At 38.6% G+C, this 288,358-nt stretch overlaps 3 protein-coding genes, 1 long non-coding RNA gene and 1 pseudogene across 13 annotated transcripts; 2 read left to right on the top strand and 3 right to left on the bottom strand.

The window, feature by feature from the left end:
* Positions 1-18,359: 18,359 nt before the first annotated feature.
* Positions 18,360-32,976, bottom strand: LOC148163152 (uncharacterized). Its single transcript, XR_015769113.1, has 3 exons — positions 32,845-32,976; positions 20,178-20,353; positions 18,360-18,480 (listed from the first exon to the last, which is right to left on the bottom strand). It is a non-coding gene; the product is annotated as an uncharacterized LOC148163152 (long non-coding RNA).
* Positions 32,656-41,665, top strand: AKTIP (AKT interacting protein). Of its 3 annotated transcripts, none has more exons than XM_028091591.2 (10): positions 32,656-32,760; positions 35,225-35,338; positions 36,644-36,849; positions 38,775-38,839; positions 38,926-39,026; positions 39,367-39,455; positions 39,532-39,630; positions 39,723-39,830; positions 40,641-40,701; positions 40,863-41,665. In XM_028091591.2, exons 2-10 carry the CDS (start codon positions 35,297-35,299, stop codon positions 40,968-40,970), a joined length of 879 nt encoding a protein of 292 aa, XP_027947392.1. In that variant the 5' UTR covers positions 32,656-32,760; positions 35,225-35,296; the 3' UTR covers positions 40,971-41,665. The 3 variants fall into 3 exon arrangements, with proteins under 3 accessions (XP_027947392.1, XP_027947372.1, XP_027947382.1); XM_028091571.2 differs by having other exon boundaries at positions 40,860-41,665; XM_028091581.2 differs by lacking the exon at positions 32,656-32,760 and adding an exon at positions 33,109-33,205 and having other exon boundaries at positions 40,860-41,665.
* A 60-nt stretch (positions 41,666-41,725) lies between these two features.
* Positions 41,726-91,089, bottom strand: RBL2 (RB transcriptional corepressor like 2). Of its 3 annotated transcripts, none has more exons than XM_028091551.2 (22): positions 90,756-91,089; positions 88,086-88,216; positions 85,602-85,802; positions 82,044-82,108; positions 78,109-78,237; positions 74,908-75,068; positions 74,751-74,815; positions 73,932-74,118; positions 70,122-70,288; positions 66,266-66,372; positions 65,289-65,392; positions 63,333-63,470; positions 62,022-62,186; positions 61,382-61,493; positions 58,551-58,820; positions 58,089-58,369; positions 57,821-57,997; positions 54,000-54,071; positions 53,195-53,300; positions 52,378-52,583; positions 51,603-51,767; positions 41,726-43,191 (listed from the first exon to the last, which is right to left on the bottom strand). In XM_028091551.2, exons 1-22 carry the CDS (start codon positions 90,993-90,995, stop codon positions 43,021-43,023), a joined length of 3,420 nt encoding a protein of 1,139 aa, XP_027947352.1. In that variant the 5' UTR covers positions 90,996-91,089; the 3' UTR covers positions 41,726-43,020. The 3 variants fall into 3 exon arrangements, with proteins under 3 accessions (XP_027947352.1, XP_027947360.1, XP_087883501.1); XM_028091559.2 differs by lacking the exon at positions 90,756-91,089 and adding an exon at positions 89,799-89,900; XM_088027375.1 differs by lacking the exons at positions 82,044-82,108; positions 85,602-85,802; positions 88,086-88,216; positions 90,756-91,089 and adding an exon at positions 79,471-79,569.
* On the top strand, positions 75,871-76,632 carry LOC114199613 (large ribosomal subunit protein uL18 pseudogene; annotated as a pseudogene).
* A 23,596-nt stretch (positions 91,090-114,685) lies between the features above and the next one.
* On the bottom strand, positions 114,686-282,997 carry CHD9 (chromodomain helicase DNA binding protein 9). 6 transcript variants are annotated; one of them, XM_028093242.2, is made up of 39 exons: positions 282,942-282,997; positions 252,191-253,813; positions 210,916-211,247; positions 199,228-199,339; positions 195,386-195,532; positions 194,420-194,488; positions 194,281-194,336; positions 193,523-193,640; positions 190,176-190,262; positions 189,829-189,966; positions 186,737-186,858; positions 183,262-183,505; positions 179,752-179,928; positions 178,478-178,621; positions 178,102-178,357; positions 176,793-177,003; positions 174,333-174,528; positions 171,727-171,894; positions 170,837-171,016; positions 164,567-164,677; positions 159,553-159,749; positions 158,886-159,085; positions 154,809-154,968; positions 154,284-154,373; positions 149,283-149,386; positions 148,738-148,855; positions 148,054-148,111; positions 144,632-144,674; positions 143,220-143,439; positions 140,134-140,336; positions 136,368-137,276; positions 135,188-135,351; positions 134,046-134,318; positions 133,139-133,307; positions 127,390-127,529; positions 126,875-127,096; positions 123,409-123,537; positions 120,808-120,912; positions 114,686-118,205 (listed from the first exon to the last, which is right to left on the bottom strand). In XM_028093242.2, exons 2-39 carry the CDS (start codon positions 253,646-253,648, stop codon positions 117,327-117,329), a joined length of 8,709 nt encoding a protein of 2,902 aa, XP_027949043.1. In that variant the 5' UTR covers positions 253,649-253,813; positions 282,942-282,997; the 3' UTR covers positions 114,686-117,326. The 6 variants fall into 6 exon arrangements, with proteins under 6 accessions (XP_027949043.1, XP_027949057.1, XP_027949051.1 ...); XM_028093256.2 differs by having other exon boundaries at positions 134,094-134,318; XM_028093250.2 differs by having other exon boundaries at positions 135,188-135,348.
* Positions 282,998-288,358: the final 5,361 nt, after the last annotated feature.

Genomic DNA, 288,358 nt, shown 5'->3' with positions numbered 1-288,358 from the left:
CTGTGTTATTAAATGAGATTGTTTCTGACTAATATATTTCTGGACTCAAACTGTAGCTCCGAGCTGTTATTCAAATCAAATAACATGCCCCTTACTTGTGCCTCACACTAATAAACGCCAGCTTGTGATACATTTGCAAGAGACTGTCAGCAATATTAAAGAAGGCAATAATGCCATGGAGGTCTCCAAGTGAGCTGATTTTTCTAAGGGTTGATACCCATCATTTTTCTTAAAAACAAAACAAAACGGATATTCAAATCTTTTAGTCTTAAAGCTGAAAGCATACTTTTGATTCCTATAAACAGAGTTCGAGAACACTTTAAATAGCCAAGACAATGGAATTAGAAAATTTGTACCTTTGGGGTCCCGAGTCAGAGAAGTAGGAAGCGGATTTCAGAGCAAAATCAAAGTTACGTTAGGGAAAAGGGCCGCTTTAGCTTGGGAAATGGGTGAGTCTCTCTTTGCAGTAGGTAGATGGGAAGGAGAGGCGCCACTGCTTTTGGAAATTAGAAAAACTCTTCACAGATCATTGCTGGATTCCCAGAGCAAAAGAGGGGTCTTTGAGACCCTCTTCCCTCACCCCATTTTACAGATGAGGAACCAGGCCCAGAGAAAAGTCAGCCGGCTGGGGTTACACAGCGAGCTGAAGGTAAGTTCCAAAGGGAAACACTCCTTGTCATTTTTTTCTGACAATTTTCCCACCATCCAGCCCACAAAAGGCTCACGAATTTGTCTGGAAAGTTCACCAGGGCTTGCACCTGAGGCCCATGCTCTCATTCTGGCTGACTGACCTTCAATAAATCACCTCAATAGCATGAGCCCCCAGCCCCCTCAGATGTAGCTCATTCCTTTCTCCTTGTTTCCAGAAGGAAATGAGACCTGGCAAGTCATCTGTAAGGGTCAGGTAACTTACTGTAACTCACTTTTTCAAGTTCAAATGTTTATTGAGGTACTTAAAGTATATTAGATGTTTCTCCTAGATAATCATAACACTGAACTTTTCATTATTTTGGACGATTTTCCCCTGGATTCCTATGTGCGGGCCTCAGAGACCAATCTCCTCCAGCCTGAAACGGTGGTTCTCTCTCTCCTTCTTTCCTGAGACCCCACACACTCACTTTGCTACTCTGGTTTGTGCGTTTTCCATCAACCGGTGATGGATTCAGGGTGGGTACTGCTAGGGTTCCACCTTGTCATGTGATCATCATGGGCCAGAATTGTCTCACGGGCCCCAGAAGGAAACGGTTCCAGCCCATTCCTAGCATACCAGAGTCTCCAAGTTTCTTTCAAGAAATCTTAGAATCTGCCCTTTGCTGCCAGCTCATCTCTTGCCACCTGGACCACAGAGGCTTGAATCCGCACCCTCCCTCCAGCAGGGCCACGCTCTTGGGTCCCTGGTGCGGGCTGCTGGGTCCCCAGGTGAGAACTCCTTCCTGGTGCCATGTGGAGCAGTGGCCAGGTGCGGGCACTGACCAAGCAGGCGAGGCAGGTGTTGGCCACGATTGTTACCATGGAAGCAGGTGCCAGTCTGAGCATTTGCTTGGAGCTTGTTGGCCCTCTCCTACTGATTTGCATTATCCCACCTCCTCTTCCCAACAGCTTAAAGGCCGGTGTTGTTAGCCCCTTGATCAGTCAGGAGGAAATCGAGGCTGGGTGAGGCGGTGAGTGGCCATCTGTCTTCCCCCATCCCTCTGGCCCTGCAGGTTTGTTCTGAAAGACAAGTGCAGAGAGCTTCCAGGAAGGAGGCAGCGTGAAAGTTACAGGCGGTGAGTGTGAGCCCGGAAGGGTGGGGAGACTGTGGACTCTGGGATGTCCGTGAACCTGAGTCTTTTTCACCCGAGCCCCGTTCCCCAGGGCACTTGCCTTGGTTGTGCCTCTGGTAGGTGCAGACTTCTCCCTTCCCGCCCAGTATGGCACTCAAGAGCCAGCTCGGGCTGGCCCCAAGACATTGGCACAGGCTGCTCCAGGCAGGAGATGGCGGGCGGGTCCCCGTCTCTGGCTTTGTCCTTAGAAGGACACCTGTCCTGCATGGTGTCTGCTAGGGAGCAGGTGTCCCCGCCGCGGTGATAGCGAGTGCTCAGGTCTCCTCACCGCCTCTTTGGGGGGAGGCTCCCCACCCACATGACCAAACTTCCAGCCCAGCTGTGGCAGGTATCGGCAGCCCCCCAACCCCACCGCCGACCCTGGGTGGCTAAAGAGGGGTGACATCGTCTGTGGTGGACTTGGAGGTACCAACCCCACTTCCAAGCAGGTTGTCCCAGGTGTCCTGAGATGATGGGGCCTCTCATTAACCTAAAAGAATAGAGATGACTGAAGTGCCCGGGGCCCAGCCCCAGCAGGTCGCTGATACCATGGGGTGGGGGCTCTTACAAGATGGCGGCTCTCAGGCCTTTCTCTGCCTCGGTGGTCGTGACTTTGCCACTCAGCAAACGTGTGTACCCTCCACGCAATTGTGTGTCTGCATATGGACAGCTACATGACTATACACCCTGCCCTTTTGGGAAAAAAAATATAATTTCCATATATTTTGCAGTGTGAATTCAGTGGTAGTATATTCACAAGGTTATACAATCATCACCTGTAATTCTAGAACATTTTCATGACCCCCCAAACGCACCCTGCCTTTTGAATGGAGATCGGAGTCAGAGTAGACACATCGTGTGGGTGTGGATAATGACGGTGTTACCACCTATCGAGTGCTTACTGTATACCAGCTACTATGCATGGTGCTTTACGTATTTCGTTCAGTCTGCATCACACCCATAGACGGGCGGACCATGCTCTCCTCTTTTTGTTTGTGAGGGAACCAAGGTGCAGGGAGAGAGCACGTGACCCACCATTGTGGGATCTTCCCCTCCACTACTTCTAATGGGTCTGTGCCCTGTGAAGTACGGAAAGATCTCTCCGTGCCTGCCATTGTGGCTTTTTTTTTTTTTTTTAAATTGTGGTAAAATCTATACACCACCAAATTGATCATTTCAACCATCTTTATTTGTACAATTCAGCGGCATGCGGTATGTTAGCATTGTGCGACCGTCCCCACCAACCATCTGAAGAACATTTTCATCATCCCAAAAAGAAGCTCTGTGCTCCTTCAAAAATAACTCTCCATTCGCTCCTTCCCCCGGGCCCTTGGTAACCTAGTCCACACTGTCTCAATGAAATTGCTTCTTCTAGGGATCTCCTAGACGTGGAATTCTACTGTATTTTTCCTTCTATGTCTGCCTTATTTCACTTGGCGTAGTGTCCTCAGGGTTCATCCATGTTGTATCCGGGGTCAGAATGTCACCGCTTTTTAAGGCTGAATAATATTCCATTGTGTGGATATACTGCATTCTTGTCTATCCATTCATCGCTGCTCAACGACTGGGTTGTTTCTACCTCCCGGCTACTGTGACTAGTGTGGCTAGGAACACCTATATGTGCATTAGCTTGAGGACCTGTTTTCAGTTCTGTTGGACATATACTTAGGAGTGGAACTGGGGGTCCTAGAGTAGATCTAGGTTTAACTTTCTGAGGAGCTGCCACGCTGTTTTCCATACCGGCTGCACCATTTTACATTTCTACCAACAGTGGACGTACAAGAACTCCAATTCCTTCATATCCTTGCCCACCTTATTTTTCATTATTTTATCATAGCCAGCCTGATGGGTGTGATCTGGGTGTAAAGTGGTATTTTTGTTGTGGTTTTGATCTGTGTGTTCCTCATGACTGATGATGCTGAGCACGTGGCTTCTCATGCGGCTGACTTACTTGTAAAGTAAGGTTTACTTAGGGTGAAGGTTTAAAGGGTAGGTTTTGTAGGATAGAAATGTATCCAGGCAAAAGAGGGCTAATCTGGTGATGAGCAAAGGCCTACATCTGGGCTGAGTCTACCTCTTTATTTCTGAATTTTCTGAACCACTCTTCCCCGCCTCGGCTGCCTCTGAGAATCGCCTGGGGAGATTTTTAAACCATGAAGGCCAGTCACACCCCCCCAGAGCTGCTGCCCCGAGCAGTCCAGGTGGGGCCGGCATCAGAGGTTTCCGGAGCCTCCCAGGTGATTCCCATGGGGCAGCCACTGCTCCAAGCAAACTTCGTCAGCGGGCGTCACCCATCACCCTCCCAGCTGGCTTATAGAACTACATGCCTCCAAGGTGTGTGTGTCTGTGTGTGGTGTGTAACAGGTTTATTGTGATATCACTCACATACCACATCAATTCTAGAACATTCTCTTCACCTCAGAAGAAAACCCCATGCCCTTTAGACATCACCTCCCCCAACCTATCCTCCCAGCCCCAGGCTGCTACTATTCTGCTTTCTGTCTCTATGAATGGCTGTTGCGGACGTCCCATATGAGTAGAATAACAATATGCGACCTTTTGTGCCTGGCTTCTTTCACTTAGCATAGTGTTTTCCATGTCCATTGCAACATGCATCCTTGCTTTATTCCTTGGTATGGCTGAAGCAGACGCTCCAGTTTGGATACGCCACCTTTTTATTTAGCTAGCCGTGTGTTGGCGGTCATTCGTGTTTCTACTTTTTGGCTATGGTGAATGATGCTACAATGAACACAGCTGTATGAGTCTGTGTGTGGACCTTCCAGCCTTCAAAGGCACCTCTTTACTCAGTTTTGTCTCCTGACAGGGGAGACTCAGCTGTAATTTTTCATGAAAAAAAAAAATTGGAAACCCCAAATCCCATGTCTTTAAATTTAAAAAACTCCTCCAAAATTTTCACTGCTTTTATGTGTTCTGTGTAACCACTGTTTTGCACACTTTTTAAAAAATATTTATTTTAGAGATGGAGAAAGTGCATGAGCGGGGGGAGGACAGGGAGAGAGGGAGGGACAAGCAGACTCCCCGCTGAATGCAGAGCCTGATGCAGAGGTTCAGTCTCATGACTGTGAGATCATGACCTGAGCTGAAATCAAGAGTCAGACGCCTAACCGACCGAGCTACCCAAGTGCCCTCTGTTTTGTAGACTTGAACCACTTGGAGGCTCAATCTCTCACAATCTTCTCAAGACTGTGCTTAGCCCAGCTCCTTCCTTTGGTGTGCTCCTTTCTCCTCCTTAGAAGTTCAGACAAAACTCATTGACGTGGTAACAATAACCGTGATGGTGGCTGCCCTCCTTTCTCCCCCTTGCTCACTATTACACTTCTGTAGGGCATGACTTGTGCCAGAGCCACCAAATCCTCTGCAGGAGTAACAGGGAATGTCTGGCAGGGGTGCAGAGATGGAGAAACCAGAAGCTACCTTGTCGCTGGGAGCCCAGTCAGGGGAAGCAAGGGAACCAAGTCTGAAATAACAAATTCAACGTTTCCCAAAGTGTGGATGGCATGTTGGTGCATAACAGGAAATGGTATCAGGTGGCATGTAGATACAGCCTCAGATAGTACTAAATCAGCAAAGGACAAAGTTGTTCCATTTTCAGTGATCTTTGAAGGCTTTAGATAAAGCAAGGAGAATGGCTCAGTTGGGCGCCAATAGGTCTATAATGCCTCTCTTCAATCTTGCCTCAAAAAAAACAAAACAAAACAAAACCTACATCCATGTCTCCAACCCTAATGGTATTGAACCAGAAATTGGAAACATTGCTTTCATTGTATTTATTTTATAGTTGGCTTTGAATGTATAAGTCTCACTAATATTCCCCCCCTTGGTGGAAAATTCTGGACCTTTTCTTTATGTCCACCATTGTGACATAAAGTTTACTCTTAAACATACTTACGTTTAAGTTTATAAAAAGTGAGTTCATTTGAAGGAAAAGATGAAGTAAACAGTCAAGCAGGTGGCCGGCAGATGTGGCAGAAATCGGGAAGGCGGTACCCATATGGCCCTGGGAGATAGGCATGGATATGCTCAAATGACTGGGGAAGCCCCCAGCTCTGCCGGGGAGCAAGCAGAGGCATGTCCTTAAATCACAGGATGATGGCTAATAACTTATAGATGGAAGGGACCTGAGAGATTCGGCCCCAGCCCCAACTTCTACAGGTGAGGGACACTGAGGCTTTGAAGCTTGGAGGGTCTGGGGTCACAGAGGTGTTGGTGGGGGGAGCCAGCACAGGGCTCTGGCTGTGGATCAGTCATGAGCTGGCTCATGCCTATCATGGCTAGGTCATGTCACAGGACATTCTCTTTTCTTTTCCCAGCTGGTCTGATCAAATAGTACATTTTGCTTCCAGTAATGTGACTAATGAGTACTGGGAGTTGTATGGTTCTGTCTCCACTGCTTCACAAAGCTCCATGGATGAGGCTCATTTGTGGAGGATGATAGAAAGTTCTCTTGCTCTCTAGAAGCAAGATGACCACATAGTCATAACTTCTCCAACTAGCTGTTCTGCTTCTTAAATATTTCCAGTGTTCCTTTCGGATACAGGGTCAGTCTGTACTTCCTCGCCTGTGTTAGGTTTGGGGATAATTTGTTACCCAGAGTAGATAACCAATACAAAGTCTGGCTTTTACCGGTGAGATAATGCATCTGCAACATATCCACCATGGTGCCACTTGTTTTGTTCCTTTTTATTGCTGAGCAACAGAGCATTAAATGGATGTGCCACAGTTTATGTATCCACTAACAGTGGAGCGTTTGAATTTTTCCCTATTTGTTGGCAATTACGAATAAAGCTACCAGGTAGTATGATCGTTGTATTCAAATGGCTCTTAACATAAAATAGGTTTTTCCCTGTGATCCTCAAGGCCTTGTGTGGTTTGGATCCTGTCATTGGGCACTTCTCCCTCTTCCCAGGGCTCCCCCCACCCCTTTCCTACTCTGTCCGTAGCCTGGGTGCTTCCCTGCCAAGCTGGCCTTGATCTGGTCCTTCTCACGGCTGGCTCTCCATGCTTCCTCAAGGGCCTTCCCTGACATCTCTAGCTTAAATTCACCCTCCCTCCCCAGCAGGTGTCCTCTATCACCTCACCTGGGTCTTCATAACCCAGATAGCAATCTGTAATCACGTGTTTACTACTTCATCTCCTCCTACTAGAACCTACATTCCAATATGAGACCTTGAGGGGAGAAGCCTTGTCTGTCTTTCCAAGGTCTTAGCCCATATTCTGCTGTTTAATAGGTATTTTCCGATGGAACGATGGGATAAATGAATAAATAAAATTAGAAACAGTATAGGTTTGGCTTCTCTACGTCTTGAGTGTCCAGTTACAAAGCTTGCTCTGAGTGCAGGCAATGGAAAAACAGTGTTCAAAATGGTACCTTGAGAAAACTTTCCTCATTCAAAATAGTTTTGGTTACAGTGGGCTATAAAGAAAGCAAGGATTAGTATACATATATCTTATAGACATTGAATAGCCTGCAATTGTGGTTTCCAATTCTGTTAACTGCCATTTCCCTGTGTTCTTATGTTAACATTTAAGATCTGACTGATTTTTATCCCTTGAAAGTTCTTAGAATTTAAAGACCTATTATTCCAAAAAATATATAGCCTTGTTTATTTTTCCCTCCCACCAGTATTCGAAATTAAATAGGGAATGATATTATCGTTGTGTGTATTCTGGAACAGAAGGGCATAAAATACATTGATGGGTGTGTATCTCACTTTTACTAGCCATAAGGGTATGTGTGTAAAGACACAAACAGCATGCAACACTCTGGTGTATCACCCTGTAAACCATATTTATTTTAAATGATGGGCTCTTATGATGGACTCTTCTAGAACAACAAGCAAACAAAAATGTTTTATTCCAAGATTAATAGACAAAGCAGAAATCACTTAATTCATCCCAGGTTTCTGCCTGTTAGCAAATCCATAAAAGAACACACATAAGGTGTTTTTTACTTATTTTAATACAGTGATGTGATGTGGTTGGAGTACCCCATTTAAGTGTTTCCCTGGAACCCATTAAATATATATATTTATATAAATATAAGTATATAGAGAGGGAAAGGAAGAGGGAGACGGGGAGGGAAAGGGAGAGAATCTCAAGCAGGCTCCATGCCCATTGCGGAGCTCTAAAACCTGGGGTCCCATTCCATGACCCTGTGATCATGACCTGAGTCAAAATCAAGAGTTGGATGCGTAACTGACCGAGCCACCCAGGCTCCCCCCATTACAAAAATATTTTAAAGAAATATGGAAGGCCCTTCAATTGGCCCATCTTTCACATAAGTCCATACTGATCCCACACAATTTTAGCAAGGGCCTACCCCATGTCCCAGAGACTCTGCTAGGACTGCGCTAACCTAGTCCCAGTAGAAGGGGCTCCAAGTCATTTGGCTTTTTCACAATTTCATGTAGACTTCCTCATGGAAGCCAAGCGCGGCTCACGTAGGCATCAGCAACTAGGGTGCATGATGGAGGCTTCTCAGAAGCACGGCAGTTTATTCTGAGTAACTCTTGAGACCGTGTGTGGCTCAGGCCCCATAGCTGCCCATGGGCAGCTGCCTAAGCGAGTAGAAGGTCCTGTGGGGGGATGAGAGAGGCTGGGCAGATCAACCTCTTAGACGATCAGTGTGTAACAGGAGAAATCTCTCTAGCAATATGAATCCCCTTTTCTCTTTGGCCTTTCTGAATGCGATGCTCTGGAGAAGGTGCCTGGAGGCCTTGGGCTTACTTTGGGCAAAAGGAGAGGTCACAGTTGCTTACAGAAAAGGTGCAAGAAGAAAGTCCTGACACTTAAAATCGGTTTTGCATGGCAAGCCAGACTTGTGTTGGGGAGATTTTCTGGGTTATCTCCTCAGTTAGATCAAGAGCCAAGCTTGGAAGCAGCAGTGTCTGGGGCCTCCCGGGGTAGAGGTCATAACCCTGACGCCCTTGACCTGTGTGGCCTGTTGCTCTGGGACAAGAGAATGGGTTACGGAATGGTGACTTTCAAACATGTTTTCCATGAGAAATTCATTTTACAGTTTTAACCAGAACACATACACACACAATCAAAACACATTTCAGAGAACCATTCTTAGCCTTGTTTTATAGGGTATTTTCTTACTTTTAAAATTGTCTTTGTCTTTTTAATTAACGTTGGTCAGGAAGCACTGACTTTATTTCATCCCCGACCAATGGGTCCTGGCTCACAGATTGAAAAACGCTAAGATGGAAGAACTGCATTGGCCTTGGCAGATTTGGAGAAGGAAGGTGGGAGGGTCAGAGAGAAGAAAGCAGTCTGTGTGTCTCTATTTCCCTGCTCCATGTTCTGGTCTGGAGAGGGAAAGATGTGGCCAAAAGGAACGGGGGAGGTATTTCTCCGTCAGCTCCCCCGAGGACCCTGGAAACAGATCCTCTGCCTCTGCACGGACCTGGATCGGGTCACAGCACAGTGAAGTGGGTGGTAAGTGGTCCAACAGAGGAGAACAGCTTTCCGGAGCGGCCTTCCCATTCCACTGTGTCATGGTGTAGGTGCAACCAGGAGCCTCCCCCATCCAGGAAGGACAAGGAGACTCCATGGCAGAAGGTGACTGGCCTGCCTACGCCAGAAGGCTGTGGGTGGGAGGGGCATCTACCTGCCAAAGATGAGGCTGACCAGGCCACGGGGGCCCAGATCGCTAATTCCAACACCAGAATGTCAGCCAGGTGACCAGTAGTCAGGGGTCACCGTCGCACAGAGGCAGACCCTCAAGACACCTGTCATCGCCTTCCCGGTTCACTCAGGTGCTGCCTCAGAGCAGAGCCGGCTGGAGAGGCAGGAGTCTGAGAAATCAGAACCCAAGTTCTTTTCCCAAAAAAGGTAGAAAATTGCCTAGAGATGTTAGAATTACTGTATTAGGTTGGACTTAATTAAGCCTTTTCTCCCCCTTCCTCTTGTTTTGCACCAAGTGGGGATCGTGAAGATTAGATAAACTGTGATCTGTGTCCACATAAGGTCATGCCAGTAAACATGGCAACAACCCAGATGCCTGTGGAAGGTGGGCTCTTTCTCCGCTTCCCCCATACCTTGCCGGGAGTCGGCCAGTGAAATGCTGCTGAGATGTCTAAAAACTGGCAGGTGGAGAAGGAGTCCTGATGTAAAGTGTCTGCCAATTTCCGCGGTGTAAATACTCCCTGCGTTGTCAATTTCCCGCACCAGGCCAGGTCGCTGCTGCACTTCGGAAGCGGCGAACCTGCCCTGGCTGCCTCCAGGCCATCAGGCTCTCTGTCCACCTGGAGTTAGGAGACTACACTTGTGGATCTGCCCATGACACTGAGAAAAACCTTCTCTGGACACCGGGTCAACTTGGACAGCCTCTCAATTTGGCAGATCTCCCAATTCCAAGCTTCTCTCTAGGAGGACTTCAGAGCCCGCTTGCCCATGCACGGTCCAGCCAGGGCTCTCTTTGGTTCCAGCCACCCCGACTGACAGAATCAGAGCAAACCACGCCCTGGAGGGAGCTCCAGAGGTCATCACGGCCGGCCCCCTGCCTTCAGGCGGGTCTCCCCTTAAATCGTCCCAGACAGAGCCCGCCTCGCGCTGGCCCGTTTGCTCCAAGCGCCCCAAGCAGCTGCGTAAAGTTTTGTGCTGACTCCGTGGAGCCGCGGCGGTGGGGCGCGTCCCCGGCTCATAAGGGAGTCATTAGTGCCAGGCAGCCGCACGGAGGGCCCGAGGCCTGTGGCAATTAATCACCTCTCCTCCCTGGCAGCACCAGCTGTCTCAGATGCAGCCATCCTCCAGGTAGCCCCGTAATTGTCCCCGGAGAAGGCAGGTGGGTGAGGGGCCACCTGAGCTAATGTTAGCCGGCAAGCCTCCCAAGTAAAAAAAATATATATTTTTGAGTATTCAAATATTTCTCACTTACTTTCCAGAGTCTGTTATTGGTATAAAGGTTGCAGCTCAGGCAGCTTAACCATTCTGTGGAATGACCTTTAGTTTTAATATTAATATATTATCGTAAAGTCTGTGCGAATCACGGATGCAATTTTGGTATTCATATAAAATGCCATACCCTGAACCCATTGCAACTCCCCCCACCCCCCCCCAGACCCTCCAGGAGGCTGCCAACGAGGCGAATTAATATGCGTCATCTTCCTCTCTCCTTTATTTACTTAGAGAGGGTGGCCGGGCAACTTTATCAAGAGTAACATTATCAAGAGCTTTTCTGCAAGCTTCTTTATCATATTCACATCCGCGTCTGCTCGACACTTGTCAGTGTCAATCAAATCGCAATAATACGCAGATGATTTGCTCATTTGGTTTAATAAAATCTTTCTGCTTATTTGCGCCGGCTCCATTACACCACGTAATTGCTGTGCCGTGGAGGTGCCAGGCAGCCAGTTGCCTGGGGGATAAGAGGAGACTGGTGCTATATGAAGGATTTGTTTCTTTGCCTCTGTCTCTCCCCAGTCACTCATATTCCTAAAATTAATATTGTATTTGAATCCAGCCCTGCTATTCTTATGCAGGCTAACATTGTTATTACTTATTATTTGGATGTGAAGTCATTTATTTTTAGTTTTATGTCCAAGCTGTCAAGCTAAATTTCATTGTGAACTGCCACATACAATTTTTAACTGCCATTTAAAACGAGATTCAAACTCTAAATTATGGAGTGAGCCTGTTCAAAGGGCCGGCCTGACAAGGAGTGCAGCCAGGAGCCCTGATTTCCCTGCAAATCAAAGGGGCTCCCGGTGATTATTTCTGTGGAGAGGAAAGCGGACGTGGCCTTAGTACTTGACAATCGCCTTGATGGTGGCTGGACACCCGAGGTGTGTGCACAGAGGGGAGAGGGGCACCCACACGGGTGGGCGCGGAGCCCCTTTGCACCCTGCCCCAGAGGGTCTGCCTCATCTTGGGGAGAAGTCGGTGGGGCCTGCGTGTTCGGCTAAGGCAGGCTTGCAGAGACTGGCCTGCCATCGGGCCTGGGGGGCTGCTGGGTAAACCCCTTAGGGAGGCAGGGCTCTCCCAGAGTGTGGCTGGGGAGAAGCCACAGTTAATTTGAAAGTTGTCCATAGTTTTGCTTTGGTATTCCCACAAAGGATGCTTTTTTTTTTTTTTTTTGTGGAGCACAAACATTCGTTAGTTTTATCTCGCCAGCTCTGAGGCTTTATCTTGCTGGCTCAGCTCGAACCTGGTCATGTGGGCGGCGACAGACCCGGGTACCGCGTCCCCCACTACCCACGCTCACATCCAGTATAAGGGGAACAAATTGTGCTTTACGTGAATCTGCTCATTAAACACCCGTGAAGACACCATCTGGGGTCAGTCTCATGCCTGTCCTGTTGATGACAAATGAAGATGCTGAGCTGTAGGCCGTGACAGTGAAGGCTCTGGAAGCTCCAGATCTAGCCCCCAGGGGCAAACAGAAGGGGCTTTGCCAGGAGGAGGCCCAAGAGCAAGCCAGTGCTGGGAGAAAGAGACAGCTGCCACCAGCAGCCCTGGGACTGCCATTGTGTCCCCAAGTGCCACCAAGGAGCTGGGCTTTCTTTGCTTGGAAGCCAGTTGCAGAGGGAGCCCAGGGAGGGCTCCCGGCTCTGCCCCCCTCAGTACATTCTAGGGTCACAGCCAAGCTGGGGGCTCCAGCGAGCTTTCTGGGCCCTTTGTTACAATGCGTCAGTGCTTGGAAACAAACCAGGAAGATCCCAACTCCTGTGCCCCTCCTAGCCTTGGTCCCTGCGCAGACGGACCATGGTCCCAGCGGCCGCTATGCCACCCGTCCCCGCATTTCAAGCCACCTCCTCCTTAGGTTGATCCCCCTTAATCTCTAGTATTAAGAGGGCCTTAGTTCTATACGTGCACACTTTGTCTTGGGTGCAGCCTTGAGTTTATGAAATAAACTTGTTCTCGGAGGGCAGAGCCACTGTGCTCTCTGTGGAAGGCAGAGGGGGTTGTCCCCGGCAGGAAAGGGTGCTGGTAACTTTTCCGTCCCTCCATCCCTTTCTTACTTTGGTGCCGCAAAGAAGCTGGTGTTCTGCTCACAGGTCAGGTTTCTTGAGCTGATGGTGGTCACTTTCAGGGAGCTTTCTAGTCCAAAGCCCGCCCGGTCCTGCCCCATTGTCCGGCTTCCCCTCCTGCCTGACCATGTGTCTGGCTCTAGGTTTTTGGTGGGTGAGTCATGGTACCTGGTGGATTGTTAATCTTCCACGGGTGTGGCACCAACTTTTTTATTTTTAAATAACTTTGGTAAGATGTAATTCACATAACCGTACAATCGATGGATTTCAGTGTGTTCAGGATTGTGCAACCATCGCCAGTTTTAGAACATCACCATCATCATCATCCCCCAAAATGAACCTCGTCCCCTTTAGCTTTTCGCCCCATAGTCACCCCACCCCCTCCCCCAGCTCAGTCCTAAGCAACTGCTAATTTGTTTCTATAGATTTGCCAGTCCTGGTGATTTTGGATAAATGGAATCCTGGAATATGTAGTCTGTCTGTGACGGGCTTCTTTCACTTGGCCTCACATCTTCGAGGCTCACCCATGTCGTTGCAGGGGTCAGCACTGCGTTCCTTTCTATGGCTGAATGATGCGCCATGTTGGTTTTATCCGTTCATTCATCTACCTTTGGATTTTTTGAAAACTGCTATGAACACTTGTGTACGAGTTTTTGCTGGGACATCTGTTTTCAATTCTTTTATGTATATATGCACATAGGCCTATGAGTGGAATCCCTGGGTCTTTGCCCCCAACTTTGGATCGATATTTAAAACTAACTTTAGCCAAAGAGACTCATGTCCGTTCACTCCTTTCCTCCTCCTTCAAACTCCTCCCCCCGGAGATGAAGTGCACTGGCACAAACGTATTGAGTAAAGATTTTGTACCCAGACCAAGCAAGGGCTCCACGAGGGAAGACCCATAGTTCCCAATGAATAAAAATCCCCATTTGGTCTCCTCATTCTCTGGCGGCCCCTCCAGCCTTTCTTCCCCCTCCTTCCCCACCTCTGTCTTCTCCCCTTATTTTACTCCTTTCTGATGCACTTGAGTGGAGTCTCCCCTCCTTAAGCTTGCATGCCCACATAAACTTGTGGACCCCCTCTTTAAGCAGAGCAAAGGCCATACAATGAGAATAGAGCTGAAGTCAGCAAAGCAGATCGTTCAGTTGCTGGAATCCACCCTCCTTAGAGAACAGTAGAGAGGAAACACAATTTTTCCCAGTGCATTACAACCACAGGTAGAACCTGTCCAAGGGTCTCCCCTCTTCAGATTTCTGCTAGGTCCAGGGTCCATGCAGAGGTCTCCAACTAGTGACCCTTAGGATGGGTTTGATTAATCCCTCAGTGTTTGAGCATTTTCTAGGAGGCCTCCCATTTAAAAAAAACCAACACATTTCCGGTTTCCCTGGAAAGACCAGAAGACCCAACTGTGGTGATCCATATCCTTGCCTGGTACTGGCTGGCCTAAGCTGGACAGACGCTGCCCCTTTGGCTGGGCCTGGCCCACATCCCTCACTTCCATGTCCTGTCAGATACCTGTGGGCATTTGGATTTCTGGCACATGCTCTAAGGTAATCTCACTGTAACACCAAAGAAAGAGCTTTGGGGATTAGGGATATGCAGGCCTCTGCCTGCTGAAGATGGTCAGGGCAATAGATGGTGCCTCTCTAGAAGGTGCCCTACAGGTGGAGTAGCATGAGCAGCAGAGAGGTTGCTTAAGCCCCTCAGAGCCGTTGCTGAGAATTCTGTCCTTATGCAATAAAACAGACTCAAGGAGGTTGCCAACCACTGGCTGGAGAGCCAACCGCTTGGATATGTTTGTCCAACATATATTTATTGAGCATCTACTATGTGCTAGGCACTGCTGTGAGTTCTGGGGACACAGCCATAAAACAAATATCCCTGCCCTAGTGGAACAGACAAGAGGGGGAAACCAATAATATACAAGATAAATAAGTAAAACACATGGTTTATTGGTGAGAAGGGAGGTGGCAAAGTGGGGGGGAAGGGGGAGTGGTAGTGGAGGTAGAGGAAGGAGGGTTATAACTGCAGATACAGTGACCAAGGTAGATCTCACCTAGGAGGTGATGCTTGAGTAAAGCCCTGAAGGAAGCGAGGAGGTGAGCCACATCATTGTCTGGAAGAAGAAATTTCCAAGCAGAGGGAACAGCAAGTGCAAAGGTCCTGTGGTTGGCATCTTTGAGGAAGAGCAAGGAGGCTGGTGCAGCTGGAACAGCACAAGTAAGGGGCAGGGTGGTAGGAGATGAGGCCAGAGTGTAGGGTGAGGACAAGGGATTACAGAGTGTCATAGGGGACACTGCAAGGACTTTGGGTTTTACTCTGAGATGGGAAACCATTGGGAGTTTGGAGCAGCAGAGTGACATGATCTGAGTTGGGTTTTCACAGGGTCCAGCTGGCTGTGTTTTCAGGGCTGTCAGGGAGAGACCAGGCAGGAGCCTTTGACAACAGTTCAGGTGAGCAGTGGGAGTGGCGTACGTGTACATGTGGGTGGATTTGAGCTATGATTAGGGTTGGGGTGACCCAGGTTTGTGGACAGGTTAAATGTGGAGGGAGAGGTGGGGGAGGGATGATCCTAAGGTTATGACTGCTTACGACTCGGGAGGCCTGTGGAGGGCTGCATGCCGGGGCCGATGCCGTGGTGTTGGAGGTGTCCGTCTCTGAGCACAGACAGAGGCAGCTGATGCCATGGGTCTGAAGCTCAGGAAGGAGGTCCAGGCTGGAGACACAGACTGGGAGTCTGGCATGTAGACTGGACGAGGTCCCTGCGTGTGCGAATGTCGGCAGAGCACAGGAGGTCTGCGGCCCGAGGCCGGGGACACATGCAGAAACCAAAGAAGGCAGCAGGTCAGTTATGTCCCAGAGTTTGAAGTCCTTCCCCATCTAGTTCATCCTTTTCAGCAAGGAAAGTTGGGCAGCATCAACAGGACCGAGATACAGAATTTTCTCTCAACTGCTCTGGTGCCAAATCTATAGCTTATGTTTGTTAACGTAAGTGCTTGGCATACGAGATGTCATTTCTCAATTCATTGAAATTTACAACACCCAGTAAAAAGTCCTCTCTCTCTTGTTTCTCGGCCATCTGCCCCCCCCACCCGGATTCAGCCAGGTCCCCGAGGCCTCGTACATCCTTCCAGAGCTGTTCTTAGCCCCAGTGTGTTGTGCATACATCTGTCTCACTTTGCCCATTTTTACACAAATGGTAGCATATACCTGTGGTTCATTTAATATATCTTGAAGAACATTCCATAGTAGCACATCAAGAACTTCTCATTCTTTTTCTGTAGGATTTTATTTTCTGGACATTCTGTAATTGGCTTAAGTAGTCCCACACCGAGGGGCTCCTGCACTGTTGCTAATCTTTTGCCTACACTGTTGCTAATCTTTTGCCACAATTACTAAACTTGTGAACTCGAAATTTTGTACCTGTGTGAGCACAGATCTGTTGGATAAATTTTTAGATGTGGAATAGTTAGGTCAAAGGGCATGTGCATTGGGATTTTTAATAGTGTCAAAGGAGGTATCAGTTTAAGCTCCCAAGAGCCACAGATGAGAGTGCATGTGTGTTGATACATTTTCCAACAGTCTGTTACCAAATTGTCTGATCTTTTCCATCTGAGAGGTTTTGTTTTGTTTTTTTCTAAAGGGAGGTATAGTCGGCAGGTAGGATTGTCCGTAGCTCTTAACTCCTAGAAATGTCACTCGGCAGATTTAGATGAGCAAAGTCTGTACTTTGGTGGCCTTTTTTTCCTTTGCGTGGCCTCTTCTGCTAGCCCAGGCTCTTCTGGCCTCCTTCATCTGGAGGAAGGAGAAACTTACTCCATCGAGGGTTTTCACCATTGGAAGTGGGATTCTCTGAAATTATCTACTTTCAGAACAGAAATGGAGGTGTAATAGTGAGCAAAAACGGTGATTGGTCCATGGTGGTATTTGAGGCTCTCTACGATTCACTCATTCAATAATTCATTTTCATTCATTCATTCATCATTCACTCATTCACTCATTCAATATAGCAGCCTGGGATGCTCCAGGCTCTGGGCTGGACTCCGAGGAAATGCATGAGTTCAGATGACCACACTTAAGGAAGCTTAAGTCAGGAGGCCAGGCCAGGCCAACAGTATAAGGATTCTAGGGCATAGGGAGTCCCGTGAAGAAAATAAAGTCGGTCATTGTGACAGTGACCAAAACGATGAGGTAACAGAAACCCCCGGGGGAGGTAACATCTCAGCCGAGGCCTGGAGAAAGGGGAAGACAGTCAAACAAAGATCTGGAAAAGAAGCATCCTGGGCCAAAGGAACAGGCTGTCCCAGAGATCATCCAAGGAGCATGTTCAGGCTCGTGAGCCGGTGCAGAGGGGGCAGCGGGGAGAGCTAGGGACACTGCAGGCCGGAGGGAAGGAGCCCACTGTCTGTGAGGATTGCAGCCTGAAGCCCACAGAAGGCTGTGGGCCGTGGCGTGCTGGTACAGGTTCAACCATCAGCTGGGGAGTTGGGCCAACACTGCAGATCGGCTCCCATTTCAATGGTGGGAACACCCCCATCTTGAGGTAAGCGATTACAGTGAAGTCGCTGAAATGGGAATTGGAAAAAGAGGCCCATGAACAGATGATCCACTGGGTGCGAATGATAGCTCGTTGCTTCTCAGGACTTGTTTTATTGAAAGCATTCTTGCTTTCTACCCATTAAAGGGCATTTTCTGAAACAGCACTTGACAAGCTGCTAAGAGGCGGCTCCTGTATTCCAGTGGCTCAAGCTGGAGTGGGGTCTATGTTGATCCCCATTACAAAGATCCTTCTGGCTGCCGTGCAGACATGTGAGCCCCACAAGGCACAGGTGCCCGCATGGCCTGCCCTCCAGGCTACCTGTGCCGCTGCCTCCCCAGACCCACCTGCCTTTTCTGAGCAGGTGCACGCCACCACCTTAGGTCTTAACTTCTATTCTTTTTGAGATTGACCCATTCTAGCACCAAAAGCTGCTGCTTTAACTTGCCTTTCCCTTGTGAGGAGCATGTCCAGAGCAGAAAAGCCAAGCTCCTCTGACTTTCCGTGGTGTTTTTGATTTTTGCCTGCAGTAGATACTGGTTGTGTGGAGCTGGGCGTGGAGTCCTGCCTGGCCCTCCTTCCCCCTGCTCCCACAACCCCCAGTACCCCCCCCCCCGGGCACCTGCACCCCGCTCGGGTCAGCCGCCAGCGTCTGTGCTCAGAGTATCCTGCGTGGGGACGGAGAGGCTGGTCTCTTTCTCATTTCCATTCGGGTTCCATGCCTAATTTAAGGAGGGGTGAAAAGTGTAAACAATTTTATGATGTCTCGCCATCCTTAAAATTCTGAAATTACTTTGGTCTTTGTTGGTCAGCAAACAAATTAATTTTCACTTGAAGAAACATCATTTTTAATGCCTTTCATTCTGGCCTGGCCTCATCCCATGGTCCAATTACTAAGGTAACTACCAACCAGCGAGGTTACCGTGGGAGCTGTAGATCAGAAATTGTTTACCAGACTTGCAGGCCTCAATTTATTCAAGCTTGCAGGCATCGATTTATGACACAGTTGATCATATTTTATTTTCCCAAATCTTCTCTCTCAAATTGATTTTTTTTTTTTTCAGAAGGTTTTTTAATACAGGTTTATTCACCTGGCTAATCCATTTATCTTCAGTTCCACCTGTAAAGGCGAGATCTCTGGGGTGATCTGTGAAAGGAAAGAGACATTCTCTCTGTGCCTCGCTCCCACCCTGACCCTTCCCGTGCAGGCACACACCCACACAGCCCACACGCTCACGTGCACACCCACTTGGACCCCCCCCCCACAGCTCCCACCCCTCACACGTGCAGCTGGTTGGCTAGAGCACTGGAAACCTCCCCTCCCTCCCTCCTGCTTCTGTTTCCTCTGCAACATTGGAGGATGGCACTATTTTCTCTTTAAAGTCCTTTCTGACTTGCAATCTTGAGAATCAAAGGGTTGAGGGCTGGAAGGGACAAGGAACTCGAGACCGGTCTCCCCATTTCATGGTTTGGGAAGCGGAGGCTCTTCCTACAAGGGATGGGACCCGCGGCCCGGCTGGTTGTGGCAATCATGGCAGGATAGGGATTGAGACGGGTTTCTGGATCCCATCTGCCCGCCCCCATCTCTCTCCCTGTGGCTTGGGGCTAATTCTCTCTCTTTCTTAGGAGCAGACAGGCTTTTAGTTGTAGAAGCAAAGACCCTCCTCCAGGGGCTCCCAGGCAAGTGGCCGCTGTGGCAGGTGTCCTTCTGTTGTTGCTGGAGTGATTGGTCTGGGGTGGGGGGGTGGAGAAGCAGGTAGAAGAAGCAGGTCTTGGAAAATAACATGAATGGCACGTGAGGATGTGGACAGGCTGTGTGCTCTCATGAAGGGCATTACCCGCAAAGAATCGGAAGTGTGACCCCAACGGTTCCAGGCTCCCTGAAGCTCAGGGGCACCAGGAGATGGGCTCCCCACTGTGAAAACAAATGTGGGGGAGCTTCTGTGTAAGATCAGCCTATGGATTTGCCTACGTGCATGGGTCCAAGGTGGGACTACCCGCCCCCCACCCCCCACCCCCGCCCAGGCGAGGAGCCCCCAGCCTTCCATATGTCCACACGGCAAAGCTAACAACTTGTTGACATTGGCCCAGCCAAAGGAGTAGCCCAGTCCAAATCATGCAGAAATGTTCCTGACCGTTCCGCCCGAGGCCCTCGGGAGCCAGAGCATGTTTGGTCTATTCCGATCCTGTCTCAGATGGGGCTGTCCCTCGGATACACGTCTGACCCTGTGTCTTCCTCTCCTGTTGCAGGGGACTTGTGGGACATGTGGTTTGCAAAGCAGGATGGGGCGGGGGGTGGGTGGTGAGCAGAAGTATTTGTTGTCACCAGAGGATCTTCACATTGTCCCCATGGCTGTCAAACCAGGCGTGATGTCACAGAGGGGATTTTGTCACACACTGGGGCTGAACTCTATCTCTTGCATCCTCTGTGTCAGCAGAGGTAAGATTGATGAGCCCCCTCAACCAGAAAAATGGCAGCCGTCAGAGCCCCCCCCACCCCCACCCCAGGCTCACTTAATTGTCACCAAGATGCCACTGTCCTCCCATTAACTTCCCAAAACCACTGGTTCTGAGACACTTGTTCATTGAGCTTCTCCCTCAAATCAGAGGGGGCAGAAACAGGAGTATAAATGCACAGAAGGCCTTGGCTGATGGACAGGCCCTCCTCTTCCTGAGTGTGGCTTGTTCTCTCGTTCGTATGACTTATGTGGTAAATACTGGGGGTGGCCCTCGGCCTGTGGGTTTGCAGAGTGCTAAGTGAGAAGAAAATGTGATCCTTCTCCGGAATAAACAGAGAGGTCATGGATGCCTCCAGGAGCCACTCAGCCCGGCCCACAGGATTACCAGAGACCATGTTTTTCGTAATCGAAGGATGCCTCTTTCCCGTCCCGGCTTGCTCGGAGTCCCAGGTCCGATCAGTAACGTGGCCACCTCTTGTACCTCTGCTGAAGCCCAGCAGGAGCCCATCCAAGGAAGGGACCGATGCACTAATCCCTCTCACTTGCAGTTGTCAGATAAATCTAGAAGACAATGAAATAAGCCAGACATCAAAGAACACCTACTGCGTGATACCACGTGTATTAGAAATCTGCAATAGTCAAACTCCCAGAAGCAAAGAGTAGAATGGTGGTTAGCAGGCGCTGGGGGACGGGGAAACAGGGAGGTGTTGTCAAAGGTTACAAAGTGTCCATTAAGCAAGATGATTAAATCCTGGAGAAATGCTCAATAGCAACCCATCCATAATTAACAATAGACTCTTTGACTAGATTGCTTGCTTTTTGGAGTCGAATGCTATGTCTTACGCTTTATTTATCCATCACATAAAAAAGGACATATTTCCGGGGCGCCTGGGTGGATCAGTTAAGTGTCTGCCTTCGGCTCAGGTCATGATCCCAGGGTCCTGGGATCGAGCCCCCATCAGGCTCCTTGCTCAGCAGGAAGCCTGCTTTCTCCCTCTGCCACTCCCCCGGCTTGTGCTCTCTCTCTGACAAATAAAATCTAAAACAAAACAAAACACCTATTCCTAGGCTTTGTTTCCTTGGTGACCCACCCCCCAATACAGAGACTGATGGCTGATCAGTTGCCCAGAACTCCTCGTAGGAAAATATGTATCTAGCCCAAATGGGCTCTATATAGCTGCTTTGCAGGGGTTGCAAACTGGCAGCCTGGGGTCATTTTTGGTCATTTGTTCTTTGGCCTGTATTGTCTTAGAAGCAAGGAGGCAGACCTGTGGCTCATACTTAGCTCCATTCGCACACTCACGTCACCTGTTGGGCCACAGCTGAGAGAATTCTAACACGGTGGTGGCAAAGACAGGTCAAAGAATCCACAGAGACAGATGGTGGGGCCCAGCTGTTGGGGCCCATTTTTACCCATGGAGAGGTTGTGACCATCAAGAGCTTTGACCTTCATTTTATCATTTCCTGTTTTCTTAGCATCCGTGATTGATGCTAAGTGGTGGCTTATGCCCCACCCCCAGGAGTGGGGGATGCTCAGTGAACACCCACCTTAACGTTGGAAGGAGAAGAACAAGAAAGCCAGTCAGTCCCCAGCTGTGACAAAAGCAACCATTTCAGGCCCATGAAAGGCATTCATTTGCGTCAGCAAATATTTACACTATTACTTTTCTCAGGCTGCCATAACGAAGTACCACAGGCTGGGTGGCATCCACAGCAGAAATTTATTTTCCCACAGCTCTGAAGGCTGGAAGTCCAAGATCGAGATGCCAGTAGGGTTGGTTTCCTGTGAGGTCTGTCTGTCTCTCTCTCTCTCTCTCTCTCTCTCTCTCTCTCTCTCTCGCTTGCAGACAGCCTCCCGTCTGGCATAAAAACCCATAGACCAGGGGGACAGAATCGAGAGCCTGGAAATTATGGGACGCCTATACAGTCAGCTGATCTTTGATAAGGGAGCCAGGAAGACCCAATGGGGAAGGGATAGTCTCCTCAATATATGGCATTGGGAAAACTGAGTACGTGCAAAACAAGGAAATTAGACTTTTATCTTCCACCATACACTAAAATCAATTCAAAATAGTTTAAAGACTGAAACATAAGACCTGAAGTGCTGAAGTTCCTAGAAGAAAACGGAGGGGACAAAAAGCACCTTGACATTGATCTGAGCGATGATTTTTTTGGGATATAATACAAAAAGCCCGGGCACCAAAAGCAAAAATGAACATGCAGGACTACATCAGACTAGAAAGCTTCTGCCTGGCAAGGGAAAGCGCCACCAACATGAAAAAGCAACCAACAGAATGGGACGGAATATTTGTGAGCCACATATGTGATCAAAGCCGATATCTGAAACATAAGGAACTCCTAAAACTCAACAGCATAAACACAAATAACCCGATTTAAAAATGCACAAAGAACCTGAACAGACCTTTCTCCAAAGAAGACCTGCAACAAACGGCCAACAGCTATATGAAAAAGTACTCCGCATCACTATCAGGAAAATGCAATTGAAAACCATCATGAAATATAACTTTACACCTATAAGGTGGCAATTATAAAAGTAAGTGTTGGCAAGGATGTGGAGAAAAGTGATCTCTTGTGCACTGTTGGTGGGAAGGTAAATTGGTGCATCCGCTATGAGAGATGGATGGAGGTTCCTTAAAAGATTAAAAATAGAACTACCCTATGATCCAGCAATCCCACTTCTGAGTATATATCCAAAGGGATTAAAATCAGGATTTTTTTTTTTTTAAGGATTTATTTAGAGAGAGAGCATGAGCGGAGGGAGGTGCAGAGAGAGAGGGACAAGCAGCCTCCGTGCTGAGCACGGAACCCGACACGAGGCTCGATCCCACCACCCTGAGATCATGACCTGAGCCAAATTCAAGAGCTGGATGCTTTAACCGAATGAGCCCACGCAAGTGCCACTAAACTCAGAATCTTGAAGAGCTGTCTGCACTGTCACACTCATTGCAATATTATTCACAATAGCCAAGACCTAAAAGGAAACTAACAGCCAATTGGTAGACAAATGGATGAAGAAAATACAGTATTTACCTGTAATGAACTATTATTTGGCTATAAAAAAGAAAGCTTGCCATTTGAGACAATATGGATAAGTCTAGAAGACAAGTGAAATAAGCCAGACGTCAAAGAACACCTACTACGTGATACCACGTGTATTAGATACCACGTGTATTAGAAATCTGTGATAGTCAAACTCCCAGAAGCAAAGAGTAGAATGGTGGTTAGCAGGCGCTGGGGGACGGGGAAACTGGGAGGTGTCGTCAAAGGCTACAAAGTGTCCATTATGCAGAAATGCTGAATGCTGGAGAATGCTGAATAGCAACCTGCCCATAATTAACAATCCAATTTAGTTTTAAGTATAAAATTTGTATACTTAAAACTTTGCTAAGAGGGTAGATGTCAAGTTTTCTTGTAAAAAAAAAAAAAAGTGGGCAGAAGCTTCTGGAGGTGAGGGGTTGGTTTATAGCCTAGATTCTGGTGATGGTTTCATAGGTGAATATTTATCTCAAACTTATCAGGTTGTATACATGAAACACATACAGCTTTTCGTATGTCCATCACACCTTAAAAAAGTAGGTTTTTAAAAAGGAAATTATATAATTAAAAAAATCAGAACTATCCTTGTGTATGTGTTCATAGAAATTTTGCTATGCAAATTTCTAGTTCCCCAATATAAGGAAATCATACACTGAAAAAAATCCAGTTACTCACAATTATGTCTTGACTAAGCATTTTGTCATTTTAAACTAGAATATTATATTACAAAAATAATTGTGTTGTGGCAATTGTTTTTGGTAACTGTAGTCTTCGGTATCAGCAGATACTGGGCAGATTTCAGCACAGCTCTTGGTACCATTTAAGAATAAAATAACTAGTCATGTCACTTTTCCTGTATCAACGTTGAAAGCCACAATGTAATAAACACCATGTTCTTGAATGGGGGAAAAAATTGAAGTAGTAAGAGAGTGAACCCCGTGGATATCTGGGGGCAGAGCTTTCCAAGTATAGGGAATAATAGCAAGTGCAAATGCCCTGAGGCAGGCACATGCCTGGCCTATTCCAGGAACAGTGGAGTCCATTGAGGCTAGACTGGAGTGAAAAGGGGAATTGTTTTAGGAGATGAAGGAGCTGGGGACAGGTGAGTGGGTGACAGTGGCTAGATTACCTGGGATCTCCTAGGCCTTTAGTCTGGGAGATGGGAAACCATTGGAGGGTTAGAGCAGAGAGTGACACGGCCCAACCTGAGGCTTAATGTGCTCTCTCTACCTTCCATGTTGAGAACAGACTGAGAGGAAGCAGAGGAAGCCAGAGCCTAGTGAGGAGGCTGATGTCATCCCAGTGAGATGTCAGAGGTCATGGTGGCTTGGCCCAGGGTCCTAGCAGTAGAGGCATACAGATGAATTAGGGATTGTCTGTTGTGCAAAACAGTCCCTTGCTCTCCTTCCTCTCCATGAATGTGATCTTGAATTTTACTGCTGAGATTTCTGGCCAGGAAGCCATAGGGACACACCCTTGAATCAGCTACATTTCTGCACAGCGGCACTGGGCACAAGGGGCTGTGTTAAGCGCCTGCAGCTCTTCCAGAAGGGAAGAGAGACAGGAGGACCCCCAGGTGGTGGCAGACAGGGCCCCTGCACCCCACACTGATTTCAGGTAGAAAGATCCCAGGCAACAGGGATACTGGGAGACTGTGAAGCTACACATGGATGGTGGTCAGGGGCAGCAGGTCTTCTCCCAGAACTTCTCAGGAGTTAGGAGATCCCAGCTAACCCCAGAGGGCTCATCACCTGGGGCTAATCTGCCTTCTGGAAGGAGCCTGCGGATCCCACCAGCCTGGTGCAACCAGCGCAGCTTCGACTCCAGCAATGATTAAATATTTGTCCTGCGAAGCTGGATCACATGACTCTCGGGTAAATGGCCTAACTCTTGCATAACTTGGATCATTAGGAGTGTGCACCTCCCTGGGGCCACGGACCAAAACACATAGTCAGAGACCACCTTCCCCCAGTTTGCCAACCTGGTCCTTCATCACATGTGCATAGTTGGGGCTGGCCTTCTTCTTGGCAGTGGTGCCAGGTGAGTGTGGAGCCTTGGGGAGAGGATTGCAGTAACTGTCTCATCGCTCCCAGCCCTCAGCCCCTCCCAATCCCAACTATGTCCCCTCGTTCCCCAGACCATCCCTGGAGGACAGACTTCATCCCTGTGCTCTGGCCCCATTCTGGAAATTACTGTTAGTGCTTCAACTCCTTAAGGCTTTGAGCCCTAAATCGGTGCGAAAGGGTTGAATTGTGGCTAATCCTTTCTGTTTTAGGGGGATGAGGATTCCGGTTTTGATGGAGGGAGGAACGTAGGGGCAGAGGGGTAAAGCCAATCGTGACAAGGGTGCCAAAGGAGAGGCTCTGGGGGCTAGTGGCATTAATTTTCTTAGTCGCGGCAGCCCTGAAGAATGGTTTCTGAGATGATACATACAGGATGTTTAAGGTATTTTAGGTGAAAGGGTCAGTAATCCCATTTTGAATCCATTCCTCTTCTCTGTGTACTTTGAGCCCCTCTGATGGGGATGCTCCCTGCTTGAGACTAGTAAGTACTTTGAGGGAAATAGAGAACTCTTTTAGGTATGATTATTTTTTAGGAACGCAAATGTAGATGCAGGATTTTTTTTTTTTTTTAAGAAATGGGTGTGCTTTTGAATGTGCTTCTAATATTCTCTGAGAAACAGGTAAATTAATTCTGCTTTGCTGCATGCATTCTTCCCACTGCCCACCAGAGGGCGCTCGACCATCCACTACGAGGAGTGGAGGGTCACTTAAACTCACCCAGAGCCTTCCCAGGCTTAGAGCCAAGTTAGAGCAGGGAATGGTTTGCTCTTTAGCGTCATTCAAAAGGAATGGCCGTGTAAAGGGTGTCAGGAGAAACTGCTGCCTGTTACTGGGGAAAATAAAAATACATTGCTATGAACCTATCGGGATTCTCAGTCCCAGTCTCTGCTGTCTCATTTGTGCGGATTCACACTCCCCAAGACAGCAACGGTGTACCTGGCTTTCCTATTCTTCAGCAGCCTTGGTTTTCACTTCTCCACACATTAAGGAATATTTGGGACCTTGTCACACCAGAGAAGGAGAGAGAAAAGTTTACAGGGTACCAGTTAGCGGGGACCTGAGGCCTGAGTCTGGCTCCAGGGAGGATGTAGAAATGTTGAAGTGGGAAATCCATAAACATCCCTCCTTAGGCTTCCCCTGCTTGCCCTCCCTAACCTTCACTAGCAGACAGCTCACCACCTCGTGTCTTCTGAACCACGTTGTTTCTTCCCCACATGGATTCAACTTTGCCAGGTACCCAGCAAGTGGCCATAAGAACGAGTCTGATTTCTAGACTCATTGGTATTTGTGAGAACAGAGTCATCGACAGTAAGTCAGCCTTCAGAGCAGGAAGTAGAAATGGCCAAAATACCCAACTGGAAACTTCAAAATTGACTAATATTGACAGTACCAGATATTCAAGTAACTTGTGTTAGCACAGAGCATATTTCATGGCATTAGGATGCAGTTCTACTCAATCAGTAGCTGGTGGAGTCCTAGAAGCTTCTCACTCAGGAAATACTCCCGCCAGAAATGGTGAATCTAATCAAGTCTTCAGACCTAACAGTTTGCGAGAAATACAGGGAAAGAGAACCAAGCTACACAACATCACAAGAAATCCAGAATGTGAAACATCCTGGTCTGTTCAGATAGTCCATGTTATGGCAGACTTCTAGAATATAGGATTGAAGAGACCAAATGTAACGAGTGAATCTTGATTGGATCCTGGCTTACAAAATAAAAACCATAAAAGCTTTTTTTTTTTCATGATGTGAGGCAACCTAGGGTGATGTAAGGAGGTGTGGGCCTCCACGGAGGCAAGGGATTTAGAGAATTTTCTCAAGGGTGACTGTGGTACTATAGTTCTGTAGGGAAATGTCCTGCCCTTAGGACAGACATGCTGAAGTATTTAGGAGTGAAGGTCACAATGACTACAACTTACTTATAAATGATTTGAGAGGCGGGCGGGGGGGGGAGTTAGGAAAAAGAAATACAGCAAAACCATTAACCATTTTTGAATCGAGGTGGTGAATGTAAGGATGGTCATAAGCTCTACATTTCTGTATGACCAACAGTTTTCAGAATAAAAAGTTGGAAGAAATGATGGTGATGATGGTGTCATTTCCTTTGGGTGGCAGACTCTCAAAATCACTGAGACCCCTTAGGTGTCCTTCATGAGACTATTCACCGATCATAAGAAAGGAAGGTGTCTTGTCTGGAACAGAGCCCTGCCCACAGCATTATTTAGCAGTGGATGACTATTGCTTTCTCTCTCTCCTCTCTTTTGTCTGAATCTCCCACTCCAGCAGGTAAAGTTAAGCCTTTATTGTCTTTCCAAATGCTTTGCAACCACAGCGTGAGGTGGTTTTGCAAAGATAACGCCAATCAAAGAGAAGATTGCTCTTGTGGCTGGTGGTAGACTTGGCAGCAAGCTGAGAGAGTGGGTGGTTATTTGCAGTGTTCTGTAGATTCAAAATGCTGTCTGATTATAAAAGGAAATCTATTCTTTGCCAGCCCTCTGTGAGCTGCGATGTTGTAGATTGTTTGCTTTTCCTTAAAGTATAAATATTCACGGTGGTCCATCAGCTACTCTGATTTTTAATTTTAATATGTTGTAGTCTATCTGTAAAATTCATTCCTTTATCTACCTACCCATCATCCACACATCTGTCCATCCAGCCCCTCAGCTACTAATGGGGAAGAGAGTTGTGGGGACTAGGGCAGGGGAAGAAGATATAATGCAACCCCAAACCACAATTTGTGATGTGATGGCAAGAATTGTGATGTGATGGCAAGAATTGTGATGTTCCGTGAAGGTGCAGAAAGGACAAAAGCCATGTCATCCCTCCATAGCAGTGTTTCTCAAACTTCAATAATTGTCCAAAGTTCATGATTTCTGCCCCATCTAAGGATCATTGTTAATTATAGGATTATCAATAGCTTCCCTTGGATCCATTCACTTAAAAAAAAAGCCTACTATGGCCTTGTACTAAACATTACTATCCCTAAAATTATAGTTTTGATGTGTTAATGATCTATTTTTTTCTGACCTATGAAAATAAATGTATAGCTATGGAATCATCTATATCTTGAATAACATGTATAGTCAGTGATACATGTTCCACACTAAATAGGAAGCCACCTTTCAAAGAAGGATTCGGGGGCAAATGGGTTGAACTAAAGATCTTGGCTCGTCTGTGCATGTGTATGAAACACATTACACATTTCAGCTAAACTTCATCCTTTTACCCCTTCCTTCTGTTAAGGCCTTCCTTTAGTAGTAAATCAGTGACCTAAAAGCATGGTACAATTAATTTCCCAGGGACCAAGCGAAGAATGGATTCAGTGAGTATTCTGATTAGAACGTGAACAGGAGCCCCGAGTACTCGTACAGCCCCCGTGTCTGACAGAATTGGGGCGCCTGGGTGGCTCAGTCGTTAAGCGTCTGCCTTCCGCTCAGGTCATGATCCCGGGGTCCTGGGATCGAGCCCCGCATCGGGCTCCCTGCTCGGCGGGAAGCCTGCTTCTCCCTCTCCCATTCTCCCTGCTTGTGCGCGCGCGCTCTCTCTCTCTCTGTCAAATCTTAAAAACAAACAAACAAAAAAAAGAATTCATTTTTTTGACGCCAATACCAGATATGCTCTAAAAATTTAGAATAATGAAGTGATTAAAAATGTTCTATAGGTAAGGTTTAGAGTCAGGTTTTTCTCAGTACTTCATATATTTTAATTTTTTGTTTTGTTTTCATGTCTCTTTATGTTTCCTTGGTTTACACATAAATTAAAAGGCACTAGACCAAAGCCTAACGTGGACAAGAAAAAAAAAAACCATTATTATTCTAAAGTGTTAATTGTGGCTACTGAGATTTTACTTTATTTTTTTCATTATGATAAATGCACTGTTTATTCCCCATACCCTATTTCACCCAGACTTCCCCTACCTACCTCCCCATCCCCAACCATCAGTTTGCTCCCTCTAGTTAAGAGTCTATTTCTTGGATTGTCTCTTTATTTTTCCTTTTGTTTGTTTCTTAAATTTCACATGAGTGAGATCATAGGGTATTTGTCTTTCTCTATTTCACTTAGCATTACACTCTCTAGCTTCATCCATGTTGTTGCAAATGGCAGGATTTCATTCTTTTTTATGGCTGAGTAATATTCCATTTAATAAATAACTAAAATATACACACACACCACATCTTCATCCATTCATCTACCGATGGGACACTGGGCTGCTTCTATAATCTGGCTCTTGTAAATAATGCTGCTATAAACATAAGGGTGTGTGTATCCCTTTGAATTAGTGTTTTTGTATTTGGGGGAAATAGCCAGTATGATTACTGGGATCGTAGGGTAGTTCTATTTTGAATTTTTTGAGGAACCTCCATACTGTTTTCCACTGTGGCTGCACCAGTTTGCATTGTCACCAACGGTGACACATCCTAGTCAACACTTGTGGCTTCTTCTGTTGTTGATTTTAGCCTTTCTGACAGGTGTGAGGTGGTATCTCATTGTGGTTTTGATTTGTGTTTCCCTGACGATCAGTAATGTTGAGCATCTTTTCATGTGTCTGTTGGCCATCTGGATATCTTTTTTGAAGAAATGTCTGCTCATGTGCTCTGCCCATTTTTAAATTGGATTATTTGCTTTTGGATGTTGAGTTTAGAAGTTCGTTATTGGCTATGTCATTTGCAGATTTCTTCTCCCATTCCATAGGTTGCCTTTCAGTTTTGTTGATTATTTTCTTTGCTGTGCAGAAGCTTTTTATTTTGATGTCATCCCAATAGTTTATTTTTGCTTGTGTCCCTTGCCTTGGGAGAGAGATCTAGAAAAATGTTGCTACGGTCGATGTCAGAGAAAGAACTGCCTGTGTTCTCTTCTAGAATTTTTATGGTTTCAGGTCTCACATTTAGGTCTTTAATCCATTTTGAGTTTATTTTTGTGTATGGTGTGAGAAAGGGGTCCAGTTTCATTCTTTTGCATGTAGCCATCCAGTGTTCCCAGCACCATGTTGAAGAGTACCTATTTCAGTCTTAAAGAAGTGGTGCCTTGAGGCTGCTTCATGTCCCTTGAAGTCAGTCATCCTTGTGTTTGTAATAAGCTACTTTCTTTCTGCAGAGCTGGGGGCACATAGGTTTTAAATTTACTTTAGTTGCTTCTGTCCTTCATTTGTCAAATACTTCTTGCATATCTACTACATCCAGGCATTGGATTGGCTGTTGGGGAGACCACGAAGGGAGAAACACATGGTCCCGGCCTCATGGAGCTTACTGTGTAGTGTCGGAGACACATTAATACGTCCTCTCCCAAATAAGTGGAAAATCACCCTGAGCAAGTGGTGTTTCAGCTGAGATCTGTGATAGGGGAGAAAAAGAAGGTTCCAAGCAAAGGAAATAACCAGTCGAAGGTCCCACCTTGCAATGGGATGGGGTGGGGTGGGAGAGCATCACACCTCAGAGGAATTACAAGAATGCAAGTGACTGCAGCCTGGGGCAGATGGGGCTGAACAGGTGCTGGCCCCGCCATGCCATTGGTCTTCATCCGAAGGGCTATGGGAAACCACTGAAGGGTTGGGCTCCTCAATAAACATTGAGGCCCTCCCAGCCATGAAGAGGAGGGACGTGGATATCAGGTACAGAAGCAACAGTACTCATAGAAACACCCCTAACATTAATTATGGGAAACCGAACTCTCCCCCCACTTCCCACCCTCCCATAAATAGCGTGGCTTACTGTCACTCATCTCGGTGAATGTTCTCACCATCCACCCAGTAGCTCAGGCCAAAAATCTAGGTGTCATCCATGATACCCCCTTTGTCTTCATACCCCTACCCCCATGTCTTATCAATGGCCCAGTCCTGTCCATTCTACCTCTTAAATATCTCTGCAATTCCTCCCCTTCGCCTTCTCCACCATTACCTTCATGCACCTGTCTCTTGCTCAGTGACTGCAATGGTTTCCCAAAGGCTCTCTTACTCTGGTGGCTTTTCAAAATACAAATCTGATCCGGTCACCACCCTGCCTCAAGTCCAGGGATCCAGGATTAATCTTGATTGGCCCTAGCCCATCATGGCAGCCTCATGCCACTTGCCCTTGATTGGTTCAGTTGTGGATGGACACCCAGTGACTCATCTGGGGTTACTGGAACTCGGGCATTCTTCTGGACAACTTCTGGATAAGGTGTTCTTGCTCTTTGGAAAAGACCGTTGGAAGAAAAGGATCCTTTTATTTTGCTAGGCATTATCACATTTGGTTGTGCCTCTGTCCCAAAGCCAAGGGTGCCACTCCCAGAGCCTGCCCTACCCTGTGAGATAAATCCCCTTGCTTTGGGATCGGGCCAGAGAGGTGCCAGGGGAGACCACCTGTGGCCAGAGAAAAGGATTTCCTGCTTGCCTTCCTCTTGGTATTGATTGAAACTAATAGCACAACAACATTCATAAGTGTATTCAGCCTGGACAAAAGGAAGTGGCTCAGGAGTGTTTTCGGCTAGGGGAGGAAGTTGGATTTCGGAACCAGCCCTGGGAATTAACGAGGAGAGTCTGGCTGGCTGCCTGCCATTCAAGGAGGTCATTTTACCAGGATTTCAAAAGGCAACCCAAAATGGAACAACCTGATCAGAAAATACTCCTCTGCTGAGGAGTGTAGGATACTGAGCCAGGTGCAGATTGGAAGGGCGTCCGGAGAGAAGGCACCATCGTAAGAAAAGCCTTGGCAGCGTGAAAGCCAAGAGCAGCCATCACAGAATGGGGCTGGAGACAGGCGTGGGAAATGAGGGGAACTTGGGAAGGGAGGCCAGCATAGGGTGTGCCTTGGAAGGTGGGCTGAGTTTAGATTGCTCTGCAGCCTGAACTGGCTTCCGTGGAAAACTTTTGAGCAGTAAAGGATTAGAAGTGGTGAAAGTGTTCTGGATCAGAGTGAGGGTTTGTGGGGTAAAAAGACAGGGTCGGGGGACCGGGAGCTATGTTGCCATGGAAGAGGTCCCCAAACTTCAGCGTGCACCAGAATCACCAGAGCAGCTTGTGACAGATGTAAATTCCTGCTGCTCACCGCCCCCCCGGATTCGGATTCTGTAGGTTGTCTGACTGGTACATTTTTTAAAAGCTGCTCTGGCAGCGCTACCGCCAAGCGCTGACAGAGCTGAGCTCCCACCATGCGCTCGTCCATTCTGTGACCGGGAACACCGCGTTTCTCAACGTGACATAAAACGTTCCAGTAGATTCCCTCGACCTGACAGCCACCCCGGCCCCTCCCGCTCTAGGCGGACAGAGGGGGCCCGACGAGGGGTTCTCGGGGCTCGGGGCGCTCCCACCGCCGGCCAAGCCGGCCCGCACGTCGCGCTCTCGGGGAAACCGACCCTGCCCTGGCCCTTCCCCGGCCGGGATCTGGAAAATCTGCACTGTCTCCCCAAATGGCCGCAGTGACCATGCACAAAGCTGTGGGCGGGCCTCTATGATGACTGACGGATGTCGTAACCAATTACGTTCAGGTCCTTGTTTGTTTCCTCCCCATCCCTCCCCCGGGGCCGAGACTTCCGTGACTGACAGTTCACTCTGGGCGCTGTTACGTAAGGGGAGGGTCTAGTGCTGCCCCCGCCCGAGCGGAGCAGATTTGATTGGCAGGGCGGAGTGCTGTCGTTCCCAACGCCTCCGGAAGAACGTCCTTGACGGACAGGTATGGGAGCCACTTGGCGCCGGGAGGCTGGGCGGAAGCGTCTGGGCCCAGGGGCGTGGGGCAGGGGGCGGGGCCCAACACTGAGAGCAGAGCAGGGCGGGGCGGGGAGCAGGCAGGGGCTGGGCTGGCGCTGCAGTCAGAGATGCTGTGGGGCCGCGACGGCGCTCAGCAGCTGGGAGCACTGCGTTGAAAACGCCGAGGTGAGGTGCACTGCCGGGCCGGCTAGGAGGGACGGGAGGGACGGGAGGGCCGTGGAGTCTCGGCCCGGCATTTGTCTGCCTTACCCGGCGCTCTCGATTCCGTAGCGACGGCGGCCGCGCTGGGACACGGGGGCGGGGCCGGGCACCTGTCCACGTTTGCAGGCACCTGCTGCGCTGGCGGTCGCGGGCCCTCGGCCGGCGTTGGGAGCTGTCGGGGTGCTGGGCCCGGAGGCCTGAGGGAGGGAGGCGGGCCCGACCGGCTCGCCCCGTCCGCGGCCCGCCCTCCCCGCCTCCGTCCTGCGCGCTGGTTGGTGGGGGGGGAGGAGGCGTCCTCGAGCCCTGGAGGCCCTCAGCACCCCACTGGAGGGGCTCGAGGGCCCGGGGCCGGCCTCGAGCCAGCTGCAAAGCAGGGACATGGCCCCTGCCTTGCCTCACCTCGAGACAGGTTTGTCCGGATTCCGTGCGTGTGTGGAGATGGATTTACGCCCCGGGCGAGGGTGCCGGTCCCGGCTGTCCGCAGCGAGTCGCCGGGCCAGGGTCGAGGCTGTTTTTTGTCCGTTCTCGGTGCCGTACTCTGTCTTCTCTTAACGTGGAGTTTAAGGCTGTTCGGGGTGATGTATTAAGTTAGTGCCTATTTAGGGGCCGTGGCACGTAGGAAAGCAGCACCCTTCTTGTAGGTTTTGGCTCAAGCCATGTTGAGATCATTTGTACGGGTCCACTGATTTCTGAGCTCTCTGTCATAAAGGAAGACCGTCCTGTTTGGTTTGTATGGCCGAACCAGCAGAAATTCTCAAATTGTGTCCTAGGGCTTCCTTCCATCTATGTCACCCTGTTGGAAAATGCTGAACCCAGTCTGGGTAGGCTAGACATCTAATAGACCGTGTAGTTATTCTCTAAAAGCGCGCTGGTTACTTCAGGTGATTATGACGCTACTGGAAACACAGGAAGCAGTAGAAACTACCTCCTGCTTAAAGAGAACAGGAACTGGGGGCAAGTTTGGATTCTTAAAGGCAAAGTTATAGACTCATTAGGTGTTAGACTTGGAAGGGACCATACAGGTGAATGAATCACTCCAGTAAATTTACATGGTGGTGAGCACTGTGTCCCAAGGGGAGGGGATCCTCTGTTAAGTCAGATGTGTCCTAGATGACAGTGGGTGCCGTACATTACTCTGGATCTGAAAACCAACATTTTCATTTGGGCCAAATGGGAACATGCCTGCACACATTTTTGATGTCCCAACCATTCTCCTCTGTGCTCTAGTCACCTTTAAAGGCAGATTTGTGGAGAGCTCTCAGCAATAAGTTGCTGTTTGTTGGCTGTAAGTCAACAGGTTAGTGGAAGAACCAGGAGCCTCATTCCTTTGATTTAATTACTGGGTGGCATTATGTCGTGGAAGCAAAATAGCAGTAATTGGCACAGGCGAGGTATGGGAGACTTGGTACCCACCTGCGGATATCATAGTCTTGTCATAAAACAAATTTTTGCTGTCAGGGACATTTGGTACAGGGTTCTCTAATGATTTGCTTCTTATGAATTTAGTAGAATGTTGCTAAGTTTTGACCCTTTTAACCTTCAGCCTTTTCGATGGGTGCAAGTAGGAATTCAGAGGAGCTCTGCTTTCCACATAACCGAGCCTGGGGAAAATCACCAGAGCAGAGAAGTTGTTCTTACAGCTTGGCTTGCTGCTTTTCCTCTGCCTCTTCCTCTGTATTTTTAGAAATGACCCACTGACTTTGTGACCTTTGAGGCATACTTTCTTGTCCACTACTTGAAGCTTTGCTGGGAGATGTGTTTGTGAAATGTCTCTGCACTCCTCTGTTGCGTTCATATGTACCGCTTGGCCACTCCTTCAGCGTCTGATTCTGTAGTTTCCACACATTAAGCAGAGAGAAAGACCATTTCTTGGGGATGATCCTGCCAGGACCCAGTTATCCCTCTCTAGCTTACCTGCTCTGCCTTCTCTCTGTTATGTCTCTGGCTACTAGTTTTGCTGGGGAGAATAATTTTAAGACACAAATCAGCCCCTTGGCTCTTTAATTCCTGTAACCCTGAACAGTGACAGACCTTTTGTGTATGTGGGGACAGTGCATCCTGCACCCGGCTTTCCCTATAATCGAATGCCTACATATTATGCTAGTAGCAACTCTTGTAGTCTGTCCATATCTTCTGCATTTCTGGCACCGAAGCTGAACTGTGTCACTGAATATTCTGAATCCTGGCCAAGGATTCATTACACAGATTCCTGTAGGCATTTAAAGGTGGGAAAGAAATTGGATTCAGAAGAGGGAGGGGGTATTGAAAGGAAACTTTCTGAACACTTTTCCCCCTAATTTTTATAGCTATATATTATATAACGTTATGCTGAATTTCTATTTAGAGTGTCAGATTTAGTTCTTAACTATCTTGGAAATCTTAACTGTTGATGTTGGTATGTTTCTATGTTTTCCCATCTCATTTTTAGGTAAAGTGACTTCTGAGGACAGAAGAGTTTGATGACGCAGACCACTGAATTTCTTTGTTTGGAGTCCACGTTATGAACCCTTTCTGGAGCATGTCTGCAAGCTCTGTCCGCAAAGTAGGTATAGTTAATAAATTTAGTGAGGAAACCCATTTGAGTCAAAGTAGAGGTCAAAAATAATTCATTCCAAGGTTGCCTATAATCTTAACAAAATTAGCTGGCTTTGCTTATTAGTTTTTTTTTAAGTTTATTTTTTTTTTAGTAATCTCTATACCCAACATGGGGCTCGAACTCACAACCCTGAGATCAAGAATCTTCCGATGGAGCCAGCCAGGCACCCCTAGGTTTTACTTTTGAGAAATAATTATTTTGCTGATTAAAGTTAGTTTCTGAGACTGAGATAGCATCTCAAATAGAAATCATCCTGGTAATTACAATTCTAAGATTATTTTTTAGGGTACATTTACACATGATGAAATTTGTGACACGTTATTGTAGTAGTCTTTTTACTAATTTGTAAGATTCCACAGTCAGAGAAGCTTTGAGAAAGACCAGTCCAATGTGGCCAACTCAGACTTGAGGGCACTGGTTTCATTTTTCCAAACAAAATGTCCATTTTTAAATTGCAAAGACAGTACGTTTTAGGAAAGCTTAAAAAATGCAGACAAAAAGAGAATGAATATAACCCCTAACTCCACGTCTAAGAGACTACTGCCAGGAATCATCTTTTTTCCTCTGCACATGATATCCATTTTTAATGCAGGTAATTTAAACAGCCTTTGGCTGTACTTGAGCCAAGGAAGTGCCTGTGAGGTGGTGGTTTCATCTCTGACTCATGTAGACCTTTGTCCCTGACTCAGGCTGACTGACAGTCTGTGCTTGGGAGAGTCCAAATGTGGATCATCTCTATCAGGGACAAGATCAGAATCAGAGCAGCACAAGTGAGAACGTAACTTCATTCATTGTTTCTAAGCGAGGTGCTCACGCCAGGTGGTGGCTATTTGGGAGTCACCTCTACTCTTGGTTTTGAGCTGCTTCACACCTGACCTTCTACAGCACGTAGGAGCCAAACGACTCTTCTTGTACAGTTGTCTAATTGCTGAGTAACCCCTTGCCCTCTTTTAGGGGTCACCAGAGGAAACCATTTCTTTCTCTGTTTCGTGTACATCCTGTAAATATTGGCGTTGTTTTTGTGGGATGTAGCTTTAAAATTTTTTCCTGTTGCTTTAGTCTTCCTTCAGCTTTGTTCTCTTTCCAATGGCCTGCCTACTCAGAGGACTTTCAAGTTCTCTTGGTCGTGGTGCTAGAACGTCCTTGTGAAAGTCATTCCAGCTTTTAGGTCAGGGATAAGCGTACGTCACATGTACTCTCTTGATTTAAGAATCATGCTAACAAATGTTCTCACCACTTCATCCTGAATAGCGATCTGACGGTGAAGAGAAGGCGTTAGCAGGGGACGTGATAACCAGCCCTCCACGTGCTGCCCCGAAGAAACAGCTGCCTTGTATTCCCAAAAACGCTCTGCCCATAACTAAGCCTACGTCCCCCGCCCCGGCAGCACAGTCAACAAATGGCACACATGCTTCTTACGGACCCTTCTACCTGGAATACTCTCTTCTTGCAGAATTGTAAGTGCTTAAACTATCTGGTTAGATTCTGACTGACCTTTGAAGGTGAAAAATGAGATTTATTCTGGTGCACTCCGTAAATGCCTGTGTCGTTCAATCTTAAAGCTCAAATGCATCCCCCTCCAATATCAGGTGGATAAGATTTGAAGGCAAACATGGGCTTGCATTTCCGTGTCTGTTTTGGAGAGCAAGAAGAAGAGACGAAGACTAAGCACCTAAAGTCAGTCAGGAATGGAGTAATTTTGGTGTTCCTTTATATGAGGTGAGGAAGTCCCCTCCTGAGGGGGTGCTTGTGGAGAGCGGGACAGTGGGAGGTAGTAATCTGTCCCCTCTTGGGTCAGACCCAGCTGGAGGCTTGTGCTCTCCTGTGGTGCCCACCTTCTAAGAGGTGACAGCCCGAGGAGAGGGTCCAATAGGCCAAGGTCAGGAAGCCAGACCTCAGGAGCCAACAGTCGAAGGAACCGGAACCGCCGACTCAGAGAAGAGACCACGTAGGAGGTACTTATTAAAGCTGCCCTCGTGTATTTGAAGGTCTGTCATTACAAAGGGGATTGGACTCCTGCCTTGTGACCCACAGAGGCAGAAGTAGGCAGTGACAGGGAAGTCACAAAGACTCGGGCTCCATGCAGGTGAGAACCGGACGAGTCCCAGCAGCTGAAAGTCAGACTGAAGTCGCCCGTGTCAGTAGTGGGAGGTGAGGAGCGTGCCCAGTGTGCCGGCCACGCTGACCGCAGGGGCTTGGGCAGTGTCGGGTTTGGTCCCGTGTTCCCGGGGCCCAAGTGTGGAGAATGAATTCTTAATTTCTGTCATCGTTAAGTTCCTTTGCACAGCATCCTCAAGTGTTCCCTCGCTGTACCCCTGTGGTAGCAGTGGTCCCTCCAACTTTATAGTGGAGGCCTTGTGTGTGAGGCTGGGCAGCGAGTTAGACAGGCTTCTATTGTGGCCCGAATCTGCTGTCTGTATTAGAACACAGACCGGCCTCCCTGTAGCAGATGCATCTGCTGCTGACATGCTGAATCTTAGTGACTTAAACACGGAGTAAAGGATTAAAAAAAAGTGTGATGGTAAATAGGTAATAAGAACAGACAACGAAGGTTCAACAAGTTGTTTCTCAATAAAATTCAGGCTTGGCAGGTTAAACATGTTTTAAGGCCCGAGGTCAGCATTGTTCCAGCTCCGGTCTCAGCCTTACTCCTTTAGGCACACCGTGATGAGGTCCCCAGAGAGCTGGTACCGCCTTTGTCCGCGCACTTGTCATCCCTTGCTGCAGGGCCCACAGAGGTCAGGCGCCCGGGTTGGGGGGTCACTTGAGAGGGAGAGCACAGGGGGAGCGCCTCACGCACATGTCTGCCTTCACCAAGAACGCTGCAGATGTGAACATGGCCCTCTGCCACATGGAGTAGTGTTCACACTTAAAATGACACCGAAGTGATGGCAGTTCCATGGAACTTTCATTCTTACTACCTAAAATTGTGCTTCAGGAGGCTTTTGAAAGTGTGTGGGTGCAATCTATTGTCTACAGTCACAAAAGCAAAAATTGTACACTCTCTTTTCCCTAAAATTTAATGTCCAGAATTTTAAATCCAGGTGCATTGTTCAGCATTACCTACTGGTTGGTTTCCAAGGTGATGTTTTGGGAAAGTTGATTTCTGGGAGGAAAACTTGATTCTTTGTGTATCCCTGCTTGGCTTGAATTTCTTTGTCCAGGGCCCTCTCTGCTTCCTGTTTCTCTGTGAGCTTCATCTGTAAAGCTGGGAAATGGGCGAGAGTCTGGGCCAGGTGAGGTGGTGAGGACTTGGCTTGTGTGTGAGCTGTTGGCTGCCCCTTGAGGGATTGGTCCTTCTCTCGTAAAGTGAGTGTAGGGTTGTTTGATCCGTATCTGTCATTTACATCCATACAATTTCATTATTCTGCTTCTGTTTTAGTACCTTGGTTGTGAAGCAGAAGCTACCAGGTGTCTATGTGCAGCCATCCTACCGCTCTGCATTAAGTAAGAAGGAGTCACTCTTAATTTCTCGCAGATTGGTTCCTCTAACACAAACTTGGGCCTTAATGGTTTCTTATTTTTTCCCACAGTGTGGTTTGGAGTCATATTCATACGGCACGGACTGTATCAAGATGGTGTGTTTAAGTTTACGGTTTACATCCCTGACAACTACCCAGATGGTGACTGCCCAGTAAGTAAGAAGTCAAGTCTGGCTTCACTTCTTGGGTCCGAGGAGGGCTTAAAGGGCTTGAAAGATTTCTTGGTTCTTTTCCTGAGCTCATGATTTTACGATTTCAGTTTCCCAAGCTCTGCACTACAGCAGAGCTCCGGGGGGCCCCCCACCCCGCCCCCGGCTGCAAAATTGAGTTTTACGGGAAAATGGTAGAAGCTGTCAAGTATCCCTCTTGAGGCAGCCCTTTGACTTAAAAAACACCGTGACTGCCTTGTCCTGAAGCTCCCTTTACACATGTCTGTATAGACCTGATAAGCTCCTTGCTTCCATTAAAGGACATGTCTCTCTTTAAATACAGCGCTTGGTGTTTGATATTCCCGTCTTTCACCCGCTAGTCGATCCCACCTCAGGTGAACTGGATGTGAAGAGAGCATTTGCAAAATGGAGGTTAGTAAATAAGGTTTACTTTGGGGACCTAAGTCAGCAAGAGGATGCTTCAGTGATCCTGCGTGTTTTTCTTTAGGCGGAACCATAATCACATTTGGCAAGTTTTAATGTACGCAAGGAGAGTTTTCTACAAGATTGATACATCAAGCCCCTTAAACCCAGAGGCTGCAGTGCTGTATGTTACTCTGCTTTGTCCTTTTAGATAAATTTGAAAATGCAGCTAAGTAGATTATGTTGGTAACTTTTTGCATTAAACTTTTCACACAGGTACGAAAAAGATGTTCAGCTTTTTAAAAGTAAAGTGGTTGACAGTGTTAAGATGTGCACTGCTCGTTTGTTTGACCAACCTAAAATAGAAGACCCCTATGCAATTAGGTAAGTGGTACATGATCTAGATAAACTGCACTTGCCAGCCTGTACTTCCATGTTCCAGGTGGTCTTAGAATGGGGGTTTAAAAGGAAAGTGTGTCATCTGTTAGCCTCCAACCTTTATAATTTGTTGGCAGCTCGCTTTCTGGTACCTCTCGGGTACCCCTTAAACAGAAAGCTGCATGTCGACTGGCATATTGTGCCTGGCAGCAAGCTGTTGAGTGACTTTGATTTTCTGAGGATCCTGGTAATGTGCACGTTCAAATGTCCACACTTTGCTTTTCAGTTGGCAGTTGCAGCTGGAGCCCCTCACACTGCCATATCCCCCCTCCCCCGACGTTCAGATTTGGGGAAGGGAGGGAGACTGAAGAGGGTGAAGAGTGTGTTACTTTAGCACTATGATACTTAATCTTAGATGCATCTGAAGGAGTACTGAGACCCAAGGAATTGTGGATTTAGCTCTCTGGGAGGTTGCGTGGGACAGTGGGTAAGAGCTTGGCCTCTGGGGATAGACGGGCTGGCCTTTGTCCTTACTGACTTGGGTAACCCAGAGCAATGACTTAATTTGACTGGCACACTTTCTTCATCTGTAAATAACAGTACTTCAGGGATGGTTGTGAGGCTGAAATGAGCTGACGCATGTAAGTGGTCTATAAGGGATAGTTACCCTGTGACAGAATCATCTAGAGTCACATCTAAAATTTACATGTTGACAACTGAGTATTGCTCCTTGTTAAGTTTTGTTTAGGGAATAAATGGATGCTCTACAAATTTAGTAAGCCAAAGCGGTTTTTTAATATTTTTCTCTTCCTTAAGCTTTTCTCCGTGGAATCCTTCTGTACATGATGAAGCCAGAGAGAAGATGCTGACTCAGAAGGTAAGTACATAACCATTTTCGAAATCGTTAGCTGTTTCCTTTCTGAAATGTCTTCATTGGAGACTACTATGTACAAATAACTTTTTGGGAAATGAGTTTGTACAGTGCCAACGTCTCCATCAGTCCTATTTTTAATGTCTGTTTTTGATTATGCCTAGAAGAAGCCTGAAGAACAGCACAATAAAAGTGTTCATGTTGCTGGCCTGTCATGGGTAAAGCCTGGTTCAGTACAACCTTTCAGTAAAGAAGAGAAAACAGTAGCGACTTAAGCGCTGGTGAATCTGGTGCACCGTGCACTTTCCTGCCGGACGCGGGCCTAGTTAGAGCTGACCGATGGCAAAGGACTGCCGGAAGAGTAAAACTGTGCGAACGAGGACTGGTATCAGTGTGTCCGTGTGTGCTTAGGTTCTAACAGCAAGTTTTGGAAACCTCTCTTTAAGTAATGCATTACTTCCGTCAGAAGTGTCTTTAGGGTGGTTATCTAGTTCAGTACTCCAAATTATTGGGGACCTCGAGGCTTAAGTATTTTTCTGAATATAATGCTAAAGGTAAGTGACATTCATTTAAACTAATAGAGTAGACAGAGTTCGGCACTCTCTAATGACCCTGGCATCTGTGGTTTCAGTTGTATATATGTTAGGGCGTGAAGAGAGGTAGAGAGAGAGCAGGTTCCATAGCTGATTAGTGCTTTTAAGTGGAAGATCATCTGAACCTCAGTCTTCAGCCTACTGTTTTACTGATTTACAGACTCCTGTCAATCACTGAGGTACACATTAGGTGAGTGAGAGGAAACCAGAACACTTGTTCATAGTTGTTTTTTTGTTTGTTTTTTTTAAAGAAAATTACTTAATACTGTATTTTTATGGCAGGAGGGAGAGTGTTAAAACGGTTTCTAATGAAGTCAGATATTTAAATGATGAATGACTAATGTGTTTTGTAGAGACAAAATAAACCAATAAATGATTGTTCTTTGTCATTTATGCAGGAAACTAAATACCCCTTTCTCAATATAACTAAACAAAGATTAACTTATAAATGCTTTATTGAAAAATACACTTATTTTCATATAAAATTACAGTAGCAGTAAGTATCTTGAGAGGTTTTATAAATATTTTTGCACCACTATTCTAACTGAACAGTGTAAGTTCCATATTTCTTTCAGAGCAATATGAAGTTACCCAGTAACTTGGTTTATACTGATTCAATTTACAATTGAATTTTCTCCCTAATAAGATTATTCATTCATCTTTAAAACTGCTGGAACAATAGTGATTAATAAAGGTATATATTGATAATTCAATAGCTGTTAAATAACATTTCTAATTTTTATAAATGGTACTATGTACTAATAAAAACCTAAATGCTCCAATCTATTTTTTAAACTGCCAGGAACACACCCAAAGATATCTTAAATTTATCACCTTAATAGACACGTGTCTTTCAGATAACTACCTCCTAAAGAAGAGGTCATAATTTTTCATATTCCCTTAATTCAACTTGATTTACAATCTTTACTTAGCCAACTGATCCTTATTAACAACAAAAAACTGGAGAATTTAAAACACATGCCCAAAGGTGGCTACTGGGGCTTGAACAGTTTAAAAAAAGTACAAAAGCATCAAAGATGATATTGCATGTTTAGCCTGGAAGTTTTATACTTCATAAAGTTCACATTGTAGAAAGTGCCATCGCAAATATACAGCAAAATCTGGGTTACAAAATCATGCTTTTTACAGCCCTAAAGTGCCACTTCTTATACAAGTTCACTCACACATTGCACACCAAACAATCCAGCACTTACCACACTGTACCACACCTAATGGGAAGAGGGAAGAATTACACAAAGGGAACGGGAGATTTGGGATGATAATCTAGGAGCTCCAAATCTGGGCTCTCTCCCTTGTTCTGTTTCAGGAATGCAAAAACCTCCTAACTCCTACCAAGCGTTTTGGGACAAACACCTAAGTTTTTGTCTTGCTTTTCATGAGGGCCAGAAGCTGACCACAAAACAGGTAGGAATGAACAGAAACCCAGTCCCTCTGCCAGAGTACGTCAACAGAGACCTCTTACACATATATTTAAGCACGCTCTGTTCCCTGTAATACTTGCAAGAGCGTTGCTGAAGAGTTAAAACATCCATGTTTGGATTCTAAGCAGCCTTGATGGCAAGCACTGAGTGGTAGGAAAAAGGCATTTGGGATGAGTAGAGATATCCCAAGGATACTAGAAGATTAGGAAAAGCCCCATAATCTAGCATGCATTTAATGGTGCTGCTGAACAGAGTTTGTGAAAAGACAGTTTCAGTACAACAGACTAACCTCAGTGAGCACCTCGGTCATTAGCTACATCTTGGAGACGGCGTAATAAGGCAGAATGATTTTCCGGGCAAATTCTTTTTGCGGGTGATTCACTTCCATCTTCCAAAAGAATCCCTCTCTTTTTGGTTGGAGTTTCTCCTGTCCGTATCATACTGTTAATTTCTCTCAATCTCTAGAGTGGGGAAAAAATAAATACAAAACTTTAAAATTCTAATACGCAGAGTTCAGTGGTAAGTCAAAGAACCTCAAATGAGTTAAGAGTTTAACTTCAAGAGTTTGAACATCTTTATAAAGAAAAGACCTACTAAATTATACATCCTCCGATTTCACTTCTCAGCCAGCCATTTTTTAACAAGCTCCAGGGGTGATTCTGATGTACACTTTTCCAAAGATAAGAGTTTGCAAATTTGTGATTTTTTTTTTCCTACAATAGTTATGGAGCATCACCTTGCTATGGCATACTTAGTCAATTCCACACGTCTCTGTTTTCCTTTTTTAAAAAATAGTGTGATTTTACACAGTATTATGCCCTTTTCAGTCTAGTGTTACTCATTTTTTTAAGCAGTTCTCAACTGGAATTTCACAGTACAAGTAAGCCTTAATTCCCTAAGGTATCCATTGTAGGTAATTTATTAGTATGATCTAGAAGGTACTAGTTATTTTTCATCCTTGGGAGAAATGAGAAAAATGTGGCAAATTATTTTCTGTGTTCTATGGTTAATGTGAGGAATCCTGATTGAGGAAAAACTGCCAGGATGCTGGTGAGACTGGACCTATCTATATATAGTGCCTTTAGCATTAAGTTTCTCCAAAGCCCCAAAAGTCAGTTGCCACGTTATTTTCTGGTAGTTTGTTGGTCACAGTTTTTTTTTTCACATGCTGCTTTGCTTCACTATCCATGTTTCCTTATGGAAAATATACTCACCATATTCACCTGGGTTTATTATAGAAAAATCTCAAACAGGAAAGTAGGCAGAGTAATGAATCCTCACATAACAACTACCCCACTGCACCAATTTTGGCCAGTCTTACTTGATCTATACCCTCATTCATTTCCCATACACCAGATTGTTTTAAAGCTAATCCTAGACCTATTTTATTCATATTTTATTTTTTTATTTTAAAATTTTTCTGAGGTTTTAAATAAAATCACCAGCGTTCTTATTAGCATATGCACCTTCTCAAATCTTAACCACCTTAAGAAAGCTTTCCTTTGACTTTCTCTTCTACCCGCTTGCATTCCTAATCTCTAGTTTCCTATTTACTTGACTATTCCTTAAATTGTTGTATAAATGTTATTTGTATATAATGTCTACATATTATGTGAAATATAGTGTATAACTTAATGTACATAGCACATTTATACCATACAATATATATTGTACATTAATATGTTACATTACATATAATTTATATACAACACACAGTATCTTACACATCACAATTTATTTACACAATATGTACATATTTAGAACACGAATAAATTCTTATTCCAAAAAAAATTCATACAGAATGTGCTGAGATTTCTTATCCTCACCAGTTCCTGGGACATCTACTGTTATTTTTTCATTCGCTGAACAAATCAGGCTTACTTATAGCCTCTGCTTTCTATCTACGAATGCACTCACTAGAAATGAAATATTAAGTGAGATTTAAAAAAAAAAGGTTTGAAATGGCAGGGGTGCCTGGATAGCTCAGTCAGTTAAGTGTCCGACCCTTGATCTAAGCTTAGGTCTTAATCTCAGGGTCGTGAGTTCAAGTGCCATGTTGGGCTCCACGCTGTGTGTGCAAGCCTACTTAAAGAAATTGAAATGGCATATTTTATGTGTTGTTTGGAATATTTGTTCAACCAACATTGCATCTTTGATCTTAGCATATATATCAGTATATATCCCATATCAGTGTATATGCACATCTCTTTAGTTGCTATACAGTATTCTATGTCTATCACAGTTTAATCCTTTATTGATGTATTTCCTCCCAGTTGTTTAATACTACAAACAATGTTATAATATTCAACAGGCTGTACCAGTCCACTGAAACTGCCCTGACAAGTGTCACTAATGATCTCAAATCATGTTAATTACCTTGTGTGGTATTTTAGAATTCTTTTCCCATGGTAGTGTGTAAATGTTAGGCTATTACAGGTTGGTTCAAGACTCAAGGTACTTCTGATCTCAGCTATCTATTAAGTCATGACATGCTTCTTCAACAGTCTAATTTTGCTATTTATTGGAGAAACTCCCAATTCTGTGCAAATTTTTTTTTTAAATCTTTCCAGGTGGTGATAGGCAAGATTGAATGCCATAGATCCAGATGCTTGATCTAACTTTTTTTGCACAAAATGTCATTTTTTAAAGGTTTACCTACAGTAAAATTCACCCTTATAAAGTGTACATTGGTGAATGTTTTGACAGTCATGTAACTACCACAGTGAAGAACAGTTTCTTCATTCCCCAAAATTCCCACATTGCTAGTTAATCTACCCACCCCCAGCCAGCAAGCACTGATGATGTTCCCTGTCCCTATAGTTTGCCTTTTCCAGAATTTCATAGAAATGAAACCCTACAGTAGTGTCCTACCAAATCCAGCGTGTTTCACTTAAGCACCAATGCACTTGAGGTTCGTCTGTGTTGCTGGGTGTATCAGTAGTTTGTTCCCCTTTACGGCAAAGTAGTTGGCCATTATCCGGGTGTACCACAGGTCTACTTATCCATTAGCCAGCTGGAGGACATCTGGGTTGTTTCCCACTTTTTGACAATTAAGAATAGTCTTATTAAACGTTCATGTACATGTTTTTGTATGAACCTTGGGTGAATACCTAGAAGTGAAATTACTGGTTATATCATAAGGGCATGTTTATAAGAAAATGCCAAACTATTTTGCAGGTGTTAGAGCTATGCTGAATCATTCTGCATTCTCACTAGGAATATATAAACGTTCCAAGTGCTCCACATCATTGCCAGAATTTGTTACTGTCATTTTTTGGTTTTAGCCATCCTAATAGGCATGTAATGGATGAAGTGTGTTAAATCTTTTGTCTGATTTTAAATTTGGTTGGTTGGCTTTCCTTTTGCATTTTGATAATCCTTTATAGTTGCAGAAATAAATCCTTTATCAGATAAGAGGTTTGTAAACTTTTCTCCCAGTTTGCGGCTTGTTTTTTCTTTTAAAGAGCAGGAATTCTTAATTTTGATGAAGTTAGATTTATCGGTCTTTTATGGATTGTGCTTTTGATTCTGTTATCTAAGAACTCTGTGTAAACCATGTTCACAAAGATTTTGTTCCCATATGGTTTCTCCTCAAAGTTTCATAAGTTTTACACTTAGGTCCATGGTCCATTTTGATTCATTTTTATATGTGGTACAGAGTATGGGTGCAGGTTTACTATTTGTATATGATTATCTAGTTGTTCAGCACCATCTGTTGAACAACGAAATTACTTTTGCACCTTTGTTGACAATGAGTTGACCATGTATATGTGGTCTATTTCTGGATTTTATTCTTTCGATCTGTATGTCTGTCCTTTCACCAATACCACATTGTCTTGATTACCATAGCTTCATAGTTAAGTCTTGAAATCAGTGTGGGTCTTCCAAGATTGTTTTAATTATTCTAGTTCCTTTGCATTTTCATATACATTTTGGAACCAGTTTATTGCACAGATAATTCTGCTGGGACTTTGTCAGGAATTAGATTGAATATATAGATCAAGTGGAAGAAAACGGACATCTTGAAAATGTCATCCAATTCATGAACATGGAATTTCTCCATTTTCAGTCTTTCCTTCACCAATGTTGTATAGGTCTCAGGATATGAGTCTTTTTTTTTTTTTTAAGATTTATTTATTTGAGAGAGCAAGAATGAGAGAGAGAGAGTGTACATGAGAGGGGGGAGGATTAGAGGGAGAAGCAGGCTCCTCACTGAGCAGGGAGCCCGATTGCGGCACTCGATCCCGGGACTCCAGGATCATGACCTGAGCCGAAGGCAGTCGCTTAACCAACTGAGCCACCCAGGCGCCCCTGGATATGAGTCTTGTACATCCTTTGTCAAAACTTATCCCTAAGTTGATGTTGTTTTGTTTTTTGTTTGTCCAGTATGGGGTTTGAACTCACAACCCTGAGATCAAGACCTGAGCTGAGATCAAGAGCTGGATGCTTACTGACTGACCTAGTCAGGTACCCCTCAAAGTATTTAATGTTACGGTGCTTTAGAAAATTTTTACTTCTCCTTACTCGTTGCTAGTATATAGAAATAAATTTGATTTTTTTAAAAAGATTTTATTTATTTGACAGCACAAGTAGGCAGGCAGAGGGAGAGGGAGAAGCAGGCTCCCTGCTGAGCACGGAGCCCGATATGGGGCTTGATCCCGGGACCCTGGGATAATGACCTGAGCGGAAGGCAGATGCTTAACCAACTGAGCCACCCAGGCGCCCCAAATTTGATTTTTATATATTAGTTCCACTAACATTTTTTAGATTTTGATCTTTCTATAGAAAAAATCATGTGTGAATGGAGGCAGTTTTATTTTTTCCTTTTCAGTCTGTATGCCTTCTTTATCTTGCCTTATTATATATGTGAGGGCCTAGAGTTATGTTGAATAGCAGTGGTGACAGCAGATATCCTTGCTTGTTCCTGATCTTAATAGTGGACATCTAAATGCCTTCTAAGTATGATGGTAGCTGTAGATATTTTTGGTATGCAGTCTGGATCAGATTGAGGAAATTCCTGAGAGGCTTTATCATGAATGAATGGTGTATTTTGTCAAATGTTTTTTCTTCAACTACTGAGATAATTTATCACCTTCACTTTTTAGAAGAGTTTGAACAATACGGGTTTGACCTGAATGGGTCAACTTATACTTGGATTTTTTTTGATGATTTTAATATTTTCATTTAAGAATACAGTACATAATATATATACAGAATACATGTTAGTTAGCTGTTTATGTTCTCGGTAAAGTTTCCAGTCAATAGTAGGCTATTAATAGGTAAGTTTTGGGGAGTCAAAAGTTATACACAGATGTTCAATTGCATGGGGCATGGTGCCCTAAACCTCCATGTTGTGCAAGGGTCAACTGTATCTTCCTTAAGTATTTGGTAGGATTTATCAATGAAGCCATCTGGGCCTATAGTTTCCTTTGAGAGGATGTTTTTAAATTACAAATTCAGTTCATTTAACAGATACAGGGTTCACTGAGATTACTTGTTGAGTATGTTCTAGAAGTCTGTGTCTTTCAAGGAATTGATCCATTTCATCTGCAGTATTACATTTATTCGCAAAAAGTTGTTTAACCTTCATTATATATTCCTAATATCTGTAGGACCTGTACTGATAGCTCCCATTTCTGATCTTAGTGATTCATCATTTCTTTTTTAATCCTGATTAGTCTGTTGTAGAGATATATCAGTTTTTTAAAAATCTCAAAAAAACCCTGGTTTTTAATGGTCTTAATTTTCTGTATTTTAAGTTGTCTATTTCACTGATTCCTGCTTTTTGTCTAGTTGTTTAGGGTGAAATCTTAGGTTACTAATTTGGGACATTTCTTTTTTCACATAAGTATTTTAGTGCTGTAAATTTCCCTCTCTTAGCACTGCTTTTGCTGTGTCCCACAAATTTTGGTATGTCAAGTTTTAATTTTCATTTAGTTCAAAATACTTTCTAATTTCTTTTCTTCTTTGACTCATAGAAATATGCAATTTAGTTGGCAAAAATTGGGGGGTTTTCAGGTATCTCTGTTACTGATTTCTGATTTGATTCTGTTGTGGTAAAAGAAAATACACTGAATCCTTTAAAATTTACTGAGACTTGTTTTATGGTCCTCGATATGGTGTATCTTGGTAAATGTTCCATGTGCACCTGATGATGCTGCTGGAGTGTTCTATAAACGTCAGTTAGCCAATCTGGTTGTTCACATCTTGAATATCCTTAGTGATTTTTTGTTGTTGTTGTTTACTTGTTCTATCAATGATGTTGAAATCTCTGGATTATAAATTTTTTTCTATTTAGGATTTTATGCCCTGTGACTGGGAAATGACCTTCTTTATCAGTGATAATGTTCTTATTGATATGAAAGCTGGAGTGGCTACATTAATTACTGTTAGCAGATTATATATAACCTTTTCCATCCTTTTACCTTTTTTAAAAAAACACTTTATTGGGATAGAGTTCACATACCATACAATTCACCCATTTGAAGTGTACAAGTCCATGGTTTTTAGTATGTTCCTAGAGTTGTGCAATCATTACATTTAATTGTGTAATTCAGTACCACATGTGCCCATTAACAGAAACCCTCCATTCCTCCCAGACCTAGGCAATCACTAATCTGCTTTGTGCTTCTATAAATTTGCCCATTCTGGACATTTCATATAAATGGCATCATATAATATCCTTTTGTGACTTTCACTTAGCATAATGTTTTCAGGGTCCATCCATATTGTAGCATGTGTCAGTACTTTTTATTGGAGTAATAGTCCACTGTATGGACATGCACTTATTCATCAGTTAATGGGATATGAGTTATCATCCTTTTACTTTAAACTGTGTGTGTCTCGATATTTAAAGTGGGTTAATTATAAGCAGTAAATAGTTGGGTCTTGCTTTTGTGTCTGGTCTTACAATTTCTACCTTTTAATTGGTATATTTAGACCATTTACATTTAATAGCTATTTGTTTGCTATTTTCCCATGGTTCTTTCCTTTTTTTCTTTTGAATTGAGTATTCTGACTTGTAGTACTGAGTATTCATTTTTTTCCATTTAACTCTTAATCTAGATGGACTTTATTTGGTTATAGGGTGACTATCTAACACAGGCATATTTTGCTTTATTGTGCTTCACAGATAATGTGTATCAGTGACATTTTCCAATGGGGTTTGTTACTTTGTGTCTTTGTATCAAATTTTGGTAACTGTCTCAAGATTTCAAAGTTTTAAATTATATTTGTTATGGTGATCTCTGGGGATTATGATTCACTGAAAGCTCAGATAAATGGTTAGCATATTTCTTAATTAAGGTATGAACACTTTTTTTAGATATAACTCACACTTAACAGACAGTAGTATAGTATAAACGTAACTTTTATACGCACTGGGAAATCAAAGAATTCTTCTAACTGGCCTCACTGTAGTGGCCTGGCCTGAACCTGCATTATCTCAGCTGTTGTCTATAGTAGAGGAACTGTCCGTCATCTCCTCCAGTTGCTTTTGGGGCTATTGTTGATTTATGTTTCCAGCTTTCACAATCCCACTGGCAATATCATTGGAATCAGATCAAACCTATGCAGTGGTTGGACAAAACTATCTTTAAATATTTGGTCTTCCTATTCAGAAACATCAGTATGTTCTTCGTTATTCAGGTTGACTGAGATTTCTACAAGGGATAAGTTTACTCAAAGGCATGTGACAGCTTCGTTACTATTGTAACAGAAAATGGAAAAGGCTTTCCATTTCCTAAGAGTTTTGCTGCTTTCTTGTTTTCCCCAACTTTTTACTTTAAAAGTTGGAAGAATAGTACATTGAACACCCAGTAATCAGTCAATAACATTTTACCACATTTGTTCTCTATATAATTTTCTTTTTAGCTGAACCATTTGAAAGTCAGTTGCTCACACTGGGACATTGTACCTCTGAATATTTTAAACATATTCTCCTACATAATCCAGTACTGTCATCAATACCAAAGGAATTAAACAGAAATTTAAAGATAAGATTTAACATTGAAGTCCACATTAAATTTTCCCACTTATCCCAAAAATGTCCTTGATAGCTGTGCTTTTCTGTGCAGGATCCAATCAAAGATCATGCACTGCATTTGGGTGTCTTGTCTCTTTAGTCCCCTTCACTCTAGAACAGTACCCTCCCCCCACCTAACCTCTCCTCATGATACTGACATTGGTGTTTTGGTTATGTGTGTTTCTTTCTAAATACGAGCATCACGTAAGGGGCTTTAGGATCGAGTTGTACTCCTAAACACAGCACATGATTCCCAGTGATCTAGTCTTACTGCCTCACGGACATTGTTTTCTTTCCTTTCCTGGTACTTCCTGGATACCCCTTCCTTCCACACCTCAGCATCTTGCTAACTTTTCTTCCATTAAGGCCTCATGCAAGCTCCCCTCCCCATCACAGACGGAGGCAGATGCTGCCACAACAAATCTGTACTAAATAGGACTGTCACACTGCATTGTACAAAATGTCCATTTCTCCCCTTAGACAAAGAATCCAAAGGACAGAGACACTACCTGTCCCAGAAACACACTCCATAATCAGTTTAGAAATCCAAATTTTCCTAACAAAAATTTGGATTTTAAATGGAGTAAAAACCATAAAACTCCAGATTTACAGCAGAGTGAACTATAAATGCACAAATAGGAAAAGCAATGAAAATAAATCCAAATCCTTTATTTCCAGCCTTAAAGTTCTCCCCCCAGCCCCTGTTTTTTGCTCCACTGGGACTTACTGGTCACTTTTCCCTGGTAGTTCCCATCACTCATGTGAGTACTGAGCATTTCCCATTAACCCCAATTCCAGCCTCCTAGACATTCTGGGGTCAATAAAGGCCAAGATTTATGTTAGGCTCACCTTTGAAGGACTGTTGCTGAAGTAGTAGAAAATCTTTTCTCGAGGAGAAAGCATTGTTTCATTTTTATGTGGAGAAATGTAGACAGGATGATTTTGAGATAGCTGTATTCGGCGAGGAGAACCTGTCCTTACAAATGGATAGGGAGAGAGTGGAGGAGCATCCATCTGTTTAAAAAAAAAAAAAAAAAAAAAAAACTGTATTCCTAAGAAAGGTAACGAAATTTCTAACCAGGTATTTTTTATGAAAATGTTTTTTTATTAAAAGAGCAGAGAGGTATATACTAAACCAGTAGCTTTTTGAAGAGTAAACAGTAGTGTATTAGCAGCCACAATTACACTTAAAGAAAACCATACAAATAACACTTAAGTGCTTAGTTTGTGCCACTGTTTTAAGCATTTTTAATACATTATGGCATTTAATCCCCACAGCAACCCTATAAGCTAGGGGTCTACTCCTATTCCCATTTTATATATGAAGAGACAAGAGGCAGAGAGAAAGTTAAGGAACCTGGAAGGTTACCGTAGCTGGTAAGTTTTGGACAACGTGAATGCATGCACTCGCTCTCTTGTATTACAGTAATTTGGTATAATCCAAATACCATCTGGTTTAATGTTTCAAAATAAAAAGAAATTCTGTCGGTTAGGCATATTATCTCTGTTAGAGATTTCCTCAGTTTTATTTAACAAAAGAATGATTTCTAAGACTAGCTCAACCTAAGTTATTTCTCCTCCCTCACAAGTGAAAAAAGTACGAAATAATCCCTGTCAAACTTACTACGTTTGCCTGTGAGTACTTCAAGGCAAAGGTTTTAATTTGCTTTATGTAGATACTGTTGTAGAACTGAATGAGGTCTCCCCTCTCCTCCTCTTCCATGTCACTGTTGGCACCTGTGAGGCGAGTCGGTGTAGGAGGGGCGCTGCTAGGCTGTGGAGCCGGCAAGGTGCTGCTTGACCTCATGACAGGACTGGAGTCTCTGCTGGCTGCAGCAGGTAGAACAGAGGGTGTTCAACAGAAAGACTACTCATGCACGATTGTTTTTAAGAAGAAAATTCAGTAAGAGAAAGGCCAACAGCTACCCACTGTACTTGTTTAAGGGCAGCAAACGGGCACTCTGTCCTTCAACCCAGGGAGCAAAGCACAGACATGCCTAAGTATTAACTTCACCCCCCGCCATGCAAAGGCTTACTGAGTGGTTTTCACTAATAAATTACACCAAATTTTCTAGGACCTGTGCCCTACATTGAGTAATGCAAATCAACAGTTAGGGGTGGTATTTCCATAGCATGGTTTCAGTTGGCACGCCAGACTTTTCTGGAACTCAGGCCAAGAAATTCCTGCCTGAAACCTTCTCTAATTTCCCTGGAGAAAAATGCTATGCACAATGTGCCTCGAAGCTGTGGGAGAAAGGACCAACAACTTTGCCACTAAATTTAGGATTCTGTTTATTGTTCCAACAAATTTTTTGCCAATATTTTAACACAGTTGTGATTTCATTTAGTAATCCTTCATCTAAAAAACCCTTAGTCTAAAAGGCCTAAAAAGTGAGAAGCTCCTAATTTTGTAAGTATTCATAAAGACCCTAAACACTTACTTCTGTCTTTGTTTAGTTCTGTTGGAGAATTCTGATGGCTTCTGCTATCGCTGCTGCCAGAATTTCTTCTTTTCCTTTTCCCTTTTATCAAAACACTTCTATACACCTTTAGAGAGACCATGAGAAGGGGACAGATTTATTGAGCACATCTTGGACTACAGGACCTTGACATGTTATTAAATTCTCATAGTGGCTCTATGTAGTAAGAGCTGTTGTCCCCAGGGAAATTAATATATGCAGCCAAGGTCATATATCTGTTAAATAACAGAGCCGGGATTTACACTGAGGCCTGTCTGGCTTCCAATTTCAAATATGGCCTGTAATACTATAATATAAAGGGCAGTGCTAGCACCCAACCATAAAATCAAATTATTCTAAGTCAGATACAAAGATCTTACATACCTACTCCTTGAGATAAATGAATAGTATTAAAGATAAAATGAGTTTTGTTTTCATTTAATGTTGTCTTGGTTAAATGTATTGTTTTCTAAACCAGCCTGAAAGGTGACACAGAAACCAAACAACTTCCTAAATTGACATCTATCTTGTGATTATCCAAATTAAGAAGGAATCAAATATTTCACCTCCTCACCTTTTGGAGAAAAGAGGACTTAAACTAATCAAGATGTAAAGTTGTCTTTCAGTGATTAAAGAGTATTTAAAGAGTATTAAAGAAAAGACTTCCTTAACGTAGAATCCTAGTTTTTAGCCTGGAGAAAAGGCCACAGATTCAACTGTGGTTAATTTTTTATATTTATCAGAGACTTTAAGTTTTATTTTCAGCCCTGAGAGAAAATGTAGTTACCTGGCTCCGGGCCTGTGGCTGAGTCCTATAACAACGCATAATATTCTGGAAGGACTTGTCTTCTTTTGTGACCTGGCGAAGAATAAGAGTATTCTGAGAGAGAAATTGACTTCAAAAATATTTTGAAGAGCTCTGTGAACCTACTCCCCAGTCAAACTGGTGAAAATCAGATAAACAGCCATTTCAAGTCTCTGGAAATGGTCCAAAGGGCCTATACAAAATGAACTATTCAGGAAAACCTACTAAAATTCAGTAACAAGAGGGAGTAGGTGGTATCTGAACACAGACCTAGAATAAAAAAGTTCAGTTAACAAATGAAAAATTCACCAGGACAAAACAGATCTGAACTGGCGAAGAAAGAAAGAATTAGCAAACTTGGGATAGACTGTGGAACCTGAAGAACACAGAAAAAGGAATGAAGAAAAATTAACAGCTTCTTCAGGGATCTGTGAACATCATTCAGCACACACAGAAGCAGAAAAAAATGATAAAGGCTGAAAGCTTCCCAAATTTATTTAAAAAATAGTAACCCACACATCCAGGAAGCTCTAAGAATTCCAAGTATAGGATAAATGCAGACATATAGTACAAATGCCAAAAACCAAAGGAAGAAACTCTTGAAAACATCAAGAGAACCCCAATAAAATAACAGGCAACTTCTCATCAGAAACTATAGAAGCTAAGAGGTGGTAGAACAACATATTCAAAGCGCTCAAAGTAAATAAGTCAGTGTCCAACAAAGTTATCTTTCAAAAATGAAAAATAAATACAAAATAAAAACAGAATTTGCTATCACTTCTTGGCCTTTTGGCTAAGATCAAGTGTAAAAACAGAATTTGCTGCTAAAAGACCAATCTTAGAAGAAATACTAAAAGTTCAAACTAAAAGCAAGTGACCTCAGTAATTCAAATACACACAAAAAAAGAGCCCTGGTAAAGATAATTATATAACTGTAAAGACAGCATAAAATGTGTATTTATTTCTCCTTAACTGATTTAAAAAGCCATTGTATAAAACTATATATATATAATGTTTTATAGGGCCTAAAACATACAGAAATGTGATACATTTGCCAAAAACAGCAAAGAAGGAGGAACGCTGTATTGGGCTAAGGAAATGATTGCAGATGACAACTCAAAACCACAGGAACCAATAAAAAGAATCAAATGATAAGATTAAAATAACAAAAGATGTACATTGAATATATTTCTCTCAGCTCCTTTAAAAGTCATAGAATTGTAAAAGATCAATGCAACTGTTGGATTTATAACACTTATGGACGTAATATGTATCACAATACACCTCAAAAGATCAAAAGGAAACAGCTATATAGGACACTTCTTTATCTCACTGGAATTAGGTCAGTATAAATCTGAAGCTGATTTTGATATAGTTAAGATGCATATGTTGGGGTGGGGAAATTGGGGAGATGTTGGTCAAAGAGTACAAACTTCCAGTTATAAGATGAGTCAGTTTTAGGGATCTAACATCTAGCATTTGACTATAGTTAACAATACCATGTTATATACTTGGAATGTGCTAAGAGAGTTTTCTTTAAGATTTTATTTATTTGACAGAGACAGCGAGAGAGGGAACACAAGCAGAGGGGAGCGGGGAAGGGAGAAGCAGGCTTCCCACGGAGCAGGGAGCCCGATGTGGGGCTCGATCCCAGGACCAAGCAGATGCTAATGACTGGGCCACCTAGGCGCCCCGTAGCAGTCAAGAGAGTTGATCTTAAATGTTCTTACCACATATAAGAACAACTGGATAGACTCCTACCTCCTAGCATGTATAAAAGTTAACTCAAAATGGATCCAAGACCTAAATGTAAGAGATTAACTATAAAACTCTTAGAAGAAAACAGATAAATATTCATGACCTTGGATTTGGCAATGTGTATTCTTAGATATGACAGCAAAAGTACAAGCAACAAAGAAAAAAGTTGACTTAATTAAAAACTATGGTTCAAATAACACTATCAAGTAAGTGCAAAAACACACAGAATGAGGGAAAATATTCGCAAATATCTGATGAAAGTTGCATCCAGAATGTATAAAGAACTACGGCCCAATTGCAAAAAAGCACAATCCAAATAAAAAAATGGGAAAAGGATTTAAACCAGTATTTCACCAAAGAAGATAAACAAATGACCAGTAAACAAATGACTGGGATGGCCAGAATCAAAAACTCAAAATACTAAAAGACACTCAACATCATTAGTCATTAGGGAAATATGTCAAAACCACCAGAATGTATCAATGAATACTCACTGGGATGACTATAATAAAAAACAGAAAAAGAAGCTGGCAAGGATGTAGAAAAATTAAAACTCTCTCATTCACTGCTGGTGGGAATGTAAAATGGTGCAGCTGCTGTGAAAAATAAGGCAAATTTCTCAAAAAATTAAACACAGAACTACCATATGACCCAGCAATTCTACTTTTGGGTATATACAAAAAAGAATGAAACTAAAAACTTGAAGAGATATTCATACATGCATGTTCATAGTAGCATTATTCACAATAGCTAAAAAGTGGAAGCTACCCAAGTGGGCATCAACGGATGAACGGATAAAATGTGGTATGTCCATACAATGGAAGCTCATTCAGCCTTAAAAAGGAAGAAAATTACAACTCATGCTACAACATGGATAAATCTTGAGGACATTATACTAACTGAAATAAACCAGTTATAAAAAGACAAATATTGTATGACTCCTAGAGGCACCTGGAATAGTCAAATTCATAGAGAAAGAAAGTAGAATGGTGGGTGCCAGGAGCTAGTGGGAGGGGGAATGCAGAGAACCTACTTAGTAAAGTAACTAGTTTTACTCTGCAAGGATGGAAATGTTTTGGAACAAGATAAAGATTGGGTATATAATATTGGGAACGTACTAAATACCACTGAATTGTTCACTTAAAAAATGGCTGATTTATGTTATGTGAATTTCACCTCAATAAGTTATTTTAGAAGACAATGTCTGATAATAAAAAGTGCTGATGAGGGGCTCCTGGGTGGCTCAGTCAGTTAAGGATCTGCCTTTGGCTCAGGCCATGATCCCAGGGTCCTGGGATTGAGCCCTGCATCAGGTTCCTTGCTCAGCGGGGAGCCTGCTTCTCCCTCTCCCTCTGCCTGCCACTCCCCCTGCTTGTGTTCTGTCAAATAAATAAGATCTTAAAAAAAAAAAAAAAAACTGCCAATGAAAAGGTGGAAAAATGAGGACCTTCATATACTGCTGGTGGAAGTACAAAATGGTGCAGGGACTTTGGAAAAATCCCGAAGTCTGGCAGTTCCTCAGTGGTTAAACACAGTATATGACCTTGCTAGCAATCCATTCTTGGGTACATACCAAAGAGAAATGAAAACATGTCCACACAAAAACTTGTACACAAATGTTCGCGACAGCATTATTCATAATAGCCAAAAACTGAAAATACCATCATCTGATGCATAAACAAAATATATATTCATACAATGGAATATTATGTTCTAAAATTTACTGTGGCGATGGTTGCACATATCTGTAAGTGTACTAAAATGTACTAAAATCCACGGAGTTGTACATTTTAAATAGTGAATTAGGGGGTGCCTGGGTGGCTCAGTTGGTTAAGTGTCCCAACTCTTGATCTCAGCTCAGGTCTTGATCTCAGGGTTGTGAGTTCAAGCCCCGCACTGGGCTCCATGCTGGGTGTGGGGCCAACTTAAAAATGAATGAATGAATGAATGGAGTGAATTATATCTCAATAAAACTGTTAAAAGTGTTCTGAGAGTACAGAAGTAGCATCTTTACTTTTTCCTTTTATATTCCAAATGGTACTCACCTTTGCCATCACATAAATGGCACACATCAACAACTGGTCCAGATGTCTGTCCATCATAAGTTCAGGACACTGAATTATGGAGAATTCAAAACAGGTCCAGATTTTTTTCCTCAGTTCATCTGAAATATCCAGTTTAGAGCAAAGATCCCGAAGGCGGACACCTGCCAAGTGGTAAACCTGGTAGATAAACAGAAACATTTCAAACTTTGTTTACCTAACACTTATATTTCCCAAGCTTCTGCTCTGGTAAGGGTATAGGAAAAATTACCTTTCTAAAGAAAAGCGATAAAGAGCTGGTCTTCCTGGGTCTGATACTACTGCTGGTTAAAGGTGGGCCTTGTTTCTGCTGGTGTCCACCTGGGGAAATCTGTTGAATGGCCACCTGACCAGGGACTTGCAAGGTTGTTCCTGTCACCTGTTGAGAGCTCAAACTTCCAGCCAGGGCCTGAGCACTCAGGGGCTGGATGGAGCCAGTCACAGCTTGTGCCTGCCCTCCAACATTGACCTGGACTGGGAAGAATGTTATCCCTCCATTTTCATTCGCAATACCTACAGTTTGTTTGGGAGAAAATGAAGAGGATGAAAGGTTCTCCAGGCATAGGTTTCCAATTTCCCCCCTCCCGGCCTCCTTCCCCACTCCACTCTTCTCTCATATCGTCATTCCAGCCAAATCTCAGGTGACTTTCCAACAAATGCCACCAAGAAAGAACTCAATATCCAACTTCCTTACCTTGTACAGGAATGGTCACTGTTTGTCCATTGTTGGCTGTGACAGTGGCTGTTGCCATGGTGACCAAAGTCTGTCCAGGAACTGGTGTGACAGGAACAGCATCTCCAGATACATTCTGCACAGGGACAGCATTGACGAGGGGTTGTGGGGGAATGCGCCCAGGTGTCCCTCCGTCAGAGGGGTTATCATTCTCAACAAACAGCCGCCTTCTGGTAGAGCTGGCTGTTGGGGAGCTGTATCTGTCATACAGTGTGGCTGGAGATGTTAGGCCTAGAGTCAACAACAACGACAACAAATCAAACAAACGGTTTAACTCAAGGAAACTCAGACCTAACTTCTGAATCCGAGCTCTTAAGTTCAAAACTAATCAGTGTCTGAAATACTTCATAAACAAAAATTACAGGAGTCACACCATAGCTACATTCAACTAATGAAAACTCAACCAGACACTATTAACAGCAAAATTTAAACATAGGAATTTTTCTCTATTTGTTTCACAGTGCTCCCTACTTCATTCCAGCTTCTGCTAAATCAAACCAAACTCTGCCCTCAACTGCTACAGAACCTTGATGACTTAAGGGCAATTTAAAGAATTATTCTATTTTCCTACGATACTTTTGACCACATTCAATTTCTACCTAACACTCATGTACGATGTGATTTCACCGTAAAGCCACTACTCAACAAGGGGACTTGATATTACTATGATATCATCTGGGAGCACCGCACCCCAGTTTTATTAGTTTTCATCTTTGTCTTTTTTCCACATACAGAAAATTACTAAAACTCAGTAATGTTCTTCAGCAAGAATGGATATATATGTTTTGGACTCAAGCTTAGTTTATTATAGTTTTTAAATTTTATTGAGATATAATTCACATACATTTTAATCACTTAAATTGTACAATTCAATGGTTTTGGTATATTACGTTATTAGTTTCTTTAATATAAATATATATAACATGTAATTTGCCGTTTTAACCATTTTTATGTGTACAGTTCAGTGGCATTAATTCCATTCACAATGTTGTGCAGCCATCACTGCTATTTCCAAAACTTCTTCATCACCATAAATAGAAACAAACTCTGTAAACTTCATGGCTCGGTCTGTTGTTAAATATTCACAACAGTGGCTGACAGTGGCTGAATTTTCAAGCAGCATGTCCAACAACCCATCAGGTTTTTTAAATTAAAAAATGTATGTAGGGAGGTCATAAGGGGATTGACAGGAGCAGTCCTGACAGTCTATAGCTTAACGGTTAAATCTCTCAATGGTACAAAAGCCAATAAACTCACTAGATTTGTATTTGAAACAAAGCTGCAGTCGGAAAGAATGCATTATGATCGTTATCTTGTAAAGCATTAAGAGACCTTGAAATTGGAAAAGTGATGAATACAAAGAAAATGAAATTTAAAGTCAAGTTCTCATCCATAGACTAAGGAAGGAAAAACTACAGATACAGGACTGAGGAAGACCGGCTGTCAGATCTGTGGGTCTGAGGTGGACAAAAGCAGAAAAATAGTTAAGCCATTATGATACCTCTTCCAAGAAATCAGGACATTTTCATATAGATCATCCATATTTACTGAGTATGCACTGACATAAAGTGATTCCTGATTGTAAAACTGATCTTTCGTCTATAGCCAGTGCTTATCAATTACATAAAAGGTTGATCTAGAAACAATATCCTTCTAATGGCATCTAAGGATTTAGAACTCTCTGAATTTACAGAATCACTTTTTAAAAAGCAGTTTTGTCTCAGCTGTGTAAACTTAAACCTTGCACCTGGAAGATGTTACGAAGAGCTGCCTGATGGGGAGCCTGGCTGGCTCAGCCCATAGGGCATGACTCTTGATCTTGGGGTTCTGAGTTCGAACCCCATGATGGGCATAGAGATTACTTTTTTTAAAAAGCTGCCTGAATATAACCAGATGAATAGTGAAGCTTGTCTTTTCTGTGCTTCTTGGGCCAACACTGCTGTCATATTAACCAGGACAGCACAGCTCGACTGCCGAGAGTCAAAGCTGAACTCGCTCTGGCCATTTAGTACTTTTAACTCGCTTGGCTTGTCTATACCTAATTGCATCATAGAGCTCTGTAGCCCGGTGATGGGTGTTCAGGAGGGTACATATTACAATGAGCACTGGGTGTTATATGCAAATAATAAATCATGGAACACTACATCAAAAACTAATGAAGTACTGTATGGTGACTAACATAACATAATAAAAAAAATTTAAAAGCTTTTCTGTTCTTTTTTTTTTTTTAAGATTTATTTGAGAGAGAGCATGCACACATGAGCAGGGGAAGGGGCAGAGGGAGAGAAACTCAAGGGGACTCTATGCCAAGTGTGGAGCCCAACTCGGGGCTCAATCTCACAACCCCAAGATCATGACCTGAGGCGAAATCAAGAGTCGGACGTTCAATTAACTGAGCCACCCAGGTGCCCATCTTCTGATTTTAGAAGAAATACATAATCATCTTAAAAAGTTTATAGAAAGCCCCTGGAATTCTATCATCCAATAATAATTGTTCTTAATAGTCTGGTTTTCCCATTTCAGCCCTTCTGTATACTTATATATAAACATACACTTCAAATGTAAGAATCACATTAATATATAGCATTCTTTTTATAGTCACTTGTTATTACATGCATCTTCCTGTGTTCTTAAATATTCTTCAAAAGCATTACTTTTAAGTGATCCATGTGGTACTATAATGCACAAAATAGTTCTATATAAACTCTATTAACTTCACTTGTAGTTTTAGATAGAATTTCAATTCCCAGATATTAGGCTCCCAAATATTCCCCCTAGTATTTTAAACTTACTTCTTCCAAGTCCTCCAGTATCAGCACGAACTTCACTCACCCTTCTGGGAGTCAAAGGAGAGCCAGCAATACAAATATCTTCTGCTCTTTCCAGATTCTGAGGTGGCATAACCTATAAAGAATGATATACAGAGTGTCTTATTCAAAAAGGCATTTTCATTGGAAATACAGTCACAATCTAAGGCAAAAGAAAACTTGGCTCACCAGTTATTCAACCTAAATAAAATCAGCTGTCTTTTCCATTTTCATACTGAAGTTGAAAAAAAAAGTCTGGCAGGCTTAAAAAATTCAAAGCTACTAGCCGAATACTAAATATGAATCAGTCTACATTACTGATTTAGAGAATTAGAATACCAATCATTCTAATGTACAGAAACTTGACTAGAAAATTAAGAGAGAACACTGAATTCTTACTCTGGCACTGAAACCTTAGAGCAATCACACATTATTTCTGACTCATAGACTAAGGGGTTTCTTCTTAGATACAGGGGTGACTGTACCATATTAAACCCAACTGCCACCCTCCCACTTCCCATGACAAAGACACTAAATTTAACTGCTCTCAGTGAAACAAGAATATAAACAGACTAGTTACTGATGTACTTTTGTTATAGAAAGATGTTAAGGTATTTTCACAAACCTCTTCACAAGTAGGAACTCTGTTTTCATTGTCTCTAATTCTGTCCCAGAGTGGAGACTCTGGTTTCCATGCCAAATGATCCAAGATCTGTTCTTCAATCTGATTAAGGTGTTTAACCACCTCTCTACAAAGACCATCTTCTGCTCTAATGAATACTTCTATCACCTGAAATTTAAAAAAAAAATGCCCTGCTTTAATAATTATTTTTGTCACCAAATATTAAGTGTGAAGCAAAATGGGTAAATTTTGTTTTTACATATTTATAGATACAGCAGATAATTCATCAAAAATTACAAATCTAAATAACAGTACTGTTTTGAAACAGCTGGTCTTCCTCTATCTTTATAAATAACTATTATTTAAAATTCATGTAGGAATTATAGAAAATCTTTTGTATAATGGCATATTTTAAACATTTTTCAAAGAAAAAAGATGCCTTTTCTATTAAAGCTGAAAAATATTACTCTTACATTTCACATTTCACATTTAAAAACTCTAGGGGCACCTGGCTGGCTCAGTTAGCAGAGCATCTGACTCTTACTCTCAGGATTGTGAGTTCAAGCCCCACATTGGGTGTAGAGATTACTTAAAAAAATAATAAATACATAAGTAAATAAATAAAACAAAAAGTCTAAACATTCAATTCGTGCCACTAAAAAAACTGATTTTTGACTACTGTATTAGAATTAAGATAAACCCATACACTAAATTGATATCAAGACAAAAACAATTACCACCAAATCATTGCCATCGCTCTGCACTTCTATATAACATGTGAAAGAGAATTTTTTTCTCCTGAAAGACACTTTCAATGTTATTTCCATAAAATAAAAAAAGTTTGGGGCACCTGAGTGGCTCAGTCAGGTAAGCATCTGTCTCGATTTAAGCTCAGGTCTTGATCTCAGGGTCGTGAATTCAAGCCTGGTGTTGGGCTCCACGCTGGGTGTGGAGCCTACTTAATTCATTAAAATATAAAATTTAAAAAGGTTGTTATATAAGATTAGCTACTGATTTGTTTACTACTTTTTTTAAAGGCTTCCTAGCCAATAAAATGAAAGTATTCTAAAAGACTATAGCAGATAAAAGGAAGAATCAAATGAAGCTTTTACCCCAAATAGGTCTTTATACTATCTGAGAAGATAGTATATCTTCTCTATTTCTTCTCCCCAGAAAAAACTACTAAATATATTATTAAATATATTATTAAAAAGAGAAGAGATGTACTTAGGTAGCAAAATGAATTAGCCAGCTAACAACAGGAAGTTGGTTGCATCTACAGTTTCTTTATCAGTATCAGATTTTTAAAAATACCTTATAAAAATGATAAAGTGGCACATCAAATAGTTCAGTAATAAATGGAAAATTCCCAGGAGGCTTATAAGAAAAAGTGACGACCTCAAGGCAGCAGGCCAAAAGCGATCTATGGAATGCATCTTGTTCCAGAATGCCCTATAAAACAAAGTTATTAACATTTAGAAATATTAGCCTACTCTAACAAAGACATTTTCTACTTAGTAAAGTTAAATAAAAATATCAAAGGAAGTCTTATTTTCTGAGTTAGTGAGAAGTATGTGCTTACTTTCTTATAGAACTTTTCTTAGCGTAATAAGCCCATGTTTTAGCAAAACAAATATTACAACAATATAAAAGAACTTTCAAAAATCTTACATATTGTGAAATGTAGCTGATAAAAAATTATATCCCTAACAAAAATATACATACGCCCTGCTGCTTAGGGGAATAATAATGTGGAAAGAGGTTACAAAACAGTATTTACAGTTAGAGGCCACCGTCAGAAAAAAAGACAGCTGGAAGGCAGGTGACTGGCTAGATGGTCATGCGCCACAAGTGAACATACTTCTCTCAGGAGACATAATCGCATCCCCCCCTTTTTTTGGCTATTAATTTCTCAAATCTGTACATAAACATTTACTATTTTTCAATTAAAAAGTTACTTAGACACCAAAAACCTAGGCAACAGGAGAAAAAAACATAAATTGGGCTTCATCAAAATTAAAACCTTTTGTCTATCAAAGGACACTATCAATGAAGTAAAGACACAACCCACAGAATGGGAGAAAATGTTTGCAAATCATATATAAGGATAACTCCTACAACTTGACCAAAAAAAAAGGCAAACAATTATATACTGTTGATTATGAATAATATCTTGAATACTATTCAGCCGTAAAAAGGCATGAAATTCTGACATGCTAAAACACAGATGAACCTTGAATACACCAGGCCAAGTGAAATATGCGGGACACAAAAGAACAAATACTATATGATTATACCTAGAACAGGTTAATTTGTGGAGACAGAAAGTAGAGTAGAGATTATCAGGAGCTCAAAGGAAGTGAGAATGGAGAGTCATTGCTTAATGGGTACAAACTTTCAGTTGGGGATGATGAAAAAGTTCTAAACATGGCTGGTGGTGAGGGTTGTACAACACCATGAATGTACTTAGTGCCACTGAATTGTACACTTAAAAATGCTTAAAATGGTTTTATGTTATGTATATTTTACTACAATAAAAAATTGTTTTAGTAAGTTTCTTGGGTGGGTATAAAGGTAGCCACTTATTATCAGCCATAAACTGCAACTGTTTTATATACCCTCCTGTATGTGTTTCAAAATTTAAAAATTTGTCTTAACAGCCTTTTAAATTCCTATACCCATAATTTCATGTATAAAAAAGAAATATAAATAGTTACATGAAATTAGAACAATTATCGGTCAGTTTTATAATTTTCTCTAAAATGTTATTTTAAAAAGCAGTTTTTAAAAATCATTTTTATGTCATTAAAAGTAAACACTTATTTCAAAATCAATTTATATTTCTTGACTAGTAAAATCTAGAAAAAATAATTTTCTTAGTCAAAGAGCAATGGCTGAATATTTATGTTAAAGTCCTATCTAGTCAATACTCGACTTATTCTTGCTATACAAGGGTTTGTTCAGGGAGTGTGCCGGTTAATAAGTCCATGCTTTCTAAAAACTCAATTTACCTTAAGTCTGAATGTTTCAGTCTTTGACTATGGAGTCTTACTGCCCACAGAAGCGGTGAGTTCTAGTACACGGCCTGCCACACTGAGAAACACTAAGAGAGGGACCAGAGGTGAAGACAGGAGTTTGCTCAGCTGCCAATCTTAATCCCTCAAAGCTACGGCTTTATCTTTGTTTGGTTTAGTCCAGGGTTTTGTATGGGTAGGGCTAAAAGGAAACTACATTTTATTGTGCTGACCAATACACTGGTGGTTTACTCACAGATAAATCCATGTCTCCCAGTCTTTTCTGTTCCTGTTCAATAACAGATTCTAATACTTTATAGTAAAGCATCTCTGCAAAACGAAAATGTTTGCTGGCAATTTCTGCACAAATAAAAGACAAGAGTCACATGCAAAGAACATATGGTAGAAAGTGAGTCTACCCCATTCCCTGCCCACAAAAGAAAATTTAAAAACCAACCAATTACTTCATATATATGCACTTCCTACAGCTGCTACACCAATCATTCCTAAGATTTCTTAATTTTCTTCATGGTAGCCACAGTAACACTAACATTTTTCTAAAATTGTGAAATGAAATATTTTAAAAAAGATTTTATTTATTTATTTGACAGCGAGAGAGAGATGGAGCACAAGCAGGGGGAGCGGCAGGCAGAGAGAAAGGGAGAAGCAGACTCCCCGCTGAGCAAGGAGCCTGACGTGGGACCGGGGCCGAAGGTAGACATTTAACCAACTGAGCCACCCAGGCGCCCCTGTAAAATGAAATTTTCACTTAAAAACTGTAATAGCATTCCATTAAGAGTCACACTTTTTTTTTTTTTAAGTTTGAAATGAGCAGCTCTATGCTGAGAGGTATATATAATTGGTTTACTATTCTACTCATACTTGGTTCTAATTCATGACATCAGACAACTTCTAGAACAGGTATGGGCATGAAACAGTTACATCTTCTGAACTTATTCTTAATATTTTGAAGAACCACTATACTCCGAAATTTAATAATATCCAGTCTACAAATGAAACTAAAGATTTTGCAAACAAAGTACCAGGCATCAGTCTACATTTTCTCTTATGGAGACAAGCCCAGAAACCACTTGGTTAACAGAAAAATTGGACATCCATATTGTAGCCCTCAATCTAAAGTCCTAAATCTATTCTTCATATTTCTGACTCACTTACCAAGAAAGGACTCTATGTAAACATCAAAGATGAGAACAAGACAGTATTAAGCCTTACCTTTAGAATTACTGAAATCCTCATCTGGCTGGCAATGCTGAGAATATATTTCATACATTTCTTTCAATCTGTTGGCAATGGCCTGTGTTGGATCTCTGGAACATGTCCTAAAAAAAAAAAAAAAAGGTAAGAAATTATCCAACTTAAAGGTCTAACCCAGTTACAAAGTAATAAACTATTTACAACTCTGTAATTTTACTAACCTGTAAATATAAAATACTTTGAACAAAAACTGCACACTTCCCAAATTATTCTAGGGAATCCCATACCTCCTTATCAAAAGTGTTGGTATAACCATTTTGAGTGAAAAAAATATTTCTTGCGTGGAGCTGTACCTTTACTGCAGTTAAGTTTAGCCTTCTTGACTGGCCCCCACCTACCCTACACATCTGCAATCACTGGTAACAAACAAATTTGCCTTCAACTGTTTCCTCAGAGGGCAATACAACTCCCATTAGGAACTCCTGGAAGAAAACAGAATGAGGAGGTATATAAACTATACTACAGACTCATATAAACCATTACTGGCATTCTACATTTTTTCCTCCAAAATGAGGTTTATTTCATTTTTTTTTTAAACCAGAAAGGCAATATATGTTAGATACAGAAGCATTATACAAATTATCATCACGTAGGCCTTTGTAACGTTTTCTTTTTTTTTTTTTAAGGGATTCACACACCCTTTTAACTTGTTTTTAAGTATTTTTAAGGTTTAAAATTCCTAGTAGGAATTCCTGGTAGGAAAACATTATGTGAATGAATACCCAATAGCAAACCACTACAAAATGTTTGGGTTACACATGGGGCCGAGGGGTAGGGATTCTCTTCACAGCAGCCCAGCTTTTTCTCCATGAGGTCAGAGGTACACTGTATTACTGCAACATCCATTAGGTGATCTAAGTTGTTTTTCCTTCAGCAAGGGTCTTATTTGTCTGAAGGGCATTATGCTTGACCTCCAAATTTGACAATTTACTGATGAGATTCATAACTTTTGGGTTGCTCAGCTATTTGACACATTTACTGGGTTCTGGGCCACATTCCAGAAGGCCACCCATAACTTCTGGATCCTGCATGGCTGCAAGAACCTTTGGTCACTAAGAATTTCATTGAGCCCAGGGGCATCCCTTCCATTCCAGGCTTGCCCTCTGCCATTCCACGCATTCCCACAGGAAAGCCACCCAGAAAAGAGCTAGTCTGGGCTTCTGATCGTCATCTGGCTTCTTCCTCCCTCTGGGCTCCCTCATGTTCTTCCCAAACCTTCTTAACACTTTCTATTCTTTCTTTGATCTTTCACTCTTCTTTTTTACTCATACTTTCTTGATGTTCGGCAATTTTCTGGGCAGTTGGTTGAACTTCTTTCAGCATGTGCTAGCATCTTCATCATAATCCAGTTTACAAGCAAGGGCAAGATTATGTGCTGCTTCTTCCCAGTGGCCCAGAAGTCTGTGTGCTTTCCCTCGCCACTTGTAAGGCTGAGTTGAATCGGGATTTCTTTCTTTTTTTTTTAATTTTTTTATTGTTATGTTAATCACCATATATTACATCATTTGTTTTTGATGTAGTGTTCCATGATTCATTGTTTGTTCATAACACCCAGTGCTCCATGCAGAACGTGCCCTCTTTAATACCCATCACCAGGCTAACCCATCCCCCTACCCTCCTCCCCTCTAGAACCCTCAGTTTGTTTTTCAGAGTCCATCATCTCTCATGGTTCGTCTCCCCCTCTGACTTACTTTGGGATTTATTTCAATAGCTCTGTCACAGTCTTGGATGGCAGCATTTGGCTTCTGTAATTCGATGAAGACACCGGCTCTCTTGACATACAGAATGGCCAAGCAAGGATTCAGCTTGATGGCATCTGTGAACAAGTCAATGGCTTTCTGTAGTTCACTATCATTTAGGGCATCAATGGCAGCCACTTTTTTATCATTTGCCTGATCCATCATTTCCCCAGTCACCTCTACACTGTCATCTCCCATTTCTTCAGGGGCGTCAGTATCTGGTTCAATCACACCTTCACTGTCAATTTCTAGATCACTTTCCTTACTTGATGGTTCATTTGTCTTTATGTTTTCCTCTGCCTTCTTCTGTTTTTTCTTTCTTGATATTTTCTTCTGATTTAGTTTTATGAGTAGCAGGTAGTATTTTACCCTCCATGCTCTCCATCCACTCCTTCAGGAAGTGCATTTCCTCAGTGTGCAGAATGCTTGGATCCTGCTTACACATTTTCACAAAGGCCTGAAGCTCGCTCACTTTGTGGGGGTCCATGGTCCAGAGGTCATGGGAAGTGGTGGGCATAGCAGAGGTTGCGGCCCTGTCCAATTCCAGGTGCAGATGCTAGCTCAGCATGACTGTGTTGAAGCAACTATGTTTTTATCTTGATCATAGATATACATATTCATTGTAAAAGCTTAGCAAGTTTAGAAAATTATAAAGAAAATAAAAATCAGTTATAATCCGGCTAGAGTTAGCTACTGAATATCATATACAAGCAGAATTTTATTTATGAACACACACAGGTACCTTTCAGAAAATAGGACTCTTTGGTTTTACCTAATATTTACTGGTAATATTTAACCCCACTAATGGTGTTTAAGATTAAAGAAGCTGCTACACCTGGTTAGAGATTCTAAAGAGATCTGTAAGATATAAAGACTAAGTCAGTCTTCTAAAATGTATTTATAAAATGCTTCTCTATTCTATGTAAACAAGGTCTGAGAAACACGACTTAGGAAGAGGCCATACAGACATAGCCTACTGGATATTAATCCCAAGTTTATAAATAAAGCAGACTTCATGGTTTAATAAGTCCAGCTGTGAATAAGAAATTACTAAAGTATGTATACTGGGCCTTCTTACACTATACCACCAGAAACAAAATGGGCTCCTATAGGGTCTGTGTCATCAAATCCTATACTTTTTAGAACTAGGAGGGGCCCTGGAGGTAATTCGTTGAAATAAATTTGCAAAAACTATGCACAAGTCATGAGATTCAGTTTATTATGCTTTTCGCTAAAGCTCAATGATATTCCCACCAGTCTTAGACAGATCAAAGGACTGAAGGCAGTTAACTTCATTTTCAGGGTAAGGGTATTCTCTAGAGCTTACAGAAGTTACAGTGGTTTGACATTAGTTATGAATATTAAGTGTTTATCTTTCCAAATCTGACCCACCCCTCAGAAATTTGCTCAAGTCCAATCCTCTTCATGGAGTCCTTTGACAACTCCCATCTTTATTGATCCCTCTTTCCCTGAAATCTTACGATAGAACAGTTGGTAACAGTGTGGTGCTTTAATCTACAGTGTATAGTGTTGTTAGTTACTGTCTCCCATACTACATAAAAGAAATCTGAGTGCTATAGGACTGAATATTTGTGCTCCCCCTCCAGCTTCTCATGTTGAAACCTAATCCCCCAATGTGATGGTCTTTGGCAGTGGGGCCTTTGGGAGTGATTAGGTCATGACAGTGGAGCCCTCATGAATGGGATTAGTGCGCTTATAAAAGAGGCCCTAGAGAGTTCCCGTGCCTCCTCACACCATGTGAGGTCAGCAAAAAGACCAGGAAGCAGTTCTCACCAGACACTGCATCTTGGCACCTTGATACTGTTGTTTGTAAGTCACCCAGTCTATGGTCTTCTGTGATAACAGCTGGAACACACTAAGATACTGAGGAAAAATGATCACCTTCTATTCCTACGTCCCATATTACTTATGCCCTCCACAGACTAACAGCAGGGTCTGAGCATGCAACTGGTATACGATTAATAATGAGTGAATTAAGGCACTAAAAGTTAAAAAATTAAAATAGAAAATGGTCAACAATCAAATCTTAGAAGGCAAGAAGGGCTCAAACTAACCTCAGAATCTGTTCCAGTTTCTCACTTGGTGCATTCCTGAGGCCTGTTAGTATGGCGTGAAGACGGCTCAAGCTGTGTGCTGCCGTAGACACTGGGGTCACACAAGGGCTGTTATCCTTCATGTACCTCACACCGGTAAGTGGTGTGGAGATTCTAAGTGCTTTAGACTAAATTGGGGGGGGGAGGGCAGAGAGAACATTATTTTAGGTCAGAATGACTTTAATTACTTCACAAATGAGAATTTAAACCAATCAGACTTTATCAATAAATTTTAATGATTCAAATATCACTATTCTTGGAATTTACACATAATAACGCCACTAGGAGCTACCACCCTCCATGTGAAGATGTGTGAAAGGACAATTTGTATTTTAGCCAACTAGGAAGTTTGTCTATTAAAAGTTAAACCTTTAAGGAGCTCCTGAGTGGCTGAGTCAGTTAAGCGTCTGCCTTCGTTCGGCTCAGGTCATGATCCCAGGGTCCTGGGGATCAAGCCCCACATGGGGCTCCCTGCTCAGCGGGGAATCTGCTTCTTCCTCTGCCTCTGCCTCTCCCCCTGTCCTTCTCACTCACTAATAAATAAATAAAATCTTAAAAAAAAAAAAAGTTAAACCTTTAAGATAAGGCATAGTTCCCTAGTATCTCTACTTCAAACCTAAGCCAAAAGGCACAAATAAGCAATAAACTATTAAGAATATCCCTGAGAAACAGAATTTCACAGCTCCCATCTATTACTTTTTTCTGACTACTCACAGATTGACAAAAGAAAGCGGTGAATTAAACCTGGCCCAGATGAATTCCATGATTTAACAAAAGCCCATCTAAATCAACAAATTTGCTTCAGAGAGATGGGACACAGCAACACTCCTGGACAAAAAAACAGCCTGACACAGAACAAACAGCTTTCTTCAGCCTTCCCGCCCCTCCTTTACCTTCCGTTACAGGAATCTATCTCTCTTTCCCCCCTAAAGGAGACGGACCTTCAGGGAAGTACATTTAAGTCAACATTCTTGCATATAAATATAAAAAATATATGACTTCATGTCTGAGAATTTAAGCATGAATACATATGCTAGTGAAACATCCTTTCTATTTTTTCTAATAAACTCTGAAAGGCTAAGATAGCTTAAGAGTGTTTTTCAATATTCAGGAAAAACTATGTTTCCCTATGTAGTAAGTATATTTATTCTAGAAGTACTTGTAAAAACACCTAGCAAAATCTTCACCCAGCAAAACAACTACTCAAGTTTAATGTGATATAGATAAGCACAGAAGATCACCATACACATCGAAATCTATATGCTTCCTCTGTGACTTAAACAGGATAGTGCCAAGACTTCCACTTGGTTTCAAAGAAATTAATTCTATAATTTTTTTAGATTGGTAAGATGACCTGGGTAGGTTAAGGACATTCAGAAGGCTCCTCCCTGCTCTACCCAGCTTTTCCTGGAGCCAGCTTCCTTCCTGCATGCGGACCAGTGCTGCGCTGGGAGGGGACAGCTTGCACACACACAGGAAAGCAAGAACAGCCAGCTGCGTCTCACACCACCCACAGGGAGCAGTGCTTCTGCAGAGGGAACAAGGCAGGACTCCCACCAACAGCCTTGTGCCCACAGTCCTCCAGGTCAGCGTGCAGTTTCTTGGTAGTACTGTTCAGTTCTTGGCTTAAGGCTTCCCGTGCATTCTGATCAAGGAGCCTTTCTTTGACTCAGGTATAAATACTGAGATTTTTAAATATCAGGACATTCCTTCTCCAAGTAAAGACTTCTAAGTTTTTGCAGTGCCCCAGAGCTTTGCATAACAAACGATTCTTTCTCTTTTCCTATCTTTGTATCTAATTGACTTACTGTCAGACAAACAATCCTTTCTACCTACCCACTTACCTTAAGACAGTGACAAATACTAAGAGGAACACTAATTGCAGAGTAAGAGGGAAAGGAAGTGCTGAAGGCTGGGGAGGAAGTTGGTGGTTAGTATTCTGTACAGTGGTCAGTCTATCAGAGACCTGAATGAAGTGAGGAAGTCAACCACATGAATAGCTCGAAGAAACATGTTCTAGGCAGAGGAAACAGCAAGAGCGCAGGCTTTGAGTTGGGGTATGCTCAGCATATCTGAGGACCTTAGAGGCCTTCGTAAGGACTTCAGCTTTCACACCATTTATGCAACTGGAGTCATCACTGTCTTCTTTCTCTCACACCCCGGATCCAAGCCCTCAGGCAGTCCTGTGGGTGCCATCTCCACAATACGGCCCCAGTACAACCACTGCTCTGGTCCAAACCACCGTGAGCTATCACCAGAACTACTGCAACAGCCTCTTAATTCCCTTCTTCCACCTTGCCCCCTGAAGCACCTCCTCATGAGACCTTTAAAAATGTCAATCAGGCTGATCCAGTCACTGTTTTCCATAACAGTGGAAAACTGTTTCACACATCTTCACATGGACGGTGGTAGCTCCTAATGGCTTTCCTCCCAATCAGAGGAAAGGCAAAAATTCTTACTACAGCTGCCAACGCCGGATATGGAACTCCTGACCCTCATGTCCGCCCGCCCCTCACTCTTTAATCATTCTTTCACTCACTCACTCACTCTATTCCTACCACACAGCATTCCCGCGATTCCTCCAAAAAGCCAACCATGCTCCCGCAGCAAGGCTTGGCCCATGCTGTTCTCTGGGCTTGCAGAACACATTTCTCAGCTCTTCACATGACTCGCTTCCTCATTTACTTCACATCTCTGTTGGTGTTACCTCCTCAGAGATGCCTTTCCCCACAGCCCTGTGTCTAGCAGCCCAAGGCCCACCCTTTCTCCCTCCTCCCCAGTACTCTGTACTACTACTCTGTTTTACTTTTCTTCATATATCATCATCTGATGTCCTGTATATTTACTTGTTTGGTTATCTACCTCTCCACATTAGAATATAAAACAGGATATTCATGGCTGTTTTGTCCACTGATGTATCCCCAGTGTCCAGGACACTATCTGGCATAAATACCTTTAGAGTATTTGTTGAATGAATAAGCAAACCAGTCTTAAGTTTGATCTTACAGGTGAATTACCCCTTGGAATTATCCACACTGCCTCTGGAGGCACTTGTCAAAAGCTGTATATTTTCTTTGAACATCATACAACAGAATTGGGAAACTCTTAGTCTCCATCACCCTAAGTGTATGCAAGAAATAACACCATGATCCTGAAACTCAGTTTAACAGAATTTTCCTAAAGACTACAGATTCTCGGGCGCCTGGGTGGCTCAGATGGTTAAGCGTCTGCCTTCGGCTCAGGTCATGATCCCAGGGTCCTGGGATCGAGTTCCGCATCGGGCTCCCTGCTCCTTGGGAGCCTGCTTCTCCCTCTGCCCCTCTCTCTCTTTCTCTCTCTCTCTCTCTCATGAACAAATAAATAAAATCTTAAAAAAAAAAAAACTACATTTTCTCAGTTTCTCTAGTGTCTAGATGAAGGCACCCTTCAGGTCAACTGACATTTTCTGTGTCTACCATGTTCAATAAATAAAGACTGCATATTACTGGCCCATTTTTTCAAAACCAACAGCTATCAGCATGATACATTCATTTAAATTTATATTAAATGCTCTCTCAGATCTACCCCAAAACTTTGAAAGCTGATGTTAACAAAAATTAAATCAGTAAACACAGACAACCTTTTCAGTTAAGTATGACAAGCATTTTCTTTTTCATACTGGAAGAAGTACAACATGTGCGCGCGCGCACACACACACAATTACCCACGTAAAATGGAACGTCTGGCACGTCTGCTCCTGCACTTCGGCTCTCCTGGCCCCGGCCAGCTCACCTTGTCGAAGTGCTGCTGCAAGATGTTTTTCATCTGCACCCTTTCAGCAGTCTCTGTTCCTGAACCAGAATTCAGACACCTGGAGAGAGTCCCAATTTCCTCTTCAGCATCTTCTCCAAGAAATATCCTTTCATCTAAATTCCCAACAGATAAAACATACTCCTCATAGGCCTTATTGATGGCTTTACTAGAGGGCGGGAAAGAAAGCAAAATAAACAACATATACACTCACAGAACTGCCATTTCAATTCATGTTTTAGGCCACTTAGTTATTTCATTTTTTTAATTTACTAAAAAGTTCTAATAATTTTGTGCAAGCTAAACTGCAGACCACTGCTAATTATAAAAACCGAGGTGTATGAAACACAAGCTTGCTACAGTAAGCCACTCCACCGTACAGTAGGTGTATTTTGCGGACAGTGTTTCAGGGTGGGTGCCCTGTACCAGCCTGCCGGGCAGGTGCAGCTTCTAGTGACATGCTGAGTTATCTTTCCTAGCTGCTCTAGGCATCTGTGAAGACTTCACTACTTCCACATCATCGTTTTTAACCTATATAGTTCCAAAAGAATTTCTTTATCTCAAAAATTACGATCCAAAAGCTTAACTATTAAAGCTTTAAAGAACAGCCACACAATTTGCAATAAATTTAAAACCATGTGCTTAGAGTAACAGTCGATGGAATTTTTCACTGCTTTCCTATGTTCTCCCACAAAACATATTCTGTATTTCCAGGGTACAAACAATAAAAACAGTAAACTCTGAGGTTTTCTAAGTATGCAATTTAAAATATTAAAACAGTTTGATAACAGAAGTACTCACAAACTCTCTCCAAAATTCCCCGGCTCTAAAAACCCCGTAAGATTTTCTTCTTTTCCCTTAAGGAGCTATGATGAAAGAAAAGGTCCTTAAGTCAGCATATTAAAACAAATCTTTACCCAGAAAATATTTTCACATTACTTCTTTACTACTTACAAACCTTTTTTTCATAAAGTTTCCTAATATAGGGTTTCCAGAAATGTTCTTTTATTCCCTTTGCTTCCAAAACTAGGCCATCATGTAAGGAACAGAGTTTCTCAATGACACAAGGTGGGTCGGAGGAAGGTTTAGAATCCTTAGCATGAAAATCTTCAGACAGGCCTACAATGAGTAAAATCACAGAAGAGAGAGGTCAGGTAATATTCAATAAGTCAAATCGTAATAAATGAAAATAAAGTCTAATCAGCACGTGAGTTAGCATATAAGTATACAGGAAACAGTATATAAGGGCCTAATTTGACTCTAAATTTACCTCAAAAATAGCAAATAGACAAAAGAAAACTTAGGCAGTAATCTCTTCAACATCATCCTTGGCAACATATTTATGGATATGTCTCCTCAGGCAAGGGAAACAAAAACAAAAATCAACTATTGAGACAACACCAAAATAAAAGCTTCTGCGCAGCAAAGGAAACCATCAACAAAACAAAAAGGCAACCTAGTGAATGGGAGAAGAAATCTGCAAATGATTTATCCAGTAAGGAGTTAATATCCAAAATATATAAAGAAGTCATACAACTCAACACCAAAAAACCAAACAATCCGATTCAAAAATGGGCAGAGGACCTCAATAAACATTTTTCAAAAGAAGAGATCCAGACGGCTAACAGACACATGAAAAGATGCTCAGTATCACTCATCATCAGGGAAATGCAAATCAAAACCACAATGAGATACCACCTGTGTCACACCAGTCAGAATGGCTAGTATCAAAATGGCAAGAAATAACAAGCATTGGCAAGGATGTGCTGGTCTGTGGCGAGCCTCAGAAACCAGTCTCTGTTCTGTAGGATGGCGTTTGTCAAGTTGTCAAGAATAAGGCTTGCATCAGGAGATACCAGGTGAAATTTAGAAGGTGAGAGGGTAAGACTGATAACTATGTTCAGAAATGCTTGGTAATTCAGATTAAAAATACAGGATGATGGTCCACGTAACCAACAGAGAGATCATTTGTCAGACTGCTCATGCCCATATAGAAGAAGATATGATTGTGTGTGCAGCTCACGCTCATGAACTCACAAAGTATGGTGTGAAGGCTGGCCTGACAAATTATGCTGCAGCATATTGTATGGACCTGCTGCTGGTCTGTAGGCTCCTCAACAGGTTTGGCAGGGACAAGATCTGTGAAGGCCAAGTGGAAATGATTAGAGATGAATGCAATGTGGAAAGCACTGGTGATCAACCTGGTGCCTTCACCTGCTATTTGGATGCAGGGCTGCCCAGAACTACTACTGGACATAAAGTTTTGGGGGCCCTCAAGGGAGCTATGGATGGAGGCTTGTCTGTCACTCACAGTACCAAACAATTCCTTGGTTATGATTTGGAAAGCAAGGAAGTCAATGCAGAAGAAGATCGGAAGCATGTCATGGGTCAGAACGTTGCAGATTATATGTGTTACCTAATGGAAGAAGATGAAGATGCTTACAAGGAACAATTCTGTCAATACATAAAGAACAAAGTATCTCTAGACATGGTGAAGGAGATGTATAAGAAAGCTCTCGCTACTACCTGAGAGAAACCAGTCTATGAGAAGAAGCCTAAGAAAGAAGTTAAAAAGAAGAGGTGGAACCATCCCAAAAAATTGTCTCTTACCCAGAAGAAAGATTAGGGAGCTCAGAAGAAGGCAAGCTTCCTTAGAGCTCAGGAACAGGCTGCTGAAAGCTAATAAACCAAACCACAATTCCTATGAAGATTTTTCAGATAAAGACAATAAAAAAACTTATTCACCAAGCAGCTGACATACATACATACATACATACATACATACATACATAAATAAATAAATAAAAATAAGCAGTCATGGAGACAAAAAGTACAACATAAAGAATATAGTCAGTAATATCGTAATAACATTGTATGGTGATAGATGGTGACTACAGTTACCATGGTGAGTGCTGGGTGATGTATAGAATTGCTGAATCACTATATTGTACACTTGAAACTAATATGACATTGTATGTTAATTATACTTAAACAAAAATAAATATAAATAGAAGTAAAGTGTATCACTACTCAAAAGATTTTAGTTATTCAATTATTTATCTGGAGACACTTAAAAAAAAGAAACAATTTTAGTATATTGTAAGATCTAAAAAACATAAAAATAAAATATAACTTTGCAAATAAGTCTGACATTCAAATAAAAATATGACTTTGAAAAACATTACTATTCAAAGTATATATAGTTTATAAGCTTTCATTTCATTATATTGGAAGCATTTAACATATTGATTTACAGCTTATTCTTGCCCTAGATTCAGTATAAGAAAAACTAAATAAGAGTGGAAAAATGAAAAGCAGCCACTATATGGAAACATAAATTTGAGGGAGTTAGAAAGGAAAGGAGAGAAAAAAACATTAAATGAAAAACATTAAATATACCAAAGCAGGAGCAACTAGGTAACTAACTTCCTAACTTTAAAAATCTACCTTGAGAGTTGGACAAGCTAAAATTCTAATTGCAACCACCCCAAAATTGAAAATCATTCAGAATCCTATCCCTACCATGGTATTATTCAAATAGCAACAGCATTATATACTAGATCTATAAATACTGTTTAATATTTATAATATTAATTGTAAGTTATGATTTGGTCTCTTACTGTGTATCACTCACAGAAATTACATGCCTTAAAACCTGCTAAATGCATTGCCAAAACAATCATTTCTATTCATCTTTTAGTTTAAGAGCTAAAAATTCATTTTACTTATTTACAACCATTACTACTCCTCTTCTGTAGGGAAAAAAATTGAAATGAAGAGTATTTCAATAAATCCATTTTGAGCTACTTGTGAAAGCCTGGCAATGTAGAAACACAACATCAGTTTTAATGTCACTTTGCTACTCTGGATTTTTAAATTCCTTCTTCTTATTGAGTATATATTGCAGAAACTTCTCAAGTTGCCATGAAAGACTTTACAGTTTGTAATATTTGCAATTGCTTTTTCCATAAATATTTTTACAGAGAGCTCAACTCCTGGTGATAAGCAGTTATAAGTACTCTGGAAAACCAGGATGATAGAGCTTTTCAAAGCACTTATATTCTCTGATGCTGGAAACCTGTGGTATGTGCACAACTCCCAAGGGTAAACACAATGTAGAAATGTGAGTTGTCCAGTAATCTGCGATTTATAATCTTACCTTTAAAATTAGGATTCACCAGTTCTTTGCGATTGGAACACTGAAGGGCATTTCCATAAACCAAGTCCAAAGCACACAGGAGAAGATGGTAAGAATTGACCAAATCATCACTAATCATGGGGAAATTACCTACAGGAATGTAAACAGTTATCGAGTACATTTGCATCAACTTTACAATATTTTAAAAGTAATTTCTTCCTTTAATTAAAACGACATTTACAACACTGTACCAAAGCTGACTCAAAAGTTACATGAAGGGACACCTGGGTGGCTCAGCTGGTTAAGCAACTGCCTTCAGCTCAGGTCATGATCCTGGAGTCCCAGGATCGAGTCCCACATCAGGCTCCCTGCTTAGCGGGGAGTCTGCTTCTCCCTCTGCCCCTCCCCCCTCTCATGTGCTCTCTCTCTCTCATTCTCTCTCTCAAATAAATAAAATCTTAAAAAAAAAACCTTTAAAAAAAAAGTTACATGAAGTGTTCTGGCAAATTTACATTTTGAAATATTACTCTTAAAAGTCTAATAAATTTCTAAGTGTAATGAAAACCAAAACTTTACTAAAAACAACATTCATTCACTCAATATTCATTAAATAAGCATTAAATCCCTAGTAGCTGACCAAAATTTTATCACTGGCTTTTTTCTTTGAAAATTCTAAACAAACAACTTCATAAATTATCTCAAACTGTAGGAAATTCTTTAGTGTGAAAACATTTTTCTGTCAAGAAAATTAGATATTATACACCTGAAACTAATTAACACTGTATGTTAACTATACTGGAATTAAGATTTAAAACTTAATTAAAAACAAAAAAGTAAAAAAAATTAAAATACATGGAGACACACAATGGTCCAACATCTTTGGGATGCACAAAAAGCAGTTCTAAGAGGGAAACTAAAACAAAACAAAACAATATCCTAGGAATAACATAGATGCATGGTAACAAAGAAAAAAGAAACCAAACCTCAAACCTATAGAAACATGTCATTTCTGCAATCCTAGTTTTAAGTTTAACACTGAAATCAGTTTTTATAGGCAGGTAAACAGTTCAATTCTTAGAAATTAAGAAATATTTCTAGATATCTTTCATAACTTCGAGCATATCCCTTTTCTCATTAAACACTGCATATGAATGCTTCCTAGTGATTTTACACCCTTATAACATCACATGAATTCAAGTTTAATAGCTAACATACATCTGAGGGATTATTTCTAAACCTCAACATTTTCACACGTAATGCCTGCCCAAATACATGCAAACACACACACACACACACACACACACACACACACACACACACACACACACACACAACTTTGTTTCAGGCTTCCCCCCCCTTCCTCCAAATAAAGTTACCACTTACCTCCACATATCAGGATAACTCTCTTTTTGTATAGATGAAAACATTCAACAAATCAACTTAAATGAATTAAAGAGAAAAATTTTTTTGTTGTCAGAAAGACAATTGATAATTAATAGGTTAAGTTTTGCATTGATAACAACCAGACTAACTTGCCTGGTTCCACTATAAAGATGTTTAATATTAAAGTATACTCAGTTTCTCAAATGTAAAACAGGAAGTGGCACCTACTGGTTTCAAGCTACAAAGCCCATCAGATTGACAAGCCTAAACTTGTCACTGGTTTGTACTTGCCATAAAGGAAAAAAAAAACAAAAAAACAAAAAAACAGCAGCACTATAACTTCTAAGAAAAAACAGAAAGGCCCCTAAAGATCAGAATCTTAAACTCCAAGACTGTCCCAACCCGACATACTTTACATTTCAAATCCTGACTTCAGAAATAAATCTCACTTTGTAAGATAAGTTATCTTTCAAATAAAGATAACTTGTTTAAACTCCGAAGTTGGCTTATTTATCAGGAATGAGGAGACTGGAGAGTGTAAAACAGGAACTGATTTGGTCTTCAGGCCACAAAGCCCTTCATGATGACAAGCCCAAACTTGTCACTGGTGTATACTGCCACAGGAAGTCAACAAAGATAACGGGCAGAAAGTTGGCTTATGTATCAGGAATGAGATAATCTGGGATTGCCCATATGCTGCAGGGAAGTCATGAGAAAGGTGGCTACAGAAGAGTACAACTCTCTCCAAATAACTAAATCAAGAATGAATAAAACGAATTAAACAACTCTATTAGAAAAGATCCTAGTGAATCATAAAAGATCAGAGTGTCAGACACTCTTCAGATTAAACAAATTATAGATGGAATAATAAAACTCAAACACTGAGTTAACTGCAGAGACAAAAAATATGCCACCCCAGGTGATCAAGTGAGACCAAAATGTAAATAAGGACAAAACATTCTTTGTAAATAGTTTATGTAGTACCAAACACATTCACTCCCAGGTACACGGACACCATAAAAGACATAAACAAAACAGATAAAAATCCCAGAAGTCAGTTATACCTGCCCACAATCGAATGACAAGATTAATACTGTATATAATACCAGCCACGGCAAACTAAAAGTGACAGCAAGTGACAGTATGAGAACAGTTTATATGCTCCTACGCCTTTATTTTGTACCACTTACCATATCACATTTATCTCCACTAAAGAAACATGCCAGTGTGATGGAAAACAAAATAACTAACAGCTTATTTTTGGCAGAAGAAAGATTTTTCTCTTCTTTTCTTATTTAAATTCAATTAGCCAACATATAGTACATCATTAGTTCAATAAGCCATCAGTTTTATAGAACCCCCAGTGCTCATCACATCACGTGCCCTCCCCAATGCTCACCACCCAGCTGTCCCATCCTGCCACCCACCTTCTCCTCCGCAACCCTCTGTTTGTTTCCCAGAGTCAAGAGTCTCTCATGGTTTGTCTCCCTCTCTGACCTCCTCCCATTCGGTTTTCCCTCCCTTCCCCTGTGATCCTCTGCACTACCTCTTATATTCCACATATGAGTGAAACCATATAATTGCCTTTCTCTGATTGACTTATTTCAGTTAGCATAATACCTTCAATCAACCATGTAGCTCAGGGAAGAAGGCTGAGCTCTCACTCAACTAGCGACGGAGGACCAGCTATAATCAGATACATCAAACCCCGAGAGCAGTGGAGTGACACATCCTTGCTAGAGGGCCTTCACATCTGGCACGAAACCAAGAGCTAGATGCAGGTTCAAATCCTAGCTCTGTTTCTAGCAGCTAGTTTTTGGGCTTCAGTTACCAATCTTAAACGTAAATAATTTGGGCTACTTGATCTAATAATGAGAATCTCTTACATTTATGAAATTCCTTCTCGCTCTATGATTCTTTGATTATAACTTTGTATTTTATTGGGTTCTCTTAATAGCAAAGGCATTCTACATAGTGTGTAATTAACGTAACTGTACTTTCTTTTCTTTTTGAGATTACTAAGAATCATTTCTACATAGAAATTTAGAGAGGACCCCTCCAAAAAAAACAAAACAAAACATGTTTCACTGAATACAAACCTTGGGTAAGTTACGGGAGATGAGAAGGGGGAGAAAATAAATTGTATCCAAAGGCATTTGAGCAAGTATATTTATCTGAACAAAATGCAAAAAGTAATCCGAACTACACATACTGAGGATGAGCAGTCACCCTAAGCAAAGTAAGACGTGGCTCATGAAAAATACAGCTCAAGATACCAGTACAGACCACTAATGTGTTTTCAGTCCATAACGCAGAAGAATAGCTTTCAGTGGAAAAGATGTTACATAAAAACAAAATTAAAGGATTTTCCATTTAACGAAAGAAGTTTTGGACATTATAAAGAAATTCAAAAGACTTTTATGAAAAGGCAATACTTAAAAATGAATCTGAGACTAAAACCCTTAAGAAATTTTCCAGTGAGCATCTTTCCCTGATACACATTACAGGTTGACAAAAGTAGTATGTGAACATTTAAATAAGCTAACACCTAGATAAATATTGCTCTGTCTTACCTTTTGCGTATATAAAGAGCACCCAACAAAAATGGAAAACTTCGGACACGGTACAGGGCTGTCGCCTTTGGGGGACGAAAAAAGTCATGAGATAACAGAAGCATTTGAAAAAGACATCACAAATGACTATAAAGTAGGTGAGACACCAAACCCACAGTTAAAGGGAGTAAGAGCAGATTCACTTCACACAGAAAACGTGCAAGAAGTTCTGCTCCAACCAAATACTGGTAAGGACAAAGCCAAGGAAAGAGCTCATCCCAGAAAAAAGAAAATTCTGAAGAACTATAAAAAGTTCTCAAGGTCAAGACAGGTAAGGTAGAAAATGAGTAACAACAGTTCTTTCGGATGACATCAGCAAGGCTAATGCTGCTTTCGGACCAGTGTATATTCTTGAGAGATTATTCTCTCATTTTTTCTTTCCTTTATCACAGCTGATGAACTGTAAACCCTCTCTCCCTAAAGACATTCCAGATTACATCAAGTCACAAAAGGACTATTTAATGTAAATTCTGGGCTTCCTAGAATTCTTTATTCTTTATCATTAAGACGATCCATTCTATTTTGCCAACGCTGTATGCTGAAGAGAGTTTCAGAGCTGTTTTAAGCTCTTAGCTTTTCTACCAGAACCTCTGGCGATGTTTAGATAAGACATCTGTGGTCTCCACACCCCAACAAGGAGCTCTGAGGAGAGCTCTGAGGTTTAGTTCCCCCACTGTCCTTCGCAAGGCATACTTGCTCTCCATGTGCCTCAGTCTCTTCATCTACTGAACGATTATTCTACTTGGGCATAGTTTTGTACTTAAGTCACCAGTCCATGGCAAGGATTAAATGTCAGTGCCCTGCTTTTTAAAAGTGGCCTCTCGGGGTGCCGGGGGGCTCAGTTGGTTAAGCGTCTGACTCTTGATTTCGGCGCAGGCCATGATCTCAGGGTCGTGAGATCAAGCCCCTCATTGGGCTCCACACTCAGAGCAGAGTCTGCTTGAGATTCTCTCTCCCTCTGCTCCTCCCCATTTTCGTGCATGCTCTAAGATAAATAAATAAATAATATCTTTAAAAAATCAAAAAATACAAAATAGAAGTGGCCTCCCTACCACAGGCACATGAGAACTATTCAGTTTTAATGCCTCCCCAGATAAAAGCCAAACTTTTTAGCTCAACACTCAAGCCACTCTAAAAACTCTAACTTGAGAACCCTAGAATTTAACCTACTAGGCCAAACGCCTCTTACTTTGCCACTTTGGTGTATTCTTTCTTTGTCCTATGCAATGAAGGCTCTATCTGTATCTCCAAATTCACCTGTCGAAATCCCACCACTGTTCCTTATTCCATGGAACCGTAGTGAACTGGCTCATGCACAGTGGTTTAATTTTGGCTCAGAAGTTGTATGTTTCTGTTATCTTTCACATTTCTACATGCCTCCTCTCCACAACTATACTGTAAGCCCTCAAAAGACAGTGGCTGTGGGTTTGGGTTTTTTTTTTTTTAAAGACTTGTGTCTTGGGGTGCCTGGGCGGCTTAAGTCGGTTAAGGATCTAACTCCTGATTTCAGCTCAGGTCATGATCTCAAGAGTTGTGGGACTGAGCCCCGTGTCAGGCTCTGCACTGAGCACTGAGCCTGCTTAAGATTCTCTCTCTCTCTCTCTCTCAAAAATAAATAAATACTTGTGTCCTATATAATACTTAACAACATACTTCACACAGGAAGTTCTCAATAAACACCCAGTGACAAATATTCAAAGTGTATGTGAGATGTAGTACAGAGTCATGGTGAAACATCTGGGTTCTGCAAGCAGACCACTAATTTCAATAGCTCCACACTCACTGTGTGACCCTGACTAAATTACTTCACCTCTCAAGGGTGTATGTTTCTCCACTTGTAACATCAGAAATCTCATATGGTTGTCATAAGGATTCACTGAAGTAATACAGATTTAAATCTTAGAACAGTCCCCATAATAAATGCTCAGTAAATGGTGTATGTTACTACTATTAACCAAAAGTACTAATAAATGTATACAGAGTGATCTAAATGTAAAATTTTTAAAATAAAGTTATCTTACAATTTTCTTAACTATAATTAGGTAGTATACATACACTACCAAATTATCAAAGCAAGTGCAATCTAAAATCATTTTCTACAACACTCCAAAGAAAGAAGATATTCTCTATCTTCCTGTAAATGACATCAGCCTCGTTCAGACTTAGAACAAAGCATCTATCCAAACTTTGGAAATAGTTCTCCAAAACTACAAGCAAACTAGAGCAGCTGCTTCCTTAGCAGTGGAGTCAACTATCTAAGAAAGTACATAGTTTCTTTTATTTTTTAAAAGCTGCTCACTTGGGATGCCTGGGTGGCTGAGTCAGTTAAGCGTCTGCCTTCAGCCCAGGTCATGATCCCAGGGTCCTGGGATCGAGCCCCATGTTGGGCTCCCTGCCCAGGAGGGAATCTGCTTCTCTCTCTCCCTCTGCCCCTGCTCCATTTCTCTCTCTCACTTGCTCACTCTCTCTCTCAAATAAATAAATAAAAATTAAAAAAAAAAAAAAGCTCCTCACTTACTGTAAACATCCTTCACAATTTGGGAAAAAATTTTATATTGAAAGAGAGGCAAAAAAAAAAAAAGAAAGAAAGAGAGGCAGACATTATTCATTCAATTATAATAACTCCTTTTCCCTGACTTTTCTTGTCAACATTGTTCTAGTTCTAGTTTAAGAACAATTTCCATTTTTACTTTGTGAAAAAGCGTTCATGATCAAGGTAGAGAATGTGCATCACATGATTGCCTTTATCTGTCAGGAAAGATGGAAAACATTGAGCCAGAGTAAGTTGATAGATTTTGCAGACATGATCAGAAAGCACAAATTCATAATCGTTTCAGGTCCCCTACTCTCCTGCATCCAGTTTCTCTACTCTTGATTGATCGTAAACTTCAAAATACATACAGAAGCCAGTTCAGAGGGGATTATCTGTTACTAAGCTGGACATAAAAGTCAAATAATAGAAATAGTCAACATAGCCAATAACAGAAAATTAAGGAGTCAAATTCTATACCCAAGGTGGCCAATTGGCAAAAATATCTAAGATCTGACTTTTATATTTTTGGGTACTTAAATGAAAAGGGAAAGTTTACAGAAATGATAACTCCATGCATTTTGCAATATGAAGGAAGCCAAATTCTTCATGGCTAACATGAAATGAGAAGAAATTATTATTAAAAGAGAGCTACTGGAAAGACAGTGTATTTATGAAATCACATTTGTTTTTTTAAGACTAGCACAATAGGGGTATCTGGGTGGCTCAGTCAGTTAAGTGACCAAATCTTGATTTCTGCTCAGATCATGATCTCATGGGTTGTGAGACTGAGCCCCACGATGGCCTCCTCGCTGGGCTTGGAGCCTACCTAAGATTATCTCTGCCCTTCCCCCCACCTCGTGTGCATGCACTCTTTCTCTCTCTAAAGAAACAAAACAAACTAACAAAATAAACTGAGGGATCAGAACTGTAGCACAGATTAAAAAAAAAAAAAAGCATATTCCTGACTAACAAATATAAAAACATACCGCTGTTTTCTTCCTCTCTGTTGACGAGGCTGCTCCTCTTGAGGATATTTAAAAATGTCCTGAAAAATGGGTTCATATTTCTTAAAAATTACCGCTGAAACAGTGAAGTTTCTTTCTAATCTCTCAGTACGTTCTCTGAAATGTGGGGGTAGATTTGCCATGTCTTCCCACTTCTTCATCTTGTTAAAAAATTCAATTAAGCTGATATTAAAAACAAAAAATGAGATATTTTCAAAATTAACACAAAGGTAGGGTACACAAATTAAATCAAAAATTTAACTCATTAAATTATATTACTTTCAGACAGTGATAAAATCACAATTCATGCCTCTGACTAGCTTAATCTCTTACAGATTGGTTTATTTCTCTGATTTTCCTAATCTATTCTTCTGAGATTACCAGAGGGTTTTACTTTTTTAATTATGAAAAATATAAAAATACAAAATAATTAATCAGAGTAATGTAACCAACACTTAAGTACCCAACTGCCCCATTTAACAAACATTAACATATTGAATAGATTTTGCCATGTTTGCTTCAGGTTCTACAAAAACAGCCAAATGCCCATTTGTACTCTTCCCCAAACCCATGCCCCCCTCTGCCTCCCCAAAGATAACCACCATTCTAAAGTTAGTCTGAATCTGTGTTATAATACTTACTACTTAGTGTACCTACTATATGGATCTATATGTATCCATAAACAGTAAGTACTATCTTTTATGTGTGTGGCTTTAAGATTTTACATAAATTGTATCATACAGTAAGTAGCATTCTGCAACTTGCTTTTTCATTCAATGTTTCTGAGATTAACATTGATACATGCAGATCTCTTTCATTTTAATTGTTAAAAATATTCCTTCATATGAACTACCATGACTTTTTGCATTCATTCCCCAACCAATGAAAATTGAGGTTTCTAATTTTACTTTATGACAAAAAAATGCTGTAACAACACATTCTTGTACTTGGATGTAAGAGCTTCTTTAGGGACACCAAGAAGTAGAATTGCTGAGTTAGAGACTGTGCATCTTCAAGTTTACAAGATATTGTCAAATTTCCCATTCAAGTGGCCATGCCAATTTATACTCTCACCAAGGTACACCAGCAATACAGAGTTCCCATTTCCCCACATAATGACCAAAGCTGGTTTTATCAGATTTCAAATTTCCCCAATCTGATGAGAATGACAGATACCTTGTTTTTAATTTGAACTTCCTTGGTTACTAGTGAAATTGAACATCTTTACATATATCTATTAGCTATGTGAGTTCTGACTTTTGGGAAACCACATTCTTTACCCCTTGTTTAGTAGCTGTTTGTCAATCATGCAACCATTTGTTAGTAGCTCTTTATATAATTCTGGATACTGATCTTTTGTCAGTTATACACATTATAAATATCTTTGCCCGACATACTTTGTTTTTAACCCATTTTAGTTCGTTATGGCAGAAAAGTAAATAATCTGAACTCAAAGGTAAAAATTTAAAGATAGAAACTGAATTTCTGAAATGGAAATACAACTGAAGTCTAGGACTGTATTACTTGCATTAAAATGTTGGATAAGTTCGATTTACTACGGTTTATGATGATGATTCCATAATTTGGCCTTTGCTTCTAAAGTTCCTCATCCGTCACTTAACTGGATTACTCTGCCTCCCCTTTTCTTCTCCGTAACGATTACACTTTTGCACTTCTGCAGGTTTACAGCTCAGGGGTTCAACTCTTTATGCACTGTCTCTTGTTCTTAGGCCTAAATATAACTTGGGATGGAGTTCAAGGTTAATAAATAGGCTACAGCTAAAATAGTACATCTCTTGTTATTTTAATAGTAAGCAATGTTTTAAGCCATTAGGTACATAAATTTTGACTGTGGTATTCTCCCCCACAAAGTGCCAAATACTCTTTTTCCACCAATCTTTAATAAGCCATAAAAGAAAATTCACCCAAAAGGCACAAATTATAAATATAATCAATTCAATTACACAACAAATAGAAAAAGCAATTTTTGCCTCTTCTTTAAAACAGTATTTGACCCTTTCAATAATTGATTGTAACAGTGTTGCTTATCCCCCCCAAACAGGAAATGGGGAAGTCTTTACACATTCCATATATTAAAATACAAATCCTGTGCCTGTAGTTTTAAGTTTAGTACCCTATTTTATTTACCTTTATAATTTAGAGTATATCCTGAAGTTTTCAATAGCCTTATTTAGAATTCTGCCAATTCTGCACAATAGTAAGTCATAACCTTTAATAGTAAAATCTTCATACAAATGCCTAATACATTAAAATTTCAGTACTTTTCACTAAAGAGTAAAACATAATAGATACTTAGATGTGCTAAAGGAAAACCATGACCTAGTTTCTAAACTCAGCACTCTATAGGTACAAACGCCTGGGAAATGATGACAGAATTCTTACTATCAGTATGATTTTTGAGCTTTCATATTCGTCACATTCTACCTTTCAAACTCTGACAGTTACCTCTGCTCTGAACATCGCAGGATTCTAGTTAAAGATACATAGTTTCCTTCAACTGTCCCTTTGCTTACAGTTGGCACAGATTTTCTGCAAGCCACATATAAGGCACATGCTAACCAGTGAAGATCATTTCCCTGTAAAATAAAAGAAAATTGAGTTTTAGCTAATGAGCTATGTAAACATTTCAATATAATAAACTTTTTAGATTAAATGGAAGGCACTATTTTTATGTTTGTGGGAAACTGTATTTTCAATGACGGCTCTATCCCATGTGCTCCTTATACTCTGACATTGACATTTTCACACTGAGAGAGAGGAATCTGTGTTCTGCTCCCTCATTTTCAACTGTCTCAACTCATAGCATAGGTGAAAATGATGCTATGTTACTTGCAAGATCATAAAGGGCAATAAAGATTCTACCTGGTTCACTCTCTCAGCATACATGCCCTGGGTGTCCCAGTGTGGGACAATTAACAGTCACAGAGACTCAATTTTCTTATCTGAAGGCTGTGAGAATGAAATGAGTTACAAGAATAAAGCACAGAAAATACAAGAAATCAAAAGATAAAATTCTATAACCAATACTCTGTATTAAATATCATATGAGGGACGTCCGGGTGGCTCAGTCAGTTAAGTGTCTGCCTTCGGCTCAGGTCATGATCTCAGGGTCCTGGGATCGAGCCCCGCATCAAGCCCTGCATCAGGCTGCCTGCTCAGCGGGGAGTCTGCTTCTCCCTCTCCTCCCTGCTCCTTCTCTCTCTCTCTCTCTCTCTCTCGCTATCTCTGTTGCTATCTGTCTCTCTCTCTTTCTCTCTCAAATAAAATCTTCTTAAAAATATCATGAGTCTTATTTTCCATTGTACACTTCCATGAGACTGACATCCTATGTTATCTTACAGCATACCCGATTACAAGCTCCACAAGGGCAGAGATTTTTAAGTTTTGTTCGCTGCTCTGTCCCCATCAACTACAACAGTATCTGGCAAAGAAGAGGTAATAAAGAAGTATTTGATAAATGAGTATTCATTCATTCATTGGGTAAACTGAGCTAAGAATCTGAAATCCAAGTCTTTAAAAAACTGAGGAATTAAACATGTGTTTTCAAAAATAATTTACTAACCATCAATTGTTTGTCACTTGCTTATGTAACACTGGACTTCATACAACTTAATCCCTATGGGTTGAAATACCTCAGCTGTATGATGCTAATACTTGTTCTATCCAATTTAAAAGATTATCCTGAGGACAAAATAAAAGCTTATTTGGAAACACTTATGCCCATCACCAAAGAACCACTGGAACCACTGACCACAGAACCACTGAGAAATAAATAGGAATGTGGCCTATTCGGCCACATCACCTAAGCATAGGAAGGAGCTTGGTAAACTCTCAAGCACAAGCACTGTCCATGACTGCCTTATGTGCAAGAAACTACACATTACCTGATTAAACCTTCAGAACAAGGCTGATGTAGGTACAAATATCTCAAATTTACATATCACAAAATTGAGTTTTGGAGTGGTTAAGTAAATTGCCCAAAGTCACCTAGGTCTGTCAAGTTCTAAAGCCACCATATTACTAGCCTTTCCCCCCACCCTGTAGATGTAACTACAGGGAGAAGGAATTGAAATAAGATTCTATTAATGCAAGAATAAATAGTAGCCTTAGTGAGTTACATGCAGGCAAAAACACCCTATTATTATAATTAAACAATACCTTGGTTAGGCCTTCCCATTCTATTTGCCCCGCTCTTTCCACAAACTGTAAAACAACTTAAGAAAATCCTATGGCCGCCTGTTTAATGCCACACACAAGCAAACAGCTGATAAACAATCCAGACTTCCGTGTCACTTCCCATTGGTCCACAAAGGGGAGGTGCCTACAGAGTTGAGCCTCACTGGCTAGAATGGCCATTTTCCTCATCTGCAAGCCCCGTCCGAAGAAAGGGACATAACATGCCTAAATCACAGCGGCTATAGAGTCCTGTGCAACGTCTGGGGTGACCAAAACGTCCTCAAGGTCGTCGCAGTCCGGACTTCCTAGGGACAAATGGGGGGGGGGGCATTTATCCAAGTGCAGGTAGGCAGAAAGCCCGTTTCATCTGCCCTCAGGAAGATTCGCCCTAGTTTACACACAAATACAGCCCGAAACTTAACGACGCGTTGGCTCTACGGATGCAGTGCCGGGACAAAGGCAATTTGGTACAGCAGGAAAAGAACTGAAGGAGCAGCCTGGCAACCGAGGCGCTAAAATCGGGCTAATCTCCGTGGGAGCACAGCCAAGTCCCCTCCCCTTCTCCTCACGGTCTCAACAACTGCACCTGTTCATTCTGCCAACAAGGTGGTTGTATTTTTGCAATCGTGACCCCAGCACGACCTCAGCCTCGCGCTGCCACTTTAGGGCAAGAGGTGTTCCCCACTCGGAACCCGAAAGGGAACAGCTGCGAGACGGCGTTCACTTGCAGGGCCGCTAAGGGCTTTCCGAAAGCCAGGTCTCCAGGACCAAGGTGCCCGGGGAGGATTCCCACCGCTCTGCAGGCTGGGGACCGGAGACCCGGGGCCTGCCCGAGGGTCCCTGCAGGGCGCTCGACCCGGGGAGGGGAGGAGCCCCATTTCCGCGGCGGGGCGCGACGACTAGGCCCGGAAAGCCCCTCCTCTCCTCCCCCGGGCGCACCTCCAGCGTGTAGCTCTCGCTCATGTTGCGGTAGCTGTCCCAGGCCTCGGCCCGCGCCGCCTCGTCCATGTTTAGGCGGCTGCACAGCTCGTCGAACCGCTGCTGGGTCTGAGGGGCCGGCGACCGCGCCGGCTGCGCGGCGTCCTCCGCCTCCCCGTCGTCTTCCTCCTCCTCATCCGAGGCTGCCGCCGCCGGAGGAGGAGGCGGGGGCGGCGGCGACTGGTCGCCTCCCGAAGGCATAGCGCACCCCTGGGCGGCCGGTCCTCAGGTGAGCTGAGGGCCCGAGCCCGCAGCCATTCAAACCGCGAAGCGCCCGCCCGTCGGCCGTCCGCACGGCGACTGCGCCGCCACCAAGGAAGCTAGACCTCATATAGGCACCCGTAGTTCCGAGCGTGGCCTGATGGGAAATGTAGTCCGAGCCGGGGGCCCACGCGGGTCAAAAACCTCATTTTCAAAAAAATCAACCCACGTAGTGTTCCTTGGGCTAAAATAAAAGCGGCTTTGCTACGTTTTAACTACGTCCCCGTGGCGGGACCATTCGGCAGCGCTGTATGGAAGAGAAAACACCCCAAAAACATTGACTTGTGATGGTTTCGTATCCAAGGTAGCTCCAAAATTAATACTCATTATCTGAATGTCCTTATGTCTAAAATAAGAACAATAGCAAGCAAGGGACTGTCTGCCTAAGTTTGAATTTCCGCATCGCTCCTAATTTCTCGTTCTTTCCTATGTTTTAATTTTATGTGAGGGGCGCCTGGGTGGCTCAGTTGGTTAAGCGACTGCCTTCGGCTCAGGTCATGATCCTGGAGTCCCGGGATCGAGTCCCGCATCGGGCTCCCTGCTCAGCAGGGAGTCTGCTTCTCCCTCTGACCCTCTCCCCTCTCGTGCTCTCTATCTCTCATTCTCTCTCTCTCTCAAATAAATAAATAAAATCTTAAAAAAATAATAATAATTTTATGTGAGCCTTTCAAATAAATATTGGATTTTTTTTTAAGCAGTAATTATTTTATTTCCCAAAGGGCAAATTTACCTTCACTTTAAGTGATACTTTTGTACTATCCTCAATTGGCTTAACTTTATTCCTTCATTTTTATTTTGCTTTCTCTTTCAGACTTGAATCACTTTAATAACAATCCTCTTTGACTTATAAGTGGGTACAGTATAAAACATTTTTGTGTTTGAAGAACCAGTAATGTATTGCTGATTGCCAGGGGGTCACTTCCTTCTCTCTTCAGTGACCCTTTGAACCCAGCCACCATACTGTGAGGAAACCCAGGTTACTTGGAGCAGCATATTATCGATGGTAGACAAAGCTGGGCATTAGTTAAAGGGGTGAAAACAGATTTGATTCAGACACTAGTGACCATAAGTGAAGGAACTGAGCTCCACTCCAATCTGTGCAGAGGTGATGGGATGACTTAAAGGGAGAATGAAGGACTAGAGATGGGAGAGAGTGGCGCTCAACCAAAAAATTACAGAGGGTTGGTGAGTCTCAATGTGATCAGGCCAGCTGTATCTACTAGCAGGCAATTTATTGAAGTTAGGATTCTATCTTCCTACAGAGACTAGGAGACAGAGGCCCTATGTGGCTTTCAGATCATTGAGAAAGACACTTCAAATTGCAGGAGATACATACACATCTCAAAGGGACAGAGGGAGTCACCATTGGAAGCCGTTTTGGGTAAATGCTATAAGAAAGGGGGGTCTGGGGTCTATCATCAGGTGTTGGCTAAAGGTAAATTCTGGCAGCCTTGAGTTTTCTCAGACAGGCATTTTAATGCAGGGCTGCAGTCATCCTAGGGCACAGCCTTGTGCTGCTAGAAGCTGTGCTATATGGTTTGGTCATCTCTTACTACAGAGGTTTGAAGGAGAGTTCCGCAGTTCTGACCATTTGCATAGGATCTGAGGCCCCTGACCCTCAGCCCCAGCTATACTGAATGAGCCAGTTTGGAAGCAGATCCTCCAGCCTTCCATCAAGCTGTTCCAGCTAATGCTGTATGGAGCAGAGATGAACCTTGCCACCGATTCTGGCCCAACTGCAGATTTGTGGGCAAAAGAAATGATTATTATTCTTTCAAGAAACAAAGTTTTAGAATGACTTGTTATGCAGCAATAAATAATCAAACACTGGGGTGCCTGGGTGGCTTAGTCGGTTAAGCATCCGACTCTGGATTTCGGCTCAGGCCTTGATCTCAGGGTCATAAGTTTGAGCCCCGAGTTGGGCTCCACACTGTGCGTGGAGCCTAGATAAAAAAAGAAAAAAAGAAAACGAAAAAATAATCAAACTCCTATGAATAAGACAAGCTATCTATCAACTGTTTTTATACGAGCCTCAATTTTGCATGTGTAAAATCCTTACCCTGTTGTGATATGATAGCCCAATAGAATGTCAAAGCTTAACTGTGAATCTTCACATAAACTTTTATAAGACAAAAAACAAAACAAAACAAAGCAAAACAAAACACAGTGGTCTTGAAACTTTTTGGTCATGTCTCCCTAAAAGAACTACCTTCTAGCATATTTTAAAGTTGACACCTCAAACTTTTCATTAAAAGTTTGATCAGGTGTAATATCCAACATGCAACTATGAACCTTTAAAAACAAAACTGTTACTAGCCTATATCCAATGGACTCATAACAATTTGATACTCATTGTCATCCATTTTAAAAATCCATGACAAAACTTTGGTTTAACAATTAGAAATTTTATATCCTACCTTTCTCTCCTTTACCTCATATTCCTGTTCCACTCCAACAAAATTTTATCCTGATAAGTTTTGTGCTCAAAAGTTCTTTATGGATTCCTTTCCTATTTTCTTTCAGCAAAAACGTATATACAAATGAATTTTTTCAAGTATCCTTCTTTTTATTCTTTTATGTCAGATTCATCGAGGTGTAATTTGCGTGCGGTAAAATTTACTCTTGTAAGTGTACAGTTCTATGAATTTTGACAAATACATATAGTTATATTCACCACAATCACACTATAGAACATTTCTATCACCTGAAAAATTTCCTAGTGCCCCTTGTTAGTAAGCCCCTCATTATATACCCTCTGGCAACCATGGACCAATTTTCTGGCCCCATAGTTTGTCCTCTTTTCCAAAATGTCACATAAGTGTCATCATACAATATGTAGCCCTTGATTCTGGCTTCTTTCAACTTAGTATAATGCCTTTCAGATTCATCCATGTGCCCGTAGCTTGTTCCTTTTTATTGATAAGTAATATTCTATTGTATGAGTGTCCCAACATTTATTTATCCATTCAACAGTTGAAGATATCTTGGTTGTTTACAGTTTGGGGCGATTGTGAGAAAAGCTACCATCACATTTATGTAAATGTTTTTGCATAACGTAAGTTTTTCATTACTCTTGGGTCAACACCTAGGAGTGTGCTGTGGACTGAATGTTTGTATCCTCCCCAAATTCATATGTTGAAGTCCTAATCCCCAGTGTGATTGTATCTGCAGATAGGGCTTTTAGTAGGTACTTAAGGTTAAATGAAGTCATAAATGTGTGGCCTCATAAGAAAGTCACATGTGCAGACTGAGGAAAGGCCCATGGGCACACAGGGAGAAGTCTAGCAGATGAAGGCGGAGCGGTATTACTGGGTTACATGGTAAATGTTAAACTTTATAAGAAACTGTCAATTTTTTTTTCTAAAGTAGCTCTATCATTTCACATTCCCACCCCCAATGAAATTTACGTTTGAGGAATAAGTGGTACAAACTTCCAGTTATAAAATAAAATAAGTCATAGGGATGTAATGTACCGCATAGGGAATAGAGTCAATAATATTCTAATAACTTTGTACACTGGCAGATGGTAACTAGACTTATCATGAGGATTATTTCATAATGTATAAAAATATCGAATCACGGCAATATACACCCGAAACTGATAGAATGTCATTATTCTTAAATTTAAAAAACAATTTTAAATTTATTTCCTATGATCATGAAGCTATAAGTGTTGTATTCCTTTCAGATGAGTGATCAGATGGCTTTTATGGCTACTGTGGCTTCAACTTGTGTTCCAATTTGTTTATGTGTCTCCCACAATTAATCAAAGAAAGAGGTGTTGATACCAGCAAAAGCCAGTTGAGGGCGCTATCGACTCGGGCAAAGCTGAGACTAATGTATATTTCACGTGGTACGTGAGGAGTCTTTTTTTTTATTAAGATTTTATTTATTTATTTGAGAGAGAGAGAACGAGAGATACAGAACAAGAGACGGAAGACGGTCAGAGGGAGAAGCAGGCTCCCTGCTGAGCAGAGAGCCCGATGCGGGACTCGATCCCGAGACTCCAGGATCATGACCTGAACTGGAGGCAGCCACTTAGCCAACTGAGCCACCCGGGCGCCCTGTGAGGAGTTTCTTCTTGAGACCTGGGTTAACTAGCGTTTTATCTGTGATTAATTCTAGTCAGGCATCCGTGTTCCTATGGACTGATACTATAAGCCCCTCAAACCAGCTTTCCCTATTGTGAATGAGAATCTGCCTGCTGAAAATTCAATTCACAGTATAAACTACAAAAATTAGCTAGATTGAGGGGCACCTGGGGGGCTCAGTCAATTAAGGAGCCAACTCGATTTCAGCTCACGTCCTGATCTCCAGGTCCTGGGATCTAGCCCCATGTCGGGCTCCCAGCTCAGTGGGGAGTCTGTTTCTCCTGCTCCCTCTGCCTCTCCCCTTGCTTGTGCTCTCTCTTTCTCAAATGAATAAATAAAATATTAAAAAAATAATTATAAACAATTGCTATTATAAACCATCATTGCCTTATGATAATGCCCACGAGGTCTGTTGGAGTAGGTATTGGGCAGCATACCTTCAACTGCTTTGTACTGTTGAGTTTTAAGGCGCTCTGTCTAATTTGTGAATAACATTTTTTCTCTCATTTATGACATTCCATCAGTAATTTAACTGCAAAATTAAAAAAAATGCTTTGTCTATTTTTATCTTCCTTCTTGAATTCAGGCTATAAGATGTTTCTTTTCACTGAGGTCACCACGTGACCTGCCAATAACACGTTTTCTCCTTTTTTTTTTTTTATTTGAGAGAGAGAGAATGAGAGATAGAGAGCACGAGAGGGAAGAGGGTCAGAGGGAGAAGCAGACTCCCCGCCGAGCAGGGAGCCCGATGCGGGACTCGATCCCGGGACTCCAGGATCATGACCTGAGCCGAAGGCAGTCGCTTAACCAACTGAGCCACCGAGGCGCCCTCCTTTTTTTTTTTTAAAGATTTTATTTATTTATTTGACAGAGAGATAGAGAGAGAGCATAAGTAGGCAGAGTGGCAGGCAGAGGGAGAGGGAGAAGCAGGCTCTCCGCTGAGCAAGGAGCTGGACGTGGGGCTCGATCCCAGGACCCCAGGATCATGACCTGAGCCGAAGGCAGCCGCTTAACCAACTGAGCCACCCAGGTGCCCCTCTCTCTCCTTTCTTTTGTTAGGGGGAGGAGTGCTTGCAAACAAAGTACCAGAGGTGCCTGGGAGTGTGTGTCAAGTTAATGACCGACAGGGCATGAGTGAGGGTCTTGCTTTGAGTGGAGGGCATGGACATGAATGACCGAGTTTAAGAAATCAATCTTGACCACAGAAGACCCCAAAAAGCGGAAGCAACCTTGAAAAAGAAGAGCAAAGTTGGAGGCATCACATTTCCTAATTTCAAACTATACTACAAAGCTATGGTAATCAAAACAGTATGGCATTGGCATAAAAACAGACACATGGATCACTGGAACAAAATTAAAAGCCCAGAAATAAACCCACACATATACAAAAATCAACTTAAAGTGTAGTAAAGACTTGGACATAGGACTTGAAAACGTAAAACTCCTAGAAGAAAACAAAGGCAATAAGCACCTCAACATTGGTCTTGGCAATGATTTTCTGGATTTGATGCTACAAGCAAAGATAACAAAAGCAAAAATAAGTAAGTGGGACTATGACAAACTAAAAGCCTTCTGTATAGCAAAAAAAAAAAATTATCAACAAAATAAAAGGGAAACTACAGAATGGGAGAAAATATTAGCAAATCATATATCTGATAGGGGATTAATATCCAAAGTATATAAAGAACTCATACAATTCAATAGAAACAAACAATTCCAGTAAAAAATGGAGGATCTGAATAGAATTTTTCCAAAGAGGACATACAGATGGCCAACAGATATATTAAAAGGTGCTTGACATCATTAATTATCAGGGACGTGCAAATCAAAATCACAAGATACCACTTCATGCCTGTTAGAATCACTATTCTTAAAAAGATAAGAAATAACAAGTGTGAGGATGTGGAGAGAAGGAAAGCCTTGCACACTTTGGTGGGAAGGTAAAATTGTGCAGTTGCTTTGGTAAACAGTATGGAAGTTCCTTAAAAAAATTGAAACTAGAATTACCAAGGGCTCCTGGGTGGCTCAGTCAGGCACCTGGCTCTTGATCTCTGCTCAGGTTTTGATCTCGGGGTTGTGAGTTCAAGCCCTGCATTGGGCTCCATGCTGTGTGTGGAGTCTACATTAAAAAAAAAAAAATTACCAAATAATTCAACAATCCCATTTCTGGGTATTTATCCAAAGGAATTGGAATCAGGATCTTGAAGAGATATCTGCACCCCCATGTTCATTGCAGCATTAATCACAATAGTCAAGACGTGGAAACAACCTAAGTGTTCATCAGTGGATGAATGGATAAAGATAATGTATATGTACATATAAAATGGAATATTATTCAGCTGTAAAAAGAAGGAAATCTTGCCATTTGCAACAACATGAATGGACCTTAAGGGCATTATGCTAAGTAAAATAAGTCAGACAGAGAAAGACAAATACTGTATGATCTCATTTATATGTGAAATCTAAAAACAAACAAACTCATAAATACAAAGAAAAATTGGTGGTTGCCAGAAGCAGGGGGTAGGGAGTGGGCAAAATGGATGAAGGTGGACAAAAGGTACAAACTTCCAGTTATCAAATAAATGAGTCCTGGGGATATAATGTACAGTACGGTGACTATAGTTAATGATACAGCATTGCATGTTTGAAAGTTGCTAAGAGAGAAAATCTTAAAAGTTCACATCACAAGAAAAAATGTGTAACTATGTGTGGTCATGGATGTTAACTACTTATTGTAGTAATCATTTTACAATATACACATATAACAAATCATTATGCTATACACCTAAAATAATACAGTGTTATATGTCAATTATATCTCAATTAAAAAAAAAGAATTAGGGGCTCCTGGGTGGCTCAGTTGGTTAAGTGTCCAACTCTTGATTTTGGCTCAGGTCGTGAGCTCAGGGTTGTGGCATTGAGCCCCACATTGGGCTCCATGCTCAACGGGGAGTCTGCTTGGGATTCTCTCTCTCCCTCTCCTCCCTCCCCTCCTCTAAAATGAATAAATAAATCTTATAGATGTTAACTAAACTTATGGTGTTAATCATTTCATAATATATACATATATCAAATCATAGCTAGCGGAAGGAAAGGATTGGTTTCAGGTGGAAAAAAAGCTTACACAGAGAGAGAGAGAGCGCACGCATGACAGGGGGTGGGTGGGCAAAAGGAGAGGGAGAGAGAATCTCGAGCAGACTCCATGCCCAGCACAGAGCCCAACCCAGGGCTCAATCCCACAGCCCTGAGATCACTGCCTGAGCTACAATCAAGAGTCAGACGCTTCACTGACTGAGCCACCCAGGCACCCCTAAGTAAAAAAAAAAGAATTAAAAGGCAGTCTTCATTGCTCAGAGGTTTACCTGGGGTCTCATTATTCATTCACTAATTCGTTCATTTATTCATTCATTCACTTAGCCAGAGAGCGTACCATCAGTCCTTTCAAACACTCAACAAATGTTTAGATCTACTCTAGGTCAAGTACTTTGCCAACGACTAAGCATATAGTAGTGAATGAGACAAGCGTGGTCTCTGTCCTCACAGAGCTTGTGATCTCATGAGGAAAATAGACCCAGAACAAACAGTTGTCAAGTATAAATATGTTATAAAAAAAGAAGTTCAGGGGGGCGCCTGGGTGGCTCAGTCAGTTAAGCGTCTGCCTTCGGCTCAGGTCATGATCCCAGGGGTCCTGGGATCGAGCCCCACGTCAGGTTCCCTGCTCAGCGGGGAGTCTGCTTCTCCCTCTCCCTCTGTCCCTCCCCCTGCTTGTGCTCTCCCTCTCTCCCTCTCTCTCTCAAATAAATAAATAAAATCTTTTAAAAAAAAAATTCAGGGAGCTGTGGGCATGCATCACAGAAGCCCTTAACTGTGTGTGTGTGTGTGTGTGTGTGTGTGTGTGTGTGTGTGTGTTGTGTGCACATGCACTCGCAGGGGTGGGAGTGGGGGTGACTGAGTGGTTGGAGGGGGACAAAGGCTTTCCTTTCTTCCCTTTCATTTCCCTGAAGAGAAATCTAAGAAAAAGTGTAACTCTACATGGTTATAGATGTTTACTAAGCTTACGGTTGCTAATCATTTCATAATATATACATACATCAAATCATAGCTAGAGGAAGGGAAGGAGGGTTGGTTTCAGGTGGAGAAAAAAGCTTATACAAAGACCTTGAATCAGGAAAAGGCATGGGTGGCTCAGGGAATTGCAGGAATGTGAATGTGGTTTAAGTGTGAAAATCGAAAAGAGGGCATGAGGTGTGGATAGAGATGAAGCCAAAGACCCGGGAAAGATTTGGGACTCGACTCCTAAAGGTAAAACCACGTAAGGTTTTAGGGTACGGAGGTCAGTGACACACCTCTATCCCTAAAACCTGGAACAGTGTTGAACCCTTAAAAGGTGTTAAGCAAATATTAATGAACTAAACACCTAGCTTGATTTCCAGCGCAGTGTTCCCAAGAAAAAATTGATCGTGCTGATTAGACTGATTCCCTCTGTCATCATTAAGAATGGGGCACCTGGGTGGCTCAGTCGGTTAAGCATCTGCCTTCGGCTCAGGTCGTGATCTCAGGGTCCTGAGATCGAGTCCCGCATTGTGCTCCCTGTTCAGTGGGGAGTCTGCTTCTCCCTCTGCCTCTCCCCCTGCTTGTGCTCTCTCTCTCTCTCGAATAAAGAAAATATTTAAAAAAAAAAAAAGAATGTAAGCCCTTGGGGCACCTGGATGGCTCAGTTGGTGGAATAGCCAACTCTTGGTTTTTGCTCAGATCATGATCTCAGGGTCATGAGACCGAGTCATGTATCAGGCTCTGCGCTCAGCATGGAGTCTGCTTGTCCCTCTCCCTCTGCTTCTCCCGGCACTTGTGCACTCTCTCTCCAAAATAAATAAATTAAAAAAAAAAAAAGAATGTAAACGCTTCCGGTTATCTCACTCTCTCAGTGACTTCAGCCAGGAAGGAAGCTCCCTCTCCTTTATGATCACCTGTCCTTTCGCTGTCCCCTCTGGAACCCTCAGCTTTTCCTTATATCCTACAGGCTTCAAGGCCAGGAGGAGGGGCTGTGTCTTATCTGCTGTCCACTGTGCCCACCAGACCTTCACTCCTCATGTCATCGAAGCTCATGCCCTAAGCCCATCACTTCCATTTTTCCACATTTTGGCATTCTTCCCGTGGGTCAGGCCAAAAAACTTTGGAGTCATCCTTGATTCCTCTTTCTCTCACCTCCTACATTCAATTCACCTGCAATTTCTGTCAACTCAGTCTTCAGCTATTCAAAACCTAACCAACCCTCATCTCTTCCATTGCCAATCCTCCGGCCCAAGCTTCCATCATGGCTTACCAGCATTATTACAATTTCCTCCCAACTGGTCTCCCTGCCTCTGTCCTTCCTCCTACAGCAATTTCTTCTCAATGTAGAAGCTGTGGTGGTAATTTGATGCGTCAACGTAGCTGGGCCAAAGTGCCAGATATTTGGTCAAACATTATTCAATGATTCTGTGGGGGTGCTTATGGATGAGATTTACATTTAAGTCAGTGCACTTTGAGTAAAGCAAATTGCTCTTCATAATGTGGGTGGGCCTCATCCAATCAGTTGAAGGCCTGAATAGAACAAAAAGACTGACCTCCCCCACGCAAAAGAGAATTCCACTAGAGACAGCCTTTGAACTTTAACCCATTGAAGAACGCATTGGCTCTCCCCTAGGTCCTCAGCCTGCTGGCGCACCTGTAAATTTTGGACTTTCCAGTCTGCATAAGCATGTGAACCAATTCTTTAAAATTGATCAGTCTCTCTCTCTCTCTCCTCTCCCCCTCCCCCGTCTCTCTGTCTCTCTCTCTTTTTATTGGTTCTGTTTCTCTGGAGAACCCTGACTAATAGAGCAGCTAAGATAACTTTTTCAAAAAGTGAGTCATATCCTGTCTCTCCTCTGCTCAAAATACTTCAATGCTTCCCATCTGATTCAGAGTAAAAGCCAAGGTTGAGAAAAGGCCTTGTGAGATCCTTCAGGATCTTCCTCCTCCACCTACCTCCTCAAGCACACCTCCTGTTATTCTTCCTTCTCTACTTTCTGCCGCTGTAGCCTACATAAATAAAGATACAAAATGCACAAATTTGTATTGTATCCGGCAGAGATGGTGTCTGTAAAGCCATGAGATTAGGGTGTGACCACCGAGAGAGTGAGTGGTGAAGAGTGGAGGATGCAGGACAGCCTCCACTGTTCAGAGGTCTGAGACAACAGGAGGAAGGGAGGAGGCAGAAAGGGAGCAACAAAGGAGGAAAAGGAAGGCAGTGTGGTGTCCCTGAAGCTAAGTGAAGAGTCTCAAGGGAAAGGGAGTGAGCACCCATGCGTAGGGATATTGATGATACAAGAAGATGTACAAATGGACACTGGATTGGTAACAATGTGGTCATGCGCACCAAGAGCAGTTATGGCAAATGGTGACCGATAACCAGATTGAGGCAGGCTTACGAGGGTTTGGGAGGAGAGAAATCGGAATGTAGAGAATTCTTGAGTTTTGCTGCAAAAGCGAGAAGAAAAATAGTACAGGAGCCAGGGAGGGGCGTGAGGTCCGAAGAGTTTTGTTCTGTTCATGCATTTGCTGTTGCATTAAGATAAAAGAGACAAGGGGCGCCTGGGGGGCTGGGTCTGTCAAGCTTATGACTCTTGGTTTTCTGCTCAGGTCACGGTCTCAGGGTCATGAGATGGAGCCAGGCAATGGGCTCTGTGCTCAGCGGGGTGTCTGCTTGAGACTCTCTCTCTCTCTCTCTCTCTGCCCCTCCCCCACTTGCATGCACTCCCACTCTCTCTCTCAAATAAATAAATTAATTAATTAAATCTTTAAAAAAAGAGAGAAAGAAACGAGAGCATGTTTGGTGTTGGTAGAAATGATCCTGAACTAGGACTCGCTGGTCCTTCTTGCTTCCTGTCCTCTTTGAGTAGAGGAAGTGACTTGTCTCCAGGAAGAACCCACTGCTTGTGCCCTGGACGCCCCCCCCCACCTCGTCAGGGACCCCCTGCCGTTGATGATTACCCCTCACTCAACACGCTCCCTAGTGCGTTCCAGACTCCCCGTGGGAACCCACCCTAGCCAGGCTCCAGAGAGGGGTTGGCCGCCAAGGACATCAGTTGCCGGACTTCAGTCTCCCATTCCTGCCTTCCCCGACTTCTCCCCGTCCCTGCAACTTTCTCACTGCCCACTCTGGGACTTCCATTTCTAAGTCCCTCACGTTTGTCCTCAGAAGCCTCCGACAGTCACCACCGTCTCCCACAGAAGCTCTTCCGCGCTTTCCTGCTGGCCTCTGGGAAACCCACCCTCCCAGCTTCCCTCCTACCTGTCTGATTTCTCCTCTACGGTCCCCTTTGTGCCTCTCTCAGGCCCCCATGCGCGGACCTCTCCTCTTGGTACTCTGCTTTCTCTTCCCAGGCAAGCTCACCCATTCCCTCGGCTTTGATCTCCAGCCGGCGGCCATTGCCAAGTGCATGTCCGGGCTGCACCTGTCTTCTGAGTGCCAGAGTGCTGGCTCCGCACCTCTACCTACAGGACTGGTGGACGCTACAAAGTAAACACGTCCAGAATACACTCAGGATCTTCCTCCCCAAAACTGTTTCGCCCCCAGCCTCATTACATCTCCCTTCTGGAACCTCCACCGCTCACCCACTTGCTCTCCTTGAGTCCTTCATCCATTGTCACCAAGCCCTGTCAAGTTCACTGTCCAGATAAGCAAAATCTATATATTGCGTTCTGTTTTCTTGACAATGACAGGAGACGTGCTATTTTAGGTAGGATGGTCAGAGAAGGCCAGTGATGTTGGCACTGAGATCTGGCTGAGGTTAGTGAGCAAGCGATGCGGAGATCCTGAGGGAGAGCATTGCAGGACAAGAACTAATGAATACAAAGGGCTTGAGGTGGGAGGGTGCCTTGCGTGTTGGGGCAACAGCCAGGATGTTAGTGCGCCTGGAGCGGAATGACAAGGGCAAGAGTGGTAGGAATCGATGTCAGAGGGGGATGTGGTGGTTGGTCTCGTGCATGCTCACAGGCCAAGGTGAAGACCCTGGCTGTCACTCTGATTACAGTGGAAAATGCCAGAGGAGGGTTTTGAACAGAGAGCTGACGTGGTCTGGCTTGTGATTTTATCTTAAAGATTTTATTTATTCATTTGAGAGAGAGAGAGAGCACAAGCAGGGGGAGAGGCAGAGGGAGAAGCAGGCTCCCCGCTGAGCAGGGAGCCCGATGTGGGACTCAATCCCAGGACCCCAGGATCATGACCTGAGCCGAAGGCAGACGCTTAACCGACTGAGCCGCCCAGGCGCCCCTCCCCTTGCTTTTCTTTACAGTTTCATGACTTATATATGTATCTCCAAACAATATGGTGCTGTGTTTTGAGAAAACTAGGAGGCAAGCACAAGCATAGCGGTGTCAGGGAAGGGTAGTCCTGCCTCTCCTTCTTGGAGGCAGGCTCCCAGGAGCACGGAAGCTGAACAGGGCCTCAGGGACTTGGTCTCGGCTTTACCACTTGGAGGCTTTCTAAGGGCTCCTGCTGGGAAGTCAGTGGGCAAGGTCGTTGAGTGAGGCCCGAGAAACAGAGCATTCACTACAGCTGGAGGATCTGGTAGAGTAGGTATGAGTCAGAGCCGGATGTCCGGGAATAGTCAGAGGAAGTGGGCTGCTCCGTATGCTCAGTTGTAAGCTTGTCCAAGGCTCTTCCAGCTCCCAGGAATAGGGCCAGGCCAAACACTTTGGGGGTGAAATGGGTGTCCTCCGCTGACTGAGGTCAGCAGGGCCTAGCCTGGGACTCATCATCCATAGGGAGAACAGGAACTCATCAGCCCGTGGTGAAGATGAGCCAAGTGCAGAGAAGAATCTGGATACCTCACCGGTGCATCCTGTCCCAGAATTAAAAAGGGAGTACCATGGTAGCAGGGATCTTTGTGATGACATGGCAGTTTCTTGAATCCCATTGTTCTAGTCTAGTCTGCCCCACCTACATGCGATCCCCATATCTGGAAGTATTACGCTCGTATTCTGAAATTGCTTGATGATTGTTCTGGTGTGGGTTTATTTTTATTCATCATGCTGGACATTCAGAAGTAACTCATGCCCTCCAATCTTGGGAAATCTTCTTGAATTATTAGGTTCACAGATATTCTTTCTTTTGGAAATCTATCGTCCCTATGGAATATTGGACCTTCTAAATTGCTCTTTGAATTTTTTTTTTTACCTTCCATCTCTTTGCTTACCTCCTGAAACATTTTCTCAACTTAATATTCCTATTTAACATTTCTGTTGAATTTTCATTTCTGCTATCATGTTTTTACTGACTTTTTGTTCTCTGAATTCTATATAAATATAGTCTATTGCTATAATATTATACATATGCTAATGTACATTTGTTTCCTCTTCTTTTTTCTCTCATGGATACAATTCTCATCTCTTTGAAAACTTTTGGAAAGATTTCCTCTCTGCAGTTTCTGTTCCTTGCTCTTTGTTGTTTGTTTAGATTTCTATCTTCTGTGTTAAAAGTTTTCCTCTGATGTCTGGTAGATCTTGGCAATCCGATCACAATTAAAAATTGGGGGGATAAAAAGATGATGGGTGAAAATGGTCATGAGGTTTCTTTTTAGGGTGATATAAATGTTCTAAAATTGGATTGTGGTGCTGAGCTGCCTGGGTGCCTCGGTTGGTTAAGCAACTGACTCTTGATTTCAGCTCAGGTCATGATCTCAGGGTTGTGAGATCGAGCCCCACGCTGGGCTCCACGTTGGGCTCCATGCTGGGTACGGAGCCTGCTTAAGATGCTCTCTCTCCCTCTGCCTCTCCCCAACTCCCCCAATAATAATAATAAAATATAAAAAAAAATAAAATTGGATTGTGGTGGTGATTGTACAACTCTGTAAATATACTAGAGTCTGTTGACTTGTATGTGTTTCATGGGTGGATTTGTAGTATATAAATTATATCGCGATAAAGTTTTTTTTTTTTTTAAGCTAATAGGAAGCTCTCAGTACATAAATGAGGCTTGATGACTATAGGACACAGTTTTTTCAACCTTGGGACTACTGACATTTAGCACCCAATAAATAATTCCTTGTTGTGGGATGGGAAGTAGGGACTGTCCTGTGCATTGTAAGATGTTTAGCAGCATCACTGATATTAACCCATCATACGCCAGAGGGACACACACCCACCATCACATTGTGACACCAAAAATGTCTCCAGACATTGCCAAATGTCCCCTGGGGGAGGGGGGAATTGCTCCCCACTGAGAAACACCGCATGGGGTAATCAAAGTGTGCTATTTGTTGGGCAACCATCATGAAGTACAGCTTTTAAAGTATTTTCTCAGGAAAAAATTAGAGGCCCCAGTGACTTGTCTTTTAATCTCCTGCTGCAAAATATAAGTCTGGATGCCAGAATTCAGGGAGCCAACTAGGGCAAAATGACTCAGGATATTAAGCTTTAGTATCAGTCACTTTAACCTTTTGTTTCCATATGGTGGCCACGTCCTTGCCTGTGCCAGAGGCACCGCGGTGCAGAAACAGCTTTCCATGTAACAGACCTCCAGACCTCTGCAAAGACACGAGAGGGAGAGTCAGTGGTCATGAGTGTGGAAGGGGTTCTAAGACTTTCACTTTTTCCATTAATAGTCACTCTTTTATCCTCAGTTGTAGATGAATTCGGTATTGCAGAAATGTATTACAGAAATGGTAAACCAGAAATGTAACTTGGATTAGTTTTCAGCTTTCCTTTCTCTTTTTTCTTTTTTCTCTTTTTCCTTTCCTTTCCTTTCTTCCTTTCTCCTTTCCTTTCCTTTCTCCTTCCTTTCCCTTCCTTCCCTCTTTCTCTCTCTTTTTCTTTCTCTTTCTTTTCTCTTTTTTCTTTTTCTTTCCTGAAGATCTAATTGGCTTTGCTAAGCAATGCATGAATCTGGCAGCATCCCATTTAGCAAATAGAAAGGAACTCCCAGTTTTCAGCTTTTCCTACTGTCAATTTGTTTACTTTTTTTGGAGACTTTTGTCAATTTTCAGTGGTCTGTTTCAGTTTCCAAAGTTTTGCAACTGTCTTTTCTCCCCCCTATTCTCCGTGTACTATGGGTTTGTCATTTAAAGGAATTTCCTTGGGGCGCCTGGGTGACTCAGTCAGTTAAGCATCTGTGTTCTGCTCAGGTTATGATCTCAGGGTCCTGGGATCGAGCCCTGGCAGGCTCCCTGCACAGTGGGGAACCTGCTTCTCCCTTCCCCTCTGCCCTTCCCCCCCTTCCCTGTTCATCCTCAAGCTCTCTCTCTTTCTCTCTTGTGTTCTCTCTCACATAAATAAAATCTTTAAAAAAATAAAAAATAAGTAAAAGAATTCCCTTTACTGCAACTTAGTGGATTTTGTGAGAATGCAAAATTATATGCATATGTTGAATTCATTCCCTTAACCTAGAAAAAGGAAATACGGAACAGGATTTGTTGATGGACTGGTTACGGAAGGGTAGGATGGGGGCGGTTGTCAAGGATGACACGTGTTAGGTCTGAGCAACTAAAAGTATAGTGAAGAGTAATCAAGAGTCTAGGTTTGGACATGTTAAATTTGAGATGCCTTTTGGACATGCAAATGGAGGCGTCACGTAGCAAATCTGATATTCTAGACTGAAAGTTGAAGTGGAGGTCAGGTAAATTTCCTGGTCCCATCTTGGAAGTAAACACACAGGGCTGGAAAAGAGGTTCCAGAACTCTTGCTTTTCTTCTTGGTCCCTAGGGCCTGTTCTTGAGTAGCAGGAGCTGCTAGGCAGTCTGAACCTCAAGGATCAGCAAAAGGTGTAGGTGGAGGGAGCAGTGGTTTCTGTAATCTCAGGAGCTCCCTGGAGGCCAGTTGGTGTGAGATATGATGGGGGAAAATGATTGAGTTTATTGAGGTTAAAATTAAAAAGATTTTACACACTGAGTTTGTAAATTTCATCTTCTGTGTTTTAAAACAACCTTACTGAGACGCAATCCACATACCATACATTCGCCCTTTTAGAGTTTACAATTCAGTAGTTTTTAGTATATTCATATTTAAGCAACAACCCCAAATCTGTTTTTGGAACATTTGCATCATTTCATAAACAAAACAAAACAAACCCATACCCAGTAGCAGTCCAATGCTCCGAGCCCTGGGCAACCATGAATCTACTTTCCATCTCTACAGAAAATTGCCATTCAGGGCATTTCATATAAATAGAATCATATAATATGTGATCTTTTCTGACTGGCTTCTTTCACTTAGCATAATATTTTCAAGGCTTATCCATGTCAGAACATGTATTACACTTCAAGCCTTTTATTATTTTTTAAATTTTTAAAAAATATTTTATTTTATTTATTTGACAGAGAGAGAGAGAGCACAAGCAGGGGGAGAGGCAGGCAGAGGGAGAAGCAGGCTTCCCCCAGAGCAGGGAGCCTGATGTGGATCTCCATCCCAGAACCCTGGAATCATGATCTGAGCCAAAGGCAGAGGCTTAACTGACTGAGCCACCCAGGCGCCCCCACTTCATGCCTTTTAATTGGTGAATAATATTCTATTATATGGATATATCACATTTTATTTATCCATTTATCAGTTGATGGACATTCGGGTTCTTTATACTTTGGGGCTATTATGAATAACACTAATGTGATTATTTGTTTACAAGTTTTTGCGTGGGCATATGTTTTCATTTCTTTGGGTCTATAATTAGGAATAGAATCGCTGAGTCGTATGGCAATACCACCAGGAATTACAAAACTGTGTTCCAAAATTGCCGCACTATTGTACATGTATGAGGGTTCTCATTTCTCCACATCTTTGCTAACACTTGTTATTGTCTTTTTGATTCTGCCCATCCTAAGGGTTTTGAAGTTCTAGCTCTTTTTAATTTTGATTGGCATTTATCTGATGGCTAACAATATTGAGCATCTTCTCATGTGCTTATTAGTCATTTGTGTATCTTCTTCAGAGAAATGTCTATTCAAATCCTTTGCCCATTTTACAACTGGGTTTTTGTCTCCGTTACTGGGTTATAAGAGTTCTTCATATTTTCTGATACAAGGTCTTTATCAGATACATGATTTGCAAATATTTCCCCCAGTTCTGGGGGTTGTCTTTTCACTTTCTTGAAGGTACCTGAAGAACTAAAGATTTTCATTTGGATAAAGTCTAATTTATTTATTTTCTCTTTAAGTTTTTGCCTAACCTAAGATCACAAATATTTGTCCCCATGTTTTCTTCTAAGAGTTTTATTTCTTACATTTAGTTCTGTATCTATTCTGAGTTAATTTTTGTGTGTGGTATGGGGAAAGGGGACAACTTTATTCTTTTGTATATAGAGATATAGTTGTTTGGAATATCCTTTCCCCCATTGAATTGTCTTAGCACCCTTTTGAAAAAATAGCTGACCTTAAGGGTTTATTTCTAAATTCTCATTTCTGTTCCCTTGATCCCTATGCCTATTCCAACTTCGATACCATACTGTCTTGAAGTTTTGAAATTAGGAAATATGAGTCCTCCAACTTTGTTCTTAAAAAAGAATCATTTTGGGGCTCCTGGGTGGCTCAACTGGTTAAACGTCTGCCTTTGGCTCAGGTCATGATCCCGGGGTCCCAGAATCAAGCCCTGAGTCAGGCTCCCTCCTCAGCAGGGTGTCTGCTTGTCCTTCTCCCTCTGCCCCTCCCCCTGCTTGTGCTCTATCTCTCTCTCAAATAAATAAATAAAAATCTTAAAAAAATCGTTTTGCCTATTCTGAGTCCTTGTATTTCTTTTAAAATTTTTATTAATTTTTTTGTTTTTTTAAAGATTTTATTTATTTATTTGACAGAGAGATACACAGCAAGAGAGGAAACACAAGCAGGGGGAGTGGGTGAGGGAAAAGCAGGCTTCCCGCGGAGCAGGGAGCCCGATGCGGGCCTCGATCCCAGGACCCCGGGATCATGACCTGAGCCCAAGGCAGACGATTAAGCGACTGTGCCACCCCGGCGCCCCTGAGTCCTTGCATTTCTAGACGAATTTTGGGATCCAGTTGTCAATTTCTGCAAAGAAGCCAGCTGGGGTTTTGATAGGTGCTGCACAGAATCTGCAGATTAGTTTGGGGATTCTTGTCATTTATTTTGGTCCTCTTTAATTTCTTTCAACGAGGTTTTGCAGTTTTCAGTGTACAGGTTTTGCGCTTCTTTTGTTAAATTTATTTCTATGTATTTTATTTTTGATGCTATCATAAATTTGTTTTCTTAATTTCATTGACCAATTATTTTTGCACGTGTACAGAAATCCAATTGATTTTTCTATATTGAACTTGTATCCTGCAGCCTTGCTGAAATTGTTTATTCGTTCTAAGAGTTGTTTTTGTTTTTTAGTGAATTTCTTAGGATTTTCTATTTACAAGACCATGTCGTCTGCAAATAGACAGTTTTACTTCTTGCTTCCCAGTCTGGATGACTTTTTCTCCTTTTCTTGCCTTATTGCCCTGAATAGAACCTCCAGAACAATGTTCGAGGAAAGTGCCAGAAGTGGACACCCTGGTCTTGTCTTGACTTAGAAGATATTCAGTATTAGGGCGCCTGGCTGGTTCAGTAGGTTAAGCGACTGACTCTTGATTTTGGCTCAGGTCATGATCTCAGGGTTGTGAGATCAAGCCCTGCGTTAGGCTCTGCGAGTGGTATCTCCTTGAGATTCTCTCTCTCCCTCTCCTTTGCCCCTCTCCTTCATTCACTCTCTCTCTCTTAAAAAAAAAATTCAGTTTTTATTAAATATGATGTTAGTTATGGGTATTTTATAGATGCCCTTTTTCAGATTGAGGAAGTTCTCTTCTATGTCTACTACACTTTTTGTTTGTTTTTAAATCATGAAAGGGTATTGAATCTCATGAAATGTTTTTTTTATCAATAACTTTTTTTAGGTTTTATTTAAATTCATGTTACTTAACATATAGTGTATTATTAGTTCCAGAGGTAGAATTTGGTGGTTCATCACTTGCATATCACACCCAGTGCCCTCTGTAATGACCATCTCCCATTTACCCCATCCCCCTACCCACTTCCCTGTGAAATGTTTTTTTTCTGCATCTATTGAGATAATTATGTGGTTTCCCCCCACCCTTTTTCTGTTAATAGTATATCAGTTGTTCGTTGAAGCAATTTTGCAATCCTGGGATAAATCCAACTTGGTCAGGGTGTATAACACTTTCCACATGTTGCTGGATTCAGTTTGCTAGCCATTTGTTGAAAACTTTTGCATTCTATAGTCGTAAGGGCTATCAATTGGCAGTTTCCTTGTGGTGTCTTTGGGTTTGGTATTAGGATAATACGGGCCTCATAAAACAAATTGGGGAATATTTCCTCTTTCATTTTTGGAAGAGTGTGTTTTTTCTTCTCCTCTCAGTAAAGGCACCTCATCCAGGGATTTTATCATGTTTTTCGTTGCTTTTAGTAATTTAATCTCATTACTTTATTATATTATTTTGTTATAATCTCTATTTTTTCTTGATTCAGTTTCACTAGTTTGTGCCTTGGAATTTGCCATTTCATCTGGTTTTATCTAATTTATTGCCATACAATTATTCATAAGGTTCCCTATGATCCTTTTTATTTCTGTAAGTATGTCCCCTTTCATTTTTGATTCTAGTAATTTGAAGCTTTTTTTTTTTACTGATCAGTCTAGCTGAAAGTTTGTCAATTTTGTTGTTTTTTTAAAAGACCTACCTTTTGGTTTCATAATTTTTTTTTAAGATTTTATTTATTTATTTGACAGAGAGAGAGGCAGTGAGAGAGGAACACAAGCAGGGGGAGTGGAAGAGGGGGAAGCAGGCGTCCCACGGAGCAGGGAGCCTGATGCAGGGCTTGATCCCAGGACCCTGGGATCATGACCTGAGCCAAAGGCAGACGCTTAATGACTGAGCCACCCAGGCGCCCCAATTTTCTCTACTTTCTAAGTAGGTTTCTCTACTTTCTAAGTAGGGTCAAATCTTAATTTCCTGACTTCTTGCTTTGGGTTTAATTCGGTCTTTTTCTAGTTTCTTAAAGAAGAAAGTTACATTGATTTGAGGCTTTTTTTTTCTTAATGTAGATGTTTACACATGAATTTCCTTTAATGCACTGCCTTGTTTTGGCATGTTGTGTATTTGCTTTCATTCATCTCAAAATATTTTCTAACTTCCTTTGAGATTGAGATTTCTAGGACTCATTGGTTATTTGAGTGGGTTAATTTCCACATATTTGTGAATATCCATGCTTTGTAACTGATTTCAAATTTCATTCCACTGTGGCTGGAAAATATACTTAGTATGGTTAAAATCTGAGACTTGTTTCATGGTCTATCCTGGAGAATGGTCTTGCGTGCCTTAGAATAATTTTTTTTTTTTGCTATTATTTGGTGGTGTGTTCAACAAATGCTTCTTCGGTCCAGTTGGTTTATAGTGTTGTTTGGGCTTCTGTTTTCTTGTTGACCATTTGCCTACTTGTTGTATCCATTACTGAAAGTTAGATATTGAAGTCTCCAAGCATTATCATTGAGTTGTATATTTTTCCTTTCAATTTTGTTAGTTTTTGCTGCGTGTATTTTGTGGCTCTGTTGTTAGATGCCTATGTAAGTGTTGTATTTTCCTGATAGAATGACCCTTATAACATTATAAAATGTTCTCATTAATTTCTAGCAACATTTGTTTCTTTTAAAGTTAATCTTTTATTAGTATAGCCACTCCAGTTTTCTTATGTTTACTGTTTACATGATATATCATAGATACATCATGCATATTTATGATAGATATGATCTAAGTTCATATATATCTAAATAATTCACATATACATACATGAATTATTTAATTATGATCAATGAAGGCATGTCAAATCAGTGGAGACATTATATACAAAATAATGCTGGGATACTGCATAATTATTAAAAAAATTCAAATTAGGATTCTTATCTTATACCATATGTATGTTACCAAAATAAATTCTAAGTCAACAAAGGCACTAAATATTAAAAAAAAGAAAACATGTATAGAATTTGGGGGTGAAAAGATTTTTCTGTGGAAAAACATCGAAAACTTAAATGTGAATAAATGGAATATCAAAATGACCACATAAAAATGTAAAACTTGCGCATTAAAAAAAACAAGATTCACAGGCAAATTGGGAAAAATATTTACCTCTTATATAACAGATATTGCACAGAGAACATGAACAGTTAATACACAGGATACAAATGGCCTTAGGAAGAGATATGAAAGACTTTATATTACTAATAGTCAAAGAAATGTAAACTAAAACAAGAATCTATTTTTTTGTCTATCAAATTGACAAAGATTAAAAAATATTCTAATGCCCAGGGGTGCAAAAGAGACACGAGGAAGGAAGTAGTTTTATGCTCTGCTATTGGGGTAGAAAACAGTACAATCCAACTGGTCTTAAAATTCAAATGTAACTATCTCATGCCTAGGTTATTTATTTTAATGAAAAAATCCCAAGTGTATGAAGAGACTTAACTACAAACATATCATTGTTTAGCCCAAAACTGAAAAATATCTAAGTGTTCAATAACTGGGCATTAAATAAATTATGTTGCGTCTATATAGTGGAATGAGAAAGTCCTTAAAAATGCTGTGGAAGATTCTTTAATGACATGGGAATATTATCATGATATAATAAGTGAGAGAAGTTACAAAATGGTATGTACAGTATAACTCCATTCTTATCAAAATAATATATAATATGTATATGCAAAGAAAAATGACCCAAATCTCTGAGCATTCAACATTATGGGAGTTCTGGTGTTCTTTATGCTTCCCCAACTCCTCCTCCTCAACCCCCCACCCCGCCTCTCAATTTTCTAGAATACGTATGTCTTATTTTTTTAGTAAGAAAAAGGAAGAATAATTTAAAAATTCATCAAGATGGTACGTTAGCCCATTTGGCAAAGATTACTTCAAAAGGCAATACACAGTATTGGTAAGATTTTGGGGTGAACATGCACAAAATGCTGCTGGGGTAGTATAAATTGCTACTCATGGCATTGTTGTAAACTTGGCAACACAAATCAAAATCCTTAAAAACAGAGGAAGTCGTTTCACTTCTAGGGATTAAGGAAGTCCTCGGGATGGATGCAAAAGATACATATTTAAACTCAAATGTCCATTTTTAAGTACGTGGTTAAATAAATTACATCTGTATGAGACAATACTATGTATTAAACATCACGACGCAGGGTACTTATTGACATAGGTCAGTATATTAAAGGCAGAACAGTAAATATTATGTCCCATATAATACTGCTTTAATATGAAAATGTGTAAGTTTCCTAGGGCTACCATAACAAATTATCACAAACGGTGTGGCTTAAAACAACAGAAATTTATTCTCCCACAGTTCAGGCCAGAAGTCCAAAATCCAGGTGTTGGCCAGGTTGCTTCCTTCTGGAGGCTCTGAAGGAGAATCTGTTCCAGGCGGCTCTCTTAGCTTCTGGTGGTTGCTGACTATCCTTCCTGTTCCTAGGGGGCATCTATGTCACTCCAATCTCCCCTTGTTGGCTCACGAACTTCTTCCCTTCGTCTGTGTGTCCTCTCCTCTTCTTATCAGGAACCAGTCATTGGATTTAGGGCCCACCCTCACCTAGTATAACTGCGTCTTAACTAATTACATCTGCCAGGACCCTATTTCCAAATAAGGTCACATTCTGAGGTTCTGGGTTGACATAAATTTGTGGATGACACGATTCAACCCACTTTATGTATATAACATACATATAAAAACACTGGGTATCTATATGAACAGGATTTTATCTCAGGGTGGGTTTATGATGATTTAAGTATTTTTATTCTTTGTGCTTTTCTGCATTTTAAAATAAACAGCTTATGTACTGGAGTTGTATTTACGTGGCGATTAAGTTCTAAATTTGTTGAAGATGAACATTACTCATAGTGAAAAATCACTCTCCCTCCTATAGCTCACAAAATACAGAACCCATTGTTTTGTACATAGTGTATCTTCTTTCAGAAACATCTAACATAGCCAAATCTTCCTCTAGCACTGGTACAGATACTGTTCCTCTGGGTGAGCACTAGACAAAGTAGTTGGCTTGTGTTTACATGCTACATTGTACAAAAAAGAAAAAAAAAGGTTTTCTAAGCACAAAAGTGTAGGTAAATGGGTTCTGAGTTAAATGAGTGTATGCCGAGACTCTTCTGTTCTACTTTTCTATTTAGGGGAAAACTAAATTTCTTTCATGTTTACAAAAACACTAAAAACAACAGTGATGAATTAGGAAAGACTCTTAAGACCAAGGGGAAAAATAATTACAGATATCCAAAATGTACTCCTTTATGAGGTTAGGTACATCTCTGAGTCTTTCTGGACATTTTTAAGGTTCAGGGGAAGAAAACTTAAGGATATACTGATACTGTGGATATAATTACAGCCAACTTCTGTCTTTTAAAAATTCTTCCAAGGTATACTTTCCTTTTAGAGATTTAGGACTAGGGTTTCTTTCACAACTGGAATAAGATAAATTATAGATAAAAGTCAATTAAAAAAAGGAGTATTGTCATGTACAGACGCTGACATCATGGGTAGTCAAAGAATATGTTTAATAAAAAATAATTAAACTTCCATTTGCTCTATAGAACATCATAGAAAGTAATTTAATAAATTACAAATGACTTTTTAAGACGTTTGCTCAACTACAGAAAGCAAATTCAGACTACACAAAACACAACTGGTAAATATTGCAAATGTCCAAAAGAAAAATTGGACTAAGACTTGAATCATGAAACCTGAAACAAGGGCTATAAATACAAGGCAATAACAGCTATAATTCTTTTAGTAACTACCAACACATACTTGGATATCCTTTCAACTGCAACTTTAGTATTATGTAATTCTACTGATTTTTTTTTCCTTATAACCCTTAACTTTACACAACCATATTTGCATTTTTTTAAGCTGACAGCTGGACGACTTTTCCCCAATCAATACTAAATAGAAGTGTCTTGAAACCCAAGAGAAAGTTTAATGTTACAGTATTAGCCTTAATGCTTTGAAAACTGCAATTGCCTTATTACATAGAAAGAGAATCACTAAGATGTTAACCAAATTCATCTGATCATAATTAGGAAAATACTTTATCTCATAAATTTGATAAAAATTAGATTTTTAGTGACAAGATCTAGGACTTCCCCCCCGCCTTTTTTTTTTTTTTAATTGGGGAAAGAAAGGAATGAAGATTATGTGGGTAGAACTAGAGGGAGAGAGGGCGATATGGATGGTGTTGAAATACCCCAACGGCAAACTAAGTTAACTGTGTTTGAAAAACTTTGGCTATCTCATAGGTGTATTCTAGTTCAACAAAAGTGCAATACTGCCAAGGGAAGATACTAAATATGTAATATATCATTTTCATGATGAAGAATTACTACCCACTTCTCCTGGATGGGCATTATAGTGACTATTGCTAAGACATTGCATAAAGAACTATCAATTCAAAGTACTATTTTGGGAAAAATACAAAAATCAATACAATCTCGATGGAACATATATGATTTTGTAAATACATGTAACACTGTCTCTCTAATGAGGGATTAGTTATCTTACATACAGAAACATAATTTACTGGTAAAGGTCTGGGAAAATCCAATATAATTGGATTCATGACAAAACCACAGAGTTCTATCAAAACGCACAGAAAGTTATTTTTTTCTGTGGGAGAGAACTGGGGTACTTCCCCCCCTAAATTTAGCCCGTCACGAACTTTATCACTGATTTATTCAAGTACCAGAAAAATGCTAACATCTTTCTCTCCTTAGGATGTAAATGGTATTTTATATCCAATTCAGTTCTAATTGTTTTAAATGTACATGACAGTGATCCTGGACCTCTCCATCTTGTCAGAAGTAATAGCAGCTTTAGCAGGAGAAACTGTATCACAAATCAAATATCAGACAAATTTTACATGATAAAGGGTTCTAAGAAATTGATCAGAAGCCTTGGGCTTCGTTTTTGTGGTTTACAGGTTTAACTTGTAAATATTTTTTTGAGATCATTCAAAGTGCATATTCAAAATGGGCCAACTCAGTATATTTAATATAAACTGATAACCCAACACTGATTCTGGGCAACATTTAGTCTGCTTATACCTAGAAACTAAAAAAAAAAAAAAAAAAAAAAATGAATTTAGACTATTCTGCATATTACTTTATCACTATGATCTGTTAATGTTGGAATATTTCCATGACATAAAACACAAACAGAAATCTACACAAATAAAACAAACAAACGATTTCTTTTACATGAAGTATGCTGTGTGGAAAGTTCTTCTCAGTGGTATTTCATGAGTTTGCCTTTTCTGAACCCTGGAAACAGACATTACTCATCAGAGACATAATGATTTCTTATAGGAGGCCAAACTTTGAAAAAGTAAAACTAAGTATGTCTATAGGGTGCCAAAGTCCCATGACACAGGATTCTTTTATGACTTAATTTTACTGATATCAGAGTTAAGCTCAGCAAAAAGCAAGTCATATTTCTTGCCAGATTAACATGATATATAGGATGTGTTTAAAAAACCCCTGAAAACAAGTATAGAATTAGAAACGAATGTAAACTTCCTAAACTAACTCAGCTGAGGTAACAGGTAGCCAGTTAAATTGGCTGATTGGGAAACTTATTTCTTCTTTAAAACACACTTGTACCTGAATTGGAAACGTCAGCAGTGCATCACGACACTAGAGCATTTTCATGTAATTAAAGCAATGGATGGTGATGTAGATTCTACAGCTTTCATGACATTCATTAGCTGCCCAAATTATTGCTGAGTTTTGATCTGTAAATTATAGGTGTCAAGGAGGCTGTAAAACTATATTCAAATTAAATCAGTAATATGCATAAAGTATTCTGTGTTCACTGCAAATATATTAAATATACAACTCTTATTGAGCATAATTTTCATAAAATTAACCCCCAACAAAATTATAATGCCTTTTTGTTGTAATTTTACACCTTTATGTATTTGATAGTACATACGAGTTCAGAAACTTATGGATCTTAAGAAATATTACATGCAAAACGTCTCTGAAAGCAGTCTGCACTTCTAAACAAATAACTGAAATGTTCGGTCAGTAAGTTATTGATGCACTCAACACTGGGGTATTTACAATTCATAATTAAAGAAAAAAAATCCAAAATCAGTTCATAATTTAAGTGCAGTCTGGGAGTCAGTCTTCGTTACTAGAATCTGAATCCTCAGACGACGACGACGTACTGTCAGATCCAGACGAAGCATCGGCTTTCTCTGAACCCTCATCTGTGCTGTTCTCATTGAGAGGACTTGCTTCAGTTCCCCCTTTGTCTTCCTGATCTCTAACTCTGGAATCTTCCTCCTTTACTTCCTGGGACTTAGACGAGCCTAAGTCACTGTTTTTGTTTTTCTGTACGTCGAAAGTATTGGACTGGGACAAAGTTGGCATATGGAGATTAAGGCCTGGAGTGAGCAGCATCCCTGGATAGAGTATATTAGAGAGCAGTAGTGGGTTAAGAGCTAATGGGCTGGCAGCTGCTGCTGTACTTAATGCAGCAGTAGAGGACGTGGAAGGAGAACTCGACACGGAGTTTTCTCCCCCGTTCTCTGAATTTTGACTCTCTGTCCTTTCTTTTTTTCCTTCTAGCTCCTTCGAGTCATTTCCCTTTTTCTCTTCGGTTGCAGATTCGGTAGGCTTTGTCAGGAGTCCTCCCATGCCCAGCAGATTTGGTAGGCCAGTCATTCCTGACAGCAGCATGGGGAACATGGCGGCCACGTTTTTAGCTTCTCCTCCAGAAGAAAGGCCGGCAGGCATTCCCATCAGCCCTGCGGTTACTTGCAGGGACTGCAAGTTTTGTAGATTTTGTTGTAAGGCCTGAAGGGTCGTGAGATCCACACCTGGAAGTAACCCGTTGGCTAACAAAGGACTGCCTGACACGCTGGTGGCAGTTGCCGCCGCCGCCGTTGCCGTGGCCTTGGCAATTCCACTTTTAGGCCGTCGCCCCCGCCTGCTGACTTCCTCTCTCACAACAGGACCAGTGAGAATACGCTCATACATACTCTCTGGAAGAAATCCCTGAAAAAAAAAAAATCAGCAACAATAGCTACATTAGAATAAAATCAATAGCTATCACATTAAAATCGGTAATTATTCATAAACTGAGTCTGTGTTGCTAGAACATAATCAAGTATGAAAGAGAGAGCCTCATTCCATATTGTAAGTAGTGGTGGGAAAGAGTTTGTCCACTGCTCATGTTTTCAGAGGGTAAGAAAGCAGGAAGGGGCCTCTAGCTTCCTTCCACACTGTGAGGCACACGTTTGTAGACGAGTTCTAGAAAACAGGAGGTCCAAAGCCACTTTCTCTTAAGGGTTACTTCCACACCCTTACATGTTTCACACCATCAATTACTCTACAAGACGAGAGGAGTGCCCCTCTTCCAAGCTAGAGGAACGATAAGGAAAGGACAGAGAAAGTCAGTGAGAGGTTCAGATTACAATGAGATGTTTCATGTGAACCTTCATCACTTCGGGAATAAGGGAAGGAGACAGAGCCATGCTGAAAAAGATATTCAAGTGATTCTCCCGTGACTTTCTGGGCTCAGAACTCCTAAAGGTGGTAGGAGTGTAGAACCTCTAGACCAGCACTGTCCAACAGAAATATAATGTAAGCCACATATGTAATTTTAAATTTTCTAGCAGCTGCATTAAAAAAGGTAAAATAGAAACAGGTGACATTAACTTTAGTAATACAGTCTAACATAATTTAACCAAAATATTACCATTTTAATATGTAATCTATGAAAATAAAGATATATTTCTTATTTTTTTCCAAACTTAGTCTTCAAAATCCCAAACCAGGGTGGGAGGATGGGCAAAATGGGTGAAGGGGAGACACAGGCTCCAGTTATGGAATGAATAAGGTCATGGGAATATTTTTATAATTAATTAATTAATGGGGGGGAGGGGCAGAGGGAGAGGGAGAATCTTAAGCAGGCTCCACACCCAGTGCAGAGCCTGAAGCGGGGCTTGATCTCATGACCTGGAATCATGACCTGACCCAAAATCAAGAGTTGGACGCTTAACTGACTGAGCCACTCAGGTGCCCCAAGTCACGGGAATAAAAAGCAGAGCGGAGGGAATATAGTCAGCGATGTTGTCATAGTGCTGTATGGTGACAGGTGGTGGCTGCCCTTGTGCTGAGCACAGCATAAAGTACAGACTTGTCCAATCACTGTGCTGTACACCTGAAACTAATGTAACACTGTGTGTCAGCTGAACTCAAGTGCTCAACAGCCACATGCGCCTAGTGGCTACCGTCTGTGACCGCTCTAGACAGCAGTTTCAATACCCCCTTTTTTTTTTTAAAGTAGGCTCCACGCCCAACGTGGGGCTTGAACTCACGACCCTGAGGTTAAGAGTCGCATCATCTACTGACTGAGTCAGCCAGGTGCCCCTAGACGGCAGTTTCGAAGACTCTCACGGTACCATTTTAAAATTTTGTTTTGAATTGATCAACTTACTTGTTTTCTTTACAAAAGCATTAGGGTTCACTCCAGAAAACAAGACAACAATAAAATAGAAGGAAAAAAAAAATCATCCATGATTTTACCATTCAGAGAGAACCACTGCTAACATTTTAGAATGTGTATTTCATTTTTCACTTATGCATATATACAGATTCTACAATTCTCCCCACTTCTGTTTCTAAAATAAATAGAATCATAATGAACATAGTTTTATAGCCTGCCCTTTTCATTTGGACACTTGTAGAAATAATAGCTATTCTTTATTCAGCATTTACCACATGGTTATGCTCTGCTTTTCCGAGAGCTTAATTACTACTCCATTCAACATACTGTGACCTTTTCCTCCCTTGTCATTAGATGTTCTTCTAAGATATAATTTTTGCACAGTTGCACAGTTTTCCAATATATGGATGGACCATTAATATATTCCCAATTTTTTACTACTATACTATGATGAATATCCTTATATATTTCTTTCCCCACATCTTTGGTTAATCTTTGTAGCCTTGCTCAAATAGTTATCTTAGAGGTTAAAATAAAAACAGATCAGTATATATTTATTCGGTATTCTAACTCAGCAAACATCTGAGAAATTTGTAACATGTACTGCAAAATAAAAACTGTGAACTAAACACTGGCAACTGTTCACACAATATTGTTAATCTTAACTTAAAATTTCATCTCTGATATAGTTAAATGGCAGCTAATTTCCTTTTTAATTTGAGTATAGTTGACACCCAATGTTATATTAGTTTCAGGTGTACAACTTAGTGATTTGACAGGTTTATACATTATGCTGCACTCACCACAAGCGTAGCTACCATCTGTTCCATTACATCGCTAGTCAGTATCACTGCCTATATTCCTTATGCTCTGCCTTTTATTCCCATGACTTATTCATTCTGTAACTGGAAGCCTGTACCTCCCTTTCCCCCTTCATCCATGTTGCCCCTCTCCTCACCTACCTCCCCTCTGGCAACCATCAGTTTATTCTCCGTATTTATAGATCTGAGTCTGCTTTTTGTTTGTTTTGGTTTTGGTTTTAGATTCCACTTATGAGTGGAATTATATAGTAGTTGTCTTTCTAAGTCTGACTAAATGGCATCTAATTTTTGAGATGATATGTATCTTAGTATTTATGAAATTACTCACAGACTGCTTAACAACATCTCCCCATTCAGGAGCTACTCCATATTCTGAATTTTCTTTCAGGAATCTACATAAATCTTTCAAAGGAGGAGCAAATGCACCTCCAACCTGTAAATGAAAAAGATTGTTAGATACTTAAAAACACTATTAAATATGAAGACATTTCTTGCTTTTATTCTGTGCTATACAGAGCTTAAGACACATGTGTTTCTTGAATTACCTTTGACGATCTCTACTATATTAAAAAGGACTACCACAAGCCAAAAGCACTGCTAATATACCATACAGACATGTGGTAATGTAAATTTCAAATGCTTTAAGTGACTAAAATAGTAAAATGAATAACTACCGTTTACTGTGTCCTTGCTATGCTGGATAGACAATATAGCCTAGTTAAGAGCGTTACTCTCTGGAGTCAGACTTACCAGCTATTTGAACTGGGGCAAATCAGTAAATCTCTTTGAGCCTCAATTTTCTGATCTATATAAAGGGGATTAGAATAACACTTCCCTCATAGGGTTTTATGAGGATAAAAATGAAACAATTCAAGTGCCTTAGCACAGCGTCTGGTGCATAACAAATAATAAGTTCTTCTTATTATTATATGCCAAGTATGCTAAAAGGACTTTAAGTATATACATTTATTTTAGTTCTCACTATATCCTTTGAGACAGTATTATTTCTGTTTTTCAAATGAAGGAATTAAACCTCAGAGAAGTTACAGAAGTTGCCTAAAGTCAGCTAGGAAGCATTAGGGCCAGCTTTCAAACTCAGGTCTCACAAACTCATGCTCTTGCCTATTACACAAATTAAAACCCTTAAGTATAAAAATATATACATCTTTTGAATGTGAACAGTGATATAACCAACTCATCACAATGTGAAAAAATTTAAAAACTACATATGATAATTAGTAGGAAATTAAAACAAAATATTTTGACACTTAAATGTTTTGGATCTACCAACTTAATGTTCCTTTGGAGTCTAAAGATAATTCCTCGTTCCATACCTCTCTAAATATATACAATCTCTTGATAGAATACAGACAGGGTTTTAATATGGTTATGCTACCTACAAGTTAGAATACCTGTAAGTATGCTTTTCTAGTATTTTCTATAGTCTTTACTTAGTCTCTGTGGTTTCTGTTGCCTTCTCCTTTTTGTTACCCCCTTTATTAAGGTCCAATTTAAACGGAGGCCCTCTGGGTGGTTTATGGGGATTCAGCAGGTAGATTCTTTTTAATCCTTAAGTCTATGCGCTAGAGACTCAGAACAATAAACAATACAAATTAAGGGAAATGAACAGGCCCCTTGTCAGGTTCTAACATTTAAAGATAAAGTTAGGAGTGTTTAATATCTAATAAGTAAAATTACAAAATTGTTCCATTTCCTTAAAACTGGCTAAGACTAATTTATTCCTATCTAGTAATGCTAACTTTTGTTGTAAGATGAAGTGCAAAGATTTTTAGCACCAGCTATATAAGTACAAAATTAAGTAAAATGCTACTAAAATGTTATCTTGTTCTTCCCCCTAATCTCCCTGTGACATCATTTTAAAGTACTAATAAAAGCTGAATAAATCTATAAAATTGGGGAAAAATCAGTATTAATTTTAATGAGCTGGTGCACATAACAATATTAAAACAAGTGTTAGGGTAATTTGATTTGTGAGAGAAATTTGCTGTTCTTACTCTGAGGCCATCTTTTTTTTATTTATTTTGTTGCATGCTTATCTGCATAAAAAACAGAATAAAAATATCAGAGCTATAAGCCTACAAAAGGGTGCCGTAAGTGTTCTATCATTTACTTTCGGAGACATCTACCAATCCATAAACAAAAACAATTTGGGGAAATAAATGTTGAGCCACATTTGGTTTAGAAATAGAATTTGGAAAAACCAGACTCTTACCATTCATCAGTCAAAAAAGCTGTAAGATAAACACAGCAGTGACCTTATTCTATAAGGTACCTTTGTTTAAGACATTTTATTTTCATCTGTCAGAAAATTATGTTAAGTTTAAAGGAACAAGATACTTTATGGCCATCTGATTGGAAATTATAGTGATAAAAATGTAAATCTATGACGGCCTGATGAGAATGGTGGCTCTCTCATCAGTTTCTCACCCTCTGCAGCATGGGCATTCTGGAGGGGCGTTGTGAAGGACTGTCCTATGTACTGCAGAATGTTTAGCAGCATCCTGGCCTCTACCTGCTAGATGCCAACAGCATCCTTCCCCTGCCTGCCACCTCCCCAACACCTACCTCCCCACCTCCCAAGTTGGGGCTACCAAAAATGTCTATAGACATTGCCAAATGTCCTTGCAGGACAAAACTGCCCCATGCTGAGAACTGTTGCTTTGGATGTAGGGCCCTTGTGCAGGGTCACACTGCTTACATGCTGATGTGTCAAGTGACTTATTTTATTCCATGGCTTAGCCAAAAATGTGGGAATTGAAATTAGATTGCATAAAATTATAGTCCATGTCTTTTCTCACAAATCTGCTAGTTTTAACCCATTTCCAGGTCTGTTAGAAAACATGGCATAATGAAGTAGTATTCTAAAGATCTCCTAAATATAAATGATTAACAATAAATATATACATACCTTCCTGGCATTTCTTCTGTTAATTAGCTGAACACGTTCTTCTCCAGTAAGACTATTAACATCGAGTTTATTAGGGTTTCTGCAGCGATGCCTTTTTTGTTTGGGCCTCCCTTCATGGAGCTGCACTCTCTAAAACATACCACATATAACCGAAGAGACAGCTTCAAAATCTTTACTTGTGCAAATAGTACAAAAGAGCTGATCCAAGTAATTTAATTCTGTAATACTGAAGATACATATATACAGTACTATTATATACTGAAGATACATATATTTTACCTTCAGTTTATATATGTTATATATATACATAAATAATATTAAAGAATTTACCCCTTCGTTGCACTTTAAAAATACTTTAAATATTTTTATATTTAATACCGTTGACCCTTGAACCACATGGGGATCAGGGGTGCTGCCGTGCATACTCGAAAATCCACATACAACTCTTGATTCCCCCAAAACTTAACTGGTAATAGCCTACTGTTGACCAGAAGCCTTTCTGATAATATAAACAGTTGATTAACATATATTTAGCATGTTATATTTATATCATATCCTGTATTCTTACAACAAAGTAGGCTCAAGAAAAGAAAATGTTATTAAGAAAATCGTAATGAAGAGAAAATACATTTTCAGTACTGTACTGTAAAAAATCCACATGTAAGTGGACCCACACAGTTCAAACTCAAGTGTTGTTCAAGGGTCATCGAATAAAAATATTAAATATGACTTTAAGAAATATTATGTAAATCTTTTCCTCAAATTATGTATCTAAACAAATACTCAAGGCCATCATATGAACAAAACACTATCATTCTGTGTGCATCCTGAAATGAGATCTTTCCTTAAGCTCTGACAGATCACATGTTCCTAGCGTCGTTTGAGGGAGTTACTGACAATGCTGGAGCAGCCTCCTCTAAATTGTACAATTCTTTACTTTTTCTCCTGATAAATTTCATCTGAAACATCAGATTTCTGTTCTGTGCTGACAAACCTATGTTTGTGCCAGTTGTGGCTTTCCTCTTCTCTTCATCTCACTAATAGTCGTTCTTATCTCTCCTCAAGTAATCATCACGATATTAAAAGGTATTATTCTTATATTTTACGAATGGGAACCAAGGCTTGGAGAGGTTACCTTCCTCAAGGTCACGCAACCAGCAAGTGGTAATATCTGGCAATGAAACTCTTTCCATCAAACTATACTGCTTACCTCTACGATTTAACAAAGCAGGCCTTGATGTTTGTAGCTATTTCGGGCCAATGCTCAAACTCTTCAGCATGGCAGACCCATCCTTTCACAGCCTGGACCTAAATTCACCTCTTCTATCCAGTTACTATAACTCCACTCATTCCCTCACACACCCTACAATATCGAACTGACCGCTGTTTTATGCACATGCCTTCAAGTCCCATCCTTTTTAACTCTTCATACTTGTTTTACAGAGCTTAGCCTAGCCTCCCTCGTGGTAACCTGGTCAAATGCCTATTTATTCTTTATCATCCACCGGTCATATATGTCGTCTCTATTTTCCTTCCATATTTCCCCAGATACTTGGCCTAGGCAGAGTGGTTCATTATTCTTTTATCTGTTTCCATGGCACCCTACACATACCCCTGTTATTATAGATCTATATCATGTTATAATTATTTAGCTAGAGAGATGCCCCAATAGAGTGTGAGAGCTAAGAAATCAGTAACATGAAATATCCTTCAGAAACCAAAACTAATTATTATCTCATATTATCACGACAAATGCTGTTTTAAAAAAAGTATCCTTCAGAAATCAAACTATTATCTTGTATTCTTTATCACAACAAATGCTGTTTTAAAATCTTAATATTATATAATGTTGCCTAAAAATTATGATAAAAAGTTAGTATTTGTGGTGAAAATGATGAATGGCTTGTAAGTTTAAAAAATTAATAAAGATTCTTTTGCAGTGATGAGAAAAAGACAGGAGAATCCCTTACAGACTACAGTGGAAGTGCCACAAGGGCAAGAACTTTATATTGTTCATGGTTTTATCCTCCATCCCTTAAAAGAGGACTAGCACACAGTAGTTACTCAACAGGAATCTACTGACTAAACAAATGTTATTTTCTAACATGTTAAGTTATAGGTTTAAACTAATGATTCTCATTATTGTTGGAATTGCAGTATTCGTTCTATGCTTACTCATCATATTTAGTGAAAACCCCTCCCCTCATAATTATAAAAGCTTTATTTGGTTTAAAAATCAAGAGTAATTAAAGTTTATTTGAGAATTAGTGGCATCCTTAGAGAAGACTAGGGATATGAAAGGCATCTGAAAGCCAAGCCCAAGGCAGTCTGTTTTAGACTACCAGGTTATTTCCTGGTATCAGTAACAGCGATGTAAAATTCTAGATGAAGTACACATTACAGACACAAAGACCACTGTAGGGACTGGAGTGCGGAGATTTTGTGGTTCCTTTTTGCAAAAAAGCAACAAGGTATTTTTTTTCTGTTAATAAAATAACAACTTTACCCTTATATAGTAGTTTTTAGTCTTCAAAAGACTTTCAGTTTTTAATAATTGGCTCAGTAAATATTTACAGGGAGCTAGATACCATTCTATAGATCAGGAATTACGTACTAAGTCCTGGGATACAAAGGTGAATAGGACATAGTCCTTCAGAAGCTCACAGAGTACTAGACAGCTTCGCTGGGTTCTCCGTCCGAGTGAAGGCAGATACAATAGGCCTGCCACCTTCACTGTATGGGGGATCTGATGCAAATTTGGTATATCAGCATCTGATAGTAAAGTATTGCAAAATGAAATAATAGATTTCTGTAAGTAAGAAAGCCATATGCCTATAAGGTAGTGAGCACAAGGTATCTCAGGAGATAAAAAATGCAAATGAACTTTAACACTTCTCACTCTGATTAGTGTAAACTCAATGTGCGTCTTCAGACCATGACACTGTACTGTAATAGCTTGAAGAAAAGCTTAGGAGTAGTAGTTTGGGCACTGGACTTAACACTGTGTGCCCTGGACTATTTACTTCAAATTTCAGTGTTTTAATTTATCTAGAAAATAGTTACAATGATGCCATTCTGATAAAGATGTCAGGAGTGTTATATGAGATAACATACGTTAAGTGCCAAGTATCATGCCCGGCACACAGCTAAGTCTCAATAAATGTTTAATATGATCGTTAGTATTTTAAAGTAAACTCCCTGAGGAAATTTTATACCTTTACAAACTGGGTCGAACATAGTACTCTGTATATTGGAGGTGATTTTTATTATTAAATGCAGAATAGAAAAATGGAAATGGCACTGTGTTGTATCGTGGGAAAAAGGGTCATTACTTTTTTCTGCTCATTTTCCTTACTCTTGGGCAGAACACATATTTACGTAAGTGGGTAAAAATGTATGCTTCATGATTATGGATTTGAAAAACCACATAAATAAAATATATTAAGATTTGTAAGGCATCACCTACAGGAATAAAAGCTCCTAAATCTTCCACATAACCTGGGTGCTCCTTAAGCCATTTTTCCAAATCCTTTCTCTTTGGCGCGTCATCGCCTGCAAGTCTTGTCCCATCTTTGAGGTTAATAACCGGAACTGGACTTTCTGTATCAGGAATTCCTTGAGGTTGAGTATAGGACAGTGCTGGATTTATCCCTGTAGAAATCTGTGAGGTGGTTAAACCTAAAGTAACCTGTAGAAAAACAACCAAGTGAAAATTATATTTCTATGCTTTATCATTCGATTTTTGGTCCAGTGAAGCAAATCTTTTTGAAGAGGAAAAAAGTTGTTTAAAATTCTGCTAAATTTTTCAAATTTAAAATTTTCATGAATCTTGGTCAGTGCTGGATTCCTCTGAGATATAATCCAGAAGTACAATCTAATTTCCTAATTAATATTTTTACTCTGTAAGACATTCGCAAAACAGCAATATACATATTTACTAGGACTGAATTTTGGACTCAAGGATCAGTAGATTTTACTTACATGGTTAGGTGGTTTATTTCTGTTAAAAAAGAGGATGTCAACACCTTCTACATTCTTCCTCCTTCCCCGCCTTTTTTTGACTACAGGCTGGTTGTCTAATCTAACTCCATTGGCACCAAGGGTTGACTGAATGGAAGTACCTAATCAAATAAAAACATGCAAAATGGTGATCAAAATCTAGATCTTAAGCAAATTAAAAGTAGTCATTTTTCTAAATATATGAAAGTGTTAGTTCTTAATTTTACATACTCTAAATCCAGCAATTTGGGGGCTAAAAACACCCCCATTCCTCATTTAAAAACGTGGAGAACTATAAGCAAGTTTTTGACTGGTCTCTTCAAGTTATTTACCCTGATATTCACACATCTTATCTTCCCCCTTTAGAGGAAGAAGCATGTCTTTCTCATATACAAGACAAATCCTTCCTTCTTCTTTGAATCCATTAATTCCTACCTTTTCTGAAAGCTTGTTTTTTCAACTATCTTTACTTTCTTGTGCCAAAATATCTTATTCTAGAGTCTTCTCCTCAACTTAAAAACATGGCCTAACTCAAACAAAAAATAAGCCTCTTTCAGCCTTTTTATAACTTTCGAAACTTTTGAAAGGTTGGTGTTTGTTGTGTTCCTCCTTCTTTACGACCAACGTATTCCTCAATGTCCTATAGTCTGGTCCTGTGCCAACCTTCTTAAGGTATTTTAGGATCAGCACTAACTTTTTAGTTGCCAAGTCAAACTGACCTTTATCATTCCTCATTTCAGTAGACTCTCAATAAAAATGTAGGTAAGAGGTATGAATGAAACAGTTCCATGCACTCAGCCATTTTTTCCAATGAATAAATATTTATCAAATAGCTTATACGTAGCTATGAGGTATTATGATGGTTCAAAGATGAGTTAAATGCAGTTCCTGTCCTCAAAAAGTACATAATCCAGAACTCTCTTGTTAAAAGAAAATATTGGGGTGCCTGGGTGGCACAGACGGTTAAGCTCTGACTCTTGGTTTCGGGTCAGGTCGTGATCTCAGGGTGGTGAGACTGGGCCCCATGTCGGACTCTGTGCTCAGAGTGGAGTCTGCTTAAGACAATCTCTCCCTCTCCCTCTGCCCCTCCCCACTGCTGTCTCTCTCTCTCTAAAATAAATAAATCTTAAGAAAAAAGAAAATGTTAAGGATGAGATTTTTTTTTAAATAGTTCACAGTTTATAGTGAGAAATGTTTTCAATCATTCAAGGAGAATTTTTAGATCAAGTCCAGTATATACCTGAATAAGGAGTTGCCCTTTGGCTGGTCATGTAACCTTACGGGGGCCACTTATATTCACCACATCTCAGTTTCAAAATGGTACCTTAATTCATATGGTAAGGAATAGCTAGTTACAATGATTAAAAACGATGTTTGCATATAAAAGCACAAAAGGAATGTGACATAACTTCTTAATTTTTATTTATTTTTGTCTTTAAAAAATTGTTTTATTATTAACATATAATGTATTATTTGTTTCAGGGGTACAGTTCTGTGATTCATCAGTCTTCCACAATACACAGCACTCACCACAACACACACCCTCCATCACCCAGGCACCTCATCCCCCCACCCCCCTCCCCTCCAGCAACCCTCAGTTTGTTTCCTGAGATTAACAGTCTCTTATGGTTTGTCTCCCTCTCTGGTTTCGTCTTGTTTCATTTTTTCCTCCCTTTCCCTATGACCCTCTGCCTAGGAATGTGACATAACTTTATAAAAAAAGAAAAGCTTTCATTATCTACAAAGTGAATTTCATTATAACCAGATTAACAAAATATTATAAATATGATTTGAAAATACTTTCACTGTAGTACATTTTAGGTATAATAATAAACCAGCTTTCCCAAAGTATCATTTTTTAGAAGTACCATTCTATTTTATAAGAAGTTCTCATGGTTTCTTATTCTAATATGAATGAAATGGCTTACATCAGCCCCTTTCCCCAACCCCAATCCCTGTCCCAGCTGTTTTCACATTGTCTATAATCTGGATTCACCTTTTCTAAGCAGGCTCTGCTTTCATACAAATCTCTCTCCAGTAGGAATTTACACACTAGCGAGGTCAGTCTTATCACAAAGTCTACTATCAAGTCTCTGGTCCATGCTGTTCCCTGCCCCTTTCCCCCTTCCCATGGATGTCACTTTCCAGAAAGACCATTATCTGATCTTCCTCTTATAAATCCTGTTCAATTCTACCTCTTTCAGAGGACTTTGCCTAAGTTTCTAGACAGTAGTGACTTCCCTCTTCTCCCGTATTTTTTAACTATAATGTGCTGTGTAGCAAAACATATTATCTTGTTTTTTTAATGACTTGTCTAATATTTTAACATGTAGGCCTTGGTCTACCAAGCAACTGAAAGGCAGACAGTGTCTTACATTACTTTTTACTTTCCCTTTACTGCTATTCCAATGGTATATAAAAAAGTACTTAATATAATTATCTCTGGAAAAACAATTGTATACACACCAAAGTGTACATTTATAAACATACCCTATTTGGCCTTTCATAAACATAATTCTATTTGGCCAGTCAGATACTATCGTGATTGTCTGTCTTTCTTTTCCTTTTTTAAGATTTTATTTATTTATTTGACAGAGAGACAGTGAGAGAGGGAACACAAGCAAAGGGAGTGGGAGAGGGAGAAGCAGGCTTCCCACTGAGCAGGGAGCCCCGTGTGGGGCTCAATCCCAGGACCCTGGGATCATGACCTGAGCCGAAGGCAGACGCTTAATGACTTAGCCACCCAGGCGCCCCCATTACTGATTTATTTTAAGCTAGAATCCAAAATGGAAAATTTAACCTATCTATTCTATAAAGCTTGTATTGCATTTATCTTAGATGTAATTATAGCAATATTAAAAATAGCTTCTTTTGGGGTGCTTGGGTGGCTCAGTCGTTAAGCGGCTGCCTTCGGCTCAGGTCAGGATCCCAGGGTCCTGGGATCGAGCCCCGCATCGGGGTCCCTGCTTGGCTGGGAGGCCTGCTTCTCCCTCTCCCACTCCCCCTGCTTGTGTTCCCTCTTGCTTTCTCTCTCTCTGTGTCAAATAAATAGATAAGTCAAAACCTTAAAAGAAAAAAAAAAAGAAACATTAAAAAAAAAGTTTCTTTTCGTCGAATGCCTACTAGGTGCCATACACTGAGCTAGGTTTAACAAATGTTTTCTTAAATCATCAAAAACAAAACAACAAAAACATAGAGGTATTATTAAGCCTATTTTATAAATGAGATCAGAAGCTTTAAGTTACTGGCCCAATGTCACAGCCAGTATATGACAAAATTCAACCCCAGGTTGTTTGGCGGTTCTATTATCATCCTCTGTTCACTATTCTAGGAGTTTCTGGAATGGGTTCTTTAGTTTTGTCCTACTGTAATTTATGCTGTTTTACTATTCCCTTCATTAATTAAATTACATCACAACTTGTATCTTTACTTGAAACTTTTGGATAAAATTCAGAGGGTACCCACATAAACATAAAAAGGGCTTAGGCTTTGGGATATTAATAACTATAATAATAGCATTTATTCAGTATCTAATTCTAAAACCTGTGAGGTTTTAGATTTTAACATCGGTTAAATTTTAACATCGGTTTAGCATCTAATTAAGTGCCATGCTCCATAGTAGCCGCTCTACATATATTATTTAACCCACCCAGCAATGCTACCTTTCTCCTCCCCCAACTGCTCGTTTCACAGACAAGAAAAGTAAGGCAAAAAATTGTTAACAGGTTTCCTAAGAGTCGTGTTGGAAGACAAATCTAGATTTCACGTTTGCAATAATTAAGATGGATGAACTATAATGCTTAGATAATAACTCTATCTGGTTAATGTTTAAGGCTTTTAAATATCTTATATTACTGCAGACTGTGTTACAATTACTGCTTGTACTATTAAAGATAATATTATTTACCCAAGAGTTACTTAAAGGTGAAGGCTGTACAACCTTCAGCTGCAATAGCAATGAAATGTTCAAATGATAGAAGTGTCAATCCCATTTTATAATGGAGTTATCAGAGTACAAGCAGTGGTATTTCTTATTTTTTTAAAATTTTATTTCCATTCGATTCATTAACATATAGTGTATTAGTTTCACAGGCAGAGTTCAGTGATTATCAGTTGCATATAATACCCAGTGCTCATTACATTACATGCCCTCCTTAATGCCCATCACCCATTTACCCCATCCTCCTACACTCTCCCCTTTTTTAAGATTTTATTTATTTATTTGAGAGAGAGAGAGAGAGAGAGAGAGCACTCAAGCATATGAGCAGGGGGAGAGGGAGAGGCAGGCTCCCCGCTGAGCAGGGAGCCTGATGTGGGACTTGATCCCAGAGATCATGACCTGAGCCAAAGGCAGATGCTTAACCGACTGAACCACCCAGATGTGCCCCCTCCCATTTTCTTATAAAAAAACCAGAGCTCCCTAAATACAATACTGTCAATGAAAAGCATGGTTTGGGGAAGTTATACTTCAGTGACAGAAGCATGGCTGATTCATATTTGAACTGCAAAGCTACACATGTCTGAAAGTCCAGTAACTGGAGAATTACAAAGAATGGTTAATGAATCTGTAAGAGACCAAAGTAATGCTGATGATACTAATTTATAATCTAATTGTAATTTATAATTAAAAAGTCACAGTAGCAGCAATTGGGCATAACTACCAATTTAACACTTATAATAAAGCATTATGTTCCCCAATCCTAGGAATTCCACACACCGTGCACATGCACAACAGGAGTTCTGAAATGTTTTTAAATACTACATGGCAACCAGATTTAGTAAATACTGAAACACATTCCTTAGCCTTATGTAAATGGAAGGTATGATGGAAATTCAAGTCATTAATCAACTTGCACTTTTTAAAGATTCAGCTGATCCTGAGTAAAATTCTCAACTTTTGATATTACGGTTTATAAAAGGGACACAGACAAATTAAGGCACATTAGACCAAGATCAACAAAACAAGCTTCTTATCGATTCCTCAATGCCTATAGAGCACACAACTCATGGCTCCAATTTGGTATTTAATAAATACTGTTGATTCAAAGTGTCAAAATGTTAGAAGAGATACAGTCCCAAAAGGAGGAGATATGATCGTTGCTTTCAAAATGTTAAGATTATCATGTAGACATGGGAATAGGCTGAATCTGTGATGGCTTTAAAGACACAATTTCAGTCATTAAGAAAAACCAACTGCAGGTAAAATTTGCTTCCAAATAAGAAGGAATTTTGTGATAATCAGAGCTGCCCAGTAATAAAAAGGGCTGTTTTAGGTCAGAACAATCTTTTCTTGCAAATATTCCATGAGAATGAAGGATTATCTTTCAGGGATTAGTTATAACAATTCCTGGATCCTGTAGATGACTGAACTATACTATCTCCAAAGTCTTTCTAGAACTTCTCATTTTAACTTCCTCTACTAATCACCACTAATTTGTGATTTAGGTGTCTGCCTTTACATTCACAATCTGCTTTCATGTTGATATGCTCTTTGAACTTGTATCTGCATAAAACTACTTGACAGAGTATTTCCACCCAGATATTTAGGACCCCAAAATAAAATTGCACCCTGCTTTAAAATGTCACGTTAAAAGCCCCACCAGGTACTGATTAAGATCTAAATATCGAAAATTTTATATATATATATATATGAACAGGAATAAGTAAAAGAGAATTTGGGAATGACAGCAGGAGTATTTCATGCCAAGGCAGTTACTACCGTCATAGTCACCTGACACGGGCATGGATTTGGGGAAACTGGCGAGGCTGGTCTCTGATGCGCTCTGCAGATCCCGGAGCCGAGCCAGGTACTGCTGCTGCCCCAGGGCACCGTCTTCACCCTCGAACGGTCTTTTCTGAGCATGCCCTTGCTTCTGAAATGTCAACTTCAAACCACCTTCCTGTTAACAAACACCATTATCAAGAAAGGAAAAATTAAAAAACTCATTTCAGTTATTAAGAGAATTTTTTTACTTAGAAAAAGTGAAGTAAAAACCCTGAAACATTAATCAAGTTCTCTGCTTATTCTGAAATCAACTAATGAAAAAAAATCAACCCACTTCTATAATGAATATTAAGTTTTCTTTCTTAAAAGAAAAAAATCCAGGTACTATACACACTTTTCTGAGCAAGACAAAGCTTTTTGTGTAACTAGTACATTGTTAACACTATCAGCTTCGGACATACATCTCTAAGTACATTATTCAAATGACATTTCACAGGATGTTACCTATATTAGACATGGAGTAATCCATTTAGCTTCAAAAATCATACTGAAAAATGAAATGTTACTGATAACAGGGCATGCTAAATGTTTAAAAGAGGAAGTGCACGGACATACCATTTAAATATTATATAAAAGAACCAAAACAATTAGAATTTGTCAGACTGTTTAAGAAAAGCATTCTTGATCGGCAGAAGGACTATTTTCAGAAGTACAGGTAGAGAAACATATTAAATGATGATCCTTCTAGTAGAATATTCAAGTTTAATAACCTGGATATCAAAAAGAAAACAATCCAAATACCAGAAAACAAGTATGTGAAGGAAGTAAGAGTGAGGGCAGGCAGCCACTTGCAGAAAAAGCATGCTGCACACGTAATCGCAATCGGGTCCTAGGGCAATAAAAATAAACATACGTCTTTGATTTTCACTGTAAACTCCTTTTCTCGTACATGCTTCTTCACCTTTGACATCTGTGTTGACTGATCGTGTTCTTCTTTAACACCGGCACCTGGGGGAGTGGGTACACTGGGTTCACTATATTCTGTAGCTGCACCAGGGCTGTCCAGCAGTTTTGTGGTATAGAAAGAAGCCACTGTGTTGGCATCATAACTTCTTCTAGCTGAAGGCCACTTCCCTTTCAGCACTGTTTGACAAATACTGTCCAGCCGGTTGATCATCACGCGGTCCTGGAAGAGCATGCCACATCAAAGTGTGATGTTAACAATCAGGCCAGACCTTTGGAGATGAAATGGCTCAGGGCCTTGATGGATTTAACCCCGGTACAACATATGTGTATTTGGTATGTATGCATATTCGCACACCCATATCATAAATCTGTAAGAATTCATGTACAAATTTCCACTGGAGTTCAAAAATATTTATGATATAATCTTTAGTTATTGTTATAGCACACAAGTAATACAGGTTCTTTGTAAAAAAGGTAGTTCTAGTCTAGCCATATACAGAAAGGATTGTATTAATCCAATCTGAACTTCTACCACTGAAAGCATATGTACCTAAGTGACCTTTTTTCTTTTTTTTCCAAAGATTTAATTTATTTATTTGACAGAGAGAGACACAGCGAGAGGGAACACAAGCAGGAGGAGTGGGAGATGGAGAAGCAGGCTTCCTGCCAAGCAGGGAGCCCGATGTGGGGCTCGATCCCAGGACCCTAGGACCATGACCTGAGCCGGAGGCAGACGCTCAATGACTGAGCCACCCACTGGCGCCCCAGTGAACTTTTTTTTTCTAAGTCACCAATGACTAAGTAAGTTTCTCCAAGGAGACTCAGCTCAAAGCATGTATTTCATAACTTGTACGCGAACCTAAGCGTTCATTATCTCTTATTCTAAATATTCTAAGGTTAGGTTGAGAAACATACATATTCCAGTACACCTATTTACTTATACCAGTTGATACTTTTGAGGCTAACACCAAAATGCCGCCCTATGTTTTATGGTGACCTATTTTTCCGTAGGAGAAGAGTATCTACCATTAAAGCAACAAGAAAAATACTCAAAAAATGATCTGTTCCAGCAGGACATTATTCATTTACCTTTGGCCAATATGAAGCTGCTAGCATGTATCCACCTTGTAAGATGTAAGAGGACTCTGGCGTCCCGTTGTTCATCTGGAAACTATCCTGGGTCTCATCCTGGGTAGTGCTCAGTGATGCGACACTTTCTTCATCATAGGCTTTCACGTGAGGGGTACCTTCTGCTAAGAACAATTATGACTGTTTCAAAAAAACTGCATAAAACAAGTTTATATATACTTTTCAAAACTTACATAATTACTCAGATATATTTAAAAAGGAAAAAGTTAGAAGTAAAAACAAATGGTAAAAAAAAAAAGGAAAAAATTCACCTAGAATAAAGTATTCGTTGTTTAAAAAATTAGCATGAAAGCAAAATAAGTGGCGTTAAGGAGTTTGAGGGGAAAGGGTTAACAAAACATCCCTTTCTGCATGAAAATGTGACCCTCAGTAAACTCTGTCGGTCTGCTTCCTGGAAACAGATAAACTCCTGACTGATGAATTGCATTTGGACTGGGAGGACCATAGATACCTGGAGGGTATACTGACATTCTCTGAGGAGGGGACTCCTATAATGGGGCATATCCTTGTGGTCACCCTGAAACTTATGTCCCTAGAGTTGTTACAAGAGACTTTGGCTCCTGTGGGCTAATGAGGTTCCCTAGGCAAGAACGGCTCCTGCGCCCACTCCATGTTAACCCATTTCCTTGCATGTGAACTGTGGGCTGCGGTGAGCACACTCAGGAGAGGGCCGCTGGACACTACTGTGCTGGCGAGCTGTAGTTCCTATCCTGTAGTGCTGAGCAGACAGCTGCCAAGTAGGGCCTATGATACTATTGTCGGTCTGACCGCTTAATCTAAAAATCCTGGTGGCGGTTATAGAATATAATCCTGATTTGTTTACTGATCAACTTGTTCAGAGAAAAACGTAACGCGCAATTGAAGGTGATCCCAAAGAACTAAAATTATTGTGTAAAATGCCTAATTTCTGTCTGAAGAACCCATTTTGCAATGCCTTGAGTACTGAATAGGGAGTGTGTACCAGGAATTCTAGTTTCTTTCTCACTAGTGCTTCTCTAAGCAAATCTGTGAATATGAGATATCAGTCAACAATTTTAAACATGCTGAAGTTATCTGAACCAAATGCTCTTCATTTTCACTTGGAATGTCTTAAAACAGCAAAAGCACTTTGTGCATATACCTCGCTTCTGGACTTCTTCTTCTTCACTGTCACTCTCTTCTGATGAAGATGAAGAGGATGATGACGAGGAAGAGGATGAGGATGAGGATGAAGACGAAGCTGAGGAACAAGAGGAGGATGAAGAAGAGCTAGAGCCCGATCGAGAGTGGGAACAAGAGGAGGAGGAAGACGAGGAAGAAGATGATCTGGAAGAACAGGATGATCTCTCCGAATCAGAGTCAGACTCAGAACTAGATTCGGATCCTCTTTTGTGGACTCGCTGTTTCTTAGAAGCTGGGTTCGGAGTTAGGGGTTCTGTTCTGGCTGCAACCATGCGTCTGTCTGTTTCACCTTTTCCACCAGATCTCTGGTCTCCAGGGGCCTGTGGTAAAACACCGTTCTTTGGACTTACAGGCTCAGACTTTATTAGTGTCCTGGTTTCCTCAGAAGACATAGATTCTTCTTCAGAAGACTGAGGCTCCTCTTTAAGATTTTCACTTTTAACTTTCATATCCTCTAGAATAATACCTTTAGCATCTAGGAGCCTAGGCAGAGAGGTAAGTGGAGAAGCAGAAAGTGCTACTTGATATTGCTGTAAAAGTGGGGTAGAAGTCCTCGAATGAGCCATCTTACTTTGACTGTAGTTCCTCTGAGCTGCCATAAAGGAGAGTTCAGGATCACGAAGAATGTGATAGTCTGTTCGGCTCACCCCATGTTTAGCGGCTCCGATGAGCAAGTCCCTATCATGAGGGCCACATTCCCACCAGACTGGTAAGTCTGGATTTGGATGGCAAAGCTTCAAGCGTTCAAACAATTGTGGGTGCCGGAGGGCCTGTTCCCGTACTTTCCTTAGAAGTTCAATACGGTACAAAGTCCTAGAAGCACGCTCTTCTGTGATTGGCTGGATAAAAATATTTGGATCCACCAATTCTATGTAAAATGAGAACAAAAACATTAACCTCAAAAACCTTTGTTACAGATTTAAAACAAGTAATGCACCTTCTAAAATGTACCTCTACTCAGTATCATTGCGTAGCTTCCAGAATTTTTTAATATTTTTAAATGAGGAAAAATAGAAATTTTAAAAAGAAGCACCAAAATCCATACATATAATAGATAACACTGGATCTTCTGAAAGTAAGTAAAACATAACATTTTTTTAGAAGCATGTGAATACAAGAATTTTAAAAACTCCCTATGAGCTGTCTTGACTAATCTATGCCTTAATCAAAAAGAAAAACACTTACTTGAACTCATTTATAAATACAAATTAAAACTGTAAATCATACCTCATAAACAAAAAGAAGTCCACATATCCCTACTGCACCAAGGTAACTCGGTGCATTACAGTGAACTCACAGGAACACCAAAGGCTTCCTTAAAATTTGAGGGAAATGCAGGAACATTGTCAAATGTTATGTGAAGTAATGGTTTGAGCTGGTTCAGTTTCAACGTTAGACCTTGCGATCTTCCTTTCGATGGGGTTATATCTTTGGGCAGAGATACTGGCAGTTTAGAAGTATTCAAAAAAAGATAAGGGTTTGTTGAAATAATGCAGGGGTCACTTAAAGGAGCTCATACAATTTGAGCATCAAAACAATGAGAGTATTGGGTTATAACTTATAGGATAAAATAAATATCTGAGTCCATTCGGATATGAATAAATAATTGATCAGCAGAGGAAAGCGAAGCAACAATCCTTGCTTGCAGAATTCCACAGTAAAAACTGTTACACACAAGGACCTACTCATGGATAGTTAAGTCAATGGGTGAAAGTTTGAGAAGAAACAGGACTTGTGGGGTCTCAAAGTATCTCAAGATTTCTTTTAACTTCAGGGTAAAAGACAGCAATTTTACACTGGAGAAACAGCACAAACTATCGTAACCAAGCAATCAAGGGCAACACCATCAGTGTTGGACATTCTGACATTCTGAACCTATGGTACTTTCTGAGAAGGACACACCATTTCTGTGGTACTCTTAATAAAAATGCGCAACCTCAATGCAACCATATGAAAATGTAAGACAAATCCAAATTGAGGGATTTGTGGCAAAATAACTAATCAATATATTTCTAAGATATCAGGGTCATGAAAGACGAGAAAAACTGAGGGTCTCTTACAGACTATAGAAAGCTAAGAGGAAAGACCAACCAAATAGAATGCGGGATCCTGGAATAAAAAAGGACGTCAGTGGACAAACTGGAAAGGACTGACTAAGTATTCAGTTTAGTTAATGGCACTGTACTAATGTTAATTTCCTGGTCTGATAATGATACTATAATCAGTCATGTCAGATTTTATAGTAGGGGAAGCAAAGGGAGAGATACATGGAAACTTCTATTGGTTTTTGCAACTTTTCTTAAAGTCTAAAAGTAGTTCAAAATAAACAGTTATAAAAAAAAAAGAAGAAATGGAGCAGGAAACAAGAGTGGGAGTATCCATTCTACCTCCAAGGTTTGAAGAGTTGTACAGTGCCTGACAGGTGTACACATCACATTGGCAAGGAAGTGTGGCTATTTAAGAAAGAAAAGTAGTATTTTTGCTTTCAATTTATATTATGTTTTCAAACAATTACTAGACTGTTGGACATAATACTCATTACGTTGTTTGGATCTAATTATTCATTAAACAGAACTTTTGGCCTCAGGTGCTGTGAAAAATTAGACAGTAGGGGCTCTGTGACCTGAGGAAGTTTGGAAAACTGATCTAAGTAAAACTTCACTCCCATTTCCAACAAGAAAACACTATCTTTTCAATGACTATTTAGTAATTAATCCTTTCCTTTTTGTTTTAAAACTGGAGTCCAAAGTGGTTAATTTATTCACCACATTTTACATTGTTGATGGGAATTAAGAAAATAAAAAAAGAAATGAGGGCCTCTTGGCAAACATAAGTAACAGAAGACGCAATACTTTGCTTTATCTGTCTTTTTAAACCATTGTTAGCCTTACAAAAGACGTTTAAATAGACTAAAATCTACTCTGAATCATCTGGTATTTGGGTAATCAAGTGATGGGCTACTCTATTCAGTGGAATGACAACAGATCTGTTAGGACCTAAAACTAAAACAAGCAAACAAACTCATGTGGAATTTACATCCTTTTATTAGCCACTTATATTTTTACTATGAAACAGAAGTAGGAAGGCATTGGGTTTAGTAGTCAGAAATCATATTCAATGAAGAATGGAGATGGTGGCTAATAACAGCATTATCGACAGGGGTTGCTGGCAGGATGAGCTATTTCTCTGGGCCTCGAAGACAATGAAATTCAGCCCAGAACAGGGCCTTGGCTGAGCATCAGCACGTCTGAGTAGTTGTTCTTTTTCTTTTCTTTCTTTCTTTTTTTTTTTTGAAGGCTTTGGGTGATTTTTTTTTTTTCCCTACTAAAACTCTTTAAAATGTCCTTTGAGCAGAGGCCTCATTCTTCAAAAGATTATTCATGTAAATAAGCCCTCTAACACAGTTCCTATCTGATGGACTAAATACACAGGTTAGTTCTGTTCACAAGCTACCACGTATCTTCTACCTTCCCTGATCATCAGTCTAATACTGAATAACCACTGGCCATTCCTCAAAACTCAGGGTGTAACTTTATTCTTTTTAGATCTCATTTTAATAGGAGGATTAACAAACAGAGAGATCTTTGAACATAGTTTATTTACAATTCTGAAAAATTACTGATGTGAATTAGATAGTACTGAAATAAACAAGTTAGAAATTTCTGAATTTTAGTGCTTTTTGCTTCTTCGACTCAAACCAGCAAAGACAGAAATTTTATACCTACCTTCTTTGGAAGGAAGACGACAAACCCTCCGACACATAGACATGAATGCATACAAATACTTCTCCAAGCTATCATCAGTTTTCTTATGCAGCCTAGCCATAGCTCTAAATTTTGTCCAATCAAATTGGCCTCTATCAGGGTCAAATACCACTCCAAATGTAGACACCACTCTATAAAAGTCAGCTTCTTCTCTTCTTGTCCATCTATTTAGAGTCAGATTAGAGAAAAAGTCACACTGGTCACTAAAATAAATATTTATTAATGCTGAATATAAGGACTATAATAAAATTTAAACCATTTCAAGTACCCAACACTTTAAAGGATTAAGTGCAGGATACTGCCTTGCAAATACATTTAAAAATGCTAGTTGAGGGGCGCCTGGGTGGCTCAGTCCAAGCGTACAACTCTTGGATTAGGCTCTGGTCCTGATCTCATGGCCCGTGGGATTGAGCCCCGTGTTGGGCTTTGGGCTCTGTGCTCAGCAGGAGTCTGCTTGGGTATTCTCTCCCTCTACCCCTTCCCCCACTCATGCACTCATACACACTCTGTCTCAAATAAATAAATGAGTCTTTAAAAAAATGTTAGCTGACTCATCTATCCAACCATGCTTCTTTTCCTTCAGACAATAATAGTTTATTGCACATCTGCTCTGTAAGAAAATACACAGGGGATACAGATTATGTAAGACACGATGACCCTACCTTTAGGGAAAAGACAAAAAATTTCAAACCTATTTCTGGTATAAGGTAGTATGTTACAGTTTTATGTGTTATAGAAACCAAGACTTTTAGGAGAGCACAGGAAACGGGAGGACCACTTCAGACCTGAGTGATCAAGAAAGCATCATAGAAGTAAGTGGTATTTAAGATGGAACAAGGTGGAGATCAGCCTAGGAATTCTAGAAAGAGGGCACAGTATAAGCAAAGTAGGAAGTAATCTACATTTTGGGGGTATGATGAGCACTCCACATTGACAAGGATATGGCTCATATTGGGGACAGAAGGACATAGGGTTGGGGTCAGATTATGAAACACTCCATATGTTTGGCCAAAAATAGTCTCTGTTCAGTTGAAAGCTCCTAAGGATATTTTAAGAAGGTAATATTATCCTCACACACTACAGATCTCCACAGTCTAATTTATGGACACTTTTTCCTGGTTAAGTTATGGAATTGTGTGAACGAGAAAGAATGTACAAGACCTTTGAAAAACATCAACAGGCCATTTTCATCATAGTGCTACCTTAAGAAGATTAATGTAATACTGATATAGAAATAGCCTGGGAAACCAATAAAATCATATGAACCTTGCATCTGGGGGAAGAAAGTAGGAATAGAATACAAAGGATGGATTAAAAGATTGCACAGGACACACAGAAATGTGACAGTGTCTACCCTCAAAGAATTGACAACTTAGAAAGACAAGACATAGAAAGGCAAAGATCAATGTTCTTAATGACATATTAGTGTGACAATGCATAGTTTATTTGGATAAGCGCTGAGTGCAGGCAACAATAAAGTGAGCTGGACCGGTTGAGAAAAAAATTATTAGAAGAGCTAGGACAGGCGTTGAGCTCTGAAGGAGGGGCTAGGTTTGGACTGAAGAGTGGGAAGAAGGGTGTCCCAGGTGATTGGAACAATATAAGCTAGGTATTGAGTCAAGCATACATCGGACATTATGGCTGAGGGAAGAGTACTGGACAGAATTAGAAATCCATGCTGAAACTGAAGAGACTCTTGAACCGAGACTTAAGAACAAACTTTATACCTGTAGTAAATAAGGAGTCATGGACTATCATGATAAAGCTAGACTTTTAGGAAGATTAATCCAGATCTGACCAAGGGAAAATGCATACGGGAGGTTAAAGATGGCCAAGAGTTCCCGTCTTCCCACGGAGAGGTGCAATCTATTTCCCTCTCCCTTTAATCATGGCTGGCCCTATGACTTTTTTTGACCCACAGAAGAATGTGGGAGAAGTGACACTTTGTAACCCCGAGGCTGGGCCTTAAGAAATCGCAGCTTCTTCTGCCTTTGCCACTGGGAATGCTTCCTCATTCCAGTTCCCAGAGCCAACTGCCAGCCATGTGGGTGAGGCCACTTTCTCCCTCCGGCCATCTCAGCACTCCTGCCAACACCATGGGGAGCAGAAAAACCACCTGGTCAACCCATAGAATCGTGAGAAATAAAAAACTGATGTTTAAGTCACCACATTTTGGGGTGGCGGTTATTATGCTATTATAGATAACTGAAACAGTATATTTGCTGAGGTAGTAGTATTTGAAGAAGATTATGTCTAGGACATCTAAACTTAAGATGTTTAAGTTTAAGTTTAAGTCAGACTAACTAAATTCTGGTTACAATGACTGTGCTGCAAATAATACAAAAGAACAATGATATATTTTCCAGAGAACATCCAAGGACCCCGGCTTAACATGGAGGCCAGGTTATTGCAGAATATTGCTATTCTTTTCAACATACTCTATCCTTTTTAAGAAGTTAAGGCTTTTGGAAGGAGAGAAGCATGCCTGTCTTCTTAACAAGTTCTCTTGCAAAAAGGTCTACCATTTTGTCCCCCTTTGATATCAGTAGTTCCAAGGGTTCATTCTCTGTATAAAGCATAAATGGACTTGCCTTCCATACATTCTTATATTTCATAAATTTTGTAATGTAAAAATAAGGTAGAAGGGACTTTATTTCATGTACTTTAAATGTATGCTTTATTAATAATTAACCAATTAATAATTATTCAATTTATTAATAATTCTTGAGTTTGTTTTGCAACTTCATTTCTTTAGTAACTCACTGTTTATAAGCATGACAAAATGATTAAATATGAAGCATGGCTAGGAACTATAAAATGCAATAATCTTTGACCATATTTGTTGTATATGTGTGTATGAGTGTATATATATATATATATATATATATACGCATGTGCGTGCATGCATAAAACACTTTGCTTTGACCAACTTCTCTTCCTATATATGTTTTTCACAAAGTGAGATAATCACACTCTAACAGCCTTCTGAATAACTACATTTATACAATTATTACACTAATATTAAAAATTTAGTGCCATTGTCTTACCTCTGCTGTCTTTCTATCTTGGCTGCCATTTTAGGATTGAGAGTGGCTTCTTCGTAAAGAGGCTGCATTACACTGGCAGGCACTGAGAAAGTAGGCTGTATCTGCTGGATTTGTCTGTTTTTATTAGTACGCTGATATGCAGTGATGAGACGCCTCAAACGTGTAGTTAAAGCTGACTGAGTTGGCCAATAAATTTTATCACCTTCCATCAGTTGACCATCTATATTTAAAGAAATTCATGTCAATAATAAAAAAAAAGCCAACTGAAAACAGAAAACAACCCTGCCCCCCAAAACTAAACAGATACTGAAATGAAACTCATAAAAACAGCAAAATTTCCTTACTTTTTAAAATCTTTTTCTTTCAATCTGATTATGTGGAAAAAAAACCCACACAGGCCAAACCTCTCATTATAAAGAAGTTTTCTTTTTACTACAGCTCTAAAAACATTACAACAAACTTAAAGAACAGCTCAAAGTAAGTAGGTCACAGTGGAATAAAGAACCACAATAGTATCTACTGAGCATCCCTTACACAGAAAATACAACTCTTGCATTTCCAGGTCTAATACATTTTACCGGCTGGCTAATACTCAAATGCCTTAAGCTTAAATGAATTAAAAGTCAAACTGAAATCCCTGAGAAGTTGAATACTATGAACTCTTTTAATTAAAGCCTTCTTCTATATTAAATCTATCTCTATGTGAGAATCAAAACATTTTACAGGTCAGAAGTGAGGAACATATATTATAAAAAATTCCCTATGACAATGCTATCACTTTTAAGCTTTTATTCACCTAATAAAATGCAGGATCTAGCTCTCTATTTCCTGGGTTTAATCTTATAATTACATATAACATAATTAAGTGGTAATCATTCACACTAAGCAAATACTACTCCTTCCTTCCTAGTCAAACTGTGAAAGGATGAGGCCCTATTCCACTTGGATGCCAGCTGGGAGTGAGTGGTACTCTGGTGACAGCATGTTTCTATCTTGATAATCAGAAGGAAGAAGAAGACCCTGCAGAGAAAGGCTTTGCAAAAAAAGGGTGTGAGAAAGGATGGTTCCTAATACAGTTCCATATTAATATGGAACTAATAAGCTGTTGAATGGATTACTGAATCAGCACTTTAATGATAAAATCTCCTGCATAAGTTTAATAATCAAGCCATAAAATCATCAAAGCTTTGATTCCATAAAAGCTCAGTGAGTCACGGCATAAAGATTTGCAACTAAAAATACTGTTAAATTCCGTATCAACTAGTATGTCCCGTAATGATTACAATGGTCTTCAATAAAAATTTCATACACATCTAAAACGTCATAGAAGTGTAATAGTTTATTGATTTCATGGTATCATGAGAATGTGAATTTCCACTAAAACTAAGTAAAAAGAGAGAAATGCAATTTACCTCCATCTGCTATAACAAGATCTCCTGGTGAAGAAACATCATCCTTTTAAAAGAAAACGGAAATTTGTCATAGGTTGATTGGCTCAAGACACATTAAAGATGAAAAGGGAATCAAACTTTTTTTTTTAAGATTTTATTTATTTGACAGAGAGAGAGACAGTGAGAGAGGGAACACAAGCAGGGGGAGTGGGAGAGGGAGAAGCAGGCTTCCCACTGAGCAGGGAGCCCAATGTGGGGCTCGATCCCAAGACCCTGGTATCATGACCTGAGCTGAAGGCAGACATTTAATGACTGAGCCACTCAGGTGCCCTGGGAATCAAACTTCTTAATAGTAATAGAGAACTTTTTGCAACAGAATTTTAAATTTTTAATGAGCAAAGCTAAAAATTTTAATATCTTGTTCTCAATTCCCACCCTTTTACACTTCTCTATTGCCTTGTACACTTTAGTCCAGTTATTTTCCACTAAAATTTTCCCCTTCCATAATCACGCTTAGGCCAAGTGCTTTTCCTCCACTCTTCCTCTAATTGCAAATATACCCTAGGTTTTATCGATAACAGGTTTGGTTTTTTTGTTGTTTGTGTTGTTGTTGTTCTGTATACCAACTCTCATAATTTATTGATTCTCATATTTGATTATTAGACAACCTGCAAATCTTTCCTCTTTCAACCCTGAACAGTTTGCTTGTACTGTATATCTAGTTTTTATCTGTCAACAGAGCATCTCCAATCAGGTATTCCAACATTACTGTAAATATATTCATAACTTCGGTGGTTTTATTCCAATGACTACTATTTTCTGTTGTTTTAGAAAAGCCTGAAGTTAGAATTATCATCATTTCTTTGTAAGTGGGTCTTTTACTCTGGTTGCTTTTAACATCTGCTCTTTGGAATATCTGCAATTTCGCCAGGATGTTTTGTTGGAGTGGATTTAATTGTGTTTACCCCGTCAAGATTCATTTTATTTCTTGAATCTCAAGATTCATGTCTTTCATTAAGTCTGAAAATGTCTCAGCTGATCTCTTAGAACAGGTCTTCTCCCTTAATCTCTCTGGTCACTCCCTCTGGAATACCTATTAAACATACGTCAGACACTATTATGCTATCCTCTTCATCTCTAAAGAGTTTTTCATATTGATTTACTGCCTCTCAGCCCTAAATTCATTGCCTCTCATACCTTTAATTGGCTCTAAGAAAATGGATCTGGGCTCTTTAAATATTTTTTGCCAGCCAGTATGAGGTTAAGCTTTCTCAGTTGTGGTAGCCAGAGAGACACTGTAGGAGGAGAAGGGTTTTACTTCTCTGGTTTGGGTGAACTCCTCCCAGGCTCAGCTCCTACAGCACAAGCAGCTTCCCTAGGGCCCACCTCTGCAGTTCAAGCAGCTTCTTTGCATGCCTACTGGCCAGCAGCTTTCCCTAGTAGCCTCGGCCTCAGGTGGTTTTGCAGTGGAGCACCTCCAGTGAGACACTTCCCCAAGAAAAGCTCCCTTGGCAACCCTGGAGGGTGGATTTCCAGCAAGTTGTGCCAGTGGGGCATCACAACAACTGTTCTGCCATCCAATGAGGTGTGGCCATGCTCTCTCAAAAAAAAATCAGCCTCTCAGCCCTGCCAGGGACGGGGCTCTTCCTTGGCTGCTCTATGTCAGCCCTAAGCATAGTAGCTAGTCCTCACGACTTCAGTCCCCCTATTATAGCCAATAATTCTTTACGTTAAACTTTCCCTATTCAACAGACTATGTGGTTTCTCTCTTCTGATTGGGCTAAACTGTGCCGTCATGCTACATTATGGATCCTTTCCTCAAATCTGTTTTCTAAATCATTTCTTCTCTCAAGATCTGTGTCTAATCTGCCTCTTCAGCACAATGTTAACCTATTTGTGGAGTTTTAATTTTCAGTGACTGTATTTTCCACTTCTAATGTTATACAAAATTGTTTTTACATACATCCCTCGTCTTTTAAAATCATAGATCTTTCTTTTGCTCTTGGATCTTTCTTTAATGTATTTAACCATTTAAAAAATTACTTATTTTCTATTTTATTTTTTTTTTTTAAGATTTTTATTTATTTATTTAACAGAGATAGAGAGAGAGCATAAGTAGGCAGAGCGGCAGACAGTGGGAGAGGGAGAAGCGGGCTCTCCGCCGAGCAGGGAGCCCAATGTGGGGCTTGATCTCAGGACCCTGGGATCATGACCTGAGCCGAAGGCAGCCGCTTAACTGACTGAGCCACCCAGGCGCCCCTTATTTTCTATTTTAATAGATCTCCATCAGAAGTTCTTAGAGGTCTAATCTTGTTATTTGTTGTATTTGCTAACATTCACTCATGGTGAATTATTCCTCATATATTTTATTTTATTTTTAATTTTTTATTGTTATGTTAATCACCACACATTACATCATTAGTTTTTGATCCTCATATATTTTAAATTTTTGGATTTTGACCTCATTTCATGGAGGGCTTTTAACTTCAGGACTCAAGTACAGTCTACATTGAAGCTGTTTCTTCCACAGTTCTTTTTTTGTTTCTACTAGGTACCTCAGGGTTATTGCCAGCCGCGGGACCCTTTCTATGTTACATTTTTAGTTCGAGAGTTCCTGGACCATGCAGATGATGTAAAAGAATCAAACTGTAAGCTCAAGAGAAAGCATGCCTATGGCTATGAATTCTCAGGGGAAATAATTTTTTCCCTACCCAGTATCAGATAAATTCCCTTGCTGTTGCCCTGTGCTGTTTGTCAGGGAGTACTGCTCTCTGAGGGTTCTCATTCTATGCAGGATCTCCATTCTCACCCCACAACTGGCCTGAATACTCTCTAGTCCTCATAATGGCATCAATATCCAAGCCCTGTGGCCACCAAGACCAGCACACCTTACCTGGCAGTTACAGCACTGTCTAGTCCTCTCCCGTGCCCTCATCCCTTTTCACATCCTTTCCCCACCCCATGGAGTATTTTCACCCAACTCTGCTTCTTCCTTTCGACCTTCTATAAACAGAACACTTAGAACTAACTATGCTTTAGCAGTTCGGAATTCCTCTAGGTTCTACCCTCTATTTTCAACCCTTTATGTAGGTCTAGTTTCTATCTGTTGCTGTGTACTTTCAGTGTGTACTTTTCATTCTGCTTTGGGGTTTTGTCCCTGAGACCGTGTTTCCTAGTTCCTAGCAGTGCAGCATGTGGGCAAGCTCCATTTCATTCACATGTCCACCCCGGCCTCCAGCATGTCTAGAAGGGAGGTCAGGCATATTCTGAAGGACTCTTTGTGACGACTGTCGACCTAAGTGGATCACTAACTTCGCTCATCTGAAGAACAGAATTATGTGTAAGGAAAACATATGAAGGAAAAACACACAAAAGAAAATGCAAACAAAAGAAACCATGGAAAAACCAGGAATGAGGATTTTAAAACAGGATCCAAAGCATACCTCTATATCATCTTTAAAGATAGCTGGGGCAGGTTTGTATTCTGGATCTTCCACATCCCTGTTAAAATACCAACAGATGCTACCATTATTGTACTGGACTTAAAATTTCTCCTGAAAGGACAAATGGAGTCTTGTTGGAAGGACTTTTTAACATGTTTCAGACTGAAATCTCTATTCGTTAGCCTGATGATCCCAAGTCACAGCGTGAAGCCGGTTACTTGGCAAGTCAGAAGAAAGCTACTCTAATTGACTCTTACTACCAAGTTCGCTTTTAAATGTGGTAATATTAACCTTAATACAGTCCCCTACTTTTCTCTTTTGGTAAGAAAATAAAGATAGTAAAGATCTTGTAAGAGTTACAATGAACAAACATCCTATTTCTCTTAAGTTGTAATATTCTTTGTCTTCTTCCCTCTATGCCCTTAGAATTGTATGGCTTTAATGGCCATGACCATTAAGAATGGAAAAATGAAGGACTCACCACAAGGATGGGTATGGGGCAGGTGGAGTCTCTTCCTTGAGCACACCACTGGATAAACACTAACTTATTAGAGTTTCGTTAACTCTTAGATTGTAAACTCCAATTCTCTTACTACTACATTATTTAAAGATAAACATCACTGGCAGAACATGCTGCTGTTGATAGAGATATATGGAGAAATCAAGCCTCTGAAGTGCACATACCCATCCATATAATCATTTGCCCTCTGTTCTGCAGCGACTGCTTTCTCATCAGGTTTTCCCACTCTTTCCAAGAAGCATAATGCTGGGTCTGCTCGGATAGTGTTATATTTTTCATAACCTGGAGGGATCACCAATTATGAAAGAAAAAGGATAAAAAGAAAAAAGATGTGTGAATATAAGCATTCCTCATATTTAGAGCAAATGATGTTCCTGGACTAAAGGGACCATATATTAAAATAATACAGGGTAAGGTAAGTTTTCTAGAAATTGTCACAAATATTACATGGTCCGGCATAGGTATATTTAAGTTTAGATTAAATTTATCAGTTAAAATGAAAAATAGGGGCAGGTCATGTATGCCACCCCTTTCATGAAAAAGTGTAAGGGACTGACAGACATAATTTGGTAGTTTGTGCTTTACATGGTATCTATTAATAACATCAGTGTTACTGGAATGAAGCTATAGGTGGAAATCATTAAACTGAGAACTAGCTGAATTACAGTATACACAGAAGATGACTCTATCTACCTTCCTTCTCACTTACCATGTTTAAAAACTCCAATAAGAAGTGACTTATCAGCATCAAAATCCCACCATTCAGCAGGAACTTCTGAGTGGTCTGGTTCTGGGACCCAAACATCAATGTCACTTAAAAAAAAATCACGATATGGCACTATGAATTATTACAAACAAGTCAAAGAGGAGGCAAACTTTACCTAGCTTGTAAAAAGCATTATGGTTTTAAAGAAAAAGACATTATGATTTTATTACATTGATTTTTTTTTATTTTCCACAATTACCACCAGTTAAAATTATAAAATTGTACATGACCAACAAAGTCACTAAAAAATGAATTAATATCCTTAAGCTCAACAGAAGACATTTTTCAACAGGTTTACTTTACTCTTAAGGAATCATATTCTTTCCACTGATTTCCTTTAGATATATAAACACAGCATTTTATGGGAGAGTAGAATCTTATGTCAGCAAACAAACTGACAAAAATCAGCTGGTTCAAATATTTCATTTTGTATATGAGGAGACTGGGGCCCTAGAAGGGCAAATTAATTGCTTTAGGCTGCAAAACAAGGCATATCTTCTCTAGACTGCTACTGGTAAGAAAATGCCACTGACAAATTAAGCATTGCTTACAAGCAAAAGAAAATGGCAAGTTTTGATTCATAATTTGACTAAAACACTCAAAGTGCTATTTTTATGTTGTATATAAATATCATGCCTAAAAATGACAATATGATAAACTACTAAAACTATAAGAAATCCATGATGCTTTGGTAATTTGGCTGTTTTCATAAGTATGAAACAACTACTAAAGAGCACTTAAAATTCTGCAAACATAACTTCCTTTGCTATCATTTGAAATTATTATTTTCCCAGAAACCTTTTATAAGTAACACATACAACACCACTAAAAATGAAAATATGCCATGTATAGGACTGAAATGTTTACTTTTTCACAAAGTGATTCAAGCCATTGTCTCCCTTAGCCTAGCATATAGCTAACATCTGACAATAATTAGCAAATGAATACTATTAATTTTCATACACACACACACACACACACACACATATCATTCTTATATTTTATTCAACAAAGAAGGTACAGGGGTGCCTGGGTGGCTCAGTCAGTTAAGCATTTGACTCTTAATTTTTGGCTCAGATCATGATCTCAGGGCCGTGGGATTAAATTCCATGTGGGGCTCCGCACTCAATGGGGAGTCTACTTTTCTCCTCCCTCTGCCCCTTCCCCCATCAAATAAATAATACATCTTTTTTTTTTTTTAAAGATTTTATCTATTTATTTGAGAGCGAAAGAGAGAACAAGCAGGGGGAGGGGCAGAGGGAGAGAGACAAGCCGACTCCCTGCTGAGCAGGGAGCCCAAGGAGGGGCTGGTTCCCAGGACCCTGAGATCATGACCCAGGCCAATGGCAGATGCTTAACCGAGCTACCTAGTCGCCCTACTAAATAGATCTTAAAAAAAAAAGGGTAGAGATTGTATAGGATAAATTACCTTGGGAAATCAAATTTTCTAGTTGAGAATTTCTCTATTTGATATTCGTGAATTATTAATTTTCAAAGAATGAGAGATAATAAAACATAACAAAAATTAAGTAGGATTTCATCTCCTTGTCTTAGCACCAAAACTTCATAAGTTAATAAACAAAGGCCTATTGTCTTGAAAAAATGGGAAGTTTCCAACTTACAATTAAGTTGTGTAGCGAAAGTTCATTTGTAAGTTCACTGTCTTTGGGAACTCAAAATAACTTTTCATACAGAAATAAACTGATAAATGGTCTATATGTTCCTGAGCTAGTCCACAAGAACGCAATACTTAGCTACTAATATAGTAGAAATAAAGGACAATGGCAATGAAAACGAAAGACTTACAAGTCTTGTAAGTAAATAAAACACGAAATATAGATAGGAAATTACTTTTTATTTTTCATGTTTTGCCAGTAGAAAAAAGTTTTTAACCCAAGGAATATGGAGAAAAGGATGGAGACGTTTCTCTAGATTCTTAAAGAAAATTTTCTGCACTTAAACGAACATCTTACTACCTCTAATTTTTCTTAAAAAACAAAAGGGTTACAATCACAGTATTTTCTAGCTTACTGTAGGAAAATACAGAAAGAGTGACTTTCCTGTGATACAATGAAAGCTGAAAAAATGATGAGGAAAAATACAGTTAAAGAAGATATTTATTTGATTGATTTTCTGACCAAGATGAAAGCAAGCGTTAAGAACCAAAAGAGGAAGGCAAGAGCAAAGTAAGTGGGTCAGGTAGTTCCCCTCACCAACCATCAGGTGGCACTCTAAGCTCAACACACTGGGATGACCATCAGAAGTGGAAAGACTTTCCTGCTTAAAAAGAGCATATACCTACCCAGACTTCCAGTGAAGTGCCAGATGCATGTTAAGTGTTTGTTAACTGCTAGGGAAAGGGGTACAACAATGTGCATGTGCTCCTGTTGTTGATTTCTATTTTTAAAGATTTAGCTCATGTTCTGTCTTTTGCATAAAGCCATCTTTAACTTCCCCAGGCTAGACCATTCATGTAAAATGTATTTAAACAGCACTCACTACGTGCCACAGAAATGCTAAGGCAGACACTCGCTGCTCTTGTGAAGAGGTACCTGCAATACTGCACGGTGCGCGCTGTGACACTGGACCTTGGATATGTGCCTGACCCGGACTTAAGAGGCCAGGAAAGGCTGAGCTGATGCCAGTGGAGCATTGAGATGGGGGAGAATGGAGGCAAGTGGGAAAGGCAATGTTCCAGCAAGACTGCAAAGGCCTGGATATACTATAGAAACAGAAACTCACACCGCAGAAAAGATGACAGCATCCAAGAAAAGGAGGTGAGAAGAAGAGAGCACCTATGAGAAGACATTTAACAGACAGGCTGAAGACGAGCTGCAAGGCAGTGAGCAGAAACCTCAAAAGAACCTCTACAGGTGAATACAGGTTGTGCATCTGACTGTTGGTTCTGGCTTGGGTTGTGGGATTGAGCCCCATGTTGGGCTCCATGCTCAGGGGGGAGTTGCTTGAGAGTCTCTCCCTCTGCCCCTCCCCACCACTCTCAAATAAATAAATACATTCTTAAAAAAAAGGTACAGTAAGACAAACACTATGATATATCCATGGGTTAGCAGCAAGCATATTGGTGAGGACTTCTTGGAGTAGGTGGTGGAGTGAGGGGCAGAGGCTGAACTGTGGTGGGCAGCACATTGTAAATGGGAGAGGAGAAAAAGGAGACAGATACGGAAGTCTGGCTGTGAAATCAAGCACAGTAATCCTATGATAGTGTGAGGAGACATTGGGTCCAAAGTGTCGTGTGACTTTGTGTGTCTGTGTCTACGCTGAGGGAAATGTGAACATGTGAAAGTCCAAATGAGAAGCCAAAGAGGGGGAGATTAATGAAAGGGGAAAATGTACGGATAATTCACAGAATGTAGTTTCTGGGAAATCACAAGTGGATAGGATCCCGTCAGGCCAAGGGAAAAGAGGAGTCACTCAGTCAACAAATATTTATTGGGTGTTACTATGTCCCAGATTCTAGGGGCTGTGAAAAGAAAGATCAATAAAACAGCATATTTAACCTTCAAGCTTAAACTGTAATAGGAAGAGAAAGACATACAAATAAATATAACCTTAATAGGCATCATGAATAGATAAAATAAGGTCAGGCAGTAGTGAGTGACTGGTAGGCTGCTTTAGCTAGGGAGGCCAGGGAAGGCCTCTGGGAGGAGGTAAAACGTGAACTGAGGTCTGAATAACTTGAAGAGACAGTTCTGTGGAAGAGGAGGTGCAGAAGTCTACCAGGAGGTAGAGCACAGAAGGAGCTTGATATGCTGGAGAGACAGAAACACCAGTGTGGCTGCAGCATCGTGGGTGAGGGACAGAATGAAGGAAGAGGTCACAAGTTATGTAGGGCCATAGGGAGTATGGATTTTATTCTAAGAAAATGGTACGTTTGAAGGAGAGGAGCGCCATGGCCAGAGTTCTGCTTCAGAAAGATCACTCTGGCTGCTGTGTGAGTGAAGGTCAGCCTGTAGAGAGGAGGCAGAGACCGAGTGCGGAGGCCACTGCAAAAGTCTAAACATGGCATAATGGTGGCGTGCACTAGAGATTTAGCAGAGGACGTGGTGAAAAGTGCTCAGATTTGGGTGTACACTATACTTTGTGGAGCTCACAGGTCCTTCTGAGGGATTTAAGGAAGAGAGGAATCAAGAATGGCACCTGAGCAACTGGATGGTCCACCATTTAGCAGGATGGAGAAGGCCTGTGTGTGGGAAGGTAGGAGGAAAAAGGTTGGAGGCAGAAGATTTGGAGAGCCAGGGAAACTTTAAGATGTCAATTAGACTGTCCAGTGGGAATGTTAGGAGGCAGCTCTCTCGGATTAGAGCTCTGGGATGAACAGGTAAGTCTGAGAGTCTTCTGTTTCTTGATCAGATTTGATTCCGAAGGAGAGTATAGCCAAGAAAGGGAGCTCAGGGCAGAGCTCCTGGACAATCATAGGAAAATGAAGAGGAAAGACCAGGGAGGAAAACGGCAACAGGGGGGTAAACTTGCATAATGCCTACAGAAGACAGAATTTCAAAAAAGAAAAAAAGGTAAAAAAAAAAAAAAAAAAAAAAGAACATAGCATTTCAAGAAGGGAGATGTAGAATAAGGAGCTAAGAGACCAGGGCACTGGATGGATCATATACGGACATAAAAGTCAGTCCCTGGAACAAGAGGGAAGAGAAAAGACTGAGCACAGAAAGGTGAAGTTTTAGATTTGGTGGCAGGAAGCTTACTCCTACTGCTCTTATTATTATTATTATAGCTTTTATTAGGGACAGAGCCAAAGACTGAGACTAATGGAGGAAAGGCAACAAATTGGCAAGGGTGAATTCTCTACATTTGGTGGAATTTTCTTCTTGTGAACTTCACTGAATGAGGAGCCACTTAATTACAATTTTCTGGTCCTATAACTTTTGCCTCATCATGTTACTGAAAATATCAACAGGTTATTTAATTTACCTTGCATCAACTCCATCAAATACTTTCTGACACTCGTTTCCAATGACTTCTTGCTTTAGATAATATAGCATTCTTACACGAAGCAAAACCCTAAAAATGAGGGAAAAGGATTAAAAAGACACAAAGATATTAATCATTAAAGAAAATTCATCCATGAGTTAAAATTGGAAAAGAATTTGTATACAGAATTTTTATAATTAAATAATTACTTCTGATTAAATAAATCTCATTACTACCATATATAGTACAATAGGTTTCTCCAAAATCTTCACAATCATCATAATTTAATATCCAAGTAAGATATAATGAGATCATTTGGAGGCCAGTTTTATTTCTCTCTCTGTTGATGAAAACAGTGACACAAGAGGTACCATGATTTGCTGAAGGATACCCTGTAAGATTAAGATTAGGATTGGTCCTAGACCACACTGTCTCTGTACTCAAAATCAGCATGCTTTAAGATTTTTAATAAATTCAGAAATATAAACTTTTAATGAGTTGTGTTAAAAATACCCTACTACCTACTTATTACAGTGGTGTTTTATATGTTTTTTGTATCCTTCATCTTGAAGTAGCTGCTCAGGATTATATTTTCGAAGCCATTCTGCTTTCTGTATATCAAATGAGCTTGTTTGAGTCTTTACTTTCTTCCCTTTCCGACCCCTGGGTACAGGGGCTGATAGGCCTGTTAAAATGAGAAGGACACATGAAATCAGGGATAATTTGTATAAAGTTTTGCAATTTGAAACATTTTTTTCAAAACAAGAAATTTCTGGAGACTTTTGGAGGTCTGTGCAGGCTATATAGAGATCTTTAAAATATTAACGGTAACAACTCTGATACCCAATCGCAAGGTAAGTCAACGTGATAATTGTATACACATTATTAACAGTTCCCCCCTGCAAGTACCCAACAATTCTGTACCTGAAATTAATCACTCTTACTTTTTGTTCCAAAACACATTATTTTTTTCCAAATGTAAAACCCAAAAGCTCAGACCTGTCCCTCTACTTTACTTTTAGCTTCCCGAGTTATAAAATAGTAAGTTTTGGTCTCTTGATTTTCAAAACCGGATTAGGTTTAGTCATTGTGGGTTCTTATTTAAGAGAGCTAAATTCATTTTATTTCTGACACCTTTGTGAAATATTTTTTTTTCCTGTAAGATTTTAAATAATCTCTACACCCAATGTGGGGCTTGAATTTACAACCCCAAGATCAAGAGTTGCATGCTCCACTGACTGAGCCAGCTGGGCGCCCCTGAAATATTTATTTTTTTAAAGATTTATTTATTTGAAAGAGAGAAAACAAGTGCAAGTGGGGAGAGAGGCACAGGAAGAGAACCCTCAAGCAGACTTCCTGCTGAACATGGAGCCCAACATGGGGGGTGGATCTCATGACCCATGAGATCATGACCTGATGACACCAAGAGTTGGACGGTTAACCGACTCAGTCACCTAGGTGCCCCTGAAATATTTCAAAAATACAAAAAAGTATTCTTAGTCTCAATCTTAACATATTCCATATCTGGTCAGTTTTTCATTAAAGGGAATAGGTATGCAGAGTTGAAGTCCAATTCACTCCTTCCTTCCCAGAGATAATCACTACCCTGTATTTGTCTAGTCATTCCATGCCTGTTTGTACTGGTAGGATGGAGAAATATTTCGTATTTAAGTTTTCAGACATTATAGAACACAGGCAATTCTGCAACTTATTATGTTGGTAATTTTTTGAGATTTATACTTGCTGACTCAAGAGGCTGTAACTTACCTATTTTCCTGCCATGTAAAAATCTACTGTATGACTATCACTTGCATGTATACCACTGCTTACCTATGAATCTTCAGTGATGCTGGAGTTGTTTCACTTAAAATTTTTAACAATTACTAAAAATAAAGTTTTGATTCCTTTCAATTCTTATCTATCTTTTCCCTGCTGTACTCTACCAGCTAGGAGTTTCACCACAATGGTAAATAGAAGCTTGATGTGGACTTGCCCATTTCTTCTTAAAATTCTGGCAGTTTTTTATTTATATTTTGAGACTATTTTGTTTAATGTATAAAGCTTATACTTGTTATTTCTTCTTCTTTTTTTAGGGGGGAGGGGCAGCCGGGCGCCCCGTTATAGCTTCTTTTATGGATCAGTCATTTTTATTATTATTGTGTAGTCTCTTTTTGATCCTAATTAATGCCTTCCACCTTAAAGTGTACTTTGTTCTATGTTACTACTCATACTGTTCTATATTCCAGTCCTCTTCACTCTTAAGCAGGCCCACACCCAGCGCTGAGCCTGATGCAGGGCTTCGTCTCAGGACCCCAAGATCATCACCTGAGCCAAAACCAAGAGTGAGACGCTTAATGGACTGAGCCACCCAGGCGCCCCTAGAGAATAAACTTTAGTCCTTCTTCATTGTGGCTACACAGAGTTGAAGAGGGTGTCTGGCAATCTGAACTTTCTTTAAACAACTTCTAGTCAAAATCTCTGTCCTTACGCCTACTTTCAGAGGTTCCTGATGTGTCACAAACTGGAACTTTTGGGTAATCTATGAAGCACATTGATTGGTTGTTGCCTTTTCCTACTGCTGACCTGAGATATGGTTCTCTCTGGTTGAGTTAGTAGCCACTCATCTATTTTCTTCTAAAACTGTGTTGCTATTTCCTCTCCCACTCTCTCTCTTCTTTTGAGGGTTTATGCCTATTTATTTTTTAATCACGGAATTAAGCAGATTCAAAAATAGATGGAATAATATGATGGATCACTATGTCCCATCATCCAACTTTAATAATTACCAGCTTATGGTAATTTTGTTTCATCTGTACCCTGTTCATTCCCCAACCTTCCATATTATTTTGAAGTAAATCTAAGACATCACTCAGTTCGTTAATAAATATCTGAGTATCTCTTAGTGATAGTATATGGTCTCCTTTTAAAAAATACCATTATTGGCCCTCAGAAATGCACTAATACTTCTCTAATACTTGATATTCAAATGTACTATTATTTAATAAAGATAATAAAAAAAAATCCTGGGTTGTCTGTTTTCATCAGGATCCAAATCAGGCCCCCACACTGCAACTGGCTGAGGACTCTCCAATCCTGTAGGTTATAGCAGTGTTCTCAATCTCAGCACTATCAGTATTTTGAGTCGCATCGTTCTTCATTGTGGGGAGCTGTCTGCGCCCCCTTGGCCTCTACCTACTAGATGCTAGTAACAAGCTCAAAGCAGTGACAACCCTGAATGGTGGCAGGACTGGGCGCAAAATCATGTCTGGTTGAGAACCCCACTGGTTTATACATAGCCTCTCTATCCAACCCCTTTTGTTTGTTGAAGAAACTAGGACTTCTGCCTGTAGAATTGATCAAGCATAATGCCTTATTTTTTTCTTTCTCTTTAACGACATGTAAGTGCGGTTTCAAGGAAGAGGGATATATTTGTGTCAATCTTTACCGGTAGTCCACTCTTCACATTACTAATTTCCTTGTCCCCTATTAAGACAGACTCCAGTGACCACCCTAATCCAAAATAGGTGCTTTCTGTTTTTCTCCATCTCAGCACTTACTTATTTCACAATACTTATCACATTCTGTAATTATTTATCTACTTTCTTATTATGTCTGTCTACCTGGCTGGAATGGAAAGTTCCCGAGCTCAGGGATCTTGTTTCTTCTCTTTTTAGTACCTTGCACAAGAAGGACATAGAAGCCACTATAGCAGGTATTTATTGATTAAACAGAACAAAACTGTAACACAGATTTCAGGATGTAGTAATCTTTTTTTATTTTTACAGAAAATTCAATTACTTTATGCTATGTAAGAATTACTTTATGCAGAAAAGAACATTTTATTAGAAAGGATGTAGAGAAAAAAGTACTTACATATATCTCTGACAGAATTGTAAATTGGTAGAGCCATATCTCGTGGCAAATTAAAGTACTGATGAAAACTTAAAATGTATATCAATGTTTCCTAACTTTAATATATATACTAATTGCAAAGGAACTTGTTAAAATGTAGATTCTGATTCAGTAAGTCTGATGCCTAAGATTCTGTATTTCTAAGAAGCTTCCAAGAGATGCTGATACTATTAATCCACAGACAACATTTTAGGTACTAAGGATGTATAAATGCTGTATCTCAACAATTCCATTTCTTGGTATGTATCTTAGTCAAAGATTTATTCACATGCAGAAGGAAAAATGCAGAGGATCTTCACTGAAACTTGTTTTTCAATTGTCTAAAAACTGGAAATGTCCTAAGCGCCCATCATTAAAGCAGATGCTAAATAAACAATATCTGCACTACAAACTACTAAAAAGGAGTTTTAAAAATGAGATAGATCTACATGATTACAAATGGGAAGACTGCTGGGATGACAACCTGCAAACTGATATATGTTTGATTAACAACCCAAGTGCAGGTAAAGCTGTGTGTAAAACCCAACCAAACAGAGAAGCTGGTAGTTTCTAAGTTGGAACTTAAACGGAGAGTGAAGTTTAAGCGTTCTTTAATGTTGTTGATACTGCTTCCGTATTTTATAGGGTACTATGGTAGGTGCTACCTATATAACTAAAAATAAATTTAAAAAGAGGCAATTATCTTCTTACCTAGATGATTCTGTAGTTCTCGTGTCTGCCCATCTTCAGTTGGAGTAATGAGATCCCATATGAAGCCTTTGATTTTCTCATCTCCTCGGTAGTGAACCAGGCAATATGCTAAGAGGGCTCGGCAAATTATTTCTACATCATGCTCGTTCAGCTGTCTCTTAAAACGGCCGTGAGACAGAATCTCTCTCCATCGGCCCCATCTGGTTAAAAAGGTATATTTACATTAATATCGAGTCAAGTTCTAGAGAAAAACAGAACTCATGGACAAAAGGCTTGAAAACTGCAAAAGAACACATGTTGTCATTAATAGGATTTACCTAATAAAGTCCCCCTGCACTCCCCGTAAGTAAAATGCAGGGTCATGGTAGAGTGATTTCGAGTGTATCCTATCCAATAATGGATAACAAGATTATCCATTTTATATTACTAAATATGCAAATCTCAGAACAACAAGGAATTTGACTTCAGTGATACATTTATAATTTACAAATTAAGGATATTCCATCATTCTGCTAATAAATATATGTTAAACAATAAATTTAGGGTACTTTACACAGCTTTTATTGATTCTAACAAGATAAAAAACAATACAGTAGAATTTGGTATATGTTTTTTGTAACTTTCTATAGCAGACTACTAACAAGAAACATTAAAAGTAGTATTTTACCCATAAACTAGAAGATTTTTCTCTACTCTAAAGCATTCAGTTCTTCCATAGCCATTGGAACGGTCACAGGGTCTCCGCAGTTTGGGTTTTTCATCTCCTTCACTTTCGGCTTCAGATAATTCAGCCAATTCATCTTTTGTGGCACTAAAAGGTCTTGTTTGCTTCCTAATTCTTGGAGTGTCAATAACCAAGCTGTTCTGTAAAATTTAACAGCTATTACTTGAAGGTCATTTTACTATTTTGCTTACAACAGTGTTTTTACATTTTCACCTTTCAAATGATACAGAGAATAGAATAATTATAAAAAGCCAGAAAACAGAAATTATTAACAATTTCTTTTTTTTTTTAACATTTTATTTATTTGACAGAGAAAGACATAGTGAGAGAGGAATACAAGCAGGGGGAGTGGGAGAGGGAGAAGCAGGCTTCCCGCCAAGCAGGGAGCCCAATGCGGGACTTGATCCCAGGACCCCGGGACCATGACCTGAGCCGAAGGCAGACGCCTAATGATTGAGCCACCCAGGTGCCCAGAAATTACTAACAATTTCATCAACCTACCAAATCAACTTAAAAATTTTTATATTCCTTTAAAATTCTCATTATCATACACATATAATATTGTGACTTTACAGTCATAGGATGAAAAGTATTTGGTATCTGGCTTTATTATTAATATGAGTTACTGTGTTATGCTTCTATAATAACGATAAAATATATTATTAAACTATTTATGCATCTTAATTTTCTTTACTTAATTTGTAGTTTAGATTGTTTTCAAGTTTAAAATAAATAATGCTCCAATAAATCTTTGTAATCTAAGTTTATCCCAAAGACAAATTCCAAAAAGGGGAAATATCCAGGACCGAAAATACTGGTCAAAGGATATAAGAATTTTTTTTTATTTGATTGAGAGAGAGAGAGAGCATGCAAGTGCACAAACAGGGGTAGGGGAAGAGGCAAAGGGAGAAGCAGACTCCCTAGTGAGCAGGGAGCCTGATGTGGGACTCGATCCCAGGACCCTGGGATCATGACCTGAGCCGAAGGCAGACGCTCAACCGCTTGGGGGCCACCCAGGCACCCCAAGGATATAAATATTTTATAGATCCAGAAACATGTTTTAGTCCTTTCCAAAAGAGTTATATTAATATACAAAAAGCAAGGTAATAAGTGTATAAACCTTACCATGTTCATTCAATTTAATTCATTCAAAACAACTTTTAAGTTGATACGCTTTTTACCTTTAATGAAAAGTTTCTAAGTTAGAAAGATATACTTTGAGAATATGTAGAAAGTCTGCTTCTCCTTCAATCTCATCCACTAATTTTAGAACTCATCAATGGATCTTGTCTGCTACAGTTACCACTGTGGTAGGTCAATGGTAGGATTTTTCTATCTCTTATTCCTTATTGTTAATCGGCCTTCTTCAGTAAGAAAAAGTTGTCCTTTTGCCCTGCCCCAGCTTCTTTAAAACAAAAAAATACCCTAACTGTATTTTTTGAGAAAAGTTTCAAACATCTTTTGCCCATAATCTTTTGAGATTTTGATGTTTCCTTTCCCCATTTTTAAAAGATTTATTTATTTGAGAGAAAGAGAGCAAACAGGAAGAGGGGCAAAGGGAGAGAGAGAATCTCAAGCAGACTCCCTGCTGAGTGCGGAGCCCAGTGCTGGACTTGATCCCAGGACCCTGAGATCATGACCTGAGCTGAAATCAAGAGTTGGACGCTCAACCGACTGAGCCACCTAGGTGCCCTTGATTTTGATGTGTTTCTGATCACCTTATATTAGCTTTCATATAATTAAGATATTAACTTTCATGTACACTTTTGTTATAAATAAGTCTCACCAGTCTGATTGCCTTTCTATTGTCCATTATATACTTCTTAGTCTTATATATTTGAGTCTGCCAATCATTTCCTTTGTGATTTCTTTTTAATTTAGAAAGTTTTCCCACAAAGTATTTGATAAAATAGAAATCTAGTTTTTCTATTTTTTTTCATGCTTTCAAAAAATTTTATTTTGTTGTTTTCTAAGATTTTATTTATTTATTTATTTGACAGAGCGAGAGTGAGAGAGCACAAGCAGGGGGAGCAGCAGAGGGAGAGGAGCAAGCAGGCTCTCTGCTGAGCAGGGAACCTGATGTGGGACTCGATCCCAGGACTCTGGGATCATGACCTGAGCCGAAGGCAGATGCTTAACTGACTGAGCCACCCAGGTACCCTACTTGCAAAAATTTTTAAAAAAATTTATCACTAACTGGAGTTTACCTGGTATAGAGTATATCATTATAATGTCCCCCCAGTGCTAACTCAAAGTCCTAATCACGATTATTAAATAATTCCTTTTTCTCTAATACTATTTATTTATTAAAACTTCTTAATTTGATCTTTTTCTGTTCTTATTTTATTCTTTGTTCTTTATATCTTTTTCTCAGTATCATGCTGTTTTAATTATGGTTCCTTTATAATATTTTAATATGGTTTAACATGTAGTAAACAACACTAGTTTGTCTTCTCTGTACTTCAATTTCAGAAAAACTTTACATTTTTTGGTGAAATATAAATAAGAAAATGTAATTATACAAGTATTAAATAAATACGTGCTTACATAAGTTTATTTATAAATTGCTTAACTCTTCAGGGTAATCAAGGCCCTATGATATGACCCATACCTATGGCCTCTGACCTTGCCTGTCACCTCCTCACTAACTGCCTACATTCTGCCACAACGTCACTTCTATTTCTGGAACACGGAGCTTATTTCCACCAATGGCTCACTGCCAGCCCCTGTACCTTGAAAGATTTTCTTCATGTCTTTACATTGTTGGCTCTTTCAGGTCATTCAATCTCAGCACAACTGTCCCCTCAGTGACCTCCCCTGACCACCTGATTTCATGCTGTCTCCACACCTCCCAGCATTCTCTATCATTGACTATTCTATCTTCTTCACTCTCTGAAATCATCTTATGTACGTGTTTACTTCTGTCTCACCACGAGAATTCGTAAGCTCTATCAAAGCAGTGGTAGATTTGTCTTGTGCACATTAGCCCTATTGTGAGAAAGGTGCTTGACTCACAGTATGCATAAATGCATAGGAGTGTCTGTGGATCCCCAAATATATCCTTTTGAAATATCATAAACAAATATACTATAAGCATTGTTCTATATCCCCCTATCCTTTTTAATTTTTTTAAAAAGATTTTATTTATTTATTTGATAGAGACACAGCGAGAGAGGGAACACAAGCAGGGGGCAGTGGGAGAGGGAGAAGCAGGCTTTCCGCTGAGCAGGGAGCAGCCCAATGCGGGGCTCGATCCCAGGACCCTGGCATTATGACCCGAGCCGAAGGCAGGTGTTTAACTACTGAGCCACCCAGGCACCCCACCCCCCTCTCCTTTTAAATTTAACTGTTTTGGAGGTCTTTATAGGTCAGTAGTACATAGGGATACACATGATTATATTTACTTTTGCATTAAACAGGAATGGATGTATTAATCCTCTACCATAAGTGATTTAGCTTCAAGTATTTTTCTAAAACAAAAAAATGTGGCAATGAGCATCACTGTACTATATTATCACTGTACATGTATGACTATTGCTGTAGGACAGGTTCCTAAAAGTGCATTTAATTTTCTTGACAATTCATTTTTCCAGGGGAACTTTAGATATTGTCTGGTTATATGAAAAAATTGTTAACATTTTGATTTGGGTTGCATTTCTATGTTTAAAAATTCTTAAAATGTTTAAAATATGTAGTTTTCAATTTCCAACTGAGAAATCTTCCAATTAAATTTGATAATTCACTGTACTGAAATCATACACATCTGTCAGTAGGTATACCCCTAAATGTTCTATATCTTTTTTTTCTACTGTGAATAGATGTTTTCTTCCATTATATTAACAGTACTTCTGTTAGTACTGATATTTAAGAAGGCTCATGGCATATTTATCTTTCATCCAGTTAATTCATTAAACTCATTTATTAATTTTAATAATGGCTTCAAGATTCCATTGCTTTCTTAGACATATAAATATGCCATAAACGATGTTTTATAAATATCTTTTCAAATTTACTTATTTGTTTCATATAGAATTACTTATATTTCTGAAATATATTAAATAGTAATGATTATGTATGGCAGTGGTGTTATTTCTCACTGTAAAGTTTCACAGTTTAAAAGGCTGTTAAAATAGATCCCATGCATCAATGCTTAATATAAAATTCTTTTTATCATTTAGCCATTATCTTGATAATGGATAAGTTCCACAAACATTGATTCCTATACAATAATTAGACAGGTGTCTTATGAAGTAAACAGTTATGTTATTATCAGTTCTACAAACTACACTTCAGCTTTTCGGTCCTTTCTTAACTCTAAGGGAAGTTATAAAAGAAACAGTTTAAAAATGCCACTTTCTTGGGGCACCTGGGTGGCTCAGTCATTAAACGTCTGCCTTTAGCTTGGGTCATGATCCCAGGGTCCTGGGATTGAGCCCGGCATAGGGCTCCCTGCTCCGCGGGAAGCCTGCTTCTCCCTCTCCCATTCCCCATGCTTGTGTTCCCTCTCTTGCTGTGTCTCTGTCAAATAAATAAATAAAATCTTTAAAAAAATAAAAATAAAAATGCCACTTTCTTGACTGCTTTTTTCCCTCCTTTTATATCTGACTGGATCATCATTAATGGGAGCAGACTCTAAGAAAACAAAGTTAAAGAGCAAAATCAAAGTAACTGATGATTTAAAGACATTTTAAAAACTGAAAAACATTATAATTTTAAGAATATAAATATCAAAACTTAAACTTTCCCTGTATTACCACCTATCATGGCAGATATCAGAGATATTAAATTGAAGCAGTGTCTGGCTCAATAGGTGCTCATTCTAATACCCCACATCAATTTATTTATGCAGATAAATTTATTTCAGTAAGTACACAGTTGAATACCTTAAAATATTACAATAATATTACCAAAGGTATCCCAACACGTAATTTTTTTTTAAAGGGAAAGAAATACTTACTCTGCCACTGATGGCATCTATATCTATTTCTGCCTTTTTAGCCCATTTTTGCCAGAAGTTGGGATCATCTAAAGAAATATCTGTCCGATTCCCAGATGCCACAAAACTTGCCTGAAATACATAATGGCAGTTTCTTAAAATGTTATGAAGCTTAGAAGAAAATCTACCACAGTATATTTACAACATTATCTTTTTACATTTACTGGGGATAGAATCTGAATTCAGCATACACACATACATTCAAAGGATGTTCCAAATGGGATCACCTGAGACGGAGCACAGCATCTGCTCAAGGCAAAAGGCTCACTGCCAACACAGGCTGGGGTTTTAGGAAAAGATTAAGTAAGTAACCACTCTTGTTTAGCTCAAGCTTTTGGTAAGTAAGGATTAAATCTTTTTAGTCAAGAAACGACACAGGACAGAGATATGCTTTCCAGAAACACTACATGAATATTAAGAAATTAGGTTAGAACAAGAATTTCAAACCTGCTTGCCCTATACAGTTCATTTTCTGGTATACTACTTTATTTCTATCACATTTTTAGATAGATATGCCTCCTAAGGAAAATGTAATACAGGATATGAGAAAAAAGTCACTCTCTGTCTTTACATTAAAAATACTTTTCCTTACAACAAAAATACTGCATAGTCATTGTAAAAATTTAAGGATTATAGAGGAACAAAAGAAAATATAACTGATTTATTTTCTTAAATACTGTAGAAATTATACAGTCTTTTAGTTGGAACAAACTTTAGATATCATAGCTCAACACTGGAACTTACAGACTAATAACCATTATTTGCAACTTAAGTTCCTGAAAATATATATGCCACTTGAAAGAAAGTCATCAAAGTGCTTTATAAAAATGAAATGAGCAGTGAAGATACATGGTGCTTTAAAAAAGAAAAGAGCCTGAAAAATGCATGGTAACACTTAAAGAATTAAAGGGAAGAATATAGTCACATAATTTTCAAAAGAGAATATAATTGGTAAATGGCTTTAAGATAATGCCTAATTATCTGGGATATAATCAAATGATTAAAATCTTCATTAAAAACCCATCTTGATGGAATTTTAAAATGCAGAAAATTACACATTAAAGAGATAATAAAACGGCTATAAACAAACAAACCATTTATGACATTCAAGAAGTCTGAAAGTTTGAACACTGGGATATTGATGATAGGAAGGAATTACCGATCGAGATTATGACCTGAGCTGAAATCAAGAGTGGGATGCTCAACTGACTGCATCACTCAGGTGCCCTGATAATTTTATTTTTATTATTTTAATTTAAAATATTTTACTTATTTATTTGTCAGAGAGAGAGAGAGAGAGAGACAGAGAGAGCAGCAGGCAGAAGGAGAAGCAGGCTCCCTGCTCAGCAAGGAGCCCGATGCAGGCAGGACTCCATCCCAGGACCCTGGGATCATGACCTGAGCTGAAGGAAGACGCTTAACCGACTGAGCCACGCAGGCGTCCCTATTTTTAAATGTACTAATAAGTATTGTGGTTGTGTTAAAGAAATTTTCATATATACTATATATATGTCTATATATATAATATCTGGGATTTCTTTTAAAATAATATGAAAGATGGAGAGGGTAATGATGAAGCAAGCTTGGGATGAGTTGATAATTGTTGAAGCTGGGTGACAAGTGCACAGGTTTCATTATACCACCATCTATATTTGTAGTTTGAATCTTTATATTTTGTCTAACAAGTGAGTAGAAACAAAATTAAAATCCTAAATGTCTCTTGCTGAACTTTAAGATTCTGTTCATGACACTGCTTACCAAGTAATAAGTATATTCATTCCATCAAACATTCTTTTGAGGCTGGGTTATTAAGATGCTTGTGTATAGCAAGTGTTGAAATATTATAAATGTTAAAAATGTGCATTTTGCTGGCATTTTCATGAAACAGAAGTGATGGAAATAAATGTTTTAATGAAATGAACTTAAATTTCCTTTTTTTTTGCTTGCTCTAAACTATAGCTTTAATATTGTGAAACTACTAAAAATAGGATTTTTTTTAAATAGTAATTTTTAATTTGTTGAACTGATGATGAGTGTGGTAGGGTGAGTAATAGTTCCCAAAAATATTTAGTTCCTAATTCCTGGATCCTTGTGAATGCTTATGGCAAAAGGGACTTGGCAGATGTGGTAAAGTTAATAATTTTTGAAATGGGGAGATTAGCCTATATTATACAGGTGAGCCCTAAATAATCACAACTGCTCTTATAAGAGGAAAGGAGGTAAAAGGCTATGTGACAACAGAGCAGAGATTGGAATAACATGGTCACAAGCCACGAAATGCAGGCACTTGAAAATGCTGGAAGAGAAAACAGATTCTCCCCTGAAGCCTCCAGAAGAAACCAGCCGTTCTGACACCTTGAGTTTTAGCCCCGTAAGACTCATTTTGGACTTCTGACACCCAGAACTATAAAATAATTTGTGTTGTGGTGATGTGCTACAGTGGCAACAGGAAATAATTCAATGAGACACCTCTTAATGATAAACCACTGATTATAAAAACTTATATTCAACTTAGGCTAACTAGCTTAATAAAATGAAAAGTAGTAGCCATCATCATCGGCATAAAAGCACCTGATGACAATCAAAGTGTCATGACTTGAGTATAAGGAACAGACATTTAACTTTACTCAAGTAATTCCTAAACCATCACGGGACTTCTATTTGTTAATTCAGAAATGAATTTCTCATAAATGAAGACATATGACATCCAGACTTTCAAATCTTCATTAATATAAACACTTCAATTTCCAGAAACACTGAAAAGCTCACTGAAGTTCACAGGGTTTTATTTTATATTATAGTTTCATTGATACATGCTTCTTGAGATTTAACAGATCTGGCAAATGAGCATCTGGTTTACATGAGCATTTAATATGAAAAGCCATTAAAGGGAAACAATTAGATTTTTGAAGTCTAGCTTATGGTTGCTAACCTTAAAAAAATTCTATGCTGCAGTAGATAATTGCTTTTATTCTGCTACCAGATAACTGCTGATAATTAAAATAATTTACCTGGAAGAAACTATACTTCACAATTCAATAGCTCTTGTTATATTCATTATAAGAAAAGTGATAAATTTATTTTTCAAATAAGATAAAAAATATTTCTAAATAATTCTAGATGCTATTGTTAAATGACATATAACCTATTTTCAAGATGACTTCCAAAATTCTCAAGGACCGTAATGAATTAATGCCTACAGAAATAAAATGCCTGTCGTAGAAGATGTCATCAAGTACAGGTATATCAATTACTTCCAAATGTTAAATCTTAATATCCTAATTCCTCTAAAAATATTTTTCTTTAAATGTTTTCCCTCAATCATTAAATCCTTTTATTATTTACAAGGGAAGACTTTTTAAATACAGAAATCCATCTTCCTACATCAGAACATAGCAGAAGATAGCGGGTGTCACGGAAGGGCCCTTACAAATAAGAAATCCACTTAAGCCTGATACACAGACTGCTTTGTTTTTGTGAATTAAGCAATTCAAAGTCTTGTTCTCTACCAGAAAATAAAGAAGTCAGATGAGAAAATTTTCTATTTCTAGGATCCACCTGATTGCCCTTATGAAAATATCTCAAAACAAGGTTTAGGTGATAGAACCACTTATAAATGAAGCTACCAATAATGAGTTTTATTTGATGGATATGTACTAAGTCTAAATAAATAGTCTTATTATGTACTCTGCTCCATATATATGGCTTTTTCTAAAAAACTATTTGATAATGCAAAGAAACAGACTGGAATTACTTCATTTATCCAAACCACTTACAACAATTAAGCATAGAGGAAGTCTTTGGAAATTCCAGAAACAGTATAAAATACTATCAACTTTGCATGTTCGGTGCTATTGTACAGTGGTGCCATATTCTAATATGCCAAATGTCCACTATGGAGTGGCATTCGCTCGCAACTGTGGAAATGAACAGATTCCAAGACAACTACAGGCCAACTCTCTGGACCTCTTCATCGACTGAAGTACCTTTTCAGTCAGCCCTCTTTTCAAATGCAAGTTACTCCATGGTCTGAGGGTTTTTCAAATAGAAATTTAAATGCTTAAGTATTTCATATTCTTACAGCACAGCTGGTTATGATTAGAGTATACTTGAATAAAATAATACTCATATAGCACTTTATTGTAGAGTAGAAAAGACCAAGCAAGATTATGATGCTCTCCTCTTTAAAGACAAGAAAGACTCTTAAGGGTTAATTGTTCAAGGTCACTCAGCTTATGAGTCAGAATTCAAACTCTGGTATTCTGGCTTTCCATAATGATTCTCACTGACACTGTAAATGAGGAAGCTTTAGAATCACCTGTGGTCATTAAACACTTTACACATGTCTACATTAATTAAAAGAGAAAAAATCTTTAAGGAGAGTATCTCTAGGCACAGCATAACCAACAAAGGTGATTTCTGTACTATCTGTACACAGTGTGTTGACAACTTGGGGAGAGCCAAGGAATCCCAAGAAAACAAGATTTCTCATGAAAGAAGTTAGAGTCCAATCGTGACCAGTTGTAGTTCTCAGCCTCATACTTCTGCAGTATCCCTTTTGTTTCCACAATACGACTTTCTTCTGATTTATTCTCTGTGAACTCTCAAATCTGTATCTGTATCCTAGGCAACTCTCCTGGGCACCCCCTACTTGGATTCCCTATAAGTGCCACAAATACAACAGCCCCCAGTATTTTGTTTTCACCACATAAACTTCTTTCTCTTGCATTCTCTATCTTACTTAATGATTCCATGACCCTCCGAGGTATTTGAGCCAGAAATCTTCAAGTCCTTTTTGACTCCCCCTTCCATACATTTCTAACTGGTCATCAACTCCTGTTGACTCAAGTGGTGCTCCACTATCCCAGTTCACCCATCACCATATCTGATATAAGCCCCTTACCTGGTATCCCTGCCTCCAGTTTTTCTCCTTTCAAACTCATTCTCCACACTGTTGCTGGAGTTAAACTCCTAAACTGCATTCATTATGTCCATTTTCTGCTTGAAGGGATTTAAAAGCTTTTTAACTGCCTCAGGATCAAGTTCAAATTCCTCAAAATGGAATTTTTTCGAGCCCTTCACAATTTGGGTCTGACCTCCCTAATCCTTTCATTTTCATCTCCATTTAATTCATCCTGTGCATCTATACATGCCTGTGCCATATTCCTTGAAATCTTCCTTGTAGTTTAGGAACACATGACTCATTTCTGTGACTCTCCTTGTAACACAATGAAATACATGCTTTCTTCAAGATTCAGCTCAGACGTGATTTTCTCTGCAAAGGCTTTCCTGAATCTCTGGTTCTTCTATTTTATGCAAAATTACTCATTTTCTTCTTTACTTTTTTTCAGCAACTAGAATCCTTTCATTCTAGTATTCCCAGCATATAGCAAAGTACCTGACACATGATTTCATTAGTTTGCTGAATAAATGCAAGAGAAAAATTTTCATTGGAAGACGGATACTACTTTAGGTGCATTGTCTATACTACCTGCTCTAACACAGAGTTCTCCATAAAGATAAAGAAAGACTTCTGGAGTGAAAGTGGAGAGGGGGATACAGAAAGGAAGTGAAGGGGAAAAGAGAAAACCTGTATGAACCAGTGCAGGTGACACAGAATATTGCAATAAGAAACTCTTCAAATGAATACAAGATATAGGTTTACCCCATATCTCTTTGTAAAAGAAGAGGGGGGAGGTGAATATAAAGGCAGTTAGTAAACTTTTGAAATGTTTTCCCAAAATAAGGCAGAGTTATTAATACTTCCTTTCCCAAGATACAGATTTCATTTTACCCTCCCCAAATTAGATTTAAGTATTTATTAGAAATCCTTTTTCTTCTTTACGTACTTTAAATTATAGTTAGTTAATGTAAGATAATTTAACCTCCTATATTATTACTCACATCTTACTCAGGCTTCGGCATATATGTTCTTTAATTTCTAAATCTGATTTTAAATGTTCTACTCTGATTAATGCATAGAACTATTTCCAGTTATTACACTTACTCCATTTCACTAGGATCAGAAGAGTACATGTGAAATTTGGTATCAGAGGTCAGAAAAAAAAAAAAATGAAGGAAAAGAATATATTACCTTCTGCTTTTTTAAGCTAATTCGCTTTATTTAAACATTAAGTAGATATTCTGCAAATAATTAACAGACTAAGAGACAGAAATTTTTTTTAGTCATAAACCTTACTAGTATATTTATAAAATATCATTCACTGTTACCTTGGCAAACGTTGACCCACGTCCTTCTGACTCAATTGTAATAGTTTTTGTCCGACGCAGTAAAATTTGATCTATATCCTCCTCACAGAATTTAGAGCCTTCATCTTCTTCCTCCATAATGGCACCATAAGCACCTCTTCGAAGCAGATCTTCTATTTCTTTTTTGGAAAGCTGTTGAATCTAAAGAGAAAATAATTTTGGTAAGAGTAGTATTTTGAAGTTCCTAAAATGAGAAAGCATCCCTACAAATTTACAAAGTACACGGAGTCAGGTTTAAACTGCATTTGGGGTTTATGATATATATACAAGAGAGAATTCTCTGAAAGAACACATTGAAGTTGTTGACTTCTTTCTTATTATCTGTAAAGTAAAATTTGCCATGTGCCTCTAATAGCTTCAGTTATGACAAAGCCTATGGGGCAGGTAACCTCTCAAGGTTCTTTTTAGTACTAGGATTCTATAGCTGTTGCAAGCATAAGATATAAGACAACAATCTTGAGTGGAAAAAATGCCAAAAAATATCACATAAAACAAAACAAAGCCAATGCCAGTAGTCTGACACACACAACAATTTGAAAAGCTGTTTACAGAAATAATGCAGGAAAATTCACAAATTCTGTTTTGCTATGCCATGATACAAACATCCTAAAAGCAGAGCAAGTAAGTTTGGCCTTGAAAATGTTTCAGAATTCACAAGCACTGGAGCAATATAGGCAGAACAGAATTCACAAGCATTAACTAAATGTAGGTCTATCCTGAAATGCCACCTTACGTGAAAGTATCTATTTAGTGGTCAGTATGGATCAAAATTAAATGATATACTACCTGAAGTTAAAATTAAATGCAAGTAAGAACACAAACACTTCAAAGTGAAAAGAAAATATACATACACCACCAACATTACTTTCTCTTCCGCTCATGCTCTGTAACACAGCCTTATCGAGACCCAGCTTCAGACTGGCTCGGTCAAACATCTCTCTCTCATATGAGTTACGAGTTACTAGTCGGTAGACTTTAACTGCTTTATTTTGACCAATTCTGTGGCAACGAGCTTGGGCCTATAAAAAATAAAGTTATAGATTCAATTTATTTTACAAAGTAGCACAAAAGGGATCACACAAAAAGCATTTAACAACAGACTATCTCAATGGAATATAAAAGTATGAAAGAATTTTTAGAAACTCTTGCTACTGAATTAGCTCTAACCTTTTTCTAGAAATTAAGGTAGTGCATACTAAAATGAGAAATGATTTCACAATCAGCAGTTAGAATTTAAGCTTATATTTCAGAGAATATGAATCCATGAAAAATTAATGTTTTTTTAAAGAGGGTATCATCAAGATAACTTTAGACAGGAATGTAAACTCTATGAACAGATTATTTTTAGCTGCTGGCAACTCAACCTTTAAACTTAAAACATAACCCTGAATTTCTCAAGTCTTTTCTACATTATCAACAAACTTTTCAATACATTTTAGTTAAGCTGGGTAATTTGGAGGGGGATAAAAACTTAAGGTGAGTATCTCTGGAGACATAATTTTACTTACACAAGGGAAGAACTAGTTAGTTAATATGCATACATATTGGAAGTAGAGACCTCAGAAATTACATAAGAACTTTGTTATTTTTTTTTATTTCAAAGAGGGAGAGAGGGAGAGAGAGAAAGACAGGGAAAGGAGGGAGGGGCAGAAGGAGAGGGACAGAGAAAATCTTAAGCAGGTTCCACGCCCATCGTGGAGCCTGAGGCTCGATCCCACAACCCTGAGATCACGACCTGAGCTGAAATCAAGAATGGGACACTTAACCAACTGAGCCACCAAGCGCCCCAAGAACTTTATATTTTACCTTGGGGTTCTGCAAAACTTAAAATTTATGTTTTAAGTTTAGACTCTAAAGGTTCCAAGGAATCAGTGGTCTTTCTCCCAAATTGCTAATCACCTTCCCATTATCTTCAGAAGACTAATTATAAATTGTGGCTTTAAAATTTATAGGTGGTGTTGATGCTATACTCCTTGCTGACATTTTTACTCTATCAGATAACCTTTGTGCTCTTTACAACACAGAACTGTGCGTGAACAACCTTGCTCCGGGTCTAGGGAAAGTATAAGAGGCCAAATTTTTCATTAGTCTATGAAGACTAGATCTACATTAGCAGTAAGTAGGAAAAACCAAGTGAGAAGGAGAAGTTGGGGAATCTGATACAGTTTCTCCAGTTCCTCAGGTTCTATCATGATTTTATTTTAGATTAACTTTTAGAACATCAAATGTGCTGCAGGCAGTGTAAGTATAACTATGCATCCAAAAGGCAAATATAATTTGGGTTTATCCTAGAGATTGGTAAACTACACCCTGTGGACCAAATCTGGCCTGCCAACTATGAATGGCTTTTACACTTTTAAGGGACCATAAACACAACAAAGCACGTGTGGCAGAGACCTTATGCAATCCACAAAAGCGTAAAATATTTACTAAATGGCCTTTTACAGAAAGAGTTTGTCCCTGGTTTAATCTATTAATTTTGGATCTTTGACATTTTGAACTAGATTACATATAGTTACACAAATGAGAGGTTAAAACCTTATTTTTATTAAGTCAGGTATATCTCAGTAACAATTTACCATATTTGGTATTATAACTAAAGTACTAATACTAATTGCAATACAATAAAGACTACCATGAACAATAAAAGAATTTCTCTTTATCTTTATGTTTTCCTATCTTTCCTAGATGCTTATCTTCTGCAAACTTTGATGCTATTTCATCACTCTACTAATATTAATATTCCTGTTTCTATGAGGTCCAAGTACTGTCTTAACTTAGATGTATATCTTAAATTTTTACAGTATTTCATAAAAAGGCATAGTCTATTAGGTGATAATTCCATGCAGATGATATTATATGATTGAGAAGATGAAATTAGGATAAGTGCTTATTTTTCAGAAAGTAAGATTGTGAAATTTTTATTATGAAGAAGTTATTCTTTTTTAAAAAAGATTTATTTGAGAGAGAGAGAAAGGGGGGGTGGAGAGTGAGTGCACGCTGGAGCATGTGGGGCACGGGAAGGGCAGAGGAAGAAAGAAACTCAAGTGGATTCCACACAGTGTGAAGCCCAAGGTGGGGCTCAATCTCACCACCCTGAGATCAGGACCTGAGCCAAAACCAAGAGTCAGACACTTAACCAACTGAGCCACCCAGGCGCCCCACAAAGAAGTCATTCTTAAAGCTTAGGCCTCTCTCAAATTTACATAATATACTTCAAACAAATATGGTACTCAAGTAGATAAACCTACTTAGAAGATACATGATCTAAATAAGTATATTTTATTGTCATTAAATTAAAATTAAGATAATTTAATCTATTTTATTTGGCAGAGATATTTCTTAGGGAAACATACTTGTTGGTTTGTTTAGATAAAAATGAAAGAGGTGGAGTATCAAAAACAGTTCTAGGAATGACAAAAGAAATTTAATTCTCTCAGCCAAGCAATGTATTTACCTGCAGGTCATTCTGAGGATTCCAATCAGAATCAAAAATTATACATGTATCAGCAGCAGTTAGGTTGATGCCCAACCCACCAGCTCGGGTACACAGAAGGAAAACAAATCGATCTGAATCAGGTTTACTAAATCGATCTATGGCAGCTTGCCGAAGATTCCCTCTGACTCTTCCATCGATTCGCTCATATAAATATCTATCAAATGAAATGTCATAAATTTAGTTAGATGAATACAATGAAAATAAAGACACACTCTATCAAATGTAAAGTCAGTCTCCTTGCAACTTTATGTTTACTATAAAATTAAGAAGCAATATCATCCCAACTAGTTTCTGTGGTTTTATAATTCTCGGTGTTGGTGGTAAGGAGGAAATACAAAGTAATACAAAGAGAGAAAATCTTTGCATTCCTGGTGTATAGGTAAAATGCCATCACAATGAATATCATTTTCAGAAGTTGGAATAAAAAAAACATGCAAAAACTACCTTGCTGATCTCATTATATAATGACTTATTTTTTTTTACAAAAAGCAAAGACTTTCATAAAACTTCAAGAAGCCTACCAATATTTCCCTGTCTCAATCATGTTAATCTCTCAAGATATACTTTTTTTTAAAGATTTTATTCATTTATTTGAAAGAGTGAGACAGAGCGGGAGCAAGCGAGAGAAAGCACGAGGGGAGGGGCAGAGGGAGATGGAGAAGCAGACTCCCCACTGAGCAGGAAGCATGACATGGGGCTCAATCCCAGGACCCCTGGATCATGACCTGAGCTGAAGGCAGACACTTAACTAACTAAACCACCCAGGCACCCCTCTCAAGATATACTTGATTGTAAACTGTATAATCTCTCAAGGGCAAACATTCTAGTTTGGGAAACTAGACTTACTATTTTTTTTAAAGATTTTATTTATTTATTTGACAGAGAGAGAGACAGCAAGAGAGGGAATGCAAGCAGGGGGAGTGGGAGAGGGAGAAGCAGGCTTCCCGCTGAGCCGGGAGCCCGATGTGGGGCTTGATCCCAGGACCCTGAGATCATGACCTGAGCCTAAGGCAGATACTTAACAACTGAGCCACCCAGACGCCCCCGGAATACTAATTTTTTTTTCAACTTTTTAAATAAGTGCTTACTGAAGGATCTGAAAATAGTAATAAGGCTTTTTACCTCATTTAACAAATTTTCAAGATATTAATATTTGAAACATTAAGAATTTACTTAAAAAAAATCCCAGTTTTCTAGATCATTCCAAAACATGCTGCAGAATGCCAATTCTTTATAGAGTCATTACTGTTAAGCAGTTAACTTTTAACTTCTTTTATCTTTCCTCATTTACGTAAAATTCAGAAACTGATAGACATTAATAAAATTAAAATACATAAAAATTCAGGAATTAGAAAAGGAATACACAGGATATTTGCCACTCCTCTTCTAGTTCAAGATACTTCTTTACACATATAATTTATTAGAGTCTCAGAAGGAGCTCACTGTTGTCTCCAGTACCTATGAAATGGGGTGTGACTTCTAATAATGTGACATTAAAGAGATTTGGGGTTTTCCATGAAATTCATCTTTATCTTACAAAGTTCTTTGTATCAGGAGGTCAAGAAAAGGTAAGAATACCTATTTTTAGGAATACTGCAATCTTATCTTCCTTCTTATGTGATATGCAGTTGAGAATAATATACATTTTGGAATTAAGACTAAAAGAGTAGAACACTGACACTAAAAACAGAACTAGAAATAAATAAAAAAATGAACTGCACAATTTCTGATAATCTAAATTAGTACAGACCTTTACTTATATATAAGGGTCAAAATCTGCTGAACCAAAATCTACAGCTACATCTTTAGATTCCCTTTTAGAGTAATATGTTGGTATCTGGACCACTAATGTTCTGAGAAAGTAACCTATGATAAATATCCTATTTATCTAGATACCAATTAATACTGAAGACTATCTTATTGTCATGCACCAAAACAAAACCCCACATTAAACAAATGAGAAAAGACTGAAAGCATGAACAAGTGTCAAATGGTATATGGTAAGAGTCAAAGTGCAGCAAGTTCAGGTTCTAATTACAATAATGAAAGATCTGAAAAGGTACTGAACCACTTTTTTTATTTTTGAAGATGGTTATAAGTTCATTTAAAGTGTCATTACTGCACGATTTACAAATCAAGTAAAACGGACACTAATAAACCCATTCCTAGGTCAACAAATACTTGTCAATTTACAAAGTTTTCTTAATCAGTCTCCTTAGCTCCACCTACTATTTGCAACTTATGTGGGTTAGAACACCTGACACATAATCCTAAACTATCTTTACTCAGATGTAAATGGGTCTTACCTAGATAAAGATGTGCATAAAGATGGGTTACAGTACAGGGATGCAAAATCCTTAATAGCATATTTTTAGTGTAATTCACAGTATAATTCAGTAGATGAATCATATGCCTTACCTTTTATGAATGAGATAGTCCTCCAGGATATCAAGGCAGCGTACCATCTGAGAGAAGATGAGCACTTTATGACCTCCAGCTTTCATTTTGGGAAGCAATTTATCAATAAGGACCAATTTACCAGCAGACTGGATCATTGCTTGAAGATGAAAATCAGAAGCAGCTGGATTATATGTATCTCTAAATTCTCCAAGTATTTTCTCCTCAGCACCTGTCAAAGAAACATAAGATAGCATCAGTGCACAGACGCAGGCAACCTCCAGTTGCTTTCTTTTTAAAAAAATCGAAATTAGTGCTCCTCTGTGCTTCTGTAACACATTAAAATTTTCTGATGACAGGTACACTGTTTTTATTAGAATTATTTATGTTTGTGGCTAAACACCCATCAACACCAGACTATAATTCCACTGAGGATGTGGACAATGTCTTAAAGCATCTTTTTGTCTCTCCAGACCTCTGGCATAATGCCTCACACAAATTTACGTTTGATAAATATTTAATGAATGCTCTTAGGGAAAGAATTAATGAAAATGTGGTTCTAACCTACATGAGTAAACATATATTTTTAAACAAACATCTATTATTTAAACACCAACACAACAGTGATCATCACTGAAGGGTGATCATAATTAATCTTGATGTGTCTATGGGTATCCTGCTGGCCATCAAAACAAGGAAACAAGGACAATTAAAAGGGAAGTCAAGTTAGAGGTCTTTGTGATTAATACTTCCTCCAGAGAATCTAATCAGCATTAAAGGCTCTCTACCTTCCCTCCACCCATCTGGTCATTAAAGAATAACAGGACTGCAAGAGAGTGAGTTATAGGGCTAAGAAACCACATGTCCTGGATAAAGATGGGAGTATATTCTCAGGAATGAGTGAAATGATACACAGAGAGAACACTAGCAAAGAACCTAACAAGACCCTAAAAAGTAACATTACTACAGCCCAAAAGCTGAGACACTAACCGGAGACCTGGACTGGAAAGAGACCAGGGAGGAAAAAAAAAGAAATCCAGAGGCCCAAAGGTAGACTTTGTTGCCTTTGCCCAGGAGGAGGATTCAACTGGAGAAGGAATTCCAGTCCACATTAGACTGAATGCAAGTCCTGCTCCTGTAACTTGGCATGTGACTGATCATGAGGCACCCTGATTCTGAAACACTCGTACCCCCTCAGAGTACCAGATTGGGGAGTTGGAGCGTCATTGCCTTTCCTTGTAACAGCCACTGCAGTCGTAGTGGGTTTTTTTATTTTTTTAAATTCATGAGCATTTGTTCAAAGTATTTGTTTGCAATCCTTTCTAGCTACCTTTGATAAGATATGGATGATTACAGCACTTCCTGAGCTCCATCATGGTATTGACCAAGTTAGGGACATTAGTCTGCCCTGCTCCTTTGGATAAAAATGAGAAGTTTTTCTCCAAAATAGCCCGGTAGTATTTCTTCTGAATGTTAGTAAGTTCCACTTCAATGATGGTTTCTTCCTTCGGTGCCAGCTTCTTTTCCACATCTTCTTTCAATCGTCTCAACATCATCGGCTTCAGAATTGCCTGAAGTTTTTGCACCTGCATAAGAAAATGATGAAAAGATACATAACATGTATGCACATGCAGTTACAAACTCACATACACAATCACAGTGATAAGAGGTTTGATGCACTTCTTTACAAAGACCAATGAGGATACCTGTTCCTCTGTTTTCAGATCCCCAAATTCTTGCATAAATGTTGATTCAGAAGGAAACCTTAAAGGTTCCAGAAAGTGAAGAAGACTGAATAGTTCTTCTACTGTATTTTGGAGAGGTGTGCCAGTCAGAAGCACCTTGTGTTCCTACATAAAGCAAGAATAATTCATGTCAAACACCACAGACTAAAGTTATATGAAAGCTGATGTAGGTTATTAAATGTTCAGTGTTTCAAAAGCAAGTATTTTTCTAACCATAATTTTCAAGAGTCAACTCAAAGTACATCTCTACTCATGAATCTTCATTAATTTACTTTCTCAATCACCTTTTAAAAACTCTGTATCATTCTTGTAATACTTCACTTTGCATGCTATTTTTACCTATTCAAGAATGCTTTGAAAGAAAAGTTCCAAATAATTAAGCATATTTTGGATTTTCTCAAAGAAACAGGCTTTTCAAGAACAAAGAAGGTATTTGTTTCTTTTATACATAACAATTCTTGATATGGTAATTTGTATACAAAATGGTTCTCATTCTTTATAATTTGGCTAATCATCACTTGACTTTTCACACAAGAACGATTCTCAAATCATTAAGGCTATAATGTAACAATATGAAGAGCTGACCGGAATATGCTTCTACATTAGACATGCATTACAAATTAAACATAATGGTAATAGGAAATAATAAGATATTTTTAATGATAGTACAAATTGTCACTTAAAATTTAATAATATCTCCAAATTCCCAAGCTAAATATTTCTATATGTATGTGTGTATCTGCATATCTATGTGTATACCCGTAAATGTTTAGTCTAGAAAGATACACACCAATCTGTAAATACTGGAGCGGGGAGTGGAACTAGGGGTGGGCATCGATAGAAAGGGAGTAAAAAGGGGCGCTTCAATGTTCTATGGAATGTAGTTCTGCATACTGGAGTTATTTGTTCAAGTGCTCATGTACTAATTCTGTGATTGTAATTAAATGAAAATGTTAAAAAATGCAAAAGACTGATTTGAAATAAGCAAACACACTAGTAAGAAGATCACTTTTAAAAATCCCATTTATTAATTTTAACCAACATATGCTGAGTATGTGGAATATTTTTCCTTAGTAATTAAAAGAAAACAAAACACAACAAAACTCAATTACCATAGATTAAAATCGGATACACACTCTAAAAAGGAATGAGTTTAGCATTAGCTCTCTGCCTCTATTTGACCTTTCACTATGTAGCTAAGAAACGGCATTAAGTCATAATAATAAGTTACTTACCAGATTCATGAGTTTCAGACCTTCTAGAAGTTTACAATTTTTATTTTTTAACCTATGTGCTTCATCAATAATCACACATCGCCATTCAATTGCATTAAGCTCTCCACAGCCACCAAGAATCATTTCAAAAGTGGTGATGATGGCTTGGAATCTGTAAGCTCCTCGAATGATACGCCCCTAGAAATTTATTAACAAATACAATAATTTGCTAGAATGTCATCACAATTTTTAATTCCTGTCAAATAGCATAAAAATACATCTAATGACATCTGCTATAAAACATTTTCCACTGGAATTTTTATATATGCATACACTCCCTTTAGATGAGGAATTTTAGCATTAAAACTATTAAATTGCAGTGTTTTCAAGAATAATGTAAAAAATTGTGCCAACACAATAATTTATAATTATATTCAAATAAGAATTCTCTGATAAAATGTTTTATACTTTTTAAGAGTTATAGTAACAATTTTAGATCAAGAAAGAAATGACCATTACAAAATGTGGACAATGAAATTTCAGTTTTAATGTTTATTACTTTTTTCCATGAGTTTACACATACAATGGCAAATAGTTACTATCAAAATTAGCCACCTGAGTAGTTTATTCAGCAAATATTTATTGAGTGTCTATGTGCCAGACCCTGTTCTAGATGCTGGAGATACAGCAATACACAAAACAGACAAAAATAATTTTCCAAGTGGAACTTAGAGTCCAATGTTTCAAATGCAGAACATAGCCATTAAGAAAAGAAAGCAAATTAAAAAAAAAGTTAGAAAGTGATAAGGGCTGTGGAATAAAATAAATCAGGGTTAAAGAATAAGTATGGGGTCGGAGGTGACCACTGCAATTTTATGGATTGGCTGGGAGGCCATTACTGAGAAGTGACATTGGAGCAAAGTCCTGAAGATGAGGGAGAAAGCCAGGTGATACCTAGAGATCTAGAGCAGAAAGCATTCTTGGAAGAAGTAGCAAGTGTGAAGGCCCTAAAGTGGGAGTATCTATGGCAGTCTCCACATAGTAAGAATGCCAGAGAAGTTGAAACCCATTGAGTCGTGGAGGGGACGAAGCTGTACTGGGACTTGAAAGTATGCTAAGGATTGGCTCCTTCTCTGAGCAAGAAGCTATTGGAGGGTTGTGAGACAGGAAGTGCCATGATTTGACATGTATTTTAAGAGTCCCTTTGGCTGCTGTAGTGAAAACAGTCTGAAAGAGGCCAAGGACAGATCATAGAGACCAATTAAGGGACTGTCGTAGTAATCCAAGGAAGAGATCATGATTGGAAGTCATGAGAAGTATTCAGTTCTGAATGTATTTTGAAGGTAGAGCCAATAGGATTTGCTGATGGATAGGTGTAGAGTGAGATAAAAAGATGATTCAAGTTTAACTGTAAAATTTTTTAGCTTGAACAATTAGAAGGCAGTGTTGCTACTTACTACAATGAGAAAATTCAGGATTCTGGACATGTTATGTTTGAGTGGGTTAGTAGATACCCAAGTGGAACAGCTGAATAGGCATTTGGAGAGGACTTTGGAATTCAGGAAAGAAGGTAGAGTTGGTGATAAGATTTCGGAATTTCGAGCAGTATAGATGGTACTCAAGTTTTGTGACTGAATCAAATCTCTGATGGAATGAGTATGGATATAAAAGAGTCTGAAGACAGCCCTGGTGTCACCCCCAAGTTTAGACAGGGAAGATAAGAAGGAACCAGTAAAGGGAGCTTCAGAAGGAATAGGTGGTAATATAGGACAGTACAAAGTCCTGGAATCCAAGCCAAGAGAATATTTAAACGGGACTGAAAACTGTAGACTATCAGGGACTACGAGAGGTTAAGAAAGATCACATATTCTGATTCAGAGTTTAATTCCTACCAACTTAATTAGATTAATTCATTTTGATTATATACAATGGCCATTAAGTTGAATAACAGATCTAGTAGAATACTATTAAAAAAGGCATAAAGTATAAGTCTAGGGCATTTATACAGTTCTAACAACTGGGGACAGGATGCATTCAGTTAAAGTGATATCACAGTGTTTAGTGTTTAAGAACAAGGGCTTTTGAGTCTAAGTGACCTGGGTTTATTAAACCCAGTTTTGCTGGGATTTGTTTATACCAAACTCATATGAGACATTTATTAAAACTGTAACCCTTTTAAACATCTCTTAAACTCCCAATATTTAAATATACCTTCTGTAAAAAAAATAAGATTGAACTAAGTCAATCATAATCATTTTTATGATACCATACAGCTCTTAAATTCTACAAATGTATGATTGAGAAGAATAAAACACTATGGGAGGAAATCAAACTATAATCTGAGATGTCAGAGGCTTGAAAGGTACAAAGGTGATAGTTATAATAAAACTGAAGAATAACTAAAGGGTTATATTAGATGCTTAATTTCATAGGAATGTAATTGTTTCAACCATAAAAGTAAGAGGGACTAAATCAAGTAATTCAACCATTTTCAGCTTTGAATAGGTAGAAAATCAGTTACAATTGGGAAGGAAAGCAGCAGAAGGCTAGGCACATTAGCTTACTTCAACCTGTAGCATATCACATGACATTATCACATAACGATCCTTATAAAACAAAAGAATTAGTGAAAGAAAAATAAAATATTAAGGTGCTACTGAGGCAGAATGTCAGGCAAATGAACCTATTCCAATTAAAGAGTATAACTTTGTGTGAACTGTTTTAATAATCTTGTTCATTTTTTCTTAATAAAATTCTTAATCTAAAGTCCTATTACCACTCAAAACTGCAACTGGCACTTAATGCTTTCTAGACTTTTAACTTTCTGCTAGAAAATTCTTTACTATAATGTTATCTCTTCATTTTATGACGTGTGTATTTAGCCAAAAAATAAGAAATCTCCTACTCAGTTTCCTACTAAAGAGGCCAAAGTAAAATGGAAAATGTGCCTTCTGGATACCGGGCAGAAGAAAACCACCAAATCACCAGAGCACTGGAATAATCAAGCCAAAGGGGAAAATAAGAGAGAGGTATGCTTGTATCTGCATACAAAACAAACCAAATGTATCTAAAATCACAATCCTTTGAACATGAAAAAGAACCTATGGTTTCATCTCAAGAGGCATTTAAACCCATGGTGTTCATTGAAGATTTGAATTTTAAAAATGGAGGGGAAAAACTGGAGGATGATCAAAGAGATGGGTATTATTCTAAAACTAAATTTAATGTGTATTTAAAAGCAATTAGTAAAACAATTATTCTAGTTGAAAAATTAGGGATACAATCAAATTAGTACATTTGTATAAATCAGCATACTATATAGTGAACCAGAAATGTTGATCCTAATTCCTTGTCATTGTCCTCTTCAGCTACTAAAGTTTATTGTAAAATAAATATGATGAATAAAGAGATTGAACTAAGATGTACGTAGGCAAATAAAATCCATCCCAAATTTGAAAATAATGAAAGCATAATAATTGGCTTTTTCAAACCTGACCTTTCAAACAACAAACAAAATCACCAGTAACACACCTGTGAGTCCCTGAAGTACATCTCATATTGCTGTATCATCTGTCTGCTAATCAGGCTCCCATGATAAACCACAACATTAATATCAGTCCATGTACGAAATTCTCTCTCCCAGTTTGCAATAGTAGAAAGTGGAGCAATAATCAGGAAAGGTCCTCTTATACCAGTCAGAAGGATTTCGTAGAGGAATGTAATTGATTGAATGGTTTTGCCAAGACCCATTTCATCTGCTAAAATGCAGTTTCGTCTGAAATAAACAAATATATTATCCATGTATACATTGGGTTTTTCTGTACACTACAATGTTCTTAAAGATAAATATACAAAAATAATCAAAGATCAAGTTAAAATACTTGCATTTATAAAAACATAAAAGTTGCTGAAGTGTAGACTAGGCATATCATTTTGTATACATATGAAACTCTAATTTTATTATAATCTTGCAGAGGGAAAACTATAGATTTCTGTAGCTCCAAAATAAAGATAACACCTGTCAGAGGTATGGTTTTGTTAAAGAATGAAACGGCAGGAGTGAGGCAAACTAAATATATTATTTATTCAGGAAGCATTTATTAAATACCTTCTATATCTCAGGGAGAGTATGAGAAAATGGGATACAAAAGAAATAGAACATGTTCTCAGCCTTCCAGGGGCTTTTATCTATTAGAGAAGCAGACATGCAAATAAATAAATAAATAAATAAACCATGCAATGTGCTATCATGGAAGCACAAACAAAGCACTGGTTTTCAATTCTGGCTGGGCATTAGAAGAGCCTAAAAGCCTGAAGGAAAGAGAGACACCCAGGGCTCTCCCCTACACATTACGTCAAAGTGTATGGAGGAGGATAAAAGCAGCTAGAATTTGTTTTTAAAAAAGTTCCACAGATGATTATAATATATGGCCAGTTGAGAACCTTCAGGGTTAAGTTTATTACAGAAACTCAGAGGAGTAAGTGTCCAACTCTGGCAAAAAGAGATGGTAGAAAAGGAGCTCTCTTTCGGAGAAGAGGTCAGTAATGGGTAGGATTTTGCCAGGGAGCACAGCAAAGGAGCAGAAGTGTAAAGAACACGATCACCTGGGAGACTACAAATGTGGTTTTGAGATGGGGGTATCACTAAGGTAAGAAGAGGTCATAAATAAAGAACACTGGACATCATTCTGTTATGCAATGGGAGCCACTTAAAATTTTTAAAGAACCCTGATGCGATTGTATTTGTACTCTGAGGCTCACTCTGGCTCCACTGTGGATATTAGAAGGTGAGGTGACTACAAGCTGGCGCACTAACTGGGAAAGTACTGCAATAATGCAGGAAACAATGGCGGGCACTTGGACTAAGGGAGGGGGGACTAAGAGGAGAGAATGGATTCCAAAGTTAATTATGACTTAGAATGATTTGGACTTAGTGACCAACCAGATATACGGGGGGTTTGATGACAGCCAGATTTCAGTAATCGTGTTATTCTTTTTTTTTTTTTTCCCAAGTGGGCTCCATAACCCGAAGATCAAGAGTTGCATGCTCTGACTGAGCCAGCCAGGCGCCCCTTTATTGTGTTATTGTTAACCGAAATACAAAATATGTTGTAAGAACTAGTTTGGTACAGAGGAAACAGGAAACGATAAGATTAATTTTGAATTTTGTGCTGAAAAAAGAATCAGTGAGATAGATTTTAAGGTAGCAAGAGGCAAAGAGAGATACGGGCTTGGAGTTCAAGGCCTTAGAGATAAAGATACGCGACCATGAGAATGTTATTGATAAATGAAGGCACAGGGGGTGTGGAGTACGGCTTAGGAAGAACAAACCTGTACCACGAGGAGAGCAAAAGAGCACCATTAGGAGGAAAAGCAACACTGAAAGGGCAGGCAGAGGAAGGGAAACCAGCAGACCAGCAAGTCACAGGGTCTGGAGAGAGTCCCACTGTGGAAGCTGCTGCGGCTGAGAATGGGGTGAAGTTTACAGAAGGAGCAACCAAAACCCAAAGCAGCAGGGACACGCAAACTAGGGCTGAAAAATACCCCATGGATTGGGAAATAACACGTTTCAAAGATAAGACTCAAATCTAAGCAACAGGGTTAAAGCGAGTGGGAGATGAGGAAATGGGAAGAGCTCCTGTAGGCTTTCTTCCACGAAATTACAGAGGGCTCGAGGTCACTAGAAGGAAAAACAGAACCAAGAAGAGAAGGTTTACCCTTTTCTTTCTTGTATTTTTATGAAAGGTTAGACCCAGATTTGTTCACAGAGTGAAGGGACGGACAGCACTAGTCTTGAGATGGCTTGAAGGTCTAAAAGTGCAGGATGACAGTCGATGCAAGTGAGGCTCTGAGAAAACTGGACGAGCTGCATGTCAAGAACGGAGGTGGTACATGAGTCTTGGTTGTGGGGAGGCACCTTTTAACTTCTGGTACATGAGGATGGCTAAGAAAAGCTAAGAATGGAGATACGTTTGTCGGCCTGGCTGTGAGGGCAGGCAAGAACCTGAACAAGCTCACCTACGGGCCCTCTCTATGGAGCAGTCACATGGGGGTGAAGAGGGTAGGGTTGTGACAGACAGCCTGAGGAAAGTGCTGGAAGTTTAAAACAAGCAATGTAGGCAATGGGGAAGGACAAGCAAAACAATACTTTGTTAACTATTTTACCTGGAAGGGTCTCTTGGAAAAAATGATGGTTAACATTTAGAAAATATAAACCAGAGGAAAGACTGCTGTGGGGCGTTAACAAGTCCCCGTAACTCCACATGACTGTCTCAGGACTCACAATTACTGAGTGCAACAACTCAGAAGAATCACGTGAGAAGTAAAAACATGGAAGAGTGATTCTGAATAAAAAGTGTCATCAAATTTTTCTGTTATTACTAATCATAATGCCTTTGCTTGCTCTTTTGTATATGCCACTGTACTTTCTCAACTGTGGGTCCATTTTTCACTTCTTTTGCAATTATCTTTTCACTGCAAAAAAGTGAGCTAATGTTCCACCCAGCATTTTGAACTTGGAAAATAAATAACAGAAAGCATAAATTCATTAGTAGATTCTTATATTTTGATTTCTACTCATCAACTGCTGACAATCTGCTTTGCTGAAGACTTAAATAATAGACCTACTTAATTCTTACTGATATAATTGCTCACACTTTACTAACTAGATTCAATTACTAGCAGACAGCAGTATAAGCTGATAAGTTGCAAAATGTTCTGTAACATAACAGATGTTTTATGATGGTAAGAAAGGTATTTCAAATTTTACTATTAATCATCTTATCAACTTTCTTCTATTCTGAGTGGCATACATTTAAATGAAGCAGTTGAAGTCAAAATCCTAAATTATAATTTACACATCTTCCTGAGGTAACCTCACTTTCAATAATAAAGACTCCATGACAGTAATAATATAGCAACATCAGTACCTATTTTACTTAATATATTTTAACACACATAAAAAAACAACACACTAAACTTTTTTCTATTAAGATATATTACATACCTATTGTACCAATTGAATAAGAGCCAGTTGAGTCCTTCCAGTTGATATTCCCTGAGTTGATTGCCATTTTTATAGTCCCTGGATTGATCAATTTTTTTCCACATATTAGCGGGAGGACGATCCTTTGTGGAAAAACAAAGACTGGTGTGTTTCAGGTTTTTTAATCCTCCATACATCTCATACATGGTAAAAGCATTGCTTTTAAAAATTATAGAGGCATAACATTATATGGTGTTATGATGATATTTTTCAAACATCTAAAGACCAAATTAGTTCTGCACAAACTCTTCCAGAAAACTGAAGAAGGCAGCATACGTTCTAACTCATTCCATGTAGCCCAGGCACTAAAATCAAAGATACTACAAAAAAAACCAAACAAACCAAAAACCCACTATACAACAATATCCCTAATGAATATAGATGCAAAGATTCATAACAAAATTTTAGCAAATGGAATCCAATATATGAAAAGGATAATCTATCATGACCAAGGAGATCTTTCCTAGGAATGGAAGGTGGTTTAAATTTGAAAATTAATCAATGTTAATCAATAGACTAGAAAAACCAAAAATATGATAATCTCAATAGATGCAGAAAAGGGATTTAAAAACTCCAACACCTATTCCTAATAAAAATTCTCATTAAATTTTTAATAGAAGGGAACCTCCTCAGCCTGATAAGGTACATCTATGAAAAGAGCCAAAGCTAACAGGATGTGAAGCAACTAGGACTCTTACACAATGCTGTTGGGAATGTAATATGGTATGACCAATTGGAAAAAGTTTGGCAGTTTCTTTTTCTTTTTCTAAAGATTTTATTTATTTATTTGACAGAGAGAGACACAGTGAAAGAGGGAACACAAGCAGGGGGAGTGGGAGAGGGAGAGCAGGGAGCCTGATGCGGGGCTCAATCCCAGGACCCCAGACTATGACCCGAGCCAAAGGCAGACGCTTAATGACTGAGGCACCCAGGCACCCCAAGTTTGGCAGTTTCTTAAAAAATTAAACATACACCTAACATATGACCCAGCCATTTTACTCATAGGTATTTACTGAAGAGAAATGAAAGCACATGTCTAGACGAAGACTTGTCTACTAATGTTCATAAACTTTCTTTTTTTTATTTTAAGATTTATTTGAGAGAGAGAAAGAGAGGAAGAGCACACAGAGGGAGATATCCCACAATTTGTTTATCCATTCACCTACTGATGAATACTTATACTGGCTATTAGAAATAAAATTATTATGGGGACGCCTGGGTGGCTCAGTCAGTTAAACGTCTGCCTTCGGCTCAGGTCATGATCCCAGGGTCCTGGGATGGAGCCCCACATCTGGCTCCCTGCTCAGTGGGGAGCCTGCTTCTCCTTCTCACTGCTGCTCTCCCTGCTTGTGTGCTCTCTCTGTCAAATAAATAAAATCTTTAAAGAAAAAAAACCAAAAAAAGAAAATATGATCTATTCCATGAACAATTTTACTTCATTTCTTCTCTTCTGTTGTATCTCCACATTTTTCATGGCAGCCCTTTCTCACTCTGATGTTAATGGAAAAGTGATCTGCTCCTGCTTTTTCATGTATAAATTCCGTCTTTAGTGAAGTAAGAAATTTCTGTGGCCAAATTACATTTTAAAGAGGACAGGAGAAAATACTTAATAAAATAACAGGTCTCCTCATGGTGAATTTCTTTTGGTTGGCTCCCCAAAACTGGATTCACATGACAATAATCCTATGTCTTAGGATTGAAAGTAAACAATTTGAGGAAATGAAAGTAAAAATTTATATAATTATCAGCAATATCACAACTTGCCATAGCCTTCTAGAATTCTATAGTTTCTGTACTAGAAAAGTCAATAATCTACTTTTTATTATTTGACCAGGGAGGAGACATACATGTAGTCAATTAAAAAAAAAAATCAACATACTGAATTTATGTAGGCTTTTAACAATATTTCATATAAAAGGTTCCTCTAAAATAAAGCTACTATTGAAGGAGATGAACTATTTAGTTATGGAGAATTAACTGGTTTATAGAAAAGAAGGACAAGGTGGGTATAATAAGGATTTTTCCTTATTATACATATTGAGAATAACTCCACCTCGAGCTGAAACTGATATTCTTGGTATTTTTATAAATGACCTGAGAGAAACAGTTGTGGGAAACTCTTAAATTCAGAGATGAGGCAGAAGCATTTGCAAATTGTCAAGGGAAACTTGAAGGAAATACTCATCAAAATTATAAATGCACAAAAAGAATGAGATCTTGCCATTTGCAACGATGTGGATGGAACTGGAGGGTGTTATGCTGAGTGAAATAAATCAGTCAGAGAAAGACATGTATCATATGACCTCACTGATATGAGGAATTCTTAATCTCAGGAAACAAACTGAGGGTTGCTGGAGTGGGGGTGGGGTGGGAGGGATGGGGTGTCTGGGTGATAGACATTGGGGAGGGTATGTGCTATGGTGAGCACTGTGAATTGTGCAAGACTGTTGAATCACAGATCTGTACCTCTGAAACAAATGCAATATATGTTAAGAAGAAGATAGCAGGAGGGGAAGAATGAAGGGGAGTAAGTCAGAGGGGGAGACGAACCATGAGAGACGATGGACTCTGAAAAACAAACTGAGGGTTCTAGAGGGGAGGGGGGTGGGGGGATGTGTTAGCCTGGTGATGGGTATTAAAGAGGGTATGTTCTGCATGGAGCACTGGGTGTTATTCACAAACAATGAATCTTGACACTATATCACAAACTAATGATGTAATGTATGGTGATTAACATAACAATAAAAATTAAAAAAAATAAATGCACATATGCTCCAAGTGATTACACTTCTGACTTGTCTCACAGATACTTGTACATGGACTCAATGTTCAATGTAGCACTGTTTATGACAAAAAACAAAACAAAACAAAACTGGAATAGCCACTAATGGAGGAATAGTTAAATTAACATACATAAGATACTATGTAGCAATTTTTAAAATACAGTATTCATTGTACACCAAAAGAAAATTAAAAATGCAAAGATTACATTAAATCTGTTGGATAAAAGAAGTGCTAAAATTTTATGAAGTTGTCTAAGACATGGTTCTTACCAAATGTCTTGTGTCAGGCCTTGAAGCTTGTAACTGTTCAAACTCTTCTATTTTTGCAAGATCTACGTCTTCTTTCAGTTCCCATGTACTATCTTCATATGGTAATGAGCACCACTTTACTAAGTAGTAAATAACAGGCTGTAAAAAAAAATTTTTTTTCCATTTTACTATTTTGAAAAAGAGAACTTAGAAACAGTTTAAATATGCTTAACCTACATCAATAAAAACTAACGAAACATTTTCCAGTGTTTTTAGGTCATTAATTTTTAAAAAGGAGTTTAGTTTTAACATTTGGAAAGTTTTAGGTTTTTCCTAATTAAAAAAAAATTGTTCCCCTAAATATTTACCTCACCAGTATCTTTATCTTCACAAAAAGAGACTTCTAACACTCTGTCTACTTCAACGTAGTCTGGGTTAAATGGTTCCTCTTCCATCTAAAATTAAAAAGTAACTTAAGTGATAATTGACAAAGAAGTAGAAAGATAAAAGTGAAATAAACACAAATTTACTAGCTATTTTCTAGAATAGAAGCTTGATTTCAATTAAATTTTCAATAAGTGGGACATTTCCATTTTAATTTCCAAAAGATATCTAAGACACATGTCTATATTATGAATCACCACGTTATGTGTAATAAAACCAACCGAATAACACTAAGAAATAAGATATCTCAGACAAGTGACTCACTCTAGAAGATACACTCTTTAAAATTTTCCTAGAAGAGCCTCTGTATCTTTCTTGTGCCACTTTCCTCAGGCCTACGTGTTGAAGACCAATCACCCCACCTGCAGGCTCATCTCTCAGCTGCATCAAGCATTCTTTTTTTAAAAATTGTATTTATTTATTTATTTGAGAGAGAGAGAGCACAAGCAGGGTGAGGGGCAGAGGGAAAGGGAAAAGCTGACTCACCGCTGAGCAGGGAGCCCAATGTGGGGCTCGATCCCAGAGTTCTAGGGTCACGACCTAGCCGAAGGCAGACGCTTAACAGACGGAGCCACTTAGGAGCCCCTCTATCAGACATTCTTTATCTACTGATGATTCTTGTGCTCAGGACCCAGTTACTTCAATGGATGCAAACTCTATCTGAGTTACCTCAAACTACACTCATTTACTCTTCAACCTGTGCTTCCTTCCTGTAGCTTCCTACTGGGTTAACGGTAACATAGCACCCCTTCCACACTTTATTCCCAGTTACCCAAGTCAGAAATGGAGAAGTTAGCTCAGATTCCTTCTCTTTTTTCTTTATCTTCCACATCTACTAAGTCATCAATTCTTACAGATTCTGCCTTCAACTACAACTCAAATTGGTTCCCCTTTCCTCTTTCTCACTGCTTCATCAGTTCTTACTTGGACCTTAAACAACCTCCTCACTAGTCTTCGACTACCTTCCTGCCTCCCTTTAGTCGGTTTTCACACTGACCCGAGTGATGTTCCAAACATAAATCTTACCTATTGCTCCCTTGCTTCCAATCCTTCACTGACCCTCCCTTATTTGGGGATCAGGCCCACATTGGTTTTTGTGGAATAAATAGGATCCTACCTTGTCCTCCAGCCTCATCTCCTATTGCTTGGCACAGCTGTACCCCAGATTTCATGCTTCCAAAGTACAAAACACAGGCTTTTCAAACTCCATGTTATGGCACACCTCCATGTTTTTTACTCCTTCTTCTCTCTTCTGAACAGACTGCTGATCCTTCTCTCGTCTGCCTGGCTGCTTCCTATTCATTCCTGAATGCCTCACTTTCAATAGCCCTTCTCTGCTATCTCTGCTGCCTTTCCTCCTCTGCTTAACCTCTAAATACTGTAGTGCTTCACGGTTCTGTCTTTAGTTCTCTTCACTGTCTCAAATCCTTCCCGAACGAGAGTATCATCTCAGGATCTCTTGATAACAAAGACACTGCCCAACATCAGAATGGTAATGAGGTACTTTAAGACAATCTGCATAGCTCCAATTTATGTTGTACCTGAGTCAAGTGAGAAAAATTAGTCTTTATGAAAAATTAAAAGATTATTAATTAAGTACTTCTAAAATCTTCAGCTCATTAGAAACTTCTATATTAGAGTGAGGATGTGAAAAATTTTTGGCCTCCCAGCATCCATAAACTGAGTAGGTCATCAGAATCATCAAATTTTTGAAGGAGATTTTATAATTACAAAGGAAGTAACAGTAACTTCATGGTGAAAAAAATCTGCCAGATACTACCATAATCTAGTCATTAAAGCTAACTCCACCAGTAATGGGGCAACTAGGTATCATGCTCCTCCTCCTTCAGTGAGAAGGGTACAGCATCATTTCTGTGGTGGTATTTTATTTTTAAATTTTAATTCTAGGGTAGTTAACATTCAGTGTTATATTAGTTTTGGATGTACAATACAGTGATGTTCTTTTAAAAAATGCATGACTTAAAAAAAAATGCATGACTTGAATACTGAGGTAACATGAGACAACCCCATATTTAGGGACATTCTACAAAATAAACCACTTATACTCTTAAAAAAAATGTCCAAGTAATGAAAAACAAAGACTAACAGAGACATGACAACTAAATTCAACATATGATGCTGGATTGGATTCTGGACCACAATAAACACAAAAACACCTTTTTTGCTATAAAAATAGTGGAACAATTAGTGAAATATGAGTAAGGTCAGTCTGTAGATGAGCTAATACTACATACATGTTAATTATACTATTATTATATAACATAATTAAAAAATTAAATACTGAAGTATTTGCAATTTACATTCAAATGGTTTAGAAAAGAAATGTATGTGCATGGAAGAAAGGCAGGGAAGGAGAGAGGACAGAGGCAGAGGGAGAATGAATGTGAGTGACAAAGCCAACATGGTAAAATATGAACATTTAGGGAATCTTACTAAAATGTATGTAGGAAAATAAAACATATAGCATAGGGAATATAGTCAGTGGTATTGTAATAGTGCTGTACGGTGACAGATGGAAGTTACAGTTGTGCTGAGCACAATATAATATACAGACTAGTGGAATCACTATGTTGTACACCTGAAACTAATGTAACACTGTGTGTCAAATATACTTCAATAATATATACATATATAGGAATTTATTGTACTATTTTTGCAACTTAGATTTTTCAAAATAAAAACTCTAAAAAAATCTTCAAATTAGAAAGTTAAAAAAATTTAGATGAATCTAAAACTGCTCTAAAACAAGCCTATTAAAAGGAAAAAGAAAAAAATTTAGAGTAGAAAAGGACATCAACTAATTGGTGAGGCCTTTAAAATGAATTATGCCTAAGATGGTTTGTTCATACATACACAAACCTGGCACAGAAAATATGCAGTGTATTTCACGTACTGAAAAAATCTTAAGTTTCCATTTATTGGCTACATTCCCATTTCCATTACTTGAATAACTTTGCTGATATAATTCTCTGAGATATTAACCCACTCATATTCACCTCTAAGTTGAATTAGCATGTATTTCATGCTAATTTAAAAATACAAGAGTTATCTACCACTCTGAATTATCAGTGTTCCTGTTTCAGCTAGTTTCCAAGCTAAATTTGGTGAGAGAAAACTACTATATGTAGAAGCATTTGTGTTCAAATATCAAACTTGGAAGCCTAAGAATTAAAATGAATAATATTTAAAATTTGATAAATACTGCATGCGTTCAGAGTTCAACACATAATAGTTTATTTCTTTTTCTTACATCTGCAAAAAAATGTGCTCTTTGTGCTTGTCTCAATTTGAATCGTTTGATTTTCTGCTGGATCCTTTTATCTTTCAAAAGCTGCTGTTCTGTGGCCCACTCACAGTGAAGATAGGAGCTAAAATTTTTATAAAAGCAATATATTAGAAAGACATAGTAAAACATGTTTTGGTTTTTTAAGATTTATTTTTATTCACAGCATCCAATACAGAATATTCAACTTTACGAATAGGTAGCTCATCATTTCATTTAATGTCAACAGACTCCACACAATTTCTAAAGCCACTGTGGTCACTATATCCTAAGAAGACTGTAGTATAAAGATATGCCATTTGCCACATAGAAACAGAATGATAAACCAAGTCATAAAGGTAATGAGACGTGATTTATCATTTATTTCCTCACTGTAACAGTTTTGTCATGATCAGAAAAAGCTAACTTGTTTTGAAACCAATGTAATTTTATTTAAAACTTTTTCACCTAAGTATAGGAAAAACTTGAATAATCTGAAAAGTTCAACAATATAAATATAATAAGTAATGTCTATAATTTGTAAAAGAATATTTTATAAAGATTCCTGCATTTTGATGTTAACAATTAACATTTCCTGAAAAAAATTCACTTAAATTTTTACCACAAAAAGTTTTAAACTAATAAAACATTTTAAAATTCAGGTAAAATAAAAAAATAATTTAACTTAATATTTTTAAATATATTAATTTATATACAAATCAGCATTTTCTAACTTAGATACTTACTAATTCTTGTATTTTACAAAAAATTCTTCTGTATCAATCATCACTCCAGGCGATACCTAAGAAAATAAAATCAATACTTATGACTCTAATAATCAGGCCATGGACTATAAAGGGTAAAATGTAATGTGCAATTACTTACTTCCTTTTTTACAGTTCTAGAAGATAGTATTTTGTCTACAATTGCAGCATCTTCTTCACTTGGATTCTCCTATGGGATGGAGGAAAGAAGATACAATGTCACATTCTAAAAATTCCTTTAGTTGCCACTTTGTATTTTTATGAACACTAAAATTCAGTTTATTTAGCACATATGTCAGGCACTGTGTTAAATGTTAGGAATATAAAAATGGAAAAAGAAATCATTGCTGTTATTGTCCTCCTCATCATCATCATGGTAAACATACTGTGCTTCTTAATGGGCTCAGCATTATTGTCAGCACTTCACACACATTAACTAATTTAATCTTTGCAACTACACTACGCCATTGTCATCTCTCCACTGTACAGATTAGGAAGCTCAGGCACAGAGAACTAAGTACTTGCCCAAGGTGTCAGATCACTCAGTTGGCAGATGAGTGGTTGGTTCATAATCCAGATAAGGAAGATTAAAAGATGAAAACGCATAATCAAAGACAGAGAGTGCACCTATGTTCAGAAGGTCAGAGGATTCAGTGCTTGTTAAGAAGTGGCCGGAGATAAGGACAAAAAAAATTCATACAAAGGGCTTTATATGATGTGCTAAGAAGGCATCATTATTTTTTGTGAGACTTAGGAAGCTCTAAGAGGAGCTTTAAGTAGAAAGTACTATGATCAGGCCTGTAATTTAGAAATATTCTGCAGAAAGGACAGAATCTGGAGGAGTTTCAGAAATATCTATTTAGGGGTGAAAAACGTGGTGATAAACAGGATGAGGAAGCAAAGGAAGAAAACAGAGAGGATGAATTCCTAGGTTTCTGATCTGAATAATTAACGGTTCTATCAACTACAATAGGGAATCCAGGAGGAAAAGTTGGAGTAGGTTTTAGGAGGAAAGATAATAAAAGTATTTTAAAGAAAATATGTTGGTTTCAAATGATTTGCAGTCATAATTCCGAATCTGTCTTACCACAAATAATTGTAAAGGTTGTTCACCAGGTAAAGGAGCTGAATTCTTTTTTATTTTCATAGAACCTTTAACCTCTTCTTCAGATTGTTTCCCTTCTGCATCTTCTGCATATTTTTTTCTTTTAATTTGACGATTTGATCTTCTTTTCTGCAATGAACCATAAGGATCATATTTATATGATAGATTTTAAAGGAAAGATTTTTAAAATAATTACTTTTAGTGTGGCAATTTTGTACATTACATTCCTGAAACTGTATTTGACACTCATCTTTTCTCATTTTTCCTTTTAATTAAAGGAAGATTGTAACTTGCTCTTTGTCACAGGCTTAGAATCTTGTTTTACTTCCTAAGGTTTCAAATAAAGATTAGTAATACCTTTATTACTTTTCTTTAGAAATTGTTAGGAATAAAAAGATTTATTTTATTTAACTATTTCACAGCTTGGGCAAAACCTATTTTATTAGTAATACATTTATTGTTTTATTACTTCTCTTTAGAAACTATCGTTCAGAAGAGTAAAAACATGTTTTATTTAGCTATTTCACACTTTGGGCAACACATATTTTAAACTGTTAATACTTTCAGTTTCTGCCCCAAACCTAAAAAGTGCATCAGATGAATACTGGTTAAATAATCAGGGACATAAAATTAGAAGAATAAATCAAACAATATTTACCACAAAATCCATGAACTTGTGTTTAAAACAGAATAAGACAAAAGAATATAAAATGCTTTAAAAGAGATACACAAACTAATCAAGTAAATCTACCAAATAATTAAATGTGTATGAAAGAAGAACCAGTGTTTTACTAACCTTACTAGCTTCCCTTAAAAATAAAGAACACCACTATTAAAACCAGAAGTAAGCCTTTTGAAAAGTATTACATGTAGTACCATAATTTTAAAATAAACTAAGTGATTTTAAATCAGGTATCAAATACACATGGCTTTACTTACCTCCCTAAAGATCTAATATTTGATGTTCCCCACTACAAAATCAAAATCTCACATTGGCTTGACAACTTCAGAGGACTTAGGTTTGCTTTTTTCCACCTCTTTAAAATCTCATGGGTGGAGGAGTCTTAGCCAACTTTTCTATTGCTCAATATTTGGTAAATCTACCCCTTCTTCCTTTCTCTATGCCATTTTCTCTTATATATTTAGTAACTCCCATGACATTCCCCCATAATGTGACCTGCAAAATAACCCATGTATTCTCCTTTTGGTTTCTGCGAGTACCCTCAATTTGGCAGGCCTTTCCTATTTCCATAACAAAGATGGCTCCATCAGTGCAGCAGGCTGGGGGGAAACTTCTCAGCAGTGGCCTTCAGTGTGCCTTTGCCTCTTTCTCTTGAGTTGTGGAATATTGAGAGAAAGAAAGGCACTAATATGGTAAGTTAGCTCACCCAAATAGAGTAGATAACTTCATGGCTCAATTAGGATGGGTCCCACCATCTCTTGGCCATGAAGACATTTGCATTTTCAAAACTCAAAGTAACACTTTTGTTAATATGGGAGACAGGGAAGGTAGCATATAAAAGTTATAATAAAAGGATTTCTAGAAACCCAAATTTTCCCACACCCTATTTTGAAAAAAATATGTAATATTTATTATTACTTGAGAGAAAAAGTCTGTGGATCTCTAGTCTAATACAAGGCTAAAGGAATATTTAGAGTTCTACAACAGGCATCATATGGCTCTGAATATTCAGGAATAGTTTAAATTAATAAACCAACAGTGACATTTATTATTCTAACAATAACATGTATTACCAATGTTATGTCTCACTGGGCACAAATCTTCTAAATAATGAAGTTTAAGTATAATTCAGTATACTTTTAAAAGATTCTGTTTGATGTTTTCAGCATTTAAGTTTCCTTTCTGGTCATTTTAGGCATCTGTTAGCTCTTTGAAATGCCTCACTTAGGTCTTTAGTAAATTGTAAATGAGTGCCTTAAAGAATCCTTTGAACTCTCAAAAGTGCAAATTTAGTTGATTCTTCACAAGATAAAATGAGAGCAATAAATTTGTAAACTGCACCCTCATGAAGACTTTATCAGTCTAAAAGATTAATTAAAAAGTCCGAGGTATATGATTATAGCTGGAATATTATAAGATTATTATAGATATTATAAGATTATAGCTGGAATCATTACAGTGGAATAAATTATATTCTACTAGAGTACCCAGTTACACATCAGGCAGAGCCAAATGAGGTGCCACTCTCATCAAATTATCTTTCTCTGTCATGTAATATCGCTACTACTTTAAAAATATAAGAACTAATTTGGTGTACACATTTTTGGCTAATGTGCTTTTTTCTGGCTTTCTTTCTCTTAATGTTTTCAAAGCACAATTTAAAATAGTGACAAATTCTTTCTTCGAATTTTTTTTCCAGCTTTTTTTCTTCTGTCTTAGAGGCTTCAACGGATTAGTCCAAAACACTTCACATAAGCGGTCAGAAATACACCCATAAATCACTAATATTTTGTTATGATAACATGTTATTTCCTATAATAATCCTAATATAATGTGCTGTGTTTTTTTTCTTTAATGAAGTCTGCAAATACAGACTACTGAAGTACTGTGTATTAAGATTAAAGGTAAAAAATTAAATATCACATTCAGATTTTTAGATTTCCACCTGACTCCAAGCCTGAAACTTAAATTATTTTTTCAGCCTTCAAATCCTGACAGTCCCTGGTGGTTGAAAGCTACACAGACCTCTCCATCATTCATATGGTACATTTAAATATATCAGTAAAACAGATTTATAATCGTTTACTAGAAAATATTTCTTTTCTTCTTCACCTATATTTTAGTGTTAAAGCAACATGCCTATCAAAGCAACCTAACACTACAAGGAAAGGTATGGAAGAAATGTGCATGTTAACCTATTCTACCATTTCATTGTTTGGTAATTACATAATGGAAAAATGGCCAGCCTTATGCTAGTAAAAATTAAACTGAATTTTCTCATGGTGATTAAGGTAACTGTAAGTCTGCCTGAGTGAAGGATAACATGTGAAGAAAAAGCCAGGCCATATAGTATTAGGAGCTCAGTCACTGCCCTTACCTCAACTCTTGCAGCAGCCCAGGAGCCTTGAGCCACTACTCTCCCATTGGATAAGAAGCTGCATAAGGAAGAAGAAAGGCCATTCAGGGGCTTTCTGGCCCCATAATGCAACAACTGCCACCACCCATACGGCCTAGAGTTGTACTTTAATTATTAAAGAGCAGAGGGTGGCCTGAATTATTATGACCTTCCCTATATATATATATGTACATATATATATATTTTTTTAACTTCACAAGGTTATTGTGAATATCCACCTATTAAAAAAAAGGCGAAATGCACAGTATGCTTGTCTACATTAGGGGATTTTAAATATAATTGGTTATCTTTTCTTTGACAGAAGCAGACCAAAGGAATTATCTCTAGGAATAATTCAACCCATTTGCTCTATCACTGTATGTGATTCTAAAACTTAGGATCTCCATCATTAAGTTCAATTCAAAGCACTATATAAGTACAGGATAATATCACTAGCTATTTCTCCATGCTAAAAGCCATCAGGGACTTTGGCCTGTTACTTAACCTCTCTGGGATTTGGTTTCACTATCTGAAAAATGAGGGGTTTAGAGAGGATACGTAACCAGGTCCAACATTCTATGGTAATACTATTAGAAGCATATTGTCATAATGCTGTCTTCAAGTTCTACCATATAATAAAATGTAGTTTTACTACTAAACTAGAGTATAAATAACCATAAAGCAGGTTTAGGCTACCTAAATAATTCTATCAGTGCTTCATTTCTCAGAAAAAAATGTAATACTCACTTGAGAGTCCTCCTCTTTGCATGTATGTTGTGGCATCTGCTCTGTATCAGATAGCTCATCTGAAGACTCATTCTTTCTTTTTTGTTTCTTACCCAATGTAATAATGAGTTTGCTGTTTCAAGAGGAAAAGAGTAAACAGTATGAACTCTGCCTTTTTCCATTTGTGGTCATATTAAGATTGCCGTGATAAACATTTTTCCATTTCATATCACATGAATGTGCAACCAAAGAGGATAATTATCATGAACTCCACAATGACATTTTCAAGACAAGAACTGCATTCTAATGGAACAAACACAAATCAGTATTACAGTTAACATACTTTTAAGCACAGAAAGGCAGTCAAGTTCTATCACTTGTTTCTCGGGCTCAAAATTATTTTTCATGGGAAAAAATGTCAGGTGATATAACTGTATCTAGGAATTAAAATAATTCATTTATTGTCTTGTAGATTTGGAATGAGGGTTTTTCACCCTTCCACCTCTTACTAAATTCAAATTCCACTTAATGTCTTTCTACCCCACCTATTCCCTAGAAGCCTCTACTACTTTTTACCCTAATTTCTCCCTTACTGAAAACACTTCAACAATGGATTGTCCTTCAATTATTTCATTTATGCGAAGGCTTATCTTAGCTGTAGTATATGTTCCTAAAGAGTTAAAAACTCTTTTTTTATATTTCCACAGTTTGCCTGTCTCTCATATATATATATGTGTATGTATATATACATATTAATATTTATACACACACATCAGATACAAATGTTTAAAATGAAAATGTGTTTTCAGTTTTTTTCCTGATCAGAGGTAGAAAGTACAGAGCTCCCACATTTCCTTATTCTAGTTCAACAAGTGAGAGTACATGATTTTGAAGCACCATACTAATCATAAACCATGCTAATCGCTAATCAGGGAAATTCTATTTTAGATATCGATATTCCAAACAGAGAAAATTTCCCCAAATATTTTTAAGTATGATGTATCAGAAAGACAGAAGAACTTTCTTCAACAATTATTTATTAATGTGGGAAAACTTGGAGGTTAAGAGCACACACTTTGAAATCATAGCATCAAAGATTTTAAACCTGATTCTACCATTTGCTTATCTGTAAGACACCTGGCAAATTATTTGATCTCTTTTAGCCTTAGTTTCCCTGCCAGGAAAATAGGGATCCTATAATAGCTACCTCTTCTGTTGTTGAGAATTAAGTGGAATAATGCAAATGAATTCTTAGCAAAGTCCTGACACAGTAATTTCTGAACTAACCTCTAATTATTATATGCCAGGTACTCCTAGGTTCTAGGATTTGACACAGTCCCTAACGTTAAAGTATCATTGTTAAAATATGAACATGGTTCAAACTCAGAAGTGGAAGTTAGTACCGGATGTAATGTGAACACAAAAGAAGTGCTTCTGTCTACTGTAAAGGAGTACCTTTACAGAAAAGGTAAAGTTTGAGACAGGAAATAAATGATAAAAGGGAGGTCAACTGGTAGTGAAAGAAGACAGAGGGTGCATTCCAGGTAGGGGGGTATTACAGAAGAATGAGAGAAATGCACAGTGACAACAGCATGTCAGAGATCCACAAAGCACAGCAGGAGGAAGAAGCAGAGGGATGGTCATCTAGATAGGGTGAAGATCACCGAAGATCCTATATGACATGTAAGGAGTTAACATTTTAGCTTAAGGCCAGCTTTTAAGCTCGGCAGGGCAGGAATTGAAACAATCTGTCTTGTTCACCACTGACAACAAATGCCTCGGAGATATTCTGAATACATGAAAAAAAATAATAAAGCATTTGGAAGATATGAGAATTTTACACAAATAAGTTCTACAGATTTAAAATACAGCATGGTGATCATAGTTAACAATACCACACTGTATATTTGAAAGTTGCTAAAAGAGAGTGAATCTTCAAAGTTCTCATCACGAGAAAAAAAAATTTGCAATTAGTGAGGTGATGGGTATTAACTAGACTTTTTTGGCAACAGTTTTGCAATAGGTACATATGTCAAATTATTATATTGTACACCTTAAATGAATACAATGTTATATGTCAATTGTATCTCAATAAAATTGGTGGGGGAAGAATTTCAAACAAGAGGGCGATGCAACTAGAAGAGAAACTCAAGGCAGGGAAACCAGCAATCAGGCAAATGACAACTCAAGCGAGGCATGAAGAGAGCAACACAGGGCTACGCTGTGTGGATGAAGAGGTGAAGAAAAGCACAACTTTATTATGGAGGCAGAATCAATTGACATGGCCACTGACTGGATGATTAGATATGACGCAAGAAACTTCTAGAAAGAGTTACTCCCAGATTATTCTTTTTTTTAAAGATTTTATTTATTTATTTGACAGAAAGAGACATAGCCAGAGAGGGAACACAAGCAGGGGGAGTGGGAGAGGGAGAAGCAGGCTTCCCGCAGAGCAGGGAGCCCGATGCTGGGCTCAATCCTAGGACCCTGGGACCATGACCTGAGCCGAAGGCAGACGCTTAACAACTGAGCCACCCAGGTGCCCCAGATTATTCGTGTATGGCATGATTACCACCTTCCACAGGAGAAGGATAACTTTTACTGGGTGTCTCACCTGCACTCTTCGGACAAGCAAATAAAAGTACAAACACAGCTCCCGTTGGAACCAGGAAATCAGAGAGAGTACAAAAAGATAATCTGAAACAACACTAAGGAACCAACCATGTTTATGCTTCATTCCCTCTCACCACTTTCACTGGTCATTTCTTCCCTCTTCCGGTCCCTTTTCCTTACTCCGGTTTCCCTGCTAACAGAAAACTCTCCCTTGAGGTCATATCTACTATTAGATACCACAGGATCTTGTTTTTCCTCCTCCTCATCTGTCTATACAGACTATTTCACTTTCAGTCCTCACCCCACTGTTATCTGAACTCTTGGAACTCCTTTACATTTTCAAAGCTTCCATTTACCCAGTGTTTATGGAAGCAGTCTCTGCTGACTTTAACATGCATTCTCTCATTTGATGTTCATACAATTCCGAGAAGTGAATACTAGCATTTTATAAGAGGAGGAAACGGAGGCTTAGGGAAGTTAAATGCCTTGCTCAAAATCACACTGATAGTAAGACTAGAAATACAAATTAAGTATGCCTCACTCCAGAGCTTAAACTGAAGCTCTCAAAATGTTCCCAAATGCAACCCCTCACTTTCCCTAAACCTAACAGTCTCTTAATGTGAAAAGATTATATAAGTTCAGAAAAGTACACACATCAAAAGAGAACAGCTTCATGAATTTTCTCAAATGAACATAAATGTGTAACCAGCTTCTAGATCAAGAAACAAGACATTATTAGTTTTCTAGAAGTCTCCTCTTCCAGCAAAAACCTCCTCCTAAGGGTAAGCATGATGCTCCTTGTGATTACACAATACAGCCTAACACACTTGTCCAGCTGGTCTTCAGTGGCAAGATCAGGGATAACTCTAAGTAAAATTAGGTAGTAGAAATATATATTGGATGCACTCTGCCATTTGCTCATTTTTATAGATAAATATTGCTTGAATCTCTAGAAAAGAAATACTAGTAAGTGCTGCCCTATCAATCTCAGATGCCTACCCTTTTTAGTGGAGGAGGGTAAGTCCTAGTAAAAACATTGCCTGTAATACCTTAGGATAAACCTTCATTATATTAATTATTTGAAAATGTTCTTCAAAACAAAAAAGAACCTTTTAAATTGTGTTTTCAATATATTCCGTATTTTCTTCCAAGGTTGTTCCATAGGCCTGGAAGAGCATCTTATTTCGTAAACTCATTAACCATTCTTAACCTATGCAAAAATCTTTTTTAATTAACCATTCTTAACCTATGCAAAAATCTCTTTTAAATCCTAACTTTGTAAGAGATATTTCAGATATGGTAGTTTCCTGTTAAACCTTACAAAGTCCAAAATATTTACACATGCCCTTTCTGTTAAAAAACGGTACATTTCCATGGTAGGAAAAAGGTGATTCTAAAACATTAAGTCATGCTTGACTGACACATTTCTGAGTAAAATACAGACATATTTTAAGATTTAAAAACTAGGGTTACTTACACAGAACACTGATTCTTGGAAACAATGAAGTCATACTGGTTTATTGTAAAGTTCTAAAATGGCACATAGGTGATACTATGAAGGGGAACAAAGATTACGTTGGTATTGAGTAATTCTTAAATGTGTGAGAGGTAGGCTTCATTAGAAGGCTGTCTGTTAAAAATAAGGATTCCGAATCAGAAAATATCAGACAAACCCAAACTGAGAGACATTCTACAAAATCACTGGCCAGTATGCTTCAATACTGAAAACATTACAAAAGACAGAGACTGAGGAATTATCCCAAATTGGAAGAGTGTAAGGAGAGATGTCAACACAATGAAATGTAGGATCTTGGCCAAAAAAATGGAACAACTAACAAAATTTGTATGAGGTTTCTAAGTTAATGGAATTGTACAAGTGTTTTTTTCTGGGTTTGATAATCGTGCTTTGGTTATATAAGATGTTAACATTTGAGGAAGCTAGGTGAAGAGTCTAAAGGAACTCTGACCTATTTTTTGCAAGTCTGAGATTAATTCAAAAGTAAAAAGTAAAAAAAAAAAATACAGATTTGTAGGTTCCAACCCCAGGCTTCAGATCTAGTTAAGTGGGACTCCAATCAGACTTTTAAAAAATTCCCTAAAAGATTCTGATGTTCCACCAGGTTTGGGAACCACTGGTTCAGAGTTTTTATCATAGAAAACTCTAAAAACAAATATTCAGGATAATAAAATGATTTTATATTTATAGAGCACTTAAAACACACCAAAGTGTTTTGCTTACAATATCTCAGTTGATCCTGAGAAAAACTCTGAGATAGATATGGTGCTAGTCCCAATATACTAATAGGGAAGCTTTAGCTCCAAAAGGTGAAATTAAAGCCTGAGTCACAAGTTTAGTAAAAGACAATAAAGGTCTCTTTATTTCTAGTCTACTATTTCCAACATCTTACTGATTTTAAAATAAAATGATCAATCAGGACTTAATGTCAATAAATATATAGTTTAATGGATACAGAGAAATATGAAACTATTATTATCTTTTAGTAAATTATTAAGGTTAACGTTTATCTGATTTTCTAACAACCACAAATCTCTACTACCTGTATAATGACAAATGTTTGCCATAAATATTATGTGAGAGAAATCGGATGATCCCAAAGTAGAGAAAATAAAATGAAATCAGTTAAGTAAAATACCCAATTTCCAAAGAGCATTCCATTCTTCCATCACAGATCACAAAGAGTCTACTATATGAATTCTAAAATAAAATATCATTATAAATGAAACTAAAAGTTCATTATAGATACATTCTTCAAATAAACTGACAGTTTGCTATTCTTAGAAATATCACCAAAGTAGAGTGCAAAATACAGAATACATGAATAATAAAGACTTTTTGCAAGTTTTGTTTTTAAATCATTAAAGGGATCTGTTATCAATGTTAGCAAATTGCAGCAACAAGTAAAAGAACTAAATATCAAAACATAGCTTGTTTCAGACAGCAAAGGGCAATTTCAAATTAAGTATAAATTTGAAATATTATTTCATTTGCACTGGAAAACCTCAGTGTTTATACTTGACATCTATATTTGATTTTCAGATGTAATTTATGCACTCATCTGAATCCTACCCACATGTTTATTAGTAGAGGCTGGGTAACAAGCTGCATTCTACACAATGTCAATCTGTAATTGCCCCCTGTTGATTCTCTCACTGCAATAATTGGACAAACAATGACTCTTCCCCAATTAGTCCATTTGTTGTAATTAATGCATCCAATTCATCATAAGTGAAGGAAACAAGCAAAAATACTATTTCACATTATAATGTTTTTCTTTGCAAGCCAAGTGAAAGACACTGCAGCTATTTTTAAAGTCATAAAATAGAAACTTTTTTTTAAAAAAAGAAAAACTTTTAACCTGGTGAAATTTCTCCATTTTAAGGGTCTACTCAAGACTCTAGCTTAAACTCCTCTGGAAAAAGCAAGTTTTATTTTTTTTTAAAAGATTTTATTTATTTATTTGACAGAGAGAGACACAGTGAGAGAGGGAACACAAGCAGGGGGAGTGGGAGAGGGAGAAGCAGGCCCCCAGCCAAATCGATCCCAGAACCCTGGGATCATGACCCGAGCCAAAGGCAGACGCTTTATAACGACTGAGCCACCCAGGAGCCCCGGAAAAGCAAGTTTTAAAAAAGGGTTCTTTATTTTAGTTAATCCTTCAGTTTGTGAAGGTAACATTGTCTTGTATGCTCTTGGTAACTTGGACTAAATTACCTCCTCTTTAAGGACGGATAGGATTTTTTTAAAAAGTTGAATTCACTGAGTTGTTTCAATACAAGTATTAACTAAGTATTAATAATCAGTCAATATATTGACTTATTCTTAAAAAATACTTCTTTTTTAAAAGAGAAAAGGGTGTTTATGTTGAAAAATACTGATAGAGTAGGAGCATTAAATCAAAAACTTTACTTCAGTGGCTCTAAGATACATATTTTCCCCATATATTAACATCTATGAAATCGAGATTCATTTAATAATCAAACACATGCCATAGTTTTAACTGGCAATATTTTTTTTTCTTTCTTACACATAAAATAATGGTGTGCCTTATAATCAATGTCATCTTAGATTCAATGAAATACATACAACACATTGCTAATGACAGACCTTACTAATACATTTTATGTAAAGGTATACTTCTTAAAAATGGAACTGCAAATCTTCATTGAATTCATAACAAATAATGCATGCTGTATCAATTCTTTCTGCAGATGAATGTGTTTCAGATTTTCACTGAGTTTAAGTTTAGATCTAAGGAGTGAAATCTATAAAACATTTTACCTGCCTGGCATTTAAAAATTATAGAACCTCTATAGACTACTAATGGCATATGATTAATAATTTAAAAAATATAATAAATTTATATCATACATTTTTTCCAAGTTTTTTTTTGGTCATATGCCAAGAAACAATTTATTTATATTTTATCCAGATATTAAATTCTTACTATTTTGAATACATGCAAACAGGGTCCCATTTGTCACTTTATTAATAACATGGACTATGAAGTGATAATTCTCAATTTCTGATGATTCATTATATTTTCCCTCAGGTTTTGTTAATTCATTTTTTCCTTATATATTTTATTATTTAGATGTAAATGTATCTCTACAGACATGCATATGGACAAACTTACATGTTAGTTTTATTTAAAAAACACACATACATATATATGTATATATATGATGCAAGGTTAATAAATGTTATTTTCCTTCTTACTTTTTGGGGTCTCAAACTATAGCAAAAAAGGGCACAATATAATTTCAAAATTTAATTATGTTTTATTGTTTTTCTTTATAATATGAATCGTTAATTTCTTTTTTTTTTTAAAGATTTTATTCATTTATTCATCAGAGAGAGAGAGAGAGAGAGAGAGCGCGCACATACAAGCAGGGGGAAAGGCAGGCAGAGGGAGAAGCAGGCTCCCAGATGAGCAAGGAGCCTGATGCAGAACTCGATCCCAGGCCCCTGGAATCATGACCTGTGGGGAAGGCAGACGCCTAACTGACTGAGCCACCCAGGCATGCCAACATCCTTAATTTCTACTTGAATTTGATAAATATTTCCTAATTTAGAGTTTTCTGCTTTCACTCAAGAGAAAAGCTATTTCTGGCCACTTGATATCTAGCATACAGAAAGAATAATTATGAATAACACAAAAAAGAAAATAAGTTTAATCATGAAGGACTGATTAAATTTGTAGGGCCATAAAACATTTTTAAGTATCAAAATCATTCTACCTATGCCAGTCCAATGATCTGTAACACACAGAAGTAAATTCTAACTGACGACATGGACACATAATTTAAATGTTAAAGTTATAAAGCATAAATTTAAAAAATGCTCCAATTAAATCATGTGATATTCTACTATATAATCTCAAATCACACATAGAACCGTAAGAAAATTCTACTTGAAGTCTTAGAATGAATTTATTTTAGAATCTAACTCTCTACTATTACTAAACCATTAGCTATGTCCCTGAGGTTTCAGTCAAGGATTAGCTTGCCATTTCTGTTTTTGATTTAACAAATCAAATCCAACCATTTGGTAACATTTAATATTTAATCTACTCATTCATTCAGTCTACAAAATTCATTCCATTCCATTCATGGAGCATCTATTATGCACCTATTATTACTAAAGAAATATCTGCTATTCTAGTTGAAAGGCAGCTTGTTAGAACCTGATTGCCAAGATCATGACCAACATTAAAACAGCAAAAGGCTGTTTCCCTACCTCACTATTTTATACCTGCCATTACCATTTTAACTCACCACCTTCCACTTAACCGTGGTCAACCCTTTCAAGCTCTGGGCAAATTTCAAACAAAATTTACCTCTCCTAAATGCTACCCTAGCTACCTGATAAACAGAAGCATGCTCATATGAAAAAAGCCATTAATAAGTTAACCTATTACCCCTCTTAACAATTAGCAACTGTTTTTGTTTCTCTGTTTGATTTTTTTTTTTTTTTTAAAGTAGATGTGCTACCAAAGTGAGCACTGTTAGCCTAACTTTTTAACTGGTCTTATTTAGGAACAGAGCCTTAACGGAAAGAGAACCTAGGCAGATGAGTGAAAGTTTAGGCTTGAGGAAAGGGGCGTGGCTCCTGGTTGCAGCCCTCTCCCTAAATAGCTACATGCTATTTATGTTTTCAGAAAATAACGACGGACATTTATTAAATTCCGGGTACTGCTCCATACGCTTTAAATGCTATTAAATCATTTCACCCCCAAAATAACACCATGAGGCAAGTACTATCATTATCCCCTTTCTACACAGGAAGAAATTAAAGCTTGGAGAGGTTAAGTATTTGTCCAGGGTCACACGGCTTGTAGGTGACAAAACTGGGATTTGAACAAATACTCTTGGCTCCAAAGCCAAAGAACTTAAGCAAACCAGCACACTGTGTGCCAACATAACTCACAGAGGTGGAAAGATGAAATGAGACTGTACACAAGTGCTCTGAAAGGGGCCCTTTTTTCCTTGTATTTTTTAAAAAATTAATCTACAAGAGTAGCAGAAATGATAAAAAGGTTTCAAGCACACTGCCAAGCAGAAGCAGTACTAGTTTTCTTCTTTCTAGACTGTATCAAATCACATGTGTGGGTGAAATGAACACCAACTCTGACTATACATCAACCATAACTTACTGTTTACAAATTTAGCTACTCTCAAAATTTCTATTTCTCACTGCTAGTGGTTAAGCTCCAGCATATGTTTCCTTCAACTTTCTCTGGTATCTGTCCTTTGATGGTGGCAATAACCCAACTCTTCTCAAACTAACAGAAAAATAAAACTTTCACAAGAAAACATTTAATATATCATAAAATGCTGTTAATTAAAACTATGCAACTAAACTTAACTATTTAAATGACTTCAGGGGTGCCTGGGTGGCTCAGTCGGTTAAGCGTCTGCCTTCAGCTCAGGTCATGATCCCAGGGTCCTGGGATCCAGCCCCACATCGGGCTCCCTGCTCGGCGGGAAGCCTGCTTCTCCCTCTCCCACTCCCCCTGCTTGTGTTCCCTCTCTCGCTGTCTCTCTCTGTCAAATAAATAAAATCTTTAAAAAATAAAAAAATTAAAAAAATAAATGACACAGAAATTAAAAACTTGTCAAATTCAAAATTTAAATATAGCAGCTTACTGGTAAGTACAGTAACATTTCAACTGATTAGTATAGGAACTCCCAAGTTGTATATGAATTTCATTTCCAACTACGTTCTTTCCAACATGACAATCTTTGTCTTTGTCTGATAAACATGACCAAGAAGTCATTGTTTTACTTCAACCACTTAATAACAATATAGAAGGCAAGCTTCCATTTTACTTTACTTGGCTGCAACTTAAAAATTCCTCTATCAAAAGGATGATCTTATAGTCTCAACAAAGTTTTCTCTAGCAACTGCTCAGTGTCTTGCCATGTATTTATCTTTCCAATACAATTTTCACCTGTTTTCTCAAGAACGCTCTCTCTAAAAACTACTAAATTGATCAACACTGTGCAATATTAAGATCATTTGTTATTAATAGTCTACCTATTTCTAACAAAAATATAAATATCACAGAATAAGTCAGACACTCTACTGCAATATATTACTACTCCCTACCATATTCACGTTTCAAAAATCCACGTTTCTCTCTATTATGATTATTTCTAATTTCCCCTTATGTACATTGTTCTTCTTGAAACAGATTCATTTCTGGTATCTTTTGCCTCTACCTATTCCCTCCCAAATTTAAACTTATTGTAAAACTTTTGAAGTTTCTCTACCAGTTTCTCTTGGTTTGTGCATTATTTTTTTAATGCCCTTCCAAAGAGTACAACACTTTGCCTATGTCTCTGTATAAGTTAAAACTGGAAAACTTTAATTATACTAACTCTTAATACATTAAAGGATTAAATATGGGATTTCCTAATTAAAACTAGACATAACATTGGAAAAATAAGATACTTTCATGCCAAAACCTTTAAATAAAGGAGCAGAAATTTAACTTTCAAATTTCATTTTTGCTGTCTGCAAATAAAATGTAAAAATTACAAACATTAGTCACTGCTCTATTATGGCAAGAGAGCCCATGTTATTTAATGGTTTGGATTGAAAGGCATCAGGATGTGACAATATAATTCAGTTTGGTGACTGCATTTAAAATGCTGAGAAAATTTGTTTTACAAATTTGTATTAGTTCTAAATATCTAATGTATCAATTACTTCTTAAGCAAATGAAGATTTTCATAATAAAGAAATTCTTTACTGTGTACTTTGTGTGGAAAAGAAAGAAAAAAGCCTTCAAAAATGGCAAATATTCCTGTAAAAAAATTCTAAACTGTTGGCCTTCGGTTATTTTTACACTTGCATGCAAAAATTTAAATATAATACAAATATTAACATTTATTTTATTTTGTTTTTTGAAAATGTATCAGATGAGTAATCATATAAAAACACCAAGGATTAACATACCCTTCTAGAGCAATTCCTTGGCCTTATAATTCTCTTGGAGCATTAATCCTCACCTGGCCTCCTTATTACATAAAGTAAATCAGAAAGACAGTGAGGGGGAGTAGACCAGTAAGAGCTGAGAGCTGCTCATCGTTGATTTAAATGGTCTTAAGTTTTCTTGTCATTCCATTTAGTCCAAAGTTGTGGGTTTATGAGAAAGGACTCTATCTCACATTTCCAAATTATAAGGTACCCAATGAAGTACAACTAAGAGGTAAAGAAATCTTGTAGAAGATTTCAATGTACTTTCTGTAAAGAAAGTGAATTTGGAACTGGCACAGCAATGGTTTGGTTTTGTTTTCCTTTTTCTGTTTTATGTATGACATATTTTCCTAATTTAAATTCCTTTTACTAATATTAATGTACAAAAAGCTATGTTCACAGAATTGTAAAATGTAGTAAATCTTGGAATATTCCCCAATTCATTCAAAAAAGGAAATAAGGTACACATAGTATCTAACAACTTAAAACTTCAAAGTGGGAGTAAATACATAAAATCAAAAGTAAAAGATGAGACAGATTGCACTCTGACAAAAAAATTCAAAGGAATTAAATTTAATTCTTAACCAACTTACCCAATTTTTGTCTTCTCTTTTAACTTAGAACAAGTTTTTGTTTTTTTGCTCTCTTTGTCCTTTGGCTTGGATTTCATCCGTCTACCTTTCTTTTCCTCTTTTCCTTCAACCGAAGCAGTAGGAAAGTTTTCAGGACTCATTACTCGTGGAATATTGCGTTCCCCACGTTCCTTTGCTTTTGCTATGGCCTCTGATATTATCCGATTAGCCTTTTCTTGCTTGCTTTCTGATTCCACTTTTTTTCTCTGCTTCTTCTCAGACATGATCCTCACCTGGGTATTCTGCAACTTAGTATATGTCCCAGAACCATCACTCTTCTTGGAAGATGGAGGCTAGAGAAATCAGAATACTTTTTACACAACGTATCAAAGTACACCTAAACAATTAACATAAATATACGAACATTTAAGATTATGCTTAAAGTAAAATATGTGAACCAGTATGTGAGTGCTACAAAAACAAATTTAAAATTAAAACAGTTTGTTGATCTAGAAATTAGTGTAGGTATAAAATAAAAAGCTCAACTACTGCTTTTAAAAATGAAGGTTAAAGAAGGATAATGTAGATTTACTGATATTTTCACAGCATTCTTGATTAGTTGATTCAAATTCTGTCCTGTAAATACTCTGTGCATTTGAAATAAGTCTTTTCTTTCCTCCTTACTCCAGAACTCTGAAAATTAATAAATTTAAAATAGCAATTTTAATTTAGAATGACTACTCCTTAGTTTATTATAATTTTTAGAAATATAAAGCTTCTCTTTACAAGAAATTAGAACTAGAACCTGAAATCATTTAAATCATTTTTTAATGTGCAATCTATGCAGCAACATAGCTAGTTAGTAAATAGACATTCCCATACTTAAAATTAGAGAAAGTTTTAGTTTTTCCGTGAAAGAGTTAAATGTGAATTTCTTTCTTTCTATATCATAATTATTTTGCTCAAGCAATTCTGAAAAAAAAAACCCAAGTTTTACAGTTTTACGTTAAAATTATTAATATTTTAGCAAGATCACAGGAAGCAGATCAACAGCATTTAAAAAAAAAAAAAATCTTCTCCAAACACGCATTCATCCACATATACTCAGATCACAGTTTTGTTATGTTCTTACCCGTAAACATGCCTCTGACTATAGCAAAGGAAAAAACCACCAGGAATTTCCACACACATTTTCATGCTGATTCCAGTGTGCTTCACTGGATATCTTTTCTATACCTGCCTCATCAAAGGTTTCATAGCAGTGCTGCAGCACTGGGAAAGGAAGGAGGGTTTAGAACGCTCACTAAAATGCCACCTTAAGGCCTACAGGCTATAACAAATAACCAAGACTCGAGGAAACAGCAACAAGCTCAAGATGGCGATGCAGTACGACTCCCGCAGCAGCAGCCAGTAATAAGGAAGGTTATTCAATCCCATTAGCCTTTTAGCCCAAAGAACCCCTCCTCCTCCCACTCATTCAGGCTTTCACTTACCCTTCCTCTTGGCCTCTTCACTGAAGACATTTTTGGCGTCAGACAAAGGCTTGCCCTCTGCTTTTTCACCACCCCAGGCAGTGCTCAAGAAAAAAGCATTGAAAGAAGATTCCTAAATGGCCTATTTAGCAAGCTGCAACCAAGAGATGCACAACCCTCCACAAACACACATTGTGATTTATCAACACATTTCTGCCTTGGCAAGTTTATATCCACTGTTCATCCTATTTAGATATGAAAAAGGCTGTAAACCCCTCCTAAAAAGCTGAGTTTCCTCAATAGCTGTAAGCAGATAGCCAGATTCCAACAAAGCACAGAAAGAAATGAATGCACAAAGCATCAAAATGCATCAGCATGAATATTAGAGATGTCGTTAAAAATACTGACTCCTTCTGCGGAAGTAGGCCAGCAGATGGTGCTACCAGTTATTATTCCATTAGACTCTGCAATTTAACCCCCGATGGACTGTTCTTCCCTCCATGTAACACATTAACTGTAGCTCTGCCACTTCCTGCAGTCAAGTTTTTTAAAAATACACATAAAACCTGATTTTAAGAGCTCACCCGCAAACTAAAACTGTGGTGAAATGGCTTTATGTAGCTATCGATATTAACAAACAAAATCCGATGCAATTTTTACTGGGGAAAAATACTTTTCTGCAGGATACCATAAAATACTGGAAGTAGGAAAATAGCCGACGAGGAGCAAAGGGTTAAAAGAGCAGGTCATGCAAATGAACACAGAACAAGTGACTTCTCTTTAAGAAATTAGGTAAGTTCTCTTCTGATTCTTCTAACAAAAAGCTAACAATGTTATTTTTAAGACGGAGGAATGAAGCTATTTTCATTTAAATTCTGAAGAGAAGTTTAAGATTTCGGTAAGAACACAGGAAAGCTGCCTGTATGCCCGCACAGAATAAATAACAACACTTATATTTTTTCCTTATTTAAACCTGGAGAAAAACATTAATTTATTTTTCTAACACAAAAAACTCACAAAACCTTCCTGACCTTTACCCTTCATGTTCTATTTTAACTGAACTATGAAGTTTTTCAGATAAAATTTTAGTTTCAGTTGCTTGCTAAAAATAAATAACAAGTCTTCCTGAATTTCATCATCAACTTTTCTTTCTATAAAAAACTGAGACTATTTTAATAAGCAATGCCCTACCATACCTAAAACAAAATTTTCACAGCTTCAAAATTCAAATTTACTTCTTTCATTAATACCATTTTTTCAGTTGGTCCTGGCAAGTTATCTGATATTTCTATCAAAGAACGTTTTTTGTTTCTTTCCTTTTAAGCACCGAAGGTCTAAAAATGGAGCGTTATATGACCAATGTCCAGGAAAGCCCAATGTGGACAGCAGGGGAAGAAATTAAAGTTTAGAGAACCACTAATGGCAAGGAAAGGATCTGACTGCCCTGAGAGGTCCTCTGCATAAAAATCACAATAACCAATGGTAAGGGCTAACACTTAGTGCTTAATAAGTGCCAGGTACTACTCTAAGTATTTTTCACATGATAACTCATTTAATCTGGAACGATAATAGGGTAATGGCGATAATGGAGAAAAGAGAAGTAGCAAATGGTAGATACACTCTGATAGCAGTATTACATAATGCTAGAACAACCTGAGCACAAGCAAAAAAAAAGTCATAATGATAACAGTAATAGTAAGAGCTAACACGTATTTGATCCTTACTGTGTTCCAGGCACTATTCCTCATATTATTTATATATATTAACTTAATCTTCAAAACAACCCTGTGATGTAGGTACTTAGAGCAGAGGATACTGAGGCATGAAGAGGTAACTCACCCCAGATCACAGAGCTGATGACTGATGAAACAGGGATTAAAAGGCAAAGGGCCTTGTTGTGAAAACCATGCTCCTAATCATATGTGGTTCAAATATCATTACGTACACAGATTGATCTGAATACAAAAGAAGCCAAATGACTTTCTCAAAACTGCAGAGACACTAGTAATAAAGCTGGGATGAAAAGAATTTTTTCCTGTGTCCTTGCCAAGATGTAAAAATCAACTAGATATGGGCAGGTGACGAGCAGGAAGAGTCAATGCTTGGTTTCTAGACCAAGCACTGGTACTGGAGAAGGTAAAAGAAGTAGGATATCTAGTGGAGAAAGGATGTGTCTGTGTGTGTGGTAAGTTTAAAAGCTCTAGTAACTGAAGATTTGAGACTAGATCCTCAGAGAGGTCAGGGCTGGAATGGAAGATGTCAATTCTCTTGCTGTTTTCTTTCAATATCCTTAACTCACTGACATTATCCTAGAACCTAGGATGATTTCCAAAATATCTCACTTCTCCCATTAGAGCTTTTCAACAGATTCTATTACTTGACTCAAAATTCCAATTATTTAACAATAAATCTTAACAGTAGACAACAATAACGAAATCCATGGTCAAATATTTCTCCTGCTATTAGAAGACAGTATTTTAAAATTATATTCCCACAGAACATCACTATCAAGGTGTTGTAACTAAACATTTTTAATATAAGTCATTTCCCAATTTACACATATACCACAAACTTACAAAAGGGTAGTTGATATGCTTTTTCCAATGCTACTGTCTTTCTCTTTTACCTTATATAAGCACTCATCAAATTGTCAAGTCTACTTAATTGTATTTTGTTCTATTTTCCTCCCCATCCCACAGCTCCTGCTGTATTAACTTCCCACTTATGGCTACACCGTAGTTATACAGAAAAATATCTTCCTTATCTGTAGGAAATATATATTAAAGTCTTTGGTGGTGATGAAACATCAGGTCTGCAATCTACTCTCCAATTCTTTACAAAGTGAAAGAATTTCTTTGTACTTCACTTGTGATTTTTCTCTAAGTTTGTCATAGTTTCAAAAAATTTTTTTAAACACAAGTTGTTTAAAAATCAAATATAAAGGCAAAGGTCCTGCTCCCCAAAAATGGTAACTATATGGTAAATGACAAAAACAATACAAAAGTAAGGCATATATAATATCATATCTAAATTTTTATAAGACAAAGAAGTCATAGCAAAACATAAAGATGATCTCATAGTGATATATTAATTATGTTGATAGTAACTGAAAGGAATATATGGAAGACCTGGTATATCACATTTACATTATGGTATGAGTGTTTTTCAAACCACAGGTCATGACCTAATAGCAACTCATGATATAAATTTAGTGGGTCCAGACCACTAAAAAAAAAAAAAATGAAATAGAACACAATGAAAAAGTATGGTCTCTAGCCTTTATGAATGCTATGTGTTACAAAATTAAAAGGTTTTCATACCTTCATGAGAGAAAGAAGCAAAGAGATTTGTTCAAGAAATTAGAGTTGTTAAAATCTGAGGGTGAAGTCAGATCTTCCTTGGTGGAATGATTTTCCCACATAGTCACCCAACCCACACTGGGAATCTGTCATTTCAAATATTTCAGGTGTATACAAATAATTTAGACTATTGAATTACCAGTGTGTGGACAGGAATGGAAATGATAAATTTCCAAAAAGAAGGAGAGAATAATCACATGGCTGCTATACATGTACAATAGGATACAGTCTCCTCTATTGGGGGAATGTTCTATTTCACAGATTTTTAACTGATTAATTAATTAATTATTAGAGAGAGAGAGAGCGAGCAAGCACAAGCAGGGGGAGGGGAAGAGGTAGAAGGAGAAGCAGACTCGACTTGGGGCTTGATCCCAGGACCCTGGGGTTGTGACCTGAGCTGAAGGCAGATGCTTAACTGATTGAGCCATCCAGGTGCCCCTATTTCATATATTTTTAAAGTAATATGAAAGAATAAAAGGTCTCAAATAAGAAAACAGATACAATTTCTCAGTAAGAATAAAACACAGAACAGGAGCGCCTGGGTGGCTCAGTCGTTAAGCATCTGCCTTTGGCTCAGGTCATGATCCCTGGGATGGAGGCCAGCATCGGGCTCCCTGCTCCACAGGAGGCCTGCTTCTCCCTCTCCCACTCCCCCTGCTTGTGTTCCCTCTCTCGCTGTGTATCTCTCTGTCAAATAAGTAAAAGTCTTAAAAAAGCTATATTTTTCTAAATACAAATTTGTTTTATGACTTATAGGAAACAGAGAGAGAGGGGACCATGTTAGAGGATATCATGGGGTGTAACCAGCAAAATCCAGAATGTAGGGAACTCTACAAACAACTCAGTCTCTTCAACAAAGGAACAAAACAAAGATATTTAAGACTAAATGAAAAAAAGAAAAAAAAAGAAACACTTAAAATACATATCAACCAAATATAATGAGTAGCCCTTGTTTTGATAGAGACCTGAAAAAAATCAATTGTAAAAATACATTTATTAAACTACTAGGGAATTTTAACTTTGACCAGATATTTGATTATGAAGGAATTATAATTATTTTTCAGGTATAAAACTGATTTTGTAGTGGTGTTTTAAAGACAAAAATATTTGTCTTTTAGATATATAAGTTGAAATATTTATATATGAAGTGGCATGATTGAGATGCGCTTCAAAATAATCCATGGAGGGGGCCCCTGGGTGGGTCAGTCGGTTAAGTGTCCAACTCTTGATTTCGGCTCAGGTCATGATCTCAGGGATGGAGCTCCACATGGGGCTTCATGCTCAGCAGGGAGTCTGCTTGAGATTCTCTCTCTCCCTTTCCCTCTGCCCCTCTCCCTACTTACTCTCTCTCAAATAAATAAATAAAACCTTAAAAAAAAAATCCATGGAGTAGGTGGGAATAATAATTAGAGGCTCATATAGACGAAACAGTGCCTATAACTGATGGCTATTGTAGCTGGGTGATACATAATCTACTTGGGTGTACACTTGAAATGTCACAAAGAAACTTAAAAAGTTATATTCTGGGAATAACAAGTAGCTTGGCATAACAAGAAAAGGTGCATGTAGAAGAATGATAAGCAACAAGGACTGAAAGGTAATGGGTTAGATTATCAAAAGTGTTATAAGTTATGCTAAAATATCTGGACTTTATGCTGAAGGAATGAGGGAATCAATAAATGATTACATAAAGAGAAGGGTATCCAATTTTTAGATTTAGGGTTGCTAAGTGGTTTCAATAAAAATACCCGAATACTTGATGAAAATTTATATTTAATTTTTGAAAACTTTTATTTATAAAAAGGCCATACAGGATATGAAAACAAGTAATATTTAACCTTTTATGTTAGTGTGTGTTGCTTTTTCAATGTTGTATTGTTTAAAAGTTCATCTTTTGCTTCCAGATAAATTGAAAATATGTTTTAAAAACATCAAACCACAAAACCTCACAAAGTTTACTACTTACTTGACAACATTAAATATACTGCATTCATCAGTCTATAAATTAGCCATGACACTACAAGCTATGCTCAGCATAATGTCATGATTTAGGGAATAGGCTCTGGAGTCAGCCAGCCCCAGGTTCTAGTCCCAGTTTTATCATTTATTTGGACCTCAGATTCCTCAACTGTAAAATGGAGATATAACAGTATCTACCAAGTGATACTAGGGCTGTAGTGAGGCCCAGCAGAAAATGTGCTTACTGTGTTGTCTGGCCAACAAACACTCAGAAATGTTAGGTATTACTATTGTTGCTGTGATGTGACACTGTGCCCATCTCAGTGATCATCCGTATCAGGGGGTATATTATGTCAGCATACCTGATTACTTACTAGGAATGTTGACTTTGATTGCTTGGTTAAAGTGGTGTCTACCATGATTCTCTACTATAAATCTCTTCTTTTATACTTAGTAAGTATCTTATGAGACTAAACAAATATCTTGTTTCTCATATACATTTGCCCACTAATTTTAGCGTGCACTGATGGTTCTTGCCTGTAACAATTATTGTGGTATTTGCCTAATGCAAAAATTCTATTCCTATCATTCCTCCCACATTTTCAATCGGAATTCTACTGTAAATAAAGCTATCTCTTCTCCCTATTTGTTTATTCATTCATTCAACTATTTATATATAGCATATACTATATATAGCATGGACTCATGGATATCTATTTTATTCTATGGGTTATAATCTGGTACTATGATTATTTACTTGTTGTTCAAATTGTCCCAGCTTTGGCCATTTAGAATACATATGGCCATTGCCAGATAACAATTCAAAATATCACACCAATAAAAAATTTAAAATATTATAGATAAATATCACTTTGGTAACTCCCATAGCACCTTTTCTAAAATGCTTCTTAGGGGAAAAAATAAGAAAAAAAAAAAGGTTTTTCTTTTTAATTTATTTAAGGAATTTCTATAACCAATGTGGGGCGTGAACTTAGGACCCTGAGATCAAGTGCCCCATGCTCTTCTGATTGAACCAGATGACACCCAAAAAGAAATTTTTTTAAAGACTTCTTGAATATATTAATTCACGATATTCCTATGTGGTTAAGAATAAAATCAAATATTACTTCTAACTGCAGGTGAAGGAGGTCAGGCACAGATGGGACAAGTATATGTCTATCACACTAGAACAACAGTAGAGTTAGCTCTTAAAAAAAAATCATTTTGGTAAGCATTGCCTACCATTCCCACATAGTGACAATTGATCCAAAGTTCATAAACCATTAAATGTATGGTACTCTGTTAGGAATCAGTAACCTTTCCAATTTCCAAAGCAGTTTATCAAGTCACCACCCTCAGTTTTTTCCCCAGCCTGAGAGACTAGAGTGTGGTGTGGCAGTCGGACAAAACCCAAAGGTGAAGTACACTCTTACAGCCTTGACGGGTCCTGATAAAGCGGAAGGACGACAGTGTAAGCAAATTAACCACGCAGTTACATAATTGGCTTGATAACACTAACCACCACAATCTCAATTCTTTTGGCAACGTTTCTGAATGTATTAATAAAATAAATACCAAGGAAAACACCTCTTTCAAGTCTTTTAAAGGGGAAATTGAGTCATTTATGTTGAAAGACACTTAGTTTTTGTATACACTGCATTATGAAAAACCAATGTTAATTTTCAGAATTCTGAGATAATTCCTAAAAAACTATTAGAATACTCAAATGATTATTAACAAACATAAATGACGTGAAGGGGAGGCTAATACAAATACATTTGCAATAAGGACAAAATAAGGCATTTAAACCTGATCTACAGTTGTAGGCAAAAGAAATATAATTTTATTAGATGCTGAAGAATAGCTATATACAAAAAGTCAAAAGCATTTTAAAAATCATGGAGTATACATAATTTTGCCATATTAAAATTTCACCTTGCAGAATGCAAAGTAAGTAATGAGAGAAACTATGTGTCTGGATATAATTCTAACCACAAGAAAAAAAACTATTCGAGGAAGCAGAAGTGATGAGAACTGCATGAGAAGGCTAAACAGGCCCTTCTGGGGTCTGTGACAGTCTAGGCATAGCAGTTGTGTGTCACTGACTTTATAAAGGTAGAACTTTTAAAGTTAAAGAAGAAAAAGAATCATTATATGACCTGAGACTATAAGACGATGGACAGATCAGTAAGGTAGGAAATGTAGTACCTCAAGTCAGGACTCAAAAACAAAATTCCAATACTATAAGCAGAAATGATTCTAAGGGGGGGGAAGTATCCCTAAAAATGCTGGTGGCAGCCATTCAGATTTCAAGAAGCAGAGCGCAGACACAGAACTAGTAAGAACAGGAGAGGCACTAACCTGTAAGAATAGTGTTGTGAAGTCCACAGTGACTTGAGGTTTGATAAATGACTAAGGGCAATTAAAAATGTTCCACTGGCTGTTTTGAACAAGAATAGCTAGGATCCTGCAGGCACCGTGTGTGAGGGTGGGATGGATGGGAAAGGAAGGGTAGGGAAGGAGGGGAAAGATGACAGAGAACATAGATAGGAATGGGTGTCATCCTGATGTTGAGTCTGAACCTACATTTTTTTTTAAGAATAGGAGGAAGCAAACCTAATCCCATCAAGTGAGCCCTTCCAAAATTTATCCAACTGATTCTACTTCCTAGCTTGTACTAAACCCCTCCAACTGAATATTTTCAGTTTAAATCTGTGAACTGGTGCCATTTGGTCAGTCTCCTGGGTTCCTACTGGCCTTTCATTTCAGCCTAATCTCTTCAGCCACCCTACCATTAGTTCTTAATTAGCCTTCCTCTTAGCACGTACCCAAAAATGCTGATTAAAAAAAATCTTATGAGGCTGAATCTACAAATAGGCATGCTTGCACACATACACAAAACAACTACTTAAGTAAAAAATAAATGGTACATGCCTTAACAGCAGCTCATGTGAAAAATACCAGGGAATTTTAGCTCACCGTAAACGAAATGAGTGTATGGTGTAATGAGCTTGCCAAAAAAGCAAATTCAATCTTAGACTGCACAAACAGAAATGTGGTGTAATGAACAAGATAATTACAATATACTCCAGTTTCACCAAGAGAAATGTATTCTGTTTTGGGTTTAAGAGGAACATGAGCTAGATCACTCTCACAAGACATATTATTTGAGCACATACTACCTCCCAGACATTGTTATATGTGCTGGGAATAAAAGAATAAACAAGATGATTAAGTTGCTGCTCTAAGATTTTAGAGAGGGAGTGAAGAAAATAGGAAAAACATCGGGTAAAGGTAAAGGCTATGCAGAGAATGAAAACAGGATGATGTGATTAGAAGTGGTAGGGTGATCATTTTAGAGTAGATTCAGGGAAGGTTTAACTGAGGAGGCCATTTATACTGAGATCTGAATGAAAAGAAAGACTAGCCAAGCAGAGATTGGAGGAAAGATGAATCAGAAATCATCTTAAGCAGGTATGAGAAATTAGCTACAAAGCAAAATGAACAACATACTGGTTTTATGTCTTCATAAGTTTCCCTATTGAATAACATTACTAGCCATACTATACTTCCCAGGCTGTTCCAGATCTAGAGACTATCCCATAGAAATGGGTACTCTTGCACCTCAATTCCTCCTCAGATATCAGGTCCTACATTTTTAAGCTGATTCCTTCTAGTAATAGGTCATTATTATTCTCAATGGTCTCATTGTTTAAGACAGTGTTTTTGAACTGTGAGCTGAAATCTCATTTTGAGTCATTACTTCAGTGAATAGTTATTAATATTCTTTATTAAGTGAAGTAGACCAGTGTTTTGTAAAACGTTGGTTATATCTTAATAGACACATATCCCTACAAATATACATTCCACAACATTTTATAAACAGACACTTCTATACCCGGTCCTAGTCAAAAAAGTTTGAGAGACATTGTTATAAGAGGTTAACGAATACTTCAATTTCATTTCATGGGAGAGTTCAACCCAGACTATTATTTTGGTCTACTGTATTTTGGAGGTATTGGCTAACAGAATCAAAGAAACAAAAACACTAGGAAGTAAGCTCTATAGAGCAGGGACTATTATGTCCATATATACCTGGAGACCAATAAACTACATATCACACAGAATAAAAAACATTTGATGAATGAATGGAGTAAAGGCTGAATAAAGTTTGAAAAAACTTGTTTTTCTAACAGTAAGTATAGTAAAGAATTTGGCCTTGCCCAGGGAGAGGTTTGGCTTCTGCCCTTAGCTCCTGGGAGGTAATGTATATCATACCTGATAGGAATATCTTAAAGGTCAGGACTGGCCATCTTACATCATATAGTGCGGCTGGTCACACCAGAAAGACCAATCACATGACTTAGGGTGAGGGGCTTTGAATCATCTGTTATTGATCAACCTGGAGGCTGAGATCAACCATGTGGGCAATCAGTCATGTCTATTTGATGGACCTCCAATAAAAACTCTGACACTGAAGTTCAGGTGAGTTTTTCTGGTGGACAATACTCTATGCCTAATATCACACATCAATGTTGGGACCCGACTCCATGGGGAAAGCTTTGTGTAGAAGCACAGAGCTTCCAAGACTGCTCTATGTGTCTTTTTCCTGTGGCTAATTTAACCTGTAACCTACTCTGTAATAAGCCATAACCCCAGGTATAATAGCTTTCAGTGAGTTTTGTGAGTACTGCTAATGTATTATTAAAACTAAAGGTGGCTTTGGGAACCCCTAGAATTTGCAGTTGGTATCAGAAGTGTGGATAATTTTGCAATTGTATTAATTCTGCAGTGTGACTAACTCTTAATACTATACACTGAAAGACGTTTGATGAAAAAGTAAAGAGATCTTGATTTGAAAAGCGTCTTCAAATGTTAGCTCCAATTAGAAAGATTTTCAAAATTTTGTAAGACTCATAAAAGAAGGAAAACTAAGATTGGTAATGATTCCATTCTACCAGAGGCTCATCTATAGGAAATCTGAACTGAGAAAACTGCTTTCCTAAATATTCCTATGCAGTAGTCTAGAAAAAAAAAAAAAATCTGAAAGCAAAACATCCATGTAACAAGAAACTGGGTAAAGGATCCACTGGATCTCTCTGTATTATTTTTTACTACAGCATGCAAATGTGCAATTATCTTAAAATAAAAATTTTAATTTATAAAAAAACAAGAGAGCTTAAGATTTTCCTGAGCTCGGAGATACTCTCCTGCTTGCCTTGAAGCAACAAGCTGCCATGAGTTCTATAGCTGCAAGGAAATGACTCCTGCCACAACCCTGTGAGCCTAGAAGAGGACCATGAGTCTTCTGAGATCACAGCCCCAATGGACATGTTGGGTACAGTCTTGTGAGACCCTGAGCAGAGGACCCAGATAAGCTGTGCCCAGCCACCTGACCCAGGAAACTATGAGATAATAAATGGGAACCGTTTTAAGCCACTAAATGTGTGGCTAATTTGTTACTAGACAGCATAACTAATACATTCATATACCCTATGATTGAACAATTTCACTCCTGGATACATAGTCAACATAAATACATACAAAGTTTAACAACCAACAAAACGAATCTATGAGTTCTAAGTCAGAATGATGATTACCCTTAGGGTGAGTAGGGCAAGTAGTGACTAGCAAGAGGCCTGGGGAGGCTTCTAGGATTGTCATAATGTTCAATTTCCTGATCTGGATATTGGCTATGTAGAGGCAGTTTATGCTCTGAAAATCTATCAAACTGTTCACTTATAATCTGTGTACTTTTCTATATGTACGTCCTATCTCAATAAAATTTACATTAAAGATTATAACTCAAAATTAAGACTATTACTTAATCTTATTATCATTTATCTGAGCAAACAATTCATTACATGCAGATAATTAAGGGAAAAAAACTATTCTAATACAGTGATATCTCGACACAAAAAACAAGTTATTTTTCTTTGTCATATTAGCATATTTCAGATGGTTTTCATTCAGAAAGAAAACAGTGAAGAGAAATTTAATATTACATATTTCTTCTAGTAGTAGGAGAAATCCACAAAATGCTGAAAGAGGTCTGGGAGTTACTTTGACCATGGTATTATTGATGAGAAGGGTAGAAGTGGAGCAAAGGAAGCTCTTTAAAACACACAGTCAAAACATGAAGGACAGAAAATGGAAAGTGAACGCTGAAGCCTGTACTCACTTTAGGTTATGCTTCTGATTAACATGATCATCATCTCTCTCTCTCTAGGTATATGTCCAATTTTAAAACAGCTATTTTATTTTATATTCCAACAATACTGAACTACTTTCAGTTTTTTAAAAAAACATCTTATAGTTGTCTAGCGTGCCCTTTCTCCAAAAGGTAGCCTAGCTAACATCTATTCAAAACTCAGTTGGGATATCACTTCCTTTTTACAATATGTAATTTTGCTGCTATATTTGTCAAAGTATATTGTAGTCACTTATAAATCAAGATCATATTCAATTTGTATTTCTAAAACCTGGCCAGTGTTTGATACAGTTCCATCATTTATATGAGGATAATCATAGTATCTAACCTAGCAGAACCACTGTGAATTTAAATGAGACAATTCAAATAAAGGATCTTAGAACAGTATTTGACGTGTAAAAAGCATTCAGTAAATGTTAGTGTTAATTATTATGATCAAGGTTAATATAAAGAAGTCTCAAAACTCCATAGTATGAAAATAAGTATTTCTTTAAATGGGCAAAAGTTTTAAGAACTTTACCAAAGATGACAAACAGATGGCAAGTAAACACAAGAAAAGATGCTCACATTATTAGACATTAGGGAAATGCAAATTCAAATCATAATGAGATACCACCCACTACACACCTATTTCCATAGGTAAGAAATTAAAAAAAAAAACAAAACTAACAATACTAAGTGGTGAAGAGAATATGAAGTAACTGAGACTCTTACACACTGCTGGTGGGAATGCAAAATGGTACTATCATTTTGGAAAACTGTTTTGTTTTTTTTTTAAAGATTTCATTTATTTATTTGACAGAGAGAGACACAGCGAGAGAGGGAACACAAGCAGGGGGAGTGGGAGAGGGAGAAGCAGGCTTCCCACGGAGCAGGGAGTCCGATGAGGATCCTTCATGACCTGAGCCCAAGGCAGACGCTTAACGACCGAGCCACTGAGGCACCCCTATTTGATTGCTTTTTATAAAGGTAAATGTAAGATCGTTTAACATATGATCCCAGCAATCCCACTCTGATATATTTGCCCAAGAGAAATGGAAATATTTAGTAACACAGAAACCTGTACACAAATGTTTTAGAGTTTTTATTCATAAGGCCCAAATCTGGAAACAACCCAAATGTCCTTTAACCAGTGAATGCATTTGTTTGCAATCTTTGGCATATCCATATGATGAAGTTACTCAGTCACCTGAAAGAACACACTACTGATACATGCAACAAAGAATACAATATGCTAAGTGGAGGAAGCCAGACTAAAGAGGCAACATGTCACATGATTCCATTTGTACAACACTCAAAAAATAAGGAAAATTAATTATTGGTTGCCAGGGTCTGGGCTTGTGGGAATGACTGACTATAAAGAAGCATGAGAGAGTATTTGGGGGGATTATAAAATTCTCGATCTTGATTGTGGTGTAGTTACATGATGTGCTCATTTGTCAAAACTTAGAGAACTGTACACTAATAAAGATGAATGTTACTGGATGTAAATTGTATCTCAAAAAACCTGCATAAAAATGATTTATGTTCTTTAGATCTCAATTCCCATATTAAGAAGCTAATATGACTAGTATTTACCCAAAAGAAATGAAAACATGTACACAAAAAAAGACTGAAGTTCAATGTTCACAGAAGCTTTATTCATTATAGCCAAAACCTAGAAATAATCCACATGTTTATCAATAGGTAAATGGCCAAACTGTAGTATAGCCCTCAAGTGGAATGCTAGTCAGCCATAAAAGGGACCAAACTACTGACTCATACAACAGTGTAACTGAATCACAAATGTATTCTACTGAGTAAAAGAAGTCAGACTCAAAGGCTACACAATTTCATTTATGTGACAATCTCAAAACAGCAAAAATATAAGGGAAAAATCAGGGGTTGTCAGCCCCTGGTGACTGGAGGAGAGGTTACTACAAAAAAGGATAAAGGAATCTGGGAGGGCTATGGAATTATTCTGTATCTTGATTAGTGGGGGTGGTTACTCACCTATATATATTTGCCGGAACTATGCACTAAAAAGAATGACTTTTCTATATTTAAATTACATCTCAAAAAAACCCAACTGATACATGAAAGAACATGGATAAATCTCAAAAATATTATGCAGAGTGAAAAAAGGAAGACACAAAAGGGTATACATCAATATCATTCCATTTATATATAATCTAAAACAGGCAAAACGAATCTATAGTGACAGAAAGTATATCAGTGATTGCCTGGGGCCAGGGATGAGAGGATGCCTGCATGCAAAGGGCAAAAAAGAAACTTTTGGGGGTTATGAAAATTTTCTATATATTGATTGTGGTAATGACTACATAGGTCAAAACACATCAAATTACAACTCAAATTACAATTCAAAATGAATATGTTTTATTGTATGCAAATTGTACCTTAATAAAATTAATTTTAAAATGTACTTACCAAGTGAACATAAATGGAACAGGATTAATTTTACCCCCATTTATCTATCTAATAATTATTTTTCCTTAGTTTTAATTACTTCACTACAAACTAAAATTAGATTATATTATCCTAACTTCTATAATTTATGCTAGTCTATTAGCTAGTGGTAGATAACCAATTTAGAAAATAGTTGGTACATACAGGCAATATGTCCAACAACAGACTCTCTGGGCAACAGAAAGAATTATAAGATTGAATGCTATCCACAAAAAAGTTGATACTCTTATTGTACAAATTATATATAGATCATACATCATATATGAGAAAAGGAAGCAAAACATGATCAGATGTTTGGGGGAACAGCTAAATCAATATGAATCAGAGGAAAAGGACACTTGGGTCTGTGTTATCTAGCAGTAAGTTAATGTTTTTTTTTTAAGATTTTATTTATTTACTTGACAGAGACAGCAAGAGAGGGAACACAAGCAGGGGCAGAGGGAGAGGGAGAAGCAGACTCCCTGCTGAGCAGGGAGCCTGACATGAGACTCAATCCCTGGGATCATGACCTGAGCCGAAGGCAGACCCTTAATGACTGAGCCACCCAGGCGCCCCAATAAGTTAATTTTTATAATGAAGAGATAATGAGAAGATGGTCAAGGGAGGGAGCTAAGCATGAGCAAAGGCATAAACAAGTGAAAAAGATTTGTGTAGAGCATTGTTTCACAAGCTGTATTCCAAGAAATGTGAAATGTGAAACCATTCATATTCATATAAGATTCTGAGATGCTGCCCTGTATTTTCCCCTTTTTGGAGTATTATGATAAAGTTTAATTTATTAAAAGCTTACTCTGAGAAGCCCAAAGAAAACTAGTAGTAATTAAACTTGAATAAATTGAGTGGGCAAAATTACAAAAAACTTTTGATTCTTGGTGTAGACAACAACAGCAACCCTGTTACATCTTTTAAATGGTATTTTTTAAAAGAGATTTTATTTATTCATTTGCCAGAGAGAGACAGAGAGAGAGTGAGTGTACAAGCAGGGGGAGCAGCCAGCAGAGGGAGGAGCAGGCTCCCCACTGTAGCAAGGAGCCACAATCTTTAGCAGCAATAAAGGGATCAGTACTTTGTCCTTCCATATTGGAAGGAAGTCTGAAGAATGAATTGGGGGACCAATGTGTACCAGAAGTTTGTTGGTTCTGTTCTAATTATGTGTGAGTGTATGCATGGGGGGCAGGGAGAGGAAGTATAAACCACAGTTCAAAACGGCACTTTGAGAATAGGCAAGAGTATTTTAAATAAGAGGGTGAGAGAATGAAAAATTTAATATTAAAGTATATCCCTGTAATACAAATACAAAAATAACCAGGGGCACCTGGGTAGCTCAGTTAGTTAAGTGTCCAACTCTTGGTTTCAGGTCAGGTCATGATCTCAGGGTCCTGGGATTGAGCCCCACGTCAGGCTCTGCACTTAGTGCAGAGTTGGCTTGGGATTCTCTCTCTCCTTCTCCCTCTGCCCCTCCCCCCACTTGCACTCTCTCTCCTTCTCTAAATAAATAAAATCTTTAAAAAATAACTAAATACAGGTCACAATATATCCTCAACATTAATTTTTAACCTACTGTGTTGGTCCTAAATATTTAAAGAAAAATGAATTTATTTTTAAACCTCTCCTATTCATCATCCCATAAGATATGGAATAAACTGCAGGAGCTACAACTGTATTATATTCTGACAAAGGCTATAAAAGACATTTTGCTAATTCAGTTCAGTTTAATGCAATCTTTCAGGATGACCTATTAGAACCAAAAACAAACAAAAACACCCAAACACTGGTATAAATAATGAATTCAAACTACAGACCAATATCTCTTATCAACATAGAGACAAACATCCTCAACAAAATATATATATAAATATATACATCATGAGCAAATGGGATTCATCCAGGAATGCAAGGTATCTGAAAATCAAGTAACACAACACAATCTATCAATGGCATAGAGAATAAAAACCACATGATTTTCTTAAGTAATGTAGAAAAAGCACTTGATGTTAAAGATCAACATCTCATGATAAAAACACTCAACAAACTAGTAATAGAAGGAAACATCCACACCTGGTAATAGACATCTACAAAAAATTCACAGCCTGTATCATACCTAATGGTAAAAGACTGAATACTTTCCCTAAGATCAGGAACAAAACAAAGATGTCTGTTCTTGCTACTTGTAATCAACATTGCACTGAATATTCTAGCTGGGCAATTGGGAAAGAAAAAAAAATAAAAACCATACAGATTGGAAAGCAAACAGCAGCACTATATGCAGAAGGCTATCTTTTTTTTTTTTTTTTAAAGATATTATTTATTTGAGAGAGAGAGAGCATGAGCGGGGGGAGGAGTAGAGGGAGAAGCAGATGCCCCGCTGAGCAGGGAGCCCAATGCAGGACTCGATCCCAGGACCCTGGGATCATGACCTGAGCTGAAGGCAGATGCTTAACAGCCTGAGCCACTCAGGTGCCCAAGACATTATCTTTTATATTTTAAAAAAGTAAGTAAATATTTGCTAATCATATCTGATAAAAGACTTATATCTACATTAATATAAAGAATTCCTATAACTCAATAATAAAATGACAAATAACCCTATTTAAAAATGTGCGAAAGATCTAAATAGGCATTTCTACAAAAGAAGAAATATGAATAACCAATAAGCCCATGAAAAGATAGTCCTCATTAGCCATCAGGGAAATGCAAATCAAAGCCACACTGAAATACCACTTCACAACCACTAGGGTGGCTACGCCAAAAAGACAGGTAAGTGTTGGCAAGTATGGAGAAATTGGAATACTTGGGTTGTTTCCACTTTTTGGCTGTTATTAATAATGCTACTATGAACATTCATACAAGTTTCCATTTCCCTTGGGTATATGTCTAGGAATAGAATTGCTGGATCATATCATAATTCTGTGTTTAACCTTCTGAGTAACGTTCAGACTATTTCCCAATGCAGCTACACCATTTTATATTCCCACAAGCAGTGTACGAATACTACAACACAGATGAACTTTGAAAACATTATGCTAAATAAAATAAGCCTGTCAGAAAAGACCATATGCTGTATGATCCCATTTATTTCAAATGTCCAGAATAGGCAAATCCATAGACATAAAGTAGGATTTGTGGTTGCCTAGGGCTTGGAGTGGTGAGAGAACTGGAGAATGAATGTTAACAGGTATGGGGTTTCTTCTGGGGGTACGGAAAATGTTCTAAAATCAATCATGGTAATAGACTCACAATTCTGGGAATATACTAAAAATTACTGATTTCTATACTTAAACAGATTGTACAATAGATGAACTACATCTCAATAGGGCTTTTTTTTTTAAATAATAAATTCTATGGAAGTAAAATAACTTTATTCTCGTTGCTTTGTTGAGGATTGCGAAGTTACAATGAATTTACATTGTTACTCCCATAAAATATTAAGGTCATTTAAATAATCATGTTTCTTTTTTTCTAATTTAATCACCTAAATACCAAGCAAGTCCACTGGTAATTAAAAGAAACTGTTTCACCTACAGGGCCTTTCTACATAACCTTTATCTCAAATTAAAAGTTGCAACTTACTTAGGTATATGGTAAAATGAAGTAAGACTGCACAAAACACCAAGATTAATTTCTTCTGCATAAATACAGCATTTTGTATTTCCTCAGTTTCCCAAAACAGTAATCACAAGCTTTCAATACTAACTTTGTACACTATATATCATATTCCTGGAAGTTTAGAATATATATTTACATTTAAAACACTCATTTCTACTTTTCTCATCTTTTCAACATTTAAGAATACTCCCTTTTTTCTTTTTCCTTTCATACCCGGATATCTTATGAGTGGTCTACAGATGATATCCTGACTTTCTTACCACTTACAAATTCCTTTTGATTTGGTTCCTGTTCCTCCATTCTTTTTCTACAAAAGTCCTTTCTTCAAGGTCATCAATTACTTCTCATAGCCACTCAATAATCTTTTATCTGTTTTTATCCTCTTCAGTATCTTAATTTTTTGACATTGTTGCTCATCACTTTTTCTATGGCTTCAGAAATACTACAAGATCTTATATCTAATTATCCTTTCTCTAATTCTGTTTCTTCTTTTTTCCTCCTGCCCCACAAATGCAGATTCCCCAAGATTCTGGCCAAACCTCTTTGTCTTCTCACTCTATACTTTCTACTTTAGTTATCTTAGTTGTCGCATACCTTCAAACTATTACTTTGTAGTAGATACTTACAAAGTAAGGAACTTCTGAGATCTAGTGTTACGTTTTTCAGTGCAATGTAGACTTCTTCACCTAAAGTAGTCCTACTGCCTCTGCTCTGTTCCACTTCAATACCAGGTTAATCTGGTATAGGTTTTTCCCTACCCAAAGTCTTCACTTAGCCTGGTATTCAAGTCCTTACACATTGCACCCATCTAACTTCCCAAATCATCTCTCATTGCTATAAGTATCACTCATTCATTAAAATAAAGATATTTCCCATCTTTTGAAAATAACAATCTAACCAGAAATCACTACACACACGCACATGCATATCCTTTTAGTTCTATACATGTTCTAGTGATTGATAAATATAAGATTAAATATAATAATTTGTAGAGTTCAGAAAATTAGCACACAAAAAATATTAACTAAGTATCATACTAAACACTGCATGGACTAGCTTATTTTAATACTGAAAACAATCTTATGTGGTTGGTACCAACATAATCCACATTTTATAGATGAGGATAAGGAAGTCTGGAAAAGATGAACAAACTTGCCCGGGTTATATGGCAGGTAAGTAGCAGAAACAAGTTTTTTTGTTTGTTTCTTTGTTTTAATATTTTATTTATTTGACAGAGAGAGACAGCACAAGCAAGGGGAGCAGCAGAGGGAGAGGGAGAAGCAGGATCTCCGCTGAGTAGAGAGACCGATGTGGGGCTCAATCTCAGGATCCTGGGATCATGACTGAGCTGAAGGCAGCTGCTTAACCAACTGAGCCACTCAGTTGCCACAGAAACAAGTTTTAAACTCAAAGCTGACTAACTCCAAAGTCACTATTTTGTTTTATTGTTAACATACAATATTTCTAACATAGAGAAAATAAACTAATACCCATGAAATTAAATAGATATTAATATTTGCCTTAGGGATGCCTGTATGGCTCAGTCAGTTAAACATCTGCCTTCGGCTCAGGTCATGATCCCAGGGTCCCAGGATGGAGTCCCATATCGGGCTCCTTGCTCAGCGGAGAGCCTGCTTCTCCCTCTGCCTGCTGCTCCGCCTGCTTGTACTTGCACTCTCTCTCTCTCTCTCTGACAAATAAATGAACAATAAGATAAAAAAAAATTTGGCTTAGTTTACATCTCTTTTAAATAAAGTTATATAACTATTCTTCATCCACCCATTTCCTTCTTTCCCCGGATGTTTATGGATACATACCTCTGCAATGAAGTTACAGAAACACATATTGAAAAGATACATGGTAAATGGAGATCAGTAGTTAGCTCCGGAAAGAGAGGAATGGGACTGGGGATTTCAACAGTTATCCATTGTATTTTATTCTTAAAAAACCAACAGGTTTCAAACAAATATTATATTTGTTAAATCTAGGTGCTGGGTTTGTAGGTATCTGTATAATACTTCTTTACTTTTATATTTTTGCACAGCTAAGTTTTCTAAAAAGTACGAGAATATAGGTTAATGCTGATTCAAGGCTTAGTCTAGAAATAGGTATTTTTAAATGGCACATCATTTTGATCCCAAGAGCTTAAAAAAAAAAGGATTATGTAGTAGGTGGATGGTTGTTGAATATAACTGTTGAAAGGACTTGTGTTCATAAAACAAAGAGAAAGTTAGCTGATAAACACATTCTCACATATACACTATATTAATTTAAAATATTTAATCTCATTGGGGACTTACAATTTCACATAATAAATTTTAATGGAAAATAGGTCTTTTAATATATTTAATGCTTTATTAAGAGTGTTAAGGACATGAATGTATGAAATCTTTTATTTTTTTTTTTTAAAGATTTTATTTATTTATTTGAGAGAGAGAGAATGAGAGATAGAGAGCACGAGAGGGAAGAGGGTCAGAGGGAGAAGCAGACTCCCTGCCGAGCAGGGAGCCTGATGTTGGACTCGATCCCGGGACTCCAGGATCATGACCTGAGCCGAAAGCAGTCGCTTAAACAACTGAGCCACCCAGGCGCCCGAATGTATGAAATCTTTTAAATAATTATAAAAAATAAAGTCATTTTTTTCCCCTCAAATTAGGCCAGATTTCTTCTTTGTGGCTCAAATTCTTATATACATTTAAATAAGTATTGAAAGGGGCACCTGGATAGCTCAGTCCTTAAGCGTCTGCCTTCGGCTCAGGTTATGATCCTAGGGTCCTGGGATCGAGCCCTGCATTGGGCTCCCTGCTCGGCGGGAAGCCTGCTTCTCCCTCTCCCACTCCCCCTGCTTGTGTTCCCTCTCTCACTGGGTCTCTCTGTCAAATAAATAAATAAAAATCTTTAAAAAAAAAAGTATTAAAACTGATTAATGAAGGGCTTGTCTAAAAATCAGAAATGTAAAAAACATTTGGCTCACCTAGAATGTAAGGATGTTTAACTAAAATATATTATGAAAATGGTAACACAAATTGCATTAAACCCAAACGTATAGTGCTTATCAATACTCTTCCAAAACATGTTTCCATGAAAATGTCTCCAAAATATTATCCTCTGAAGTTACAATAAATCAGACTAAACAACTAGAAATAAAATCAACAATTAAAAACAAAGTAAATCCACCAAATTTTTCACAATAGCAAATACCCTGATATAAAGTAACAAATTATAATGAGAGTGTACATGGTTAATTAATCATGCATAGTAAAAAATTTGTTTTACTATTTTTAATTAGAGATAACATTTCTCAACAACTTTTCCAAGGATTATTACTATCAACTAAAGGAATTAAATAGTGCTTTATTTTATTTTTTCTTTAAATTTTTTATTGTTATGTTAATCACCATACATCATTAGTTTTTGATGTAGTGTTCCATGATTCACTGTTTGTGCATAACACCCAGTGCTCCACGCAGAACGTGCCCTCTTTAATACCCATCACCAGGCTAGCCCATCCTCCCACCCCCCTCCCCTCTAGAACCCTCAGTTTGTTTTTCAGAGTCCATCGTCTCTAATGGTTTGTCTCCCCCTCTGACTTACTCCCCTTCATTCTTCCCCTCCTGCTATCCTTTTTTTTCTTAACATATATTGCATTTAAATAGTGCTTTAGATGTTAACTCATCCAATATCATGCTGAGACATTAAGCTTGTTTTACATATAGGAAAACATTTTATTTTATTATCTTTTTAAAAGATACTTATTTGAGAGAGGGAGAGAGAGAGTGCATGGGTGCACAAGCACACTCATAAAGGGATGGGAGGAACAGAGGGAGAGGGACAAGTAGACTCTGCACTGAGAGCAGAGCCCAACATGGGACTTGATCTCATGACCCTGAGATTATGACCTGAACCAAAATCAAGAGTCTGATGCTTAAACGACTGAGCCACCCAGTCACCACAGGAAAAATTTTTAAAGGAACATTTCATCTTGCCTCCTCCATTAAGCCAATTTAATACTCAGAAGTGTATCTGAGCTAATGTAAAAAAAAATTAGTTTACACAGTAACTGAGCAAAAGATATATATTCTTTTAGTTGTAATCTTTTCTAATGTTTATATTGCTCTGCTTTTCCTACAACTGTCATATAATCATCCCAACTTTTACTTAAGTATATTATATGAGTTATTACCTGACAGTAATTACTGTTCCTAAAAAAACTTACATGACAAGCACAATTTATTTCTCTCTACCTTCAGCCAAAAATTGAAATTCTAAAATAAGAAACTCAAGAAATTGGGGCTTTCATACTCATTAAAGATACCCATTTCAATAACCATATCATTATTAATAAATATTAGGATGATACTGTTATGCACTTCAGAAATCCACAGTGCTGAAAACCAAATGTATCCCTTGCGTAGATTTCGACAAGTCTAGATGCTTTCTCCCCACCAAAAGTACTGTCATCTTTATTTCCCCTTGATATATCACTAAAACAGTTCTCAGATACAGATCTCTCTCATTCTTCTCTCCCCTCAAGGTAAAATAAATCTAAGAGATCCTTGGCAACTCACTTGTCTTCCTCAAATTATGCAAATCCCTTTAATTTATCCCAATTTAGCCAACATTTTCCCTGAAAGAAAAAGTAAATTTAGAAAGTACATTAAAACAAAGGTAAGGAGCAGATTTCAAGAACGTCAGAGAGGAACGCAGTCATTTACAGACTATTGCTCCTCAAAGGACATCCTGGCAATGAGAAAATACATAAAAATCTGAATCCCAGGCTTGCTCAGTAATTTTTTTTAAATGACAAAACAGTAAGACTGGGCATATTTTTAATTCTCATGTCATGATCAAAACTAGAGGGTTAAAACATTTCATTGGGCTATTTTACATGAAAATCATAAAAATATTAAGTAGCTTGTCCTAACAAGTGGGGAAACTTGAATATGAATTAGATTTCAGAGGATATGTAAAATTATTAATTAACATGGGTGTGATACTGGTTGTGTAAAAAAATTTCCTCATTCTTAGGAGATGGATGATGAAGTATTTAGAAGTCTCATGACTACAATTTACTTTCAAATCATACACCCAAAACCAACAAAATCTATGTACTTATCTATAAACGAATATAAAACAAACATGGTAAAATATTAACAATTACTGAAGTGAAAGGCATTTATTTCCTATTCTTTATTTACTTTTCTGGATACTGAATATTTTTTTTTTCTTTTTTGGTACTGTATATTTTTCATTAAAAAAAACAGAGAAAATAGCTTTACCGATTTACTGCCTAGATACTAAGAACTCATTGACAGGAATACACATTTTCACAAGAGAATTTCACTTTAAAGTCTGGAATCCCAAGAACATAGACAGTTTTGTTTTAGGAAAATTTTAAAACTGTACGGTCACCCATAAACTTTTAAAAGTATTTCATAAATCAACAATATTTTAATTGATACAAAGCCCAATGGATAGATAATAATTTCCACAGAGAGAAAATAATTCTCTTGGTCATAGACAAGCTATCCACATCCCTCACTAATTTACCAGCTCTCACCAACTAATTTAATAAATCTATACCACTGTTCACGAAGAAAAACACTTTCCTTTAGATCAGGCAAGAGGGGTCCCCTTCCTTGGGCTGCATGATTTAGAGGGTCTGGTTCCTTCGCCACACCCCTCCTCAGGGCCAAAAAGATATATTATCCCTCCTCTCCTCCAAAACATGCTCCACGAATGCAGGAATTGTCTACCTAAAATAGTCTCACACCTACTTGCAGAGCCCATCACCCATTCTCTCAAGGAATTCCTCGTAGGGCAAGGAATATATATTGCCAGTATGTGTATGCTTAGGACAAAGATGTAGAGAGGGAGGAGGAGCTTGTAGATGGAGGCTGAGAAATCCACATTTGTTCATGAGGCCCCTTCACATGCAGGATGAAACCAGGGCTGGAAAGGGAAGTGGAACGGTCCACTTCTGCTATATTCTGACTGTGGAACTCCAGAGAGTCCAAGAATTCTAAATTCAAACCAGTGCTTCTGTTTGTCAAGGAAGAAGGACACAACTTTTTAAACAGTTTATTGGCTTTATTTACAACTTTTAAATATTCTGACATACAATAATGAGAGCTTCCATTTGTACTCTTTCTCTGGGACCCACAAATATTAGGGACAAGGCTGCATACAAAATAAATGGTAATAGGGACACCTGGGTGGCTCAGCTGGTTAAGCATCTGCCTTTGGCTCAGGTCATGGTCCCAGGGTCCTGGGATTGAGTCCTGCATCGGGCTCCTTGCTCAGCGGGGAGCCTGCTTCTCCCTCTGCCTGCTCTGCCTGCTGCTCCCCATGCTTGTGCTCTCTTTCTCTGACAAATAAATAAAATCTTTAAAAAAAAATAAATATAAAATAAATGGTTATATAAAAAAAACAATAAAAAGGAAATAGGATCAGGTAATCCTTTTTAGACTATGCCATTACAAAGCTATGTAAACTTTACATCTGGGCCCCAATTTCTACAAATGCAAACTTTTAAAAATTGATTCATATTAAAAGTATTTTTAGTTCTAAAGCTAAAAAAAAAAAAATCCTTAAAGCAAGGAATCATTAAACAACAAGCTGACTTAATAATTTATAAAAGCATTTTCAAATTCATTGTCAGGTTTATTAATCAAATTCAAAAATATGTATCCACATATTACAGATGAGAAAACTGCAGGGAAGGTACCTTGCCTATGACTCCTAGGATAGTATGACAGGGTCAGGACTTGAACCCAGCCTCCAGACTCTAAATGCATTATCTCTTCACTTTATCAAAGAAACTTACACCTGAAAACCCATCTTCAAAAGATTTGTTGTCCTACACCAGAACTGAGAGACAAGTGACTGATGCCAAGAATAAAGATCAAAAACTATCTTTTTCTTATCCTTCATAAATAGCTCATTTATCTGATGACAGAAATTCATGGCTTCAACTTTCTAGTATGCCTCAGTTCATAGTAAGAATAAAACCACATGAATAATATTAAGAAAGTGCTAAAAGCTTATGATCTAAAGCAACAGAATCAACAACAGCATTTTTACAAAATAAAATGTAGCTATACTTCGGAAATCAGATTATCTAGGGGGAAAGTAGTACCAATTTGTGTAGTATTAACAATATCTAATGACTTAACTTGAAATTGTGTAAAAATATTTTGTAATCAATATTAATATAAATTGTTAAAACAAGTAAAAATAGCAGATTATGTACTACAAAATCGTAACTGCTTTTTTCCTCAATACCTACTTTTCTTGAATTTGTGTTCAAGTCTTAGGTCTGTGATTTATAACCTATGGTAACCTGAGTCCAGTTTCCTCATTTATAAATTAAGATGCCACTAGTAACATCAAAAGATCTTCGTGAAGATAAAACGTGATGACATATAAAAAGTACCCACTACAATGCCTAGTATAGGACAGGGGCTTACTAAGTAATTACTGAACAAATAAAATTTTTTTTTCAAAAATTGTTGAATTTATTTAAATCAGTTAAATATGCATTATTATGAAATCTGAAACTTAAAGTTTAGGATAGTCAACTCTAAATCATTATAGTCTAGATCACCAGATAATTCCTAGCATGAGAAGCAGAGAGGAAAGACTGAAGGATCAGATCCTCAAACAGGTGCTTCATAACATGAGGTTATAAAGTTATAAAACAGGCCGTTGTTGATTCATTCTTTAAAGGAATATTTTCTAATTCACCTCATGGCTTGTGGAAGGCAGAATAATGACCCCCCAAAGATATCGACCTCCTAATCCCCAAATCTGGGAATATGTTAAGTTATATTGCAAAAGGGAATTCAGATTGTAGATGAAATTAAGGTTGACCTTAAAATAGAGGGAGATTATCCTAGATTGTCCAAGGACCCACTGTAATCACAAGGGTCCTTATAAGTGGAAGACAGAGGCAGAAGACAGTCATACAATGAGAGAATGACTTCACCAGCCGTCGTTGGAAGGGGGCCATAAGTCACAGAATGTGGACAGCCTCCATACACTGGGAAAGGCAAGAAAATGGATTCTTCCGTACAGTTTCTAGGAAAGAATGCGGCCCTGCCAACATCTTGATTTTAGCCCAATGAGATCCATTTTGGACCTCTGACTTCCAGGACTATAAGGTAATAAACTTACGTTGTTCGAAGACACCAAATTTGTGATAATTTGTTACGGTAACAATAAGAAACTGCTACATGACTATAGGTCACTTCCAGCTTCAGTATTTCCAAACCCTAAGGCAACAGAGGATAGTGTTCAAAATATTTTGAAGTTTGAGCAGAGTCCTACTGCCTCTATGTGAAACCTTGTGCTGCCATTTACTAGCTGTATGACCCTGACCAAACTATTTAACCATCCCATGCTTCAAGCCCCTATCTGTAAAAAGAGTAAATGGTAAGATCTACCTCACAGAGTTGTTTCAGTTAAATGAGAAAATATATGTAAAGCCATGAATGACAGTATAACTGCTCAGTACTTACTGACTAGTTGTATGTTTATTATTATTCATAATTATACAAATCTTCAAAGGAAAGTCTGTATATTTACCTTAATTTTCTAGGAATCTGTCTAATCATGGGTATACACAATTTATCTATAAAGATGTTTATTACACTATCCAAGAATAATAAACTGGTTGAATTATGGTACTTCTGCATTATAAATTATTATGAAGTCATTAAAATGGCAGTATAAGTCTTCCAATTAAGGCCAAGATGGAGTAATAAGAATTGGATTTACCTTCATATTTGACACAACCAAAAAACCAGGCAAAGTATATAACACAACAGTTTTTAGATACTGGACATCAGGTAACCCAAGACAGTGATCCCTGAGAGAAGGAAAACAAATGAGCTAAGACTGCTTCCTGTCCCAGCTTACTTCAAGGAGAGGGTTTCCAAGCTGCGGGATAGGGAAAGCAGGAAGCCATGTGCAATCTTACAGACTCCTTGAGTTGAGGAGACAGAGCTGGAAGTCCAGGAAAGCCAAGGCAGCCTGTTTGCAGGGGAAAGTTCTGGAGATGAGAGAACTTCACAGGGAAACACCCCCAGAGATCTTCAGAAAGTCCCCTCTCAAGGCTTTAGGTAAGTACTGAACAGTGCTACTAGTTTATGGAGAACATACTCAAAGTCCAGAACAAACTACTTGAAAGCAGCTGACATCTCACTAGGACTAAGAATAGCTCATCTTCCCATCAGCCCGAGTGGAAAATCTTGTATTTCACAAGGTGTTGGACAGAGAACTCACAAGGCTATTGTGTCAGTAGTGGGGGAAAATTAACCCTAGACTAAAGATTGCTCTAGTCCAGCCTAACAAAGACTAAAAACAGATCTTATACAGATAAACCAATTTCCAAGTAACTGTATCCCAGAACAAAACTCAAGAATATTTATAGGAATGTAAAAGTTTCCATCACTTAACAAGGTCAAATTCAAAATGTCTGGCATCCATTCAAAAATTATCAGGCACACAAAGCAGTAGAAAACACAAACCACACTGAGGAGAAAAATCAATCATCAAAAGCAGACTCAGAAATGACACTGATGATAGATGTAGTAGACAAGGATAGCAGCACAACTATTATAATTATCCTCCAAATGTTCAGTAAGTTAGAGGAAAGATTGAGCATGTTAAGTAGAGACGTGTAAGACATAAAATGAATGAAAAAAATATTTAAGAAACATACTGGATGGGGATTACACAACAGAAGAAAAGAGTGGTGAATACATTCAAATAAAAACTGTCCAAAAACAGAACAAAAAAATCCAAAATGAAAGGCAGAGTTTTGGCTCAATGAGACATAGATTTTTTTTTAATTATAAGTCGCACTTTTGTGCATGCGTACAAAGGAAAATGTAAGTGAAATAAATTGGTGAAGATATCCCTAAAACTGCTTCCAAATTCAGAGTCCTAATTCTTCATCACTTTTCCACTCAGAGTCATCAATATCCAAGTTCTGCCACATAAAATTATCCTCTGTGCCATGAGAAGTCCTAGTGAGGAAGCATTTCCTAAAATAACCTGTAATATCACGAAAAGCCTCTGCTGAGAGTCTCCTGAACATGGTTCCGTAATTATGCAGAGCTAATTTTCTTTGATTCTGGCTCTAGAAATACTGCCAGCACTTGGAACAATAATTGGTTTCTAGCAGTTAAAGGAGTGCTCTCTCTCCTGTCTCCAGGATCTCCTTCCATGCTGTTGACATCCTGACACTCAGAATGCATGTACAGGTGACTCCAACCACTTCACAACTGCTGCTTCCCCAAGAGAGATTATAAAATGTCATTGATTGAAAGATGCATCCCAGTTTCAGAGGTCTTAAAATATGAAAGATATGAATCCTGCAGTAGATAAAATACTTAGTCCTAAAAAACCAAAAGTATATGCCCTCACAAAGATGGTACACGAATGTTCATAGCACCTCTATTCACAATAATCCCAAACTAGCAATAACATCTTCCAACAAGCAAATGGATAAACAAATTGCACTATATCCATATAATGGAATACTATTTAGCAATAAAAAGGAATGAACTACTATACCTGCAACAACTGGATGAATCTCAAAACAACTACTCTGAGTAAAAGAAACCAGATAAGAAAGAGTACACACTATATTATTCCATGTGTATAAAATTCTAGAAAATGCAGGGCACCTGGGTGGCTCAGCTGGTTAAGCAACTGCCTTCGGCTCAGGTCATGATCCTGGAGTCCCGGGATCGAGTCCCACATTGGGCTCCCTGCTCAGCGGGGAGTCTGCTTCTCCCTCTGACCCTCCCCCCTCTCATGCTCTCTCTCTCTCTCTCATTCTCTCTCTCAAAAATCTTTTAAAAAAATTAAAAAAAAAAGAAAATGCAGTGACAGAAATCAGATCAGTGGTTACCCTTGGTGGGGGGGGCGGTGGGAAATGGAAGAAAGGAGCAACAGGAAACCTTCTTTTAGGGTGATGAGTATGTTCATTATCTTTTTTATTTTTATTTTTTTAAAAAGATTTTATTTATTTGACAGAGACAGAGATAGCAAGAGCAGGAACACAAGCAGGGGGCAGTGGGAGAGGGAGAAGCAGGCTTCCCGCCGAGCAGGGAGCCCGATGTGGGACTCGATCCCAGGACCCTGGGATCATGACCTGAGCCGAAGGCAGATGCTTAACAACTGAGCCACCCAGGCACCCTACTTTTTTTTTTAAAGATTTTATTTATTCATTTGAGAGAGAGAGAGAGTGCGCGTGTGAGAGCATGAGCAGGAGGGAGGGGCAGAAGGAGAAGCAGACTCTCCGCCAAGCAGGGAGCCCGATGTGGGGCTCAATCCCAGGACCTGGAGATCATAACCTGAGCCAAAGGCAGATACTGAACTGACTGAGTGACCCACGTACCCCAAGTATGTTCATTATCTTGACTGTGATGATGGTATGACATCATCACGTATATACACGTCAAAATTTAACAAACCGTACACTTTAAATATGTTCAGTTCATTATATGTCAATTTTATCTAAATAAAGTTGAAAATTTGATACAGAAAACAAATAGGTAGATACAGAGTATAAGACTAAAAACATATAGTGTGTGTGAGTGTGTCAACTTTACTTCAATAATTAAAAAAAAGACTGAAAGCATAGATTCCCCCAAATATAAAAAGGGATTATTTCTAGTTGGTGTGATGAAGGGTGACTTTTCTTGCTTGCGCTTTCTAAATTTTTTGTAAATACTTTCAATGAACATGTTTTACTTTTGTAGTTATCAAATGTCTGTATCTCTTCACATACTAGGCAGTCAGTAGATGCCAGAAATAAATCACTTTCATTAACAGATTTGAACTATTACAAATTCCCAAAGAAGAAACACATGAAAATACCTTACAAAGCTACATGAACTAATATTTTAGTATCTGCCACCATTTTAGATTATTTATGTATCAGTCTAGGCATACACTGCTGACAGTACATTATTTGGGAGGTTCATGCCTATTTGTTACAAGGGTCTTACCTCCCTTGTGAGTTCCAAAAAAAAAAAGGAAAATGCCTACCATACTGTCTTATATATGTCAGGTATTAAAAATATATTTGTTGAATTCATCAATAAATGAACATCTTATATAGACAAAACTGTCTTAAAATTACAACTGCCTCAGTGCTTAGCACGTAGCATGTTCTCAAAAATTTGTATCCATCTTTTTAAAAAACTTAAATCCCTCTGTTCAATACGAATTTAACCTAAATCAAATGCCAAGCAAAGACCATTTCTTATTTCACACACAGCATAGCATCATGCAAAAATCATAGAGGTTGACAAAGTACTTATGAAACTGAATTAAAAATTTCTGAAATTTGTTCATATGATCACAAGATTCCAACATAAAACACAGCTAAGAAATTACACAGTAATACTCTGAGATGTCATGGCATTACATAGGATAAACAAAACAAATGAGTTCCTTAAAGAAATGGCTGATACCAGGTCTGAGGGAAATTAAGAACATCTTCTTGCACCAGAAAGCAGAGAAGTAATTAGAGACTGATGAGGACATGTTAAAAAGGCATGGAGTTGTTCTGAAAGGGTTCCCACTGGCCAAATACTCAAAAAGAATAAGCATGGCTATGGCTTGTAACATATTTAATGTTTTTTAAATCCATGGGTCCAACCTTGATAGAAAAATTCCACTTATTAATTACAAAAGGGAAAAGGTACTTTTACTAAGTGATAAAACTTAGCATCACCAATAATGAGACAAACTAACATCATGCTTCCTAATGTAATTGAATAGAAGTACACAAAATCATCTATGCAGCATTGTTACCAAAAAAGAAAAATGTTCAAATTGTATTATGAAGAAACAATTAGACAAATACAGGCAGCTGGCCTGGACTTTTAAAAAATGTCAATGTCAGGAAAGAACAACAAAAAGACCCAGGAAGTCTTTATTAGGTTAAAAATTTAAGGGGACAGAACAACTAAATGCATTGCCTGGCTCTTGACTGGATCCTGGATTTTAAAACAAACATCTCTAAAGAATATTATGGGATAATTTAAGAAATCTGAATTTGAGTTGTACGTATTTGTATACAATTGTACTGGATTATACAGCATAAAGGATTGTATTCTTGTAGGAGAATATATCTGTTCTGAGGAGAGCCATGTTAAAGTATTTGGGGGTAAAGTGTCATGATATCCCATTACTGGTGATGCTAAGTTTTATCACTTAGTAAAAGTACCTTTTTTTCAAAAATAAAAATAAAAGCAAATGTGGCAAAAATTAACAATTAGTGAGTCTATGTGAATGGGAATATGGATGTTCACTGTACTATTCTTTCACCTTTTCTGTACGTTTAAATTACTTTTCCAAAATAAAAAGAAAAAATAAATGATACTTACAAAATAAACAGTTTGAAGAAATTCACAGCATTGACATTTCTAATATTGCTGAAGCTGATTTGGACCCATTTTTTTTTCTTGTAAAATAACAAAAGTACAGGCCTAGACTTAGAGGTCTCTTTCTATTTGTACTTTTAGTACTTAGCACAGCAACTGATACACAAATAGGTGCTCAAGGAACATGTGTTGTTTCTGCTAAGCAATTAGTAGTGGTCTGATTTTAGACAGGTTGTTTTCCCTCCTGACACTTCAAATACTTGATCTGCAAATTCTGGGAAATATTACTAACTTGCATACACCCCACATTATTACTAAAAGACTCAAATAATGCTAACAAAACTACTTTTCAAAATCCTATGCAAACTACTACGATTTCTATCTCTAATCATATTAATTTTTAAAAAATTACTTCTAAGTCTCACTTTCATTTGAGGTATTTAGGGAAAAAAAGCCCTAGGATATTTATCCAGCAATATCATCTTGTAAGTATAATATATCTCTCAGTAACTAGTTACATTTTTTTGAAAAAACAAAACAAAACAACAACAAAAAAAACCCCACAAAGAACTGCTCAAAGTTGAATACATAGCACGGTTTTGTAAGACTCTAGCAATCGTTTGTAATAAATTTAAGTAGATTAGAAGCTCAAAAGAAAAGGTCTGCTTTCTTGGCTCTGCCATTTACAAAAGCAATTGGACCTTAAACAGTTGTATATTATATGCACATATATTATAAATACATTAAGAATCAAATAATGACAAACTGCTAGAAAGTCATGGAATAAGGAGCTAACCCAGAAACTACAGTACCTCCTTTAAACAGGATAGGTCAAGGAAATTAATTTTTTGTTTGAAAATCACTCATTCCAAGTCACTTAGCGGGAGGGCTAAGGGAAAGTGCTGGAAACCACTGTCCAACAAAACTAAATTGGAAATGAAAAGAACAGCTCTGAAATTATAATATAGATCAATGGGAAAGTATGATGTAATTTTCCCAATGTGAGCTCTTCAAAGGCAAAGGACCATATTCATTTTTGCAACCTCATGGCCAGCACAATCTCATACACCTGGGAGACATATAGTAAATTCTGAACAAATAAAAGCATTAAAAATGCAACATTTCCAAAACACAGATGTTATATAAAATTCAGTATATATAACTTATACCTACATTTGACAAATAACAATAAGGGTGCATTTTTTAGGACTAAAGATATAGTTAAAAACTTACGACGTATTAAAAGCTACACACACCAGAGGGGAAAAAAAACAAAAAACCCAAAACTTAACGGATTTCTCAACTTGGAGACAATCTGTTATAACTGTATTTTATAATACAACACAGTAAATGTAAATGTCTGACCATAGTGTGGTATCACTCTCATTTCTGATCACTCTTAAAACACTGCAGAGTTTAAACTACGAAAGCAATCTGCTAACTAGTTAGCAAGCAAATTATGACTTCTCTAATACTGTTTTTGCTTTTTTTTTGTTTTAAGAATAGAGTAAAATCTTGTCCAGCTCTAAAATCCTATGATTTCATGAAATGGTCAATGTAAACTTGTGCTGCTTTCAGGTACACAAACCTGAAAAGAAAACCTGTAGGAAAAAACCTTGCTTTAAAGACTGCTCTCCTTTTGTAATTCACAAGGTATTACTTGCATAATAAATTAACTGAAACTGCAGTCTAAGTTTCCCAACTATGCACTTACTCTTTTCATATATTACTCACAACACATTGTATTAAAATATTTCCTTAATTTAAAATAATCTCAGCCCAAATACCCAAATGAAGAAATCTGATCACCTATACTAAAGTACTCCAAAACAACTGTGTTTTCATGTTATCATAATAGGTATAAAGTTTGATGGCTCAGGAGCCCTAATGCATTGTTTGCAATTTCAGACTTTAATAGTAAGTAAATGACTGAGTAGTCCTAAGGTAGTTGGGAGTGCACCTCATCAATAAAATTAAATACAACAAAATTTCGTTAGACCTGCTTTGAAGTTTGGCTCAGATCTCTTGCTCTTCACAAATTGCACTAATCCACAAATTTCTCACCAACTGCTGCCTTTTCTCTGCCCCTGGAATTAATTCACTTCCCGTTCACCTCTCACCCTTAAGAATGCATGTTAGAGGTCAATAGCCTTAAAGCTACTGTTAAGAACTGGAGTTTCTGTTACTCTGATTCTTGGCAGGGAGTGCAGAGCTCAACTCTTACACAATTTATAGTACATGGTTTAATAATTAGGATTGTATTTTAGAACTAGCTAATATTATACAAATTTCCCCATTCAAACAGAATATTTTATTTTTTTAAAGATTTTATTTATTTGAGAGAGAGAGAATGAGAGATAGAATGCACGAGAGGGAAGAGGGTCAGAGGGAGAAGCAGACTCCCTGCTGAGCAGGAAGCCCGATGTGGGACTCGATCCCAGGACTCCAGGATCATGACCTGAGCCAAAGGCAGTCACTTAACCAACTGAGCCACCCAGGCGCCCCAAACAGAATATTTTAATACTGAGGACATGACAGAAATGTCAAAACCAAAAACCAGTCCACTTTTAACTGAGGGGAAAAAAAGCAACTAAATGGGAAATTCCTGTACAGAATTTCTCTTTTGTGTTTTTGGCTTAGACAACTAAGAATTGCAAAACTTCTTATAAGCAATACCATGCCAAATGCATAAAGATTTAAGTAAACTCAGATAAATACAGGAATGGTATTTTATATGATTTTTAATTAGTTCAAGGAGACAATCTAAAAATTCCTTAGTTTTTTTCTCTTCTTTTTGTCTAGAGCGTAAGTGGAGTGACAAGTTTTTTAATTGTTCATATATCTGTTGCTTTTTTGACTTCAGAAAAGTTACCACTGGGAGAAAAAAAAAAATCTAGCAAAGAGCTTGTGATCCTCTGAGTTCAATGAGTATGAGCAACATACAGTGAATCCCTTGCTTTAGTTTTATATAGATTTTCCTCTCTCTCTTTTTAAAGATTTCATTTATTTATTTGAGAGAGAGAGAGCATGTGCACGCAAATGGCGGGAGGGGCAGACGGAGAGGGAATCTCAAGCAGACTCAGCGCTGAGTGCAAGAGGGGTTTGATCCCACGACCCTGATACCATGACCTGAGCCAAAATCAAGAGTCTGATGCTTGCTTAACCAACTGAGCCACCTAGGCACCCCTTCTCTCTTTTTTAAAAAACAACTTTACTTATACACAAAATTAGCTATGTTTCTGCTTAAGATAATTTTCACATATCTAATGTGTTCCGATAGATTTTTAAGTAAGTGGGGATTCTTACCATTACACATTTGAACATACCAAGACCTCCGTATTACTCTATTTCTCTTAATCTTTTCCTAATCAAGCATTCTACCACCATCACCATCGCCCTCTGGGGGTCAGAGGGGGAGCCATATAATTAAAGAATTTCATGCTTAATAGAATACATTTCAATTATCTGGAAAATTTACTCATCTATGATAAATCCCTGCCATTGCTGGATAGCAGAGAAATGTCATTTTTCTTTACCTTTCTTCGTTATTTGTAATCACCACTCAGGAGCTAAATAGGTAATAGGAATGATATGTCCAGCTATGAAACCCAAAATTACAACCACAGAGTCTTTTTTTTTTTAAAGATTTTATTTATTTATTTGAGAGAGAGAGAGAGAATGAGAGATAGAGAGCACGAGAGGGAAGAGGGTCAGAGGGAGAAACAGACTCCCTGCTGAGCAGGGAGCCCGACGTGGGACTCAATCCCGGGACTCCAGGATCATGACCTGAGCCGAAGGCAGTCGCTTAACCAACTGAGCCACCCAGGCACCCTACAATCACAGAGTCTTAAGAGTTAAAAAGAACCTACCAATTTAGTCCATTTTACACTCACTATAGGACTTCTTTCTGTGACCCATCTGAACCATTCTATTTACCTGCTTTCATTGAAAGAGATTTCTTTCAAACTTCTTCCTTAATATCAAATGATAATCTGCTTTTCTGTGGCTTTCACTTAGTAGACCTATTTCTGACCTCTTCAAACACTTGAAGATAATGATCAGGTTTACCTTTAGGACATTTGTTGTTATCATCTTATACACAATTTTATAAAAAATGTCTCAACACTTTCGGAAGCAACAGCTATTTTGGTTTACTTCTCTTTGCTTCGGGGTTGTTTTTCCCTCTGGTAATGGACAAACTATTTGCCGATATAGCCAGAAATGCATGAGATGCATGTTCTTTTCCACTTAAAGATTCTAAAGATTTTATTTATTTATTTGACAGAGAGAGAGACAGCGAGAGAGGGAACACAAGCAGGGGGAGTGGGAGAGGGAGAAGCAGGCTTCCTGCGGAGCAGGGAGCCCGATGTGGGGCTCGATCTCAGGACCCCAGGATCATAACCTGAGCAGAAGGCAGACGCTTACCAAGTGAGCCACCCAGGCGCCCCTCCACTTAAAGATTCTAAAGCAAGTTTTTGCCTCATCAGTAGGATAGATTTTTAAAAGGAGGAGGGAGTGAGTAGGGAGAAATCATTTAGTATATTATTGCTATATATTACAATGTACTAACATACTTTGAAGGAAAGTGAAAGTGGTTAGGACCACATATAATGGAATCAAACTTGGTTTGACTCTAGTCTTGGCCACTGGCTATCTCCACCCGGCTGTGTGACTTGGGGTGTAGTACTTAACTTCTCTGCACCTCGGTTTCCTCCCATGGAAATTCAAGGAAATAACTATAACCAAATAAAAGGACTGTTGTGAGGGATCAACGTGTTACTATGTTAAAAATTCAGAATAGTGCTTGGCACAAAGTAAGTGCTCTATGTGTTAGTCATTATAATTTTTGCTATTGCTGTGCACCTACTTTAAATTGGATTATTATGGTAATACATGCAAGAAAAACATAAAGATATTTTAATTAAACTTGATTCAGATTTTTCCAGATCTCAGTAACAACTTTATTTTTTACATGGTACTTTAGCAACGTTACAATGGCAAACTATTCAGCCATTCGAAATCACTTTCAGAAAAATAGGTAATGACATGAAAAATGTCTGCAACATTATTAATTGGAAGGTTAAAAAAAGCCATTTGCCAAAAAGCATTAACTATAATGATTCCAACTTTATTTCTTAAAAATGCAAAAATATGTCAGTGGAGGACAGGGATGAGAGAGACAACAGATCTCACTAGAAACTCATACAGAAAATGTCAACAGTGGTATCTTTGGTAGTGATATTACAACTTATTTTTCATTTGATTGTTTTCTATATGGTCCAATTTTTTAATAACCATGTATTAAATTTTTTATCAGAAAATAATCTATTGTTTTAAAATGTGTCTTACATAGGTTGTTCAAGCCTTTCTCTACTTTCTTTAAAAGCCTATAAGTAATATAAGTTCCCTATCTTCAGGAAGAAAATGAAATAATTCAAGATACTAAAGAAAGTAATGAATTCATCAGAGTGCAAAGCCAACAAAGAGCTGTGTTATTATGTATATGCTAAAATTCTATTTTCTGTTTTGACTGCTATGTTAGCTATCCCACATATTTTTCTCTGCTATTGAAATTTTACATTAAGTTGAACTGATAAACATTGAGAGATCACATAATGCTCTATGTCATTTCTACTTCACGACTAAGGCAAAAATGCAAGATTTTGTGTTACAAAATAGCAGAAAGTGTTCGTCACAAGAGAGTGATGAAAAGCTTATAGTGTTTTTTTCTCAAGATTCCTTTGCTCTAAAAATTACACATGAAAATAAGGCTAGTACTTTCTGTACTATATTTAGTGAGCCCTTAGATTTAGGAACACTTGCTATAGCTTCTTACCTTTTTTCTTTTCTCTTCTTTAGTGGTAAAATTCTAGAGTCCGTTATAGAAGAAATATTACCAGCAATATTCACTGTTTTTAATGACTGACACAGACTTAAGAGTACTTACATCAAGACATTTGAAATTATATCCACAACCACCCCACCTCAGTTGGGAAATAAAAAAAAGCAAGGCTTATAAGTATTCTTTACTTCTAAGTAAAGAATAAAGAATGTTATCCAACATTCTCAATGAAGCTTTCCAGAACTCTGAATAGAGTGCTATTGTGAATTTTCACACGTTAGGTTAAAGAATATCTTGTTTTGGCTATAATAAAATGTATCTCCTTTTTTTTTATTTTGATACACCAAAAATTATGCCACTTTATTATTTTTAATCTCTTAACGTCTATACATATTTAGCAATGCTAATTTAGTCTGAAATGAAATTACTGCAACTAAGACAGTTAAAAAAAAAAAACCTAAAAGGAAAAAAATTTTTTTCTATAGAATCTGGGGAAAGACCATAATAATGTAAGAAAAATTCCTTATTACTATAACATTTTTGCTATGTAATAACCATAACCATCCACAATATGCCAGAAATTACATAGGCAAAAAACTTGTAAAGCTCTGCCAAAATTTGTGATATATTACACATACTAAACCATTCGAATTTCACTTATTTAGGATATGTGACCTATAATTCAGTACATATAGAACCTATATACAATCCATAAAACTCAATCATAATAATCCTCGACCTTCTCTACCAAATCCATCCTTCCTTTTCACCTCCACAATCAACAACTCCCAAATACCATTTTTAACACTAAGAAGTAATAGGAAACTTGAGAATGGCTTTTCAATAAGTCAAAAAAGTATCCTAAACCAACTGCTCTTTATCTGTTTTTGAACATCTAACATAAAGAACATGAAGTTAGCAAAACAAAACAAACTCTGAAACAAAAAGGTAAGTACGTTTAAATAAAGCCTTACGAATTTATCAGTAGAGTAAGATGATTTATGAAAGGTTGCTTAGGATGTGTCTGAAAAAAATTTCTCTCAGATAATACCATCTACATTCTCGCATTGGGAACTACTTTAGTTATTTATAATTACCCTTTATTCATGCCAAATCTATAACTTCTTTTAAAGCCAGTAGAACATGTTCAGGAAAACATGAATTAAAACACTAAAATGATGACAAGGCCCTAGAAAAATAAAAGTATAAAGTAAATAAATTTCGGGCTTCACACCTTCATGTATATGCTACACAAAATGACTAGTCTCAAGCAGCCAGAAATCTACATATTAAGTGGATAGATGATCCTAGGTTCAAGCAGTGGAGGTTTTTCCCAGGTCCTTCTGAAGAAGATGCTTTCTCCTCTTCCAGTAGAGGGAGCAAAACCGTAATGTTCTACTCAGGCCACAGAAGAGGAGGGAGGTTTAAGAGTGCCTTTTAAATACCTTAAAATCCATCTAGACATTTCAAAAAATGAACTGAAAATACCATTTGAAGCAGAAATAAAATCAAGCCAAAGGAAAAGATAAAGATTTTATCTTCTTCAAACATTTCAAGGCTTTGAGATGAATAAATGGTCCCTAAATGTTTAATTTCAAGTACTGTGATATATTATACTGTCTACCAGATCTCACAGGTAACCCTGCTAAAACCGAGCATTTTAGGAATCCTTAATTTAAAAAGATTTCAGACAAATGATAAAATATTACATTAAGTACATTTTTTATTATAGAAATAACATAGTAACATGACAATAACTATAGAAAACAAAGGAAAGTATAATTGCACTCCCCTAAAACAATCTATCTCCTTTCAGTATTTTTTTTCCGCATGCATATTTTCATACTGCTATGAAAAAAGTATAATTATAAAAACATTAATTAGGTGCTTACTGCATGCTAGGCACAGTTCCCAGCACTTTCACATATTATAACCCTTTTAATCCTTATCAAAGTCCTATTAAGTAGATCCTGTTAGTATTCCACATTTAAAAGATGAGGCAAATGAGACAGAATGAAATTCTCTAACTGGCTAAAAGTCACACAGCTAACAAGTAACAGTAGCCAAGGTTCTAACCCAGGTAGTTCGGTACCTGAGCCTGTACTCTTAAATATTTTACTGTGATCTTAGTCTTGAATTATGCTTCCCCCCCATCACTAACATACTGTCAGTGTTAGTCTTCAAACTTTTTAATGCCTGTAATAGTTCATCTAATATGCTATGATAATAAACTATGATCCTTCCATATGTGCTGTATAGACAGTGTAAGATAAAGATCTTTGGGTACATTACTTTTGCTATGCTTGGGTTACTGTAATAAAGTGTTTTTATATTCAAATTTACCATCAAACTGTTTTCCAAAATATTTGTGTCAAATAACAAACCTATATAATTTCCAATGTCAGTATAAACTGGCCAGCATTAAGCATTAACAAAAATTTTTTTCTAATACATAAAAATAAAACCATGCTGCAAATTGAATTATTAAAGTTGCATATTATTCTGAATGTTCTTTTTAATAATTCAACTTACCCTTTTGTGAATTCCAGCTCCTATGCTTTATTTAGTTATCAAGTGAAGTCCTAAAAGTTTGCTTATCAATTTGTATGGGTTTTTTATAGGAATATTAACACTATGTTCATTATATTTGTGATAAAATGTTCCCGGTCTATTGTTTACCTTTTAATTATGGTTAAGTTTTTATTTTTGATAATAAATCATTCTGTTAAAGGCAATTATAATTGAAAGTTACAAAAAAGGCCTTAAAACCTTATAATTTTCTAAATACAGAAGTTAATGTATTGCTTTGAGCACATCAATAAATCACTTTCAAATATAAGACTGTTAAAGCAATAGAAACTATGTCAAAGTATGCCTAAGTTTGAGAAATCCTGGATATGTCTCACATAAAATTAACTCAAAAAAAAAAAGAAGCCCATTCTATCCCAAATCACCAAAATAAAAGAGCCACATACCTGTCGCTGTAAATATAGGCGATTTCTGTCATGTAAATGCTGATGATTGGAAAGTGAAGAGTGCCAGCTTCGAGCCTGACTATGCATCTGTGTTGGAGCCATATCCGAAGGCCGAGTTACAAGATGTGAAGTAAACTGCCGTTCAAGGTCATGATCTAAAACATGACTTGAATGATCTTGTCCAAATGCTGCCTCATCAAATTGGGGAAGGAGACCCTCCTGGAGGAGGTCTTCTGGGTCAAGTCCTGTGAATGGCTCAGTTTGAGACTCCACTTGTTGAAGTAAATTCTCTTCTAAAGATGAAAAGCCATTAGTTTCTACGTGATCATTGAAATGGCCCATTTGAGTTCCTGAGTCAACAGGATCTGGGAAGTTCATGTGTACAGGAGATAATTTTGAATTGCTATAATTACCCTGAGGATGTGATGAATGCAACATTTGGAAATTATTTGAATTCAACGATGTATTGGGATTTAGCATATGCTGAGTGGATTCTTGCTTGATTCCCCTATGAGGTGAAAAGGAGTTACTTCCGGTAAAATCAGATAAAGTCTGATTTGTATGATTAGGTGCAAGCACTGCAGAGGCCTGCAGAAGACTGTTTGGTGAGATGTGATTACTGGAAAAGGAATAATGTGATGAAAACTGCTGTGAATTACTGACAGAACAAGAAGTCATATTTGGAGAAGGTCCATTGAAATTCCCTTCTTGATGATTGCTACACTTGAGGAAGTGAACTGAAGGATTTGACGTTTGGGAAAATTGCTGCATTGAAAGAGACTGTTGCGACGCAGATGCATTAGGGATTTGTGATGGGTGGTTAACACTGACTCTGTGTGGACCAGAAACATTAACATCCATAAAATTTTTAGACTGGCTGAGGGAATTCTGCCCTGGGTTAAGATTATTTCTGTTTTGTTGTGAGCGTAGTGAAGTGCACTGTGTTTGTTGTTCACTGGCCTGAAATAAGGCAAAGTCATGGTGTACCACAAAGCTTTTATTTTGATGCATAGAGTGAGAATGTCCTTGTTGGTGAAAAGGAGATCCATTTTGATTGGAAATGCTGGTAGCTGTCTGATGGCCCCACATTGGACTGCCATCTGCTACATCTGGAAACAAACCATTGGGCTGGTTTTGGGGGTGGATCGGAGAACAATTAAACTGAGAGTGTGGAGATAACACGTGTTCAGCTGGGCTACCAAAAGGCTGATTGACTTGGTGAAATTTCATTGAATCAAACTGATTTAACTGCTCATAATCAGTTATCTTCTGATGTGTTGGAGTACCTTGAACATGGTTCAGTGAATCTATGTGCAAAGGTTCAAATTCTGCACCCAAGTTCAATTCATCAACTAGTGAAACAGGTCCTGGCTGTACAAATGCATCATCTGACAAACCTTCTAAGGTCTCACCAAAAAGATTGGCATCATCAAAAAAGTCCATCATTGGATCTGTCATCTTGAAAAATCCAGTGACAATCTGGGCTATTCACTCCAAATGAAGTATATTCAGCTTCTGTGTAGTGGATATTATTGGATCATTGCCAAAGGTCATCAACTAATCCGAAACAGGTCAATGTTCATTATTGCTCTAGATAATGACATGTCATGAAGTGTCAGAATCCTAGGAAAATAAGAAAAACAAAGTTTAATGATGAGTATTCATTAAAGTTCTACAAAGTTTATATATGATTTAAAAAACATACAATCTCAGTGTACAGTATTTTTTGGTAGAATGATTAAAAAATTGCAAAAAGCTCATTAATATTCCCTACAAGGAAAAAATGCTGGTGCATGGGATGTGACTGTATGCATTTCAAAGTAATAATGCATATTACTTCATTTTCAAGTTCATATACATGTATACACACATATATACATACATACACATATACACACATACATACACACATGTATTTTTTTTAAGTAGGCTCCATACTTAGCGCAGAGCCCAACATAGGGCTTGAACTCACAACAGTGAGATCAAGACGTGAGCCGAGATTAAGAGTTGGATGCTCAACCAACTGAGCCACCCAGGCACCACTTGAAGCTCATATATTTTGAGGACAGAATGTAAACTTGAGAATGGTATGTCAGACTCTCACCATGAAATGACCATCATTCCCCAGCAGCTCTGGCATGTTTAAAGTATATATGTATTACACTTTGCAGTAATGTCTTGCTAAGATAGCTGACATCAGATCTTCTCAGAGTAGTAAGTGTGTTGTGATATTTTGCTCTAGACCTCTCGAGCAGATAAATCTTATTGTTTCATACAGTATATGTGGAAATACACCAAGAAGAACAATTGTATGGGGTGCCCGGTGCCTCAGTTGGTTGGGCATCCGACTCTTGGTTTCAGCTCAGGTCATGATCTCGCGGTTGTGAGATGGAGCCCAATGTTGGGCTCTGCACTTAGTGTGGAGTCTGCTTCAGATGCTCTCTCCCTCTCTCCCGCTCACTCTCTCTCTTAGATAAATAAAATAAATAAGTAAATAAATAAAATCTTTTAAAGAAAACAACAATAACAATTGTATGAGATCACGTTAAACTGGGCCAAATGAGACGAGTTAGCCATCTGGTCAGTTGACAGACAATGCAGACAGGTGATATATTTGGGATGTTCCCACATATTGTTACCATGGTTCTGTTGCTCATCTACATGGAAGATCAGCCTTCCTAACAGCCAACTGATTTAGATATTCAAGTAGCAAAAGCAAGAACCGTCCTGTTAACGGTCATATTTGTTACTCTGTCCCTAAGTCTCCCCCCTGCCTTCACTAAATCATTTGGAATATAAATATTGCTTATTTACTGAACTGTATAAATAAATGCGTGGTGACAATCTTGACAATCAAGCCGAGGCAGAAATAAACAGTAGCTTGAGCTAAGCAATGAATTAGTCTTATGATAGTCTGAAGAGAAAAAATGATTACATTTACATGAATATATGTATATACACACACACATACATGATATTTATGTGTGGAAAGGATCTAATAGGTTACTTGTTAATATGAAATGGCTAGCTAATTTTGTTCCAGGCCTGTATCATTCCAAACACTTTTAACAAAGGTAATTTATGGTTCTGCCCTACTGTCTTGCCTAGAGAACCACAAATGGAGTTTCCTGCTGCTCTACATATTAATTAAACATTAGCAAAGGCCGAAGAAACTTTTCCAGAACTTCTATTTTGGGAGGTCCATATTAGGAAATAGAAATTTCCTAAACAAAATGCTCACTATTTTAATGTAGAAATACTTTAGAAAAATTCTGAGAAAAACTACTGAAGTCTATGTTAATTTTAACTGGAAACTGACTTATCAATCACAATGGTATGTATCTCAGTCCTTTAACAAATATATGATTTTAGAAGAATTAAAATACAGAAAAAGTTATTTTTCCAGATTTTATACTTGTGAGACAGAGCAGATGAAAGGCCATGTGGTCTGAACAAGGCCATTAGCAAAATAGAGGGTAGATTAAATCACTTCTCTGGAACGTATCTTAGTTTCTGCTTCAGACTCTAGACTAGGGAACATTTATGTACACCTAGTTTATTAATCAGGAAAGCAAAGTCTTATGCTTTTATATGGTTGTATGATTATTTATCAAGAGGAACACACAAAAAAAGAAATACAGTGAAAGTTACCAAATCCAGTATGTCATCAAATATGAGGTACATCATTAGTTGATATAATGTAAAAAAAAATGCTGCCAGTTAAACTATGGCACTATACCATTTCAAAAGTTTTTAGACTTAGTTTTATTTCAAAGGATTTGATAACTTCTTCTGCCTTGAGATACTCTGCTTGGTCCATAAAATACTTGATTGTTGCTCTGTAAGTAAATGTGAATTGCTGTCATTTCTTCAACAACAAATATTTGCTTCACTAATACTAAATTTATGCTCTGCTACTCTGTTTCTGTGCCTCTCTGCATAATCAATAACATTTTGGTTAAATACTGAAAAATAGTGTATTTTTTTAAAAGAGATTTTAGGGGCACCTGGGTGGCTCAAGTTGGTTCAGTGCCCAACTCTTGATTTTGGCTCAGGTTGATCTCACAGTTGTGAGTTTGAGCCCTATGTTGGGCTCTGTGCTGGGCGTGAAGCCTACTTAAAAAAAAAAAAAAGACATTTCAAATAACGAACATGTGTAGTACTAATGTACATAGCCCAACTGGTGATGGCAATATAAATAACTATGACCAAGTGTGTGTACGCACAGATAAGTACTCCATGACCCCCATCTGGCAGATAGATAGGTACTGAGACACACCCCAATTTGAGATTTTTTTTTTTTAAGATTTATTTATTTATTTGAGAGGGAGAGAGAGCGTGTGGAGGGAGAGGCAGAAAGAGAGGGAGAGAATCTGAAACAAACTCCACACTGAGTGTGGAGCCCAACGCGGGGCTCAATCTCACCACCCTGAGATCACAATCTGAGCTGAATCCAAGAGTCAGATGCTTAACTGACTGAGCCATCCAGGGACCCCCTCCCCCAATTTCAGAGATATTAAAGTGGAAAAAATATGCATCTTAGAATGATTAAAGTAATTTCTTGAATGATTAGAATGTATCACTTCAAGAGTTCAGAACCCACAACTCTAAAAATCTACTGCCCAAATGAATGTTGAAAGTAAATTACTTGAAGGATATGACATTAATTCATATATTTCTACTTATTGCAATTAACAGTGAACTTAAACATAAATATAAAACATTGTGGATTTGTACAGATTTACTACGTGCTTATATATTTATTCTTAAAAAACAGTTAAAGAATTTTTAGGAGTCTGCTCTGGAAATAAATATATGTTGTATCAGAGCAGTAATAGTCCATACAGGAAAGAACTGGTATAGTTGTTGAATTTTTGTACATGATGGTAGATTGTGCTAAAGCAGAATGTTTTCTACATTTATGTAGCCTGAGGCTTACCTAAAATATGGGAGAAGTAAAAATTTTAATTAAGAAAAGAATTTTGCTATTTTCTCATCCAATAAATATTTATTGATAAAGAACTTCCAGGTACTTGGTTGATGAGTAATAACTGATCTCTGAAGGGGAATTTGGACATGTAAACAGAACATTATCAATACATGTTACTTGTGCTTTGCTAAAAGTAAGTACGTAAGAGGAACATCTAATGATTAAGAAAATGAATATAGATACCAACACTATACTAAGAAGATATACATTCTGTATGTGACAAGATATTTCTAAGTAGTTGACATTAGTTATAAAAAGAGAGACTGGGCGCCTGGTTGGCTCAGTTGGTTAAGTGTCTACCTTCAGCTCAGGTCATGATCACAGGGTCCTGGGATTGAGTCCCACATTGGGCTCCCTGCTCAGCGGGACGTCTGCTTCTCCCTCTCCCACTCCCTCTGTGTTCTCCCTCTTTCTCAAATAAATAAATAAAATCTTTAAATAAAAATAAAAATAGAGACTAACGGTAAACTATGAAAAAATGTCCATAAAATCTCATAAAGCCATGTTTTCTGATTTGGACAGTTTATTCTACAATTAACACAATGCTCATGTAGATCTATTGCTGTAATTCATTCTGTAAAGGTACCATTTTCTAACTTTATGAAAATATCACATCAATCTAATTTTAACTTGCTATTTCATTAAGCAAATACTTATGGACTGTCCATTACATCCAAAGCAACTTTGCATCCAAAGCAACTACAAAAGTTTCTGCCCTCAGGAAGGTCAGAATCTAAATCAAGGAGACAGGGGGTAATGCACAAGAAAAGCACATTATATATTGAATAAAATATGGTAATTGTGGCCTAAGAGAGGTACAAGCTCACCTGTAGGATAATTTATAAAGAGAAGAGAACATACTTGGCAAGTTATTCAGGAAAAGCTTCTTGGAACAGTTTGCATTGGAGGGAGTCTTCTAAAAGGATTGGCAGGGAAGACCAAAGACTTCAGGAATAAAGAAATGGCAGCGGATGGCGGAAGACTAGGAGACCTGGATTTTGTCTGGTCTTAGGAATTCAGCTGGATAGGGATCAAACCACTCTGAACACCTATGAACTCAACAGGAGATCGAAGAAAAGAATAGCAACATCTCTCTGAACAAAAAGCGACCACTTACTGGAAGGTAGGACGTGTGGAGAAGTGAATCTGAGGCGATATTCGGGAGGATAGACGGCGGGGGAGGGGGCCTCCGTCGGCCGCTTCTGGCAAGTGATAGAGCCGCGGGGCACAAAATTGGAACTTTTAGAAGTCGGTTCCGCCGAGGGACCTCACTCCAGTGGCTAAGTGGGGGGTGGAAACCTCGCGGGACAGTGTGGTCTCAGAACCCTGAGGGTCACAAGAAGACCAGGGGTGCCTGAGTGTGGCAGAGCTCCCGGGTATCGGAGCAGGGAAGCCAGCTGCAGAGACAGAGCCGAGACAGGGGCGCTCAGCTCCGGGCTGCCATAAACCGTGATCCACGGCACAGTGGGGCCACTGCTCCTCCAGCAGGGACCCAACAACCGGCAGATCCAGGGCGACTCTCCTTCCTCCCCCAGGAGGAGCGGCGCGGGAGCGCACCGCAGGACTCTACTGGGTTTGGAGACTCCACATGGGGTCAGGTGCCAGAGACAGAAACAGTTGGTCACGGCCCGGTGAGCACAGAGTGCGGCTGGAGACCCGGGAGATGGGAGTGATTGACTGCTTTTCTCTAGGGGTGCACTGAGGAGTGGGGCCCCAAGTTCTCAGCTCCTCCGAGGCGGAGATTAGGAGGCCACCATTTTCACTCTCGCCATCCAAAGCTGTACCGAAAGCTTGCAGGGAACAAAAGCTCCCGGGAGCAAACCCGAGCAGATGACTTAGCCCAGACCAGGCAAGGGCGGGGCAATAACGCCTCCAGCAAAGACATTTGGGAACCACGGCAACAGGCCCCTCCCCCAGAAGATCAGCAAGAACAGCCAGCCAAGACCAAGTTTACCGATCAATGACAACTCCAGAACTCCAGAGCTAGGGAAATACTGCACATAGAATCCATGGCTTTTTTTACCATGATTCTTTAGTCTTTCTTTTTTTTTTAAAATTTTATTTATTTGAGAGAGAGAGAATGAGAGAGAGAACACATGAGAGGGAGGAGGGTCAGAGGGAGAAGCAGACTCCCCGCCGAGCAGGGAGCCCAATGCGGGACTCGATCCAGAGACTCCAGGATCATGACCCGAGCCAAAGGCAGTCACTTAACCAACTGAGCCACCCAGGCGCCCCTTTAGTCTTTCAAAGTTAATTTTTTAACTGTTTTTTATTTTTCTTTTTCCCTTTCTCATCCAACATCTTATCAATCCCTTTTAAAAAAAAATTATTTTTCATTTTTAGAGTCATATTCTATCCCTTCATAGTAGTTACCCTTATTTTGGGTATATATATATATATAAGTTGTTTTCTCTTTAAATTTGAGATACAGTTTCTTCCAACAGATCAAAATATACCCTAAATCTCTAGTGTATGGCTTTGTTCTAGTCTCCTGCCTGATCATCTCTCCCTTTTTTTTTTTTAAACAACTTCTTATCAATTCCTTTTATAAAATTTCTTATAATTTTCATCTTTACATTCATATTCCATCCCTTCATCGTATCAACCCTTATTTTTGTACATATATAAGTTTTTCTTTCTTAAAATTTTGGGAGGCACTTTCTTCTAACAGACCAAAATACAGCCAAAATCTAGTGTGTGGCACTGATCTATGCACCAGCCTGATCATATTTGATCATATTCTGGTTTTTTGTTTTAATCTGTTTTTGTTTTTATCTTTTTCTTTTTTCTTTCTTTCCCTTTCTTTTCCCCTGGCTTCAGGTCTTTTCTGATTTGTTTAGAGTATATTTTCTGGGGACGTTGTTACCCTATTAGCATTTTGTTCTTTCATCTATTCTCCTCTGGACAAAATGACAAGACAGAAAATATCACCTCAACAAAAAGAATAAGAGGTAGTACTGACTGCCAGGGACCTACTCAATATGGACATTAGTACAACGTTGGACCTAGAGTTCAGAATCATGATTTTAAAGATACTAGCTGGGCTTGAAAAAAGCATGGAAGTTATTAGAGAAACCCTTTCTGGAGAAATAAAAGAACTAAAGTCTAACCAAGTCGAAATCAAAAAGGCTATTAATGAGGTGCAATCAAAAATGGGGTGCTAACTGCTAGGATAAATGAGGCAGTAGAGAGAATCGGTGATATGGAAGACCAAATGATGGAAAATAAAGAAGCTGAGAAAAAGAGAGATAAACAACTACTGGATCATGAGGGCAGAATTCGAGAGGTAAGCGATACCATAAGACAAAACAACATTAGAATAATTGGGATCCCAGAAGAAGAAGAAAGAGAGAGAGGGGCAGAAGGTATACTGGAGAAAATTATAGCGGAGAACTTCCCTAATATGGGGAAGGAAACAGGCATCAAAATCCAGGAGGCACAGAGAACCCCTCTCAAAATCAATAAAAATAGGTCAACACCCCGACATCTAATAGTAAAACTTACGACTCTCAGAGACAAAGAGAAAATCCTGAAAGCAGCTCGGGAGAAGAGATATGTAACCTACAAGGGTAGAAACATTAGATTGGCAACAGACCTATCCATAGAGACTGGCAGGCAGGAAAGGACAGGCATGATATATTCAGAGCACTAAACAAGAAAAATATGCAGCCAAGAATACTATATCCAGCTAGGCTGTCATTGAAAATAGAAGGAGAGATAAAAATCCTCCAGGACAAACAAAAACTAAAGGAATTTGCAAACACGAAACCAGCCCTACAAGAAATATTGAAAGGGGTCCTCTAAGCAAAGAGAGAGTCTAAAAGCAACATAGACCAGAAAAGAACACAGACAATATACAGTAACAGTCACCTTACAGGCAATACAATGGCCCTAAATTCATATCTCTCAATAGTTACCCTGAATGTAAATGGGCTAAATGCCCCAATCAAAAGACACAGGCTACCAGACTGGATTAAAAAACAAGACCCATCAATATCCTGTCGGCAAGAGACTCATTTTAGACCCAAAGACATCCCCAGATTGAAAGTGAGAGGTTGGAAAACCATTTACCATGCTAATGGACACCAAAAGAAAGCTGGGGTGGCAATTCTTATAACAGACAGATTAGATTTTAAACCAAAGACTGTAATAAGAGAGAGGAAGGACACTATATCTTACTTAAAGGGTCTATCCAACAAGAAGATCTAACAATTGTACCTATCTATGCCCCTAACACGGGAGCAGCCAAATATATAAGGCAATTAATAACAAAAGCAAAGAAACACATTAACAAGAATACAACAATAGTGGGGGACTTTAACACCCCCCTGACTGAAATGGACAGATCATCTAAGCAAAAGATCAACAAGGAAATAAAGACTTTAAATGACACACTGGATCAAATGGACTTCACAGACATATTCAGAACATTCCAGCCCAAAGCAATGGAATACACATTCTTCTCTAGTGCCCATGGAACATTCTCCAGAAGAGATCACATCCTAGGTCACAAATCAGGTCTCAACAGGTACCAAAAGACTGGGATTATTCCCTACATATTTTCAGACCACAGTGCTTTGAAACTAGAACTCAATCACAGGAGGAATTTCGGAAAGAACTCAAATACATGGAGGCTAAAGAGCATCCTACTAAAGAATGAATGGGTCAACTAGGAAATTAAAGAAGCATTAAAAAAATTCATGGAAACCAATGGAAATGAACACACAACTGTTCAAAATCTTTGGGATACAGCAAAGGCAGTCCTGAGAGGAAAGTATATAGTAATACAAGCCTTTCTCAAGAAACAAGAAAGGTCTCACATACACAACCTAACCCTACACCTAAAGGAGCTAGAGAAAAAACAGCAAATAAAGCCTAAACCCAGCAGGAGAAGAGAAATAATAAAGATCAGAGCAGAAATCAATGAATTGGAAATCAAAAGAACAGTAGAACAGATCAACGAAACTAGGAGCTGGTTCTTTGAAAGAATGAACAAGATTGACAAACCCCTGGCCAGACTTATCAAAAAGAAAAGAGAAATGACCCAAATCAACGAAATCATGAATGAAAGAGGAGAGATCACAACCAACACCAAAGAAATACAAACAATTATAAGAACATATTATGAGCAACTCTTTGTCAGCAAATTAGATAACCTGGAAGAAATGGATGCATTCCTAGAGATGTATCAACTACCAAAACTGAACCAGGAAGAAAAAGAAAACCTGAACAGACCTATAACCATGAAGGAAATTGAAGCAATCATCAAAAATCTCCCAACAAACAAAAGCCCAGGGCCAGATGGCTTCCCGGGGAATTCTATCAGACATTTAAAGAACAATTAATACCTATTCTCCTGAAACTGTTCCAAAAAATAGAAATGGAAGGAAAACTTCCAAACTCATTTTATGAGGCCACCATTCCCTTGATCCCCAAACCAGACAAAGACCCCATCAAAAAGGAGAATTACAGACCAATATCCTTGATGAACATGGATGCAAAAATTCTCACCAAAATACTAGCCAATAGGATCCAAAAAGGATTATTCACCACGACCAGTGGGATTTATCCCTGGGCTGCAAGGTCGGTTCAACATCCGCAAATCAATCAACGTGATACAATACATTAACAAAAGAAAGAACAAGAATCATATGATCCTCTCAATAGATGCAGAAAAAGCATTTGACAAAGTACAGCATCCTTTCTTGATCAAAACTCTTCAGAGTATATGGATAGAGGATACCTACCTCAATATCATAAAAGCCATCTATGAAAAACCTACAGCAAATATCATTCTCAATGGGGAAAAACTGAGGGCTTTCCCCCTAAGGTCAGGAACGCGGCAGGGATGTCCACTATCACCACTGCTATGCAACATAGTATTGGAAGTCCTAGCCACAGCAATCAGACAACAAAAAGAAATCAAAGGCATCCAAATCAGCAAAGAAGTCAAACTTTCACTGTTTGCAGATGATATGATACTATATGTGGAAAACCCAAAAGACTCCACCCCAAAACTGCTAGAACTCATACAGGAATTCAGTAAAGTGGCAGGATATAAAATCAATGCACAGAAATCAGTGGCATTCCTATACACCAACAACAAGACAGAAGAAAGAGAAATTAAGGAGTCGATCCCATTTACAATTGCACCCAAAATCATAAGATACCTAGGAATAAATCTAACCAAAGAGGCAAAGGATCTGTACTCAGAAAACTATAAAATACTCATGAAAGAAACTGAGGAAGACACAAAGAAATGGAAAAACGTTCCATGCTCACGGATTGGAAGAACAAACATTGTGAAGATGTTAATGCTACCTAGAGCAATCTACACATTCAATGCAATCCCCATCAAAATACCATCCACTTTTTTCAAAGAAATGGACAAATAACCCTAAAATTTATATGGAACCAGAAAAGACCTCGAATAGCCAGAGGAATGTTGAAAAAGAAAAACAAAGCTGGCGGCATCACAATTCCGGACTTCTAGCTCTATTACAAAGCTGTCATCATTAAGACAGCATGGTACTGGCACAAAAACAGACACATAGATCAATGGAACAGAATAGAGAGCCCAGGAATGGGCCCTCAACTCTATGGTCAACTAATCTCGGACAAAGCAGGAAAGAACATCCAATGGAAAAAAGACAGTCTCTTCATCAACAGATGGTGTTGGGAAAATTGGACAGCCACATGCAGAAGAATGAAACTGGACCATTTCCTTACACCACACACAAAACTAGACTCCAAATCGTTGAAAGACCTAAACGTGAGACAGGAGTCCATCAAAATCCTAAAGGAGAACACAGGCGGCAATCTCTTCGACCTCAGCTGCAGCAACTTCTTCCTGGAAACATCGCCAAAGGCAAGGTAAGCCAGGGCAAAAATGAACTATTGGGACTTCATCAAGATAAAAAGCTTTTGCACAGCAAAAGAAACAGTCCACAAAACCAAAAGACAACCGACAGAATGGGAGAAAATATTTGCAAATGACATATCAGATAAAGGGCTAGTATCCAAAATCTATAAAGAACTTATCAAACTCAACACCCAAAGAACAAATGATCCAATCAAGAAATGGGCAGAAGACATGAACAGACATTTTTCCAAAGAAGACATCCAAATGGCCAACAGACACATGAAAAAGTGCTCCACATCGCTCGGCATCAGGGAAATCCAAATCAAAACCTCGATGAGATACCACCTCACACCCGCCAGAATGGCTAAAATTAACAAGTCAGGAAATGACAGATGTTGGGGGGGATGCGGAGAAAGGGGAACCCTCCTACACTGTTGGTGGGAATTGAAGCTGGTGCAAGCACTATGGAAAACAGTGAGGAGGTTCCTCAAAAAGTTGAAAATAGAGCTACCATACGATCCAGCAATTGCACTACTGGGTATTTACCCCAAAGATACAAATGTAGGGATCCGAAGGGGTATGTGCACCCCAATGTTTATAGCAGCAATGTCCACAATAGCCAAACTGTGGAAAGAGCCAAGATGTCCATCGACAGATGAATGGATAAAGAAGAGGTGATATATATACACTATGGAATATCATGCAGCCATCAAAAGGAATGAGATCTTGCCATTTGCAACGACGTGGATGGAACTGGAGGGTGTTATGCTGAGTGAAATAAGTCAATCGGAGAAAGACACGTATTATATGACCTCACTGATATGAGGAATTATTAATCTCAGGAAAGAAACTGAGGGTTGCTGGAGTGGGGGGGTGGGAGGGATGGGATGGCTGGGTGATAGACATTGGGGAGGGTATATGCTACGGTGAGCGCTGTGAATTGTGCAAGACTGTTGAATCACAGATCTGTACCTCTGAAACATATAATGCAATATATAGTTAAGAAAAAAAAAAAAGAAGATAGCACGAGGGGAAGAAGGAAGGGGGTAAGTCGGAGGGGGAGATGAAGCATGAGAGACGATGGACTCTGAAAAACAAACTGAGGGTTCTGGGGGGGGCGGGAGGATGGGTTAGCCTGGTGATGGGTATTAAAAACGGCAAGTTCAGCATGGAGCAGTGGGTGTTATGCACAAACAATGAATCATGGAATACTACATCAAAAACTAATGATGTAATGTATGGTGTTTAACATAACAATAAAAAATTTAAAAAAAAGAAATGGCAGCAAGGCAGGAAGTACATACTTATGGAAGGGGATGACTACTGCATTGGGCATGAAAATGGAGAAAAGTAGAAAGTAAAGGCAGAAATGTAAGCGGGAGCATTGCTATAGGGACCTTATCAATCCAATACAGTAAAATAAAATATTTTATATCTTTATATCTTATATTTTATATATTTATATCTTTTAAGGTTGAGACAAATATTTAGAATCAAAATAAAATTACTTCTCGATCTTTATTTCTACATTTATCGATGCCAATGACATGAGGATTGTACATCAAAAGAACAGAATCCCTGCCTTCCTAAAGTTCATAATCCAGAGAGGAAGAAAACACGTAAACAAGTAGAGATATATGACTTAGCAGATATGCATACACAGCATAATGTTATATTAGATCACGATTAATTATTTCTGGAAAAGATGGGTAAAGACATAGAGATAGGGCGACATTTGAACTGGGCCTTCAGAGTAAAAATAAAATCACTGAGTATGTTCCCAAACAGGATTTATATATATATATATATATAAACTTATTTCAGTGGTAAACTGACTTCCTGAATGTCTAATAGTTGCTTTTTCTCCTAGACATCTCTATATTCTCCAAATAAATCCCTCAGTATATTTCTCCTAAATGAATTAGGCTTCCCAGTAAGCTCTACACATTAAGAGTTTCATCCCATTTGGTACGAGCAGCATTGGGCCCTACCAAATTATTCAGTTTTCTATTAGTCATCCCTTCAGCATTTCTGTACAGTATTAAATTTGTGCCACATTATTTTTTACTTTATGAGCTACCCATAGCAATTTCAAATTTATATTTGGAGAAAATTCAGCTTCAGATTCACCTCCTATAGAAGGCCTCTTCTGACTCAACTGTCTGTCTTGTAACCTGTGCATACTACAAATAACACTCCATTATAATAATGTATTATATTTTTCTTTTCTCTCCACTAGGCTGTATACCCTTGGAGAAAAAGAACACTGTTGTCATCTTTGTATCCTAGCATAGTAGGCACGTAATAAATTTTTGCTAAATCAGTCAATGACTGCATAGGAATTAGAACGGGATACTTACATAAAAACAAGACAAAACAAAACATAGACCTGAGTTCTGGCTCTTCTACCTCCTAGCTGTAGGACTTTGAGAAGATCACTTACTACTTGTTTTCATCTGGAAAAAAAAACAAAAAACAAAAATAGCAACACAAACTATTAACTACAGTCCTGTCTGCCTCAAAGGGGAATTATAAAGTACTAAATAAAGGAAGCGGTAATCCCTATTAGGATAGGAAACAAGTCTTTTACAATCCCCGCACTCTCTTGCATTATTCCTACAACTGGTGAGAGCACAGTGAAAACACTACAAGAAATGCCCAGAGGTGAGGGAGGACATTGCATTTCAGGAACTACTCAACAGTGTAGTGTGGCCAGAGCATACTACTAGCCAGATAGAGATGTTGAGGCAGGCAGAGGTCAAATATCCAAGGCTTTAAATTAGCCATGTTAAGAATTCTGGACTTTATCCTAGAGGAAATAGGAAGCTATTTCACTGTTTAAAATTTCTTCTCTGGTGTAACACTTGACTAACATTTTTACTGTGGTAAAATTATAATCACTGGCAGCTATTAACATTTGAAGGTATTTTAAGATAGCAAATAGCAACTCTCTCAATGACAGTGACCAAAACACTTAAGTTGTATCCAGAAACATTTTTTAAAGACTAAAATGATAATGATAGGACATATCTGTCATTTTAAAGAATATCTTTACTTGACAAAATAAAAAGCTGGCAAATTCACCATTTCTTTGTTAAAAAAAGAAAAAGAAAAAAGGTCTATGAACTTCTAGAGCAACTCCTATTAAGGTATTCAAACTATACTTGAATACCTGTTAAGAAGTTTTTTAAAAGTTTAATTTTCCTCCTGCCTTCCTAGGCATCTACTTTGAGATTGTTTAAAATAAACCTAATTATGACAACCTTCAAATTCTTAAAGACTTAGGTCTCCCCTCTAGCTTCTCTTTTCAAAGCTACAAGCAAAATATTTCCAGCTTATTGAAATGTGAAAAATCCTATCTAAAAAATAAAAAGAGATACTACAAAATTCCCTCAGATGAATAAAATTGAAAACACAACATAGCAAAACTTATGAGATAATGCAAAAACAATGCTCTAAGAGAAACATACTTGTAAACAACTACATTAAACAAATCTAATTGATAACCTAACTGTACACTTTAAGGAAATGAGCAAACTAAGTCCAAAGGAAGGAGAAAGAAATAATGAAGATTAGAGCGGAGATAAGTGAAATAAAGAAGAGAAAGACAATAAAGGAAAATCAATGAAATTTAACATTAGTTTTCTGAAAAGATCAACAAAGTTCACAAATCTTTAACTAGACTGGCTAAGAGAGAAGTTCCAAATTAATAAAAACAGAATCCAAAGAGGATATTAATATAGACTTTTACTTTATAATATAGACTTTACAAGTCTATATAAGGACTATATAAGCCCTTTTTATATAAGAATAGTTAAGTCCTTTTTATAGAAGAATAGTATTATAAGAATAATAGGAATAACTGCACACCAACAAATTGGATAAGCCTAGATGAAATGGACAAATTGTATGTTACATAAGCTACCCAAATTGATTAGAAAAGCAGAAAATCTAAATAGACCTAAAACAAATAAGATTGAATCTGTAATCAAAAACCTCCCAACAAAGAAAAACCCAGGACCAGATGGTTTTAATGGTGAATTCTACCGAATATTTAAAGAATTGACACCAATTCCTCTCAAATTCTTCCACAAAAGTGAAAAGTCAGAAGTACTCTCTAACTCATTTTGTGAAGTTAACATTACCCTGATAATGAAGCCAAAGACATTACAAGGGAAAAAACCCAAAACCAAAAAACAGAACAAGACACTAAAGACTAATGTCTCTTTTGAATACAGAGGCAGAAATTGTCAACAAAATACTAGCAGATCAAATCCAGCAGCATATTATACATATACATATACGTACATATACAGTATATTATATGAACAAGTAGGAATTATCCTAGGCATGTAAAGGTAATTAAGATACAAAACCAATGTAACACACTGCATTAATAAAATAAAGGTAAAAACACATCATCACCATATTAATTGATACAAAAAAGCATTTGACAAAATCTAACACCCTTCCAACACCCTTTCATGATTAAAATACTGAATAAAATAGGAATAGAAAGGAATTTCCTCAACATGATAAAGGCCATGTATGAACAACTTAGAGCTAATATCAAACTCAATGATAAGAGAATTAAAAAAGAGAATTTGCCCCAACATCAGGAACAAGATAAGGAAGCCCACTTTCACCACTTCTATCCAATACAGAACCAAAAGATCCAGCCAGAGAAAATGGGCAAGAAAGGAAAATAAAAGCCATCTAAAATAGAATGGAAGAAGTACAATCATCTTGTTCACTGATAACATGATCTTATATGTAGAAAACTGTAAATAACACATACACATACACACATGCATGCAAACAAACTGCTAGAGCTAATAAACAAATTCAGCAAAATTCTAGGATACAAATCTATGCAGAAAGATCAGTTGTATTTCTGTAAGACAGCAACCAACGTTCCGGAAAGGAAATTAAAAACAGTTCCATTTATGATAGCATTAAAAAAATAAAAATTTAGGAATAAATTTAATGAAGGACATGTAAGCTGTGTACACTGAAGACTGTATATCGTTTTGAAGACAAAACAGTGCTGAAAGGAATTAAGGTAGATCTAAATCAATGTAAAGACATCCTGTGTACATGGATTGAAAGACTTAATATTGTTAAGACAACAATACTGCCCAAACCAATCCACACATTCAATGCATTTCCTATCAAAATCCCAATGATTTTTTTGCATATATAGAAAAACTCATCCTAAAATTCATATGGAATTCCAAGGGACCCAGAATAACCAAAACAATCTCAAAAAAGAACGAAGTTGGGCCCACACTTCCCACTTTCAAAACTTACTACAAAACTACAGTAATCAAAACAATGTGTTACTGGCATAAGGATAGACATATAGACCAATGGAATAGAAAGTCCAGAAATAAACCCTCACATGGTCAACTGATTTTTGACAAGGGTGCCAAGAACATTCAATGGGGAAAAACAGTCTCTTCTACAACTGATGTTGGGAAAACTAGATAGCCACCTGCAAAAGAATAAAATCTTACTTTATACCATAAAAAAAAAAACAACGGAAATAAATCAAAGATCTAAATTTAAGAGCTGAAACTGTAACACTATTAGAGGAAAACATAGGGGCAAATCTTCATGATTTTGGACTGGCAATGGTTTCTTAAATGTAACACCAAAAAAACGGGTTAACGAAAGAAAAAAAAAGACAGATGAATTGGGCTTTGTAAAAATTAAAAACTTGTGCACCAAAGAATACTATCAAGAGAGTAAAAAGCAACCTGCAGAATGGGGCAAAATATATGCAAATCATATATCTGGTAAAAGTTTAATATCTAGAATTTATAAAGAACTCCTACAAACTCACTACTATAAAGTTAAACAACCCAACTTAAATAAAAATGGACAAAGGACTTCAATATATATTTATCCAAAGAAGATACAGGAATGGCCAATAAACAGAGATACTCAACATCAGTCATTAGGACAATGCAAACCAAAATCACAATGAGATATCATTTCACAACGACTTAAGAATATTATTTTTCAAATGAAAAATAACAAGCATTTGAAAGGATGTGGAAAAACTGGCAATCTCATACATCGCTGGTAGTAATGTAAAATGGTACAGCCACTATGCAGAAGTGCGGTGGTTCCACAAAAAGTTAAACATAGAATTACCATATAACCCAGCAATTCTACTCCTATATACTCTATACTCAAAAGAATTAAAAACAGGGACTCAAAAATTTATATACATTTATATGCAAATAGTAGCATTATCCACAATAGCCAAAAGTTCAAAAACAATCCAAGTGTCCATCAACAGATGAACAAAATCTGTAGATACCTAAAATGGAATGTGATCTGACCGTGAAAAGGGGATAAAGTTCTGATATATGCTACAGTGTGGATGAACCGTGAACCTTGAAAACATTACGCCAAGTATAATAAGTAGACACAAAAGGGAAAATATTGTATGATTCCACTTATATGAAATACCTAGATTAGGCAAATTTATAGAGATAAAAAGATTACACACTACCAGAGGCTGGGGAGAGGGAAAAAACAGAAGATAGTAGTGATGGTTGCACAATATTGTGAGTGGAATTAATGTCACTAAATTGTACATATAACACATTTAAAAAAATTTAATATTTTTAATTAAAAAAAAAAGCCAGATATGTTCTTTCTCAAGGCCTTTGTACTTGTTATGTACACTCTTCCCTCACTTCATTCAGTTCTTTTCTCAAAAGTAACTTTCTCAATGAGGCCATTCCTGACCACCCTCTCTAAAATGTCATCATTTCCTGTCCTTATCTGAAATTAAATTTTTAAAATCTTTTAACTAAAAAAAGACCATGATTTTTCCTCCTCTTGAAGACATCAATCATAACGTTCCATATCTAAAATTCCTTTAAAAAATTATAGGAAGGACAATCATTATATTAAGTTGTAGGAATATTCTCATTTTTAAATGTTTTAGGCTAATATGATCTTAACATATAACATGAGTACTAGCAAAAATTAGAACCCAACAGAAATATAAACCAACTTGAAATAGTTATCCAGACAGACATCCTTCTAAATTATTTCCAACAGCTAACTAACAATTAAATCTTAGGTCATTCTATTAAGGTACAATACACAAAATCATTATAGAAGCCCACATGATAAAAGACTTTAATGTCACATATCCCAATCTCTAAACTATTCTATCAAATCCCATCCTAAACTCTGCTGTATGTATCATCAGTATGTTTTGGATTAATCTCACTGCAATATATACAACTTTAACTGTTTAATAATAAAATAGATTTACTAGTCAATTAGAAAAACATCTGGCAAGTGTAAATTAGTAACTGTGTAGCTGAGGGACCCCAGGTTTCTACCATCTCTCTAAACTGTGTAACCTTGAGCAGTTCTTGGAATCTCTCAGTCTGCTTTCAACAGATAATCATCTAGTTGGCAGGGTTATTGCAGAGTTCAGAAGAATATATTCAAAGTCTCAAAACATAGTAAGTGCTCAATAAATATGTATTTTCCTCTCACTGACCCACAGAACTAGGAATATAGATCAAGATTCTATGTTAACTTGCTCAAAAATTACTGAGACCAAGCCTGTTATATCTAATTGTACTTTGTTTCCAACTCATTTAAAAAATGTTTATATGAATCAGTGGTATCATCATATGCCTAAATTTGTCTTTGCCTTCTCAACATATATTCTTGCTCATTTTATTCCCTTCCTAAAGATATCAATGCCCCTCTACCCTTTTTGCTTCTGTTCTCCCATAGGTAATCCATGCTCAACCATGTTGAAATGCTGCCTAAATTCAAACACTCTCACATCTCCATTAATATGTACAAGAGGTTCTCTAAGCCTACAACACTGCCCCCCACCTCCCACTTCCTCCATTTGATAAAGTAATGTCTTTGAGATTAAACTCAAGTACTACTATCTCTAGGTAGCCTGCATGTACATGTACATGTACACACACACAGTCCTCAAACTGTTAGGCACTCAGTTTTCGTGTCTCACACCTTACACACCATATTATCATTCTTGGTCTAGTAGTACACCTATAATGTCTACTTTAGCAGATTGAACTTACCAAATCTGTCTTCTCTACTAAAGATGAGTGCAGAGATTGGTCTTATTCATCTCTGTATCCCTAGTATCTACTAGTACAATTCCTGGCACATAGTAAATACTCAAATGCTTTCAAGAATTCAATAATGTCGGGGCACCTGGATGGCTCAGTCAGTTAAGTATCTGCCTTTGGCTCAGGTCATGACCCCAGGGTCCTGGGATCAAGCCCCACATTGGGCTCCCTGCTCAGTGGGGAGTCTGCTTCTCCCTCTTCCGCTGCCCCTCCAAGTCCATCTGTGCTCTCTGTCTCTCTATCAAATAAATAAATATTTAAAAAAATACAATAATGTAACACAAAACAAATAAAAACTCCTTGATCCTTAATAGTTACTCCAAAGGCTGAGATTCAAAAGCATTCTAAGCAATAATATATCATTTTTATGCTGTAAGAGGCTCCCACTGAACTGTCCACTTAAAAATAGTTAAAATAGGGGCACCTGGGTGGCTCAGTTGGTTAAGCGTCTGCCTTCAGCTCAGGTCAGGATCCCAGGGTTCTGGGATCGAGCCCCGCATCATGGCATCATTGGGCTCCTTGCTCAGTGGGGAGCCTGTTTCTCCTTCTGCCCCCTCCTCCCCTGCTTGTGCTCTCTCGCGCGCTCACTCTCTAATAAATAAATAAAATCTTTAAAAAAAATAATTAAAATAGTATATCTTATGTATATTTTACCACACAAAAAATGCCTCAGTGATCCAATTTAAAGTTTAATTCCCAGTTATCCTCCCCAAAATCCTACTTTCATTGAGAAGTGATTTTACAAAGGGCCTGTATTACAACACAGTAGTTAAAACTACGGACTCTGAAAATAAGACTAGTAAAAGATTGGAATCCTGGCTTTATCACTTCCTAGCTATGTAATCTTAGGCAAATCATTTAATCACTTGAAGCTCAGTTTCTTCACCTTTAAAACGGGGACTGTAATAGTATTGATCTCATAGAACTACTATAAAATAACACACACAGAGCACTGTGTAAACAGTTTTCAATCTGTGCTCCTTGGAGCACTGGGTAATGTTTAGCCACTGAAAGGAAGAGAGGGCTTTAGGCCTCACCTTCCCCCATTTCCTCACCAATAAAAGATTTCTCCCTGAATATTCCACTTTTATATATCTTACAGATTGAGCTTTCGAGTAGTATTTTCAAAAAACAAAGGATTCAGGGGTGCCTGGCTGACTCAGTTGGTAGAGCATGCAAGTCTTGATCTCAGGGTTGTAAGTCTGGGCCCCACACTGGGTGTGGAGATTACTTAAAAATAAAATCTTAAAAAAAAAAAAAGGACTCCTTGCTTTAAAAGACCTGAAAACCAGTAATGTAAATAGCATTCACTTAATGTTTATATTAACATCCCCCTCTGCAGATAGCGATTTACTAAATTCAATTACTTACTTTGTTGGCATTCACACTTAATTTAGTCTCACTTTGCATCTCACAGAAAGGGAAATCTTTAAAACATAATCTCATCTCTACTCTTGGTAAAAGATGATTGAGGATAACTAATTTTGGGCTGATACTGAAAATAGACTGTAAGTTTCCTAGCTGCTAATGAGTCAGGTCAAGTTGTCTATTTGAAGTAGTCCTGAACATCAATCATACCCCTAACCAAATTAAGTATAAATATATATTATAAAACCAAACAAATTTCAATTAATGTTAAAAACAGGAAATTGATTTAAATGCACAATTTTCCAAAGTTTGAAATACACTAAAAATTGAGACCCAGGTTGATTATTACCACCTAACTCGCAGGGTTGTTGAATGGTTTAGAAATATACACAGTTTAGAAATACATTGAAAGTTCCTAAAATAAAGAAAGCACTTAATGCAGCTTTTCCTCTCATATCTGTCATCTCACTTCTGATTTCCCAAGAGTCATTCAAACTCTCCCATGACTATTAAGCTTCTCCAGACCTCCTCTGATTCTTCTAATAATCTCTAATGCTTCAATATGCTGACCACTTTTAGTTCACTCAGCCCACCATACTCTATTAACAACACCAATGTAATGTGACCTCCAGACCTCAGTCCAATTCAGTTCACATTTCTGCATATTTATAATACTTGTTATATGCCTGGCAGAGTATTAATACAAGGTTAATTCCAATCTGTACCTTCAATGTGGTCCTTGCTTTTGCTGAGAAAGTGTTTAAATTCATTTCCCTTTGCTTCTAGGTTATCTCCTCAAGCCTTCTCCTAACTTCCCCAATCTCACCCAAGGAGAATTCTGCCTCTTCCATATTCTTCTGAGGCTTTCCAGTTGAAACTCACCAGTCACCTTTTTAGAAGCATGTTATCTATCTTTGCTTCTGTTCTTTCCCTTCTAGCTGTTCTCAAAAGAGGAAGCATGACTTTTTTCCAAAGATACTTTCACCTCTTAATACCATTCCATCTAGCTTTTAAGCAACTTGCACCCAAATACATTCCAACTCTGTCTAGAATCTTTAATCATCCCCTTGCAATTACCTGCTTCCCTTCTAACTTTAGGCAGTAGGTCTCTCCTACCTTAACAAACATGTACACACAAAATCATCTATGTCTATCCTTCCATTCAGTGACAAATATTGAGAATAAGTGATCCACTGCCTCCATTTTCCAAATACCCACTTGCCTGTTAACCTCTTGTACTTTACTTTCTGCCCCCATAAAATTACTGCAACTATATTTTCAAGGGTGACTAATAAACTCCTAGGCAAATCCCAATGTTCTCTCAATCCCCGTCTGACCACTAAGAAAACACTTGCCAACACTAACAAAAGTGACAGAAGCTAAACTCAAAAATGCCATCTTCTATATGAAGCCTCCAATCATCCATGCATCTCCATCTATCATATACTATTTTGGCACTGAATGCTTAAAAAACAAGGCCCATGACTTATTCATCTGCGGTACCAGTTAACAGCCTGATTGGCCTATAACAAAAGCTGTTTAAATGTTTCCTGAATTCAGTTCAAGTAACCCCTCTGCCTTCTGGAAATTCTCTCAGCTTCTATGACACTACACTTAGATTTTCTTTCTTACGGCTTTCCTTGCCTTTCTGATTCATTTAAAGTAGTTTAATAGACATAAGATTTTACGCAGTGACTTCATTTCTATCAAATCCATTTACTTAGCATTTCGAATTCAGTCAAATGTTGACACATCTTCCTCAACGTATCTTCTAAGATGCGATTTCACATTCAAATCCTTGAGAAACTCAATTCCATTTTTCTTGGAATACTATAAATTATTAAAAACATTTTTTCTTACTACTAGAATAAAATAAAGATATAAAACTCAATTTCCCACTACTTTAATGAGACCATATAGCATTTCATTGCCTTCCTTGAAGTCTCTGACCAAAAGCATACCAAGAAAGCAATAGCTTGGGTCCCTATATACAAGTGATGCATATCCCTATTAGCAGCCCTGTGAGCTTTGGCCATTTCTGACATAACTTGCCCTCCTCCTTCTCCAGGGCCTTATTTCAAACTATCATGTACATTTCACCTAACAGTAACCAAATTCACTTTGGCTAAAAGTTTTTTCCTATCTTTTTCAAGATTTCTTTAATAACGTTATAATTTTTTTTGTTCTTTCCAAACCATATCCCCTACAGTGCTGTACTAGTCACTGTATTTCAAAACCAAACATTTTTAAGGATAGAGAAAAGATGGTATCTTATTTGATTATAACTTTGAAAACAAAAAACTATGCTTTGTTTGAATATGCTGTAATCCAACAGGCACAACAGAGGTACTAATTTATGTCTCATTTAGGTAGAAATAGCTATCCATAACCAAACATTCATCTTTGGAGATTTTTTAAAAAGAACACAAGATTTTCAAATACTGTATAGTGGTATTTGAATCAAACCACATAACAATATAAGCAACTGGCATTCTCATACACTGCTAAAAGAAGTATAAATTGGAACAAATCTGGAAAAAGATACAGCATTATTGGTAAAGTTGAATATACGCATACCCATAACCAATTTTTCTACTTCTAGAAATATATATGCCACAGAAATGTGTGCACACCAAAAGTCATGTACAGAAATGCTCATATCAGTATTATTCGGAACACTTCCAAACTGAAAACATGTTCATCCTACATTAGAATCAACAGCAATGAGAATGACTGAACTACTTTTACATGGAAAAACACAGATTGGGCGCCTTGGTGGCTCAGTGGGTTAGCTTCGGCTCAGGTCATGATCCCAGGGTTCTGGGATCGAGTCCTGCATCAGGATCCTTGCTCCATAGGGAGTCTGCTTCTCCCTCTGCCCCCTTTCCCACTCGTTCTCTCAATCTTTCTCTCTCTCTCAAATAATAAATAAAATCTTTAAAAATAAAAACAGATTAGTCTCAGAGATAATATTAAGCAAAAGAACACATACTATATGATTTCACTTATATAAAGTTGAAACAGAACCAAAACTACTCTATGGTTTTAGAAGTCAGCATGGTGGTTACCTCTGGGAGACTGAAAGGGGGTGATGATTGGAAGGGAGTGAGAGGAGCTTGGGGGTTGCCAATAACATTCTATTCCTTGACCTAGGTAGTGGTTACAGAGATGTTTACTTTGTAATAAATTATAGAGCTATAAATTTATGACATATACTTTTCTGAATGTCACTTATAACTTATCAAAAAAATTAAAAACCTAATTGAACCAAGATGAATCATAAATAAATATTTATAAGTCACCATTTAGAGTACATGTCATTCAAAACAATATTGGTAAGCAAATATAGGATGGTTTCTGAAAAGACTTAAAAGTAAACTCCGTTTACTACTCATCTGAACAGGTGTTCACCAAATCAGAACTAAGTGTATTCTTGTATTTGGATATGCAGTGAATTCACTAAATTATGCAACCTCTGAAATAAAATATTCCCTAATACTAGAAAGCTCAGGCAACTCAGTTTCTCTGTAGCTCAGTTTCTTCATCTATAAAACAGACTAAATAAGTGTACCAAATATAGAATCTTGAATTCCTAAATTTGTTTTATGGAAAGCTGTCCAGTTCCTTGATTGAAGAAAAAATTTTAATGAATAAATATTTAATTGCTGTTTTAAAGATAAATACTGCAAAAGATAACATAACCGAAAAAATACACTAAATTCCAGCTAATTCCATGAAAGAGTAACTTTGAATTTACTTAGTAATGTGTAATAAAGCACAAAATTTTAAGATAAAACAAAGTTTATGCAAAATATATGAAACCTAACCATTATCCTAATGATTTTTTCCTTCTTCTTATAAAAGAATAGATACATTAACAGTTATCTTTCAGAAGCACAACCATTTATTTCCAATAGAATAAAATTTAATATACTTTATACTGCAGCTTAGTTAGGTAAACTAAACTGAAATGACCACTGAACAAGAAAAATAATCTTTTTTTTCTCTTCAGATTTCAAACTGGGTCCCTTTGTAGCAATAACAATATTTAAAATTCCCAGTTAAAAAAAGTTTTAAAAGTACAGTAAAAAAAAAAAAATCTTACTATTTGCTAAGTTAATAATGACAAAGTATAACAGAAACATCAGTATCTATAGTTATTTGATAAATAATAGCTCCTAATGCCCTGCACTTACAATTTTTACTCATAAACACCAGAAGTCTCATTACAAATGATAAATATAATATCAGGCTGCCTACAAGCTAATAACTTTAAAGAGTGCCACTTTCTTTTTCTTTCTTTTTTTTTTTTAAAGATTTTATTTATTTGAGAGAGACAGAGAGAGAGAAAGCACAAGCAGGGGAGGGGCAGAGGGAGAAGCAGGCTTCCCGGGGAGCAGGGAGCGCGATGCGGGGCTCGATCCCAGGATCCTGAGATCATGACCTGAGCCAAAGGCAGACGTTTAACCAACTGAGCCACCCAGGCACCCAAGAGTGCCACTTTCTTTATTTTTATTTACTTATTTATTTTTTAAAGATTTTATTTGACAGAGAGAGAGAGACAGCGAGAGAGGGAACACAAGCGGGGGAGTGGGAGAGGGAGAAGCAGGCTTCCCACGGAGCAGGGATCCCGAGGCGGGGGCTCAATCCCAGGACCCTGAGATCATGACCTGAGCTGAAGGCAGTCGCTTAACCAACCCAGGCGCCCCTAGAGTGCCACTTTCTTAAGAACATCAAGATTATAAGACTTTTGAATTCTGCACCATCACCCAAATAATATCAAAACCCATCTAATACTACATTCAGATTTTTTCTCAAACCTTATCTAATATAATCTGTATTAAGAAAATTTTCACAAACTTTCAAAAATTGAACTGTATTTTTAAAAGATCGTTTCAGTTACTAATTCTCCTAACACAAATATGAAGCTTGCTATTCTCAAAACACACATTATAAGTATGTTGTAATATGATGTCATATATATAGTTAAACCTATTCCAATGGAGGCATCTATCATTCAGATAAAGGTAGCGACCCCACCCCACCGCCTTCTACCTTCTGAAGCTCTTGCCTAGGAATGGTGTTCAAAACTTAATTTCTTGCCAAACCTTTTCTTCTCATGTTCATCTCAGTAAATCTCACCATCATCTTTCTAGGTCCTCAAGTCAGGGGAACCTGGAGGTCACTTCGACATCTTTCCTTTAACATCCAATACGTCATGAAGTTGTCAATGGCCCTGCCACTTCCATCTCCTGTCTCTGTCAAATCAGATGCTACTGCTACCCTAGGGCCAGCCACCATCATCTTACCTCAACAACTGTAGTAGTAGTTTTTGCTTTCATCCTTGCCTTTCTCTAATCCATTCTTAACCAAAATGTCATTCTTAACAATCTAAAGCATAGCACTCCTCTACTTCAAAATCTTCAATGATTGATTGCAACATCTTCAGTAAAACCCAGGTCTTCAAAATGCCCTGCAATGCCCTGTATGATCTGCTCTCTGCCTAGCTCTCATCTTGCATGGTTTTCCCTTATTATTATACTCCTGCCACCCTGAACTTCTTTTTCTTCCAACATATTAAGCTCTTTCTTGCCTTCATACATATTCTTCTCTCTTCCAAGAAACTCTTTCCCTATCTAGCTTATTCTTTATCTTGACTTAAATATCACCACCTGAGGGAGACCTTTCTGACCACACAATCTACAATCCTCCCCATTTTTTTCCCAGCAGTCTGTGAAAAAGGAAGACCTTTACTGAATTCATTACAAGTTGTAATTTTACATTTGTTATTTACTTGCCCATTACGTTTCCACTATTAGACTATAAATTCTACAAAGGTAGGAATCACTTAATAAATTTGTTATATAATAAACTGATTAATAAAGGAATCACTTAATAAATTAATCTGTTTAATGAATGGATGTGAGTGACCTGGAGTTCAGAGAATGAATTATAGCTCAAAGTGGCTTCCCCTTCTCTGAGTTTCCCCTTATCACTTGATCAGCTTTCCAACTGTTTCTAAAAGGGAGGAGCAAAAAGTGCTCCCACAAAATTAAAAGCAATACAGTGGAGATAAGGTCAGGAAGTTGCACATGGTATGTCAAATAAGTGAGACAAATAATAATGCTATGGTCTCATGGGAAGGAGAAATCCCTAAGGGCTACAATGACAAGAGATGATCTTACTCGCAAGGTGGAATTTGACCTGAGTATTCACAGACTGGTAAAATTCGGGGGTAGAATGGATGGGAGCGAAGCCCAAACAAGTAAAAAGAAACATGGTGTCAGAAGATAGTTACAAAATTGGAATGGGGCAACTTATATTCACAGAGTAAGTGTAAAAAAGCTAAATCTTCTATCATGTAAGAAATCTGTATGGGTAAGACAGGTTAATCATCTTAAGACCACGACAGCTACAGAACATTTAAAAGGTTGTAACAAAATCATTGTCTCCTCAGTGTCCATAAATCTCTTCTGATTCCAATTTTTGGCTTTCAAAGTTTTTCAAACACTTATGACATTAGTTTCATAATTCATTTTCACTCTAACCAAATGCCTTAAGTTTCCATATTCTTATCAATGTTCTGTATTCACTATACTGACATATGATGGAATTTCCCCAGTAGATCTATTATTTCATTTTTCTTTTATACTTTAACCTCTCTAGGATTTCATTTTTGTCCTCTATTTAGTTGACTTTTTCTCCCACTACATTTATATGAGTAACACATATAACCCTTCAGAATATCTAAAATGTCACATGTACCAAAATTTTTAATTATTGAAACTTCAATAGATTTTACCTCTAAGTCTGTAATGCTTCTTTATTTCCTACCTCCTAAATTTATACATTAAGCCCTTCCTTCAGTTTTATCTGGTTTCCATAGGTAAACTGCCAAGGTCTAGTTTAATGTCTTAGAGAAGGAATTCAGTTACATTAGAAAAGGGATTTGGAGTTAAAAGTCTCTAAAGATACTTCCAAGTTCAAAATTCTAGGATTTTATTAAATTTGTCATGAGCTTTTTTTTTTAAACACTGCTTCCTTTATTCATACCTGCCCACTTGAGCTTATTCTTTTAAAAATGTTCTTTTAAGGTAAGACCAACTATACCTCTATTTGTTCCAAAACCGCTGCCTTTTCTTATACTTAAACCCAAGCATAATTTTTATATTTCAAAGGACAGATCTAATGGACTCCTCAGAATTGGAGAACTGTAAAATTCAAGAAAACATGGGTTCACAGAGGTTAAGAAATCTGACTATAGCTATACAGCTAGTAAAGTGACAAAGTCCTGATTCTCTCCAATCAGAACTCCTTCCAAGTCAAGAAGGCTTTACTAGTTATACCAGCATAATTTTTTTTCCCTAATGCTATTTCTTATGTCCTTAGGACACAACTTCCCCTAGTTAATCAATCACAAGGTTTTTATTTTTTAACTCTACAACACCCACTCTCCTGAAACTGTTCAGAATGACAAACATAACTCTATCAAATCTGGGAGGCGACTACTTTTTCCCCCCAGAGCATTTCGTGTTTATATTACATGACCTGTAGTTCAGAGGAAACTCACCAAGCTAATATGTTGTAGTACACTATAGCTACTTAATGTGAAGTGTCTAAGCAATGGAAGCAGAGACAAAGTCTTGGAAGATACAGAATACATGTTTAATTTGCTTAGAACAAGTATTTATCCAATATCTATCATACGGAAGGCTCTGTGCTATTAGCAAAAAGTCCCACTTAATTTCAAGTTCTGTAAATCTAACAGAAATGAAGAAACACTATGTTCACCCTTTTGCACTGAAACCCCCTCCCCCCAAAACTAAAACGCGCGCGCGCGCACGCGCACACACACACACACACACACACACACACACACACACACACACTCTCCCTCCCTCCAAAATGTGGAATCCCCACCCCCGACCGGGTAAGTACCTTCTGTACATTTAAGTGTTTGCAGACCTAGCCGTTGTTTTTTTTTTTAAAGTACCTGTACAATCGTGCACAGTTTAGGTAGAGTAACATTACACAAGGTAAGCCCTTTTTTCTGTTCAAGATCCTAGTTGGTTAAGTAGAACTGGAGTTTGAAATCAGAGAAAAGGAAAGGTGAAAAGTAGCATGCAAAACTGAGAAACTAAACTGTGATAGTGATTTTATTAATGAAAATAAACTTTATTTAATACGGGGCAATCCTTAGGTAGTTACGAGTATTTTTCATATAATGGAGAAAAGTCACAGCAGTGTCAAATCCCAGACTCCCAGGAAAGTAACTGTGTTAACATTGTTAATATCACAATTTAAGAATTTTTTTGGTCTACTTTGTTCCGAAAAGTTTTATTTTTCTTAAAAAAAAAAAAAAAAAAGGCAAAACAGAACCAAAAAAGGAACAAACTGAAACCACCCTGAGCTGGCGACTGCGACGACAGGCCAGTAAGACACCCAGGCTTTCCGGGTCGTGCTTGGCTTTGGGATGGATGTCCGCGAAGACAGCCCTGGAACCACCCATCACGTCCCACACCCAGAGCCGAAGAAAGCGGCAGCAGCCGCGGGGTCCGGGCCCCACTGCAGACGTGGAGAGGCCCTCGGGGCTGCCCCTCGGGGTGAAGGATCACAGGAAAAGCAGTGCGGTCGTAACCCGGCAGGCAAGGCCCGGGAAAGCGCCGGGGGCGTCCCGGGCTCGGGGACACCCAGCGCTCGCGCGGGACGCCCTGTCATGAGTCACGGAGGCGAGAAAGCAGGCGGGCGGGGGAAGAGGCTGCAGGATGGAGGGAAGCCCGACCCTCGAGAGGGAAGCGGGCAGACCAGGAGGCCCCGACCTCGCGCGGGGCGGGGAAGCGGAGCCCTGCCCACCCTGCCCTCACCTCCGCCCGACGCAACAGGCGCGGCGGCCAGGTCCCGACCCCAGGGTCTGCGGGCCGGAGGGGGGGGGGGCGGGGGCAGCAGCCCGCAGCCATGACAGGCGCGGGGCGGGCCGCGAGCGGGCTGGGCCGCACGTGCGGGCAGAGCCCCCTCCCCGGCCTCGCCGCGCGCCCCGCCGTCCCCGGGCGCGGGCCCCTTACCTCCGGCGGCGGCGGCGCGGCCCGGCCTGCCCCGACCCCCCCCCCCCCGGCCGAGCGGCGGCGGCACGTACTCACCGCCGCTCGCTGGCTCTCAGGCTTCGCCATGACTGAGGCGCCCCCGCCGCCCCCCGCCTCGACCGAGACTGACACGCGCGGCTGTCCGGGCGGGGGCGGCCTCAGGCGACCACCCGGCTGACAGAACCCGCCCCCGCCTCTCCCCACCAGTTGAGCAGCGGCTGCTGCCCCGCGGTGCCCCCAGGCTTCCTCCCCACGCCTGGGGCGGCGGGTGGCAACGGCGGGCGGCGGCGGCGGCGACGGCACTTACCGGCGGCGCGGCCAGGCCCCCCTGTCAGCGCGGGGCCGGGAGGGAGAGGAGGGAGGAGTGAAGGGGCACCGCCTCCCCCGCGCCGCCACGCACCCGCCTGATTGGCCCAGTTCACTCCCCCAGCGCGACCCCACCAGCCCCTGCGAGCGGCACTCCGGCAGCACCGGCGCGCCATTTGCATATTTGTGCCCGCGCCGCTGATTGGCCGAGGCTCGGAGGGGAGGCTGTGACCGCGGCCGCTCCCGCCGCCGCTCTTGCGGCGTCGGGCGACCCGGGAGGGAGGATCCCTCTCCCTGCTCCGCTTCCCTCGCGGCCCGGCCCGACCCGGGGCGGAGGGCGGCAGGAGGCGGGGTCGTCGCCCCACTCCAACATGGCCCCGCCGTGCCGCCGACCCAATCGCCGGTGCGGTTACTCCTGGAGCCCCGGGCGGTCTCGGGGCGGGGAAGTGTTGGGGCTGGGCGCCCTCTGGCCGGAGCGCGGGGCAGTGCAGTGGCCCGGGCTCCCCTCGCCGCCCCGCCGCGGCCGCCACGTCAGGCCGCGCCCTCGCGACGGCCTCTCCCCTCCCCGCGGCCCCGCCGCCACGTCAGGCCTGGCAGGCACGCCCCGGCTGCGAGCTGACCAGTGGCGGGGTCGGCGCCGAGGTCACTCACGCTCTGGGCGTCTCTCCGCCAGCCCGGGGCTAACCGGGAACCGAGAGGGTGTCCTGAACCTCCGTTTTCAAACGGCGTGGATTCGGACCCGCGTCCTCCTTACGCTCTGACACCGCCGTGACACGCGCTGCTGCTGTAAAATCGGGAGCAAGGACAGTGGCGCCGCGATGATGCAGCGATTCAGCCCAGGTGCGAAGCACCTGCCATGGAGAAGGCGCCAGGCTAAGGAGAGACCCAGCCCCAAGTCCTGATGTAGAGAGAGAGCAAGTGCGCACCTCAAGTGGTGGAGAGCTGGGGCCGACAGCTAGTCTTCCCGACGTTCAGGCCCACGTTCTGATTTGCACAGCTATTAAGGGAAAGAAAGAACAAACGGGGGGGGGGAGGGGGGCATTGGTCTAGGAGCAGGTGGCCTACTAGAAAAGCACTGTCCAACGAAGGTGTGGGGACACCTGGGTTCCCTCTCGCTCTGTCACTGTGTGACCTACGTTAAATCGTAACATGTCCCAGGGCCTCGGTTTTCCCTTCTGTAAAATGAAGAGGCTGGACAAATTTTCTAAAAGCCTTCCAGCTCTAAAATTCTATGGGTCTCTTTCAGGCTCTGGGCTGGCTTTAATGCCTAATTAAAGCTTTAAAATCCATATGAGAATGAGAGGTAGACAAAATAATGGGGTGTCAGGACTTCAGTCTAACTTATGTTTGCTCGAAACTGTTTAACACCGTTTCAAATCCACTGTGGGTGATACTTAGCATTCATTCACCTTACAGTGGACAGAAAACTCTTGAATTTCAGACTCCACAGTGAAGCATACAGCAATGTCACTGGGCTTGTTTATGCCTGACCAGAACGTAATGGCTGTGATACACAGAGTTACCAGGTAATTTCATTCTTTATATTCCCAGTGCAGGTGCTCCAGCGTGGATCAACCCAAGTCTATTTAGCTCAGATATTGAAGGGGCTGGGAGGGAACCCTGCTGAGAGAGAAGTTACAATTACAGCTTTGATTCCCCTCAAGGATACTTAATAACAACCACATACTAGGATAAGAATGCACAGAAACAGTTTACCCCTGAGCTCCCTACACTACTTCTTATTTGAATACTGCTTTCGTTTGCAAATTCAACCTGTTGAACCGAATTTAAGGCCAGTAACATCTCATTTAGAGATGTTAGAGAATAAGACATTCCATATCTTGTCTAAAACTTTAGCTACTTTTTACAGAAATTTTCTCCCCAAGAAAACTCATATTTTCTTGAATCTTTTTTTTCTGGGAACAAGCATTTTTAAAAAATTTTTTTATTATGTTAATCACCATATATTACATCATTAGTTTTTAATGTAGTGCTCCATGATTCATTGTTTGTGCATAATACCCAGTGCTCCACACAGAACGTGCCCTCTTTAATACCCATCACCAACTTACGCATCTCCCCACCCCCCTCCCCTCTAGAACCCTCAGTTTGTTTTTCAGACTCCATCATCTCTCATGGTTCATCTCCCCCTCCGATTTCCCCCCTTCATTCTTCCCCTCCTGCTATCTTTTTTTTTTCTTAACATATATTCCATTATTTGTTTCAGAGGTACAGATCTGTGATTCAACAGTCTTGCACAATTCACAGCGCTCACCACAGCACATACCCTCCCCAATGTCTATCACCCAGCCACCCCCTCCCTCCCACACCCCCACCACTCCAGCAACCCTCAGTTTGTTTCCTGAGATTAAGAATTCCTCATATCAGGGCGCCTGGGTGGCTCAGTTGGTTAAGCGACTGCCTTCGGCTCAGGTCATGATCCTGGAGTCCCGGGATCGAGTCCCACATCGGGCTCCCTGCTCAGCGGGGAGTCTGCTTCTCCCTCTGACCCTCTTCCCTCTCATGCTCTCTATCTCTCATTCTCTATCTCTCAAATAAATAAATAAAATCTTAAAAAAAAAAGAATTCCTCATATCAGTGAGGTCATATGATACATGTCATTCTCTGATTGACTTATTTCACTCAGCATAACACACTCCATCCACGTCATTGCAAATGGCAAGATCTCATTCCTTTTGATGGCTGCAGAATATTCCATTGTGTATATATACCACATCTTCTTTATCCATTCATCTGTTGATGGACATCTTGGCTCTTTCCACAGTTTGGCTACTGTGGACATTGCTGCTATAAATATTGGGGTGCACGTAACCCTTCGGATCCCTACATTTGTACCTTTGGGATAAATACCCAGTAGTGCAATTGCTGGATCGTATGGTAGCTCTATTTTCAACTTTTTGAGGAACCTCCATACTGTTTTCCAGAGTAGTTGCACCAGCTTGCATTCCCACCAACAGTGTAGAAGGGTACCTTTCTCCACATCCCCGCCAACATCTGTCGTTTCCTGACTTGTTAATTTTAGCCATTCTGACTGGTGTGAGGTGGTATCTCATTTCTCCACATCCCCGCCAACATCTGTCATTTCCTGACTTGTTAATTTTAGCCATTCTGACTGGTGTGAGGTGGTATCTCATTGAGGTTTTGATTTGGATTTCCCTGATGCCGAGCGATGTTGACCCCTTTTCATGTGTCTGTTGGCCATTTGGATGTCTTCTTTGGAAAAATGTCTGTTCATGTCTTCTGCCCATTTCTTGATTGGATTATTTGTTCTTTGGGTGTTGAGTTTGATAAGTTCTTTATAGATTTTGGATACTAGCCCTTTATCTGATATGTCATTTGCAAATATTTTCTCCCATTCTGTCGGTTGTCTTTTGGTTTTGTGGACTGTTTCTTTTGCTGTGCAAAAGCTTTTTATCTTGATGAAATCCCAATAGTTCATTTTTGCCCTGGCTTCCCTTGCCTTTGGCGATGTTTCTAGGAAGACGTTGCTGCGGCTGAGGTCGAAGAGGTTGCCGCCTTTGTTCTCCTTTAGGATTTTGATGGACTCCTGTCTCACATTTAGGTCTTTCAACTATTTGGAGTCTGCTTTTGTGTGTGGTGTAAGGAAATGGTCCAGTTTCATTCTTCTGCATGTGGCTGTCCAATTTTCCCAACACCATTTGTTGAAGAGACTGTCCTTCTTCCATTGGACATTCTTTCCTGCTTTGTCAAAGATTAGATGACCATAGAGTTGAGGGTCCATTCCTGGGCTCTCTATTCTGTTCCATTGATCTATGTGTCTGTTTTTGTGCCAGTACCATACTGTCTTGATGATGACAGCTTTGTAATAGAGCTGGAAGTCCGGAATTGTGATGCCACCAGCTTTGCTTTTCTTTTTCAACCTTCCTCTGGCTATTCGGGGTCTCTTCTGGTTCCATACAAATTTTAGGATTATTTGTTCCATTTCTTTGAAAAAGGTGGATGGTATTTTGATGGGGATTGCAATGAATGTGTAGATTGCTCTAGGTAGCATTAACATCTTCACAATGTTTGTTCTTCCAATCCATGAGCATGGAACGTTTTTCCATTTCTTTGTGTCTTCCTCAATTTCTTTCATGAGTATTTTATAGTTTTCTGAGTACATATCCTTTCCCTCCTTGGTTAGATTTATTCCTAGGTATCTTATAGTTTTGGGTGCAAATTGTAAATGGGATCGACTCCTTAATTTCTCTCTTCTGTCTTGTTGTTGGTGTATAGGAATGCCACTGATTTCTGTGCATTGATTTTATATCCTGCCACTTTACTGAATTCCTGGATGAGTTCTAGCAGTTTTGGGGTGGAGTCTTTTGGATTTTCCACATAAAGTATCATATCATCTGCAAAGAGTGAGAGCTTGACTTCCTCCTTGCCGATTTGGGTGCCTTTGATTTCTTTTTGTTGTCTGATTGCTGTGGCTAGGACTTCTAATACTATGTTGAATAGCAGTGGTGAGAGTGGACATCCCTGCCGCATTCCTGACCTTAGGGGGAAAGCTCTCAGTTTTTCCCCATTGAGAATGATATTTGCTGTAGGTTTTTCATAGATGGCTTTTATGATATTGAGGTAGGTACCCTCTATCCATATACTCTGAAGAGTTTTGATCAAGAAAGGATGCTGTACTTTGTCAAATGCTTTCTCTGCATGTATTGAGAGGATCATATGATTCTTGTTCTTTCTTTTGTTAATATATTGTATCACGTTGATTGATTTGCGGATGTTGAACCGACCTTGCAGCCCAGGGATAAATCCCACTTGGTCATGGTGAATAATCCTTTTAATGCACTGTTGGATCCTATTGGCTAGTATTTTGGTGAGAATTTTTGCATCCATGTTCATCAAGGATATCGGTCTGTAATTCTCATTTTTGATGGGGTCTTTGTCTGGTTTGGGGATCAAGGGAATGGTGGCCTCATAAAATGAATTTGGAAGTTTTCCTTCCATTTCTATTTTTTGGAACAGTTTCAGGAGAATAGGTATTAATTCTTCTTTAAATGTTTGGTAGAATTCCCCTGGGAAGCCATCTGGCCCTGGGCTTTTGTTTGTTGGGAGATTTTGGATGCCTGCTTCAATTTCCTTCGTGGTTATAGGTCTGTTCAGGTTTTCTATTTCTTCCTGGTTCAGTTTTGGTAGTTGATACATCTCTAGGAATGCACCCATTTCTTCCAGGTTATCTAATTTGCTGGCATAGAGTTGCTCATAATATGTTCTTATAATTGTTTGTATTTCTTTGGTGTTGTTTGTGATCTCTCCTCTTTCATTCATGATTTTGTTGATTTGGGTCATTTCTCTTTTCTTTTTGATAAGTCTGGCCAGGGGTTTGTCAATCTTGTTCATTCTTTCAAAGAACCAGCTCCTAGTTTCGTTGATCTGTTCTACTGT

Source organism: Eumetopias jubatus, unplaced genomic scaffold (genome assembly GCF_037043125.1).
Source record: "Eumetopias jubatus isolate StellerSeaLion01/CBP00866 unplaced genomic scaffold, mEumJub1_p1.0 scaffold_10, whole genome shotgun sequence".
Taxonomy (NCBI): domain Eukaryota; kingdom Metazoa; phylum Chordata; class Mammalia; order Carnivora; family Otariidae; genus Eumetopias; species Eumetopias jubatus.
This window is presented reverse-complemented; position numbering and strand designations above follow the sequence as displayed.

Bases quoted from the DNA above. Each gene is read 5' to 3' on its own strand.
- AKTIP (XM_028091571.2), top strand. From the start codon at position 35,297: ATGAACCCTTTCTGGAGCATGTCTGCAAGCTCTGTCCGCAAA. The intron at 39,456-39,531 runs GTTAGTAAATAA...GTTTTTCTTTAG, and splicing joins AGAGCATTTGCAAAATGGAG to GCGGAACCATAATCACATTT. The intron at 40,702-40,859 runs GTAAGTACATAA...GATTATGCCTAG, and splicing joins AGAAGATGCTGACTCAGAAG to AAGAAGCCTGAAGAACAGCA.
- RBL2 (XM_028091551.2), bottom strand. From the start codon at position 90,995: ATGCCTTCGGGAGGCGACCAGTCGCCGCCGCCCCCGCCTCCTCCTCCG. The intron at 74,816-74,907 runs GTTTGTAAGTAG...CTTTCATCATAG, and splicing joins GGAAACTTTATGAAAAAAAG to CTCCTTAAGGGAAAAGAAGA. The intron at 62,187-63,332 runs GTATTTTTAAAA...TTTAAATTTCAG, and splicing joins CACTTTATCATTTTTATAAG to GTGATAGAAGTATTCATTAG.
- CHD9 (XM_028093242.2), bottom strand. From the start codon at position 253,648: ATGACAGATCCAATGATGGACTTTTTTGATGATGCCAATCTTTTTGGT. The intron at 199,340-210,915 runs GTAAGTTGGTTA...CTCTTGAAACAG, and splicing joins AAAGAGAAGACAAAAATTGG to CAAACTCATTATTACATTGG. The intron at 127,097-127,389 runs GTAAGTAAAATC...GTTTTTCTACAG, and splicing joins GAAATAAACCACCTAACCAT to GTTACTTTAGGTTTAACCAC.